Below are 288,358 nucleotides of genomic sequence, written 5' to 3'. Positions count from 1 at the left end.
TTTCATCTAAATATCTACGGGATATGTTACCAGAACTTCCATTTTTTCAAAATAAGTTAGAAATCAAGATTTTCATCTAAAATATCTGAATTCCAAATGTTGCTAAGTAATTAAATTATTTTAAGAAGCACTGTGTTAAACAACAGAAAAAAAAACTCACAAACCAAATAACCAATAGGACACGGGGCAAACCAAACAAAACATACTTGTGGGCTAAATCCAGACAATTTGCAACCTCTACGAAAGGGATCAGGGTTTTTAGGAAAGGGCATTTTGTAAGCCAAGACCAGGAAAGAAGGGGACAGGCGGGTGGGAAAGGAGATGTTATATGTGAATGAAACTAAAACAACTTTCCAGGGGGAAAAACCCAGAATACACTGCTCCCCCAAACAACAATATAAAGAACAAAATGGAAATTTACCATATCTGAATTTTCTTGAATTCTATCTCCTGGCTCCCATTCCTCAACTAGATGTAGAGCTTGACGAGGAAAGGGAACTCAATTTTCTTGGTATCCTAATGCTGAGGAGGGGCTGACTGACTCAAAAAATTCATTCAACAAAAATTTACTGACTGCCTATTGTGTGCTGGGCACTATTCTGGGGACATCTACGTGAACAAAAACAGACCAAAAAACAAAACAAAAACAAAAACTCCTCTTCCCTCTTGGAGCTTACTTTTTGGAGGAGAAAACAGACTTAATGAATAAGTAAGTAAGTTATATGGAATGTCAGAAGGTGAATAGCACTATGAGAAAAAAAGAGCAATGTAAGAAGTATGATATGGAGTGGTAAAGGCAGGAGTGCAGCAACTGTTAACAAGGGCACAGAACAGGTGATACCTGAGTAAAGACTTGAAGGCGGTGAGGGAATGAGAGAGATATGGCAGCTATCTGGAGCATAGGCATTCCAGGCAGAAGGAACAGCAGTCAACAGAAAGGCCTCAGGCAGGAGTGTGTCTGCAGTGCCTGACACACAGTAAAGAGGTCAGTGTGGCAATAGTACAACAAGAAAGGGTGCAAGTATACCACTGCGAGGACTTTTGAACAGTTGACTAGTCTGATTTACATATCATAAGGATCCCACTGACAGCTGTTTTGAGAACGAAATGAAGAGGAACAAAGGTAGAAGCAACAAGGCCAGTGAGAAGGCTATGAGAATGATCCTGGAGAGAGAGATTTTAGCTTGGACCAGAGTGGTAGCAGCGATGACAAATAAAAAGGGTAATTAGATTCAGAATGTATTATGAAGATAGGACCAGAACTACCTGACAGATGTATGTGAATATTTACCAATTTAGAATGAATCAAATGGATTTTTGTGTTTTCAGGAATATCAGGGTATACACAGAAACATTTTCTTTCTTTTGTTTTCTGTTTTGGTTATATCAAAGAAAAATAATAGATGCTCTGAGAACAGGGAAGCTATCTGAAGGGCAAACTCATTTCTCTCTTTGATTGGCTTTGAATCAGAATATAGTAGAAGTTAAAATAAGCTCTGACTTCACACCCATTAGGATGGCTATTACTAAAAATCCCAAAGACAAACAACCCCAGAAAATAATAATAAGTGTTGTGAGGATGTGGAGAAAAGGGAACCCTTGTACACTGCTGGTGGGAATATAAAATGGTGCAGCTGCTATGTAAAATATGGCAGGCTGGCAACAAAATTAAACACAAGAACTACCTACCATGTGATACAACACTTCTGGGTAGATGCACAAGAGAGCGGAAAGCAGGGACTTGACAGATATCGGTAGACACATATTCACCAGCATTATTCACAACAACCAAAAGGTGTATATATATAATGTATATACACACATGGAATATTATTCAGCTGAAACTGACATGTGCCACAACATGAACAAATCCTAAAGACATTATTCTAAGTGACACTAGCCAGTAACAAAAGGAGAAATATTGTATATGATTCCATTTATAGAGATTCTTAGATTCCATAGAGACAGAAAGTAAAATGGTGGTTACCTGGAGCTAGAAGGAGGGGAATGTGTACAGAGTTTCATTGGGGACAGGAAAAAGTTCTGAAGACAGATAGTGGTGATGGTTGCATAACAGTGTAAATGTATTTAGTGCTACAAATTTGTTCACTTAAAACTGACTAAAATGGTAAATTTGATGTTACATATTTTATCCCCAAAGTAAAAAGGCAGAGTCAAGAGCACAATAAAACTTGCTTTGCCTACCTCAAAAAACAACAAAATTCCCAAAAACCGCAAGCTCTAGAGTCAGGCTGCCTGACCACTTACAAACTGTTTGCCCTGGACAAATTACTCCATTCATTGCCTTTAGTTTTCTCATCTATAAAGTGAGATTAATTCTACCTCAAAGGATAGTTGTGAAGATTATATTTGTCTAGTTCTTAGAAAAGTGCCTGGCACATATTAAGCACTCAATAAATACCAGCTATTGTTACTAGCGTTAGTGAGCCACTTGCAGAGAAATAGGCAACACAGAAGGCCTCAGATGATCCACGAGGTAAGTTACTCTATTCAATCAAATCCTTACTATGGAGATGCACATGTAATCTTCATTAACTAAAAAAACCATGCACCAAATAGGTGGTTTTGTGGCATTTGCTTTAAATTCAGATATATTTTGAAGAGATTCCAGTTTCTGAAAATGTCTTAAGTAATTGGAGAATTATCATATAAATGATACACTGATTCTCCATAAAAGAAGTAGGGTAAATTATGAAAGCACATCCTAATTCGGGTTTTCGCATTACTTTGCAATAGAAAGAACCAGTGTAATATGTGTCATTCTTTCATTTACTTATCTGATATTTACTATGTATCTACCACGTATTAGCCACATAAATTTACACATACTGAATATATATACACACAGGAATACCAAATTGCATCTAGGCAATAAAATAAGAAAGGCCTCAAAATGCCTTTTTAAATTATAGTGCTTTTTAAATGTTTCCCATGTCAGGTCATTTGATTAAGAGTAATAACCTTGACAGAGAGCTGAGGTTGCACCACTGCATTCCAGCCTGGGTGACAGAGCAAGACTCCGTCTCAAAAAAAAAAAAAAAAAAGTAATAACCTTGACATAAAGGATATAGAAAACTGACGATTGTGAATCTATAGCAAATAAACACTGGAGCAAAACTCAGTACTGTAGTTAAGCTAATATACTGGCCTCTTTTACCTCTGGTCTTTTAGAACTCTGAATTTAGATACGTTTTATGACTGCTTACAGTAATAGGTTCTAGTTCCTAGAAATGCTATTTTACATAAATACGTCATCACAGCCCAAATTGGGCAAAGAGAAAAATCTTCATGTCCTGGTTTCTGGGTCACTTACTTCAATAAATATTTAATATTAAAAATAAATAAATTTATAAAGCCCAATATAATGAGACAACTATAAAAAGACTTGACTGAAGCAGCATAGCAAAATCTTGACAAATAAAAGAAAAAGTATCTTGCCTTGTGCTGAAGAAACTGTTTATACAGCTAGTGGCGTAGCTACAGCTGAGAAAAATATGGTCAAGAAGGAAACACCCCTGAGTTTATTAGTACAATCGTTTTAAGCTTTTGGATCTGATTATGAACTGGTGTGGTGTGTTAAGTGTGCAAGGAGGCTCCCTAGGGTTCTGCTCACTTTTGACCATCTGTTCCTCCTATTCCTCCACAAAGCAGCCTTTTAAAGATACCTCTTTGGGCCTCTAGATGCCTATGCACCCTGTGAAAGCCACTCGTCTAAAAGGAGCCAAATGTCATTAGACACACATCTTTCAATTGATGTCTAGAATAATGTATAAACCATACCAGCCAGTTATATCACCTTTACAGTTAAGGGACCTCCATTCTCAGAGGCATGAAAGAAACAGGTATAAAGAAAGGTTAGAATTTAGAAATTTGATTTCCCTTTGACACAGGACTAAAGTTTATCTGAAAACTTTCAACAAACCTGGCTAGACATACACCAAAAATTTATGTGGCATGTAACTCAATTCTACGAGTGTATTTTCTCTAAGTGTGCTAATTGCAGAAAGCCATTTCCAGTCCATTAAATACATTTATTTTGACACAAAAAGCTTTGTTGTGATATTAACTGTCTCCCATAGCCTGAATGTAAGCTCCATACAATTCTTGGTTTCAGATTCCACTAAAGGATTACAGGTTACCTTGGTGCATTAATCAGAAACCACTTAAAGTTTTGACAATGGGACTAGAGCCAAATGGATGAAGAGTAAGTTCTCTGCTTCTGCCAATAGTAGCAACTGTTGTGAATAAATGCATCACAAGAAAAGCAGACTGAGATCTTGGGAACTCTGACTGGTGAATGGTATTCAGGGGTAGGGGAGAAAGCAATTCTTTCAGATGCTGACTTTATAAGCTTGATTGGTAAAAAATTTTTTACAACAGTTTTTAGGAAACAAGTTCTTTGAGCTCTGTGGATCGCTCCACAGAGTACAAAGGGTACTCCTGCTTGCAAAGTACTTCATTTACCACCACTTCCATAGAGATCATTTGAACAAATATTTTAAAGTAACATTAAATACCTCACCTCATTTTTTCACTTTAAAAAAGGAAAATTTAAGAGAAAAACAGATGCGAATCTATCCGAAGGGGGAAGATGTGATGCTACTTGAAAAACACACATTTATACTTATAATGAGCAGTGTTTAAGAAATACAACAAAATTTCACAATGGTGACTATTCTGACTACACAAACATACCATTCCTATGAATATTATAAGCAAAGTCCAAAGGCTGAATATTATAATTAGGGATGTAAGGCTTAAGTACAGAAACTTTCCATGACAGAGAGCCAAGACAGTAACAACACTAATCATGGCTGTTGATTTCAACAGAAGGTACTTCCTGAAATCTAACATCACTTCCACAATGTAACATAATTCTATTTTCCTATTGTTATAGTAGCATTCTGGTGCTTGCTATATATATGACCATTACCATTATAGAAGTTATCTACTAAACAAAATTAACAATATACATTGAGATGCAAAGATATCAACCATGTATGAGTACTCTTGAGTTTTCTATCATAGTTGAATGTGTCCACACACCCTGGGATGTAAGAAATGCCTAATGTAACTGTTACTTTCATTTAGAAATATGAAATTTCTCAAGTTATTTTAATGGCTCAAATCAAGAGATATCAATATTAAACTGATAAGGAAATATAGTTTGTAGAATGAAAAAAGATATTAAGACTAATTTAGAATGATGACTTCTATAATTAGGGAGAGAAAGAAGCAGGATTCCTCTATCTTAGCTTCAAATACTTGTCAGAGATAGCCAATTGATAATATCTAAATGGTGGCAGTCTTAAGAAAATAGTGCTTAGAGTCATTGCCAGCTTTCCCCCCAAAAGTCTTTATTTCTAGAACACATTCTATAAGATCCTACTGAGGCTGATGGCATTGGGGATGCTAAAAGTAACACTACCTTCTCAGACCTGATTTGCCAAGAAACAGGCCATACATGTCCTGTCTAATTGGGAACTGATCATTTCTTTCACCTTCTGACAACCCATTACTTGCATGTCAACAAGGCACAATGTATGTTTTTTAAAAGTAATTTTGCAGATAAAAATAGTCTATTCTCGATCACCTACTGCATGATCCACATCACACTCTAGAAGATGGCCAGCAGAAAACACAGCATGTCAATGTCACCATGTCACAAGGAAAGGGCATGCTTTTCCAATTTTCAGATGGAAATCTTCAAATGGAACCCAGAAAAAACATGGCTCAAATAACTCCTAATAAGCGGAAACTAAGAATTTACATGGGTTGAGGGTTACGAGTGGGATGGAAAGGATGGAGAGGGAATAGGAGGAAGGAGAGGTGGTTTATCTTGGGATAAAAGAGAATAATTATAGTGTCTTTAATTTGTAAGCACTGACTCAGAGAAGACTTCATAGAGTCTCTGGTTTGCCTACTCATTGCACTAATGTATCTGTTAAAAGATGAGTCTCTATATGTTTGTTTGATTAAAATTCACTGTGAAGCCAGACTTCTTTTCTTTTGATATTAATGTGTCTTGTTGCACTATTTTATTGACTTATAAGGGCTTTTATGCAAGGGGGAGGATCGGAACCTACATTTAGATTTCTGAGAAAGACTGAAGCATCAAATAATCAACTTAAATATGTGGTCTTGATTATACCTTATAAAATCTTAACCTATGGAAAGGAAAGCAGATCGTAAGCAATAACACTTTTTCAGTACAACCTAAACACACCAGCTCTCTTAGTACTTGGGAGAAGATAATAAGTATGTTGAAAATATCATTTCTTGCATTATTAGCCTTCCTCCATCACTTGAAGTCATGCTCTAAGGCACTAGCTATGAAACTGCCTCTAAAAACAACATTAAATGGAAAGTTTCCAAATCCACAAGAGAAACGAAACACTTGGAAAATGAAAGACAAAGGAAGTAAAAGGCAAATAACCAACTCAAAGGCACAGCCATAGTTAGGTGAAAAGAAATTTGATACTATACTTTGGTTTTGCATTTTTGTATTCTTCAGTGTCTGTGTCCTCGTCCTCTGAGTACCAATTATCTCCTCTTCCTCCAGCCAAGAGGCCCCTGGCCGCCAACAGTCCTGCAGCATTCCCATAGCCAGTGTATTTCAGCAGACTATCCACTGCAAAAAACAGAATAGGGTTTTAGATAGGAATCCTTGGGTCTTCACCATCATCATCAACCACTCACCAACACAGGAAGGTTGAAGACACACACTGGCAGTAAACCTTTAAATTGAGAGAATTTCAAAATGTGGTAGTGATTATACTGAACTACTTACAAATTTTCCCATAGGCTCTGGGGACTAAGAGCCTTTTTTGAGGTATCAGAAACTAAAACAGAGCTGTTCTGAACACACCTTATGGCAAAAGTGGGGCCTCTGCGACTGCCAGGCCTTTGGTAAGGGTCACGCTTTAAGTTTCTGATCTCAGATCTTACTATTTAAAAATCCAGTTTTGGAGAAATGATAAGAAACTAGAGAGAGTGAAAGTCAGACTGGGATTTTAGCAATATGGCACATAATGTAAAATCTCTCTCTCATTCTTTGTTGGAATTGGAGGAAAAGGGAATAAGAAATAAGAAAACTTAAGGAAGGATATTAGCAAATAGCATAGGAGGTAACTTACTGCTTTTTTAAAATAAAAAGTCAGCAACCATATATAAGCACATGAAGCCCATTAAGAAGGTAGACCCAGGAGTTAGACTGGCTGGATTTCAATACTGGCTCTACCAATTACTAACTGGTTGACCTTGGGTAAGATATTTTGCAGCTTTATCCTAGTTTTCTAATCTGTAGAAACAGAATAGTAACTATCTACCTCACAAGTTAATATATGCAAAGTATGAAAAGTATCTACCACAAAGTAAACATTCTTTTTCTCTGAGAAGAGTGGGTAAAATGATCATTTTAGAATTATCTTAGTTTAAAAAAAGAAAAAAGGAAGCCTAATGAGAAGTTTGGTTCAGGCTCTCCGAAAGTATATCCTGCCAACAGGGTCAGGTGATGTCTCTCTGAAGATGAGCAGACACACACAACTTTTGCAAGGGACACTTGCACTGTAGTAATGTTTTTAGTGATTTCTAAACACCTTTAAGGAAGATACTAAGCAATAACTGGCAGCTTTGTTTAGAAGTATTTCATTTTCTTCAGGTACAATTTCAAGGTAAACATTAGAATATTTAATCAAAAGATAAGAATTGAGAAAATTTACTTAAGGTCTTTAACAGAATGTTGTTCAAATGTCATCTGAAAGGCAACTGTAGGAAACACAACATAACATACAATCTTACCCACGTATAAAGCCACAGTAAAATCTACATCTGTAATTCAGATCACTTACCTCAAAAAAGACAAAATAGAGCTGGAGAAGATTCAGAAAAAGGTAATTAAAATGACTGGGGAACTGAAAGGGTTGGTGGAAAGGAAAATAGGTAAGAAAAGTGGGTATATATGATCAGAGTATAAAATCATGGAGGATACGGACAGGATAAATATATTCTAGGATAGAGTTTACTGTTACATTTTCATATATCTGAACTAGAGGGTCCTTCTCATGACACTGAAAATAAGTGGTATGGGGATAAATAAAAGGAAGCCCTGCTTTCAAATAATATAGCAAACTGGTGAAATTTGTGCAAAAGGAAACATGGGCTAATGAGTATATTAAATGATGTTGAAACTAGTCATTTTCAATCTTAAAACCTATTGGTAACTGTAGTCTCTCTGTGATAATTCTCAGTGGGTGCTGGATAGAATCCTATTAGAATTATTGAATGAGGGTGGGGTAAGCCCTCTGAATAAGTCTGATATGCTCTCTCTTGGCATCAGTGCCTCCCCAAGATGTAGTGCTTTAGTTAAATGAAGGAATCCTTAAAAAGTACTAGCAGAAGAAATGAGTGTTCAGTGTATATAGGTATTCTTAATATTCATGAAGGTCAAACATTTTCTTAATGACATGGTCGGACACAAAGCCACTGAAGGCAACGGATCACAGATCTAAACTCACACAAAGTACCTTACAGATAGTAGGTGATGCTATCATTGTAAGCATTACTGATAAAGCTTATTTTTAACAAACAAGGAGGTTTAGTGGATCCAGAAAAGAAATACTCATTACAATTAGGAAACTCTAAATTGAGATATGAATAAATGTTTAAATGAATATACTTAAAGACAAAAGAACAATAATTTAAAAAGACACAAAATGATGAAAAATTAAAAGAGTTTAAAGATGCAAAGGTTATGAAAAGCCAAAATAGGTTAAACAGAAGTAAACAGAATACTAAATAACTGTTCTCTTATGTAGAAAATCTCTCTGGAAGCCAGTTAACAGTAAAAGCCCCCAGCAATTTTACGAAAATCATGTTAACTCCTCTTTCACTGGAACAAACCTGATGTGCTAACTCTATGACAGGCAGTGTGGGTTACAAAGGTGACTTAAGACATAGTTTGCCTTCAAAGTAGATAAAGGGTACAGCCAAGAGTTTTAAAGTCACATGAACTTCTGTTAACAGGATAAAATACCCAAAAATTAGGGGTAGAGAAGGTGAGACAAATGAAATACGAAATCCTCACAGTGAGAAGCACTGAAGCAGTGTTTCTAGCTACTTTTAAGTCTGTTTTCAAATACACCATATAATATCCTATTTGATACTGGGAAAGTAGTAAACGGAAAATTGACTGCACTTGGATGTTAAGGTGAGCTGCTAGTGCAAACAAAAGATTTTCTGGGTGGTTCTAAAATAAAAAGGAAACACACAAATATATTTGTTCCTTGCACAGTATTATCCATGCAGTTATATGAAAATGCTGCCTAAATGAAACAAGGCAGTGTTCAGTCAAAAAGTTGCGAGAACTATTTCACCACTATTTTATCAGGATGCTAGAGGGCACTATGAACAGAGGAAACCAACCACAGCAGCACTGTGCAAAGTCAGAACTGCAGTGGTAATAACATAGACAGTTACACAAATGTGGGTTCTACCACACTCTAAAATAAAAGCAATACGTTTTTGCTCTTTTACCAAGAACAAAGAATGTCAAGAACCAGATTCTACCCAGAGACCATTCCCCCTTCTCTGTGAAAGTCCTTTTCCTTCTAGTCAAATGCTGTAACTTTTAGAAGACTCAACTAGTGGCTTCATCTTGGTGTCCTTATTTCCAGTCTCACACTCCTCCATTTCTTATTCCACACAACTGCCCAAAATATCTTTGTAAAGCAAAAATAGGATTTTACAACCTTCCTGGATAAAATCTCTAACGTGTTCCCCTAAAAACTAAGCTCAAATTCCAAAACAGGGCCTAAAGGGCTCGTTTTCTGGCCTCTGCTGTCTTTTCCAACCTCGTCTCCTAAAGATTCCTCACACCTTAAACTAGTCTCTTTTCTATACATTCAAGGCTACTTCCTATTTCTCTGTCCTCTTCTGTGAAGACTTTATCTGATCTCCAGCATACCCCTCAAGCATTCCCTCTTCCAGGTTGCCATAGCACCTGGCACATTTCTTCTTAGGGCACTTATCATAGTGTACTGAAATTACCCCTTTAAATGGGACCCTTTATTCACCAGCCTGAATTTATAGAGAGCACAAACATTTGCTCTTTTATTAAACATTTATGGGGCACCTGCTATCTGTTAAGCACTGGGGATCCAAGGATGAGTAGGACATGATCTCCGACCTAAAGGAAACTCAGTGTCTAGAATGTAAGTTCAACAAATAAAGAGTCACAATATAGCAAATGTCAAAAGTATTAACAACAGAGAAGGAAAAATGGCACAAAGGAGAAAATGATGAACTCTGCCTGGAAGGTCTTCACAGAGATGATGCTTAAGCTGGTCTTCAAGGATAAGTAAAGCTCACCATGGTGACAAAGATGAGGAAGAGCATTCCTCACAAAAGGAACAGAATCTGCCAAGCCATGGAGATGTGCCAAGAAATGGTGCAGTATAATCAGGCAAGAATAAAGAATTTAGTATGATTAAGCATGGAGTGTAACAGAGGAACAGACTTAAAATACACTACACAGAGACTCTGTGGAGGTAAAATTTGGATTTCACTATGCAGGCAACAGAGAATCACTGAAAGTTTTATATGAGGGGAATGACATGATTATATTTGTATTTTACACCAATCCCTCTGTTAACCATGTGGAAGACAAACCGAAGAAAATCTGACTAGAAACAGAGATATGAGATATTTTAATAGCTTATTAATAGTTAAGATAATTTTAAGGGTCTGTACTAAGATGGTGGTGTGGGAACAGAATGGGGGAAATAAATAAAATATATTTAATAGGAGGTAAAATCTATAGATGTGGTGATTATGACTTCTACAGGTAAAGAAGGAATCTAGGGTAACTCCTAAGTTTCTGGCTTTAGGAACTAAACAGACAGTGGTGCTGTTTGCAGAGAAAGTGATAGAAGGATAATGAAAAGGTTGAAGGGCATGGGAATGAAGATCATAAATTCAACTTTAGCCATGAGTTTGAGGTACCAGTGAGAAACTCAGGCACAGAGGTCCAGTAAGCAAGTGGATAAATATGACTAGGGTTCAGAAGAAAGGTTGGGGCTAAAGATACATAGATTTCGGAATCTACGAAAACAGAAGCCAAGGGAGAGGATGAGATTACTCAGGGAGCAATGTGAAGTGAGGATGGGGACCAAAAGATAACTTTAGGGAACACCAGCAATTAAATGTGGACAAGGACAGGAGCTAGCAAATCAGACTGAAAAGAAAGAAGAGAGATCAAAGGACATCTAGGAGTTTGTGGTAGTACAGAAACAAAGAAAGTGGACAACGGCATTAACTGTTATGAGAAACGTAATAAGACAAAGACTAAAAAATACCCATTGCTTTTGAAAATCAGGTAATTTGTGACCTTATTGAGAGCATTTTCAGTGGTATTTGGGGCTAGGGAATGGTTGTGGAAAGCCTGACTTGCAGCAAGTTGAGGACTAAGTTTTTCAAGATGTTAAGCAGTGAAGGACAGTGACATAAGTATGCATAGAGATTGGGGAAAGCACATAGGGCGAGTTCAAAGAACAAAAGAATAAAGGGTAATGAGTGATGGAGCAACGCTTCTGCAAACACAGGAAGAGAAATGATCAACAGGAAAGGGAGACTACTGAACCTCAAGCTAAAGAGACAACCTATTCCTCTGAGACTGAAGTGGGTATTACAGTAAATTTATTGGTGTGGGGCTATGTGCTAAGGGAGTTCAAGCCTAATTTTTCTTTGTAATTCAGCCCCTACATCACAATGCCTACCACATACTGAGATTTAATGAATACGATAAAAGGTGGGGGAGAACCCCTACCAAGGCAGATTATTTTACAAATCATCTTCTTTTAATTAAATAATGTAAGGCCTATTTTTAGGCCCCTAGTAGAAAGTACACAATTTGCAGGGAGATAAAAATAGTTATGTTCAGGCTCAATTGAACAAGTTAATGACACAAGTACAAGTTAACCCGTGGGCTACTATGTGCTGGGGATACAGTTGGGCCTGGCACAGATGGGTATTCAAGACCTTTGGATGGTTCTTTCTGTGCCTAGTCTTCCATAAAATTTTGTCCTTTCTCTCTTACCTCTTTTTTCTTTTTTTTTTTTTTTTGATACGGAGTCTCGCTCTGTCACCAGGCTGGAGTGCAGTGGCATGATCTCGGCTCACTGCAACCTCCACCTCCCGGGTTCAAGCGATTCTCCCCTCAGCCTCCTGAGCAGCTGGGATTACAGGCATGCGGCACCACGTCCAGCTAATTTTTGTAGTTTTAGTAGAGACGGGGTTTCACCATGTTGGCCAGGATGGTCTCGATCTCCTGACCTCATGATCTGCCCGCCTCGGCCTCCCAAAGTGCTGGGATTATAGGCATGAGCCACTGCGCCTGGGCCCTCTTTCTTAATGCAGTCTCTGTGTTCCTAACCCATTATAACTGCTGCTTGCTGTCTGTCTCTACTTAGTGGTCTGACCTTTGAGCCTTGATCAAGGTGCCTTCACTTTCAAATTTACTTGGCATATCCTTAAGAGACAGTTCAGACATTCTGAAAAATTATTTGAATTTATTTTATTTTATTTTACTTTATTTTATTTATTTTATTTTATTTTGTTAATAGTCTACCTCCAAACCCAAATTCCAAAATCTGATTACTGTTAAGTTGAAGGTAAACTGCAGACATTTTCTTTTTTCCTGGCCAGAAGGTTTTAAATTTGAACTAGCTGACAACATTTAAAAACAGAGAGCTTCTCTTGAAAACATGGAACATCTGCTAACACTGGCCACATGTTCCTTCATGGTAACCATCAGTTGCTGCTAAATAGTAGCAACATATTTTTTATAATCTCCCATAGTCCCTTCGTCTCCCCACACCAGCCAATTGTCTCCCCAACAGTGAGCCAAGTGTCAGCTTTCATTTGTTCATCTTACATCTAATCCACTTGACTTACTTTTATTACCAGCCTGGCTGCTGTAGGCATTTGAGTCTGTGACCCTTAAATAAAAAAGTAAGTAATACATGGGCAGAAACATTGTTTATTTTATATACCTCTGTAATTCCAGGGTCTAGCTCAAAAACATTTGTTGAACAAATGTCTGTTTATTCTGGAAGAATACATTTACTAAACTTATAATCAAATTGGAAGGAAAAAAATGATTATAGGTCAGGTGCGGTGGCTCACGCCTGTAATCCCAGCACTTTGGGAGGCCGAGGTGGGCAGATCACAAGGACAGGAGTTCGAGACCATCCTGGCCAATATGGTGAAACCCTGTCTCTACTAAAAATACAAAAATTAGCCAGGCATGTGGTGCGTGTCTGTAGTCCCAGCTACTCAGAAGGCTGAGGCAGGAGAATCGCTTCAACCTGGGAGGCAGAGGTTGCAGTGAGCCAAGATTGCACCACTGCACTCCAGCGTGGGCAACAGAGTGAGACTCTGTCTCAAAAAAAAAAAAAAGATTATAATGCAGAATTGTTGAGGTCAAATTAAAAATATATTATCTGCTAATGGAGATTAGCTTTGGGCTCAAAGTCAGGACTATGAAACTAAATACTGGGTCCAAGGGGGAGCAAAATCAACCATTTCAAATTTTAAAAGTTAACAAAATTCACTTATAAATGCAATTTACCATATTTGCTATGACACTCACTCATCGGTAATGTGATTATATTTAGAAATTATTTAGATATGTAATTATTTATTTAGATTTATATATTTAGATATACACTTAGATATGTAATTACAGGAGAAATAAACTTTATTTTCCCCATTTTAAAACTTTTTAAAGGTATACAAAAAATATATGTTCATTATAGAAAAATTATAAAGACAACTAAAAAAATCACCAGTACTCTTATTACTCAGAGGTAACAATAAATAATATTTTGGTATATATTTTGACAAACCTTTTAAAATGAATAGATACACATATGTGTGATTTTGGATTTATGCATATACATGTATAATTACACTTTAAAAAACAGATCATTTCTGATCTCAAATCAATTCAATTCAGCCAATATTTACAGATAACTAAGTGCAAGGCACTATGCTAACCACTTAATTCCAAGATGCTAAATCAATCTTTTTTCAAAGTCATTAAAGAAGAAGTAAATTGTCTAAAAGAACAGATGCTAAACAGTCTATGATAATAGCTAATATAATTATTATGAGAGGAAATATGGCAGAAAGAAAAGACAGGACCCAAATTTGGGCTCCTGCCCTCAGCAACTGTATGACATGTTATTGAAAGGCTCTCAGGTGGCAGGTTGCTTCATTTATGAAATCAAAATATAATATTTACCTTAGAGGGTCATTATGAGAATTAAATGAGATTATACATAGAATGTCAGGCACATGATACCTCTCAATTCATAATCACCATTATAATAATGATCAAATTAGGTTACTAACATACCATCTTAATGTGAACTTAAGTGGTTGGATCAATACATCAGAAATGAAGTTTAAGAATAACAATTGACTTAAGATTTTAAGCGGAGTGAACTTTTCCATCTCCAAATTATCTATCTTACAAAACTGGGGTACTTTAAAAAAGTAGAATATAGATCTGCTTAGATGGGATTTTATACTAGCAGACTTACAAAGTAGAAGAAGAAAAAATTAGTAAGAATAACCGAATAATCAAAGTTCCTTGTTTGGAAAACTTGACTTTCGCAGAGTAATCCATACAATTTTAGAAAATATCTTTAATTGTTGGATCTATCTCAGTAGACAATCACTTTATATACACTTATAGAGTAGTATTTATTACATTGTAGTACAATTATTTTAAAATTTCTCTCTACCACCATCTTAACTTTGTCTCAAGGGTATTATGCATTTTTAAAATTTCTATTCAGTATATTATATAGCTCACATTCAGTAACTACTGATTGGAAAACTTAGTAAAGAAACCAAAACTCCTATAGCTTTAATTCCAAGAGGAATTAAAAAGAGGAATTAACCCAGACCTGTGCCTGCTTATTAAAATAGTAGCCCCTGAATTACTGAACTAATTTTTCATAATGGCTCTATGTCCTGCCCCATTAAGATGAAGGCTGGGTTAAGGATACAGAAGGCAAAGTTTAAATGTGAGTGTGTTTGGTAATGTATCTGTCTTTGCATGTCTCAATGAATTCAGAAGCGTATAAAAATGTTTTTGGCTATTAATTTTTATTAACTCCTCAGCCTCTCTAATAGAACAGACAGTAAGCTTTGGAAAGAATGGAATGAGACGACCAGTACTAACACTATCAATTAAATTTCTCAAAGTCCCTCTGAAAGATAAAAGGCAGAGGCAAAGAGAGTTTAACCTACCTCTCTCTTTGCAAAGGACAAAAAGGAATTCAGCAGCAATTTGCTTGACTCCAAGGTCAACATGTGTCATGAGGCGCACCAGCTTATTTCTCACAGTTGAGCCAACTTCAGGTCGATTTGTCACATCCCTCAACGGTGGTAAAACCTGATGGCACAAATGCAAAAACCATCATCAATCGAGGCTACTAGACTGAGTGAGGATGGTACAATGCAACTGGCCAGTCTTGTAATGTCTATTGGGGTTTGTATTGTAGAAGCAAAAAAAAAAAAAAAAAAAAGGTTAGCTTCCAAGTAAAACTAAACAACAAAAACCAGACCTCAAGTGATTTCATGCCTCTGATGAGGTTTCATTTGATCAGAAACATCTCTTCACTGTAACATCACACTATCCTCGAGTGAATTTCCGAGTTTTTGTTTATCTCAACACCTGGAATGCCTCAACTTGCCTCTATGAAAATCCATTTTGAAGTTTAGGTCAAGTTTCTCTTTCTTCCATGAAGACTTCCCTAATACCCTGAGTCATATTGATTTTTACCTTCTCTTGAGTCTTCCAACATTTTCAGTATAGGTTGAGTATACCTTATCCAAAATGCTTGGGACCAGAAATGCTCCGGACTTCTATTTTGGGGGGATTTTGAAATATCTCGTGTTATATATACATCTGGATTAAGCATCCTTAATCCTAGAATCTGAAATCAGAAATGCTCCAAAATGACCATTTCCTTTGAGCATCATGTTGGTGCTCAAAAAGTTGCAGATTTTGGAGCATTCTGGACCTCTAGAGTAGGGACACTCAACCTTCATTTAATTAAAAAAACTGTACTTAATGTTTTCTAGTTATTTAATTTTATAATAAGAATGGCTATTAATTTTTGAGTACTTTCTATGCATTAGTTGCTATAATAGATGGTATATATACATTATTTATAATCCTCACAGTAACCCCGCAAAGGAGGTAGTAACATCACTCTCATCCCCATTTTATATTAGGTTGGTGCAAAAGTAATTGTGGTTTTTGCTATTAAAAGTAATGGCAAATAGACTGATCCCCAGAGGGCTTATGAAACTTGCTTAGTTTGTCTGTTAGTTTGCTCACTCACTCACCCATTCATCCACCCACACACCTTTCTCCTGGTCCTCCTCCTATCTCATTGGTTGCTTTGTCTCAGCCTCTTTTGCCAATTCTCTTTTCTATTCCTGTTTTGTTAATGTCGGAATATTCAAGGGTTGAGTTTGTAGGCAACTTCATTATTTTTACTCAATTTGTGATCTCATTCAGTTTTATGGCTTTTTATAGTCTCTGCATCCTGATGACTGCCTAAATCAGCAGTCCCCAACCTTTTGGCACCAGGGACTTGGCCGGTTTCATGGAAGATAATTTTGCCACAGACTGGGGCTTGGTGGGTGGTTTCAAGATGAAACTGTTCCAACTCAGATCATCAGGCATTAGATTCTCATAAGGAGCACACAACCTAGATCCCTTGCACGCGCAGTTGGCAACCTAGATCCCTTGCACGCGCAGTTTGTGCTCCTTTGAGAATCTAATGCCCCAGCTGATACGACAGTAGGCGGCACTCAAGCAGTAATGCTCGCCTGCTGCTCCCCTCCTGCTGTGCAGCCCAGTTCCTAAAAGGCCATGGACCAGGCCCTGGGGTTGGGGACCCCTGCCCTAAATTATATCTCCATTGTTGATTTCTTCCCTGACCTCCAAACTTCTTTTTTTAATCACGGAAATGATATGATTTTACAAAGAGCTATGGAAACTAATAGACTTAAATAAGGGCAGAAATTACATTAAAATTGACTCACTTTCATTTTTTAAGATAATTATATCTATGATAGATCTATATAGAGGATATTCAATCTAACACAATATTAAATACACTGCCACCACCTTACTTACACTTACAGACTGATTACAGAGCATATTAAAGTGTCCTGAAGTCATCCTGTTAACTAGGGCTTTTCAGGCTAGTGATTTTAGACTGGAATGTGCATTCCAAACACCTGGGGATCTGGTTAAAATGCAGATTCTGATTCAGTTAAGTCTTGGTGGGACCCATGACTGATTCCTTGTTTCTTTTTTCTAACCTTCTTAAATTTTTATGTGTACCATACAGTTGTTTTTTTTTTTTTAATTTTTAATTTTTGGCCGGGCATGGTAGCTCACACCTGTAATCCCAGCGCTTTGGAAGACCAAGACCAAGGCAGGAGGATCACTTGAAACCAGGAGCTCGAGACCAGCCTGGGCAACATAGCGAGACCCTGTCTCTACAAAAAATAAATAAATAAATAAATAAACTATTTAAAAAGAAAAAAAAAATTTTAATTGTTGTGGGTACATAGTAGGTTATATATTTATGGGGTATATGAGATATTTTGATACAGGCATACCATACATAATAATCACATCAGGGCAAATGGGGTATCCACCATTTATGCTTTCTTTGTGTTACAAACAATCCAATTATACTCTTTTAGCTGTTTTTAAACTGTACAACAAATTATTGTTGATATCACCCTGTGGTGCTATCAAATACTACATCTTATTCATTCTGTTGAACTACACTTTTGTACCCATTAGCCATCCCCACTCCTCATTCTCCCGCCACTCCCCTGTTATCCTTCCTGGTAACCATCATTCTATAGGTACAATGTTGTAGAGCAGATCTCTTGAACTTAATAATTTTACATTATTGAAATTTTATATCTATTGAATAATAACTCCCCATCTTCTCCACAGCCCCTGGTAACCACTATTCTACTCTGTGTTTCTGACCACCAGGCTTTTATAGACCTCTTAAATTTAGCAGGTCCTAAGCAGGACTCTTGAAGTTCCCACCAAATCTGTTCCTCATCAGTTTTCCATCTCATTAAATGGTAAGTCCATTCTCCCAATTGCTTAGTACAAAAACCTTGGAAATATCCTTGACTCCTCTCTTTAATATCCATCCATCAGCATATTATGTCAGCTCCACCTCTGAAATATACCCACAATCCAACCACTTCTCCCCACCTCCTCCAGTACTACCAAGTCCAAGGTACCAATATTTCTCTGGACTAATACCAAAGCCTTGTAAGTGGTCTCTGCTTCCATGCTGGTCACTCTCTAATTCATTTTCTACATAGCAGCTAGGATGATCCTTTGAAAGTCAGATCATGTCACTCCTCAAAGTTCTCCAGTTCCCATGGCTTCTCATCTCACAGTAAAAGGCAAGGTCCTTACAACTTCGTTACAGGATTCCACATAATCTGGCTTCCTGCTACTTCTCCAACTTCATTTCTACTATTCTCCCTGCCTATGCTGTTACAGACACACAGACCTCCATGGACCTTCTTAAACATGCCAAGTACTTTCCTGCCTCAGGTCTTCTGCATTTGCTTCTCCTTCTGCCCAAAAACTCTTTTTCTAGAAACTTGCATGGCTCTCTCCTTACTTCCTTCAGGTGTTTGCCACAATGTCACTTATAGGAGACATTCCCTGACCACTCTCTACCGCTAACCTTTAGCACTCTCTTTTTGCAACACCTCCACCTCCTTACTCTGCCAGAACCTTCCTCATAGCACTTATCACCACCGGACATAGTATATAATTATCTGTTTACTTGTCTGCCTCCTTCCACAAGACCAAGTTCCACTGGGGCAGAGATTTGTTTTGTTTACTGCTCTCTTCCCAGTGTCTAGCATATTACAGGTGTTTAATGAATATTTGCTGGTTGAAGGAAAAATGAATTAATTCAAGTAGCTTTTATTAAGTGCCTTCTATTATATAAGCTAGGCACTGTGCTAAGAAATGAGGGCAGACACAAAGTCAAATAAGAACTTACTGTGCACCTATTATATCCCAGACCATTTATGTATATATAATTTTACTTGATCCACTCAAATGACTTTCTTCCCTCTCTCTCTTTCTACATCAAGTACCTACCATGTATCAGGAGGTATCAGAGGCAGGGGAGACAGAGCTATAAACAAAACTGGAAACTAAATCTCAGAAAATTGAATAATCTATCCAAAGTGTTTACGGAATCCATATTTCAGTCTCTGACTGGGTAGAACAAAATGCTAGGCACAAAGTAATTGCACAATAAATCCTTACTACTGTGAACCATTATTGAACCATACTTAGCACATCTCCCATTTCTAGAAGAATGAAACATGTAACAAATGATTTCATGTAGTATATGTCTACAGTACCTAGAGTACAGAATCTATGAACAAAGGTTATCATGTAAAAATTTTGTTAGCTACATTTTTGGTTCCTTAAAACAAATTTTTAACAAAATTTTGTTGTTATTGTTATATACCACTCCCAAACTGCATATGTATTTCCCCCCAGAATACTACCTCCAACAAATTTTTTCTTTGACAAATCTTGTCCAGTTTCTTTTTCAAATCCCCCAAATACTCATTGCTTCTATAAGCCTCTCCAGAATAATACAATCTGGGTCAGTAATTTCTACCACTTGTTTTCTTTTCTACCTCCCAAATACAGAATATAGACCAATTTCCTTTGGGTATGCATGAGTTGGATTTAACCAGGTATTCACCACAGTGCATAATAATAAACCAAGGTTCCACTTACATTATTATCAGAGTTAATCATCTGTACTTTAAGTTCTGCCCTTCTTGATCGTAACAGTCTACAGTGCATCCTCTTTAGAAGGAAAGCTGATTTCTGTATTATGCCTTGTATCTTTAGTTATCTTTTTACCTGTCATGTTTCCTCCATACCTCTACTGTAATGTTTCTTGAAGACAGACAGTGGGTCACATAATCTTTCATAATGACACAATATGTGGCCCAAGGCCTTCATATTAAGTATTTAACGAATAGGTTTTTTTTTCTTTGGCTATTCTGTTTAGAGATAGCAAAATCTAAACAGTTTAGGTGTACCTGGATCCCTTAACAGAAAAAAGCAAAAAAGCAAAAAAAAAGTATTTTCATTTACTGTGCTTCACCAACTCCTCCTAGTCAAGGGAGAATGTCTTAAAATAATCAAATGTGGAAATGACCTTAATTAATTAATTAATCTTGCTTAAATCATTATTCATGCTTTTTGGGTATTTCTCTTCTTTCAACAGACTGTAAATTCCTCAAAGATGGTCTCTATTTTCTAATCTCTCCTTATCAGCACTACCTATTAGTGTTTCTAGATACAGTGAGGTGCTTACTAAATCTTGACCATAAATACAGAGGGAAAAAAATGAACCTGGTTCATTTATTAGGGGAGATTCTATGTAGTGATAAATGAACAATTGGGTGAATGGTGGTACCACGTATTGAAATGTGGAAAGAAGGGGAAGAAATAGGTTGGAGGGATGAAAATCAAGTTATTAGTTTGAGGTATGTTAAACTTGAGATACCTACTACACATCCAAGAGGAGGAGATGAGTCGGCAGTTCATTGCATAAGTCTAGAGCTTAGGTGACAGGTCAGGGCTGGAGATATAAATTTGAGAATCATCAGCATATATGGATGATTTTCAAAACCATGACTCTTGAATGAGATCGCCATGGCAGCAGAGATAGAGACAAGACAGTATTGCCTTGGGGCGCTCAAACATTTAGGGTTAGGCAAATGAGGAAGATCAACAAAAAGGTTCTCTATTGTGTCCTAGAAACCAAGTGAAGAAAGTATTTCAAGGAGGAGGGAATACTTACATCAAATTTTATTGGAGAATTTAAAAAAAGAGACTTGAGAACTATTAGCTTTGGCAAAGTTGAGTTGCTGACTCTGATAAGCACCTTTGCAGTGGGGAAGGCATGTAGCCTAATTACAGAGGGTTTAGGAGTCAAAAATGAGTAAAAAGAATAGAGAAGAGTGAGTACAGAGAACTCTTCTGAGGAACACTGCATAAAGAGGAGCACAGAAATAAAAAGGCAGCTTGAGAAGTGGGATAAGGGAAGGTGTTTTTGTTTTTAAGATGAAAGATGTGTTTGGGTGCTGACTTAAATGATCCAATACATTTTAAAAAATGATTAATATAAGAGAGAGGGGAAATAAATGCAGGTGCAAATTTCATGAGAGAGAAAGAGATCCAGGACAAATGCTTGCCACAGACAGAAGTAGGAATGATTCATCCATTGTGACAGATGGGAATACAAGGCATATGGCAGTATAGATGCAGACAGATAGCAGATGCGATGGTGGAAAGATAAAGTTTTTTTCTTAATTTCGTGGTGAAACAGGAAACAAAGTCAAGAAATGAGAGTGAGAAGAGGGCAGTAAGCATTGGAGGTGTGAAGAAAAAGGAGCTGTGAAATAGTCATCTTGGAGTTTGCTAAGGAATCGGTTGGGGCTGGTGGTCTTAAATTTAAAGTAGACAAGTCAAAATGGTTGTGTTATTTTCTCTTATCATGTTCAAGTGCTTGGTGGAGACCCAGAGTAGGCAGAAAGCTGGAGTTAGCCAGTTTGTTAGGTTTTGCCAGATGAGTACGACTGAGGGAGCGCACAAAGTGCTAGTTAGAGATGTATGGAAAGGAGTGATTATAGTAATGAACCTCAGGTGGAATCTAGCCTGGGTAAGGAGAGAAGGCACAAGTGAGTGAAGAACAGTGGAAAAAAATGACAGACTGACAATCCTCAGAGGATGAAAGAGTGTTGGATTGAGGGTACTAAGAAAAGGTACTTGAAATTGGGATTTTAGAGGAGGCTATTTCAGGTATTGTTACAATCAAAGTCTTACACTTATAGTCTAAGATATAATCTGAAAGTTTAAAAATCACCCTTTTTTTTTTCAACCCATATTCCAATCTATCAGCAAGTTCTGTGAGCTACTTTTAAGACATATTAAAATATTTAAAACATATCCCCAAGTATGAACTCTAACCACTACCATCCTACTCCAAACTTGCAACATCAGTTATCTTTTGGACTTGTCTCTGCATCCATTTGAGCTCCAGTATGTCAATCTTATAAATAGTAGCCAGGATATCTTTAACCATAAATAAGATCACATCACTTCCCCTCTTAACACACTCCAATATTTTCTCGTCTCACTTAGAAGAGAATAGAAAGTCCTACACCGCCTGCTGTATCTGGCTCTTGTTACCTCTCTTCATCGACCACTCTCCCCCTTGCATATTGTGACCTAGGCACGCTGGCCTTCTTGCTTTTCCTTAAGTATACCAAAGCATCCTCTTGTCTCAGGGGTTGTGAACTTGTTCTCTTAGGGACATTCCTTTCCAAACATTCTCAGAGATACTCTTACTTCTCCACCTCTCTGTTCAAATGTCATCTCAGAGAGGTCCTCCCTTGTTCCCTTAAAGTGTCTCCTTTCTCTTAAAATGCTTTATCTTTCTTCAGAATGCTTATCACCACCTGCCATTGTATTTTATATTTGTTTACTTTTTGTCCCCCTCTCTATGAAATAAACTTCCCAAGGGGAAAGACTTCATCTGTTGTTCAATGCCCAAAACACAGCACACAGCAGATCTCGGTAGCATTTGTTGAATAAATGACTAAAAAAATACACACTTCTTGATTAAGAAGATTTCAAACATTAAAATTGAGTTTCTGATTATCTGAAACAAAATCATTGCGAGAGAATTCAATTAATTCTATGTTTAAAATGCACATAAAAAGACTAACTTTGCAATGTAATATGCATTAAGCAGTTACCTGATCTTTGAGAAATTTTCGGATGTTTCGATGGGCTCGGGAACATTCGGTTAATAAGCTGAGAACTGGAGTTAGACCCTCTCTATAGCTGCTTCCCTGTAAAAAAAAAACCATATGTTTTTGAAATACATTAGTTTTGTTTCTAACAGTATTACTTTCCTTCATGTAACTCAGGATATCAATTTGTTTTTGAGGTGGGGACTTTTTTTTTTTTTTTTTTTTTTGAGAGGGAGTCTCCCTCTGTCACCCTGGCTGGAGTGCAGTGGCGTGATCTCGGCTCACTGAAAGCTCCACCTCCCGGGTTCATGCCATTCTCCTGCCTCAGCCTCCTGAGTAGCTGGGACTACAGGCGCCAACCACCACACCTGGCTAATTTTTTGTACTTTTAGTAGAGATGGGGTTTCACCGTGTTAGCCAGGATGGTCTCGATCTCCTGACCTCGTGATCTGCGAGGTGGGGACATCTTATGTTACCCAAGCTTACAAACTATTTAAAAAATTCTTTTCCTAAAAACATTTCCATTTTATCATCTTCATGTTTACTACTGCCTTTTTTGGTCCTTCCTGGATGTTCCTACATTTTCTAGGATTCCCATGGGCTTAGCCAATGGGCTTGAATGAAGCAAAATTTTGGTGACTGGACTACGCTACCTTGCTGCCTTTTAATATAGATACCTGACAAAGTGAGTGATAGACCAGAGAATGTAAACAGCTCACAACAAATGGGAAATTGACAAGGTCTTCTTTTTTCTTTTTTTTTGGAAGATGTCTTTTAGGTATTACGAAGAGTATTCAGCAAGTTTTTGGGGGGATATTTTTTATTTCTAGGACTCACAAAGTAACAACATGGAACAGTAATTAATTTTTCCTTTGTTTTCAAGCACTAGTCATAATTTTGGTGTTGCATGAACATAGTTTTCAGCATTAAACAAATAAATTAACATGGCTTCAGCAATTTATCATATATTGTAATAAACTGCTTTCCAAAGTAAAAACAATTACGCAACATATCAGTTAGAAAAAAAGCTTAGATTTAAAAATCATGCTCTGTGATGTGTGTCTGTATGTATGGCACATTTACATTCTTTGGAAGCATCTTCCCAGGGCTTCCATTTTATCAGCCTTACCTTGTCTATTCTCTTCTCCATAAAATTGAGTAAAACATGAATGGCTTCCATATTCATACCATTGTATACCATGGTATTGTTTTTCAAAACTGTTTCTTTCTCGGCTGTTTTATTACTGGGCAGTTCATCTAGAGTCGTTGCCTCTTGGGCTGTTTCTTCATGGGTTAACGGACAAATGAGAACATCCAAACAAGAGACCGGAACATTGCTTAAAAGGTTGACTGCATTGCTGAAAAGCAATTAAAAAAATACAATATTTTAACTTGATTGAATAGTCCTTTAAAATGCAAACATAAGAAGAAGTTCAAAAGTGACTTTAAAGAGTCAATTAAAATATTTCTTTTCCAAAATGAGCCATTAATATTAGTTGGCACTTACTGTGAGATAGGAAATAAAAAACTGTTTCAAATATATGTTGTACAAATTAGAAAAAACAAATGTTAAATAGACACAATCACATGATGTCATGTCACTTTCTGAAATGCTAAAATAGGAATTAGTGAGCTTTAATGCCAGCTCTTTAATTTTATTATGGCAACAGTGCTAGCTTTGCATTTCTTCCCTGGGATTTTAAATCCTTTTGTGGATCCACTGGTGTTTTATTATTCCTTAGATTACAACATAAAGCATTTGAGAAGCACTGCAAATAAGCAGCTTATCAGTAGCAACAACATTAAAACCAAATATGGTAGAATTAAGTTTTATTCTTTCTAAATGTAGAAAATACAATTTTAAAATCATCCCATTTTTTCTAAGACACATGCAGAAAAAGGGAAATGGAGTTTTTTCTCTCTTTCTTATCATCAGGTCTCTAAATGAAGTTAATATAGCTATTTCTAATCTCTAGTCCCTAGGCCTTTCAGCTGTGTATTAATGAATACACGAGCCTGGGATGCACGCCAGTAGGGGGAACCCAAACCTTGTATTTTTGGCATTCCCTAAAAACCTTGTTCTGTTGTTCAGTGTACAAAAGATTAAAATGACACTAACAATTTCAAAATTAGATATGTTCTCAACAAACATATTTTCTTCCATGAGTTATTTCATATTCTTTCATCTAAAAGGAGTGGTGGTGTTCTGGGCTAACTGGCTCTTATATGCCTGTGCCTTAGAACTTCCTGATCAACAATGGAAAGACAGGCATTTCATTTCCTAGTGACAGAGAAGCAGATCTAAAAATAACCACATCCTGACTAAAAATAAACTCCTGCAAATGCAATTTAAAAGTCTAACCACTTGGAAACCAAATTTAGAGCTTAATCTATCTGATACTATCTTAATTTAGACCGGTAGCTCCTTCTACTTTAGATTATATTGACACCCTAAAAAATAAAGCAAAACAAACAGAAAACAAAGAAATAGAAATACAAAAATTTTTCTTTCCTCTACCCTGAATTGTGCTCCACTTCCCCAAGAATGAACATTTCCTTTCTTTTTATATTATGGAAAAATAAAAACCAGTAACAAATCAGTTTAAAAGTTAAACAATGCAGAACAGAAAGTGGTAATGTACAGGGCATCAAAAAAATGAATCAAGAGCAAAAAATAATTTAACAAGTCCTACGAATAAATGGTTCCTAGTAAAATACAAGTTATTTGGTTGTCCTGACTAAAACCAAATACTGCTGCTGCTACTGGTGTTATGCACAAAATCTCCATATTTGGTTATTGGTAAATAATCAAAGGTGGCTGAAATACAAGCTTTCCCCAAAACTTTCTCTTAAAAATTTTTTTGCAAATATCTGTAGTTTATCTTATCTATAGTTCAGAATGTTTTGCTTCTATCTTAAGCATTTAGAAATTGTTACTAAATAATACCATAGATTCATTGAGAATAAAAGGGGGGAAATAACTCTACCTTAGAATTATTTTCAAAAACTGTATACAAGCCATTCTGAAATGTTATGATTTTTTCCCTAAACATCAGGCAATAGGCTCTTAAGTCCACTGACCATATGATGCTCTGAACCTACCAGAGACCAGATTGAAAAGTTTAAGATGGGTCATTTCATTACAAAGGAATGTTTCCCGTTTAAATTCGTTTAAAGTAAGCATTTTCCAGGAATTCAGTAAATTTAAGAAACCAAATGTAGAGTTTGATTCAACAAATATTTGGAGGTTTTAGGCTTTTCAAGAAAAGTTCCCATTTTCTTATTTCTTATTTAACAACTCAGTTTCCAAACAACTACAAAATTAATTTTCTGGCTCACTGTGTTTGGGCTATTCTTTTTAAGTAAGGAAGACCAGCTTTTTGAGCTCTGTCACTCTCTGACAGTTTTATTTGTGGTAGAAGAGTGTATGAAATTCTCCAGCTACCAGGAAGTCAGTGACTATGCACAGACCTGCACAATAGTGTTTGCATTCCTACTCCAGGGGGTAGAAATACTGTGTATATTACACTCCCCTTTTCAGCTTCCTAGAGATCATTAATCACTGAGACATGACATCCTCCCGCTCATGCTCCCAGCCCCCTCCTGATATGCAGATTCAAAAGCAAGACCTACTTAGAACTCCTTAATGCCCTGATTAAAGCCTTGTCAGTTGTGGGAGAGGAAAGGCAACCTAAAATCTAGTCCTCTGTGAATCGCGGGACAAAAACATGAAATTACACTGAAGAACATGATATGGCACACGTAGATCCAAAGCTGTTAATAAATCTTGCTGGTCAAATGTATCTTCTTTATATTTGGGGCTTACATATCTTTTTTCAAGGCTGAAAAGTCTATGTAAATGAATCTTAAAATCTCCAAAAGATTTTCCTTTCGCCCTCTTTATTCATTAAAAAAAACTGTTTTTGAGATAGAGTCTCTTGCCCAGGCCAGAGTGCAGTGGTGTGATCACGGCTCACCGTATCCTTGACTTCCCGGGCTCAAATGATCCTCCCGCCTCAGCCTCCTGAGTAGCTGGGACCACACGCACGCAGGACGCCACCATGCCCCTTGCTAATTTTTTAATTTTTAGTAGAGACAAGGTCTCACTATACTCCCCAAGCTGGTTTCAAACTCCTGGGCTCAAGCAATCTTCCTGCCATGGCTTCCCAAAGTGCTGGAATTACAGGCGTGAGCCACTGCACCCAAACCCCTCAAAATCTTTGAAAAGCATTTTTTTCTTTTGTGGTAAGAGCACTTAACGTAAGACCTATTCCCTTAGCAACATTCTAAGTATACGATACAGTATTGCTAACTATAGGCTCTGTTACACAGGAGATCTCCAGACCTTATCTTGCATAACTAAAACTTTGTATCTTTTGACTGACACCTCCCCATTTACTCCTCTGCCAGCCCCAGATAACCACTATTCTACTATCTAGTTCTACAAGCTTCACTATTTTAAACTCCTCATAAAAGTGGGATCATGGAGTATTTGTCCTGTGCCTGGTTTATTTCACTTATCATAATGCCCTCCAGATCCACCCATGTTATTGCAAGTGATGGGATTTCCTTCTTTTTTTAAAGGCTGAATAATACTCCACTGATTCTGCTGTGTGTATATATACATACACACATTTTATCCATTCATCTGACTGATAGACATTTAGGTTGTTTCAATATCTTGGCTATTGTGAACAGTGCTGTAATGAACATGTGATGAGAATGCAGATAACTCTTTGAAACAGTGATTTTATTTCCTTTGGATATACTCCCAGAAGCGGGATTGCTGAATCAAATAATTCTATTTTTCATCTTTTGAGAAACCTCCACACTGTTTTCCATAATGGCTATACTAATTTACATTCCCACCAACAGAGTAAAAAGATTTCCTTTTCTGCACATCCTTACCATCGATTATCTTTTGTTTTTTGAGGTTTTTTTTTTTGTAATAACCCTTCTAACAAGGTATGAGATGATATTGAGGTTTTGATTTGCATTTCCTTAATGATTAGTGACATTAAGTACCTTTTCATGTACCTGTTGTCTGTATGTCTTTGTTGGTTAAATGTCTATTCAAGTTCTTTGCCCATTTTAAAATCAGTTTTTTTTTTTTTTGCTATTAAGAGTTTTTTTTATAGGTTTTAGATATTAACCTCTTAAGGTATATGGATTGAAAATACTTTCTCCCATTTCTTAAGTTGCCTTTTCATTTTGTTGACTGTTTCCTTTGCTGTGCAGAGGTTTTCTAGTTTGATGTAATTCCACTTGTTTATATTTGCTTTTGTTGCCTGTGCTTTTGGTGTCATACCCAAGACCAATGTCCGTAAGCTTTTTCTCTTACGTTTCCTGCTCCTGCTCCTGCTCCTCCTCCCTTTTTTTTTTTTTTTTGACAGGGTATTGTTCTGTTGCTTAGGTTAGAATGCAGTAGTGTGATCACAGCTCATTACAGCCTCAACCTCTCAAGTTCAAGTGATCCTCCCACCTGAGCCTTGGGAGTAGCTGGGACTACAGGTGTGCCACCATGCCTGGCTAATTTAAGTGTTCTTCTAAGAGTTTTATTGTTTTAGGTTTTACATTTAAGTCTTTAATCTATTTTGAGTTGATTTTTGTGTATGATGTGAGATAAGGATTCAATTTCATTCTTTTAGTGAAATCCAGTCTTCCCAAAACCATTTGTTGAAGAGACTATTTTTTTCCCCATTGTGTATTCTTGGCACCCTTGCTCAAGATAACTACATATGCGTGGGTTATTTCTGGACTCTTTCTTTTGTTCTATTGGTCAATATGTCTGTTTTATGCCAGTACAAAAACTGTTTTGATGACAAAGTTTATGGCCTTGATTATGGTAATACCTCTCAGGTGTTTACTTAGAATTCCAAACTCATCGAGTTGTATACATTAACTATGTACAGCTTTTTTTATATCAACCAAACCACAATAAAACCATCTGAAATGATTCAGGCAAAGAACAGAATGATCCCCGACCAGGTGTGTGGCTCACCCCTGTAATCTCAGCACTTTGGGAGGCTGAGGTGGGTGGATCACCTGAGGTCAGGAGTTCAAGATCAGCCTGGCCAACGTGGTAAAACCCCATCTCTACTAAAAATACAACAATTAGCTGGGCGTGGTGGCGTATGCCTGTCGTCCCAGCTACTTGGGAGGATGAAGCAGGAGAATTGGTTGAACCCAGGAGGTAGAGGATGCAGTGAGCCAAGATTGCGCTACTGCACTCCAGCCTGGGCAACACAGTGAGACTCTCTGTCAAAAAAAAAAAAAAAAACCCAAAAGATTTTCAGATGTAAATAAATAATTTTATTTAATCTAACTCAATCCAGTAATTATTTATTATTTACTTGTGCCAGGCACTATTTCAGGCAGGTATTATAAAGAAAATAAAGAAAAAATTCCTGTCCTCACAGAACTTACTCTCTGGCATGGAGAGAAAAGTCAATAAAATTTTTTTAAAGTTAATTAAATAATATGCTAGAAGGTGGTAAGTGCTCTAGGGGAAGAACCCCGGAGGGTAAACTAGTATGTATGGGTTATACTTTTTTTTTTTTTTGAGACAGAGTCTTTCTCTGTCATCCAGGCTGGAGTACAATGGCGCCATCTTGGCTCGCTGCAACCTCCGCCTCCTGGGTTCAAGCGATTCTCCTGCCTCAGCCTCCTGAGTAGCTGGAATTACAGATGCGTGCCACCATGCCTGGCTAATTTTTGTATTTTTAGTAGAGACGGGGTTTCACCATGTTGGTCAGGCTGGTCTCAAACTCCTGACCTCGTGATCCGCCTGCCTCAGCCTCCCAAAGTGCTGGGATTACAGGCATGCGCCAATGCACCTGGCTGGGTTATACTTTTAAATAGGATGGTTAGGGAAGGCTTCATTGAGCTGAGTCATTTAAATGACTTGAAGGGATTAGACAGTGAGTAATGTGACTGAGGGAAGGGGCATCAGAGGAAGAAGAGTAAAAGCAAAGGCTCTGGGGCAGGAGCAGTGGCATGTCTGAAGAACAGCAAAGAAGTTGGTGTGGCTGACCCACCATACATAAGAGGAGTAGTATATGACATCAAGTAGATAACAGAGAAGACCAGATTGATCTTGTAGGATATTACAACTTTAGATCTTATTCTGATGGAAATGGAAAATCATTCATTGCAGGGTTTTGCATGATGAGATCCTCTTAACTTAGGTTAAAAAGGTCACTCTGGCTACTGCATTGAGGACAGTCAGTAGGACATCAAAGGTAAGGGAGAATAGTTAGGATGTTACTGCAATAATTCAGGTGAGTGAACAAGGTATTAACAGTGAACTGGTTCATTCAATACATATTGAAGGATTTCCTGACAGGCTAGTGTGGAGTTTGAGAGAATCTAAAGTTCTAGCCTTAGCAAGTGAAAAGCTGGAGGTGCCATAAACTGAAAATGGGAAACACTGCAAGAGAAGTAGCTTTTTAGGGGGACGATAGAGAGTTTAATTTTGGATGTTAAGTTTGGGGTGTCTAGTTGACATCCAAGTGGAGATGTTAACAGGAAATTAGCTATGTGAGTCTGGAGTTCAGGGAGGGAGATCGGGGTTACAGAGGGATATAAACTGAAAAGTCATCGGCGTGTAGATGGTATTTAAAGAGAAGACTGTATTAGATCAGTAAAGGAGTGAGTGTGGATTAAAAGACCATGAAAGCTGAGCCTGGAGCACTCTATCATTCAGAGGCTGAGGAGTAGACAGAGAATTTACAATTAGTTAGGTAAGAGGAAAACCAAGATAGCATGGTATCTAAGAATGGAGTGATGATCTGTGTCAAATGATGCTGACAGATCAAGTAAGAGGATGACTGAAAAATGTCCACTGGATTTAGCAACACAGAAGTCACTAGTGACCTTAACAACAGCCATTCTGGTGGAGTAGTCAGGCTAAAAGCCTCGGTGAACTGGACTCAAAAGAACAGTAGAGGAATCAGATAGTCAACACTTAAAGGAGTTTTGCTACAAAGAACAAGAGAGGACTACAGCAGCAACAGGTGGGGAAGCTTCAAGAGAACTTTGAGTGGAAAGACCCCTGAATGCTACTCTCAGTGAAATACCTTTTAACCCGTAGTGACCAGGTCATTGTTCTCTAAATGTGCTGTAGACATACTCTCTTTTCTGTATTTGTCCATGTTTTCTCCTGCCTAGAACATTTTCATTCTTTAAGACTAGCTCAAACCTCACTTTATTCATTCAACAAATAAAATATTTGCTATGCCTTGTGCTAGGTGCCAGGTATAAAAAAGAAAATAAACTCCTTTTCCTAAGGGAAGGCAGCATAACATAATTAGTAAAGCACTGGGTTTGAATTCTAGTATGCCTTAGGCAAATTATATAACCTCTTCTAGGCCTTGTCCTACCTCTAAAATAAAGGAGCTTAAACTTACCAGGTTGATGTGGATATTAAATGAAGAAAGGCATGCAAAGCATTCTGCCTGGTACATAGTAAATGTCAACAATTAAGGAGCTTCTGAACAGCAGACATATTCCACTATAAGAGGGAATAGCAAAATTTTGGAGGAATGAGAGATTATGGTACTTGTGGGGAACTGAAAACAGGTTCCTAAACCTAAAGCAAACGATAAGGCCTCCAAAGGAGGGGTCTTAGTAGGTAATAAGACCAGAAAGGTCTATTTATGTACGTATGAAATGGGGTGGGGACATTATAAAAAGTCTTGTATGTTATGATAAGGTAACTTACTAATGACCTTAAACCAGAGTTGTGCTGGCAGAGGAGTAGATGCAGGAGCCTGATTATAGTGGGCTGAAGAATGAATAGGGGGTAAAGCCATGGAAACGGTAAGTACAAACCAGTTAGTCTGCAAGTGAGGTAGATGCAATCCTGGAGGTACATAAGATGATCCAGTGGGTGTGGGAAGAAAAGAGTTCTATTTTTTTTTTTTTTTTTTGAGACGGAGTCTCGCTCTGTCGCCCAGGCTGGAATGCAGTGGCGTGATCTCAGCTCACTGCAAGCTCCACCTCCCAGGTTCACGCCATTCTCCTGCCTCAGCCTCCCAAGTAGCTGGGACTACAGGCACCCGCCACCACGCCTGGCTAATTTTTTTGTATTTTTACTAGAGACGGGGTTTCACCGTGTTAGCCAGGATGGTCTCGATCTCCTGACCTCGTGATCTGCCCGCCTTGGCCTCCCAAAGTGCTGGGATTACAGGCGTGAGCCACTGCGCCCAGCCGAAATAGTTCTATTTTTATTATTTTTATCTAAAAAGCTGAAAAGAAATTAAGCTTTACTAATATTTTATAAATGAATTGACACTGGTACCCAGACCTGAACCATAAATCAAATGCTCCCCATGTCACAAACAAATGCAAAGTATCTTGAGATACTTTGAGAGAAGTATTAAAATTGAGGGAAGAGTTAAAATTCCACATTACAGAAGGGTAGCAGTGATGTCCTTCCTTCCTGGTCACTCATTTGCTTTCTTCATTGGTCATATTACAATTTACATATGCCCAGTTAACTGGGTTTATATATTATATCCAGTTTTAACTAAACCAATTCTTGTGAAATGAACTGTTTTAAATAATTCCTATAATACAAAGACACCAACATTGAAGATAATAAGTAGCATAAGCAAAGGATAAGAAAATGGCAGAGCCTTTTGTATGCCATATCATGAGTCAAAACAAGACAATCCAAACAGATCTGACAAGCAGCTAGTTTTAGAAAAACTGGAAATTATCTGTAACATGAATTTACAACTACTACAATACTAAGGAGTCTTGCCTTAAGTACTGTATTAGTCCCATAAAGGAATAGCTGAGACTGGGTAATTTACAAAGAAAGGTTTATTTGGCTCATCCAGTTCTGCAGGATGTGCAAGCATGGCACTTGTATCTTACTGGCTTCTGGTGAGGGTCTCAGGAAGCTTACAATTATGGTGGAAGACGAAGGGAGAGCAGGAGTATCGCACAGCAAGAGCGGCAGCAAGAAAGACGGGGAGAAGGTGCTAGGTTCTTTTAACAGCTAGATCTCGAGTGATCACAGAGTGAGAACTCACTTGTTACGGGGAGGACAGCACCAAGCATTCATGAGGATCCACCCCATGACTCAAACACCTCCCACTAAGCCCACCTCCAACATTGGAGGTCACCTTTCAACATGAGATTTGGTGGGGACAAAACATCCAAACATATCAAGTATATAATGTGCCCAGAGCTATCAGCTAATGATAGTTCAAAGTCACCACAATTAACAACGTACTTAAATAGTAAGTGTGCAGAACATAAAGAAAAACTTCTGCTATTTGATATTTTTTTTTTCTTTTTTTGAGACAGAGTCTCACTCTGTTGCCCAGGCTGGAGTGCAGTGGCGCGATCTCAGCTCACTGCAACCTCTGCCTCCCAGGTTCAAGCGATTCTCCTGCCTCAGCCTCCCAAGTAGCTGGGATTACAGGCATGCGTCATTATGCCCGGCTAATTTTGTATTTTTAACAGAGACAGGGTTTCTCCATGTTGGTAAGGCTGGTCTCGAACTTCTGATCTCAAGTTATCTGCCCACCTCAGCCTCCCAAAGTGCTGGGATTACAGGCGTTAGCCACCATGCCCAGCTGATAATTTTAAAAGTTTGTGGCAGGTTAATTTTAAAAATCTATTTTAAAATATTAATCTCTATGTTATCCCTTTTTATTATTTGTATATAATTTCATTATTTCGTATGTCAGTTTAGCAGCATATATATATATATATATATAAGGTATATGTAAATAAATATACTTGAGGGTGTATTCAAAAATTTTTATTGATTAGGAATATGATCAAAATATTTAGAGGCTAATGGCACAGAAAACACTGCCAAAAAACTTAGCTGTGAAGGGAAGGGAAGAAACAGGGTCATATCTCTGAGGTGACAAAGATCCGATAAAAGATTTTTTTCTCACAAAAGGGATAGATCTCAGCATGTCACATATTGAAGGGATAAAGCCCAAAGAAGAGACTGAAGAATTACAGGAGGAGTTCAATGCTGAAATAAGGCCTCAAGAGGCAGAAGAAAAAGGTGTGGGCATTAAACTTGGGCAGTGAGAGAGCCACTTAATTTCCTGAGATTGGCAGAAAACAGGAAAGAACAGGTACATTATACAGTACATTTATAGGTAGGGATGGGGAATTAAGGGTTTAAGAACGATCCTGCTTGACAGTTTCCAATTAGCCTCTTAAGAGGTCAGCAAGATCATCTATCTATCCATCCCTTCATCCAATTAATATTTATTGAGCATTTACTAAGTATACCTGTTCTAGGTGTTGGGTATATAATGGCAGACAAGACAGACACAATCTTCACTCTTTTTAAGCATAAATTTTTTTTTTTTTTTTTTTTTTTCAGACAGAGTCTTGCTCTGTCTCCCAGGCTGGAGTGCAGTGGCCCCATCTCAGCTCACTGCAATCTCAGCACCCCAGGTTCAAGTGATTCTCCAGCCTCAGCCTCCTGAGTAACCGGGACTACAAGTGCCCGCCACCACGCCCATCTAATTTTTGTATTTTTGGTAGAGACGTGGTTTCACCATGTTGGCCAGGCTGGCCTCGAACTCATGACCTCAGGCGATCCACCCGCCTTGGCCTTCCAAAATGCTGGGATTACATACAATTTAATGAAGGAGAGAAACAATAAACAAGTAGAAAAATAAAAGATGAAGATTATTTCAGTTAGTGATAAGTACTATGAAAAAAATAAAGCAGATGGTAAGATAGTGACAAGATATCTGTGTGTGTGGTGGCAGGGGGCTTGGAGGGGGTTCTTAATCTAAATTAGGCAGTCAGGGAAGGCCTAACTGAGGAAGTGACATTTGAGCTGAGTTCTCAGTGTCAAGAAGGACTCAGCCTCTTAAAGATCTGGGAAAAGAATTCCAGGCAGTAGACAGAGCAAGTGTAAAGGCCCTAATAAGGAATCTATATCTAAGGAAGAGAAAGAAGAGCAGAGTAGCTTGAATACAAAGTCATGCAGATTGTAGAATGGTAGGCTCCTGGCGGCAAGGGGAGGAAGTGGCTCCGTGCCATGCAAATGTGTTGCTTGATAACAGAAAGACGGATGCTGTCAGGGCAGAGAGTTCCCAAGGTGAAGGCCAATGCCTCAGATCCAATTCCATGGATTCACCCAATACAACACAACCAGAGATGGTTTCCCTCATTCAGAAGTTACTGGCATATTGCCATGATAACAGCATTCTGCCCAACTTATTAGGCAGAGACTCTGACACTTTAGCATGAAATTCTGCCCTGAAGTCTTGTTGAAAGGGTTGAGATTTAATCCAGATGTCAGGCTTCAATGGCCATGCTACGATGTATTTGAAGGCTTTAAGCTCTCTCATAATCTCACAACCCCTACCCCATGTTGCCAGGCCACCCCAAATATCCATAATAAAAACTAAGTAAAAACATGTTATCTTCTGAGGACAAGGGGGTGCAGAAGGCCTTTAGAGAGTTGCAAAAGTTTGGTAGAATCATATACATAGGATGAAAGCAGGAACTAACCAGGGGAAACAGATTTTCTACATGAGACTGCATATCATAAACACATGCACAGTGATTGAAAAAAATTTTTTTCTCTTAATCCTTAAGACAGAGAAGAGCCATGAAGAGACTTAAGGTAGAAATCTGCTTTTTGAAGAACACCTCTGTGTGCAGTGGAGAAGATGGAGCCATTTGTCAGGTTAGGTAAAACTTTCCTTTAGGGATCAACAGCCTGTGGAGAAAGAAGGTGGGCTGACAGATCTAGGGTTGAGTGCTTTAAGACTGGCAGGACACGGTAATGGAGTGGAGCAGGTTGAAATGATGAACAAATGTTTTAGAATAGAGATGGAAGAAAGGAAATCTACAAGAGGACTTAGAGATAGGAGAAAAAGGAATCATCAGAGGACTAGGGGTCTGGAAAAGGCCAGGACATGTATCACTGGAGCAAGGAAGACTTTCTTCATCATGACAGACCATAGTGATGTTGCCCTTTGAATTCTATTAGGAATTATTATTTGAATAATTAATTTACTGGGAAACTACTCAAAAAAAATCTGTGATATTTCTCTATCCCTGTCTTGAATTGTTATTTAATTTAAATTTAAATTGGGCAGTCTGGGAATTTAGTCTCCATGTTCCTCCAGGTATGCACTGTGAAGTCCTCTAAGACCAGTGCTCAGCTATAGTTCAGAAAACATCTGTTCACCTAGATGACTGTCATTTACAGAGAGTCAGCTTAAAGAGCTAAGAGCTTTATGATTACAACAAAACCAACCCAAACCCCTTCTCAATCTCTCCAAAGTAAATTATCCTTTTCTGTACAACTATATAAGCTTATTCATGTCTAATACCGCACTCATCAAAACAACTCTACCTATTTACTTACAAATCTGTCTTATCTACTGATTAGCGTGTCATGGAGAACAGAGACTGTGCTGTATTCACCTTTGTTACTCAACATAGTGCCTAACACATAGTAGTACTTAATTAATAAACAGAAATGAAATCAATTTTCAAACATTTATTGAAAGTCTGCCTTGTGTAATTAGAAGACTTAGTATTGTTAAAATATTAATACAACCCAAAGCATTCTATAGGTTCAATGCAATCCTTATGAAAATCCCCATGACATTCTTTTTTAGAAATAGAAAAACCCACTTTAAAATTCATATGGAATCTCAAGGGACTCTGAATAGCCAAAACAATCTTGAAAAAGAACAAAGATGGAGAACTCACACTTACTCATTTCAAAACTTACTATAAAGCTACAGTAACCAAAACAGTGTGTCACTGGCCTGAAGCCATACAGACAAATGAAATAGAATAGAGAGCTCAGAAATAAACTCTCACATATATATATTCAAAGGTTTGGTAGAATCATATATACAGGATGAAAGAGGGAACTAATCAGGAGAAACACATTTTCCACATGAGACTACAGATCATAAATACTTGCACAATGATCCCCCACCAATCCTGCTGCCAAAAATTTTTCTTTTAATCCTTAAGACAAAGAGGAGCCATGACAAGATTTAAAGCAGACATTTGCTTTTTGAAAAACACCTCTGTGTGCAGTGGAGAAGATGGAGCCATCTTAATGAATAAATGAAAGGAGTTACGGAGAAGGATGGTGGTGATGGTTGCACAACATTATAAATAGAACCACCAAATTGTACACTGAAAAGATGGCAAATTTTATAACTGTATTTTACCACTATAAAAAAAACTGAAAGAAAAAGACTGCCATGTTTAAGGCATTGTATTTAGCATTGTAATAAGGTGTTATTAGGTACTGTATTATGTACTATATTGTCCCCTTTAATATGTGAGACAAAATGAATTAGTCTAAACAAAGAAACAGTAACAAAAAGCTTTATAAATACCAATGTACTCAGTGAGTAAAGGAAAACGAGATTGAGAGCCTAAAATAAATTAAATCAAATCTGGTCCTCCCCTCCTTTCATCAGCATATAGGCCATCCTGATTTCTTCCCTTCTCTCCAAAATAAAATAAAACCACAACCACATGCCAACTTTTTCGGGCTAAGTATTTATGCATAAGCTTGTTGATTATGGACTGGAGTGCTGAAAATACTTGCAGGCACATAGAAATGAACAGAATTAGGATGTCCTTCAATGGAGCAAAAAAGGTGGATCATACCAACAACCTACCTGTTACCATTAAGTATAGACAAAAGGAAATGAAAGAGAATAGATTTTAAAAGCCATATAAAATGTTGATTAGTGGAAATAAAGGACAAGTTCTACTGTCTTTACGAGCTAACTCATTTCATCTCTAAGTCCATGTCCTCTTGACTTCTCTGAAAAAATTGCACTGTCTTACAAAGATAATGTATCAGAAAAAGCTGCCAGGCTATTTTTTTTTAACTTACTTTTCTTCTAAAGCACCTTTATAGGCTCCTAACATGCATATATCATAGCACTTATCTGGCTTCAGAAACACTTGGATTAAAAGAAAAAAGATTTCTTTACACGATCACAGGATAAACATAGGCATAAGTTCCTAAACAGCGTATCAACATCAACAAACAACTTTTAAAGAAAGATTTAAAATAACTAAATATTCTAAAATCCAGTATGTTTATCATAATACTAATAGAAGTAGCACATCAGTGGCACAGTGGCAGTGGTGGCAGCAGCGGCAGCAAGTGCCATTTACTGAGTGTTTTCTCATTGCCAGGGAAGAGGTGGTTTATGAACCTCTCATTTAATCATCATCACAGCTCTTTGGGTTTGATGATAATGCACAACCATACACTATGCTACCCAGGGTTACCTATTTCATTAAACTTTTCTTTAAAGCAAATCAAAGTGTCCAAAAAAAAGCAAAATCAAACTTAGAAAATAACTTTCAAAAATGGAATTTGAGATGTTACTTCGAAATCCTTTAAAAAATTTTTTATGCTTAAAACACACACACAGAGAAAAATTGTTTTCAGGATCACTACAGAAGCTTCCTAAAATAGCACTTTGAGGTTAGTGCCATTTTCATTGTATTTAAATGGATTAGCCTAGAGTCATTACTGCTCAAAATGATACTAATCACTCTAATTCTGATTAAAGGAACATGCAAGGCCATTCCAGATAAACTGTTAAGTCAGCAGCAACCTCAATCTCCCAGGAAAGCCTTTGAGAAATACTCATAAATCCTGTCTGTGGCTCTAGGCATGCTCCTTATTTACAGTAAAGCCCTTAGGTTTTTATCAAAGTAATTTTTAAGATAAAAGCAAATTTAAAGAAAAAAGCGAGCCTCACTAAGGAAAATAAATATGACTTTTAAAAAAAACTTTATTTTAAAAACCTCTATTATATAGTTTTGTTCTCTTTCAACAAATACTGGGTGCTGGGTCAAGATATTAAATTCATTATTCGGAGAAATCTTTGGCAATGCATTTGTGACTAGTATAGCAATTTTGGTCAAAGTGCTTTCCTTTCACATCCTTGTGTGATTATTTAACTTGTGATATCTGACTTCTTAAAAAAATCAATTTATTCTTGAGCTTATACGAGCATTTTCTTTTAGTTTTAGGGTCTAAATTTCTAGTGTCTCTTAATTACAAAAAAAATTACAGTGGGTCAAAATGCTTAATAAAATCTTGTTAGGATATGATTTATTGCAGTTAATCTGACTTTTTTTTAAAGGTACTGTCTTAAGAAAACTAAAGGAATGTTTGATTTGTAGCTACAGAAAACAATTACACTTTTTAATCAAGAAAAAAACAGTCTTTTGACAGGCTGCAGGGCAGGGAGTACACTGAGATAACCTACCAGCAAATTCAGTAAAATATCAAATAATAAGTTGCTGATCATAACTAAAATAATATGGATTTAATTGAAAAATAACAATTAAGCATATGTTTTATTTGACACTGTGGCTGTGTTTCTATAGTTTTATTTAAGCCGTATTTTGGAAAACTGAATATTTTAAGCATTCAAAAAGGAATTTCTACTATTAAGAACAACCCTATGTTAAATTCTTTGTAGAGTTAATGCCAAAGTAATTTGTTTGCAGATATGAGTTTATTTGAATTGTTTAAAATGCCATTTGTATTCATATAGAATAAAGCACCATGGGTAGTATCATGATGAAGTCAGAACTCTTGTTATTATAAATCTGATCCAGAATGGAAAGAGAACTGGAAAAATGCATTAATTCTTATTCAGTTGTTCTCAGAGTATGATAAATTTTCACAGCAGTCCATTAATAGTTCTAATGGACAAGTCGCAAAATTTGAACTATTTTATTTATTTGAGACAGGGTCTCGCTTTGTCACCCAGGCTGGAGTGCAGTGGTGGAATCTCGGCTCATGGCAACCTTCGTCTCCCGAGGTTCAAGAGATTCTCCCACCTCAGCCTCCCAAGTAGCTGGGTCTACAGACGTGCGCCACCACACCCAGCTAAATTTTGTATTTTTAGTAGAGATAGGGTTTTGCCATGTTGCCCAGGCTGAGCTCAAGTGATCTGCCAGCCTCAGCCTCCCAAAGTGCTAGTATTACAGGCATGAGCCACAGCACCCAGCTGAACTATTTTATATATATATATTTTATTAATTAATTAATTTTTTGAGATGGAGTCTCACTCTGTTGCCTAGGCAGGAGTGCAGTGGTGCGACCTTGCTCACTGCAACCTCCACCTCCCAGGTTCAGTGTTTCTCTTGCCTCAGCCTCCCAAGTAGCTGGGATTACAGGCATGTGCCACCATGCCCAGCTACTTTTTTTGTATTTTTAATAGAGACGGGGTTTCACCATGTTGGCCAGGCTGGTCTCAAACTCCTGACCTCAAGTGACCCACCAGCCTTGGCCTCCCAAAGTGCTGGGTTTACAGGCCTGAGCCACCACACCCGGCCTATTTTATATATTTTAATGCTAGACACTATGCCCTAATTCTTATAAGTTTTTTAAAAAAATAAAACTATCATTGCCAAAATATATACTTTTTGGTAAGTACTCTTCAAATGAAATTAGTGAAAGTACTGGTTAAGTGTAGTAATTAAAAGCAGGGTTTAAATCCCAGCTCTTTCACTTGTTAGGGCTGTATAATCTCAGAGAAATTGCTTGATCTTTCTATGCATCAGTTTCCTCATCTATTAAAAGGGAAAAATTGCAGAATCTACCTTATAATGTTGGCATGGTGATTAAAAGAAGTTAATTGTTATAAAGCACTTAGCACAATGCCACAGAGTAAGTGTTCAATAACTGTGTACTATTATTGTTGTTCTGGATAAAACCAAGAACAGTAACTATTTGTGGCATTTGCAACAAATGCCAAATTCTCTTCTCCTGTTGAGCCTCAACATAACAAACTGAAAGGCGGCAGAATAAAAATTTCTCATCAGGGCATAGTAATGATTTCCATGATAATGATTTCTGACCTACCAGTTACCTGATTTACTGTAGTATTTTCACTTTCTTGTGCTTATAACAATTGAAATTAGATGCATAAAACCAACAACTGATGATATCCTTCATTACGATATCAATACAGAGCTTACCCACCTGTGTAGCTCTTCTGTTTTGTCTTCAGTTGGACCTACGATTAGTAAACAATGACGAAGGACAGCTGCCATTACACGGAACTGATGAGAATCACTCTATGGCAAATAAAAAAGAGAGGAAAAATTGGGGGTTGAATGCCTTAACAGTGGGGTCTGCTACTTTACTACATCTCTTGCCCACCCCAAACAATCATTCTTATACCATACATTTTAGATGGCAGAATATCCTAGGAAGAATTCCTGAGGCAATACTAAGTAAATAGTCACTATCTCATATGAACAACCATAACCACTTCCAGAAATGCTGACCTAGCCACTCTCTTTTACCTTCTTAAGATTCAATTCCACCAGAGACTTTTTTTCATTTCCAAAAAGCCTAAATTCGTTTGTTCTATGGTGCACTGTTCCACTTTACTAACCATTATGAAAGTTTCAACAGATGTGATGTTACCAGGTTTCTCAGAGACTGGTTGTACATCCTTAATAAAAATGTCTCATCTCTTACCTTTCAAAGCAGTAAATTCACGAACTTCATTTTAATCAATCTTAATATCCTAATTCCCCCAGAACTACCAGCAAGTAATGAAAAACAAGTGATCTCCAATGTTTACTCATTGGCAGTGGTATTAAAGAGACACAGGCAGTTAGAGGCAAGAAGGCAAACAGTAGGAAATAAACTAAGTCCTGAATAATCATTTGGTTTACTTCTTCATTTTTAGTGAGATCTTGGGCCATTACACCTTCTTTAATTATCTGCATCAACGTCATATCTTTCTTCTTCCAGATTTTAAATAATTAAGAAGACACATGAAATTAGAGACAATTGATAGAGAGCCTGGATATGCCATATTTCAGGAAGACTCCAACTACCTCAAAAACTACTAAAAAATTATAAAACTTCTTTTTTTTTTTTTTTTGAGATGGAGTTTTGCTCTTGTCGTCCAGGCTGGAGTACAATGGTGTGATCTCGGCTCACCGCAACCTCCTCCTTCCAGGTTCAAGCGATTCTCCTGCCTCAGCCTCCCAAGTAGCTGGGATTACAGGTGCCCGCCACCACACCCGGCTAATTTTTTTTTCTTTTTGTATTTTTAGTAGAGACAGGGTTTCACCATGTTGGCCAGGATGGTCTTGAACTCCTGACCACAGGTGATCCACCCACCTTGTCCTTCCAATGTGCTGGGACTACAGGTGCGAGCCACTGCGCCCGGCCAAAACTTCTTAATATATCATTGATTTCAGGTCCATGTGAAGTGATATATTTTCATAGATTATACATATATATCCTATATTCATATATAGAACTCACATAACCCTTCTAGGAAGATGTCTCTCCTAAAATCTAGCAAGCAATTAGGGCACACTTTCACAACTCATAATGTGGACAATAACATTTTAAATATAACATCATGATGTATAGAGCTGGATGAGAAGAGGGCCTCAGTGGCCTAACTGAAATAAAGGCACTGCACTTGGGGTCAGGACTCTAGATTGGCACTTTAGACAAGTCATATAGTATCTCTTAGCCTCAGTTTCCCCAAATGAATCTCCAAATACTGGAGGGTTCTGTCAGGGTTACAAAGGATTAAAGAAAATGATATGCATAAAAGTGCTTTAATACTTTCAATAAAACATTTGAAGGTTGGGGGAAGGATAACAGAGGAAGGGAACAAAAGGCAAGACTGATAGAGCTGAAACAAATGATAAATCATTGTAGGGGGAAAGGGGAAAAACAAAGAGGACTACTGGAATGACAGAGACACTAAGACTGGAAGGGTTAGAATGAATGTTGTCCCATTCACTATCCATCTCAAACGCCTGAATAAAAATTCTCTCATATGAGCCGGGCGCAGTGCCTCACGCCTGTAATCCTAGCACTTTGGGAGGCCGAGGCGGGTGCATTGCCTGAGGTCAGGAGTTAGAGGCTAGCCTGGCCAACATGGTGAAACCCCGTCTCTACTAAAAATACAAAAATTCGCCGGGCATGGTGGTGCAAGCCTGTAATCCCAGCTACTCGAGAGGCTGAGGCAGGAGAATTGCTTGAACCTGGAGGCTGCAGTGAGCCGAGATCGTGCCATTGCACTCCAGCCTGGGCTACAAGAGCTAAACTCCGTCTCAAAAAAAAAAAAAAAAAAAAAAAAAAAATTCTCTCATATGTTAAATACCCATGTGAAACGCATTCATTACTCAACTCTTGATAAGATCGTATTTTCCTTGGTTTTAAAAATTAACTAGGGAATACATTTCCTTTTAAATTATATTTTCCTTTATTTTAGATATAATAATCTTTCTCTTTTCATGCTGATGTTGACAAGCTTTTGGAAATCTATCCATTTGGTCTTTCCATTATTTGCAGCTGCAAACCAAAATTCTACTTTTTACCTTTTCCAGTTTTGGTAACATCAACTCCCAAGTTGTACCCTATGTCTACAATGTCTTCTTTTACTCTAAATCCACTAAATTAGCTCCATTTCTCTACTCAAAACAACTATCAAAATCCCTGGATTGTTTGCCTCTGCTCTTTGCATCGCTGGTTCCTTTGCATACTCCAGGTCTCAGCTAAAGTATCTTCTCCGAGAAGACTCTTTTTTCTCTCATGAAATCATAATTTGTAATTTCACATTTGTTTACTTGCATATACTTTGTTTCCTCCACTAATCTATTACCTTAATGAGGAAAGAGGGTGTGTGTTTAATAGGTCATCAATAAATTTTAATGTAAATGTTAAGTATAATGTACATACAGAAAAGTGCACAAATCATGTGTACAGCTAAATTTTGACAAAATGAGCACACTCATATAACCAATATAAAAATAATGCAATGCCAAGATTAAGAATCCCAGAATTCTTTCCATACCCCCTTCAAATGACCATCTTCTGCTCCTCAAGGGTAATTCTAACTTGTTAATGTCACAGGTTAGTATTTTGGTTGTTACTGAACTTTACACGTATGGAATCATAAAATACAGACTCTTGTGTTGGCTTGTGAGATTCATTCACATTACTCTGTGTAGTTGCAGTCTGTTCTTTGTCATTGTTTGAGAGCAGTGCTATTTGAAGTATGTTTGTGTACCACTGCTGGTCCCCACCCTATTCATCACTGGCCTGCAACACCATGAGTACAGAAGATACGTGTGAACATTTAGAAACTTTTGGGCAGTTTGGCATTGTGTGTAATATTGCATTACACAAGAGTTTCATCCTGACAGATTTTTAGGGAAAAAAATCTGGTCCCTCACCTACAGATAGGTTAAGAAAGCACTGCTATATAGTATTCCAATGTATGAATATGTCACAATTTACTTCTCTGCTCTACTCCTGATTGACACTTGGATTGTTTCCAGCTTGGGGCTATCTTGAAAAGTGCTGATGTGAACACCATTTTTACATGTCATTTGATACCTACAGGTATACACCCTAGAGAGGAGATGCTGAGTCACAGCTTATATCCATATGCCAAGCTTTACCAGGTACTGCTCAACAGTGTTTCAAAGTACTTATACCAATTCATACCCCATCAGTTGCTCTACAGGGGCACTAATACTTGTTAGAGTCAGCCTTTTTAATTTTAGTCATTCTCATGGATGTGTAGTGATTTCTTGGTTGTAGTATGCATTTTTATGGTGACTAATAAATTTGAACACCTTTTCATATGTTTATTACTCATTTGGATATCTCTTTTGTGAAGTTCCTGTTCAAGCCCTTTTCTTTTCTCTTTTTTTTTTTTTTTTTTTTGAGATGGAGTCTCGGTCTGTTGCCCAGACTGGGGTGCAGTGGCACAATCTTGGCTCACTGCAAGCTCCGCCTCCCGGATTCATGCCATTCTCCTGCCTCAGCCTCCTGAGTAGCTTGGGACTACAGGCACCTGCCACCACGCCCGGCTAATTTTTTGTATTTTTAGTAGAGATGGGGTTTCACTGTGTTAGCCAGGATGGTCTCGATCTCCTGACCTCGTGATCCGCCCGCCTTAGCCTCCCAAAGTGCTGGGATTACAGGCATGAGCCACCGCACCTGAACGCCCTTTGCTTATTTTTCTATTGAGGTGTCTGATTTTTATTTTTATGGGTTTGTAGAGCTTTTTAAACGTATTCTGAAGAGAGTCATTGCACATTTCTTCTCCTCCTGGTGTCTTGTCTTTTTGCTTCTTTTGATGAATTCACTTTAATGAAAATCGATTTGTCATTTCTTTAATTAAATGATTTTATCCTTATTTTGTCCTGTTTTTGAAATCTTTGCTCATATAAGAAATGTTTGACTTGCATGAGATAAAGTCATGAAGATACTCTTCAATGAGCTTTATTATTTACCTTCTATATTTAGGTCTCTTATCCACCTCAAATTAATTTTTTGTGTATGGTATAAGATAGGGATTCAAATTCATTTTTTTCCATATGGCCATACAATTGATAAAGTCTCATTTATTAAAAAGCCCATTCTTTCACTACTGCATTTCAATGTTACCTGTAAGTCAGTTGACTGTATCAACTCTATTCTCTTCAATTACTCTATGTCTCCATAAATATTTGTTGGATGAGTGCTATCATTTAAGAAGTCTTAACAAAGCTTAAAGTAGACACTATTTTCTACTGTTGGTTATTCTACTGTGTGACTTTCCCTAAGTAATTTAAACTCTGATCTTCACTGTCCTCATTTGTCAAATGGGGTTAATGCTCCTGTCTCACAAAGATGCCAGCAAAGAAATGCAATTGCTTTTTACAAAGCATTATATAAACACAGCTTATACAACTGCTTATTAATTGTTTCCTGATTTAGTTTTGATATTTTCAGGGCATCAATATTCTCTCCTCCTGAAATGATACCACCTTCAAAGGCTGAGAGAGAAAAGAAGTCGATAAGGATGAAGGGCAAAGGAAGAGAAAGACAGCAAGCAGGCTTGGTTGTGATAGTGAAAATCGAAATGAGGTAACATTAAAATGGAGAAAAAAACTCAGGAAATTCTTTGGGATCTCTTTATATAGCTTTCACATCTTAATTACAGATTCCACTACTGCATATTGCCTTCAAAATCTCTAAAATAATCATGGAACTAACTTCTTTTGTGACATTCCTAATTAACTTCTATGGACACTCACTGTTTTATCTCATTTAAATGGTATCCTTTGACTACTCAGATACTTGTAGTTCTCTGTGTGCACTGGGTTGTCTGTTTCTAACATGTCTGCTGGTCTGTACTTTCTTACTACGTTTCACTGATACCTTGGAAGCACAGGAGAAGGGAATGTGGTCTTCATTCTAGGGATCCCTTACAGTCCCTAGAATAACATACTCTCTTCCATCAACAGAGATATTTAGAAAAGTGTTAAAGTAGCAGGAAAACAAGACCATTTCAATTAACTTTTCTAATACTGACTGTATATCCTGCTAAAGAAATCAACTGGCTTTTAAAAACACACTACCTTTAGGAAAGGGAGACAGAGGCTGATTCCACATGTGGAAATAAGGCTAGCTATATTTCCTACTGAATGGAAAGCAAACTCCAAATTAATCTGCTGATGACATCAGCAGGCAGGCACGAATTTAACACTGAGACATGAATCTAAAATGAACAAATTGCACTAATTTGCTAAACCTCAAGAAAAACCTAGTCATTAATTTTATATTTTTGGTGAACTGTAAATGAAAGTGGTCATAAAAATAACTAAAACAGTTTAAAACCAAATGTTTGCATTTTCTGTAACTGTAAAGCTATGAAACAGGCAAAGATTTTAAAAAGTGAAATGCCCAGGGTTTGAAAAGGTATAAACCAACAATATTTTTCTGAAGGTAAATTTGGCAACATATACAAAAACACCTTGAAACTTTGAAACCCTCTGGCCCACCAATTTCAGAAATGTATCTACAAAGACTTTGTAAGAAAAATCATTAGAATTTAAAACAGCAAGCAACTGCAAACAATCTAAGTGTCTTCAAAAGGGAGATTTGTTAAAGGTTGATACATCTTTCCTTATGAAGGAATACTCTAAGTATAAAATATATAAGTATTTTATATATTTTATATATACTTATATATTACTCATATTTATATATACTTATATATTACTCATATTATATACTCATAAGTATATAATATATAAGTATATATAAAATACTTATATATTATATACTTAGAGTATTCCTTCTTCTCTCTCTCTTTTTTTTTCCTGAGACGCTGTTAACCAGGAGGGAATGCGGTGGCACAACCATGCAGCCTTAACCTTCTGGGCTCAAGGGATCCTCCCACCTCAGCCTCGCAAGTAGCTAGGACTATAGGCACATGCCACAACGCCTGGATAATTTTTATCTTTTTTTATTTTTTGTAGAGATCAGGTCTCACTATGTTGCCCAGGCTGGTCTCAAACTCCTGGGCTCAAGCCATGCTCCTACCTCAGCCTCCCAAAGTGCTAGGATTACAGGCGTGAGCCACCACTGCACCGAGCCATATTCTTTATTTTCATAGGTCTCTTTATACTTATAAGTACATATTATTTCACAAGAAGTTAGAAGGTGGTCATCAAAAATTTCTTTTGGGTTGGAGAACCCTTTTTATCCCCCAAATTAAATCTTAATTACAACCTATATTTAAAGAAAAGTAATAGCAATAGCAAGAACAATTGGTGCTCTTTATTTAAAGTGACAGGATTCAGGAACTTGGAGCACTGGCCAATTACTCCCAGAGGCCACTGCTAGGAACTCTGTGGCTTAAAGAAACATATGTTGAAAACCTACTCTTTATGAACTTTTATTGTGAAGAAAAGAGACTAAGATTATTAAATGACTGCATTTTTGAAAAATGTATATATATATATATTTGTTTATATATTATACAATGAAGAATAGTTAGAAAGATATACTCCAGCCGGGCCCAGTGGCTCACACTTGTAATCCCAGCACTTTGAGAGGCCAAGGTGGGCGGATCACTGAGGTCGGGAGTTTGAGACCAGCCTGACCAACATGGAGAAACCCCATCTCTACCAAAAATACAAAATTAGCCAGGGGTGGTGGCACGTGCCTGTCATCCCAGCTACTCTGGAGGCTTAGGCAGAAAAATCACTTGAACCCAGGAGGCAGAGGACGCGGTGAGCCAAGATTGCGCCATTGCACTCCAGCCTGGGCAACAAGAGGGAAACTCCATCTCAAAAAAAAGAAAGATACATACCAAAAGGCAAATAGTGCTTGGTGCAGTAGCTTACACCTGTAATCTCAACTACTTGGGAGGCTGAGGTAGGAAGATTGCTTGAGGCTACAAGTTCAAGACCAGCCTGAACAACATAGCAAGACCCATGTCTTAAAAGAATGAAAAACAATTAGCCGAGTGTGGTGACCTGCACTTGTAGTCCCAGCTACTCAGGAGGACAGCTTGAGCCCAAGAGTTTGAGGCTGCAGTGAGCTATGATCACACCGCTGCATTCCAGCCTAGGCAACAGACAAGACCCTGTTTTTTTAGTTAAAAAAAGAGGCCGGGCACGGTGGCTCATGCCTGTAATCCTAGCACTTTGGGAGGCCGAGGCGGGTGGATCATGAGGTCAGGAGTTCAAGACCAGCCTGGCCAATATGGTAAAACCCTGTCTCTACTAAAAATACAAAATTAGCCAGGCATAGTGGTGCACGCCTGTAATCCCAGCTACTCCAGAGGCTGAGGCAGGAGAATTGCTTGAACCCGGGAGCCAGAGGTTGCAGTGAGCTAAGATTGCGCCACTGCATTCCAGCCTGGGTGACAGAGCAAGACTCTGTCTCAAAAAAAAAAAAAAAAAAAAGAAAAGAAAAGTGTTTATCTTTTGAGTGGTGAGTTTACAGGTAATTTGTATTTTCTTATTGCTTATATGCCTTTTTCCTCGATATTATACAATGAGCATATATTATTTTCATAAAAAGGAAAATAATGTTTATTTTAAAAGTTGGATTCTTCTGTACAATAGGCTTTCCATATCCTTTTATTTCAGTCACTGTTTTAAAATTCTGGCAATTCTCTATGGGCTTGCCGAATTGAAGTAAATTGTCTTTTGTGTCTTTTATCTGACAATCAAGCAGATATTAAAATCCAGGTAAATGGGCTTTTAGTAACAAGTTTCTTCGCACTCTGGTGAGAGATTTTTTTTTTTTTTGAGACAGAGTTTCACTCTGTCGCCCAGGCTGGAGTGCAGTGGCTTGATCTCCACTCACTGCAAGCTCCGCCTCCCGGGTTCATGCCATTCTTCTGCCTCGGCCTCCCGAATAGCTGGGACTACAGGTGCCCGCGACCGCGCCCGGCTAATTTTTTGTATTTTTTTTTTTTTTTAGTAGAGACGGGGTTTCACTGTGTTAGCCAGGATGGTCTCGATCTCCTGACCTCGTGATCTGCCTGCCTCGGCCTCCCAAAGTGCTGGGATTACAGGCGTGAGCCACTGCGCCTGGCCGAGAGATTTTCTTTATGCTACGTTGTGGGTCCCTCACTAGAAAGTACTCTATGTTTTGGTCTCTGTCTTTCATACACTGTTTAACTTCCACAAAATGTTCATCCTCCAATTTTTTATCCCCCGGTTTTTCAAATGGCTGAATCATTCTGTTTTCAGATCTCAGGAGAGACCTTCAGAAAATTTCTCTTACTAAGTATTCTCAATCGGTGCGCTCTTTCTCTCCTAGCACTTAACGGAATTTGAATTATATATTTGTTTACTGATTTATTACCTATCTCACCTAAAAAAACTGAAGTTTCATGAAGGCAAAGACAATGCCTATTATTTGCCAAAATATTACATAATGTCCGGCATTATTTCTAGCAATTGACCATAAATATTCACTGACTGACAGACTGATCGGATGAATGAATGACTAAATGTTTGCTAAAAGTTGACTTTGGAAACTCATGAAGACATTCTTATCTAACTGGGTTGGCAAAAATCTTATTTTCAATAGTATTTAAATTTCTGAGCACTTCAATAACAGCCCAGAGTCACATTAAATGTGCATATTTTATAATGGCTATATCAACTGACTCACAACAGGTACTAGGTCAGAGATACCCGCTCCAGGATTACTGATCCTTCTCACGTATCTTTTGAAGAATAAATATTCTATAACACAGAATGAGTATTTGCTACTTCAACATTTTCTAAAGCTTCTTCTAGCTCCGATATTACTTATAACTGAAGTATACTAATGAGGGATAATCTCAATATACTGATATTTATTACCTATCATCAATCTCATACATATACTGATGTGTAGCCACTGAATTTTAAACCGTTTTTTGTCAGGAATCTGAACAGTGTGAGCTACTATTTTGGGTATAATTTAAATAACAGGGTGCTCTAACAATGGCAAACCAACAGTCTCAGGAATTTAAGGTCTCAAATGGAGAACTTAAAAACCCCAAAACAAACCGCGTAAGAAAAATAACCATAGAAGGTACCAAATAAGCAAAGAAACATAACATTTTAAATACTTCCAAATATTTGGTTTCAATGCATAAACGGAGCATGTGGGCTTTCCACATCTTTTCTTGCCAAGTCCCAGGAAAAACTGACCATACTACAGTCATCTAGAACAGCTGTTAGGACTGATATTCAAATATTTAGTTTCAAAATACAGACCTATTTGTGCTTTAAAACTCAGATGTCTGCATATTCCCACTATAACAATGCACTGAGATAATCCCTTTAAAGTAGGCTGCTGGCAAAAACAGATCTTTACTCATGGGCGAGAAGTGTTTCAAATGTTAGCCTAAATCTTAAAGTCAATTGTCAAAAAAAGACAATTTGCTCTGGAACCAAAATCTCTCTTTTTACAGCAGGGGCTGAATTTCAACAGTTATTTAAAGCTAAAAAGAGAATAAATGTGACATGTTATGCTTCTAGAAGGAGGGAAAAAAGCTTATGTCTACTTCACTTAATTTGTTGACTTCCTTAAACTAAGTTTCCTATTTAGCATATTGTTCTTGTGCTAAATGCTAAACTATCAAATCTGCCTCACTTTGGGTTGCTGAAGGGTCCAAGCCACAGTGAAGAAAGATCTTTGTTTAGAAATAAGTCAAGTGGTTTAAAATAACCTTTCCCACACTCTGGTATAATCAGCTTGTTTTCTAGAACTTATGAGCACAGATATCTAGTTGTGGCCCTATACCTCTGATAGCTATCTAACACTACAGAGAAACCTCCCGGAGACTGGGACGATAGGCATACACAGAGCATCTTCTACGCTCCTGAGCAGACACCAATTCTGATTGATCAACTTCAATTGACTTGATCTGTCGTAACTTTTCTTTAAGATGGTAGCCACTGAAAATGCCTATAGCTTTATCAACCACATTGTTTTGTTTCCCCTCAAATCTTGTAATTTAAACCTTATTCCTGAAAGAGGCACTCTTAAAAAGAGAGAATAATGCAACTCAGAAAACTATATTTGGCATCTTACAAAATAGTAGTCCATTTTTACACCTATTCTGATAGGTGTTATCACACAAATGCAAAGAATAAGACTTACAATGGTTAAGAAGTATATCCTGGGTAATACAATTGCTTAATAGGAGAAGTGGGAACTTTTTCCATTTCCCAACTTGTATTCTTCTCTTGCAGGAAACTCTAGGGATGTCCCAGACCAATTAAATTCCAGGTAGACAAAAATAGCCTTCTCTACCTTACCTCTTTATGCACCTTCCAACTGTCTACCGTCACATTGAAGAGAGCTTTGAGGGCCTCAATGGCACAGTCCGTCTCCTGAGGTGAGAGAGGAGGTCCGTTATGGTCTATGGCCGATTCATACTCATCGGTCCACTTGATGCTAAAGGCACTTTCCAAGATCTGGGTTAGCAGCGGTAGTCCCTGGAGCTCATAGCGCAATTGTGACCTGATGTCGGTGTGCAAAAGTGACAGAAGGAAGAGCAAGCGCAAGTCAAAGCACTTAATATCATTGATAAATTTCCGGTCCTTGCACTTTCTCAGGAGGTTACAGAGCTTTGCAGCAAGATTAAGTTCCAGGCTGAGCTGCTGTGCCATCTGACTGTTGAACACTATATTACACAGACATTTTAATGACTCCACAATAACTGGGAACTCTGATACTTTCTCCAAAGAATCATCTAACTCATTTAACTTCGCTAGTCGCAGCAGTATCTGCATATTTTCCTTAGTTGTTACAGGAACTAAAACCTTTTTGTCTCTGGAGAGAATGCGGAGTACTTCCAGGCAGGACACTTGACATGTTGTTGGGATGTCCTTTATGAGGACTTTAAATATGCCTTCACAGAGTTTCTGAAAAACAAGAACGAGTATGCAAAAATCATTATTTGGCTCAAATGACCTAACACAGAATGTTTCTCTGCCAATGTATTTAACAACAGTTAAAAATCCAGAGAGAAAAGGTTTTTATTATTTTTTAAATCACGGAATGTTAGAAACTGAAATATAAGGTCACCATCAGGATGGAAGACAATCAGTTTGAATCACAGCTGTTCCCTTCCCAGAAATAAAGATTAACGTCTCAAGAATTGGTTCATACTTGTCCAGACAGAGTACAGGCTCTTGCAAAAAGACGTAAAGAAGTATGCATTTCTGCTGAGTTTTAGCTGTGCTATTGCTTCTGAATTTATAGTTCTTTAGCAGCAGTCCCATGTTTCAGAAACCCTAGAGCCCCCTTTAGCTAAGATCTAATAATATTTAATCATCAAACAACCCCAGAGAAGAACTTTTGCTGACAAACTGATAAAAAATTATTCAAGTGTTAGGTTCCAAGTAGAGTTGAATTAGCATATATTATGCCTTGAGCCAATTGCAAAAAGGTGACCCCTCCTGGTATACAAACTACAGAAAAAAGTTCCCACTGGGTGGGCAAATTATTAAAAAGCACACATAGCTTGGAAAGCTCAGACTGTGGACAGAATTTTAGCTTTCTTTTGTTCTCTTGCTATAGGGCACAGATTGTACAAATACATGTACTAGTTCTGGTTCCAAACCTTGCTATCAATATCTCAAAAACAATTCTAGAATGAACCCAAATACCTTATATTTCCTAAAAAGGATTTTTTTATACCATTGCCAAATTGAAGGATCACTGACCATTCCCTCAAAATTCAATGTCAGCTTTCTTCTCTACAAACTGCAGGTCTGAGTCTCTCAAGCTTACCCTTATATGTGAGGCAAGCAGGTATAACTACTCCATCACTGAACATTTCTGTACTCCCTTACATGTTATAAAAACAACAACTACTATTACCAATATAAGATTTTACAAAATTTCTATTAATCTATCATCAGACTTAACTATTCAATAAAAAGAGGCTGCCTGTGGGTCCCATTATGATCTTATCAGGAAACCTAGGCTATGTGCACATAGTCATCAGCTACAAAAATGCCTGTTTTAAATGTAGTCATCCCTTGGTATCTGTGTGGGATTGATTCCAGATCCCTCTGCAGATAATAAAATCCACAGATACTCAAGTGTCTTATATAAAATGGCATAGAAGGCTGGGCACGGTGGCTCACGCCTGTAATCCCAGCACTTCGAGAGGCTGAGGAAGGCGGATCATGAGGTCAGGAGATCAAGACCATCCTGGCTAACATGGTGGAACCCCGTCTCTACTAAAAATACAAAAAATTAGCTGGGCATGGTGGCACGTGCCTGTAATCTCAGCTACTCGGGAGGCTGAGGCAGGAGAATCACTTGAACCAGGGAGTCGGAGGTTGCAGTGAGCCAAGATCGTGCCATTGCACTCCAGCCTGGCAACAGAGCGAGACTCTGTCTCAAAAAAAAAAAAAAAAAAAAAAAGCATAGTATTTGCATGTAACCTATGCACTTCTTACTGTATACTTTAAGTCATCACTAGATTATTTATAATATCTAATACAATGTAAATGCTATGTAAATCATTGTATTATTTAAGGAATAATGACAGAAAAGTTTGTACATGTTCTATACAACTATCCTTTTTTTCCTTGAATATTTTCAACCTACAATTGATTAAATTCATAGATGCAGATTGCACGATACAGAGGGATGACTGTATTACGTTCTCTAAATAGATATAGAAAAGAACTTTATTTGATAAGCCAAAAAAAATTTCTTAACATTGTCAATTCTATCCCTGCCATACCCGATATTTAGAAAGGACTTTCTCTTAATATTTTAGTATCATTGTTAAAGCACTTTTTTTTAAATGTAGTTTGGGGATAGCGGAAAGTATAATGTGCCCATTATTAAAAGTATACAGAACAGGGAAAATTTTCTCCATATTTAGACCTTTCACATTCAAGACAAAAAAATACATCCTACATACTACTTCACATGTTGTATATTCCTGGGGGTGGAGTCAGATCACCTTTGTTTCCACATAATTTTATTCAAGAAGGAAATATCTACCTTCCTCCTTAAGTTGAGAAACATGTAATAAGGTATTATAAAATATTACATATGTGAATTTGGAGTTCTACATATCTAAAAGCACACAAATATCTTTCTTCCATCCTAAGCCAAAAACAACAGCAACAATAAAATTAAAAAAAAAAACAACAAAAAACCTATGGGCAGTATGGCACCTTTCTTCCTAATAACTTCAGACTCAAGAAAGAAAAAGAGCAGAGCCTGAAGACAAATTGGAATAGCCAGGGCTATACATAAACCAAATGGACTGAGAAACTCTGGGACATGAAAGAGATTAAAGGTGCCTACAAAATTTATAGTTAAAAACTGCTTCATCTAAAAGCTTGTAGAAGATCATCCAGCAAGCAAAGACAAGATGTTTTTGCACAGTTTTTAATCATAGTTGTTCTTGAACATACCATTTCTCACTACAGACCTACCTCACACAGTGACTGCTGCACAGCTTTTTGCTATATCTCTTGAAAAATAATACCACTTTTTGGACAATGACTCTTTTTTAAATTACAATTTTTAGAACCAAAAACACGTAAAAAACAATAAAAGTGATATTTAATCGACATATTTAATGCTTTACTCAATACAATAATTTCTATTTAAAGAATATTATCAGAAACAAATAAAAGTGGTTGAAAAGGCAGCATTCTTTATAGCTCTTCTATCTGTTGAGTTTGTTGTACTGCTTCCATGTTTCAAAGGTGCTCTTGCATTTCCCCTTTATTTTGCCCTATCAGTACTTTTCTGTGCTATAACTATTTAAGTTGATTTTACTCTTCCTAATACATGCTCTGCTCTCCTCAAACACCTTTCATACCTCCCTGCTGCCCACAGAATGCTGCTGAAATGGGCCCAATTTCCCTTTTCCTACTGTTGTCTGATACACACAATGCAAACATATACTGTTTCTTCTTCAGGTGTTCCAAATTGACCCCCAGTCCCTGACCATGATACGTCCTGAGTCTTTCCATCACTATTCCTTCAGCATGGTATGCCCTGCCACCCCAACTACCCATCAAGGATTGCCAAAAACTTTTTAGTAGTTTGCTCCCGAACTGAAATCCTAGAGTGGACTCTAATGGTGGTTCTCAGACTTCATCATGCACCACAATCACCTAAAGAACTTTTAAAAAACAAACTATTGCACCTCATCCCTAGAGTTTCTGATTCAGTAGGTCTGGGATGAGGGTCCAGAAATGGGACTTTTAACAAATTCCTAGTTGATACTACTGCTGGTCCAGAATCCACAATGTAAGAATCACTGAACTATGATTAACAACGGAGTGACATAATTTGGACGTTAGGGTCGAGGGTTAACTGAGAATACCTGACCAGATGAACACAGAAAAGCAGGCAGACTTGAAAGCCATTAGCACATTACCTTGATTTCTCCTTCACTGCCATGTGCTAAAGATGTGTAAGGGTGGCAGGGACAGGAATGAGATGTCAGTTTCTATTGTCACATTACCTTTCTTAACTAAAATGTTAAAAACTGCCAAAGGTGTGAGGCATATTACTTGTTTAAGGTCAGTGATCCTGGGCTTGAAATTTGTTCAACCCACCAGACTCTAAAACCAAATCAGTGTGGTAATTAAGAGTAGAAGTTCTGAATTTAAATTGTTTGTATGCAAATCTTGGCTCTTCTTCTGAACAATTGTGGCCTTGGCAAGTTACTTGTCTCTGGACCTCATTTACTGCAAGAATTAAATGAGATTGTGCATGTACAAACACATAGGGCAGTGCCTGGCAAGTGATAAATGTTCAGTACAGGTTATCTGTTATACATTATTATAAGGTAAAATGTCAAAGTCCTCAGTTTGGCACTTAAGATCTGCTAACCTGCTCTGAGTCTTCTTTCATACTATTCTTACCAAATTTTCCTCTTTAGCTATATTTCTTTCCAAATTATCTCATATTGAGCTTTTTTGCTTTTTTACAGCCTCTCTCTACACATCAGTCCTTTTCCTTTTCTATTTAAGTTTCAGCAATGCTCGAAGGCTAAACTTAAAACCCATTTTCAACATAAAATTTTCCCTAACCACTTCAGCCCTCAACATTCTTCTTTTCTAAGGGATACCTAAACCACAAATCTGTAGCAATCATTTGGTGCTTAGCACATCCATCCTGTTAGTTTTCTTTTTATGAGTTTGCCTCAACTACTAAAAGCTCTCTGAAGGCAGAAGGGATATCTTTTTTACAAGAGAAGAAAACGTATTGTAGTGGCTTTTAAATCAAAGACCTGAGTTTAATACCTGGGTTTGCCACTGTGTGACTTTTTTTTTTTTTTTTTTTTACCAGCTGTATGATTTAGACACTTCTTAGCCTCAGTTTCCCATTTTTAAAAAATGGGAGGCTGGGCGCGGTCGCTCATGCCTATAATCCTAGGGAGACTGAAGTGGGAGGATCAAAAAAAAAAAAAAAGGAAATAACATCCATATCTCACAGGGATGTTATAAAATAGACGCTGGAACATAATAAGCACTCTTTAATGGTGACTATTATTATGTTTTATTTCTTCCTAATCTAGTTGCTCTTAGCAGAGCAACTAGAACATAATAAGCACCCTCCTCACAACTCAAAATAAATTAAGTGAAGAAGGTCCCTAAATCTCAAGCATTAGTAGAGGTCTTTTAATAATGTCTTGACACTTCCTCTTTCTAAGAAGGAAAGAAAATAGTAGACACTATTCTCGTGATTGTATTGGTAGGGTGGTTTACCCCCCTGGGTAAGAGTCTTTTCACAGAAGTAGCAGAAGGTATGTACCTTCATATAAAGTTCTTTTTCCTGAAGAGTTTAAATTACTTATATGTATATGCTCTTTAAAATACAGAATAAAACTATTAAAGAAAATAGAAAAAAATCCATTAATTATATGAGCTGGTATATTTTATATACAGTGGACAGAGGGCTTGATCCTTAATTTACTTGATTTTCAGTAACATGCACTATTATTTTAACACATAGTTATGATCATCATGTGCAGAATTTTGTTTCCTTTTAAATTTAACATAATAAGCATTTTTTCATATTGCTAGAGTCCTTGTAAAACATAATTTTAAATGGATGCAGTATTAAATATGACTCCTGTTCTCAATGAATCCCTAGCATGAAATGCAGCAGAGTCCAGAAAGAACAATGTTGGCTTACCATTAAAAGAAATGGCCTCACAATTTTAATAATTATAGCACATGTTGAGTATCTTTTAATCAAACTGCTTAGGATCAGAAGAAGTGTTTCGGATTTCTTTGGATTTTGGAATATTTGTATTATACTTACTTGGTTGAACAGCCCAAATCTAAAGTCCTGTAATGAGCACTTCCTTTGAATATCATGTCAGCACTCAAAAAGTTCCAAATTATGTCCTGTCATTTGCAACAATATGGATGGAACTGTAGGACATTATATTAAGTGAAATAAACCAGGCACAGAAAGACAGGTATTGCATGTTCTCACTTATATATGGAAGCTAAAAAAAAAATTGATCTAATGGAGATAGAGACTACAATGATGCCCACCAGAGGCTGAGAAGGGTAGTAGAGGTGGCTTTGAGGTGGATATGGAGGGGTTGGTTAATGGGTACAAAAATACCATTAGAAGGAATAAGATCTAGTGTTCAGTAGCCCAATAGGTCAATTACAGTTACCAATAATTTATTGTATATTTCAAAAGAAACAGAAGAACAGAATTGGAATGTTCCTAACACAAAGAAATGTTAAAAGTCTGAGAGGATGGATACCCCAATTACCCTGATTTGATCATTATACATTGTGTACAGTTGTGTCAAAGTATCACACGTACCCCATAAATATGTAGAATTATTACGTATCCATAAATTTTTTTTTTTGTTTCAAATTTTGGAGATTTCAGGTTTGGGGATTTGGGATGTGTAACCTGTAATATTTTTTGCTTATGTGCTTTACAGTTTACAAAAAACTTTTATGTTTCTCAATCTAAGAAATGCTTACTGAACACTTACTGCACAATTCCTTTTTTTTTTCTTTTTTTTTTTGAGACAGTCTTCTCTGTCTCCCAGGCTGAAGTGCAGTGGCACAATCTCGGCTTACTGCAACCTCCACCTTCGGAGTTCAAGCGATTCTCCTGTCTCAGCCTCCTGAGTAGCTGGGATTACAGACACACACCACCACGCCTGCTAATTTCTGTATTTTCAGTAGAGATGGGGCTTCACCATGTTGGCCAGGCTGGTCTCAAACTCCTAACCTCAGGTGATCCTTCCACCTCGGCCTCCCAAACTGCTGGGATTACAGGTCTGAGCCACCACGCCCGGCCCCACCACACAATTCTTAAAACATTAAATGATTGCCTGGAGCCACTTGGTTAAGAAATAAAAGATCAGGACTCAATCCGGATCATCTGATTCCAATGTAATTTCCACTGTAAATTACGGTCATACCATAGCTGTCTCCGATTTATTGTGATTTTGAGCATGTCACTTTATTAGGCCTTTTTTTCCCTCAACACCATGCATTAAAACTAAATGCCCTCTAAGGCAACCTTCTTTGAGCTCCAGAATAGTAGGCGTTTTTTTCACTCTGAATCAATAAAACAAGGATCATTTTTGGCTTTAGCTATGAAACAAAATAGGCTATGAAGCATACGTGAGCATTCAAATGATCTATCAAGATTTATAAGCTATCTTAAGAGGTGATTTCTAAAACTATTAAAAAATTAAAAGTTTTATACATAAAGAAAATATCTTTGTTTAAAAGATTGATACCACAGTTCATCTACTAGACTCTGGGAATCCAAAATAGGTTGTTAGAAAACACTTTTGAGGCAAGTGCTGCTTAGAAGAATTGTCTATTGATTAGTGCCAGTTCACCAACTCCTTGTTGCTAGATCATGTTGAGACAGGTACATAAGGTGAGACAGGCATAAAAAAAGAGTATGCCAATCACAGACAAACAGAGAGCCAAATCATGAGTGAACTCCCATTCACAATTGCTTCAAAGAGAATAAAATACCTAGGAATCCAACTTACAAGGGATGTGAAAGGACCTCTTCAAGGAGAACTACAAACCACTGCTCAATGAAATAAAAGAGGATACAAACAAATGGAAGAACATTCCATGCTCATGGGTTGGAAGAATCAATATCGTGAAAATGGCCATACTGCCCAAGGTAATTTATAGATTCAATGCCATCCCCATCAAGCTACCAATGACTTTTTTCACAGAATTGGAAAAAACTACTTTAAAGTTCATATGGAACCAAAAAAGAGCCCGCATCGCCAAGTCAATCCTAAACCAAAAGAACAAAGCTGGAGGCATCACGCTACCTGACTTCAAACTATACTACAAGCCTACAGTAACCAAAACAGCATGGTACTGGTACCACAACAGAGACGTAGATCAATAGAACAGAACAGAGCCCTCAGAAATAATGCTGCATATCTACAACTATCTGATCTTTGACAAACCTGACAAAAACAAGAAATGGGAAAAGGATTCCCTATTTAATCAATGGTGCTGGGAAAACTGGCTAGCCATATGTAGAAAGCTGAAACTGGATCCCTTCCTTATGCCTTATACAAAAATTAATTCAAGATGGATTAAAGACTTATACGTTAGACCTAAAACCATTAAAATCCTACAAGAAAACTTAGGCAATACCATTCAGGACATAGGCGTGGGCAAGGACTTCATGTCTAAAACACCAAAAGCAATGGCAACAAAAGCCAAAATTGACAAATGGGATCTAATTAAACTAAAGAGCTTCTGCATAGCAAAAGAAACTACCATCAGAGTGAACAGGCAACCTACAGAATGGGAGAAAATTTTTGCAACCTACTCATCTGACAAAGGGCTAATATCCAGAATCTACAATGAACTCAAACAAATTTACAAGAAAAAAACAAACAACCCCATCAAAAAGTGGGCAAAGGACATGAACAGACACTTCTCAAAAGAAGACATTTATGCAGCCAAAAAACACATGAAGAAATGCTCATCATCACTGGCCATCAGAGAAATGCAAATCAAAACCACAGTGAGATACCATCTCACACCAGTTAGAATGGCCATCATTAAAAAGTCAGGAAACAACAGGTGCTGGAGAGGATGTAGAGAAATGGGAACACTTTTACACTGTTGGTGGGACTGTAAACAGTTCAACCATTGTGGAAATCAGTGTGGCGATTCCTCAGGGATCTAGAACTAGAAATACCATTTGACCCAGCCATCCCATTACTGGGTATATACCCAAAGGACTATAAATCATGCTGCTATAAAGACACATGCACACGTGTGTTTATTGTGGCACTATTCACAATAGCAAAGAGTTGGGACCAACCCAAATGTCCAACAATGATAGACTGGACTAAGAAAATGTGGCACATATACACCATGGAATACTATGCAGCCATAAAAAATGATGAGTTCATGTCCTTTGTAGAGAACATCATTCTCAGTAAACTATCGCAAGGACAAAAAACCAAAACCCGCATGTTCTCACTCATAGGTGGGAACTGAACAATGAGAACTCATGGACACAGGAAGGGAAACATCACACTCCGGGGACTGTTGTGGGGTGGGGGGCGGAGGGACAGCATTAGGAGATATACCAAATGCTAAATGATGAGTTAATGGGTGCAGCACACCAACATGGCACATGGATACATACGTAACAAACCTGCACATTGTGCACATGTACCCTAAAACCTAAAGTATAATTAAAAAAAAAAAAGAGTATGCATTTAGAAACTTTCATAGTAATTTGATGATTATTTCTTTTAGTGATTAATTTTTATTACATTTTAGAAAAGTATTGGCCTACTGCAAATTAGGGAAAAACAAACAAAAAAAGACCTTGATCCTTCATCTCAAATAATTTGAGAAGCACTGTTCTAGACCACACTTCTTATCCTTTATAAGTTTTCTTCAACTATATAAGGTAGCAAAACTGAGATACCAGAGTAATAAATAGTATAAAGTTTCATAAATACAGTTGTCCCTCAGTGTCCTCAGAAGGCTAATTCCAGGACCCCCATGGATACTGAAATCTACAGATGCTCAAGTCCCTAATATAAAATGGTATAGTACTTGCATATAACCTTTGCACAACCTCCCATATACTTTAAATCACCTCTAGACTACTTATAATACCCAATACAATATAAATGCTATGTAAATTGTTATATTTTTTATTTGTATTTTTTACTGTTATATCATTGTTTTGGGGGTTTTTTCCCCTAAATTTTTTTTGTTTTTTTTGAGACAGAGTCTCGTCTGTTGCCCAGGCTGGAGTACAGTGGTGCGATCTCAGCTCACTGCAACCTCCGCCTCCCAGATTCAAGTGATTCTCCTGCCCCAGCCTCCTGAGTAGCTGGGATTACACATGCCACCACACCCCACTAATTTTTGTATTTTAGTAGAGATGGGGTTTAACCATGTTGGCCAGGCTGGTCTCGAACTCCTGACCTCAGGTGATCGCTTGCCTTGGCCTCCCAAAGTGCTGGGATTACAGGCTTGAGCTACAGTGCCCAGCCTCCCCTAAATATTTTTGAACTCCGTTGGCTGAATCTATGCATACAGAAGGCTGACTGCAGGCTTATCTGACAGTTTAATTGTTAGACACTGTGATGGAAACTGATAGTTGTCCACCAAATCCCACTGTCCTTTTCTCATGCAGTAACAACTGTGGCAAGGCCCATGGCTACCTAGCTACACCATATTCCCCAGTTGTTCTTCACTGCTATATGATGGAGCTCTTGCCAGTAGAATGAAAGTGTATAGACATGATCTATGCTATTTCCAGGTCTGGCTCTTTAAGACAGTGGGTATGACTTCTCCACTGTCTTATCCCCTTCTATAGCCTAAGACCTAAAAGTGGCAGTCCAGCCTAGGTTAAGACAATGCTCAGATGGTGAAGCATGACTTGACAACTTGAAAGGAAACAGGCCCCTGAATAAATTCATAAAGCAGAGCCATTCACTACCTGAATGATTATCTCAGAACTATTACTGGAAAAGGTAATAAACACCCATATTTCGTAAACCACTTCTACCTTGGGGTCCCTTTGTTAAAACAACTTAGCTTTAACCTAAATATAATATAGCTTTGAAATGTGGTATCCCATCAATGTACCATACAGAATCTGTACCATACAGAATCAAAATGGGTTGGACTGGAACAAACATAGTTTCAACCAGAGTGGTAGCAGTGGCGAGAGAGACAAGTGAACAGATTTGGTATGTATTTTAGAGGGAAAATTGACAGGACTTACTATTTGTGGGGGACAGGGAAGTTTCTGGCTTAAGCCAACATAGTACCATTTATTGAGAAGGGGATGACTGGGGTAAAAACAGGTTTGGGGGAAAATTCTGTAAGGTCACATTAAGTTTGTGATAACTAGAGATGTCAAATAGGAAGCTGAATGTATGTGGCTGGAGCCCTAAGCAGCCATCAGGGTTATCTATGATTTCTATATGAATAAGGGCATTCTTTTATTTATTTATTTATTTTTGAGATGGAGTCTCACTCTTGCCCAGGATGGCGTGGAATGGCGTGATCTTGGCTCGTGCAACCTCCGCTTCCCGGGTTTAAGCAATTCCCGTCTCAGCCTCCCGATTAGCTGGGATTACAGGCACGCACTACCAGTCCTGGCTAATTTTTATATTTTTAGTAGAGACGGGGTTTCACCAGTTGGTCAGGTTGGTCTCCAACTCCTGATCTCGTGATCCACCCACGTCAGCCTCCCAAAGTGCTGGGATTACGGTATTCTTAAGTTATAAAAGTAGATGAGATTGCCTAGAGAAAAATATATAGAGAAAAGGGGGGCTAAAAGCCATGAAAGATGCTACCACTCAGTGGCTGTGGGGAAGAAAAACTGATAAAGGAGGTAAAGAGGTATTAGCAAGAGGAAATTTAGGAGTGTGGTGTTCTGGAACACAAGATGGCAGAAAATATTTTATGGAGGGGATGGTCAACTGTTTGAAATGCAGATGAAAGATGAAACAGCATAAAGACCTGGCAATGCTAGATCACAAATGGCCTTGATAAAAACAGTTTCTGGGGACGGGCACGGTGACTCATGCCTGTAATCCCAGCACTTTGGGAGGCCCAGTCGGGTGGATTACCTGAGGTCGGGAGCTCGAGACTAGCCTGGCCAACATGGAGAAACCCCGTCTCTACTAAAAATACAAAAAATTAGCCACGCGTGGTGGCACATGCCTGTAATCCCAGTTACTTGGGAGGCTGAGGCAGAAGAATCGTTGAACCCAGGAGGCGGAGTTTGCCGTGAGCCGAGATCGTGCCATTGCACTCCAGCTTGGGCAACAAGAGCAAAACTCCATCTCAAAAAAAAAAAGAAAAGAAAAAAACCAAACACAGAAAAACAGTTTCTGAAGAGTAACTGGGAGGTGAAAAAGACAGAGAAGTAGATACCTTTCAAGATGTTGCTGTAAGACAGAGAAATGGGCTGGCAATAAGAGGGAACGTAAGATCAAGAAAGGCTGTTCTTTCTTTTTTAAAGAGAAAATATACTAGTCCATGTATATGAGAAGAATGAAGAGTCTGGAATTAATCCAGAGGGAAATGGGAACTTACTGCAGAGTATTAAGCAGGAAAATGACATTAGATTTGTATTTTGGAAATATTACTCTGATGTTAATGTGGAAAATGAATAAGAAAAGGGGAGCAGGACCAGAAGCAGGGCAGTTAAGTGGTTGTTGCAGTAATCCTAGTGAGAGATGATGGAGGTCTGAACTAAGGCAGTGGTAATGAAACTGGGAAAACTACAGAGGTTTTTTGTTGTTGTTGTTGTTTTTTGAGACAGGGTCTCACTCTGTCACCTAGGCTGGAGTGCAGTGGTGCCATTATGACTTACTGCAGCCTCGACCTCCCGAACTCAAGTGATATTCTCATCTCCCAGTGTTGGGATTACAGGAGTGAGCCATGGTGCCCAGCAGAGGAAAGATTTTAAGGGTGCAGAATTGACTGAATGATTGGTGGAATGATTGGTCAAGAACGAAGAAGAAAGAGGAGGCAAGGATAGATTTCTAACTTGTATAACTTGGTTGATGGTGGTATCTTTTACTTCTGAGATAGGTGACTTGCTTCCTAAAGTTGGCAGCAAAAAGAAAATGTTGCTGCCTGGTAGACATTTCTCTTTTAACTGTCCCATAGTAGATACCTGAAATAAAACACATCCAAACACATTAACTAGGAAGGGGCCTGATCCCCCCATAACTCACCTTTCTAAAACTCACATTCAACTACTTATTGTCATAATATCCTTGATCTAATGCCTGTCCAAACTTCTGTGCCTTTTTTCATGTTACTTCCTGTATTCAAAATGTCTTCCCAACCCCTGACCTTCTTAAATCACTCCTCCCTTCAAATCAAATGCTATCTTTTTCACCATCCCCCAGCAGGAAGTAATCCCTTCCACCTCTAAATCCAGAATACTTAATCTCTAGCACTTTTATAGCACTTAACACCTCTGACCTTGAATTGTATTTATGGAGAGTTCTCTCTTTTATCAGCTTTGGTGGGGGCAAGGTCTGTTTGACATATTTCTCTTCTTCCACAGGCATAAAGATGCTGTCAAATATGTTGAATATTTACAAACATACATACTAGGTATGACAACTTCAAAGCACTGTGTGCTATAGAATATTATTTCCAAATATTTAATAGGTTATTAAAGCTCTGGATTTGATTCCCAGCTGCCACTTACTTTAGCTGTATGACTTTAAGTTGACTAATTTCTTTATTTCCTTACCTGTAAAATTGGTATAATAGTACCTACTTCAGGCTGGGCATGGTGGCTCATGCCCAGCACTTTGGGAGGCCAAGGCGGGCGGATCACCTGAGGTCAGAAGTTCCAAGACCAGCCTGGCCAACATGGTGAAACCCCGTCACTACTAAAAATACAAAAATTTGATGGGCGTGGTAGTGGGTGCCTGTAATCCCAGCCACTCATGAGGCTGGGGCAGGAGAATCGCTTGGGCCCAGGAGGCGGAGGTTGCAGTGAGCAGAGATCACGCCATTGCACTCCAGCCTGAGTGACAGAGTGAGACTCTGTCTCAAAAAAAAAAAAAAAAGAAAGAAAGAAAGAAAAAAAAAGTACCTATTTCATAGGATTGTTGAGGGAATTAAATGAGATGATGTGCATGTGCTACCCTAGAATTAGTCAATAAATGTTACTTATCATAATAACTACATCACACATGCCACATACAGTATTATCATATTTAGTAAGAAGCTACAAGGTATAATAGAGAATATAAGTAGGATATGACTGCTATTTATTATTTGTGAGATCTGGACAAGTCATTAGGTTTCTCTGAGCTTTAGTTTCATTACCTATAAAACAGGGATAATACTCCTTCTATGACAATGTTGTTTTATTAAATGAAATGATGGTACACAGTAAGAGCTAAAATTTTACATTTCTAAGAACAAGACCTATAATTAAAGATCTTAACCAATAGCAACATTTTAAAGGTTGCTTGTTTTTCTGATTGAAATAAGCCCACATGTAGAAGTGACATAGTTTTCTCTCCAACATTAGTGTTTCTCAAAAGGATTTAATGGGCTGAGGGTTTCAGAAATCTTTACTATTAGTTGGTGAAACTCAGATAAAGATGAATAGATTAATTTAGAATAAAAATGGACCAATAATTGAATACACTGAAACAAACGGGCACAGAGAAAGTGAAAAACTGCAAAACACAAGGAGTAATGTTTGTTTTATTTACAAGAAACAGGAAAATGCAATAACTTTCCAGTACCAGCTGGAAAAAACAGCAGGATACACACACATTACAAGCATTGAGTTCAACTTGTTAGTAACCTAGGATAACTACAGTCTAGAAACGAGCTGAACAGTCAAACAAACTGTGTAACTGTGTCCAATTTCAGAATGTTAAGAGTTAGAAGGCACTATAATGATCACTTACCATTAACAAACACTAGCAGTACAAAAGATTCTATAAAAATGGGTTTTGTAGGCAAATAAGCTTGGGAAACTTATAAGGCATATCAAACTACCAAAGATTCTCCCATGTATTATGGAAAAGAAACTTTGCTTTTTTTTTTTTTTTTTTTTGAGACAGGGTATCATCACTCTGTCACCCAGGCTGGAAAGCAATGGCACGATCATAGCTCACTGTAACTTTGAACTCCTGGGCTCAAAGGATCCTCCTGCCTCAGCCTCCCAAGTAGCTAGGAACAGAGGTGCAATTAACTGTGTTCAGCTATTTTTTTTTTACTTTTAGAGACAGGGTCTTGCTATGCTGCCCAGGCTGGTTTCAAACTTCAAGCCTTAATTAAGCAATCCCCTCACCTTTGCCTCCCAAAGTGCTGGAATTGCAGGCTTGAGCCACTGTGCCTAGCCCTGCTCATTTTTTTTAAACTGATATTTCCTTACTTTGACCACAGAACTCTTTCAAAAAATAACACCTATTAACATACTCAGGACAAGAAGATATCTTTCTCATTTTATAGATATGAAAACTGACTCCCAGATAGACTAAATGATTTGCTTAAGGTAGCAGAGAAAGCTACAGTGGAAAAGGGGACTCAAATTCTTATTTGACTCAGTCCTACTCTCTTTTACTGGTATCTAGTGATACACAAGAACTAAAACAAAAATGAGTGTTCCTAACATTAAAAGAAATTCTGGGCTAAACTAGGCCAGTGAAGGGAATTTCTAAGAACAGATTTTTGTTTTCCTTAAATAAACAGACCTAAATCCTTAAACATGGTTCCACTTAAAATAAAAAAAATTCTCATATTGTAGTGGCAGTGAAATACCTATCCTTACAGTCTGCCACTTTCTCTTTAATAAAATAGAATAGATAGTAGAATAGACTCCTCCTTCCCTGCTTTTTTGCCCATTATGACTACAGTGTTAGCCACATGCTTGAATTATACTCACTTGAATCTACCAGTACTCCTATAGTGACGGGACAGACCCTAATCTTAAAATAGGTTATGCGCATTCATCTGGGAGATGTGGCCCAGTGCCAGGGATACTTAAAGTCATAGGGTAATTTTGGTACATATTCTTTAACCACTATCTCACTAAAAGATTTATTTGGGGTAGGGGATTTCTACATGAAAATAAATGAATGCATTACAAATCACAATACATAACTTACATCAATTTTAAGATAAAAAATGAGATGTCAAAGGATTTTTTGTAGTTAAGGCAGGCTCCCTTGGATGATGTTTCCCTGGCCTCTCAAGATTATGTCTACACTCTTCTGTGATGAACGTCACTGGATATATATTCCACAAGGATCTAATTTTAGTTCTTAACTGGAGCTGAAGGTCAGCCACCTAAATCTGATAGTCCTTAACTTCTGCCCTCTGTATACAGCACGTGTATGTAGGGGGTAACAAGAGGTGCATGTGTACATGCAGAAGATGAGGGTGGTATTAAATTCTAAAATAAGCTTACTATAATTGTAGTTGGGACAATGTTGTCAGTTCCACAAGACGGACCTATTCAAAAACTGTATTTCACAAAAATACTAAATAGTTAATGACTTACTGCCAGAATTTTAAAATATGCTTTTAATAAAGGTTCTGGGAGGATTCTAGAGGTCAAATTTGGAATTCTTTATAAAAAGCTAACATAGAGATCTTCTAAAATGAATACTCATGCAGCTGAGTTCATGTAAAAAATTAATATTATATACACTTGAGGGTTTTTCCTACTTGTAATATGGGAGGCAATGGCAATTCTCATTTTTTATTTAATGGATACTGTCTCTATGAACGAGGCTATATCTCACTTCCTAAATTTCATCTCTAACTTCCTTTCCTGCACATGCACATGTTTCAGTAACACAATCAATGTTATGTTATATATCATGGTGATTTGTCAAAAAAAACTGAAAATAAAGTTATAAGAAACAATTATTAAACAAGTTTGGCTCAAACTTCTTTGCTAATTAGCAATCCTGAGAAAGACAAGACACATCTCATCAAGAGTTCATTAACAGGAAAGAGCTTAGGTATAAATGGAAGCTTATAAAACCAATCAGCTGCCCTTTCTTTCTTGACAAGAAAGGTTTTATAAGCTTTCATTTATAAGCCTCCATTTTGAGGGCAAAAATAGGTATGTCAAAACTTTCTATTTCTCTTCAAACACAGTACCAACCAACTCTGCTTCTTTTACTACTTAAGTCTATTTTTCAGAAAGCCCTATTCTCCACTGCCCATGTGAAATGTATTTTAGTATTTAAAGTTAGTATGTTGGCAAATACAGAAGTATCTTCATTTGTTTCAAATCAGAATTTACCAAATGAGAGAACATTATCTCATTTAATCTTTAGGGAGTTCTAAGCACAAGCTATAGTTTGATTACACAGTACACTAGCAAGGCTGCAAGATGAACAGTCACAATAACATATACCTCATATCTTGGTGGCTGATATAAATCCTGGTCCTATAGCAGCCCCTTTGCTTCTTTGCCTTTTTCAGTGAATCAAGTTTTTTCCTATATACAATCTCTTTGGAATCTCCTTACTTTGTCTCCAATGCCATCTACTCCACAACACTCAATTAGTCACTCTGAACTAGTTCCTCTATCTTTGAATCCCTGGTTTTCAGCTCTAACAGCCCAAGCATGTATGCAAGATAGTCAGGGACTCTGATGGTAAGCTAATATATGGACTGTATGTTTGTGTCCCATGCCCCTAGATTCATATGTTAAAGCTCTAACCCACAATGTGATAATATTAATATATGGAGATGGGGCTTTTGAGCAGTGATACGGTTTGGATCTGTGTCCCCCCCTCAATCTCATGTTGAAATGAGGATAGGCCCTGCAAAGATCATCACTGAAGTCAGAAAAGAAGACAGAGGAACCGGTTTGAGTTCCAGCTTTTCTGCTCATTAACTCTGACCTTGGCTAAGTCAACCTCTAGTTTTTTTATCTACAAATAGAGGAGTTGAGAATGTGGAAATATCTGGTCAGCCAAGAACATTCAAGTCCCTATGAGTTTTCCATGCACCAAAGATGTACAAATTTCTGCACTTTCCTCAGCAGCTGATCAAAATTTGAAAGGAAGAAAAAAGCTAGCTACCGAGAAAAGGAAACCTTACATTTTTGACAACAAAAAATGAATCCGAAGCATCAAAAAGATCCACGATATGCCTAAGTGTTATAAGGCCAGTACTACACAGCTATCTTCTTCACTAGTTATTCTATTCAGTTACTTACACTGGCAAGCATGATCTTCTGTTTTCTATCAATGCTATAACTAGTTTAATGTCAAAGCTTTATGTTCTCCATCAAATCTTACATTTCGGGTGCCTAAAATCAGGAAATAAATAGAATCGATTCATAAACTCCACAACAGGTCAATCCAATTATTAATGAGAGGCAGTACGGTGTAGCACATGGGTCTTGGAGCCAGGCTGCCTAAGCTCAAATCATGGCCTCCAACTTCTTTATTTTCAGCGAGTAATTTCTCTGCGTGCCATTGTTTCCTCATCTGTAAAATAAGCAAAATTCTACCTACTTTATAGCTTTGTTGTGAGGATTAAATGTTAATACCCAACAGTATTTGGAACGATGATGGGCGTAGACGATACACTATCTACTAGTATTTATTTTAAAATAGCTTGAGATATAATTCACATATTGTAAGATTCAACTTGTTAAAGCATGCAATTCATTGTTTTTTACTATATTCACACTTGTGCAACCACCCTTATTATCTAATTTTAGAACATTCTCATCATCCCCAGAAGAAGCTCAAGATATCTATTAGCAGTAACTCCTGATTCCCCTCTTCCTCCAGCCCCTGGAAACTATGAATCTACTTTGTCACCATAGATCTGCCTATTCTAAAATTTTAAGTTAATAAAATCATACAATCTGTGGCCTTTTAAGTGTCTGGCATCTTTCGTGTAGCATAATGCTTTCAAGGTTCATCCATGTTGTAGCAGCATCAGTTAGTTTATTCCTTTGTATGGTCAAATATTTCATTGTATAGATATAACACATTTTATTTATCCACTCACCAGGTGATGGGCATGTTTACATCTTTTGGTAATTATGAATAATGCCATGAATATTTGTTTACAAGTTTTCATGTGGATATATATTTCCATTTCTCTTGGGTAGACACCCAGGAGTGCAACTGCTAGGTCATATGGTAATTATTCAACCTTTTGAGGATCCACCAGACTGTATTCCAAAGTGCTGCACCATACTACTTTCCCACCAGCAGTGTATGGGGATTTTGATTTCTTCCAGTTCTTGTCAGTACTTGTTATCTTACTTTTTTGTTTTAGCCATCCTAGTGGGTCTGAACTGATATTTTATGGTGGTTTTGATTTGCATTTCCCTGATGACTAATGATATCAAGTATCTTTACTGACATTTGTATATCTTCTTTGGAAAAGTGTCTAGTCAGATCATTTGCCCAAGATTGAGTTGCCTTTGAGTTGTAAGAGTTACATAGTCTAGATACATGTCTTTTATCAGACATAGGATTTGCAAATATTTTCTCCCATTCTGTGGGTTGTCTTTTTACTTTCATGATAGTATCCTTCAAAGCACAAAAGTATTTAACTTTGATGAAATCCAATTCATGTTATTTTTTTCTTTTATTACTTGTGCTTTTGGTGTTATCTCTAAGAATCCACTGGCAAATCCAGGGACATGAAGATTTACCTTTATGTTTTCTCCTAAGAATTTTATGACTTTAATGCTTACATTTGGGTCTTTGATTCATTTGGAGTTTAATTTTTGTATACAGCATGAGGTAACAATCCAGCTGCATTCTTTTACATGTGGCTACCTAAGTGTCACAGCACCATTTGTTAATATCTACATTTATCCTCACACCAATACCAGCTGCCTTGATTATTACTGCTTTGTAGCAATTTCTTTTTTCTTTTTAGAGATGGGGGGGATCTCACTATATTGCCCAGGCTGGTCTTGAACTCCTGAGCTCAACAGACCCTCCCACCTCGGCCTCTTAACGTGCTGGGATTATAGGCATAAGCCACCACTGTTGGCCCTGTAGTAAATCTTAAAATAAGGAATTGTGAATCCTCTGAGTTTGTTCTTCCTTTCAAGGTTTTTTTGACTACTCTGTGTCAAAAATTCATATGAATTTTAGAACTAGCTTGTCGATTTCTACAAAGAAGCCACTTGGGTTTCTAAAAGGTATTGCATTGAATCTGTAGACCAATATGAGGAGTACTGATATTTTAGCAATAGTAAGTCTTCTAATCCATGACCATGGGATGTTTTTTCATTTATTTTAAGCTTCTCTAATTTCTTTTAACAACGTTTTACAGTTTTCAGAGTGTAAGTATGAGTTATGTCCTTAGTCATTGTTCTAGGGCTTAGCATATACCTTATTAGAATCAGCTCCAGATTTACACTAATTCCAGTGAGATATAGAAACATTCCTGTATGGCATTATTGATACAGGAGTTAAGAAGAAATTACTTAGGTAGATAGTAAGGGTACGGAAGTCGTCGGTAAGGTTTTCCTTTTAACGAAAAGCAGCCCCAAATTACTTTGCTTTCTAACAAAGAGCAGCCTGTAAAATCGAGCTGCAGACATACATGCCAGCAGTTTTGCCAATCATATTCAAGATGGTGGCTCCATCTTCCTTTCTCTTTATCAGCCACATGTACATTAAGGAGCAGACAAGATAGTGCTGGCCAATGGGAAAGTTCATTTGCATAATAAGATGAGGTTAGGGCGGCCAGCCTTCCCCACACTATGTGAACATCATACCTGATCCAACCAATCTGTGAGCCCTATGTAAATCAGACATCACCTCTCAAATCTGACTATAAAATCTGGCACATCCGCTGCTGGCTCCTTTTTCCTCTCAGAAGTCCCCTCTCTCTCACTAGAGAGAGAGCTGTTTTCCTTTCTCTTTCTTTTGCCTGTTAGACCTCCGCTCCTAAACTCCTGGTGTGTGTCCATGGCCTAAATTGTCTTGGCCTGAGAAGACGAACCCTGGGTATTTACTCCAGACGCAACGTAGCTACTTCACTATTCCCTTCCCCCTTTTTCTACAATATTATTGTTATATACATCTATAAACATTACAAATCCAATAATACATTATTATAATTACTACTTTATAATTTTGTCTTTTAAAGAAGCTGGGAAAAGAAAGGAGAGCAAGTATACATTTATAGCTTTTGATATATTAGCCTTATTTATCATTTCTGGTTTTCTTGATTTGTTCTTGTGGATCCTAGCTACCATCTGGATTTGCTTCCTTAGTTCAATACAGCTTTGCTCCCATTCACCATTGTGCTGTTTTAGCAAGTGTATTACATTTCTCTATATTATTGACTGAACAATACATTATATACATATCGTTTTATACAAATGCTTTTAAAATCAATTAAGAGAAAATGGGAGAATTATGTATTCATACTGACTTCTACAATTACATAATTAGCTTTACAGGTACTCTTTATATCTTCACGTGGATTCAAAGTACTGTTTAGGGTTACTTGCTTTCAGTCTGAAGAACTTGTTTTATTAAGTCTCGTAAGGTGAGTCAGCTAGCAACAAATTCTTTCAGTTTTTTTGTTTATCTGAAAATGTCTTTATCTCCCCTGCAGTGTTAAAAGATAGCTTTACTAGATACAGGATTCTGAGATGAGGTTTCTTCTTTAAGCACTTTGAATATGTTATCCCACTGACTTACATTTCTGATAAGTCAGCTGTGAATCTTATTGACCTTCCCTTGTAGTGATGAGTCATTTTTCTCTTGCTGTTTCAAGATTTTCTCCTTGTCTTTGGCTTTTAGCATTTTTACTATGATGTATTTATGCATCTCTTTGGGTTCACTGAACTTCCTGGATATGTAGGTTTCCAATAAATTTGGGAAGTTTTAAACCATTATTTCTTCAAATATATTTTTCTTCTCCTCTCTTTCTCTCTCCTCTCCTTCTGGTATTCCCATTATGTGTAGGTTGGTGTGTAAATGTTATTCCACAATTCTCTAAGGCTCTCTTCGTTTTTCTTTATTCTTTTTTCTGTTCTTTGCCCTGAATATTCTCTATTGCTGTATCTTCAGGTTTGCTTATTCTTTCTTCTGCCAGTTCAAATCTACTGTTGAGCCCCTTCAGTGAATTTTTATTTCAGTTATATTCAACTCCAGAATGTCTATTGGGCTCTTTTTAAAAATAACTTCTATCTCTGTATTGATTTCTCCATTTTATGTGACTTCATTACATCTGTTACTTCTTTAATCATGGTTTCCTTTAGTTCTCTGAATATATTTATAATGGCTACTTTGAAGTCTTTGTTAAATCCAACATCTCGTCATACAGGCAGTTTTTGGTGCCTGCTTCCCTCCCCCAACCCCACCCCGCCCATGGAAACTGGACATCTTGTAACAACTCTAGGTATTTGCACTCCCTTCTACCCACCTTCTCCAGGACTTGCTATTGTATTTGTTTATTTGTTTAGTGACTGGCTAAATTATCTTAGCAGTCTATTCTCTCTCTCCTTCCTCAAAGTGTGAAGCCCTAATGTTGCACTTTATGGGGCACACCATTGGGTATGCCCACAATTGCCCTGGGATGACAGTGGCTTTGGCAGACCCCTCTGACTTTCTCTTTTCCTGACCACACACAGCTGTTATGTGTCACTAGTTGCTGGTTGACTGATCTACTGTCTTCAAAAATGTCCTGGGGCAAAAATTGCCCCACAAACAGATCCAATCTTTTGAAGGGATAGTTCCTCCCAGCTACCACTTTCCTTCTTTCTCTCTAGCAATCTAGCCCAGTTATCCCATTCCTCCTAGCAAAGTAGCTGGCCTTTGGGTTAACCTATATCTCCAAGGACTGTGTTAATGTCACCCCAAGTGCCTTTCATCACAACCTGCACCCTTAGGCATGAACTTCTCCATATTCTGTGCAAATGAAGCCAGTTCCTTTGAGGAGACATTCAGCACTCTCTTTTATAAGGCTTGCTTCTTCCCCTGGACAAAATTTCTGAGCCCTGGTGCTGATGCTGGGGGCAGAGACAATGGTATGCTTCTATGTGACACCCCCACTTTAGGGCTGACAGCTCAACTGAAGTAAAGGTACAGCAACCCTAGATCTCCTTGGTTTGCTTTTCCTGGGGTGGAATCATGTTCCACCACCAGGATGACTGTGGCCCCGGTATTCTCAGCAGTGTCACAGCCAAGGTACAGCTGCTATCCCATGAGGAACAGCAGAATGGAAGGAGGTAAGACCCACCTCTCAGTTACACTTGTCCAGAATTTAGTTTCAGCAACAGGTAGCTGGGGGCAGGATGAGAAATGCTGACATTCCATCACTCCTGTGAAGACAGCACTCCAACTGGGACTAGAGGGAAAGGGAACCGTATATTCTTCCCTGCACCAGTTTGGAGAAGAGCTCTATCTCACTTAGCCAAAAGAAGAGAGGGAGAACAGGTCTTGGTTCAAATAACAGACTTTCACTTTCCTTGATTTTTTTCCTTAGAGATAGGGTCTCACTCTGTCACCCATGCTAGAGTGCAGTGGCGTGATCATAGCTCACCACAGCGTCAGACTCCTAGACTCAAGCAATCCTCTCTCCTCAAGCCACCCAAGTAGCTGGGATTACAAGCATGAGACAAAGCATCCGGCCCACTTTTCTTACTTTTAGATTTTTTTGAATAGGTGTTTCTTCATTGACTGTATGCCTTTGGGACTATTTCCAGACTTTAAATGGTTGTTCTCAAAAATAATTTTTACCAGTTCCATTAGGGAGCAGATCTGTAGAGATCCTCACACTGTCATGGCTGGAAGTAGAACTTCTTCATGAAATCTCTATATGAGAAAATGCACCTGAAACTCTAAAGTACAAATCAGAGATAGTATTCTTATTATTGCAGATAGAAATCTTAAAAAGTGATCCAACGATCTTGTATAGACTGCCACACCTATGGCTTACTAAGTCAGGGCTGTCCTGTCCTTGCTTTCTAGATTTACTCCTCCAGTGCCATGGCAAAACATCTAAAACTAAAAGTGGAATTTAGAATGAAGTTTAAATTGTTTTTTTGACCTACCGTGAGGCATTCATCCTGCCCTATGATACACCTCAGACCTAAGTCAAGTCTTGTGCCAGATTCCAGCTGGACAGGAACTTTAAAAAATAAAAGGTTTAGATGTACTTTTGGTATTGTGTGCAATTATTTTAAAGAGATGAAGATGTTGAAAATTATTGGTTTCTAAGTGAGAACTGTACTTGCAATATGTATCAAAACATTCCCTCAAGCAAAGACACCAAATAAATTTTGAGTCAAATTTGCAAAGCATACAAAGCTTATTTTGTTTTAGTGAAAACTGGAGTGTGACAATTTCAAATGACCAAAATAAGGACAAAGGGCTTTTAGAACAAGCATCCATTCCTCAAGCTATTCCAAAGCATGGATTCACAGTCTAGGATTAATGATTCTATTTTGGCACATATTCCTTGGGGGAATCTAATATAGAAATTTACCCATTCATTTTCTATAGTCCACAATGGCAAGCCTCAGCATGCATCTATAATTGAGAAAGTGCCAAACCAAACACCATGGACAAAAAGCCAACTTAGGAGCCAAGGCCTAACACAAGGCCAGGAATACAGGATTTACTGAAAAAATATTTGTGGATTACAGAAATCTCTAATATGCTAAATACATTTGTGTCTGGGAGAAAAAAAGAAAAAAAGTATTTGAAATGGCAGGATGAACTTTTGTGTTTATATATATTTCACTCCATAAACTGGCTCTGCCGATAATACTACCCCAAACTGAGTAAGAGTTTTTTATGCTCTCCCAAAAGGAATATGTAATCAAGAAGGCCAATTTTAGAGAAAATACATGATTTGAAAAAAGAAGTATTAGTCCTTTGCTTATAACTCCAATCACGCTATTATAATAGTATATTGTAACATGTTATAATTATATAATGAACCTATGCTTATATCATTATAATCTATTGTAATATAAAAGAACAGTTTAAAAAACAGAAAAGAAAAATATCCACAGTAATAACTATTCAGGTGGCTGCCATTTATCTCCTTGTCACCATTTTCTCTTTGTATGGTTTTTATCAGTTTTACGTGGCTGTGATCATACTGCATGCATACTTTTGCACTGTATCCTGCTTTTTCAGTGAACAACATGAGCTGTGCTTGGGATTCTACTTTATAGCTAAAATAATATAGAACACAAAACCAAACAAAATGTACAAGTCACAGGAATTCCGGCCTCCACTCACTCACCAAGTTATTTTCATTCAGTTAACAAGCATTTATTATAGGTGCCTATTTTGCTGAAAATATAAAGTAAGCCAGAGTTCTTGTCCTCAAAGAGCTTGCAATCTCAACTTGACAATTACCTTATGGCGTCACAGAAATATGGGCTGTGTGAATTTGAAGGTAATAAAATATGCTTGATATTTGGCTACGTTTAACTTCACTCTTTTGAGGAAAATTACTATATACACAAAGATTTATCTCAGACAACTGAAATTTTCCACATTTGATAAGGTTGTATTCTTATATGTGAAAGAGCTGGAAATCTTTTAATCATTTTATGATACGTCTCTTTCAAAACTTATTGCAATTAGTACTCTTTATTGGTTTTGAGGTCAGTTTTGTTTTAAAGCTTTTTGTTTAAGAGCTTTCATTTCCTCAACATGTGAATTTTCAGATTATTCATTATATCCTCCCCCCAATCCTACATATTTGCATGACATATTTGTTTATGTGCTGGTAGATAATCACAGCCTACCAATTTAGGTACAGAATATAAAGCAAATGCTTCAATAAACACAGGTGCTTATATCTAAGTATACAATGATCCACATGCACCTGGAACTATTTGCATTATATGCACAAACATTAGCCACTGTATCTGACTTCCCTAGAAAAATTTAAGCACTTCTAGTTGCTAATTTCCTTTGCTATCTTCCAACTTAAGTCCAGTTACCTAAGTGGTTTCTTAAGGTATGAAATGAGAGAAAACAAGGTACTGGATCATAATTTCAAGCCTTCTGAAATATACCTCAATGGTAATAAGAGGGAGCTATGGAGCAGTGAGCAGTGAAGGAGCTGCACGTAGATAATCTGCTGTCTATGTGAGGCTGAACCACTAACTAGTGGTGTGAGTGTTAGCAAGCTGTCATTCACATGAGCCTCAGTTTCCTTATTCATAAGATAGGAATGGTGATATTCTTACCATACAGCACTACCAGTAAGAAGCAAATCTTTGTAAAACTGCAAAACACTATATAAGTGTCAGGAATTAGGTCTAAGGATCATTAATTTATAACTATCTCCTAAAAAGCACAGTATAATCAAGTTTTTTTTTTTTTTTTGAAGGGCACTGTTCCCTTACACTTACTTCTAAGTTGTCACAAAGATTTTTCATATAAGGGGGGGTAGTTTTTCAAAGAGATAGCAATGTAGTTTACCAAAAAATGTCCCGCTGTTACTAAGTAGTTGCTGGCATAGAGCTCCAAAAACACATTTAGGAAAGAGAACTAGGAGAGTGATATGGTTTGGCTGTGTCCCCACCCAAATCTCATCTTGAATTTGTACTCCCATAATTCCCACATGTTGTGGGAGGCACCTGCTGAGAGATAATTTGAATCATGGGGGCGGTTTCCCCCATACTGTTATTGTGGTAATGAATTAGTCTCATGAAACCTGATGGGTTTATCTCATTCTCTCTTGCCACCACATGTAAGAAGTACCTTTCGCCTCCCACCATAATTTTGAGGCCTCCCCAGCCATGTGGAATTTTAAGTCCAATTAAACTGCTTTTTCTTCCCAGTCTCGGGTATGTCTTTATTAGCAGTGTGAAAACGGACTAATATGTTAAGTTGGTACCAGTAGAGTGGGGTGTTGCTGAAAAGATACCTGAAAATGTGGAAGCAACTTTGGAACTAGGTATCAGGCAGAGGCTGGAACAGTTTGGAGGGCTCAGAAGACAGGACAATATGGGAAAGTTTGGAACCTCCTAGAGACTTGTTGAATGGCTTTGACAAAAATGCTGATAGTGATAAGAATAATAAGGTCCAGGATGAGGTGGTCTCAGATGGAGATGAGGAACTTGCTGGAAGTGGAGCAAAGGTGACTCTTGTCATGTTTTAGCAAAGGGACTGGTGGCATTTTGCGCCTGCCCTAGAGATTTGTAGAACTTTGAACTTGAGAGAGATGATTTAGGGTATCTGGCATAAGAAATTTCTAAGCATCAACACATTCAAGAGGTGACTTGGGTGCTGTTAAAAGCATTCCACTTTAAAAGGGAAACAGAGCATAAAAATTCAGAAACTTTGTAGCCTGACAATGCAGTAGAAAAGAAAAACCCATTTTCTGAGGAGAAATTCAAGCTGGCTGCAGAAATTGTGAAAGTAACAAGGAGCCAAATGTTAATCCCCAAGAAAATGGGGGAAAACGTCTCCAGGGTATGTCATAGGTCTTAATGCAGCCCCTCCCATTACAGACCCAGAAGCCTAGGAGGGAAAAATGGTTTAAGGGGCCAGGCCCAGTGTCCCTGGCTATGTGCAGCCTAGGGACTTGGTGCCCTGAGTCCCAGATGCTCCAACCATTGCTAAAAAGGGCCCAAGGGACAGCTCAGCCCATGGTTTCAGAGGGTGCAAGCCCTAAACCTTGGCAGCTTCCATGTGGTGTTGAGCCTGCAGGTGCACAGAAGTCAAGAATTGAGGTTTGGGAACCTCCACCTATATTTCAGAAGATGTATAGAAAGGCCTGGATGCCCAGGCAAAAGTTTGCTGCAGGGACAGGGCCCTCATGGAGAACCTCTACTAGGGCAGTGCAGAAGGGAAACGTGGGTTCAGAGCCCCCATACAGAGTCCCTACTGGGGCACCGCCTAGTACAGCTGTGAGAAGAGGGCCACCATCCTCCAGACCCCAGAATGGTAGATCACTGACAGCTTGCACCCTGTGCCTGGAAGAGCCGCAGACACTGAACACCAGCCTGTGAAAGCAGCCAGGTGTGGAGCTATATCCTGCAAAACCACAGGCGCGGAGCTGCCCAAGACTATGGGAACCTACCTCTTGAATCACCGTGACCTAGATGTGAGGCATGAAGTCAAAGGAGATCATTTTGGAGCTTTAAAATTTTACTGCCTTGCTGGATTTCAGACTTGCATGGGCCCTGTAACCCCTTTGTTTTGGTCAATTTCTCCCATTTGGAATGGCTGTATTTATCCAATGCCTGTACCCCCATTGTATCTAGTAAGTAACTAGCTTGCTTTTGATTTTACAGGCTCATAGAAGGAAGGCACTTGCCTTGTCTCAGATGAGACTTTGGACTGTGGACTTTTGGGTTAACGCTGAAATGAGTTAAGACTTTGGGGGACTGGTGGAAAGGCATAATTGGTTTTGAAATGTGAGAACATGAGATTTGGAGGGGCCAGAGGCAGAACAGTATGGTTTGGCTCTGTGTCCTCACCCAAACCTCATCTTGAATTGTACTCCCATAATTCCCACGTACTGTGAGAGGAGCATGGTGGGAGATAATTTGAATCACGAGGCAGTTTCCCCCATACTGTTCTCGTGGTAGCGAATAAGTCTCACAAGATCTGATGGGCTTATCAGGGGTTTCCACTTTTGCATCTTCCTCATTTTTCTCTCTTGCCACCGCCATGTAAGCAGTGCCTTTCACCACCCACCATGATTCTGAGGCCTCCCCAGCCATGTGCAATTATAAGTCCAATTAAACCTCTTTTTCTTCCCAGTCTCAGGTATGTCTTTATCAGCAGTGTGAAAATGAATACAGGGAGCAAACGAATTGGGCAGTAATGTGAGTTCCTTTTATTTTCCGAGTAGGCTTAAGGTACAGAAATGCCTATATTCTATATGTCTCTCCATTAAGAACTTGAAAAGCTTATTAAGGTATAGATCGTTCCGAGGTGTCCAATAGTTCTGATGTCTAAGTATAAAAAGAGCCTTAGGCATGAAAGAGTCACAAATGGTTTTAACCCCTGGAGACTTCACAGAAATGGATTTGTTTGCTGATGTTTTCCCATTAATGAAGATTACCTGGCTAGGTCCCTAATGACATTTGTTTATAACAGACCTCCCAGGAAGCAGAAACCTACACACTATAACTGGTAATAAGCACTATACAGTAGTTACTCTCTCCAGAAATCTAAAACTCAGAAAAAGACAGTACTTTGAAAATGTTAGTTTTTTCTACTACCCTATTGGAAATACACATTTTATTAATAACTGTGTAAGAAATTTCTCCCTTTCACCTGAAATTTATATGGGGTAGGAGACTGTCTTAATATGCTTATTTTTACCAGTAAAAGCACTACCAAAGACTCTAATGTCAGATTTCTAAGGCACCATGAATCTATGGATACAGTATGGATCTTCCAATGAAATTAAATAAATAGCAACTGGCTTCCTAGCCTGAATACTTATCATGAGTTTGTCAAACATGTTCTTTTTAACACCTTGCTTTTTTTTTTCACTCTCTCATTAGCACATACAGCGAATCTCTTTTTACTACATCATAATATTCCATAATGTAAATGAGCCATAGTTTCTTCAAACACTCCTTAAATGCTGGACACTTGTTTCCAATCTTTTGCTATCATGTACAATGTTTCAGTGAATAACTTTGCTTACTTGGTGTTCAATCTATCTGCAGAATGGATTTCTAAAAGAGACACTGCTTGGTGAAAGAGTAAAATGCATCTGTAATTTTGGTAGACACTGCCAGTTTCTTCCCCAAAGGGATCGTGCCATTTTGCACTCCCATCAGATATATGAGTATTTATTTCCTGAAGACCATGTATAAAAATACACATTGGGGCCAGGCGACGTGGCTCACGCCTGTAATCCCAGCACTTTGGGAGGCCGAGACGGGCAGATCACAAGCTCAGGAGATCAAGACCATCCTGGCTAACATGGAGAAACCCCGTCTCTACTAAAAATACAAAAAATTAGCTGGGCATGGTGGCGGGCACCTATAGTCCCAGCTACTCGGGAGGCTGAGGCAGGAGAATGGCGTGAACCCGGGAGGCGGAGCTTGCAGTGAGCTGAGATCGCGCCACTGCACTCCAGCCTGGGCGAAACAGCAAGACTCTGTCTCAAAAAAAAAAAAAAAAAAAAAAAAATACACATTGGGCCAAACGTGGTGGCTCACACTTGTGATCCTCGGGCTGTAGGAGGTCACAGTGGGAAGATCCCTTGAGGCCAGCTTGAGCAACAGAGTGAGAGCCCGTCTCTACAAAAAATTTAAAAATTAGCTGGGCATGGTGGCACATACCTGTATTCCTAGCTACTCAGGAGCCTAAGGTGGGAGGATCACCTAAGCCCAGGAGTGTTACAGGGGACTGTGATCATGCCACTGCACTCCAGCATGGGCAACGAAACAAGATCCTGTCTCTAAATAATTTATATACTTTACACACACACACACACACACCACACACACACATGCAGAGAGAGAGACAGAGACATAGAATACACACGCCTGGAGCTCACCTCCCAAATTCTCACTCAGTAGATAAGAGGTTAGGCCTGAGCAGGGCTATTTTGAAAAAGCTCTCCAAAGAGCATATCCCTAGTTGAGAATCCCTGTTCTAAAAGGTATTCTAGTCTTGGTTACATTGTTCAAATCCAAGAGAAAGTCAGAGTTAAACCTTTAATCTACAAAATTTATATTCCATGGTCACTCATCCAATAAATACTTTTTGAGTGCCTATTATGTGCTGGGCACTCCAAATGTCACGTGTATAAAGATACCAGTGTCTAACATCAACAGATATATAATTAAGAAACAAGGCATAAATATTAATTTAGAGATTTATATAGAGCATTATGAGAATATTGAAGAGGTACTTCACCTTAACTGGAATGTCAGAGAAGGCTTGCTGAAGGAGGTGCCCCTGAGGTGAGTAGGGATTCACCAGGTGAGAAAAAGAAGAGGTGTACAAGAGGGAGAGAGCATTCTAGGTAGAAAACAATATATTGCAAAAATAGTAAGCAAGAAACAGAAGGGATGTGGATGTGTGCATAACTGGAAACATTTTCTATTTCTAAAACACAAAATACAAGGGAGAGAAAAGAAATAAGCTGCGTAAGTAGGCATATATCAGATCACTGAGCACCCAGCATGTCATGTTAAGAAGCTTGAAGTTTATTCTGTAGGTAAAGAAAGTCAATGAAGGGATAGATGAAGGGTTTTAAGGCTAAGGATGACATGGTCAGATTGCTATTTTGGATTTATGGATGCCAATCTACTAGAAAAGCATGTAACTGGAAAATGAAAGAACAGTCAGGAAACTGATGCAGTAATCAGATGTAGGCCTGAATTAGAGCAGAGGTTAAGGAAAAAATGGATGGAAGAAATCTGAAAAGGTAAAATGAGCAGGACACTGATACTAGGTATGGGGATACAGGTGAATGGAGGAATGATTTCAAGGCACTGTCAACCCACTACTAGCAAAATACTGGATTTAAGCTATTTTTCTAGCAGCAGTGATAGATTTACACTGATTCAGTCATACTCTCTTGTTTGGTTCTGGCATTTGTATGGCCAGGGATAGATGTACGGAGTACAGCAAGACACAAAGGCAGGGCCAGGCATGGTAGCTCATACCTGTAATCCCAGCACTTTGGGAGGTTAAGGCAGGAGGATCACTTAAGGCCAGAAGTTCAAGAGACCAGCATGGGCAACATAAGACCCTGTCTCTACAAAAAAATTTAAAAATGGGCATCGTGGTGTGTGCCTGTAGCTCTAGCTACTGGGAGGCTGAGGCAGGAGGTCTGCTTCAGCCCAGGAGTCTGGGGTTACAGTGAGCCACTGCACTCCCACTTGGGTGATAGAGCGAGACCTTGTCTCAAGCTAAGTTTTACAATACTAGCAATGGATTTTGGGCAACCTGGGGTCTTGCCACTAAACAGTCAGTCTTTGGGAGTGAGTAGATCTGTGGAGAGACTCCTCTGAATCCCTCCCACTCCCCTGATTTATACAAGTGTTAATAGTCCTGCGAGGACAAAGGAGGAAAGGGTTATGTGTAACCCAAACTAAACCTAACCTAACCTTTCTTCTCAGGGTTCCTAAAAAACAAAATGAAGGGAAACAAGAAACCAATCAATAACCATCAGATGAAAACATGACCACTGCTTAGAAAGTCCATGAATGCAATACACACACACATAAACATTCACAGAGTAACACCAAGGCTTACCTTTCTTTTATCTTCATCTGTTGATTCAAATTTGAAAGTAGCCCTATGCTGAGGGGGGAAAAAAGGGAAACAATGTCATTTTAAATACATGTATTTTTTAATTTTGGCTACGTTTAATAGTATCTAAAATAATGTCCCTGTAAAAAATGTTGCCTTCCCATATCTCAATATTCTTATTAAAGTAAGGGAGACAGGCATGTAAACAAATAGTTATAAAGCAGTGTGAAAGACTACAGCAGATACATATACAAAGGAGCACAGCAAACCAAGCCACTAACTGTCCAGGAAAATCGGAATGGCTTTCACAGCACACAGAGCATTTGCGCTGGATCTTGAGGGATAAACAGGAGTTTGCCAGAGGCAAATGGAATGCATTCCAGGAACAAAAACAAAGGCTCGAATGTGTGAAACTATATGATCTATTTGTGAAATACGCAACTTTGTGAGACTGGAACACAGGACATATGTTTGGGGTGGGGCATGCAGGAAGATGAGAATGGAAAAGTAGACTGGACAGTGATTTGGAAGGGCCTTCCAATGTTGCTGAGTTTATACTTTCTTTTTCATATGCAATAAGAAATCATCAGAGAATTGTGGATAGGGAAGATTTGATAGTTTGATATTTCAGAAAAGTAATTCAGTAAGAATAAGAGTTTAAATCACGATGGCTCCACCACTTACTAGCTGTGACCTTGAGCAAGTAAACTCTCTGGAACTGGGCTTCTCATCTGAAAACAGGGTGTACCTAGTTCACAGAGAGGTTGTGACAGTTAAAAAAAAGCTAAGGCATGTATACAAAGCACAATCTCAGTGTTGGCAAGTAGGAATACTCAGTAAATATTAGGGATATAATGATGATGATGTAAATGATTATGAGGAAAAAATAACTGGAAAGGCAGAGAGTGTCATGACTCTTCTGCAATGATTGGCAAGACTATATTTTCTACTCTGTAGCTGAAGTAGAGGAGAATAGAAGACAGAATAAGTTGGCTTGCCTATGATCACAGAAAGAACAGTGGTACCCCAAAAATAGAGCACAGAATTCCTCATTCTCCTCTGAAGTTTTATTCAGGAGAACCAAGTACTCTTAAGAATTCTAAGCCTTTCTATTAAAAAACAAAAATCTCCACCGAAAATCTCTCCACTTTTTCTTTTTTCTTTCTCTCATTAGCCACACTGACAAATATTTACTGGCAACCCACCAGGAGTGAAGTACACTAAGTACTAAAGATATCATCATTACAGGTGGTTCTGCGTTGACATCTTTGTAGAAGCAGCAATTTTTTAAATTAAAGAAGATAGAGAAATGTTGGCAGAAAAGAAGTTCTGAATGTAAGAAATGATCGGAGGGAACACTCAGAGGTAGGATACAGTGGCCATCTGAGGGAGGGAGGCTGCCTCGAATACAGATGCAAAACAATTAAAAGGAATGAAGTCAGGTGGTAAGGGCATGGATTTTAAAATTTAAACCTGAATTGGCAAGTAGGTGACAGGCAACCAGGAGAAGACTATGACGGAGGTGTGACCAGCATTCTAGTAGAACTTTTTGGGCAGTAGCTCACAGGCCAGATTAAAGGAAAGCAAGACTAAGGACGTATTGCCCTGTGAGGAATGGACATCAATAATCCAGGCGTGATACTCCGGGTGGCAGTATAAACTGACACAAACCTTAAAAGAGAAAGTGATCTGGCAACAACACATATTAGAAGCCATAAAAATATTCACATTCTTTGACCCAGAACTCCTACTCCTAAGAATTTATCCTACTGATCTAGAAGGAGAGAATAATTATATGTGTATCACTGCAGTGTCATCCAATATTGTGGAGGAAAAAAAGCGAGAACTGGAATAACCAACAGGAGACTGACGGAATGTTATGCATGTGACAATATTCTATTATACATAGCATATTCACCTGACAAAATATTATGTAGCAATTTTTTAAAAAGAAGACTCATTGTTGGTATATTGTTTTCATAATAAAAAAATGTTTTTAATGGATAATGATAAAGAACAAGAAAAAGAAAGGAGGAGAGGAAAGAAAGATTGTAAATCTGAGGGCTATACTTAGAAATGTATAGACCTGAGGTTTAGTGAAAATTAACATTAGATTTAAAAGTGCCAGATATCAGGTTAAAGTTGCAAACTAAAGCTCTGTAAAGGTTCAACACAAATGAAAATAATTGCACTAAGAAACCAAGAAAGCCTATTTTTTTTGCCATTATATATTAAATACTAATACCATAAATTATCTGGAATAAATGTACCTACTTGTTAAGATAATGTTTCTTCTAAACTTTTTTTTGGCATTAATGGTAAGGGGAAAGAAAAATAAATTGTCTTTTGGAAAGACACTCAGTAAGTTATAAAAGTGTCTTTTAAACAGTTCCTCTGTAGAATTAATCTTTTAAGGTGGGAATTCAGAATAGTACCAAGGTCTAATTATTCTGCTGCTCTTAATTAGAAAATATAATGGTCTGTGAGGCACTACAAATTGAATCTGGAATGCGCCAATCTATTCAGAAGCTCAAACCTCTAAGACTGTTTGGATCCAACAGATGTTGGCTTCTATAAACCTGGGTTCTTTTATCCAATTTAGATCATACTTAACTTATTCAGTACCCCTATCTTTATTCTCTCCCCTTTCTAAGGCTGAAATGGGGAAAAAGAGAACAAGCATTTCCAGCTGTACATGTATTTCTAAAACTGTTAGCCAACAGTCAGCCATGTCACCTTCTTTACATGCTTAATTTCCAGAGAAATAGGAGCAAAAAATCAAATATAAAGAGTTAAACTGGCCGGGCATGGTGGCTTACACCTGTAATCCTAACACTTTGGGGGGCCGAGGTGGACAGATGGCTTGAGACCAGGAGTTTGAGACCAGCCTGGGCAACATGATAAACCCCATAAAAAAAAAAAAAAAAAAAACAGAGTTAAACCATTGCTCAATTTAGAGACCAAGCAAGCTAACAGCTCAGCGACACACCAGACTATTATGAGGACTCTCACTGCAGGTTTCATACCCCATGAATAAGCTCTAAAACGCTCAGGATCAGGAGTCAGACAACCTTGAGTTTGAGTCCAGTCTTACTGCTTACTGAAAGTGTAAACTTGGTCAAGTTATTCAACTTTACTACCTATCAAATTTTCCTTATTTTTTTACAAGCATGGCACCTTGCACATAGTAGCGTTCAATGGCCACTACTGTTATTGTTGAATAACCTATGGTGTGGTGTCTGGCCAAATATTGACCTATTAGAGAGCTAGGAGTAATTTCATAGATTTCTAAAGATACACTCAAACAGCACTACTACAAGGGAATAAACCTAATTGGGTGGTGTATGTTGTGCTGTTTCATGAACACAGATTGCTTCTACAACTAAAAATCAGAAACAGATTATATAACATAATATGGACATAAGAACAAAGTATAACAAAGGAACAGCCCACTAAACATGCTTCTTTACAAGAACCCACAGAGTGAACTCAAAGAGTCAGAGCCCAACTTCCAAAGTAGAAAACAGAAAGTCCTCTTACATGGTCCTGGATATTTACATATTCTATTCAAATGTAGAGGCTATATTTATAGAACTGACCCAATATTAGGTTTCTTTTTTTTTTTTTTTTTTTTTTGAGATGGAGTCTCGCTCTGTCGCCCAGGCTGGAGTGCAGTGGCGCAATCTCAGCTCACTGCAAGCTCCGCCTCCCGGGTTCACGCCATTCTCCTGCCTAAGCCTCTCCGAGTAGCTGGGACTACAGGCGCACGCCACCGCGCCCGGCTAATTTTTTTTTTGTATTTTTAGTAGAGACGGGGTTTCACCATGGTCTCGATCTCCTGACCTCGTGATCCACCCGCCTCGGCCTCCCAAAGTGCTGGGATTACAAGCATGAGCCACCGCGCCCGGCCCAATATTAGGTTTCTATGAATCAGGTTCTTCTAGCACATGAATGAAGACCTCACTGCCAGCAGTCTTGTTTTCTTCTCCTAAGAGGACTATTACTAGAGACCTACCTATCTGTCTGTATCTTAAATACCTTTCATTTGGCCAAAAACTTGCCATACTTCAAAACTGGAATCCTGCTGGAATTTGCTATGTATGGGATAGTCATATGTCCAGGTGGCCTGTAGGGCCACCAAGCTACCTCCCTGGTTATCATCATAGTTGATGAGTCATCTATTAAACGAGGGGGTTGGGCCCTATTATCTTTGAGGCTCCTCTAACATAAATATCCTGTGATGTAAAGAATCATGATACTACTCCATACCTCAGGGCCCTTAGTCACAGTTTGTTGTTGATCATGATAATGATGGCAACTAATCTCTTTACTAAATCTGTTATTAGAGAAGGCCTGAGGGCTGGGCACTGTGCCTCATGCCTGTAATCTCAGCACTTTGGGAGGCTGAGGCCCAGAAGTTCAAGACCAGCCTAGGCAACATGGTGAGACCCCCATCTCTACAAAAAAAAGAAAAACAGAACAGGCCTGTGGGGGAACAAGAGCTTGAACAGTCTAGACTGGAATGATACATACTTCCCCAAATTAACAGTTCATTCTATAACTAAAGTGGAGGTGATTAGGACCCAACAGTAGCCAAAGGATTCTGTATCTGTGGATTCAACCAACAATGGCTTGAAAATACCTGGAAAAAAAAATTTTTTTGTGTGTCTGTGTTGAACAAGTGCAGGCTTTTTTTTTCCTTGGCATTATTCCCTAAATAATACAGTACAACTATTTGTATACCATTCACATTGTATTATGTATTATAAGTAATCTAGAAATTATTTAAAGTATATAGGAGAGGCCAGGCATAGTGGCTCATGCCTGTAATCTCGGCACTTTGGGAGGCCCAGGTGAGCGGATCACTTGAGGTCAGGAGTTCACAACCAGCCTGGCCAACATGGTGAAATCCTGTCTCCACTAAAAATACAAAAATTAGCCAGGCATGGTGGCGTACATCTGTAGTCCCAGCTACTTGGGAAGCTGCGGCAGGAGAATCGCTTGAACCTGGGAGGCGGAGGTTGCAGTGAGCCGACATCAAGCCACTGAACTCCAGCCTGGGCGGCAGAATGAGACTCTGCCTCAAAAAAAAAAAAAAAAAAATGTATATAGGAGGATATGCCCAGTCAGGCTCAGTGGCTCACGCCTGTAATCCCAGCACTTTGGGAGGCCGAGGCGGGCAGATCACCTGAGGTCGGCAATTCGAGACCAGCCTGACCAACATGGTGAAACCCTGTCTCTACTAAAAATACAAAATTAGCTGGGCATAGTGATGCATGCCTGTAATCCCAGCTTCTCAGGAGGCTGAAGCAGGAGAATCATTTGAAACCAGGAGGCAGAGGTTGTGATGAGCCGAGATCGTGCCATTGCACTCCAGCCTGGGCAACAAGAGCAAAACTCCATCTCAAAAAAATGGAGGGTGTGCCCAGATTATATGCAAATACTATGGTGTTTTCTATCAGGGACTAAAGCATTTGAAGATTTTGGTATCCACAGGTTCTGGTATCCACAGGAGATCCTGGAAGCAATCCCCTTTGGATACTGAAGAATAACCGTAGTATACCACTCCTGAAAAAGAAACTTTTTCTGTGCTCAAAAACACAGAAGAGACAGGGTAAAGGCAACACAGCCCTGCAAAAAGATCCCTGGATACGGAATCTGAAGACCAGGTCTGACATTTCTTAGCTATGTGACCTTGAGCCTGTATATAGAATACTTCCATCTCCCTCATAAGTTTTAATATAAGAGGATTAATATAAGAGGAATTAATATAAGATGACATACGAAATGTGAAAATGCTTGGGATAATACATAGTACATAGCCGGCACTCAATAAATGTTAACAGGTGAATTGAGAGGAGAGAAAAACAACTGCTCCTCCCATTAAACAAACAAACAAAAAAACTTGCCTATGCTGAGACCTATGCTGTGTTATGCCCTTGACAAACAGACAAGTTTCATTCTTTCTGGGATAGATAGATATTTTCTCTCTCCAAGATAACAAAGGTCAGTGAATGAAGCAAGAAAGCTTGACAATGAGAGTCTATATAACACAGTAGAAATTAGATGTTTCCTGGAGCCCGACAGGTATCTCTGAAAGTGGTACAAGGTACAATTTTGCTACCCATTAGAAAAAGAAGGGGAAGAATGGAGCATATTCCCAAATTTTAATATTGTGCTATCCCAACTCATGCCACGTTTAATTTTTTTGTTCAAAGCTAACAGTTACGGGGTGCCTCCTCAGTGGCAGGCACTGTTCTGTGTGCTTTACACATGTAACTCATTTAATCCTGACAACAAACCTATGATATAGTTACTATTATTATCTCCATTTGGCAGATGAAGAAACTAAGCCACAGCAAAGTTAAGTAACTCGTCTTAGGGTCACACAAGCCATTAAGTTGAGGATCAGTGGCCAGGCTGCCTACAGAACCTGTGCTCTGGCCACACCTCTTAGGTACCCTGGTCATTATAACTGTAACTTACTGAGTGCTTCCTAGATGCATTGTGCCCAGTGTTGGCATTATATTTCATTTAATGTAATCCTCACAATAATTTAAGAGAATGGTGATATTATCCCTATTTTACAGATAAGGCAACTGAGACTCACAGGCTTAATATAATTTATCCATAGTCATAAAGCTAATAAATGGCAGAGTTGGGATTGAACCAAGTTTATCTGATGCCAAATCCCACCACCTTTCCACTACACTTGACTGCCTCCTTTCAAGCACTAGCTTTATTAGAGGAATAAGGTAGCATAAAGAACCTCTCCACTACTCTCCCAAATAATGAACCAGCCTCTCTCTCTCTACAGCATTCATTTCTCTCTGTTGGACTCCTCAGTGTCCTATAATCACCTCATAATCCAAACATTTCTCAAATCCATTTTTCCAGATAAGGAAACTGAAGTATATGGTACCCAACTATTTTTTTCAGGGTTCCAAATTCCATATACCATAGAGCTGGGCAATTTAATTCCACCTCCCCATTCTTACTGCCTGAACCACTATGATCATACATTCACTTCCTATTCATCTGCTCTCAAAATCTCTCCCTTTGAGGGGCAAAACCTCACTGCAATATGATGCTCAGCCATTTTCTTTGTATTATAATCAGCCCTACTATACTGGCCCTACTACAGTCAGTATTAAATATGAGAGCTTTCTCACCAAGCACAGTAGCTTACACCTATAATCCCAGCACTTTGGGAGGCCAAGGTGAGAGGATTGCTTAAGCCCAGCAGTTTGAGAGCAGCCTGGGCAACATAGTGAGACCCCATCTCTACAAAAAATGAATTTAGAAACTTAGCCCAGTGCTGTTGTACGCACCTGCAGTCTCAGCTACTTGGGAGGGTCGGCGGCGGGAGGAGATGGAGGCTGCAGTAAGCCGTGATCGCACCAGTGCACTCCAGCCTGGGCGACAGATACAGACCCCGTCTCCAAAAAAGAAGGGAGCGCTTTCTTCTGAAAGAGCTAACTGACCCAGTTCACATCTAGTCAGAGCACTCTCAGGCTTGATCCCAAAATTACAAGTGTTTGGGAATCTTCTGAAACACTTCAGATACCACCTTAAGCAAGACACACCATGCAAAACAACCTTAAAAACATTTCCAATACAAAAAGGGAGCTGGAGATGTTCAGGATTTAAGCTCTGACAGCACCTGGCCAGGAATGGTAAGCAGATACCAATCTGGAGGGAGACCAATGAGAAGAGATAAATTGGAGGAGGCAAATCTGGAGTCTAATTAGTTTAGCCATAAAGGGAAGGAGAAATATTAAAGAACGTGATTATATCCAGTTGAAGGTTTTTCCTCCTTCCTCCCCTACAGAAACAAATTCCTATTTATTGCTGGGTATCTGGCATATAATAAGTGCTCAATAAACATTAGTTGATTCAACAAATGGCCAAGTTCTCTGTTGCATTTCTTGCTTCTGAAAATCAGTTTGAAGCTGCCTCATATCTTTTCTGGAAAGCAGTAATAAATCGGGTTAAATCATAACCTCCACAATATGTACAACTATGCATTAAATGAGTTATTCCTAAATTAGGCAGACATGTTCAACAATAAAGCGTATCAGAAAGTGAAGGAACTAAGATATGAATAGATAGAACCTGTGAATGCTCCCGAGGAAAGCAACACAGTACGGCAGAAAGAGCACGGACTTGGACAACCTAAATTCAAACCTCAGCTCTATCTCTCAGTGGCTGTGTGCACTTGGGACCACATTATCATCCTACATTTTTATCGTTTGTGAATTGGGGAATACCATCACTCTCCTCACAGGGTTGTTGGGAAGATTAAATGGGAATTTAGCCGCCAGTATGCCATTTCTGCCCCGGGTGGAAAAGATTCAAAAATAAGACACAAATTGTCAGTAATACAAAGTGGATGGATGCAGCGGTGGACACAAAGCAAACACTGAAGGGGAGATGATGTACGGGGGCAAAAGAAAGAAAAACATTAACAGCTAGGTTGAGACGTGGTGTTGGGTGTGTTTTCACAGAAGGGAGTCGCCAGTCATTCCTATAAAGCAGTCTTCTAAACCAAAGGATAAAGGTGTGGTAGGCTATCTTTTGAAGTGAGCATGTAAAATTCCTGGAAGGAAAAGTAATGAAGAGCTAACGGTTCTTGGAAAGAGGTTCTGAGAAGTGACTGGGATTTATAACAAGATACTCTTTTACAGCAGAGTTGTAAAGTGGAAAGAACTAAACTGGAATACCAGCTCCAAGTATGACCTTGGGCAAGTTACTTAACCAATCTAGAGTCTCAATTGCAAAATGCAGATAATACCTCACAGGATTGCTGTAAGATTAAATGAGATAATGGACAGTTAATGCGATACAAATAACAGGTATCATTAGGAGTTACATTCTCCACCCACTTACAACATTATATGTCCATGACCTTGGGCGTGATTTCAGCTTTTGCACCTCGGTTTCCTCATCTATAAAATGGGGAGGATACCATCTACCCTATAAACACTCTGAGGATCAAAGGAGACCATAGATGAGACATCAATGCCTTGAAAACCGTACAGTGCTAAAGGTATAGAAAGAACTGCCATCGTTGTTGATACGTTTGATGCATGTCAAGGGCCGTGTTTATGCAGGGAAGCACGCATTTTTATGCTATACAGGTGAGGAAGCCTCGCATGCATTTATGCGTCCAGGAGTGGGGCACGGGGCACAGATGCACATCTACGGATTCCGGGGGTGTGACCTGCACGCTTGAGAGGAGGACCGGAGGTCAAGCTGCTGGGCCAGGAATCAGAGGAGTGGGCGCTAGAGTGGAGGTAGTGGGATGCAGGATGCATGGATGGAAAAGGCTGGGGGCACAAACACGCATGCCCAAGCCGGAAACGTTTTCGGGGGAGAGCAATGCGCATCCCCGGAATGAGGGGGGTGGGGAAGGATGCGATGTGCAAGCACGGAGGGCGGCCCGGGGGTGCGATAGCGCACGCCCGGGGCCAGGACTCTTTACCTTGTCGCTGTAATCCCTCAGGACCCGCTCGATAGCCCCCGCTTCGCCGGCCCGGACGATGTAGAGGGCGCGCTCCTCATCCATGGCCGCAGGTGCGGGGGAGCCGCGGCCGCTCTGCGCGCCCAAGCCGCTGCCTCCAGGTAAACGCCTCGCGCCCCCGCTCGCTCCTTCCCAGCTTCCTTCCTTCCCTCCTTCCCTCCCTCCTGCCTCCAACCCGCCAGCCTCCGCCCGGGCCGGCCCGACGTCACCGCCCCTCAACTTTCACCCCGCGACGTCACCGCTCCCCCAGCAACAGGCGCCTCACGGCCGCCCCCGACAAGGCCCAGGACTCGATGGAGGCCTGGCTAGCGGACCGAGGCGGAGTCAGGCCCAAGGCCCTGCTTGCTCTCCTGCCTCTCCCTCCCTGGGAGAAGTGTCCAGTCTCTTAAGGGGGCTTTCACAGACTGAACCGTTCTTTCCTGACCCTCCTCTATGAATCATTCTTAAAGGACGAGAGCAACCCGGCCCTTCCCCGCCCATCTATGAACCAGCCGCTAAATGGACTGCAATTCCCTGCATGCAATGGGGTTATCCCTCTCTTCCATCTAATTTACTGGAGTGCCGAATGGCATGCTGGGATTAGTAGTCATCCAGCCGGAAAGACTTCCCGTCAAGGGCATGCTGGGAACTGTGGTACCGCGAGGGCCGGAAACGGGAGTCTGGCGGCCGCCTGAGGCCAGCGGCGGGGAGACCGTTAGAGGGAGGGTCTAAGCCTCTGCTTCGGTTTTGTTCCTTATGCCGCTGACTGTCCTGCTCCAGTCTCGGCTGGCTGGGCTGGCTGGACTGGCTGACGGTCGCGGAAACTGCCATCCCTTGGTGGGAACTGTCAGGCACCGGTTTAATTCCCTTTTCTCATTTAGCGGTTTCGGTCTCGGGAATTCCTTCCACCCTTGTTTGCGTTCTTGTTATGTACTCAGCTACAGTAATGTGGGAAATAATCGAAGGCAGTTACCTGGATGAAAGAGGACTCGGCGATTTTCTGCCTTAGTACTAATCTTTAGCATGCATCTCGTGCCACCGGGGCTCTAGACTCTCTTAGGTAATTTCCCTATATCCTCTAATTCTCCGAACACAAATTTTTGTGGAAATAAAAAGGAACCCGAATAGTTTAATTTATCCTAAGTCACACGGCCAGAGCATGGGAAAGTCGAGCTTTGAAACCAGGCCTTTCCCCCCCGAAGCGGCCGCTCTACGACCACCAGGAACTGTAATAATACCGATACAGTAGCGGTGGTGGTGATGACAAAGGTTCCCATTGCCCCAGTAGTAATTACGTGTCAGGCACTCTGTTAATACTTCACCTGTGTTAGCTCAATCAATTTCATACACATTCATTCAACAAATATTTGAGAGCCTGTGCTGTGCCCAGGCGCTGTTAAATGCAGTGTGGATACAGCGGGCCCAAAGTAAAGTCCCTGCCTTCGTGGAGCTTCCATTCTAGTGAGCACCCATATGAGTTATTCTCATTTTAAGATGAGGAAACTGAGTCTTGGAGAGGTTAGTTGGTTAATTTATCAAAATTGCAGATTTTTGGAAACTGAATTTGAACTCAGAGCCTGTGCTCTTTCTGCTCTCCCAAGCTTTTTTTTTGATAGAGAGTGGATGAATTCTCCAGGTAATTTCAAGTTTTCCGTTCCAAGCAGCCTTTACCCATAATCATCCCTACCAGTCTCTCCCTCTTGAGCTGTGCTGAAGAGGAACTAGAGGGGGCAAAAGTTTATTCATCTAATGATTAAATTTCTTCTATGCTGTGCTAGATATTCTGCTAGATACTGGGAATTTGGAAATAAGAACGAACATGGGACCTGATTTTATGGAGCTTTTGGTCTTTCTGTATATTATACTTTCCATGCAGCAAACATTTATTGAGCGTATCTGTTGAGTCAGGCATTGGGGTAGGTGCTCTGTAATAAATTAAGTCAGAAAGATTTTAATCCATCTCTCCAAAAAGCACATTTTAGTAAGGTCATGGAATAGTTAGCTAAATTTCTAAGCTAATAGTAACATCTTGCAATTGTTTTTAACAGTTTACAGAACTTTTTAATACTTCTAATCTCAATGGATCATTGGGGAAGGTATTGTTCCCACTTTATAGATAAGAAAACAGGGTCAGATGAGTTAAGTAACAAGAACTGGGACAAAAACTGAGAGCTGTTAACAAAGTATTTGGGTGCCTACTCTGTGTCCAGTACAGAATTAAGTGCTTTGGGGGTATCCATATATTTATTTTTGGAGCAGGGGTCTCCCAGAGAGGATATTAAACGAGCACAAAGTATCTTATTTCCGTGGAGATGTTTCTCTTTAGAATTCTTTTAGAAGGTCTCTGACATTTCAGACACATGTCTTTGAAATGTCTGTTTGCCAGAAATAGGCTATGTTTTTAGGCTCCAACTCTGTACTTCTAAAAAGAGATTTTAAAAATGTAAAACCAGATGAATTAATGACTTGGGAAGTTGTCCTTTAGTAATTTTAATTAAATGTTCGTATTCTGATTTTATAACTCAAAGGGATCTTTGACTCTAATTCAAGTCATCTTTTGACCACTGACGAGACTCTGGTTCCAGAAAAATTAAGTGGCTTGTCCAAGGTCAATAGCAGACTCTGGGAATGGAGCCCAGACTAGCTGAGTCCTAGGTCACTACATCACTTTACCTCCTTGGATATTAGTTATGGGATACTTTCAGGGACTAGAGACTCTAGTCCTGTTCTGACTTCGCTTCCTGGTGATGCTTGAGTGGCATGATAGCAAGGAATTAAGATTTAGAGCCTTGGTAATCAAAGCAACAAATATTTTTTCACAAGTCGTTGCTCTTAGAAACAGTAATATAGTAATCCTATATATATCAATGGATAGAGCTTTTAAATTCTTAAAATATCTCCACGTAGATTATTTGATTTAATCCTTACTATAGCTGAAATCACAAGGTCAATAAGAGGCACTATTTTCTTTTTTACAGAGAAAAGGGAAGTTCAGGGTATTGATTAGCTGGCTCATAAGCAAAGAAGTTTGCTAATAAGTGGTATAGTTAAGGGCTAGAAGCACCCTGGGCTCTGATAACATAAAATATTATGGGCTTTCAGGTTAGGGCCAATGAAAAAGCCTGCAAATAGATACTAGTCATTTATTTTGGACTTTGATATATCCTGCTGTGGCATTTCCTCTTGCCATGACAATGGGTTAGTTGGAATGTGCCAAACTGAAGGTCTTTAATGAATACCTGGTGCTAACAGCTTTTAAAATTCAACTGTTGTAATACTTTGAATACATTTTCTTTAGGAGAAAGCAGAAATTTAAAGCCTTGGCAGTTTGATCTGTTGGCCACAGCTCCAGAACTGGAGTTCAGAGAATCCCACTAATTCAAGATATGACTTGTCACTCAGCAACCACCACCTCACTATGTGAGGCCACTCACTCAGCCTTTCTTGAGGTTTAGAAATTTAGAACTGAAATAATAGCTGGATTGTCCCACAGTGTCCTTAGCTGTTAAACTAAGGGATTGATCCAGATATTATTTCAGTTCTAAATTTTTCAGTTCTAAAATTTTGTGATTCTCGGAAAAACAAAACCACCTTTAAATATGCTAATTCTTTAGAAAAACCTGTTATGAAGAGTGGGGATGTGAAAATCAATATGTGCAAATCAAATATCAATATGATATGTGCAAATCATTCCTTGGGCATAACTTCAAAGATTCTGATTCAGTTGATCTGTGGTGAAATCTGGATACTGGTAGTTTTAAAAGCTTCTCAGTTGATTTGAATAAGCAGCTAGTATTGAGAACCACTGGATCAAAATTTTGATAGAGTATCTACCACTGAACTGGTTTTTTGATAGACCCCCAAACTCATGTGCATGTAACTCATTAGTCTTTGAGAAATAACCTGACAATATGAAAGTTATGTTTTTGGCTGAGCGTGGTGGCTCATGCCTGTAATCCCAGCACTTTGGAAGTCCAAGGTGGGTGGATCACCTGAGGTCAGGAGTTCGAGACCAACCTGACCAACATGGAGAAAACCCATCTCTACTAAAAAAAAAGTACAAAATTAGCCGGGTTTGGTGGTGCATGCCTATAATCCCAGCTACTCGGGAGGCTGAGGCAGGAGAATCGCTTGAACCCGGGATGCAGAGGTTGCAGTGAGCCGAGATCGTGCCATTGCACTCCAGCCTGGGCAACAAGAGTAAAACTCCATCTCAAAAAAAAAAAAAGAAAGAAAGTTATTTTTATTTCATTTTTTACCAAGAATGCAGTCTCAGCCGGGTGCAATGGCTCATGCCTGTAATCCAAGCACTTCAGGAGGCCAAGGCAGGCGGATCTCTTGAAATCAGGAGTTTGAGACCAGCCTGGCCAACATGGTGAATCCCCATCTCCACTAAAAATACAAAAATTAGCTGGGCGTGGTGGTGCATGCCTGTAATCCCAGCTACTTGGGAGGTTGAGGCAGGAGAATCTCTTGAACCCGGAAGGCAGAAGTCGCAGTGAGCCAAGATCGTGCCATTGCTCTCCAGCCAAGGTGACAGAGCAAGACTCTGTCTCAAAAAAAATAAAAAAAGAATGCAGTCTCCCTTTGATAGCAAAGTTACTTAACATAGTTTGATCTTTTAACACATATTTAGTGCTCACTGCAGCACAGCATTGTCTTAGATACCATAAAAATTTTTTTAAATTTTCTTATATCCTTTGAGGATATAAGAAACAACCAAACAATAAAGTAATCCTTTTTACTGATAGGGAAAAAGAAATTGAGCATAGTACTGTGTAAATCAAAGCAAGATAAACATTAATGGGAAGGATAGTAGTCAGAGTAGCCTTCTTGAAGGAGGTGATCTATAAAGAGGGACGGTGGAGAGAGCATAGAGGGCTCCAAGACAGGGAAATGCTGTGAGAAAAGGTCAGGAGGCCAAAATTAACGACATTCTTGTTGAGAAATGATACCAACTTGGTTGAACTTGAAAGCCAGCAATGGCGATTTCTTAGAGGTCAGTTTGGTCAGTGGGAAAGGAAAAGTTAAATATGAGAGATGTTTCATAATCAATGATGACACTATAACCAGCCAGTCCAACTTCGACTTACAACATGTTGCATTCCTGAAAACGTTACCTTACAATGCTGTATGACATAAAATTAAATAGAATTGGGAGACAGGAAGGGAGAGTCTGCTCCTGACTGTCTTCAGATCTTTATGCACATTATTTTATCTCTATCTCATAAAATTAGAGTTGGACTAGATGACTTCAAAGGTTTTTTTTTTACCTCTTAAAAATTTACTCGATTCAGCCTTTCAGCACCTTTATGAGGTTCCCCAGTAATATTCGCTGTATTCTGATTGCTTAAACTGAGTCCATGCCGTTAGTCCTAGGCAGATGTCCCTCTAGTTGTTTAATATTGATTGACTACCCACAGTGGGACTCTTAGATTAAGCACACAAAATGGGCTCTGCCCTTTAGGAGTTTTTATTTACCCAAGAGCAGGAATGTGGGTCAGACCTATTTGCATCTTGCTGACTTGGAATCCCATCCAAACACCTCTTGGGAAAACGCAGCGCTTTGGGTGGCAATGCTGTAATGTGGTGAAAGAACCCGGACTGAGAATTGGAAAACCTGGTTTTTAGCCCTGACTCACTGTGTGAGTCTCAGAAGCCGATCATTTGTCAAATTCCTTGAAACCCTTCTGGCAACCAATTTTTTGTATCTAACAGGAGAACCCGAAGCTGAAAGACTCTAGTTTGAATTTTAACTCTGGGTGTACAGGGATAAATCACTTGCCGTCTTTGAGCACCGATTTTTCTCAACTGTAATGAGCATAATTATACCTACTTTGCAGTAAGTTGGAAGGGTTAAAAGAGATGGCTGTCAAAGTGGCCAGCAAGGCGGACCTGGCATGGAGTAGCCACTAAAATGTTAGCTGAACTGGAATGAAAAATGCAACCTTCCTTAGAAAGATGTGAAGATTCAGAGCTAAACATCTTGCTGTTCCTATGGATTTGTTGTTGCTGCTGTTATTTTTAACAACAGCAAAGTGATTCCATTGTGCTGCTTTGGTCTTTAGACTTCAAAGTTAACATTTTAACACTGACATGCTGTAAGACAGTTTTCGGATAGTGACTGTTATGTGTATGTGTGTGTAAATAGGAATCTAAAACACTCTTTCAGTACCCCCTTCCCATATCAATGCCTTTGCAATTAAGTTTATTGAGATTCACATGTCAGAGGAAATATATTCTCACAACCTTTCTTCCCACCACCTCCTTTTGCAGTAAGGCATTAATTTACTTACCAACATTTGATTAAACTCTTAAGGTTCAACCCTAGGAGGAGGTGGCGGTGGACAAAGGATTATTGTCATTCATCATCAACACATTTTAGTCTTCCCCTTGAGTTGCCTATGAAGGATTAGCATTTCCCTGAAAGGAGGAGGACAGAATAAATTGCGTCTACCGCCAAAGAACTGCCAGCTCCTTTCAGCTGGGGGCACATACCGGGAGCTTTTCCCATATTAGTCAGCTTTATCTCAACTTTTGGGCAGTGCCTACATCTGAATTTCATGGGTTTCAGGGTCAGTCAAAACAGAATTGTAGGGCTGTTGAGGTCAGAGGCCACCTCTGTCAAAGGGTAGTGACCTTAACAGCAAGAGGTAGCCAGTCTCCTCCGTGCTCCCTCCTCCCCCACCCCAGTGACTTCATTCCAGTGAATGCTTGGCTCATTGCACGCCCCCCTGCAGAGCTTTTTTTTCGACCTGGTAATAAAAATCCTCTGTGACCTGGTATTTTTTTTTCATTATTATTGATTTTCTTTTATTCCTGTTTCTCTATAGAATAACCAGATCTCAGTCATAGATAATGCAGTGGTTTGTTTGTACGTTGGGGAATTACAGAGGGAAAGGTAGTCTGCTATTTATTTACAGTGAGCAGAATGCCACCTCTGGTTTAGGGGAAGATCTGTTGCCCAGCTTAGAAACTGCCTGCAGTTTGTGAGCACAAAAATTTTCCAGAACTTCTGAAATTCTCTTCCACCCCAGTAGGTTCTATTACCACAGTCAAGGTTGATTTTTAAAACTGCCAAACTGCTTAAGAGAGGGGAATGGAAGTTGGGATAGGGGTGGGAAGGTGGGAAGAAAAGTAGGAAGGAGGAAGAGTGTGCTTTAGTAGAAAAAGCACAGACAGGCTCTGGAGTAGTATTTCTTTTATCGTGTTTTAAAAATTAATATATAGAGAGAGACAGAGTCTCACTATGTTGCCATGGTCTTAAACTCCTGGCCTCAAGTGATCCTTCCACCTTGGCCTCCCAAAGTGCTGTGATTGTAGGTGTGAGCCACTGTGCCTGGAGTAATTTTCAGATCCCAGCTCTGCCACTTAAACTGTAACCTTCAGCAAGGCATTAAGCTGCTCATAGTCTCCAATTCTTCATCTGTAAACAGAAGTGATTATGCCACTGGTATTGCAGGGAACTTGTGAGAAGCAGACATGGTGAGTCTAATGTGCCTGGTACAGAGAAGACTACAATAAATGGGAGACTCCGTGGATTAAGGCAGATCTATTTCAGAAATGTGTCCCTGAGTGTGAGGTGAGGAAAGAATGTTGCAGACTTCTCATTTAAAGATCATCTTTCTGCCTCAACTATATTTTGGTTCTTAAGACATCTTGCAGTTTATTGTTTCTGAGAGGTGTGGCATATGCCAAGACATTCTGGATACCGTCCCTCACAGGGGCACAGTTTGATAGTTCCTGAAGAATTCACTCTTTTAAACTTCACTGAGAGGCTTTTCCTTTCTAGGAGGAGACTTATAAATACCAAATATCAGCACTTCAGCTCTTTCTGAGTCTGATTCTCTTACCCCTGCTGTCACGGTCAGACCTCATTATTTTTCATAATAGATTTTAAACAGCTGGTTTTAGCTCTTGAGGCATTTATGATGAGAAAGGGAGGCATATAACTGGGGAGTCCTATTTCTCCCGCCCACCATTTCTCTTCACCCACGCTCCTTTCCTAGCAACAGCTCTTTCTTCATCTCTTGTGGCCCACGTCTTCCGTCCCACCTACACCAGCAGCAGCAAAATATGGGGGTGAGAGGGCGGCGGCGGGGTTGGGGGAGGTTGAGACACAGGAGGGGGATTGGGGGAAGAGCTTCAGGGAGGAGGCTGGTGAAGCACAAAAGGTTCTGACCTCCTTGGAACAAGAGGAAGCCCCAAGCACTGTGTCCAAGCTGGCTTAGCTTGGGAGGCTGCCAAGGAACTGAAGCAGAGAAGTTCCAGGTTAGAAGGGCAGGCGGCAAAGTGGTAGGGAGGTGGGGGTGGCTGAAGGGTGAACAGAACAGCTCAGTTTAGGGAAAGGTTTGTCAGCTAAGGGAAAACTATGCACGGTGTAGGTTATTGTGGAGTGCCACTACTTGCACAGAGCATGGTTCTCCACTCTGGACAAACAATGCTGCAAGAGAGAAACTTGGGCCACACGTTCAGGGAATAGTAGTCCCTGAAGTTTAGAACTTGAGGGTGGAAGGGATCATGTTTCTCAACCTTGACTGCATATTGAATCACCTGGGGAGCTTAGAAAAATACTGATGCCTGGGTCACATTCCAAGTCATTATTTATTGTGGGTGGGACCTATACATCAGTATTTTCATCTTTACTAATTTATTGAGACAGGTCTCTGTCACCCAGCCTGAAGTGCAGTGGCCCATTCCTAGCTCACTGGAAGCCCAAATACCCGGTCTCAAGTGTTCCTCCCACTTCAGCCTCCTGAGTAGCTAGGACCGCAGGTGCATGTCACCACAACTGGCTAATTTTTAAATTTTTTGTAGGGATAGGGTCTCACTATATTGCCCAGGCTGGTCTCAAACTCCTGGCCTCAAGTGATCCTCCTACCTCAGCCTCCCAAAGTGCTGGGATTACAGGTGTGAGCCACTGCACCCGGCTTATACTCAGTATTTTTAAAAAGTTGACCGGGTAACTCTAATGGCAGCCAGGGTTGAGAGCCACTGACATCCAATTCTACTTTAGAGCAGAAATGCCCCCTCTACAACATCTTTGGTGAAACCAGAATTTGACCTCAGTTCTCCCTCACTTTAAAGTCAGCAAATGGGCCAATTTTTTAAAAGCTTCTAGTGATGGCGATTTGCATACTTGAGGCTCTTGCCCACGTCTGAATTCTATGCCTCTTGCTCCCACTAGACTTCAGAGAGCTTTCCCCTAGGCTTCAGAAGACCTATGGCAACCGTTCCCCAAGTCCTTTCCACTGTAATAATGGGGGTATTTATGCTTTCCCTCTTCCTAGGATTTAATTTATGTTCTTTATTTTTTTTTTCTTTTTTCTTCTTTTTTGTGTGTGTGTGGTTTTTTTTTTTTTTTTTTTGAGATGGTATCACTGTCACCCCAGCTGGAGTGTAGTGGCGCAATCTTAGCTCACTGCATCCTCCCGCCTCAGCCTCCCAAGTAGCTGGGACTACAGGCATGCACCACCACACCTAGCTTATTGTTGTATTTTTTGTAGAGGCACCTGGTTGCCCAGGCTGGTCTCAAACTCCTGAGCTCAAGCTCAAGTGATCTACCCACCTCGGCCTCCCAGAATGCTAGGATTACAGGCGTGAGCCACCATGCCCAGCCTTAATTTTTTCTAATCTTGCAAGTCTGCCTTTAAACAGTGCAAGAGGTTGGGACAAAATAGCTGTTTGTTTTTGCTGTCTTTCCTTCTCTAGATTCACTTCAGACATTTTTACTTTACTTTAAAGCAAATATTAAGGCCAGTTTTGAAGAGAGAGGAAAATTGCCAAACACTACTATCCAGAGTTGTGTAAGGGAGGATGGGGTTGGACTCAGGAGCCTCACTCTGTGTTATAGCACCAGCTGGTGGAGCCAGTGCCTTCTCTCCTGTGGCTCCCTCCCTGAATCACTGCCCAGCTGCCAGTCTACTCCATTTTTTGTTTTCCCTAAGCGGCCCATCCATCCTCCTCATCCAGATCTGCCAGCCCTGGTCCATCAGTGCAGACTGTAAGTTGGAATGTCATAATCATGTAACACACCTGCTTGAGGTCCAGAGTGGGGAGATGAACTGTTCAAGGTCACATGGCAGTTTCCACAACTTCCCCCCGCCCCCCCCCACTGCCATTTAGGTTGGGCTTACTCGATGGCAAACATTTTGGGTTGGTCTGTGCCTGGGTTTCAGTCTCAGAGGGGCCACAAATTCTCTTTCTACCCAGAGCTGGGGTGTACTAGAGGCCTGACAAAGGACACAGCAGGGTGGAATCTGAGGACACCACAGGCCTGCAATGTGGGTGAGCCATCCTGGCTGCTCTTCATGACTTCAGCCAGTTTCAAGCTGGCAGAGTTCTTTTCAGAAAAAGTCCTAAGAGGGGAGGGTCCCTTTATTGCCAAGACTCTTCTGTTCTTCCCCTGACAAGTGACTGGCCCCACTCCCAGCTGCCAACCTTGCCCGAATTTCCCGTTCTGGTGACTGACTGGGAGCTATCAGAGGGAAAGAAGGTGCATTTGAGTCATGTGCTCACAGCAGCTGTTGCCTTTTCCTATTCAGATCTTTCCTGGTTCTGAAGTTGAAAGTTTTAAAACAATTGGGAACATAGATACTACTCGGCTCCCAAGAGGTAGGCACCTTATGCTCTGGAGAGAAGGCCCAGTGGTCTTTTCCTTCATCTGAAGCTGCCTTCTTTTCCGGGGTGCTAGTGATGCCTAGGTCTTGGCTGTGCTGAGAAAGGGAGGCACGCATTTTCTTCCTTGCAAAGTTCCTGGAGTGACCTATTCTCTGGGTTTCAGGCCCTTGTTGATTATGACTAGTTTTGCCTAAAGATTTGTTTAGTTAATGAGCTTGTGGCTGTTACGTGTAAATGGGTGTCCTATGCTGTTGTTACCTGTCTAAAGGATTTGGTGATTACTTTTTTGTGCTTAGTAAGTCAAAAGTCAGACTTCCTATACCCTTTCATTTATTTAAGGGAGCTCTAGCTTTGAATTGTAAGAGAGAGACTGGTCTGGTCACTCTCAGGTTTATTTTTTGCAGTGACTAAATCTGAAATTTCATTCTTCCTTTTCCTTACTTTCCTTATATGAAAGCCAAATAATGGATTGTGGACAAAAGATCAAACTAATTGACCATCAGAAAGTGAGATTCAACATCTGCTTTCTTTTTGTAGAACAATATAGCTAAATATAAGGGGATGGTCTGTACATAATTTTAATCTTAAAAATCATGTTCAGGTATAAATATATTATGTAATAGCAAGTAAGAACTTGGCTTTAAATATAAATCTTTCAAAATGCAAATTGAGTTGTCAAGTTCTCATGCCTTTTAGTTAATATACTCGCTACTCCCATTTCTGGAAATCTGTGGTTCTGAACTTCTCATAGATCCTAGACTCTTAATGTTTGAGAAAAACATCATCATTTTATTTCTATACCCCACTCCTTTCAGCCTCAGAATAAAAAAAACAGTGCTGGAGAATAATTTGTTAATACTTATTAAGTATTCAGTAATGTTACTGTTCTGTTCCATAGTTTATTAGCATTTAAAACACTGCACTTGAAATATCTTTACACCCAGTGATCATTAAAGCATAATGAACCAAGTACCAAGGGACCTCTTAATGGTGTTGGTATTGAAGAATAATATTCCCTATAAGAGCTGAAAGGTTCCTGCCTTTGAGTGACACTAACCACTGTGCAAACTTAGGACACATCTCTGTGTGTAGAAGAACTGGTCCCCTACAAACCTCTATCAGGCTGTAGGTACTATTTTTACTTAATCATTATTCAAGGACAGGGTGTGTGGCTTATACACATTTTAATTATTATTATATGACAAGATGATGGGGAACTGGATAAACACAGCCATATAAGACTACTTGGTTTTGCCCTGCCTACTTACACCCTAAGTATTCAGAATGTTTATACACACACACACACACACACACACACACACACACACACACACACACGTCATGTCAAATGAAAAGTCAAAAGAAAGCAGGTCATTTCAATATTTTTTATTTGAGTGTGAAACCATTCATATCTTGCACAACTGTACAGATAAAACTATTTCCATTTTAGCTGTAGACACAATTATCACACTGAGTGGTGTGATCAAAGATTTTATTTACAAAACAGTTGCTAAAACATCCGATGTCATATTTCCATTTATTTCTTACCCATAGGGTAATAGGTCCACCATAATTGCTTGGTGCATTTTATAATACAGAAAGAAAACCTATATTAATCTCTAACAAACCTCACAAATTACTACAAATCTGACAGAAAAATGCCTACAAAAAATTCTCCAAAAGTACAATACATTTTTATTTCCACACATACACAGTATAGTATAGGCTCAAAGGCACAGCTTTGAATTTTTTTCTATCAAAGTGTCGGATATTATTATAGTTTTATGAAGGAACCATGAAAGTCATTTTCACACTTGGTGCTTGGTAAGTTAAAGTTTGTTCCATCCAGTTTCACAAAGTTAACACAGCAGAGCTGAGTGTGATACTCAATGCCATAAATCCACATTCTCATAGAACTTAAAAAAAAAAACCAAAACGCTCTCCTGCCTTTTGCTGACACTAGCCATTGTGCAAACTTAAGACAAATCCTTGTATGTAGAAGAACCAGTCTCCTACAAACCTCAATCAACTTAAGGCAATACAGAACAGACCTCTTCCTTCCCTCAAGACAGTGCTTACATTCCAAGACAATGCAGGTACTGTGACAGATGTGGGTATGACAGAAAATCTAGAGTTTCCAGATAGCTCCCCATTTAGCCCTGGTGCTCCAGGAAATAGGGATGGTACCACCAGGAAGAAGGGATGTGCAGAACACATCTGAGGGCTGTTCCTTGTACAGTACAATGACAGACAGATGGCAAGGTGAATGCTCTTGGTAAATTATGTGCCCATCCAAGAACACAAACCAGATTCTGTCTCCAGTATCCATCCTTCAAGACTAAAGAGATTTTGTCAACAGGAAAATCAGTAGCTTACTAGAAGTGGTTGCCAACACAAAGCAAAGTCATGGAACAGAGGGAAAAGGCACAGAATGGCCTGCCCGAGATAGTGCTCTACAGAAACAGTCAAGTCTGGCTTGGCTACAGAAACCCAGTCCCACTGACTTTTAGTAAATCCTGTTTCTGAACTAAAGTTTATTCATCCCACATTGAATCCCATCCTCATGTTCATTAGGAAAATGGGCACTTAGGAATAGCCCATGAGTTACAAGGTATAGAGATAAAGTCTTCTGGGGGATGGGTGTTGGGTTTATTATTATTATTAATTATTATTATTAATATTAAATATGGATGCCTATGATAGCAGTCATTTAGCCCATCCTGTAGAGGCCTCTCCGTTGATGTAAGCAAAGCCAGGAAAGTGTTGCATGTGCTCATACTCAGAATTCCTGCGCGTTGTCAGGGGTGTATACATGTCACTAGAGTTTCCATACCTCGTAGAATGCACAGACGGGCTTGTGTAGCACGTGTTGGCTGAGGGCACCTCTGGCCAGCGGGGAGTGACTGGGGTAGGATGCAGTCTGGGAGTACTGCTCATCAAACAAGGTTCCATCCGGGAAGTGGGGCTATTAAAAGGGTACTTGTTGAGGGGAAAGAAATTCCACAAAGTTAAAATTAGCTTGAGGTTGCATATACACAATATCAGTCATGTTTATAGTTGAAGTTAAATTTCTTAAGATGCTATTAATGAGAGTTGATGGAGAAGAATCACTGAACTTCTACAAGATTGAATCTTGGTCTTAGGGAAGTCAACAGGAGAAATGCAAAAGATTTCATAGCTTGAGTTGGGCTGATGTTTACTCATGCGGTTATACTGGCTTTCTTTTCCTAATCTACAATATCTTGGGAAGTCAAACCCAAAATGAGAAACAGCCACACCAGGAATACAGGAAAGTGTGTGTTTGTCACACACACACACACACACACACACACACACACACACACACACACACACACTAGTAACTGCATGTCCAGATAAATAAATATGGATGTACAGATGGATGGTAGTGATTTTATCGTTAGTTATGGAGATGTGATAGGTCCTAGTCCATCAACCCAAGAGCATAACACTGCCAAGTAAAATACAATGATGTTATTAAAAATAACATTTTACAGTTGAATTCAATTATAAACTTCAGCCTAAAAGCAGACTTTTGAAGAGGAAGCAAGTCAACAATTTCGGAGGTTATTATTAGTGCCTATCATTTAGAGAACATTTTTCTTTTTGGCTCACATTCACTGAACTCCTGGAAGATACATGAATAGAAATTGGGCTTGGTGTGAGTGTAGAGGAAGGAGTCAAGAGAAACCAATTGAGAGGGGCGGGGAGGGGAGACTTTGTGCAGGTCAGAGGAACAGGTGTTAGTAGCTACAAGAAGAGGGGAAGTAGTTCTAGAAAGGATTAGGAGTAAAAGAAGTGCTTCTGAAGTGCTGCTTCTTTTACATTCTTTTCTGTTACCAAGACAGCTATGCAAATAAGCCCCTGTTAGTAGGATCAGAGGGGAGGAAGGGGAGGAGCTATGGGTTCCCTTTGAGAGCTCCCCGTCTGCAGGCCAGTCAGCACAAAGATTTCTTTGCTGTGCTGAGGGCTACACCAACAAGGACAGGAGCCAATCAACAAGGATGGCCAGAGCAGCGAGGAGGAGAGAGAGTGTGTGAACGTAGGAATTCTTCTGCTCCCCATCTGTCTTCCCTGACAGTTGGAAAGTGGAGGCCCAGGGGATTAGGTGGGAGGCTGCCTCCTGTGAGGGAGACAGACAGGCTGAAGCCTAGACAGCAGGGAGAAGGGGTTATGACAACAATGGCTGCTCCCTGGAGTCTAGGTGGCTACAGGGAACTGCTCTTCCTCTGTGAGTGGGAGCCTAAGGGGAGCTGGGGAAGGTGCTTAGGCCTGAAGCATGCAAAGAGAACCAGCAATTCAGAGGTCAAGAAAGAGGGATCCCAATTTGAGTAGGGAGGGATTTTCCCCCCTACATAGGATGGCATGCCTTACATAGCAAAAGTACAGTCACTTCACAACCAAAAGAACAGTTAGGAAAGAGGGAGAAGGGCGTAGGTGGTGTCTGGGAACTCAAGGGAGAAGGCACCAAGGGCTGTTTCCAAGGAAACTATGGACAGCACGCCAAGGCTTTCCTAATCCCAAATCAGATCAGAAACACTGGCACATACCCCTGTGCTCTGCATCATGGGAACCTACAGGATGCTGTTTGTGTGGCAGCAGTGGTGGACCCTCAGGCCTGCACAGCAGGATTCTAGCACAGGAACCTCTCTAAATCCCAGTGAGACTATAGTAAGATTGGGCCCTGTCCCAAAAAACAAGATCCCAGGTGTATTAAACAGATAACATTAGGAACTATTACTACAAAACGATCCTTACTTTTTCAGAAAGGTTGCTTGCCCCTCCTGATCTTCTCTCAGGTCAACTCCTGGGTATCACCTCACCTCCTGGTGCTCTCCCTGGCACAGAGGCCTCCCTTCTGGTCCCATGGCATGCCAAGCTGGTTCCCATCTCAGGGAACTCTGTCCTACCTGTTCCTTCTACCTAGAACCTTCTCTACCACCCCTACCCCTGGCTCCTGCCATGCCTCCCCTTTTGTCATTCTTTAGATCTCAGCTTAAATGTCTCCTCCCCGGAGAGACTTTTCTGGAATCCTATCTCAAGAACCTAAACACCCCAGCCTGTGCCTCTCAAGCTGGGGCCTTACCATCCTGCCTGGCAGCTAGCTAGGTCTTTCTTTTGGCTTATATTCATATGCTCCTGATGGGGCTTTGCTGTGTTCAACACCATGTTCCCAACATCTGGCATGGTGCCTAGCACCTAGCAGGTGCTAAATAATAATTGGCAAATGAACATTGGGACGTTACTACTAGAAAGAATTTTAGGGATCCTGTGATCCAACCCCATGTTGTACAGATGAGAAAGCCAGGCCCCATGAGATCAAGTATCCTGCCCAAAGTCACACAGCAGGCTAGTGGAAGAGCTGGCATAGAAACCCAGTTGGGGAGCATGCTTTCCCCACATTGATATGACTGTCCCAAAGGAGGCCGACCTGCCACTGCCAAGTTACCCAGGAGCAGGAGAGCACTCCCTTTTTGGAGGCCAGCCCATTAGACTTTAATCCCTCTGCTCCTCTTCCTTCACTAAGCTGCCTCTTCCCCAACAGAGCTCTGGGGCCTTAGAATTCTCACCTGGCCTCAGCTTGCTGGTTCCGACAGAGTCCCCCTTGCCTTGGCTCATGTAGATAAAATGTCACAGAATGGACTTGGGCTCTTTCCCACAGAACCCGAGAGAGTGTGGCTTTTGTGCCTAGTCAAGGACCCTCGACACAGCTGTGCTCAGAAGTTGTGTCATAGACTGAAAAGAGTAATTGCCTGGAAACGAGACTGGCTCAAAATATCTCTAATGTGACAATAAAATTCTGTTACCACAGAATCCAGCATGGAAAATTCTGTTCCATTAGGTCAGCTAATTGCAAATGAGTCAGTGACTCGTTTTCCCTGTAGTGAAGAGACTATTGAAAGACCAGTTAGCTGAAGTGCTCACTGCCTTGGCCTGGTCATTAACATGACCAATGAAGCTTCTATTTAGTCTGGTGGGAGTGGCAGAGGCTGGCCCATGGCACCCGCCTCACCTCTCACGCTTTACATCCGGTTTCATACAGGGTCCTTAAGCATGCTGGGCACAAACTCTGGGGTCCGGAGATCTCTGTCTGGAATAAGGCACCTTTTGTTGAGGGCCCATAACAGGAAGTTACCATTCTCTGGATCAAATCATATGCTGTTGCTACTGATTTTAAAAAGGACATAAGTCACCAGTTTACCATCCCTTGAAAGGAGTATATGAGAGGTGCCTGTGTGCACATGTTTGTGCCTGCACACACAGTCCACCGTTCATCAGATGCCTATGGCATAAGCCCATCTCAGCTGTGATTGACTCTTGGTCTCTTTGGAACCATATTAGGAAGATCTATTTTGAGAAATGACTCTCCACACCAAGGGCTGACTTTCCTACACATGGAGAGGGAAGAAAGAGCCCTTTATTCCTGACCCCTTACCAAATGAGCTGCTACTTGAACAAGGGGTGAAAGGTGGCCCAGTCAGGAGCACAAACTGTTTTCCTATGAAAGGCGGCTCTCACTGCACCAAAGTACTGCCAGAGGGCTCACCCCTAGCCTCTTAGCCTCTTCTGGAGAAGGATGTAGCTCCCAAAAAATCTTTGTCAGACAGTCCACATCTGCTGAGCTTTTTTTTTTTTTTTTTTTTTTTTGAGACAGGGTCTTGCCCTGTCACCCAGGCTGGAGTGCAGTGGGGTGATCTCAGCTCACTCCAACCTGTGCCTCCCAGGCTTAAGTGATCCTCCCACGTGAGCCTCCCAAGTAGCTGGGACTACAGGTATGCGCCACCACTCCCAGATAATTTTTAAATTTTTTGTAGAGATAAGGTCTCACTACATTGCCCAGGCTGATCTTAAACTTCTGGGCTCAAACGGTCCTCCCACTGGAACTCCTGGGCTCCCAGCCTTCCAAAGTGTTGGGATTACAAGTGTGAGCCACCATCCCTCTGCTGCTGAGCTTTTAGAGTCAGGATTAGTTAAGTTATTACATGTGAAACACTTAGAACTCCTATGTAGTAAGTTTTCAAGAAGTGTTAGCTGTTATTAATGTTCTTTTTAGAATCATAGGGTCATGGTCCATTAATGATAGGAAGAGCCTTAGCGACTGACCATCTGGTTCTACTTCTGGGTTTACAGATGAGATAATTAAGGTCAAGAGAAGGGAAATGATCTACTGCAGTCACACAGCAACTTAGTACCAGAGTAAGAATCCAGTCATTCATTCATTTCATTGACAAGTATTTACTGAGCACTCACTGAGGGCCAAGCTCGGTGCTAGGCCATGGGAATATAATGGGGAGAGAAAAAGGACTTGGTCCTTGCTTTCACAGAGCTAGTACAGTGAGGGAGACAGATCTTAATTATAAAATTACCCTAAATATAATATTATAACTGTGGTGTTACAAAGGATAATAATAAAATGTGTTAACTATGAGCCAGGCCCTGTTCCGACCTTTATTAACTCACTTGACCCTCACTACAACCCTGTGAAATAGATACCATAATTATCCTCATTTTTCAGATGAGAAAATTAGGCACAGGGCTAATTGGAGGCAAAGCTGGGATTTGAACCTAGGGAGCCTGGCTCTGCAGTCAGAGATCTTACAACACTATCATTGATTGATTTTTTGTTTGTTTGTTTTTGGCCCAAGACACCAACCCAAAGTACAGTGCCCTAAGCAAACTTTGTAGCACTCAGTGTTCCTGGGTTGGTTTGGGCCAGACTGCTGAAGATTCTGTGAGAGGCAGTGATTAGCTAATAAGGCTGGGCCTCTGCCTTTCAGATGAGAAATAAGGGACAGCTTTCCAGTGTAAGTGTGATCAAATGGCTTTTGAGCTCAAGGTCCCCAGTTCCACTATGGCTGCTTGACAGGGCAGAGGTTCTATGAACATGTATTGAATGAGGCTCAGAAAGATTTTGTAGCTATGTACTTGGTCTGGTTTATTTTCTCCTTTTGATTGGGCCTGGGAATGGGGAACCTGGAAAGAGGCAGCTTACTTTGATGTGAACAAGTGCAGCACAGTTGCAATGTTTTTCCAAAATAATTCAAACCTTATGCTGTGAAACCTCATTCATCTGGACTCACTAAGTCAGCAGTTACAAGAATCTAAGCAGGGCTGGGAGGTTTACCTTTGTATTACCCAGGAAGAAAGTATGTATTGTGCAAATAAGTAAACAAGGGCATACACATATTCTATTTTGAAAACAAATGACTTAAAATTATTTTGAGCATATAAGTGCTGGGAAACCTATAATTACTGCACTTCATAGATGTATCAGCCCTCTAAGGCAAATCTAGCTGGCATTTATTTGCAGTAGTTTTCAGTTACTTTTGTGCTGATGACCAATTGCATTTCTCCAACCATATTGTATACTTACAATTTTTCTTCCAATTCAGACTGTCCTTTTCCCTGGTGAGTCTGATGTAGTGAAGTGTGATATTAGTTACTCAGAATTGGAACAGCTTGACCCCTGCTCTGGAAAGCTAAAACTAATTAGCCCTGCAGTGGATTTTCTCTATGCTCAACCTTAAACCAAAAAAACCAATAAAGGAAAGAAATAAGGTTATCTTGGGGTGTGTGCTTCTCTTTGGCAACTTGAAACCTACTGAGAATAGCAGCAGTAACCTCTTGAATTTACCTTCCACTCTCCAAAACAGTAGTTTTAAGTACCACTGGTTTAGCATTAAGTACCACTGGTTTAGCATTGGGATTGAGAGCTGGAGGATTTGCATTTGAGTCTGCTTTGTTCCTTACTGGATGCATGACCTGGGGCACATTACCTTCTGAGGCAGTCTACTTATCTTTAAAAACTGAGGGAAAAGTCTAGGTGTGGTGGTTCACGCCTGTAACCCTAGCACTTTGGGAGGCCAAGGCAGGAGGATCACTTGAGCCCAGGAGTTTGAGACATGCCTGGTCAACATGGCGAGACTCTGTCTCTACAAAAACACAAAAATCAGCTGGGCTTGGTAGCATGTGCCTATAGTCCCAGGTACTTGGGAGGCTGAAGTGGGAGGATCACTTGAGCCCAGGAGGTAGAGGTTGCAGTGAGCCAAGATTGCACAGCTGCACTCCAGCGTGGGTGACAGAGTGAGATCCTATCTCCAAAAATGCCTTCTTCCCAAGGTTGTTAGGGCAATTAAGTGAGTCTGTATATTTAAATATGCCTAGAACAGTGCTCTGAATAAATGTTGATGAAAAACAAAAGATACTTTCTCTTTAGACAGTACCTTCCCCCAGAGAGGTATGTTTTGAACACTGACCTCACTCATCAACCTGGGTAGAGACTGACATAATTAATTTCTCTCCACCCCATTTTACAGATGAAGACTAAGGCATAAACCATGAAGTGTGGAGTGTGTGTGTGTTGAGGGTAGTGTCAGAGGCACTCGCCTTAAGAGTCACAAGGCATGGTGGCGAGGAGCCTGGCCTAGGACCCTTTGGACTCTCACACCTTGTCTGGATTAAAAAGGCCCTTCCGGCCGGGCGCGGTGGCTCACGCTTGTAATCCCAGCACTTTGGGAGGCCGAGGCGGGCAGATCACGAGGTCAGGAGATCGAGACCACGGTGAAACCTCATCTCTACTAAAAATACAAAAAAATTAGCCGGGCGTGGTGGCGGGCGCCTGTAGTCCTAGCTACTCGGAGAGGCTGAGGCAGGAGAATGGCGTGAACCCGGGAGGCGGAGCTTGCAGTGAGCCGAGATTGCGCCACTGCACTCCAGCCTGGGCGACAGAGCGAGACTCCGTCTCAAAAAAAAAAAAAAAAGGCCCTTCCATGGGCTTTCATTTGTCCTTGGGCCATTCTGTTAAGACTAGGTATTAAATGACAGTGTTCCAGTTGGGGACTGTTGTGGCTTCCAGAGCAGGACCTCATGGGCCTTGAGGAGACCTTGGCTTCTTTTTATGGCAATGGCTTTAAAAATATCACCCCAGAAAACCAGCTCCTGCCATTTCATGAGGGGGAATGAGGAAGTGAAGATGGAGGGAAGACAATGCCCAGAGCTGTGGCTTGATGATGCTGTCTCCCACGGGAACATAAGCTCTACCAAAGCAGGTGTGCTCTGTCTCCTTCTCACTGTACTCCCAGTGGCTAGTGCAGTGCTTGCACATAGTAGTTACCCAGGAGCCATTTGAGAAATGAATGAATGAATGAGATGCTTGGAGCGTGCGGAGTGATCTAGGCTGTTGCAGCCATTCTCAGTCATGCAGTGGATCACAGTGAGGAGCACAGAGTGCTCCCAAGAGACAGAGCTCCTAAGGAGCTGGCATCTCTGTGTGACGCAGTTGAAGACCTATAATGAATGCCCCAGGTGATGATTTAGTGGAATCAACTTCTTAGCTTGTCTGAGGATTAAACCAGGGCTCCCCTTGGTACCGCAGATGGCAATCAAAACAAACACCTGTTTGCCCAGAGTGCCCATGTGTTGTGGATATATTCTCCTTGGTGCCCTCCCTCAGAGACAAGTCTGTGTGCTAACAGCTGATGTAATTACAGCCTCCACGCTAGCGTCAGTCCTGCCATCTCATTCCTAAACTTCAACAAGTGCTTTGGAGCAGAGCCCCCTGACTCCACCAGTCCCCCTTCTTGGTTCATTCTGTGGGGGCCCTGAGAGCTCTCTTTCTTAATCATAGCTCTGATCTTACCACTCCCTAGCTTCCTGTGCCTGCAGAATAGAGTGAGCGTGCTCGGCACACCATACTATTGTTCATGCTGACGCCACCTCCCATGTACTCATCTGCTCAGTGTACACTTAGTGAATGCCTGCATCTGAGAGGCGGCAGGGGGTGGTGCCTGAGAGCTTGGACAGGAGTCACAGCGCCTGGGTTCAACTCCTCAGGCAGGTTACTGTGAGTCTCACTTCCTCTTCTGCAGGGGTTCTAAGGGATGTGGAGAGTGCTCAGCACAGAGCCTGGCACACACACGTGTTTAGGAGAAGGTAGCTCCTCTTTCTGATAGGTGCCAAGTGCTGTGACCTGAGGATACTGGACTTAATCTTTGCCTTCAGGGAGCTTAGGGTCTCCGTGCGCGTCAGACAGGAAAGTTGGTGATGATAACAGGGTGTGAGAAATGCTACTGAGAGAGTAAACCCAGGGAGTGGCACCTAATAAAGTCCTGGAGGACTCAAGGGGGTACTTTCAGGAATGCCACAAAGACGGCAAGATGCTTGTCATGAATGCCCAGCCGAAGACACTGGGGAAGAGACACCCAGCCAGAGGGAACAATTTCTGCAAAGACATGGAGGAACTCGGCACATCCAAGACAACCACATGTGGGCTGGCATGGCTGGGGGGAGGAAGGGAGTTGGTGCGTAGGCCAGAAAGGTAACCAGTCTTAGGACACATAATAAGGAATTGAACTTGACCTGGAAAGCAATCATGTGCCAAAGACAGGGAAAGTGTCATGGTCAGTTGGGTTTTTTTCCGAAAGACTCCTCTAGCTGCAGTGTAGGGGGTGGACCAGAGATGGGGCACATTTTAGAGGCATAGAGATCACCAGAAAGGCTTCTGTCTTCATCTAAGTTGGATATGATAAACGCCTGAGCTGAGACAAGCACAGAGGGCATACAGAGATACTTAAGACGCAGAGTGGAACTGGCAACCAGTCAGATCAGAGCCAATGCACAGGGAAGTGTTCAACAGGTAGAGTGTCCAGCGGTGGTTTCCCAAATGCAGCCAAGTGCAATGGCCTGTCTATTCCCCACAGGCCACAGAGGGCTGATTTGCCTTATTAGACAGTGAGGAGCCCAAGGAGATGTAGGGCTTGAGAGTGATTTGAAAAGGGATCCATTTCAGGAGAATTCTTCTGCTTAAGATTACCTGTGCAGGCTGGATGACAAGAGCAGACACGGGACACCCCAAGGCCAGTTAGAATGATGTTGAGACACCAGTCCTGACAAGACTCCATGAGGGTCTGCACCAGGAGAGTGGTGATGGAAAAGGAGACCCAAGATCCAGGGTGAGGGTAGCTGCCCGAAAAAGGGCAGCAGACATGCAGCCAATTAGATCTCGGCATGAAGAGGTCAAAGAGAGGATAGAATGAAAAAAAAAAAAACTGTTTAGCAACCAGGTGTGTGAGAGCAAATGGAGCATGAACACTGGCCGAGCACCCACTGTGGGCCAGCCATTGGAGGCCAGAAATGACACTGATAAAAAGACCGTCCTCTCCTTGGGGACACACACGCTGCACACACAGTATGCATAACAGTTTATGAACTGTGTTAACCAGATTTGGCACCAAGTATACCAAGGCCTGGCCAAGAAACCAGGACCACTGACTCACCTGTGCAGAGCTCCTGTGGTAAGGCGCATAGTGGAGTGGCCCAGAGATAGCTGTGTCATGAGGGAGGGCCGGATACTGGCTCTGCATGGGGTGAGGATGCTGGTTGCCATAGCTCCCATAGTTATAGCTTCCCGTGTATCTAAAATGCATCAAGCACATTGAGTAGTGTGAGTAATAGCAAGAACAGATCAGTTTGACACCTTTTTAAAAACCTCATCTATTTTTTTCCTTTTTCTTCTTTTTTTCTCTCTTTTCTTTTCTTCCCCCCTTCACCCCCAATCCCATTTTTCTTTCTTTCATCTTTTCTGGGTTTTTTTTTTTTTGAGTCAGGGTCTCATTCTGTTGCCCCAGGCTGGAGTGCAGTGGCATGATCTTAGCTCACTGCAACCTCCGCCTCCTGGGTTCAAATGATTCTCCTGCCTCAGCCTCCTGAGTAGCTGAGATTACAGGCATGTGCCACCATGCCCGGCTAATTTTTATATTTTTAATAGAGATGGGGTTTCACCATGTTGGCCAGGCTGGTCTCAAATTTGTGACATCAGGTGATCCACCCACCTTGGCCTCCCAAAATGCTGGGATTATAGGCATGAGCTACCGTGTCCAGCCTCTTCTTTTTGATTCTTACCATTTCCACTCTTGTGGCCTTGTTATGGTTAACTTAAAACCCCAGGTTGATTTTCCTTAAAACCCCAGGTTGATTTTCCTTCTCCCTCAACACCTAGAACATACCTCCCTTACCCCCCAGCCAGCATTCAGGGATGAAATCTAGCCCTGAGCCAGACATCATTAGTAATGGAAACCTCTACTCCTGCTGTGTTTAAAACCCCTGTTGTATCCTGAAATCAAATAGGGATAACAAAAAAGAAACCACTGTGAAATTTATGTTTTTATATCACTCAGGCCTCTGCTTCCACATCATGGGGAAGGATGTAGTGGGTTTCTGTAAGCTGTCTCCTGGGGGGAAAACACCATGGCGTGGTCAGACAGGCATCAAAGACCCTGGTTCTAAGTCAGGCTCCACAACCTTCTAGCTGTGTGACTTTCACGACCCTGTTTCTCACATCCATAAAAATGCTGCGCATGGTCATTCTGAGGATCGTATGTGTGAACACTCTATAAACCAGAAAGTCCTATGTAGACATAGCTTATTATTATCACTGTTCTTCTTAGTAACATCTTTATAGCAAAGATGCTGACCTATGACCATGTGAGTATTTTTTCTGCTATTTCTGCTGAATCAAAAATCTCTCTGAAACAGGATTTTCAGAGTCTATTCTAAATGTGTGGAAATACTCTCAAAGGCCCCCTGAGAAAATAATGGTTGCCCAATTGACTGCTCGGGGGCACTTGAACCTATGGAAAAATACACTAACATCCAGGCCTGTGTCCACTGTCAGGTCACCACCGTGCTGCATTACGCTGGGCCAACTGTGGAAGGGACCGAGAAGTCCTCCCCCTCCTCCTCCCATGTCCCCCACAACTGGTCTGTTGGAACCTGCCCTGTGAGTGGTGAGGCCCACTGCACCACATGGTAGGATCTCTCTTTCTTTTGTTTTTTTGAGATGGAGTGTAACGCTCTATTCTCCAGGCTGGAATGCAGTGGCGCGATCTCAGCTTACTGCAACCTCCGCCTCCTGGGTTCATGCAATTCTCCTGCCTCAGTCTCCTGAGTAGCTGGGGCTACAGGCACCCACCATGCCCAGATAATTTTTCTTTTCTTTTTTTTTTTTTTTTTTTTTTGAGATGAAGTCTCCCTCTGTTGCCAGGCTGGAGTGCAGTGGCACAATCTTGGCTCACTGCAACTTCCGCCGCCTGGGTTCAAGCAATTCTCCTGCCGCAGCCTCACGAGTAGCTGGGACTACAGGCGTGTGCCACTACGTCCAGCTAGTTTTTGTATTTTTAGTAGAGACGGGGTTTCACCATGTTTGCCAGGATGATTTCAATCTCCTGACCTCGTGATCCACCCCGCCTTGGCCTCCCAAAGTGCTGGGATTACAGGCGTGAGCCACCCCGCCCAGCCCATTTTTGTATTTTTAGTAGGGAGATAGGGTTTCATCATGTTAGCCAGGCTGGTCTCGAACTCCTGACCACAAGTGATCCACCCACCTCGGCCTTCCAAAGTGCTGGGATTACAGGTGTGAGCCACTGTGCCTGGTCAGGATCTCTTGTTAATATCATAAGTGCTTTTCAGATCACTCCTCATTAGACATTGCAAGGTTAGTGTCTTTTAATAAAGACAGTGCATAATGGCAAAGAGCTATGAGGATTCAAGTAACACTTTTGTATGGATTTGTATTTCATTCATCACAGCAACATCACTCCACATATTTGAAAAAGAAAAAAATATGGGCAAAACAAATGATGCATTTTTCCAGGGCATAAAACACCGCTAGAACCTATGGGGAATCCCCTGAACCTCATGAGTAACTGCAGCCTAAAGGGACCTCCAGCCCTCAGGTGGGGAAGCCCTTCTTTGAATGGAATCATAAAAGACTTGAACCTAAGATGAAGCTTTGTAATTCTGCAAAGTGTACGAAGAGCCACCCAGGGGAACTGCTGAAAGGGGTTTTCAGCTGAGGTGTTAAAGGAGTAAAGAGGGAGGAACACAGGCTTTGGAGGCAGACATTAGCTCAGTTTGGGCCCCACCATGTGCCAGCTGTGTGACCTTGGGGAATGGGAGATAACCAAACAAGTTTCAATTTCCTCATCTAAAATGGGGTCACTAACACCTTCTTACCTACCTACCTACCCTGGTTGTTGTGGGGATTACACAATACAGTGCTCAGGATATTGTGGGAACTCAGCAAAGGGTAGCACCCTTCCTGTTCTTTGAGAAAACAGCTGCTAAGGAAATCCCTCTTTAGATCTTTTTTTTGAGACGGAGTCTCGCCCTGTCACCCAGGCTGGAGTTTAGTGGTGCGATCTCGGCCCACTGCAACCTCTGCCTCTCAGGTTTGAGCGATTCTTCCACCTCAGCCTCCCAGGTAGCAGGGATTATAGGTGTACGCCACTATGCCTGGCTAATTTTTGTATTTTTAGTAGAGACAGGGTTTCACCACGTTGGCCAGGCTGGTCTCGAACTCCTGACTTCAAGGCCCACCTCGGCCTCCCAAAGTGCTGGGATTACAGGGTGTGAGCTGCTGTGCCCAGCCTCTTTAGATCAAATTTTAAAAGTCCAGCAGCATCCTTGGAAAGTTACCTACCCATGTTCCTCTCTGTGGGGATAAACTGGTATCCTGTGTGTGACGGAGGAAGAAGGCACATGAGTGTTCCTCATACAGGGCAGCTGTTGGGAGTTCTCAGCTGGGGACCCAGCAGCCGTCGTCACTGTGTATGTTAGAGACCACGTGTAAGACTGCATTGCTCCTGCAGAGACAAATTAAGACGTCTTAATCATTAACATTCTCATATCCCTTGTTCTTCCTTAGTTTAGTGGCTTCCTTTGTTCTTAAGTTGAAGGCCAAAATCTTTATAAGACATGTATCTCTGACTCTGCTGAGCTCACCAGAGGCATCTTCTATCCCCTGTCTTTGTTTTATCTGGTCCAGCCACAATATCTTTCATTGTCTCCAGAGTACCACAATTCCCAGCACCTCAGGGCCTTTGCACGTGCTGTTTCTGCTGCCTTGTTACCCACTCATTCTTCCTCTCACAGTCCAAAAAGCTGTCCTCTTCCTAACCCCAGACTAGGCCAGATCCCTCACTGTACTGTAGGCCTAAGTGGTGCCTACTGCAATTTGTAATCCTACACCCATTAGTGAATGTGATTTGATTAATGGCCCCCTCACCAGACAGAAAGCACCATGAGGGTAGGGGCCTGGCCTATTTTGGCCACCAATGGATTCCCAGTGCTTAGTACAGAGCCTGGTCACCAAAAGACTCAATAAAAATTTTAGAAGGGAGAAAAGGGAAGGGAAGGATAGGAAGAAAGGAAGGGAAGGAGAGAAGGAAAAGGAAAGCCTGGGGAAATATAGCTTAGATAGGCACTGCAAATTAACTTTTCAGCGCTCAACTCAACAGGTGTTAAGGATCCAACAAATTGCTTTAAGCAAACATAAGTAAGATTATTGGGCTCTGCCAGCTCAGGTCTTTTTGAAGATTATTAGACAGTGACCTGGACAGTGACCTATTCCATACAAATTATGAATTCTCTTTGTCTATTTTTTATTTTTTATTTATTTTATTTTATTTTTTTGAGACGGAATCTTGCTCTGTCGCCCAGGCTGGAGTGCAGTGGCGCGATCTCGGCTCACTGCAAGCTCCGCCTCCCGGGTTCACGCCATTCTCCTGCCTCAGCCTCTCCCAGTAACTGGGACTACAGGCGCCCGCCACCATGCCTGGCTAATTTTTTTGTATTTTTAGTAGAGACGGGGTTTCACCGTGGTCTCGATCTCCTGACCTCGTGATCCGCCCGCCTCGGCCTCCCAAAGTGCTGGGATTACAAGCGTGAGCCACCGCACCCGGCCTATTTTTTAATTTAATTGGATACCTTGAAAGTGCTAAAGACTGGGGGATGAAAACCTGACAAAATTAAATGCTTAATATTTTATGAGATGGTTAGTCTTTTTTTTTTTTGAGACAAGGTCTCACTCTATCACCCACGCTGGAGTGCAATGACATGATCATGGCCCTCACTGCAGCCTTGACCTCCTGGGCTCAAGGGATCCTTCCACCTTAGCCTCCCAAGTAATTGGAACTACAGGTATGTACCACCATGCCCAGCTAATTTTTAACTATTTTTTTTGAGATGGAGTCTCACTCTGTTGCCTAGGCTGGAGTGCAGTGGCACAATCTCAGCTCACTGCAACCTCCGCCTCCCGGGTTCAAGTGATTCTCCTGCCTCAGCCTCCTGAGTAGCTGGGATTACAGGCGCACACCACCATGCCTGGCTACTTTTTGTATTTTTAGTAGAGACAGGGTTTCACCATGTTGGTCAGGCTGGTCTCGAACTCCTGACCTTGTGACCCACCCGCTTTGGCCTCCCAAAGTAATGGGATTACAGGCGTGAGCCACCGCGCCTGGCCCTTAAATTTTTTATAGACACAGGGTCTCACTATGTTGCCCAGGCTGGTCTTGAACTCTAGGTCTCAACTCCATCCCATCCTCCCACCTCGGCCTCCCAAAGTGCTAGGATTAGAGGCATGAGCCACCACTCCTGGGCTAGAATTTTTTTTAATGATAATTTAATAAATCATTAATAGCAATACTAAACTCATCAGACAACTTAATTTCTGATAAATTTTAAAATATGTTAATATGGTGGAAATAATTAAACTTGTTTTAGATGGCAGAGGGAATGGGATTCAACATCCCCCTTTAGGTACATGGAAAACATGAAAGAATTTAAGGGAGGACATTTTTAAGGTGAAGTAAAAGAGAAAATTAGATCTCCCATTCTGTGTTTTCTGCAGCAGACCACTTCTATCTAAAAACTCCTCTGGGAAGATAAAGGAAAGGTTTTCATTTTAAAAATTAGTCCATTCCATCCCAGGGACTTTGCAAATAGCATATGAGAGGAGCTGCATTGACATGGAGCAGTGGGAGGAAGCAGAGTTGGTGGATCAGTGCTGTGCCAGTTATGTGACAGAGACTCGGTAAGGAATACCCTTGAAGAAATGTGGAAATGGTGTCTTATTTTAAATACATTGGCTTATTGTTAAAAGAACCCTTTGGTGAGCCCTTTCATAAATTGAAGAATCTTTTAGAATGCAAATAATGTCCTTTGTTGTAATGAGGTGACAAATATTTATTCTAAGAGTATGAAAGGAGACACCATTAGTGAGCATCTCTTACAGACCATGCACTGTGCTGACTGCTTGTCACACACCTTTAAAAGAACGTTATCCCCCATTTATAGATGAGGAAACTGATGGTTAAATCCAAAAGAATTTAAGGGAGTGTATAGCAATATAAAAGATTCGAGACAATAAAATGGAAGTGGGAATGAAAGAAGAAAGAAAAGCAGAATTAGAGGCAAAAAATGCAATTCAGAATGAGGTGAAACATGCCAGCCAAATTCTTCCTATATGTGAACTTTAAACTTAGATATGAGTTTTCCAGGAGCCAGTGCTCCCGGAAGCCTGAATAGTTAGGAGCACTAAGACTGACGATTGCTCAGGAGTTTACTGTCCTCCAAATTCAGAGCAAACAGAAATACCTTTATGAACTGTTCAACAATGTCCTCAACACCCTTACAATGGACTTCGTCTTGATTCTAAGGATGGTTCCTTTTGTCAACACTAACTGCAGGCTAATGGCATCACACAAAAGGCCAGTTCAAGGAAACTTAGAATGTTAAATAACTTGCCCAAGGTCCCAGAGTGAGTGGGTGGTTCAGTCGGGCTCTGAACCCACACACTTTCTGCCACACACTTTCTACTCTCTACCGTTATGTCTCTTTGCTCTGGGTTCTGATTCTGCCAGGTACTAGCTATAAGATCTTGGGCAAGCCTGTTAAACTTTATGAGCTTCTGTTTCATCATCTTTAAAACAGGAGTAATAATATCCATCTTGCAGGACTGTTATGAGGATTAACTGAGATAATATATGTCAGAGAGTTTGGCACGTGGTAGGCTTTTAATGGTATTCAAGCACTCTTCATTATGAATTCAGGTATTCTTATATGAGAACTTCTTATAATAGATATTTCTGTATTTCTCATTTCAGACCCCAAGGAAGAAAGGCAAGTTTCTTAGGTGAGATTCTATTACCAGGGATGAAACATTTGAATAGCAACAGTAATTTAGCCAATTACGGCAAATTTCTAAACATGTTTTTCTATAAAATTACTAGCATCCCTACTCACCAGCACAGCTGAAAGTACCCCTTCCTGCTTTGCACATCTATTCCATATTCTTCCCCCAAAAGATAATGACTTTAGCAGGCTACACGTTAGGCTTGATTTATAAGTACAAGAAAATGGGAAGGGAAGATCCCCAAAATGATCACAACTCAGATGACTGGATTATGCATAATTGCCCTCCTCTATGTTTTGAACTTCATGTGAAATTATATTACTGTTATAGTTTTTTTAAAATGTCATGTTTATTAAAACAGGTTATCATTGAGTGGTGGGATTGAGGAGAGTTTTAAAATGTTTTCCCTTATTTTACTTATCTGTATTTTTCTGTAATGAATGTGTCTTGCCTCCGTAAAAAGAAAAACATTAATACATTAAACAAAGTTTAGAATTGGAAATGGAATCAGAAAGGGTGAGAAGTTTGGGAGAACAATGAACCAGCCACAACAAGCAAGTAATTAACCCTTGAAGCCTCTGGGACCTCAGGCGAGCACAGCGAGGTCAGTGGATATTTAAATGGGGCAGCCAAGGAAACCAAAGCATGTTTTTTTCCAAGCAGTGGGAAGAAGTCATGATAATAGCCATCACCTGAGAGAATGCAACAGGAGTTACTTTTGTGTGAGCCCCGGAGCGCAGCAACTGTTCCTTATTCATCTCTGTATCCCCAACAGAGGGTGTGCCAAATAGTAGGTGTTCAGTAAATTTTCGTTCCATTGAATTTGTTGTTGAAGGAGTAAATGCTGCTAGAAATAGACGTTATCAAACAAAAAGCTAGTGCAACTCTTGGAAAAATGGGCTCCTGTGGTCTGGGGAACAAAACCCCTAAATGGCCATGTGCCAGCAATCTAACACATCCACTCAGGCAGGCTTAAGCAGATTAACACCTACTGGCTTGGGTGAGAAACCCTTTTTGCCTGGGGAGCAGAAAAGAACACCCCTTGAATTCCCTTTCCTACCAGTGAGACCTCCAGTGAGAATTGCTGCTGCTGCTTTTCTAAGGAAGCTAATAAAAGAAAATCTGCGCAGCTTACAGTTTGTGCTTAGTTTTTAAGACAATTCTAATGCTTTTTATTTGTCGGTAAAACAAGAGCAAATCTTCCCTATTTGTTCAATTCACATATTTTTCTCTTATTCCCCCCTTCCCTCCTCACATTTCTATTTATTTAAAGGTCTGAGGATATTTGATATTTGAGAATCCTATAAAGATCCCAAGAGGAGCAGTTGTTGGTCACCTTACAGTATTGAAACTGCTACAGGGGAACATTTTCTTCCCCTCCCATCCTCAACAAAACACTCTTCTTCCCCAAGGTTGCTTTGTTTTGGAAGGGGTTTTAAGCACAGGACAGGAAGGGTACTCGGAATATAATAGACAATCAGTAATGATTTGTCAAATAAATGAATTAATGATCATCCAACATAAACCAGATCTCATGCTCATTTCCTTTTATACATTGACCCATTCAGTCTTGACAACAACCTTTTGAGGTAAGTAGTATTACCTCCTTTTTCAGGTGAGAAAATTGAGGCCCAAGAGGTTAAATGACTTGCTCAGGTAAGTGGCAGAGTTGGGATTTGAATTCAGGTCTGCCCAACCCCAAACCCTTTCCATAGCAATGTTTCTTACAGTTGAATGTGTATTTGCATCACTGGAGATCTTGTTAAAAATGCAGATTCTGATTCAGTAGATTGGGAGTGAGGCCCTTATATCAAACTTCTAAATGATGACAATGTAGTTGATCTGTGAACCACACTTTGAGTAACAAGGCTGTATAACATAACTGCCTCCTGTCACACATCCTGTATGTTAAGGGCCATTAAAAATCAGAAGTTGGCGAGGCGCAGTGTCGCATGCCTATAATCCCAGCACTTTGGGAGGCTGAGGTGGGCTGATTTCTTGACCCCAGGAGTTTGAGACCAGCCTGGGCAACATGGTAAAACCCTGTTTCTACAAAATACAAAAGCTGGGTGTGGTGGTGTGTGCTTGTAGTCCCAGCTATTTGGGAAGCTGAGGTGGGAGGATCACTTGAGCTCAGGAGGTGGAGGCTGCAGTGAGCTGTGCTCACGCCACTACACTCCAGGCTAGGCAACAGAGTGAGATCCTGTTTCAAAAACAACAATAACAACAACAACAAAAACCCAGAAGCTTTGAGATTCTGCTACAGACTTGTGAAAATTTAGAGTGCTTCCCAAGCTACCTGGCTGTACCCTTTTTTCAGATCTTGGACTGAATCCTTTAACCCAGGGGTCCCCAACCCCAGGGCCAGTACCGGTCAGTGGCCTGTTAGGAACTGGGCTGCACAAGAGGTGAGTGGTGGGCAAGCAAGCATTACTGCCTGAGCTCTGCCTCCTATCAGATCAGAAGCAGCATTCGATTGTCACAGGAGTGTGAGTCCTATGAACTGCACATGCAAGGGATCTAGGTTGCACACTCCTTATGAGAGTCTAATGCCTGATGATCTGAGGTGAAACCATCCCTGCCACCTCTTCCCCAGTCTATAGAAAAATTGTCTTCCACAAAACCAGTCCCTGGTGCCAAAAAGGTTGGGGACCACTGCTTTAACCTTTTCCTTAGGAGGATTCTGTGAACCATCACAGATGTTGCTCAAGTTTTAACCTAACCTACGCCTTTTGTTTGTAAGCTCCTTTAAGTGTGTCAAGATTCTAGAGCTGCTCTGCCCTTTCCTATACCCACTCCTGGCTAGTGAAATTTAAATGAATTAAAACTAAATACAATTTAAAATTCAGTTTCTTAATTCCACTAGCCACATTTGAAGTGCTTAATAGCCACAGGTGGCTAATGGCTACTGTTTTGGATAGCTAAGATAGAAATAATTTCCATCTCATCAAAGAAAGTTCTATTTGGACAATGTTGCTTGACAGTATTTGCTACTAAACAAGCATTTCCTGTAATTTTCATGACTGAGACAGGGAAAGAAGACTATATATGGTTATTTACCTGTATCTCTAGGTATGTCATTGGCTATCATCTTTTTTTTGTTTTTTGAGACAGAGTCTCACTCAGTCATGCAGGCTGGAGTGCCAGTGGCGCAATCTTGGCTCACTGCAACCTCCGTCATTGGCTATCATCTATCCTTAAGACAGCAGTGTCTAAAGAGACCTCCTATTGAAGCTAGAAACCTCATCTGTTTTGAGTTACACTTTACCAATAGTTCCATGGTCAAAATCTGATTGACAGAACTGACCAGGGGCAGCAAATGAATCAGTTCCTTCTTATGTTGCTGCATAATCTAGCCTCTGCCTATCTCTGCAACTTCCTCTCCTGCCACTCTCTTCCTTATTTATTATATACATTTGCCAGTTCCCACTATGCCAAGCTCTTTGCTGCCTGAGGCCTATGCACATGCTTTTCCCCATCACACAGAAAGTTCTTTTTCCCTCCCCAACCTCTATGTAGCTGGCTCCTTGTAAAGGAGACCTCCTTCAGGTCTCAGATAAATGTCACCTTGTCAGGGAGGCATTCTCTGACCACCAACTAAGGTAGGTCCCCACTTTATACTTTTTCATAGCACACTATCATTTTCACACATAGCACTTTGACCATTTGAAATTACACCTTTACCCGGCAGTTTACTTCTGTATTGACTCTTACCCACTAGAATGTAAGTACCATGCGGGAAGTGACTATAACTCCTTTTTTTCACTTCTGTACTCCCAAGGACTTGGTACAAATTAGACACAAAATATATATTTATTGAATGAATGAACAAATGAATGAATGAGGGAGCCCAAAGTCCCAGCAGCAAGCTAAGATTTGATTTTGTGATCCAAAAAAAAGAGTCGATTAAACAATCTATTTTCAATCCCAGCTTATTTTTCGTGATTCCATTCCTTTAAAGAAAAAGAAGCAGCAGGGATGAAAGAAGGAGGAATTCACTAGCAGTGACAACTCCGAGGTCCTGTAAATGAGTCATCACAGACTCTACGGCAGGGCTGAAGTGTTCATCCTATCCCACTCGGTTTAGCTGCCCTCAGAATAACTGGGCTTTTGTTATTTGGAAAGACTAAGGGTCGGTTATCTTTGTTACATCCTCAACTGATGCAGAGAAGATGCAGCTGGGCAGGCCAGATGTTCTACAGTTAGGGCCATTTATGAGGAATTCGCTTTTATTTCATTAAGTATCCTAGTATCTCAATGATTTCATTTGCTGGTTTTGTGTTGCAGGGAACCCATGGTGGGAAGTTGAAAACATGAGTTTAATAGTTAACTTTTATTGTCATTGCTGAAGGAGGGAATACTTAAAATGACATCATAAACGAGGTTTTAGAACCCTTTGGTGGCCCTATGGGACAGAGTAGGAGCTTAACGTTTTGCTTGAGATGACATTAAAGAAAGGCAGCCCAATGTCATGTTAAATAGACTGATCAGTTTGGCACTGCCTGCCATGCTCCCAAGGAGGAAAGGAGCCAGTTTTCCTTAAGAAAGTTAAGGTTTCTAAACTTTGCCAACTTTGCCAGGTCATGAGGGAGCGTAGCAAGCCTACAAATTTGGGGGAGAAAATGGACAGACAGGCTAGATCTTACCTTGCGGAAATCTGTTGGAATGGAATCCTTTAACCAGCCTCTTATCATGACATTGCCGTAAAGCCAACCAAAATTGGCCATATATCAGGTTTAATTTTAGGTACCTGAAATTTATTTCATTTCCCTTTCTTTCCCCATTAAAAAAAATCAATTAATAAGTACAGTCAATAAAATATATTTAGAAACGTGGACATGGAACTAGACGTAGATACAGATAAGCAGAGTGAGTGTTTTCCTAGTGAGTCATAACTCATTATCTGTACTACCTTGTATTCCCTAATCCTTGTATCGAAGGATGCCAAAAGGTTATGTGCAATGAATTAATTTTAGCTTTGTGCCACCAAGCACACATAATACTGTTCCTTTTTCACAGCTGAAAAATGGAGAAGTGTCCATCCAAAGTGGGACATTTATTTGTTAAAGAGTCCCAGGTACTTGACTGGCCTTGATTCTCAACAAGTCAAACCTGGTAATATTTACATTGTCTGATCAACGATATACTGGAAACCCAACAAAATAACTGGGTCACATAAAATTTCCCATATTAATAAGATTTTAATAAATTTTTAAAGCTAACAGTTGTTTCATTTAATTTTCCTCCCCTTTTCTTTCTTTCTTCCTGGTTTTGGTCCTTTTTATGAAATTGATTTTTCTGTTTTTATTATAAACTACTTCAAAACTTTTTGGAAAGTAGATGGGATATATAAGTCAAGCGATAATTTTAAAATAGAAATAATAATTAACTGGGCATGAAAACCGTGTGCTGAGTTGACTTTTTTATAAAAAGAAACACGGCAAATACATTTTATAAGATTTACATAATTGTTTTACAATTTACACTATTGTTCAATGAAAATTTAAGAAGCCTGCCATAATAGATTTCCTAATATTTAGGTTTCTAGCATGGGTACATAATTTGTGCTTTATAATATGCCTATATAATCATACATGTTGTTAGGAAATTTGGTTTCTTTTCTCCAAGACCATGACCCACATTACATGCCCAGATCCAGTCTAATTTAGCAATGGAGTATTTCAAAAGTGGTACTTGAGAAAAATATCATACATAGTCTTATATAGGATGACATTTTTAGTGCCCTGTGGAGATATCTGAGAACAAAGCTGGAATGTGCCAAAATCTTCAAAGCTTAAAATCATCTGAAGAGAACCTGTTTCACATTTGTATTTCTAAGAAGCTACTTTTATGGCTCTTGAACACATTGCACAGAAATATCTGAAGCCATTTATGATATTCCTGTGGCCTTGTCTATCACACCTGCCATAACTTGAGGCCTCCACATTGCTTCAAAGAAAGCCAGGCACACTCACTAGCTGGATGAGAACTATGAGAAGATCCTAGACATCTTTCTTTCACACTCTTCCCTCCCATCCCTTATTCCCTTAGAGTCTGTCTCCTTATTTGAAATGTTGCTACACTTTGAGAAACATTTCATCCAAATGGTTTCTGCTTCATAATGCAGAACTGTTTTATTTGTATAATTTCCGTTTATTTCGGAAGTTAGGATATTATCACTAGCAGACTCGTGTGTGTCTCCCTGGTGATGACAGGGATATTTGGGCAGGATTATTTGGGTATATGGCTCTTTCTTTAGGGAGAAAGGAGACTCAGGATGGTTGCCTAATAATCCCAATCTTTGAAGAACTCCTGAGAGCTGCATGAAGAGCTCCGAAAGGTACTTAAATTCTCTTCCCTTTTAATGTTCGGTGAACAAAGACATTCTTTTCACTACACTTACTTTTTCTGAGCCTTCTAAGCAGGAACCACAACAACCCACTATGGAAAGAAAATGGGAGGGAGGTGGGAGCCTGATCACATTCTTCCTCCTCAAAGCAGAAAACAAAATACAGTTTGAGGTGCATCTATATAAATAAATATGGCAATCTCAAATCTAAATTTCCACAGAAGAGGGCTCTCTAGCTGTGTACCCAAAGTGAAATCAAAGCTTGATCTAATGCCATTTATCAACAACCCAGCTTTTCAATACTTTGAAGAATCCAATTTCCTTAGCTGTCCCTGACAAAGGCCTACTGAGTTTATTGGCTAGTACACAAGATAGCAAGTCCTTCCAGCTTCTTAAGCATCCACTCAATCCCTCTCTAAGTAGGTGTAGTTCCATAGAGAGAGGAAACTTTGGGGAAGGAATTAATCAAAAGTCTCCAGGATATATACTTTTAAGTTTCCCAAAAATAACATGCTCTCTCTTGCCTCTACTTGGAATACCTTTTCTCCCCTCTCCTTCATGCTCCCATAATACTCTGACCCTTCTTCCAACCTAGCACCCCTCACACTATATTGTTACTGTTGGTTTGCTCATCAAGAACCTTAACCTCTAAACATAAACTCCCAGGGGGCAGGGACCACACTTCTATTGTTTGCTATTGTATCACCACCTATCCAAAAGTGTTTAGCACGCAGAAGCCACCTGAGAAATATTTTTTGGAGAAATGGATAGATATGTGAGTAAATGAGTAAATGCTCCTGAATGGAGCAATCTGACCCTATTTATTTGGTCCTCAAAAAAAAAAAAAAACAAAAAAACAAAAAAACTTTAGTTCCAAGTCTATTCTGGAAACAGTCCTAAATAGAATTAGGATATAATTAAGTCCATGCTGTGAGGGTCTGGAGGAAGATTCTAACTTGGAGGGTGGGGGAAACATCAAAGGAGGTGAGTAGGATTTTATCAGGCAGAGGGTAGAAGGAGGCTAGCCCAAGAAGAAGGAACAGCATGAGAAGTGATTTGGAGAAAGAGAGCTCTTTAAGGCTTTTAGAGTGAGGCAGTGGGTTCTTTGCCCCAGCACTTTAAGGAGGCACAAGCTTCATTAAAACGAGACTTAGTGAGTAGTGTGACAGAGGACAGAGTAGAGTCTGGAGGCAGGGTACCAGCTTGAGAGTCACTGCGGATGTCCATGAGAGATGGGGGTGGCCTGAACCAGAGGCACAAGTGGGATGGGAAGGAACAGATCAGTCTAGATTAGTATTAGAACAACTGGACTTGGGAAGTGTGATGGAGAATGCCCGCTGTCGCCCCCCAAAGCTGTTTCCCCTTCCCTGCCTGGGTACATGCTGTTCTACATTTCCCAGCCTCTCTTGCAGTTACATGAGGTCATGTGATTAAGTCCTCGCTGATGGAATATAAGTAGAAGTGACGTGTGCCACCTTCAGGCCAGGGCTTTTAAGAGAGTCGGTTTTCATCCTCCATGCTCTTTTTCCATTTCTGCCAGCTGGTTGCAGACTTAACAAAGCCCTCAGGCAGTGGTCCTTACCCTAGTGAGCATCAAAATCACCTGGAAGTTTGCAGAACAAGATTCCTGGGCTCTGCTCCTAGAGTTTCTGATTCACTGGGTCTGCAGTGGGACCAGGTAAGAGCATTTCTAATAAGTTTCCAAGAGATACTGATACTGCTGGTCTGTGGATCAGTTTGGGAAATACTGCCCTGGAGTATGTGGGAGCTTAATATTGAAGGAGCATGTGTTTCCAAATGGCCGCATTACAGAGATCCTCCTTTATGACTGAATACCCTAGCAGTACTGTCTTCAAGCATGAAATAGATTTCTGTTGTGTTAACTCCACCCGTGTTTGGATCTATTTGTCACACCAGCTTAGCCTACCCTAACTAATACAGGAGTTGAGGGAGAGGAAAGATTTGAAGCTGACTCCTGTATTTGTTGCCTGGGTAACAGGAGGGTAGTAGAGCAGGTTTGGATGGAAAGATAATAAATTAATTATCACAGCCTGACCAAGCCCTCCACTCCACAAAGCCTGGAATCTTTGTGAGGTCTTCCCTGATACTTCCAGCCACATAGAATCTCTCCTTCCTTGGGAACCTCATAGCATCAGTTTATATCTCACTTATTGCATATACCACATTCTTCCTTCCATAACAGTTGTCTCTGTACTTTTCTTTATCCTTGTGTTCCCTCTTGGTAGCAAGGCCTTGGCATATTAATCTATTTATCTCCCATAGCACCCAGCACAGGACTTGGTACATAAGATGTCCTAACAGGGGAAAAAAATACATGTGTGTACATATATACATGAATAAACATATATAGGATTCTGGATCCAAAGTTTTCAATGTAGTTTTTTTTCTTTACACTTCAAAAGTATGGTTTCAGATATTGAATCTAATGTTGCAGATGAGAAGTCTGATATCAGTCTGGTTCTCTCTCCTTTGGAGGTTATATGCATTTTCTTTGGGGACGCTAATAAGATTTCTTTTATCTTTGATTTTCTTCAGTGGGCTTAGAGGTAATTTTTTTTTCCATTTATTCAGCACATGTTCAATGAGAGCTTTTGGTCTAAAAAGCCTTGTCTTTATTCCATTTTATAAAACTCTTAGCTATTACATCTTCACTTTCCTTCTATTCTTTCTCTGGAACACATTAAATGAATATTAGAATTTCTGAGTTTTATCAGTCCTTTTTCTTAACATCACTTTTATACTTACTATTTCTTTTTGCCACATTATCAGAGAACTCCTCAGATCAGTCTTTCGGTTTACTGATCTCTTTCAGTTGGATCTAATTTTCTAATATTCAACCTATCGAAATTATTATTTCAACAATTATATATTTCCTTTTGAAGATCTTGACTCTCATGGGTATGATTTCTTTTTCTTCTTTCTTTCCTTTCTTTCTTCTTCTTCTTTTTTTTTTTTAAACAGGCTATCACCCAGGCTGGAGTGCAGTGGCCTGATCATAGCTCACTGCAGCCTCGAACTCCTAGGATCAAATGATCCTCCCATCTCAGCCTCCACGACAGGTGCATACCACCATGCCCAGCTAACTTTTTTAAAAAGTTTGTGTAGAGATGGGGTCTCAATATATTGGCCAGGCTGGTCTCAAACTCTTGGCTTCAAACCATCCTTCCACCTTGGCCTCCCAAAGTGTTGGGATTACAGGGTGAGCCAGCGTGCCTGGCTGATTTCTTTTTAGTTCTCATCTTAACAGTACTTTTCAGTTTGTCCTATTAACTTTATTCCTTTGGATATAGACTCTCTCTATTCTTAAGTTTGTTGTTCCTCCTTCATGGAATTGGGCTTCCACAGATGCTTGGGTGACTTTTAATTGTGGTAATATATATCCATATTAACTTTTTTTTTTTTTTTGAGATGGAATCTTGCTCTGATGCCCAGGCTGGAGTGCAGTGGAGCGATCTTGGCCCACTGCAGCCTCCACCTCCTGGGTTCAAGCACGTCTCCTGCCTCAGCCTCCTGAGTAGCTGGGATTACAGGCATGCACTACCATGCCCGGCTAATTTTTGTATTTTTAGTAGAGATGGGGTTTCACCATGTTGGCCAGGCTGGTCTCAAACTCCTGACCTCAAGTGATCCACCCACCTCGGCCTCCCAAAGTGCTGGGATTACAGGCATGAGCCACCACGCCCAATATTAACCATTTTCAAGTGTATAGTTCAATGGCATTAAGTACATTCACCATGTTGTGCAACCATCACCACCATCCATCTCCAGAGCTTTTTCATCATCCTATACTGAACCTCTGTACCTATTAAACACTAACTCCTCATTTCCCTTCCCTCCAGCCCCTGACATTCACCATTCCATTCACTGTGTCTGTGACTTTGGCTATTCTAGGTACCTCATATAAATGGAATCATATACATGTCCTTCTGTGTCTGGCTTATTTCATTAAGCATACTACCTTCAAGGTTCATCAGAGTTGTAGCATGAGTCAGAATTTCATTGCTTTCCAAGGTTCAATAGTATTCCATTTATGTATATACCACATTTTCTTTATCCATCATACATCGATAGATGCTTCAGTGGTTTCTGCCTTTTGGCTATTGTGAGAAATGCTGTTAGGAACACTGATGTACAAACGTCTGTTTGGATCTCTGCCTTCTTTTGGGTGTGTATCCAAGCTTGGGTAATTCTTGGTTGTAAATTAATCTTATGAGACTCCTGTGCATATCTTGGACTGTGTGGGCCTCCACGCAGTCTCATGGTAGCATCAGCCTCATGCTATGTGCCCAGCAGCTCTAGCTTAGCTGAAGACCCACTCACATCACAGCCCCTGCCTCCTTATGGTTGCCATAGCTTAGTGTAAGGTTTCCTGTCTGCCTCCCTTTCCAGAGAAAAAGAAAGCAGCTCAGTTTTTGATTCAGAGAGTTCCCTTTCTTGTTTTCAAGAATGCGTATTTATGTTATATAGCATTATAATCAATTCAGTGGCTTAGTTTTGGGATTTTATCATATGCTTAATTTGCCAACTTGAAAACAGCAGCATACAGAATGTGTACCAATGAATAAATGAATACCTGTACGTCATTCACAAATCCAGAAGATACCCAGGTTTTGGCATTACCTTTTGGAGATTGTGGGGGAAGAATGTTTTTCCAGAAAGCCCTTTTTTTCTTTTTTTAAGACAGGGTCTCACTGTATCACCAAGGCTAGAATGCAGTGGTGTGATCGTGGCTCCTGGGCTCAAGCGATCCTCCCACCTCAGCCTCCCAAGTAGCTGGGACTATAGGTGTGAGCCAAGACGTCTGGCTATTTTTTTTTTTTTTTTTTTTTGTGGAAATGAAGTCTCACTATGTTGCCCAGGCTGGCAGAAAGCCCTTTCTTCAAACATTAAGTCCCCAAAGTTTTTGAAGGACTTTCCATTACCTGTAGTGCTGAGGCCAGTGTACTCAGGGGAAGGATTGCTAACAGGGGAAGAGGGAGGTGGCACTTCCACAGATGTGGCAGATTTTGCTGGAGAAAACGATGGCACTGGTGAAGGGGTTGGTGCGGCAGCCTCTGTCAAGATGATCTCTTCTCGGACTTCTGCTGTGGATAGAGATAGGGTAAGTTTTTAGAACCAAATGTAAAGGCAAGTGTCTCTAAAAGACTTTAAAAAGTGAAATATTCTTCTAATCTGTGTGATGTCACTCTCTTGTCAAACTCTTCGATGGTTTCCCATCACCATCATGGCACTCAAGGCAATTTGCATATACACACATGCCCACTTTATTTAATTTGTTTATTTATTTATTTATTTACTTATTTTGAGATGGAGTCTTGCTCTGTCACCCAGGCTGGAGTGCAGTGGCACAATCTCGGCTCACTGCAACCTCCACCTCCCGCGTTCAAGTGATTCTCATGCCTCAGCCTCCTGAGCAGCTGGGACTACAGTTGTGCACCACCACACCCAGCTAAATTTTCGTATTTGTAGTAGAGATGGGGTTTTGCCATATTGACTAGGCTGGTCTTGAACTCTGGACTCAAGTGAGCTGCCCGCCTTGGCCTCCCAAAGTGCTGGGATTGCAGGTGTGAGCCACCATGCCCAGCCCACATGCCCACTTTAAAGAGGAAAAAGACATGATTGGTTTGATACCACTTAACCTGTTCACCATAACTAAATTCTTTGAGATACAGAGTTAAAGAAACATAAAGCACAGAAGTGAGGATACAAATAACATTATCAAGTGGTGCAATTCCCAGGAAAATGCTGGCTTACCAGTGCTTCCTTCTCCCTTCATGGCTCGCATGAGTTCATTGGCCCGCTCCTGACAGTGCAGAGATTCTAACAGGTAGAGCACGTAGTCATCAAACATTAAGTGAATTAGGTGAAAAGACCCTGGTAGAAAAAAGGATCAAACAGAAAGTAAATCGTGCTGTCTCATGTATGCCCCCTCTGTCTGGTCAACTGCACAAGTTACACAGTGTTCTAAATGGTCTACTCAAGAGTCTAATTTTCCACTCAGTTATGATCTCCTCATGGTCAGAGGTTGCAGTTCTTGGCTGTATCCTCAGCTTAGCCTAGTGCTTGGCATAAGGTAAGTGTCATTAACACTTTGTGGCAAGTGAATCTTTTCCTTGCTGAAGTTATATTAGTATGACACCATCAAAAATGGCACCCACCGACCCATCTCTGAGCTCTCACATACCCACTGGCCTCATCCTCATGTGAGCACCCCTCACTCTGTTCAGCATTCATTAACATAGTGTCTCTCACTTTTATCTCTTCCACCAGCATATTATTCCCCCAATTGGACTTAAGTATGTCCATGGCAGGGACTTTGCCTTCTATTGCTATCTACTAATGTACCTGACATAATTCTAGGAGCCAATTTGAAAATTTAAATCTGCAACAAGTTATTTACTTATTTCCCTAAATGTTTTCAAGACCTCATTTAGCACATGGTTCTTAGAAAAGGTAATTCATTGAAAATAGTTGGTCTTTTCAAGTGGCAGTCTTCATTTTTCAATTTAGAGTAGATTATTTTGTAAAAGGGAATGTGAACAGTCATTTTTAAAGACTTTCCTATTTGCCAGTCTCTGTGCTCAAAGTCTTATCTTCTCTAGTTTAATAACTACAACCATGTGGCAAGGTGGGTATTTTTATTCTTATTTTGCAGGCCAAGCACTTATACAAGATGACACAATTAATAGATAATACATTATTTCAAAACCAGCTTTTTTTTGCATGTCATGCTGCTACCATGCACAGTGGAATGGTGCACCTACGGTAGGGGCTCAATTAATGTCTACTGTAATCAAGGCCTCATGGATCAAGGGTCAGAGAGAGGGGCCAAGCCTTTATCTCCCATAGCATGTTTCCAGGTCCCAATAGGACATCTCCATGTAGATATCCTGCAGGCCCTTTAAAATGTCCAAAACTTCTCACCTCTCTCCAAGCTGACCCGTAGACTGTTTGCTTTTTTCCCATTTCCTTCTAGTTTGCTTTTTTAGAGACTTTTTTTTTGAGACGGAGTCTCACTCCTTTGCCCAGGCTGGAGTGCATTGGCGCTATCTTGACTCACTGCAGCCTCTGCCTCCCAAGTTCAAGCAATTTTCCTGCCTCAGCCTCCCTAGTAGCTGGGATGATAGGTGCATGCCACCACACCTGGCTAAGTTTTGTATTTTCAGTAGAGATGGGTTTCACCATGTCGGCCAGGCTGGTCTAAAACTCCTGACCTCAGGTGATCCAGCTACCTCGGCCTCCCAAGGTGCTGGGATTACAGGCATGAGTCACCACGCCTGGCCTTTTAGAGACTACGGCGCTCTCTGGCATTGTTTTTTTTTTGTCATTCTATCTTCATCATGGATCATTACCATCACCATTATTATCATCATCACATCTACTGTTTATTGAGTGTTTACTCTGTACCAAAAACTCTAATAGCACTGAACATATATTTCTTCCTTACAACAAACTGTGAGGTAGGTGGTATTATCCTGCCTTACCGATGAGGAAATGAGTCTCTTCATTAGTAATCAAGTAGGGATTTGCCTCAGTTTGGTCTGGCTCCATAATCTGTTCCCATTCCGCTATAAGTCATTTAGTTCAATATCTTCATAGCACAGATGAGAAAATAAGGCCCAGAGGGCATAAGTGACTTGGCCCCTACAGGGGCCACCTGAGCTGGGAGCTAGGTCTCTCCAAGTCTCAGAAATAAGGTAATGGAGGCTAGTTGGGGGCTTGTGGAGCACTCCTTGGTGAAATTTATTTATTTTCTCCTTAACTGCACCTGGCTTCTGTATACACCCACACCCTTCATCTCAGATCAGTTAATCTTTTGGTCTAGAAAGGCTAGAGAGGAAAATCCCTGGCTTAACTGTAAGGCCACTAGATGCCTAGCAGGTCATGAACATGACCCCCTCTCTCTACAGCCTGCCATAAACTCCTGTCCTTGTTCCATAGAGCTCAAGGCCAAGGTCCACTGTCCTCCACCTCCTTCACATCCTTCTTCCATCTCCAGTACTATGTCTGTTTTTCAATGCCATTTGTTATTCAGCAAAGTCCAGGTTCTGCTCAATCATTGTGAGATGCAGTCTCTAAAACTAAACTTTCCAACTGTTTCTCTGAAATGGGATCCTGTGAACCACTGAGGAGGTACAGCACTGTGTGGGTAATTACATGGGCTGTTGATCACACTGCCCAGGTTGAGATCCTAGCTCTGTCACTTAGTAGCTTAGACTTTAGATGAGTTCCTTTACTCTCCCTAATCCTTATAAATATTGAAAACAAAATCCGACATTTATTGACCTCTGACTCTGTGGCAGCCACTGTGTAAACCACCGGAGATTTATTTTGGCATTTAATCCTCATCACAACCATGTGAGATAAGTGATACTTTCCTTTTACAAAGGAGGAAAGTGAGGCTTAGGGAGGTAAAGTAGCTGTCTAATGTCACACAGTCATTAAGTGGCAGAACCAAGACTTGAACCCTGGACTGTCTGACTCTGAAGTTGCTCTTCAATCATTACGCGCTACAGCTCTCTAAAAGGACAGTAAAATGTACATTACGGAAGTACTAAAATGAGGAAAAGTATATATTAGATGCTTAATAATTGGTAGCTATTATTATTATCGCTAAGATCCCTTTTGCTACTATGTTCTAAGATCCCATGACATGACTGTTTTGTTCATAGAGTCAAACAAGTCAAAAGATAGCATCAAATAAGGAAAGGGTCTCCAAAATGAAGAAATTATTTGCTGGGATGTTGATCTAAAGCCAACATGGATAGAAAGAGAAAAATGTACTATGAAATAATGAATTAGCATGGAAAGCTTGGATGATAAAAATCCAAGCCAGTAGTTTTAGGATGAACAAACACCTTGGAAATCATTTTATACCATCCTCTTGTTTTATAAGACAAGGAAACAAAGATCTGATGAGGTGAAGAAACTTGCCTAAGATTACTCTTAGAAAACATCAGAGCAGGCCGGGCGTGGTGGCTCATGCCTGTAATCCCAGCACTTTGGGAGGCCGAGGTGGCCGGATCACAAGGTCAGGAGATCGAGACCATCCTGGCTAACACAGTGAAACCCCGTCTCTACTAAAAAGTACAAAAAATTAGCCAGGCGTGGTGGCGGGCGCCTGTAGTCCCAGCTACGCGGGAGGCTGAGGCAGGAGAATGGCATGAACCCGGGAGGCGGAGCTTGCAGTGAGCCGAGATCGCGCCACTGCACTCCAGCCTGGGCGACCGAGCGAGACTCCGTCTCAAAACAAAAAAAAAGAAAACATCAGAGCTGAACTTGGAAGCCGGTACTTTAGGGAAAGTGCGGATTTGACATGGGCCTTCAAGCTCTCTTCATTAATGCCTCTGATCAGCTACCCGTTAGTCTGTTAATTTTCCATTCTAAATTTTAATCCATCAAACAACAAGAGTCTGTAGAGCTACTGCTACCTGTTTACCATTGTGCTAAGTGCTCTGAGTACAAAGGAGGCATAAAGCTCAGTCTCAGGCTCCACAGAAGCTAAGTGTTCTTACTAAGCAGAAATTAATCATTAAGATTATTGGGTAGTAAACCGTTCAGTGCCAGAGTGTCACAGCATTGAGGATAGTGAATATTGATGAAGACAGGAAAATGAAAAGGAGATACAGAAAGACTGATGAGAGAGACAGAGAGACACCAAAGACAAAAGGAGAGAGGCAGTTACAGCGAACATCCCACTTTATTTATCTCCTTAGCATTTCTCACCATCGAAGTTAAATACTATATCCCGTATTTAACTTAATTGTTATTGCATGCCTCCTCCACTAGCTTGTAAGCTCCGTCTTGCAGAGATTTTTCTATCTTGACCAGTGCTTTATACCCAGTGACTACAACATTGCCAGGCACACAATAGAGACTCAATGGATATGTGTTAGATGTATGAATCAAATAGGCAAGCATTGACTAATTCCATATGCACCGCGCTAAGTAAGCTCTTTTAACTTCTCAACAACACCGCAAAGAAGGTATTATCTTCAGTTAATACATGAGGAAATGAAGGCTCAGAGGGCTTGAATAACTTGCTTAAAGTCACAGAGCTAGGGAGCAACAGAGCCTGTTTTGGAAAAAGGCATTAGGATTAGAGACAAAAGGAGATTTTATTTTGTTATTGTTATATGGTAATATAGTTGATTGCATTTGGTCGAATCAAAGCATTTCATTTTTCTTACGAAAAATATGCATCATAGAAAAATATAGAGAATTCTAAAATGAACACCAGTGTAATCACCACCAATTTTTTGTTAGAATTATTTCTAGGTAGCTTTTAGTTTCTATTGCTATTATGAATTGTGTGAGTGTGTATGTTTTAAGTTATATTTTCGAGTTAGTGAAATTAAGAATGCCAATGATTTTATAAAAACTGAATTCAGGGCCGGGCACGGTGGCTCACGCCTGTAATCCGAGCACTTTGGGAGGCCAAGACGAGCAGATCACGAGGTCAGGAGTTCGAGACAAGGCTGGCCAACATGGTGAAACCCCGTCTCTACTAAAGATACAAAAAATTAGCCAGGTGTGGTGGTGCACACCTGTAATCCCAGCTACTTGGGAGGCTGAGGCAGGAGAATGGTTTGAACCCAGGAGGCAGAGGTTGCAGTGAGCTGAGGTCATGCCATTGCACTCCAGCCTGGGTGACAGGGCAAGACTCTGTCTCAAAAAAAAAAAAAAAAAAAAAAAAAAAAAAAACTAAATTCAGTAACTTGACTGAGTCTTGCTCTGTTGCCCAGGCTGGATTGGAGTGCAGTAGCACGATCTCGGCTCACTGCAACCTCCGCCTCCCGGGATCAAGCAATTCTCCTGCCTCAGCCTCCCAAGTAGCTGGGATTACAGTGCGTGCCACCATGCCTGGCTAATTTTTGTATTTTTAGTAGAGACAGGGTTTCACCATGGTGGTCAGGCTGGTCTCGAACTCCTGACTTCGTGATCTGCCTGCCTCATCCTCCCAAAGTGCTGGGATTACAGGGGTGAGCCACCTCGCCTGGCCTCTTCTTTTCTTTTATTCTCTGAAATATTGATTTTCATGTTTATTTTCATAAACTAAAGATGTTATTTATTTATTTTTTTTTTTTTTTGAGACGGAGTCTCGCTCTGTCACCCAGGCTGGAGTGCGGTGGCGTGATCTCGGCTCACTGCAAGCTCCGCCTCCCGGGTTCACGCCATTCTCCTGCCTCAGCCTCTCCAAGTAGCTGGGACTACAGGCGCCCGCCACCACGCCCGGCTAATTTTTTGTATTTTTTTTTTAGTAGAGACAGGGTTTCACCGTGGTCTCGATCTCCTGACCTCGTGATCTGCCCGCCTCGGCCTCCCAAAGTGCTGGGATTACAAGCGTGAGCCACCGCGCCCGGCCAGATTTTATATTTTTTATAAGTTTAGTTAAACTTGCCTATAAAAATGTTTATGCCTGATGTTTTTTGAAGGAAGAGACTTTCTCCTTTATTGTGATTATCATTTGGTCTTTATTTATTTCTACCATCCTATTTTGTGCTTTCATTTACCATCCATTTTCTATGCTTCTTTTATCTTCTCAATTTTTCTTTTCCATTTAACGTTTTATCTCTTAAGTTTTCATATTCTTCCATTTTCCTCCATAAATCATGATTATATTCTTTTAGTAATGATACCTTAATTTATTAACATATATGCTAAACATTTATTAAATCCAAACTATAAATTTCTCCAACAAAGCCTAAAGTCACTTAGTATTGCTAAAAAAGACAAAGACATTAGCATGCTTTAACTGTTCCTTGAAGATTCTCTTCTCATTACTCTGTGTTATAGTTTTACCTAGAACTTATTTTTAACTTTTTAAAACACATATACAAATTAGTTTTTAGTTTTTAAATTGCATTCAATAGTTAATTAAATATGTTTACATACTTTTAAATTTCTCTCATCTTAAAACAGGGCCCCTAAATTCTTTGATGTGCCGTCCATTAACAATTGGGGTCTGTGCACCTCCTTGAGTCATGGTAGGCCTGGGACTGCCTTTGACCAATAGAGTATGAGGGAAGTTACACTGTATCTAAGAAGGGATCATAAAAGCAAAGTGACTTCACATTTAGGGCACTTGCACGTGGAACCGTGAGCTGGCACATGATCCTGACTTGCAAAATCCATAAACGTAATAAAATGGTTGTCTTAAAGCCATTAAGCCTAGGTAATTTATTACACAGCAATGGCAACAATAACTAGAACATTGTTGTTTCTTGTATTGTAGACCTCAGCTATGGCTTTATTTTTCTTCTTGCTGAAATGTATCCTTTTTGTATCCTTTTTTTTTTTAAGATGGAGTCTTGCTCCCTCACCCAGGCTGGAGTTCAGTGGTGCAATCTTGGCTCACTGCAACCTCTGCCCCCATGGGTTCAAGCGATTCTCCTGCCTCAGCCTCCCGAGTAGCTGAGATTATAGGCACCCGCCACCACACCCGGCTAATTTTTGTATTTTTAGTAGAGACGGGGTTTCGCCATGTTGGCCAGGCTGGTCTCAAACTCCTGACTTCAGGGAATCCACCTCCCAAAGTGCTAGGATTACAGGTGTGAGCCATCATGCCCAGCTGAAATGCATCCTTTAATAGTTTTTTGTTGTTTTTTTGAGTGAAGATCAGTGGCTGCCAAATTCTGTCTTTGTATAACTGATTATGTCTTTATTTTGCCCTCACTCTTGAATAATAGTTGACAGTTCTTTGTTCTCAACACTTAAAAGATATTACTCCATTGTCTTCTGGCATCTCTTACTGCTCATGACAGTCTAATAATTATTCTTTTCTCTCATAGCTTTAAATTTTTAAATCTTAACCCATGGATATTTTAAAAAATATTAATAATATCAATGTGGATTAAATAAATTTTTCTAGCTCTATTGTGGCATGCATCTGAGCCCAGAGTATTTGCCTTAATTGTGATAATCAAAAAGGAATGGGCTTTGTGGTCAGGCAGGTTTGATTTTGAAACAGAATTCTGACATTTGCTGCATTGATCTTGTGCAAGGAAATTCTCCAAGCTCCCTTCTCACCTCTTTAGAAAGTGTCTATTATTACCTACATTGCAGAGTTAATGCAAGAATTCAATGATAGTATGTGCTTCCAAAATATTTCTTATAATAGTCATCATTGTCTTGTCTTTGCTTCATTCTTATCTCTAATCTTAAGCAAATCCTTCAAGTTCTACCTCAGCTTCCTCGTCTGTCATATTGAGGGCAGCAATTCAGACCTCACAGTGTTGTGTGAGAAGTAATTGAGAAAATGTAATGTCTAAAGTATATTCGGCCCTCAATACATGTTGCTGTGTTGTTATTATTAATTTTCTTCTACCTAAAGAAATTAAATGAGGTGGTGGCAGTGTAGCATGGCAGAAGAAACTCCAGCTTTAGCATGGGAACAATTGCAGGTTGAATTCAATCTGCCACTTCTCTGAGTCCACATGCAAGTCCTCTCTTCTCTGGGTTTTTACTTCCACTCCTGACTACAGGGAAAGCAATTCCTGTCTCTTAGTGCTTGGTGGGGGCCTGAATGACATTGCGAACATTAAGGTCCTGCAATTTAGCAGATTCTGCCTAAAAGAGAGCTGGGCCAGGCCATCTAAGCATAGAGAAGCAGTTGGGAAGGCTTGGTCATGGCCACTTGTTCTGGGAGCCGCTCCCTGACACATGCCCACATGGTCTCCCCAGCCCTGCCCAAGTGAGTGAGCTGTGATGCTGGGTCAGACAACAGGTGTGTAAAAAAGTGAAACCATGGAAGTGTTGTGCAATTGTGCCCCTCAGCTGTCACACCCAGGCTGCTTTTTAAACTGATTTATGCTAGAGTACTTCCGGGAACTATTATTACCTTCCAGATGTTCATAACAGTGGAATAAGCAGGCATTTGGTGAAAACCCAGAATGAAAAGGTAAAGGCGCTGGCACCAACTTGAGATCTAGGTACTCTAGGAACTGAAATCAGATCAGTCGACTAAAAAGATGGTGTTTTTTAAAAACAAAACTTTGATTTGCTCAGCTTCATTAGGACTAAAAGTTTGCCTGATAGCCTACCTTTGCTAACTAATTTTGCTAAAACTTGCAGCAAAGAAGGAAAGTCTGGCTACTTTAGTTCACAGCATAGGTTCTTTCAGTGAAAAAGAATTAAGGAGAAGAGAGTGAAAAGGAATTAAGGAGAAGAAAGGAGTCAACTACCTTTGAAAGAGGCTGTTCTGGGAAGAGGTGATAGAGTCCCCTACGGGATCATTGTGATATTCCACACGATCATTGTAATGGTCAGCCTGCTACGCTGACACACAAACCCTGTACCCATTCACAGCGACAAGGACCATGTGGGAGTTATAAGATATATAGAGCTGGCCCCTGTGGCTGGGGGAGGGGACCAAGGAACAGAGGGCTCTTTTTCCTAATTAGCTGTTTTCATACAGGGAACACATGACCCAAACACAACCACCAACTGGGTCTTTGACATATACAGGCAGAAAGGGGGAGCTGGGCTTTTGTCTGCCGCAAACTCTTTTAACTTGCCTGTCACCCCAAGCTGCAAAATTCAACAATGAGTCAGATGAGCTGGGCCATTTCAGATAGTTTGCTAGATGGACTTGGAGACAGGTATTATTTCAACCCACTCAGGGTTGAAAAATACTGTAAAACTGAGACTGGGTTAATATCTCTTTTTCTCCTTTTCTAAGTGATTTGTAATCATCTTTTTTTGCCATTTCCCTGAGTTTCCAGTATATCTATCCCAAAATAGTGTGTGGTTCCAAAAGAAACACATTTCAAGGAACCATATTTCTTAGTAATAAATTCAACCCGTTCATAAAGCCTAATCATTCTCCTGCTCAAACTTTCTTTTTTACATTGACTGTTAACTCGGTAAGCACAGATGCATTTCAAAGAATATTGCAAGGGAATTACTTTCCCTGTCTAGTGAAAGGCACCTGCTAGCATACGTGGTCAGTTTAAGAATCAGCAAATTGAAGAATAAAGGATAAGGCATGGAGAGGATGCTCGCTGTGTGGATGTGGATATGTGTGTGTGTGTGTGTGTGTGTGTGTGTGTGAGATATTGTTGATTCTCTGACTTGGAAGCAATGAAAAAATCTCAAATATTTTCCAACAGTTCACTTAAGGGAAAACAGTTCTGCATGAATGATTTTTCCAGAGCTAGAGGTAACATGTGCTAACACTAACTGCTGAACTGGAAGTCATCAAAATGCCATGCCTGATGGCACTGCCCAGGTAGCAGTCAGCAGAGCATTTCCATATACAGCTCAAAGAGAATTTCCATCTGTAGCTATGGTGCAGGCAGGTTCAGAGAACCTTCCAATGCTGAGATTAAAGAAATCCACAACAAAATGCTTCTCCAAGTGGGTAAACACAGTCTTTCATGGACAGGGCTGTTTAGAAAAAATAGTGCCTTCTTTGTTTTCCCACATATTTACTTCGTTGTATAGCACAACTGGAAAATAGTGACAAGACCATAAAAAGCTAGATGGAAAAGTGTCAAACCCACAGCAAAACCCAGAGCTGATTGGCTTAATTGGAGATAATGAGAAACAAAACCACAACCTTACTTGCAAAGCGAAATAGAGAACTGAAGCAATTACCCAGAAAATTTACCAATGCCCCTTTGCCGAAATGCCTAGAAAATTGAAACCAAAATGTTTTGGGATTTCAAATGTCTGGATAATGCCTAAAAGTCCCATCTCACTTTGCCAGTGATGATCTGGACTCAGTACATATTCCTTTCTTTCTGGTGAAAAGTAGAAAACTGTCCTACAATGTAGCATAACATTCACCCCGATTCAGTAATCAGGTTGCTGCCCGCAGGGACTGTTATCAGTACCTTTGGGCAGAGATTTCAAGCCCTGTTATACTAGAAAGCAGCAGATGAAGACTTGAGGTGGGGATGTCTCCTGGAGGTGATGAAGACTTAAAGGGTCAGTGAAACAAAAGGGAAAGTGAATGCAAATGCCCTTTTTTAGGTATTAGACTGGAGTACATTTTTAAAGAAAACTTAAGGTCATCTGCCCACAGCTAGAGTATGGTCAATCAAGCCATTTGCAAGTGTTCAAACTCAGAGGTTTCTTCACGTGCCCAGTTTTGGGAAGTGCACAAATACGGGATTCTATGAAATTGTGCTTTGGAAGCAGCAATCACTGGGGACATCTAGGCGTGGGGAGTACATCCACTGCAATTTATTCCTCTTTAAGCTCAGACAGTACTATCTGTGGGCAAAACCACTCATTTTCAGATTGATACTCCACCTTTAGCATGTATTGCCATCTCTCTCCCTGAAAGTCCTAACAATGTCATGTCTCCCCAGAACAGATGTGTTTCAGGGTGATGACCTTGTAGAAACAGCAAGTTAGACTGTGGTAGATTCAATGCATGGAGCCCAGAGGAAAAAGTGTTTGGAGATGGGGAGGGCTGGGGTGGCCTTACCGAAGCTGGGGGCGCTGTGCAAGGTCATGTCCCGGATCACCCTCGTGCCGAAACAGGACCACATCAAGAGGAACTGCTGGGCCACTTTCTTCAAGGACCCTTGTCTCTTGGCAGCCATCTATAAGAAAGTGAATGGCTTTAATAGTGGTTGACTTGACCTTTCATTTATTACTGTCTCTTTGAAAAATGAGGCCGGTTGCAGTGGCTCATGCCTGTAATCCCAGCACTTTGGGAGGCCAAGGTGGGCGGATGATCGCTTGAGCCTAGGAGTTTGAGACCAGCCTGGGCAACGTGGCAAAAACCCCATCTCTACAAAAAATACAAAAATTAGCTGGGAATGGTGGCACACCCCTGTAGTCCCAGCTACTCAGGAGGCTGAGGCGAGAGGATCACATGATCCTGGGGAAGTCAAGGCTGCAGTGAACTGTGATTGCATCACTGCACTCCAGCCTGGGCAACAAAGTGAGACCCTGTCTCAAAAATAAATAAATAAATAAATACAGAAAAATGACAGGAAGGCTTGTGGTCTTCAAAATCAAAGCTATGGAGCAATGGTTTTTGTTTTGTTTGTAGCAGCAAAAATACTTTAAAAAATGAAATCTTATGCCAAGACTCAGTGTATACAGCAGATAAAAGAGATGCTGACCTGGTTGAATCAGGGATGGAAGACTCAAGAGTCCTGCCTCCTGACTCCTCCACCTCCTGGGGCCTCTCCTCAAAACCCTGTTCAGATAGCTCACCATAGGGCTTTGTCTTGGCCAAGTCCACCGAGGGCAGTGGTGGGCTGCAGGACCCAAGGCTGCCCCCTAGGCGCCGGTTTACCAACCTTCACAACACAGCGGTCAACCATGGTATCCAGCCACTCAATGTAGGACTCGATGGGAGACTGCTCCTCCAAGAGGTGGTCAAACTCCTGATACACTATCAAACAAAGGAGAAGCCCACACACATCACTGCAGTTGTATTTAACAAGAGCGACATCTTAAAAGAACAGAGGAACAAAACTTTGAATAAAGTAAAACTTTAAATAAATAAAACTCCGAGGTCTTAGCAGAGCATTCAAGACTTTGTAAAACATGCCCCAACTTACCTTTCCAAGATCATCTTCCATGCCTGTGAACACGTTAAACTGTGGCTATCCTATATTATTTGCCATTCCCCCAGCAAGCCCTGCTTTTTTCATAGCCTTAGTCTTTTTTTTTTTTTTTTTTTTCAGGCTTTTCCCACTACTTGGTTCCTCATGTCCCAGTTGAAATGGCCCTGGTATGAAATCCCTTTAACCTTCCATGCCCCTTGCCTACAGAACTGATCACCCCTCCTCTGCACTCACATAGCACTTTATTATCGGTTTTCTACCTTTATCATATGACTAATGGCACTGTGGCATAGTTGGGTGGGCATGTGTGTCTCCCTGCTAGTTCTTTGTCTGATATCTTTATTAGCTGGTGCATTATCTGTGACATAGTTGTTACCCAACAAATTCTTGCTTGAATTAATGGGTGAGGCATTGCTGCTCTCTTGCTCTCTGCCCAGGGTAGGGCACATGTGATAATTCAAATGTTTCTGGACCACAACTATATCAGGCAAGTAGCTTAAGCAGCCTCTCTGTGTGGCATGTAGTAGGTGCTTAATAGATACTTGTTGAGTAAGTGAAACAGTCTCTCTGCCCCTCAGTTTCCTCATTAGAGAGATAATCCTACCACTTTACAACCTGTCTTCACTTTAAGTCAGATAACTGAATCTGGAAGTGCTTTTTTTTTTGAGATGGAGTCTCGCCTTGGTGCCCAGGCTGGAGTGCAGTGGCGCAATCTCGGCTCACTGCAAGCTCCGCCTCCCGGGTTCATGCCATTCTCCTGCCTCAGCCTCCCAAGTAGCTAGGACTACAGGCGCCCGCCACCATACCCAACTAATTTTTTTTTTTTTTGTATTTTTAGTACAGACGGGGTTTCACTGTTAGCCAGGATGGTCTCGATCTCCTGACCTCGTGATCCGCCCGCCTCAGCCTCCCAAAGTGCTGGGATTACAGGCATGAGCCACCGCGCCCGGCTGGAAGTGCTTTTTAATCAATGAAGTGCTCTAGAAAATAGAAACATGGTTCTGGTGATCTCTAGTTTGAAACATCTCTTTTCATCACATTTTTGTGTTTCTGTATGCAGAGATCAATAAATCAAACCACAATTCAAGATCCATACGTTTCTTTCATTTGCATTTGAGCAGTTTTTGTTCTCTCATTTTAAAGGACTGGCCACTTTGCTCCATTTTACTTAGTTGATGCTTGCTACAAGAAGTAAGATTCTGAGACCAGAGGGTCATAACACTAGAATGCTCAAATGTTTGTTGACTGAATGGATGAACAACCCAAGGAGGTTGGTACCATTATTATCCTCCATTTTATAAGTGAAGAAACAGAGACAAACAAAGATGAGTAACTTTCCAAAGGTTGTCCTTTCACAGCTAGTGAATTGCAGAGACAAGATTCAAACACATCCTGACTCAAGTGCTTGCCTCCTAACCACTTTACTATGCTAACACTAGACTGTGTACCAAGCATGTGGCACAAATAGTCTCATTTAATCCCTTCACCTTAGTCCCATTTTACAGAAATGGAAACCAAGGTCACAGTGCACTGGAGCCAAGGTTTGAATTAAGGTCTTTTGGGCTCCCAGCCCCATGCTGTGTAAGAGATGCATAAGAGCAAGGTTTGAACCAAGGTCTGTTGGGCATCCCAGCCCCAGGGATCCCAGCCAACGGAACTTGGACATGGGGCTGGGATGCCCAACAGATCTTGGGCAGTTACAATTATAACTCAATTCTAATCAGCTTGCTTAAGTACTAATGTGCACTTTTAAAATCTAAGGTAAGCTGAGCATTGCCGGCTGAGATCTATATCACAGAGGTGATGCTAACCCCCTAAGCAAGAGTTTGCAGATTTGTCAGCTGGCTGTGAGGAAAGAAGAGCGCTGCACACAGTTGTCCCAGCCCTGCTCAAGCTGACCTTTGGTCCAACTCCCTGTGTGTTCAGGGACTTCCCAGCTGTCTGGTTGGGAGGTACAGGGTTGATGCACATGTCCTGGACCGCCTTGAGGCTTGGTACCCTCCCTCAATTCCCCCTTCACAGCACTGTATTACATGACATTGTTCTCTTTGGTAAGATGCAACACATCTGTAAGTACATGCTTGAGGTCTTATTTACCATTAACTGTAAGCTCCATGTTGGAAAGGGATGTGTCCATCTTATTCACTCCCCTTTGGCCAGCATCTAATACAGTACCTGACTTAGGACAGGCATTCAGTAAGGACTAGCTGGGTTGAACTGAACCACAGCATTTACTTCCCCAGAAGAAGAATGCAGTCACAGCTTTAAAGGGCACCATTCTACCCTGGACCTAAAGGAACTTGAAGAGAAAGCCACAGAGGGTTCTTTCTTGAGAGAGGCAGCAGTGACCTCCATGGTGCTCCAGCAAAGGCTCAGAGCCTGGTCCCTTAAGCAAGCAATACTGATTGTATTTTTCCCTATGAGTCTGGTTCTCATTTTCGTCCCTCATGAAAGGAGCTGAGGCGGGAAGAGAACTGAGTCTAACACTGCTAGGAAGATTTGCAGAGCTAAGACCTAGGTTCACTCTGGGTTTCCACTCATCTCTTTGGTATTCCATGAACCTTGCTGGACACCTGCTCTGTGCCTGGCCCATTGGGAGTTCCTAGGGGCACAGTGATCAAAGGTACCCCCAGTGCCATTAGGGTGTGCAGGGCCATGCTTTCTGTTGACCTTCCATCAGGGGACAGGAAAAAGCAGAACAGGAAGGATGATTAGAAGCACTTGGAAAGATCCTGGAACCTCTAAAACTCACCCATATTTCCTTTTTTTTTTTTTTATCTCCTCTGCACATGAATACAATATGAGCAGCACTAAGGCCTGGTGGTGAAGCTGGGACTAGACATGAGACCAGACTTGGGTTCAGCTCTATTGCTTAGTGGCTGCGTGACCTTGAGTTAGGTTCACCAACTCTCTGAGCCTGAGTTTTCTCATCTGTAAAGTGGGGGTGATAAGAGTGTCTTCCTCGTGGGGTTGATGTGGAGATTAAATGGGACCATGCATGTGTTGGATTTGACATAGGAGCTGGCTTAGAATAGGCAGTCAGTAAGCTGAATTATTATTTTAGTGATGATCTCTAAAATTCTTACCAGGGGAAAAGTGGGCGTGGGGCAGCTGTGAAGGAAGAAGTAACAGCCTGAGTGAGCTTCGGGCTAAGCCAGGAAAGAAGCCCTGGGGAAGGTCCACATGTTCAAACATTTTGGCTGTTCCATTTGCTTTTGAAAAGGGCCTAATGGCAAAGAGATCTCTAATAGGACCCTCTTAGGGAACTTTGTTTAAAGGCACCTCAAGTTTAGATTGGGTAGCTGAATAGAGTTCCCTCAAGACAGCAGTGCAGAAGGCATATACTAAGAAATCTGAAGGGCCTTGGGGCTTTCAGAAAGACCCCTCTTCTTGGTGGGACAGCCTCTCTGCAGCTCCCCAAGCAGTGTCACTATTGGGATCCTGGGCCTCACCGCACTGAGAACATGGGAGTACATGCTCTCAACACCTTTCCTGACCTAATGTTCTCTAATTATGGAGGTAGCCTGTAGACACCGATGGATCCAGGGTTATTGGGCTGGGGGGATGCCCTGGGCAGTCAGCTGGGATGGGCATCTGAGGAATAGCACGGATGTGCTAATAATGATGGTGTTCTCTGGCCTTCTCATACTGCTTTAGTACTAAGAGCAAACATCCTGCCTACATGAGGTTAATATTTGGAGCAGTATACCTGCAGTCTGCATGTTGGAAGTCTTTGTTCACCGGGACATGAACATATATTCACAGAAGTAGAATACCATCCACCTGCTTCTCAAACATTTAACGTGATTGAAAGGTTCACCTACCAATAGGTGGGCTGACTCACGTGACCCTCAAATGAAAAACAGGCAGCATATCCAGCTGACCCCAGGCTGACATACACTGAGAGAGGCAATAACCTTTTGTTCTCATATTTAATGCCACCTCCATGGAACCGGGGCTGGCATTCAGGTCACATGTGGGGCCCTTTGCATGACATTGTGTGCTGCCCAATTGCACCAGAACACTCTTTACCCAGCAGTGTTGACACATGTCCTCTTAAGTCAATCAGCTGACTCCTTTAAAAGGAACAATAAGGAGGAAGAGATGCTGGGAAGAAGAACAGGGTGGGGATGCCACTTCGGTATTTACTAAGACACTTTTTCTTTCTTTTAAAAACAAAAACAGGACAACAATCTCTGGTGGGACAGCTTACATTGGATGATGAGTTTCCGGTGTTCATCTCGAGAGTCTTCCATGGTGTAAAGGGTTTGCTTGGTGATGCTGTTCAGGTCCACGTTCCTCCAGTCTTCCAGCATTTGGAACGTGATGTCTGCACTGTGGATCACTGTTCGAGATGCCTATAATCCAATCCAGTCAACCCATTAGCTCATGGATTGTTAAAACCCTTTCACTGTATTTCCTTTTATGCCTTATTAATGCATCTGCTTATGGTATTTTGCAAACTGCCTTGAAATTCTGGGAAATTCAATTTCAGGAAAGCACCAGAAGACTCTGTAACTCAGAAGACGCAGACACTGTTTTCTCCTGTGGCTCTTTCCACACATCTCTTTTTCTCTACAAGAAACTACGAGGGTGGGCTAGGCCAGACCAAACCCTGCTGTTTCCAGTCCCTTCGGTCTTGACCCCATGGAACGATGGGATGAAGCCCAGAGATCTGTCAGCTTTCTGATGTAAGCCTGCGGGATGGGAGCTCTGTGCCGAATTATCCTTGTGTCTCTAGTCCCTGAGAAGCTGCAGGCCGTGATTTAGAAGTGTTCTTGCTACCCCTGGGCCTAACTTAATCCCAGAAATTTCAAAGTATGTATTTTTCATATAAATACATTCTGAAGCAGTTTATGCTCTAGTTTTCTGTTTTTGCTTTTTTCAAATGTAACTATAATGATTAAAACATATGTGAATAATTAGGTTGGAGGAAAAGGGAAACTATACCATACATCTCAGTAGTTTGTTAGTGGATGGAGGGATGTGTATAGTGTGTGAATAGTTATATATGTGTATATATATATGTTTTTTCTTTAAAGCTGTGGCTTTTTCATGGAACCCTCATTAGTGAACTTAAATTTACAAGTTGGAACAATACTTGGAACGATATCATCAAGTTGAAACAATACTGAGAAAAGCTAAGAAAAATATATATCTAGGATCATTTCCTTTACTTGCATGTTTTCAAAATGTCTTTTAATAAAATAAAAAAAGATTTAAAATACACAAAGACATTGTCAAGTCTCCTAATGCATGTAAATTTCTAGGCAAAGGTAAATACTGACAATCCCTTGTTGTACCCAGACCATCCAATTACAAGTAAAATCTTAGTTAAATAATTGTAGAACTCTTTAAAGGTCACAAAGGTGTAGAATATATGAGTTAGGTGAATCTCTAATGATAATGAAAACAACTGAATGGAAAGGTCAGGTGTCCTGGATTCAAACATAACCTAGTTCAAATCCTGGCCTCGTTGCTGACCAGCTGATTTGGGGCAGGCAAGTAGATTAACCTCAGCCTCCTCATCTATAAAATGGAGATATAACAGTACCTACCTTTTTTTTTTTCTTTCCTGAGCATGTTCCTTCAGAGATGCATTGTGCTACTTTATTACAATGAAATGAACTGTTTACCAGAGTGAATTCTGTAAGCAAGTGTTTAGAACATGCTTTTTTTTTTTTTTTTTTTTTTGAGATGGAGTTTCACTCTTGTTGCCCAGGCTGGAATGCAGTGACACGATCTTTGCTCACTGTAACCTCCACCTCCTGGGTTCAAGTGATTCTCCTGCCTCAGCCTCCCTAGTAGCTGGGACTCTAGGTGCATGCTGCCACACCCAGCTAATTTTTTTTGTATTTTTATTAGAGACAGGGTTTTGACATATTGGCCAGGCTGGTCTTGAACTCCTGATCCAAAGTGATCTGCCCACCTAGGCCTCCCAAAGTGCTGGGATTGCTGGCCTGAGCCACTGCACCCTGCCTAGAGCATGCTTTTTAATAGTGTCTCTTACCATCGTGTTTAGGGCCTTAGTGCTTACCTCTTAAAGAAGGGCTACTGTTGAGGATTCCTTGAGATAGTGTTGGAAAAACAGAGTGCATAGTGCAGGGAGCTCAGTAAAAGTGGCTACTGTTATTCCGATCGCTTCTCTTTCAGTGATTGTGTTGATACCTCAAGGCCTTTGCACATGGTGTTCTTGCTGGCTGGGACATTCTTCTCCCTCCTTGCCCCAGCAGCCCCACTACGATGTATGCTCCAGCTTAAATGTCACACCCATGGAGAGACCATCTCTGACCACTTTATCTACATAGGACCTGAATGCCTTGTGATTTTCTATTTCCATTCTGTTTCTTTCATAACATTTAACACTTTTAATTTTTTTTCCTGCTGAGGGCAAGTACCACTAAGCACAGTATTGGGCACACAGTAGGCACCCAAAAGATTTTGTGAAGTGAATGGCTGAGATAGGAATGCCAAGTGCTTACTTACCTGGTGTATCTGAAAGAGCCTGGCGTGTGAATCTTGGGTCTAAGTATTTGAGGTGAGTCTTCAGTTGGACGTTGTTTAGTCTGACTTACTGTGTGTGTGTGTTTAGGAAAGCTCACTGGAATACTAGCTGGTGTTTCATTCCCAGCCTTAACCCTAGTCCTCTGTCTGATCTGGGAATGTGTCTGAAAGCTGTCCAATAGAGATGGAAATGGGGCATTTGCCGATTAAATTACATACTGTTTTTGTGCGGAAGGTGGAGAGGGAACGTGTGTGTGCGCCCCCACGCTTGTGCAACACGTGGCTATAGGCATGGGTGTGGACGCTTTTATCTACATGTGCATTAAAGTGACAAAGTCCTCTCTAAATTGTCTGATCCCCAGAGGGAGGCACCAAAACCATGTCTAGTTCCCTGATACGACCCAAGAGCCACTCTTGCATGCATCCTCAGAAATAAGGCAGTGTTTCTTTGTTAGGCCAATATTCATTTTCTTCCCTGAATCCCATTAATCTGTCAGGCTCTGCACCATCACCAGAACAATGCCCGTAGCAGCCTGCATGAATCTGGACGAGTTTCCCTCTGGTCTCCAAATCATCCCCTGTGCTGTCCATGCCAGGGGCAGGACAGGAGCAGTAAGGTATATGTGGGTGTTGTGTTATACTTTCTGGTTCCTGGCCTGGGACCCTCCTTCAGGCCACTCTAACTAGAAACCCCTCCCTACCACCTTGACTTTGAACCCACCCAGAACAAACAGCACCTTAAAGGAGAGGCTGCAAACAGAAACACAGGAAGGGGACAGGCAGGTGACATTCAGGAGTGAGGTGGGCCAAGTGTGAGAGAGTTGGTGGAATGAGGACGGTGGCCGCTGTGGAGAAGCTTGGCCCAGCAGCTGACAGCTGTCCTGGGGAAACGGGGCTCTGGGAGCAAGTTGTCAGCAATTGAAGGTTTTCTACAGAAAAATGTGGGTGTTTAGCTGTCATCTCTCAGTTCCAACTGTTAGTGACCATGTGAAAAAAATTGTTTTGAACATACTCAAACCAAACAACAATAACCCCACACATCTGAGGGCCAGATTTGGCCTGTGGCCACTGGTTTGCCACCTCTGCTTTAAGGTCATTAATATTTTAATGTAATGTTAATCGGTTGCCTCAACAGACTTCATTAAAGTGCAAAATTAATAGAAATGTAGTTATATGCCATTAAGCTATAACTACAGAGTTGATAGGGGCATGGAGTGGGATCTTCCACTTTTACTTACTATACTTATATTTTTAAATGTTTTTGATAGCAAGCATATGTCACTTTTGTGCTAAAAATAATGCAGATCTGGAAAAAAACTAAACAAAATTGGGCAAATACTGAATATATGATGTGGCTTTGAACTGAGATGATACAAAAACAAATCATCCTCTTAATCTGTTTGAATCATTTGATTCAACCACTACCTACGTTTTGGGCTGGGTAATTAAGAGAAACACAGAACTGTGGACCTAGAACATATCTGAAATGTTAAGGGGCAACTGATATCAGAAATTATTTTGTATATTAATTGAAACTAGTTATTGGCTAACGTTTTCATTCCTTATCTATAGAAATTAAAAAATAACAGAGACAGTGCCCTGTTAACCTGAAAGATCCTGCAGGAAGTTGTTTTTGTGGATTTGCCCCCTCATTTGCAATGACTCAGCAGTGATTAAAACACATAATGGAGGACAGCTACCTGGCAGAGATGATTTAGTGATGTTTGCCGTCTCAGAATTTGGGAGAACCTTCTCGACACTGCAAGGAGAAAAGAATTAGTTTGAAATATTTGCATGCTTTATGATTCTAACTTGGATTTTCCAGGGGCACATTTCAAAAAGTAGCCTGTTATTTTGCCTACATTTTTCTCACTGCCCAATCCCATTTTATGTACCCACTGGCAAAACCCTGCACTTGATTCTTTGTTCTCCCATGTGGGCTTCAACAACTATTTCCTAATGGTGACATTTGGGGTACATATTTCAAAGTCATGCACACGATACACTCGCAGGTGTGAGAAATGGTGGCGTCAATCAACCGTGAGTAAAAGCAATTATTTACTCGTCTTTCATTTCGCTAATTGCAAGCTCAATCACTTCTCCCTATAAATAATTGCAGGAATCAAGTAGAAGCTTTGAACAAGTCCCTTTAAAAAGTAGTATGTCTAATAGTAAACCTTGATTGAGCCTCAGTGGTGTGTGGGGCTAGGAGGTGCTTCTGGGGTGGAACCCTGGCTTTGCATTCATAATCTGTCCTTTTTATCAAATGATCTTCATGACCTATTTGCATGTTTTGATGATGACTGCAGCTAGGAAAAGGTCTTGTATCCTACACTGACATAATAGGCTGATAATTTGAAGTAGGGTGATCTTATATCTGTGGATTTCAACGCAGACAAGATATGTGCCTGCCCTAGCTCTTCATTCTTACAGAGTCGTTGCAGTGGGGCTTGTTTCCACCCCTTGCACATTCTCAAAATACACCCCCAGGCTGGGCTCCCTGGGAAGAACAGCTTTCTCCAGACACACACAGGTGGAAGGTCCAACAAACCTCCTCGCCGCCGACTTTGAACAGGTTTGTTTTGTCGGCGTAATTAAAATGGGTGCGGGGGCATTCTTCTTGGTAATTTCTGAACTGGTCAAGTAATAGTCAGAAATTTCCCTAGGATTATTCTAATTTGTACTCAGAGCTGGCTTGATTTGAAAAATAAGGTATGGGGTGGAGGAATGGGGGTGGGAGGGGGCAGATGGACTTCTAATTTTCCAGGCTGATCAATCGTTAATCCTTCTCCTTAATTACTTTTTCTTTAACTTTGTGATGTGGAATTTAGTGCTCATGAAAAGAAAAGAGCTGAGAGCCATGAAATAAAGCGGGCTTTATCAATAGGTGATGGCCACTGCAGGCAGCCTCAAAGCGCGTCTGAAAGGGCTCCCTTTGCCTGTGGAGAGAGGGTAATTTGATCGCCTTCATTTTGCTCACTGGCACTTATTTCAGGCAAGAATAGCAAGCTGTTGTATTCAAATGGGGCTTTAAAAAATGTATATTTTAAAACTTTGTTTTGCTGAAAATCATTTCATCTTTGTTTAATAGCAACAAATGAACTGTACATGAGTCTCCCTGCAAGTACAGGCAGATTGAAACAGAAAAATAGAAAACTAATGCTGGGGAATGGGTGCCAACACTCAGCAAAGAAAGGGTTCACAGTCTCAATCCCTTTATGAGAAATATTAATTTGGCTTTCTAATTAGGCAGAGAATGCGTGAAGCCCTTAAGCTGTTCTCTCTCTCCTGCTACCACCATTTTATGGGCAGTAACTTCAAGGAAATCTCAGACCTGAGTTTGATTCCTGGCCCCTACTTACGGCTGCGTGGCTGCGTGGCTTTGGGGGAACTTTCTTTGCCTCTTAGAACCTCATCTGTAGAACAGGGATACTACTTCCTACATCGCAGAGGCAGCATGAGGATTAAATGAGGTAAGGGGGATGGTGGTGGTGAGCAGAAACTTTGGTGTCAGACAGACCTGGGAGAAAATCCTGTCTCTGCTACTTACTACCTCTCTAAGTTGATTTCTCTTCTGCAAAGGAAGAAATGTGCCACCTATAATAAACATTTTATGGGGATTAAATACATTTACATATGTAAAGTAATTAGTATAATACCTGGTGCTTTATAGTCAACCAGTAAACGGTAGCTGCTGCTACTATTAACAACTTATGTAAAATATTTGGCACTAAAATGTAATTCTCTCTTCCATCCCGCTCCCAACTCAGTACTTACATTCGAACTTGATGTTTCGCAAGTTTTCTGGGAGGTCGTGGAGTGCCACTTTTAGCCACTCATCCAGTTGCTTGGCAAACTTTCGAATCACCTGAGTTAAGCTAGAAAGACAAACGATGAGTTTTAAGTGCTGCACATGTTGCTCAGTTCCTCCCACAAGCCCCTAGAGGGTTTTATTTCCCTTAATCATGTTTTGGCTGCTACCAATAGCTGCCATTTGTAATAGCAACCTCAGACAATGCCAACAGCCCAAGCCCTGCGGAGAGCTGGTGGGTCTAAGAAGGGCATGAATAGAATATACTCTTCTGGTCACTGATGCCCACTGCAAGGCTTGGTGGCATCCAGAACTATTTAGATGCAAGCAAAACATGCTCCTTCATGCTTTTGAAGAGCTTGTATGAGGGGTGAAGACAGTGGACCGTGGGCCTTAGAAAGCCCAGTCCTGTCCGATCCTCCCAGGCAGGCAGGAACCCCGTTTGCAACATAACTGCCATGCCTGCCCACCCAGCTTACCAAACTGCTTGCCATTTGGTGGGAACTGGGAAGAAACAGCCTATTTTTAAATTAGCAAGCAAACCTGATATGGGCCTTGAAACCATATTAGATTCCAAGAGTCAAAGACCGTATTAGAACAGGAGGCAGGAGGGAACTGGAGAGGCGAAGCACTGAGCAGGGCAGTAGGTTGCAATAAGATGGGAATTTGAAGTTGAGAAGACACTGGCCACCATTTTCTGGCCCTTGCTATCAAAGCCATCTGCTCACAGGCCTAGGTTCATTCTCCTCCACGAAGTCCTCCTTGGTTGTGCCAGACACAGGGACATCTCCCCTGTTGACCATCCATCCTTGCCTTCCACCAACACCGCCTAGCCTGCCCTGGTTCAGCCTTTCACCCACTGTCTCCTGTCAGACACAAAATCACCAACCTCCACCCTGCTGGGCAACCCCTTTTCTCTCTGGTCACTCACTCTTTCCTTTCTCATGGCTATCTCCAACCTTCTTCAAGACCCTTGCGCCTCCAGTTCCCCAACTCTCCCCTCCCTGCCAGCGGGTGGAATCACCTCCTACTTCTCAGGGGGAGAAAAGACACACACACACAAAGGAAGGACGTCATCAGCACTCAGCTACCTGCCTGGTTCATCTCTTCCTCCTTCCTGATAGAATCCACGAGCGATCCCTCCTCTTGCCATCCCCTGCTGCTTTCTCAGGAATTCTACATTACCAACAGTCCCTTCTCCTGTATATTCAGCTTTTTCTTCTCTACTAGATCATTCTGCTCATCAATTTTTTTATGAGACAGTCTTGCTTTATTACCCAGGCTGGAGTGCAGTGGCACAATCTCAGCTCACTGCAACCTCTGGCTCCCAGGTTCAAGTGATTCTCGTGCCTCAGCCTCCTGAGTAGCTGGGATTACGGGCACGTGCCACCATGCTCAGCTAATTTTTTGTCATTTTAGTAGAGATGGGCTTTTGCCATGTCGGCCAGGCTGGTCTCGAACTCCTGATCTCAAGTGATCCGCCCTCCTCGGCCTCCCAAAGCACTGGGATTACAGGCATGAGCCACTATGCCCAGTCCTGCTCATTATTTTAATGCATTTAAGAATGTCTCACCTTAAAAACAACGATAACAAAAAAAACCTCTTATTTCCTCCACTCTATCTCCTCAAGCCACTGCCCTTTCTCCCACATCACAGACAGACTTCTTCAAAGTACTGCCCAATTCTTTGTCTCATTTCCTTCACCTCCCATTTCCCTCCTCACCTCACTCCTGACCTCAGCCTAAACAGCCCCCATGCATGATTCCAAACCCAGTGGACTTGTCATAGTTCTCATCTGCTTGACATCTTGGCAGCATTCGATTCTGTCACCTGCGCCCTCCTTTTGGAAACACTCACTTCCCTTGGCTTCTGTGATCCCTCCTTCTGCTGCTCCTCCCCAGTCACAAAACTCCTGCCCTCTGCCTGGTCATCACGCCTTCCAGTTCTTCATGTCTAGTCCTGGGCTCTCTTCTCACAAAGCTTTCTTCCTTCCCCGGGTAGTTTCTCTAAGCCCACAGATTCACTGAATCTGTGAAATTCCCGTCTGCGCAGATTCACTGTCTGCACTTAACTTTTGCACCTCCGGCCCAGAGGTCTCCAAGTTGAACTCGTGATTTCCCCCTTGGAACTGCTTCTTTTCTTGTGTCCTCTATTTCAGTATGAACTCTATTTTTCATCATTTTATTTTTATTGATCACTTTTTTATTTTCAAGAATCTCAAACATACCCCAAGATAGGTAGTATAATAAACCTCCAAGCACCCATGCCCCAGCTTCAACAATTGGCATCATTTTTGCCAGTTTAATATATTATATTCCACTTTTTCTTTTCTGGAGTGTTTTGAACAAATCCAAGATGTCATTTAACCCCTAAAAACTTAGTGTGCATTTCTCACTGGTAAGGTTTAATTAAATACATATGTGTACATGTATACACACACATGCACACAATGTGTGTGCAACATTTTAAATCCTCCATGCCATTAGTTTATCTAATGGAATGAATAGTAATTCCTTAATATCATCTACAGCCCAGTCTGCATTCAGATTTGTCTATTTCTCCCAAAGATGTTTAGTTTGTTTGAATCAGGATCCAAACAAGGTCCACACATTGCATGAAAGATATAACATTGCCCTGTTCTATTTCTTAAATCTTTTTTTCCCCCTATTTTGTGCCATTTATTTATTGGCAACATCATGGTATTTGTTCCCTGGAATGTCCTACACTCTGATTTGATTGAGTTCTGTCTTGTAGTGTCATGTAATCTATTCATCTATCCTGTCTGCTTCTAAAGACTTGATTAATTCAGTTACAATTTCTTTAGGCAAGTATCCAGTTTTGCATACACTATTTTGGACACGGTCTCTCTTTCCATTTACCACATATTACAGATTTTGCTTCCAAATTACTTCCCAAGCACAGCCACTTCTCTCCCTTTTCTCCCTAGTTCAGGCTGCCGTCATCTCTCATCCGGACTTACAGTAGCTTCCTGAGTCCATCCTGCCCTGCTCACCTTCCTACCTCCATTCCATCTTCCACGTTGTGAGAGGGATATTTCCAAAACACCTGTAATTCCGATTAAAACTCCTCAGTGTTTTCACATTATTCTTAGGATAAAAACCCCAGTTCTTGCTGCAGCCCCCAAGGCCCCACCTTGCACCTTCTCCCTTTCTCCGCATTCCGGACCTCTGTCCTCCAACTGGTCCTCTCCCCTCAGGGCCTTCGCCCCTGGCACCGTTTGTCAAGATCATCTCTTCCCTCTTCACCTGCTTAGCTCCTCGTTATTCAGCTAATCTCAGACTAGATGTTACTTCTATAGGCAAACCTTCCCTGAAGCCCCCAGACTAGGTCAGCACCCCTGATGATTCCTCTTGAAAGACCATGTAGTTGTGACAGTTTGTTGTTATGTCAACTTGTGTGATTATCTGATCATTGTGCATATTTCTCGCTGTACCCTCCATGCAGAGGGCAGGGACTATGTCTATTTTCCTTATCACTGTATCCTCAGTACCTAGCATAGTGCCAGACACATAGTAGGCACATAAGAAATGCTTGTTAAGTGAAGTGTAAGAATGAATGGCTCTCCATCCCCAGATGGACAATGGGCCTTGTCCAAACTGTCCCCCTCCCTACCCTCCTTATCTCTGGCTGCAGCTTCTCCCACTGTCCCCTCAGCTTACTCCATCCCTGCAGCACTAGTCTCCATTCAGTTTCTCCAACACTTCAGGTTCTTGCTTACCTCACCAGGACCTTTGCACTTGCCATCCCTTCTGCCTGGAAGCTCTTGCCCCAGATAGCAGCTCACCTCCTGATCACCTGCTCTAAGAGATGCCTCCCTAAGCCCCAACTGACTCCATCTCCTGCAGCATCTATGCCTTCTTGACATACTGTCCTCTGTGGGTGTACACCTGCAGCTCAACCTCCTTCCTCCACTTTCCGTCCACCTCTCTCCTTCCCTAGGCTGGGATGCCAGGGTCTGTCCTCCACTTCTAGGGACACACTTTTCCTCCCTGTTGTGCGGGTGGCTGCCAAGTCTACAGCTCCAGCTTCAGCCCTTCTCCTACATCTTAACTCCACACTCGTAGCTCCCTGAATGCCCATCAGCGGTGATGCTGTTACAACAGCAACAATGGTGATAACAGCAGTTACCTTTTAATGAGTGCAGTGTGCCAAGCTACTAAACACTTCACATGTACTTTCTTAATTAATCCTCACCTCAGCCCTAGAAGTACATACTGTTATTAGTCCCAGCAGAGAGGTGAGAAATCGAGGCTCACAAAAGTTATTTTACTTGTCCAAAGAGATGCAGCAAGTGGCAGAGCCAGGAGTCAAGCCCAGGTCTATCTGACTTATAACCGCTGTCCTACTCCACTTTGACGAAAGTACCACATTGTGCACTTTGACGTGCTTTGCTGCTCCCCATCTCCAGTGCCCTCTGCCTTTCTGTCCAATGTTGCTATTCCTTTGGCATTTCAGGCTTGGTCCTCAGTCTTTTGCCTCTTTGACTTCTCCTCCCTGCCCATACCACATACGCACACACACACACGCACGCACGCACACATATGCATACACACACACTTTCTTACTATAGCTAACCCAATTGTTATTAACAACCACTGTGCCGAGATTACTTGGAAGAAGTGAAAAACCCCAGTTTGAGAATGATTTCCCTTTCTTATAAATGGGAGTGTATGATCCACGGTTATCTCTATAATAGTGTTTTTTTATTCCCCTGAATTTCAACATGCTCTTCTGAGTTGGAAAGGAGGGGATGGGTCTGAGCTAGGGGGTGGGGAGCTGTGCCTCAGCCTGGGCTTGCCCAGGGTCATGAGTGAGAACTTCTAGTGCCAATTCTCATTTCCATGATGCCAAGCATAGGGCTTGGTACAGAAAAGGCACTCAAAAAAGTTTGAGGGATGAATGAATATATAAAACTGAAAAGTCAGCTCTCAGATGGAGCCTGATCTTTTGAATAACTTTGTCTTCCTGATTTAATGAAAAAGGCACTTGATTTGTAAGCCTTGCAGGCTAAGATTGCAGTGGTAATTACATAACTACATAATTTTTTAACAGTCTCCTTTGGCAGACTGTAACTCAATGAGGGCAGGAAGCATGCTTATCTTATGTAATGCTGTATTCCAGGAACTAGCATCGTCCCTAGCACATTGTAGTAATCAATAAACATTTATTTAATGAATGAATGAATATTTGTGGTTTTCTTGAATGAATATTTGAGTCCTGACTATTTCATTTATTTGCAGGTGAAGGTAGACAAGTCATTTCAGCCTTTTTTTTTTTTTTTTTTTTGAGACAGGGTCTTGCTATGTCACCCAGGCTGGAGTGCAGTGGTGCAATCTCAGCTCACTGCAACCTCCACCTCCTGGATTCAAGTGATTCTTGTGCCTCAGCCACCCAAGTAGCTGGGATTACAGGCACCCGCCACCACGCCCAGCTAATTTTTGTATTTTTCATAGAGACGTGGTTTCGACACATTGGCCAGGCTGTTCTCAGACTCCTGGCCTTGAGTGATTCACCCGCCTCGGACTCCCGAAGTGCTAATGTGATAATAATTATTATGAGAGACAGGGTCTTGCTCTGTCATCCAGCCTGGATCATGATTCATTGTAACCTCAAATTTCTGGGCTCAAGTAATCTTCCTGCCTCAGCATCTTGAGTGGCTAGACTATAGGCACAAGCCACTATACCCAGCTAATTTTTTTTTTTGTAGAGACAGGATCTTGCTATGTTGTCTGGGCTGGCCTCAAGTGATCCTTCTGCCTTCATCTCCCAAAGCACTGGGATTACAGGTGTGAGCCACACTGCACCCAGCCAGAACGCAGAAATTACTTTTAAAAAAATATAATATTAGAAATAGACATAAAAACAAAGTACAGTGATGGAGATAAAGAATGCTTTCAATAGTCTCATTAGTAGCATTGACCTAGCAAACGAAAGAATTAGTGAACCTGAAGATAGGTCAATAAAAATTACTCCATCTAAAACACAAGGAGAAAAATGAGTAGAGAAAAAGCAAAATCGAGCATCCGGGAGTTGTGGGACAGTATCAAATGGCCTAACATACTTGTAATTGAAATACCAGGAGGAGAAAAAAGAGAGAAAGCAGAGAAGATAATGAATGGGCATTTTCCAAAAATAATGAAATACATCAAAGCACAAATCCAAGAAGCTCAGAAAACCCCAAGTAGGATTGAAAACAACACAAGGCATTGAGACACATCATGGTCGAACAGCTGAAAACCAAAGATAGAGACTGAAAAACCAAAGACCGAGAAAACCGTGGGGGCATCCGAGGGAAGAAGGCACGCTGCCTACAGAGGAGCGAAGATGTACAAAAGACACACATGCAAGCCAAAGACAACGGAGTGAAATGTTCAAAATGCCAAAAGTGAAAAACTTGTTAATTCAGAATACCATACCCAGTGAAAGTATTTTTCAAAATGAAAGAGAAATAAAGACCTCTTCAGACAAAGAAAAACAAATAATTTGTTACCACTAGACCTGCAATATGAGAAACATTAAAGAAAATTTTGCAGGCAGAGGACTATGATTACATATCCAACTCATATATTACACAGATGAGTTGGATATATACAAAGAAATGAAGATTAGGAATCATGTGAATGAAAGCAGATATAAAATATTTTTTCATATCTTTAATCATTCTCAAAGATAGTTATCTAAAGCAAAAATAGTTATAATGTTTTAGGAGTTTATAGCATATACAAAAACAAAATGTATGACAACAATAGCATAAAAAATGGGAGGACAAATTGGGAGTATACTGTTAAGATTCTTATACTACATGTGAAGCAGTATAATGTTGTTTGAAGGTATATTATAATTAAAGATATACAAACTTAAAACAACTAGTAAATTTTTTTTAAAGAGGTATTTTTAAAAAGACAATCATGGCCAGGCATGGTGGCTCACACCTATAATCCCAACACTTTGGGAGACTGAGGCAGGAGGATTCCTTGAGCCCAGGAGTTCAAGCCAGCCTAGGAAACATGGCAAGACCCCATCTCTACATAAAAGTAAAAAAATTAGCCAGGTTTAGTGGCACATGCCTGTAATTTCAGCTACTCAGGAGACCGAGGTGGGAGGATTGCTTGAGCCCAGGATGTTGAGTCTGTAGTGAGCTGTGTTTGTGCCACTGTACTCCAGCTGGAGTCTGGGTGACAGAGTGAGACCCTGTCTCAGAGGGGGAAAAAAAAAGCCAACCATGGAGATAAATGGGATGATAAAAATAATTAACACAAAATTAGGCACCAAAAGAGGAATAAAGGAGCAAAAACTGATGAAACTAATAGAAAACAACTAGGAAGAGGGAAGGTCTTAGTTGAGCCATATATTTAATTACATGAAATATAAAGATCTACACATAACCATACCAACTAAAAAGGAAAATTGCCAGACAATGAAAAAGAAAGACCTCCCTCTATGTTTCTATGTTGGTTACAAGAAATCTACTTCAAATATAAAGACAAATTAACAGGGTGGGAAAAAATGTCATGCAAACACTAATTAAAAAAAAAACCTGGAGTAGCTATATTACAAACAGACAAAGTAAACTTCTGAACAAGAAATATTATGAAAGATAAAAAAAGACATTATGAAAATAAGTCGGCTGGGCATGGTGGCTCACGCCTGTAATCCCAGCACTTTGGGAGGCCGAGGAGGGCGGATCACGAGGTCAGGAGATCGAGACCATCTTGGCTAAAACCATGAAACCTCGTCTCTACTAAAAATACAAAAAAATTAGCCAGGCGCGGTGGCGGGCACCTGTAATCCCAGCTACTCGGGAGGCTGAGGCAGGAGAATGGCATGAACCTGGGAGGTGGAGCTTGCAGTGAGCCCAGATAGCGCCACTGCAGTCCCGCCTGGGTGAAAGAGCGAGACTCCGTCTCTTAAAAAAAAAAAAAAAAAAAAAAAAAAGAAGAAAATAAGTCAATTCACCAATAAGACACAACAGTTCTAATTTGTATGCATTTAATATCAGAGCTTCAAAATACACGAAGCAAAAATGTATAGAAATAGACAAATTCACAATTAGAGCTGGAGGTGTCTATACTTCTCTATTGCTAATCAGTAGAACAAATGGACAGAAAATCAGTAAAGACAAAGAAAACTTAAACAATACTATCAATTAACTTGACCTAGTTGACATTTATAGAATAATTAACCTAATGATACCAGAATATATAGCTTTTTCAGGTACACATAGAACATTCATCAATAGGCCACATTCTGGAGCATGAAACAAGTATCAACTTAAAAGAATTGATATAATACTATGTATATAATATGACCAGAAGGGAATTAAACTAGAAATTATTAATAGAAAGATATCTTGAAAATCCCCAAATATTTAGAAATTAAACAGTTTACTTCTAAATACCCCATAGATCAAAGAGGAATTCACAAGAGAAAGTAGAAAACATTTTGAATTGAATTAAAATGAAAACCCAACATATCAAAATCTGTGGGTGCAGCTAAGTAGAGATTAGAATAAAATTTGTAGCATTAGATGCTTTTATTAGGAAAGTAGAAAGATTTATAATCAATGACCTAAGCTTTCACTTAAAGAAACTAAAAAAAGAAGAGCAAAATAAACCCAAAGCAAGCACAAAAAGGGAGGAATAAAGATAAAAAGCAAAAGTCAATAAAATTGAAAACAGAAAACAAGAAACCAGAGAAACCAAAAGCTATTTTTTGAGATTAATAACATTGAAAAATTTCTAGTCACACTGACCAAGAAAAAGGAAAGAAAACACAAATTACCTACATCAGGAATGAGAAAGGACACATCACTATAGAGCCTACAGATATTAAAAGGATAATAAGAAAATATTATGAATTTAAAAAAAAAAGAAGGGAGGGAACACTTTTCAACGCATTTATGAGGCCAGGGTTCCTCTGATATCTAAATAAGAGAAAGACATTATGAGACAAGAAAACTAAAGATGAATAACTTTCATTATTGATCAAATAACTTTGATGAACTATAAAACCCTCTGAACAAAATATTAACAATTCAGATCTAGCAATATATTTTTTAAAAATTTATGACCACCAGCCTAGGCTGTATAGTGAGACCCTATCTCTACAAATTTTTTTTTTTTTAATTAGCCAGGTCCTGCGGGGCATGCCTATAGTTCTAGCTACTCCACAGGCTGGGGCAGGAGGATCACTCGAACCCAGGAGTTTGAGGCTGCAGTGAGCAGTGATCAATGATTGCACCACTGCACTCCAGCCCAGGCAACAGAACAAGACCTCATCTTTAAAAAAAATAATTGGCCAGGTGTGAGGGGCTCACGCCTGTAATCCCAGCACACTGGGAGGCTGAGGTGGGTGGATCGCCTGAGGTCAGGAGTTCGAGACCAGCCTGGCCAACATGGTGAAACCCCGTCTCTACTAAAAATACAAAAAATTAGCCAGGCATGGTGGTGCACGCCTGTAATCTCAGCTACTTGGGAGGCTGAGGCAGGAGAATCACTTGAACCCGGGAGGCAGAGGTTGTAGTGAGCCAAGACTGCGCCATTGCACTCCAGCCTGGGTAACAAGAGCGAAACTCCGTCTCAAAAATAATAATAATAATAATAATAATAATAATAATTATACACACACAAACACACACACATTCAACCAGATATTAAAAACCTATAGCTAGCATTGTGTTTTATAGTAAATACTGAATGCTTTCCCCTTAAGGTCAGGGAAAATGCAGAGATGTCCACCCTCGCCTAGGCTAGGACATCATCCTAAAGATTTTAGCCAGTGCCATAAGACGAGAGTGGGGAAAAGGTATACAGATTGAAAATCACACACACACAGAGCAGGAAGCACTGTGAAGGTGGAGGCAGAGATTAGAGTGATGCGTCTGCAAGCCAAGAAACACCAAGGATTGCTGGCAACACCGGGAGCCAGAAGACAGGCATGGCCCATACTCTCCCTTAGAGCCTCAGTAAGGAACCAACCCTGCCAATGCTTGATTTGGGACTTCTGGCCTCCAGAAGTGTGGGAGAATAACTTTTCTGTTGTTTTAAGTCACCCCGCCAGTTTGTGGTAATTTGTTACAGTAGTGACAGGAAACTAATACACTTCACCATGTTAAAAAAAAAAAAAAAGGTAAATGAAATGTCATTCATCACAGTGTTGTTTGTAGTAGGACAAAACTGGATTAAATATCAAGAGAATTGACTACACGCAAGACGGTGGAACCCTATACAGTTGTAAAAAAGAAAAAAGCTCCTTACACCTTATACATGGATGTGGAATGTGCTTTGTAATAGTCCCAACAGGAAGGAGTGCCACTCTAAATGGGTGGGTTTATTTACAAGGGACATGTCACAAAGGTATGGACAGGGGTAGAGGAACTATAAGGGAGACTGCTGCAACCTAAGGCTCAGAGCATAGGCTCTCGCCCACCCTGTACCCAAGGACAGCCTGGAAAGTTGCTTGGAAGGGAACACAGCCCAGTGAAGGAACCCACCCAGCTCAACGCAATCTCACAGGAAGGGGGCCAGAGAATCCATCTCCTGACTTCACTCTCCTCCCTCCATCCCTCCCTGAGAAGTGCCCTGTGTGGTGGCCCATGCTATCGGCATATGCCCCACCCCTGGCCCCAGTGGAAGGTAGCATGAAGGGTGGTGGAGAGTGCATCTGGAGGGGCATGGAAGTTGTCCAGCATAAACTTCAAGGTTAAGTTGTTTTGCTTTACAGCAAGGCACAGAACAGGATATAGTGTATGTCACCATTTCAGTAAGAAAAACAGTATATTATATGCATTGATTACATGTACATATCAGATCTGGACAGACTCCAAGAAAATGATTCTATTTGATGTTCTGGGAAGGGACTGGGTTGTCTGGGGAACAGGAGTCAGGTGGGGAGATTGTTTACTGTACACCATCTTATACCTTTGAATTTTAAGCCACACAAATGGTTCAAAATATTAACAGTTTATTTATATTCCAAAATATAAATAAACTTTAATATTTAAAAGTTCAATATTAATGGTCTTTACAAGGGAGGCCTCTGGACAGTGCATGATTGTAATCAGTACAAGAGAAGCAGAACAATCCCTTCTGTGGACCAGCCGTGAAAGAAGACAAGAATAAGCATGCCCACCTGTCAGGTAATGCCTGCAGCACGGTGGGCATCAGCACCCCGGAGATAGCTTTGTAGAGGATGGAGTCACACACGCCGACAATGTTCACCACCGTGGAGGAGCCCAGCACAGGCAGCATATGGGGCGGCATTCCTTGCCAAAAGTGCAGAAGGAAACTTTGAACCTGTATTGACCCACAGAGAGAAGAAACATGAGGTTACCCAGGGCCCTCCCAACAGAAGCTTGGGACTCCACCAAGACCAACCCAGTCTACAATGCTGTCATCTACTTCCCCTGTGGCAGCAGAAGTCACCCCCAGCCTGCCATGTTGGAGGAGGCCCTGGGAATTTCTCCCACTTCAAGTCTTCCCTCTGCCTAGGCATGCAACATGCTCACTGCTGGGGAACTGCCTAGCCTGGCAGGCTAGGGTCTCCTCTGCCCCAAAAGATGAAGCACTTTCACCCCTCAGCCCCTTCAGTGCTTACTGGGGTCTGGGAAGAGTTTAAGGACAGGAAGGTGGGGCATTGTTTTTGAAAAAGTTGGAGCACTAGTACTCACTATTCTTTGAGCCACTGAACCTCAGAGGCCCCTGGGTATTCTGGGAAGGAAGGGAAAGGTATGGGAGTCGCAGGTAAAAGGAGTGTGGCTGAAGGGAGGAGAGTAGGTGCCACACACACAAAATTCTCCTGATTCAAATTTGTGCATCAAAGATTGGGTCAAGTGCAAGAGGCTTTTCATATCGGAATTCTTCCATTTCCCAAAGCTCCTTGGCCAGTGGGTGCTATATGGGATGCTAGATGGTGATACCTGAGCGGTAAGCTATGTGGGCACATGAAGTGTGTGTCATTGACTTTTTAAAACTCCCCAAACCACTAGCAAAGAACCAGATTATAGCAGGCACCCAGAAATGCAATTATTATTATTAATATGACGATAGCAGGAACTTGAGCCACATTGTTACTGAACGAAGGGCAGAGTGAATGTCCAAAACAGAGAACCCCTTGCCGCCTCCCCTACACCTCTGTCTTTTAGCTGTGGGTTAGAAGTTGAGTAGAATAGGGGGTGAAGGGGTGAGAAAGGTAAGGGAAGTGAAGAGAAATAGTAGAAGATAGTAACTGATGTATATAATAACATTTGAGAAAATCTAGACTTCAGCTATCAGCTAACATCTGCAGCACATCTTCAGCTGGGGAGCAGCCCATCTTGAAGCTGGGGAACACATAACTCTGAATTTTTACACATTCCAATGGGTTTGACTTGGTTTCTGGATCATGTTTCCTTCTCTCCCCATCAGATGGGCACTCTTGAGTTCCACATGTAGTATTATCCACATCCCTGGTTCCCCAAATCAATCCTGATTTGGCATGGGAGATAATTGAGTCCCTCTAGTCTAACACTTTGGGGCAAGTATTATTGCCATTAGGACATATTTCTTTTCTGGGGGGATGGAGTCTTGCTCTGTCACCGAGGCTGGAGTGCAGTGGTGTGGTCTTGGCTCACTGCAATCTCCGCCTCCTGGGTTCAAGCGATTCTCCTGTCTCAGCTTCCTGAGTAGCTGGGATTCTAGGTGTGTGCCACCATGCCTGGCTAATATTTGTATTTTTTAAGTAGAGAAGGGGTTTCGCCATGTTGACCAGGCTGGTCTCGAACACCTGACCTCAGGTGATCTGCACACCTCGGCCTCCCAAAGTTCTGGGATTACAGTGAGCCACCGCCTGGCCGCCATTAGCTTTCTTTATCGAGTACCTACTATATGCCAGGTACTTTGCTTAGATTCTTTCATGTAATACTCATAATACTATAGCTGAGAATCATTACTCTTATTTGCAGAGATACTAGTTGTCCAAAGCCAGACAGCCAGTCAGAGAATGGAAGAGATAGAGCCTATGTCTGCCTCAGTCCTTCCACAGTCTCTCTTATGGCTAGTTTGTTCTTCACATGGTAACTGGGTTTCTACCCCATTGCTGAGGCCCATGTCTCTCCCTAGGCTGCTGCCCACTTCCCAGCTTTCTGCCCCTGCGCTGGTAACCTGCAGCATCCTTCAGGCCCCTCCAAGGAGTAGGGCCTAATTTTCCTCTGAAAAGGCTGCCTCTGGCTAGTGGAGCCATGCCCCGACTCTAGCCTGGTGACTCCATCTCAGCCTCCTGTGAACAGGCTTCCCTGATGCCTGCAGCCTGCCTGTACTTCCTCGTGGAAGTACTGGATGGAAGGCTTGGAGGATAAGCAACAGGGAGAAAGGCATGCCCCTCTGACTTCCTAGGAGAAAAGTGGTGATTGCCGAAAACATGATCATAGTGGTGAATGAAGTCAGGTCTGTAAATTGAAAAGACTTCAGTTAGAGTCCTGTTTATTCCATAACAGTGGAAATACTGCAAACTTTTCACCCAGATTGAAAATTAAAACAAAATCTGGAGGAGGGAAGACTGACTTGCAGGGTTCTAATCCTGGCTCCACTACTGAGGAGTATCATATCTCTAAGCCTCCATTCCCTTTCTGTGAAATGGGGATAAAAGCAGTATTTACTGCATAGGTTTTGGTAAAGATTTCTAAAAAGTGCTTCTAGTGCTTGGCACATCGTAGATGTTTAATAAAGGTTAGCTGTTATTACTACTATTATATCATGGAGGCACTACCACTACTGGGCTCAAGAGATCAGTGTCCTGCCCTAGGTGTTTGAGACTTTCTTGCCTATGTTTCTGAGTGTCACCCAGCCAGGATCCCTACTGTGGCTCTGCTCACCTATCAAGACTTTTGTTCTGTCACTGAGACACCCGGTGGCTGACTATTAGCGTGGCCTGAGCCTGGAGATGTCCACCGCTTTTGGACAAGGACCTGCCCTCCAGAGGACCCTCCACTGTCCCCTGATGCCAGCTCATTTCCTGGGCATCAGGCTCAGGTCAGGTCCTGGGCCTTCTTGTCTGCTCCTCTAACTCTGATTAAGAAGCTCTGCCCAGCTGATTCTTGAGTTGATAGATTTTGAATTCATTTGCCTTACTTAGCTCTTCTTGCAGGCAGCCGTACCCCCTTTTTTATATGAGCAGTCAATTTCTAGCAGAACGTCTAGAAAAGATCAGCTGTTGTGTGGATTCAAACAAATCTGTGCAAAATCAGTGTCCTTAGCAGGCATCTGTCTGTTTGAAGCCTATTCAAGCCTCACGGGGAAGGCTGATCCACATCCTTAGTTTCCTGAGTGGCTTTTGTAGAAGGTGTATTCTCCAGTTTTAACCACCCTTCCTACTCTCTGCATTTTAGGCCATTTATTGTCGAGTGATAATGTTCTTCCAGGTGAGAAGGAAAAGGAAGGAGGGAGAGTGGCCTTAGCTCAAGCGCTAAGGCTTGGAAGTTAGGTGTGAAATGGACAGACACAGTGTTTCCCTGCAGAAGGTGGAGCTGACAGGATCTCCCAATGGACTGGATGTGAAGGGTGAGGGAAAGGGGAGAATCCAAGTTTGTGGCTTAAGCAATTGGGTGGAGGGGAGTGGCAATCTAAGACCTGGGAAAAACAGATTTGGGGCAGAAAATTAAGAGCTCTGGTTTGGCCGTGTTAAGTTAGATTTCGAGTCAATTGAATCTGGAGCTCAGGACTAAATATATAACTCTGAGAGTTACCAGCATTTGTAAAATGAAGATAATGATGTCTTCCTACTATTAGGCTGAAATAAGATAGCTTATGTAAAATGCTTGGCATCTGTAGGCATCTAACAAATGGAAACATTATTAGGCAGAAAGGAGAGTTCTGATAAGTTCTTACACCTTACAAGCATAAACAGTGAAAGAATCAGAGGCAAATGATTCCAAATTATTAGTAAAATTAAGTTTCCTGAGGTATCTGTTTCAATCTTCTGAACTCTCTGCCCTTTGTCTCTCAGCTCAGTGAAGTACTAGGAGATGATTTCCTTAGGAATACCAAGCAAATTTTCTATTTCTTTTTCCATGTTCATATTTAGTTCATTCTGAACATTGGCACCTTGTGAAAACACCTGTGATGACTTGCAATTGGGGTCCCTAAGTGTAACAGTATTGGAAGGCTCTCAATAAAATAATTACAAAAATGCCTAACATTTATCATATTCTAGAACAAAATCAGACACTTTACGTACACAATTTCATGTTCACTATGAGGTAGGTATAATTATTATTATCATCTTGTAGCAAAAGAAATCCAGGCTCAGAGAGGTTAAGTGCCTCGCTCAAGGTCACAGGCTAGTCATGGCGGATTTGGGACTCAATCACAAGACTACTGAACTTTACAGCTTATTGTGCAATGTAGTCTGGAGAAGACGTTCCTGAGTCCCCTACATGCAGATTTGCATTTTATTTATTTATTTTTTTTGAGGTGGAGTCTCACTCTGTCACCGGGCTGGAGTGCAGTGATGCAATCTTGGCTCACTGCAACCTCCGCCTCCTGGGTTCAAGCGATTCTCCTGCCTCGGCCTCCTGAGTAGCTGGGACTACAGGTGCGTGCCACCACATCCAGCTAATTTTTGTATTTTTAGTAGAGACGGGGTTTCACCATGTTGACCAGGATGATCTTGATCTCTTGACCTCATGATCTGCCCACCTCGGCCTCCCAAAGTGCTGGGATTACAGGCGTGAGCCACTGCGCCCAGCCTCAGATTTGCATTCTTTAATTGCTTGACAATGTTATAAGTCAATGGCATTTCTACACCTGTTCATCCATTCATCCACTCATTCACCCAACAAATATTTACTGACAGCCTAAAAGTATGGCTAGATAGGATACAGTAGTGAACAAGACAGATGAGGTTCCTGCCCTCAAAGGCTTACATTATAGTGGTAGAGACAAACAGTGAACAAGTGAACAAACAAGATAATTTAGGACTGTGATACTAGCATAAGTTGTAACCTCAACCGATATTAAAGACCTGGAAGACTTGAAACCAACTGTAAAGTCAAGGTGTACCAGATACATCCACCATCCATTTACCAATGACTTTTCTCAGCTATAGGAGAAAGCCATCCTCATCAGAGGAAAAATGTCTCCCTTCATTATTCTGTGGCTGAGAAGAATTAGCTGTCTTAAAAGCAGCCACCAAATATTCCTGCCAGTGGGGTGGAATTGGCCTAAGAGTGTCAGGTGATGAAGGACCTTGGATCACACCTTTGGCCCTAACCAACTCTGTGACCTTGGCCAAGTCTCTCAACACTCTGGTTGATACATCTGAAAAGAACAAGCATTTGTACTACCTTTTACAGTTTACAAAGAGCTTTTACCAGGCATAGTCTTATCTCCTCCTTCTAGTAACACTATGAACTAAATAGATGGGGATGATTTTTTTAAATCTTCATTTCTAGGATGAGGAATTGAGGCTTGAAAGGCAGAGCCAGCTCTTGAATCCAAGCCTGGGACTTGAAGCCTGGCACTCTTCCCATAGCAGCATCTGCCCCTCAACGTTTCTGGACCTCTCACCGTGTATTCTTCATCCTAGTTGCTGGTTACATGCCTTCCCCCCATCCTATCGGCTGTGTTTTACTTATCTCTCCAATAGTGTATGGGACCCAATAGGTGTTGGAATTAAGCAAATGAAATGAAATGAAATGAGAGTGAGTTTTGAGATGAATAAGCTACACATGAACATAAGGGGGGACTGCCACTAGTTTTGTTGTTGGTAACTGTGGCAGAGAGGAACAGCTGTCCATTAGAGATTTGAGTGCCCAGTGAGGGACCACACTCCCCAGTCTCTGCTGCATTAAGGTGGGGCCGTGGGACCAGCTCCCATCAATGGAATATTGGCAGAAGTGCTATTTTATTTCTGGGCTGACAAGGATAAGTAGAGGGTATGCCTTCCTAGTAGTTCTTTTCCCCACCCATCAGCTGAACAAAGAGGACTCCAAGGCTCTAGGGCAGGGTGGAAGGAGCCTGAGTCCCTGAATCACCCCCAGCAACCAGCCTTCCAACCAAGAACAAACGCACTGGATTGTGACATGAGTGGGAAATAAACCTCCAGTATGCTAAGATTTGGAGAGTTATTTGTTACAGCAGCTAGTATTGTCTTAACCAGTCATGAATCATTATTTGTCCTGATCTCAGTGATCTTTGGAATGTAAGATAGAGCCAAACCACAGTTCAAAAGAAAGCAGGGACTTTTCTTTCTTAAAAGAAAAAATTCACTGAAATCGTTGCTCAAGTAATTTGGGAGATTTTAAAGTACATTTTAGAAGTCTAGTGGATAAAAGTCAAGAGAAGGAAGAACAGTACTTCTTTACCAATACACTCCCATCTTGTCTGGAGCTGTGTCTATGAGCAAAGTGATAGTGGAAGTGCTCAACAAACATTTGCTCCTAAAGGACACAGCCGTGGGAAGGCAGAAAAGTACGGCAGAAGAGCATTTTGTACCTGACATCATTTTTATACCCCTCCACCTACAACAGCACCCCCTCCCCACAAAACACACACCAAAGGAATTTCTGGGATCTCTTCCATCAATAACTACTGGGTTTTTTATAGTCCTTTTAGAGACCACATTATCTTCCCTCAAAAAATAATGAAGTTATATAACTTTATTATTGGTTATTGTTCTTCCCTCCATCCTCATTTCCTCCTCTCCATTCTTTAACTACAATATTTTAAAATAAAATGGACTTCTTACATTGTTTGTGTTTAACGATGGCCCTACTGATGAGATTTGATGGAAATCTATGGATCAGACCTTGTGAATGGAGGGTAACCAGCTCCAAATGTACCAAAGTGGACAAGCCTCAGGAAAAGCCTAAATATACAAAATAGAATAAAGCTTTTTATATATTTTTTCCAAAATGTAAGGAAGCTTTTCTTTAGCTTCTCTGAATCTATAATCCTGGGTGTAATGATATGCTGGCAAATGGTCTTCCTAGTGTGCTGATAGGGCAGGAGGCAGTTCACCAGTTCAGTCAAAGGAGGAGGCCAAGCCCACTGCTATACACATGTATGGTCTATAAAATGGGGATAATAATCATACCTGCTTCATGGGATCTCATGAAGATGAAGTGAGCTAATGGGTATCCAGGAAGGGCTTCTAGATGCCAGGCCTGGCACCTAGCAGGAGCTCATGAAATATGAGCTAGTGTTATAAGATTTTTAACACCGAGTATTCACAGCTCAACCCTTGTTGACCTACCTCATCAAAGTTGGCTCTTATTACAGTGTCCAGTATTCTCTGACAGTGTGTTCTGTACATCATAATAAAGGTAGAAACCTGTGGGGGTGGGTAGAGGATCAACAACAAAGACATACATTAATACACATTGCTGCTGCCCTTGGACTTTCAGTTTTTAAGTCATTTCTTCCCTGTGGCGGGATGGAATTCACCTAACACCTGCTCAGCCTACTAGACCCAGGTGAGACTGATTTTCATTAGGTGGCATTCTCTGACCCTCGGCTCCCTCCTCTGTGCTCACACAGCACGAGTGTGTTTCTCCCTGAGATATGGAATGCGCTGGTTTCTCCTTCTGCCCCTATTTTCCACCCCCTGAGACTGTGAGCTCTAGGAAAACAAAAATGGTATCTTATTCATGCTCATGTAGCCAGCACTTAGTACAGTGCCCGGCACATAGAGCTAAGCAGGGTTATGGAACTAAATTCTCTTCATTGGCTGAGATCACTAAAAAGTTAAAATCCAATGTATAGTTATATGAAGAAGTGATTCTGCCTAAGTCACCGTAAGACATTTGGAAATTCTCTGCAATGTGCCTAGCAAAAAAAAAAAAAAAATTAATCTCCCCCTCCATTTATCCAATACTTTTTTTATTTTTATGTTTTTTTTTTTAATTACCTGAGAATTTTAAATCCATGGTGCAGGAAGTTCATTTGTGTATTTATTGACAAAAAAGCAAATTTAAGAAAAAATATTTATCTATTTCTTAGATTTAATGTATCCTTTACAGATACAAGTTCATTTTCCTCATTTTAGAATATAGATATGCATTTTATATAAACTTAATTTGACTTATACAAGCATCTGTCTCCCTGGTTGACTCTAAGCTTTCTGAAAGCAGGACTCATCTCATTCTTCGCTGCATCCCAGATCCTAGTGTGACATGGAGACTTAGTAGAAGCTCAATACATGTTAGAGCAGCACTGGGTTGCATCAATAGGTGCATTAAAGATGTGATACTTGGCTGGGCCCGGTGGCTCACACCTATAATCCCAGCACTTTGGGAGGCCAAGGCGGGCAGATCATGACGTCAGAAGTTCAAGACCAGCCTGGCCAACATGGTGAAATCCCGTCTCTACTAAAAATACAAAAATTAGCTGGGTGTGGTGGCGGGTGCCTGTAATCACAGCTACTTGGGAGGCTGAGGCAGAATTGCTTGAACCTGGGAGGCGGAGGTTGCAGTGAGCCGAGATTGTGCCACTGCACTCTAGGCTGGATGACAGAGCAAGACTCTATCTCAAAAAAAAAAAAAAAAGAAATGTGATACCCCAAGGGAAACTTCCCCAAATTTGTTTTTCCAGTAACTTGCTCCAAATATTCTATGATCAAAACTATCACATTCACTATACCTATAAAATCTTCTTTGACTGTTAGACTATGATTTCACCAAATCCCCTGCAGCACATGGGAAAATGGACTTTATCCTGTGGAAAAGCAATTCAGAGGGGAGCGGTTCTTTCCTCATGAAATGAGACAGCATAAGATCATAGGACAGGTATGTAGGTAGATAGACAGAAGACAGATGATAGGTAGATAGACAGATAGGCATACATGATAGAGATTGATAGAGCAAATTTTATTTTAGAATAGTTTTGGATTTACAGAAAAGTTGTAAAGATAGTACTGGGAGTTCCCATATGCCTCACCCCAATTGTTAACATCTTGCATTACTAGGATATATTTGTCACAACTAATAAACTGATAGTGATAAATTGTTATTAACTATAGTCCATGCTTTTTTTTTATTTCTTTTCTTTTTTTTTTTTTTTTTTTTGAGATGGAGTTTTGCTCTTGTTGCCCAGGCTGCAGTGCAATGGTGCAATCTTGGCTCACTGCAACCTCTGCCTCCCAGGTTCAAGCAGTTCTCCCACCTCAGCCTCCAGCTGGAATTACAGGTGCCCACCTCCACGCCCGGCTAATTTTTTTGTATTTTTAGTAGAGACAGTGTTTCACCATGTTGGTCAGGCTGGTCTCGAACTCCTGACCTCAAGTGATTCACCCACCTCGGCCTCTCAAGTGCTGAGATTACAGGCATGAGCCACCTCTCCCGGCCTGGATTTCTATCTATATTTTTAAACTCACTGTTTTGCAATAAATGTGTGTGTGTGTGTGTGTGAGAGAGAGAGAGAGAGAGAGAGAGAAACCACCCACCCCAAATAGTCACTTCAGTTGTGGTTACCTTCTCCTCAGGCAGGCTGGCTGGCAGATTTAGATCTTTGACATTGGGAAATTCTGGCAGCAGCGTTCCAAGTTTGGACCGGGGTGAATATGCCACTGTCTGTTTGCTCACTTCTTTCTTGCCCGTCTCACTCACCCAGGCAGCTCCTTTCTTGGAATACATCACATCATAATACTGGGAGCTTTCTTTCACTGCAATGCCATAGTAATGGTACCTGGGCCACAAGGAGAGGGAGAGAGAGAGAAAAAAAAAAAAAGAGAGAGACCCACATGCACTATTATTAAGTGAGGTTTCCTGAGTAGGGAGTGTTGCCCAAGGCCAAGGAAAGCTGGGGCCATCCTACCTGGGGATAGAAGAGTTAACTCGCCTTGTAAGGCTAATATCACTGAAATATAGAATTAAACCAAAGTGCCAGCCATCAATCAGGCAGGTAAAAATAACCAAAATTGCCTCCTACAGAAAACATTAAGTCAAATACTTTGCAAAGCAGAGAGGGGATGAAAAACTTTCCATTAGTACTTGATCTCTCATGTCTAGCCAAATGGGATCCCAGCACTTGAGGGTCCCTTCTCTGTGGGGACCCAAGCAGGATATGTTTGTGACTACTAACTGCACCTCCAATAAGAATTCATTTGGCCTATGTTTTTCTTTTTTTCTTTTTTTTTTTTGAGACAGAGTCTCACTCTGTCACCCTGGCTGGAGTGCAGTGGTGCAATCTCAGCTCACTGAAACTCCACACCTCCCAGGTTCAAGCGATTCTCCTGCCTCAGCCTCCCAAGTAGCTGGGATTACAGGCATGTGCCACCACACCCAGCTAATGTTTGTATTTTTAGTAGAGATGGCGTTTCATCATGTTGGTCAGGCTGGTCTCAAACTCCTGACCTCAGGCCCACCTTGGCCTCCCAAAGTGCTGGGATTGCAGGCATGAGCCACCGCGCCTGGCCTTGGCCTATGTTTTTCTTAATCAATAAATGGTAGTCTCAAAGAACTGTATTTTTAAAAAGGTAAATTCAGTGCTTCAGTTGACACTGAATGTAAAACAAAGACCAGAACTTTTTATTAATTCAAAATGGGCTTAATATTAGCAATGTTTTCAATTAAGACTAATAAGGGATTGGAGGCTGCATTTTGTTTAGATTTTAGCTATAATCTATTGAGCACTGGCTATATGCCAGGCACTTTGCAAAGGACTTTGCATGCATTAATTTGTAAAATAACCAATAATGGAAATTATTACAGTCTTTCTACACATGAGAAACTGGAGGCAAGAAAGCTCAAATAATTTGTTTAAGGTCATATAGCTGTTTAGGGGAAGAACAGGTTCTTGAACACAGACAGGTCTTTTTGACTATGAAGCCACAGTGCTATCCTACTGAAAACACTGCAAGATAGTCTTATAAACTTTGATCTTATCAGAATCATTTTTAAAGTTTAAAAATACAGACTCCTGGGCCCTCTCTCAGGACCTACTGATTTAGAACATCTGGGAATGGGGCCCCGGAATCAGCACTGAATCAAGCACCACAGGGGTAATTCTAAAGCACATCAGTTTGAGATCTCTGGTACTGAGTACTTGACACACAGTATCTTATTTAATCTCACAAAATCCCCATAAAGCTAGAATTAATTATTATCCCCATTTTTATAGATAAGGAAACTAAGGCCCAGAGAATTTAAGTCATGCACCCAAGATCACTCAGTGAGTAAGGAGCAGAGGCAGGATTTGAACCTCCCAAGTGCTTTGAACCACTAAGCCAGTGATTCTCAAACTTTACTACTAATAAGAATCACTTACAAAACATATTAAAATATCCCTGGTAGTCTAGTGGCTAGGAATAAAAGAAGAAGAAAAAAAAACATTAAAATAGAGACTCCTGGGCCCCGCCCCACCCTTAAAGATTCCTATTTAGTAGGTCTAGAGTCGATTTTCACAGTCCCATGGCAATACAGATGTTAGGTCATCCGTGGACCTCGCTTTCAGAAACACCGCACAACATATTAACTACTTTTCTCTACCCATGGAGATACGATGAAAGTCACAAAATCATACAGATGAGAAGGCATTTTGAATTATGGGAAGGGCTTTTGCGAGGAGGGAAGAGATGAGCACGTCAAAACCTTCCCTCTCCCCAACCCTCCTTTACTCCTGATACCATTCCGTGACATTTCTGCTTAGAGGGCATCTCGAATCTATCTGAATGCCTTCTGGGATGAAGAATTCAGACCCTCCGAAGGCAGCCCAGTTCATTTTGCCAGTATGGTTATCAGAAAATTCTTCTTTGTGCTGAGCGAAGTCTGCCTTCTGTGCCTTCTGTGTCTTCTACTACTTCCCAACTGTCATAACTGCCATAACTGCCTTCCCACCTGGAAGTCACTCCGTGGGTGGGGGAGGAGGGTGGTTCCGGTGGCTTCAGTTGGGATGACAGTTATGACACACCACCTTAACCTTAAAAAGTTCGCCTTTATAACTTCTTAAGAGCCAGATCATCTAATATGTTCAGACCAGACCATTTCTTGACTATTCAGAGATCACGTAGCTAAAATCAACAACCATAGTTAAGCTACTGCTCTGATCTCTAGTTCTTCTATTTCAGTTCTGTAGGGCACAACAACACATTCCTCATCAGCCACCCCCAGATTTTTTTTTTTTTAAATTTCTTCTAAAAAAAGGCAGGGGATACATGTGCAGAATGTGCTTTTTTTTTTTTTGAGACAGGTCTCGCTCTGTCACCCTGGCTGGAGTGCAGTGGTGCAATCTTGGCTCACTGAAACCTCCGCCTTTCGGGTTCAAGCAATTCTCCTGCCTTAGCCTCCTGAGTAGCTGGGACTACAGGGACATGCCACCATGCCCGGCTAATTTTTGTATTTTTTGTAGAGATGGGGTTTCACCATGTTGACCAGGCTGGTCTTGAACGCCTGATCTCAAGTGATCCACCTGCCTCAGCCTCCCAAAGTGCTGGGATTACAGGCATGAGCGACTGCACCTGGCCCACCCCCCAGATTTCTTCTGCCATTGTCAATTTGCCAAGGGAGTTTCTCTATAAGGCCACGATGCAGGTTGGAGACAAGAGCTTCTTACTGCCTTTCAATTGGTCGAAGGTGTGACCAACTTTGGAGTATCCTTATGGAAGAGGATACAATAAAATTGATAATACAGAATTTTTAAAGGAGATATTTTGCCAACCTCGAGGTTAAAGAAAAAGAAAAACAAACAAAACAAAAACAGACTGTCCCATGTGGACAGAAGGAAGTTTTCTCTGTTTATGCAGGATGGGAAACCTCTCTGCTCTCTCTTTACTACGTGTCTTTACTATTTCTACTCTTCTTAGAAATGAGCAACAAGATATTAGAGCCACTGATTCCTCAAAGACCAAGAGCTGGAGAAAAATAACTCATTTTCATTTATTCCATATCCTTCTATCCATCCACTCTTCTGTTTGACCAACATTTTGAATTGCCTATGTGTTTACCAGCAAACAAGGAAGAATCTGGCTTTTGTAATCTATAATCGTACCAAGGCTGAAAATTTACTTTTAAACAAATACCAGAATTTTAAAATTATAACTGAGGTTTTTTTTTTTTTTTTTTCAGAATAGTCATCTTGGAAAATTATTAGGAATTTATTCCAAGAGGTCCTTTGTTCAACAGTCTTCTGGAAATCCCTTTAGAGACTGGTTCAAGAGCTTCTGAGCTACACCAAAAAAATTAGTCTCATTATTTTCAGAATACCAAAGAAGGGTTTTTCCCAGTTTGATCATCCATTTTCTTTCCCTACCTTGGCTCCGAAATCAAACCCACCCTTGGAGGATGGGAATGTGCTGCCCAGGGATGAGAGGAGCTGGTGAGGGACAGGGGTTTGGCCCAGGGTGAGAGCACTGGATATGCTTTTGACACACCTTCAAGACAAGTCTTAAAAGTCCTACATGGTTGCCTTTCTAAAAAGTTACAGTGTTTTATAGGTCACTATGCGCTGACCTGCTCAACGTGGTCAAAATGCTTAGAAATGCTGCATAATAAGGCACCCTCTAGTGGAGTCACCTTGTACATTAGCATAATAAGGGTTCTGAGAAGTATTGCAGTAAAGGAAACTGTTTAAACTTAGTGTTTACCACACTTATAGGGCCTGCTGCTCTTCTTCATGGAACACCTATTATCGTCCAACAATTTTTGAAACATCCTTAGAGGCAAGTCCTATAAATCCAGATTTTAATGAAGGTCAAGCAGTACAGGAAGAGATTCCCTTCCCACTGACTCACATCTAGCAGACAAGTGTCTGCACAGCCTTCGGCACTCCCCTGGTCTTTACTTAAACGTAACCTCCTCTGAAAGACCTTTCCTGGCCATTCCTCTTTTGTTGCTCTCTGCTACAGCTTTGTCACAATCTGATTCTCTGTTTTGTCTGTTTCCCACCGGAATGTATGCTCCATGAGGGCAGCAACTGATTTGCTCCTGTGTTCCCAGTACCTAGCACCACATATGTGACACACAGAAAGTATAAAGCATGAGTTGGTTGGTTGCTTGATGAAACTGATGAATGGGAAGCCGTGAGCTCTCATGGACCATGGTGCAGCTGGACCTTTCTGCCCCATCTCCCATGCAGGGAATAGTACAGTTTTCCTTCTCTGGTCTACTGGATACTATCAGAGCAGAGTTTGCTCAGCAAAACAGTCCAGATAACCTGGAGATCATCCAAGAGGCCACAAGGCAATCCTTTCAATGATGCCCAAGACTATTTTATAAAATATGCCTAAAAGCAGGGTGGTACAAAATCAGATTCCTTAAAGCAGCAGAGCCAACTCGTCTTGGGCTTTTGGACAACCTCTCTTTCAGGAGTCCTGAGAGAGGGGCCCTGGCTGTCATAAAGCTCCTCCATATTTCCTCTAGGCACAGACTTCTGCCAGGCCTGCAGACAGAGCTCAGGATAAAGAGCCAAGGGTGTGGCCTGTCTCGAGGCCCATAGATGTGTGCTCTGCAGGTGGAATGGCCGTCCGGTGCTTACTTTGACTGTCCTCGGGTCCCGAGTCTTCTGGTGGTTAACTGAGGAAACTGCTGTCTTATGATCTGTAAGTCAACACAAGAATCAGTTACCCATTGGGAAGAGTTGGGAGCACAGTGACTGAGTTTTACAAATAGCCATCTACAGAAGGGAGGAAAACATAGGTCCTTGGTTGCAATGACTTAATAGGAGTCTGTGAGGACCCTGGAGAAGACTACTGGTGTCAGAGTAGGGAGTGCTTGGATGGTTGTGGGGCTCTGGATACTAAGGGGGTCTCACTTGGCCACTGTGTGCTTCACTCCCTCCTACTCACAAAGGAAGGAGAGTTCTGGTTGGTCCAGAATGTGCCTCTCCGCTGTTTAAAACCCTCCAGTGGTTTCCATGGCACCTGGAACTAAAACCCACACTTAGCCTCTGTAACTCATCCTGCTTACCTTCTGGCCTTCCTCTCTTACAATTCTCACCTTTACTCACCAGATCCCGGCCACGCTGGCTTTTTATTGTTTTCTCTATTACTGAAACACACCAGCGTTGCTCCTCATGGGGGGCCTTTGTACTGCACCCAGGAGTGGAATTTCACTCAGCTCTTCACAAGACTGCCTCCTCTTTAACCATTCAGGCATCTGGACAATGTCCTTCTGCCCAGAGGCCTTCTCGGATCAGCCAGTGTGGAGTAGCACAAGGGTCACATGGCCCTGCTTTGTCTTCTTATCACTTAACACTGTCTGAAGTTATCTTGTTCACTTACTCTCTGGGTGCTTAGTTTATGTCTCCTCCTGCTTGAACACATGCTCCATGAGAGCAAGGACCTCATACAGGGTTTGGCACATGCAAAGACCTCAATCCACATTTGCTGAATGAAGGAATGAAAGCCTAGGGTTATCTTTTTTCTGTCTGAAGAGCAGAGGATGATAATTGCTGTTGCTCAGGACAACCACACCAATTCACAAGAAATCCGTGAAGAGAGAGCATCTCTCAAGGTGAAAACATAACCATGGGGCCCCTTTCCTTGGGGTTTACGGAGATGATGTTTGTGGAGAGGCATGACAGGGCAGGGGTTACATGCAAGAACTCTGGAACTTGACTACCTGAATTGAATGCAAGCTCAGGCATTGGTTAGGCTGGATGCCCTTGGGCAAGTTATTTAGTATCCACATGACTCAGTTTCCCCATTTGTAAAATAGGAATGGTAATAACCTCTAGAGTTATTGTGAAATTTTAAAAAGTGAATGTATGTAAATAGCTGGCAGTAGTGCCTGGCAGTTAGTAAGTACTTAATAAATGTTACCCATTATTACCACTGATTGTCCTGATGACCCTTTTACTTCCAGGCATTTTTTTAGTGTAACCAAGACTCCCTTCCCTCCTGGTACAGCATTGAGCAGGCACACATGGTCAGAGAGAGTAAGCCTTCATGAGAAGAGATGCTGTTGCTGATTTCTTATTGGTAGGGCATAAACCTTGAGTGCTTTCTCTAGGGATGGGGATGAATCTCTATTCATCTATTCACCCCTCTTTTATCCACACCAATACTCTCATTGATTGATTTACTCATTCACTCAACAAATATGGACTGTGACCCTGTTAGCTGTTTGAACTGGGACATACTATTTAACCTCTCTGTGCCGGAATTTCCTCCTGTGGCATTTGAGGAGTAAGGGGTTGTGTAGTCTTCCCCTAACTGGAGGGCTAGGTGTTAGTGATCTCAACTAAATGGCACCAGTGGGATGGACAGAAGTGCACAAATTAGTGAGAAATTGAGAACCTTGAAGACTGACCATTTCTCTACACTGGGGAGCTGACCACCTCCAGCATGGAGAATGGATGTGGCAGCATTTCAGCATCTGAAAATCGTTGACAAAAAGATGTACCTCACAAGAATGTTTAGAGAATCTAATGCAATAGCATCATGAAACCACTTTTGGAAGTAAAAAAAGGCTTTTAAAATATCATCTCATGGTGATAATACTGAATAAAATGATGCAACAATTCTCTGAATTCTTTAAGGGTACCACTTTGTAGGCAATAAATCCCATCTCTTTAACCCTGACTCTTGTAAACTGAGGATCCAAGCTTTTCACTTTATGTCCCTCTCAAATTGTTGTGACCTGAGTAAAAGGCAGTGATTCAAGATGGGGTCAGTAACAGTGCTCTTTAAACACTTTGTCTAGCAGTGCAGCCTAAGACTGCACCCAGGTTTAGTGGCCTCATCACCTTGGATTTATATTAACCTGTGGCCAAGCCCTTCAGACTTTCATCATATGCATGGCTTCAGAGCCAGGATTTGAAGCAGCTAACGCACACTACTGAACAGACATAGACATGCTAATAGAGATAGAAGGAAAACAAGGGAAGCATAAAAATTGAGCCAGGGGATTTTTCACATTGGTTAAAAGTGGGTTCTGAGTTTCCTAACTACCCAAGCAAAGAAGATAATACAATAGAGTTCTAGGAGTCCCAGTATCAATATAAGTGCATACTAGTTGCTTAGAAAAAGCAGAAATTTTCCCATGTTTAGGTCTGGAAAATTTCTCCTATACAAATGGACACAACAGTTAAGTATCATGTTTTTTGTTTTTTTTGTTTTTCTGAGACAGAGCCCCCACTCTGTTGCCCAGGCTGGAGTGCAGTGGCACGGCTCGGCTCACTGCAACCTCCACCTCCTGAGTTCAAGTGATTCTCCTGCCTCAGCCTACCGAGTAGCTGGGACTACAGGCACACACCAACAAGACTGGCTAATTGTATTTTCAGTAGAGACAGGGTTTCGCCATGTTGGCCAGGCTGGTCTCGAACTCCTGACCTCAACTGATCCACCCACCTCAACCTCTCAAAGTGCTGGGATTACAGGTGTGAGCCACTGCACTTGGCCAGTAAGGCACCATGTTTAACCCTCTGTTATTCACAGACATTTTGGAAAGGATAATATTTAGTGCTGTCAAGGCTGTAGTAAAACTGGAATACTCAGATGGCTGATGATATCATTTATTAGCACAACCCTTCCCCAAAGCATTTTTAAAATACACAGGAAGCCATAAAGTACTTATTTTTTTTATCTATTAATTCCAAGGAAATAATCCAAAATAAGGAAAAGCTAAATGTAAGTCTACTAATGAGAGTGAAAAATTTGAAACAACATAAATGTCTAATGATAGGAAACTGTCTAAAAACATGATAGTATATATACACCCGGTAGAAATTATGAGATAGCCATTAAAAATGATGGTAACAAAAACTATGTCACAACACAGAAAATGCTTATAATGTTAAATGAAATAGCAGATCTCAATCTGTGTTTATGTTATAGTTATATAACAGAGAATTGTTTGTAAAAATATAGGAATAAACAGGTAATGTGGTAAAATGAAAATGTATATTCGTTAGGGCATTGGGATTGTGGGTAGAACAAAAAGGGTTTGTATATTTATGTACTAAATCAACTTTTTGTTTTTTGCAAATAGAAAAGGATTTCCTTATTGAAATAACTGAAAGTTCAAGGTAATCTTGGAAGAAGCACCGAAAATCTACCAGAATGTTATAGTGTTGTTATTTTTTTCTTTCTTTCCTTTTTTAAAAACATAAATCATTTCCTATTTTCTATAAACAATATGTAGATAATTAAAGAAAGCAGCATTGTTTTGTTTGGTTGCTAAGTCTTATGATTACTTGATTTAAGAGACTGGGCTAAGTTCTGAAATCTTTCTAAGTGTTTATTCAAATAGTATCCTACATAACATCTATAAAGCAACACAGGCCAAGCCCTTGATGCCTGGCCCTAGGTGAAGGTACCAGGGGTTGCCGACTGTGTTCTAGAGATGTGCCAGAAGGCCCCTGGGAAATGACTGGCCTTCTGGAGCCATTTGTTCTACCTCTGTGAGGCAATAACATGTACCATCAGTGTGTTTGTAATTCTATGCACTGTGATCTTGAGGAATTATCAAGCCATAGCATGGGGCCTGGGAATTCACAGATCAATTTAATCTATGACTCCCTTCATTCTTGATGGTTTTTACTTATTCTTTTTGAATAATGTATAGATCGATACATGCAGTTTTAGCATCTGTGTGACCAGCATCAATCTCTGCTGAGTTACCTAAGACAGAACAGGAGAGTCCTCCCTGACTCCTCTCTTCCTAACACTGCACAACCCCGGGTCCTACTGGTTCTGCCTTCAGGACATCTCCTGAACCTAGCCCCTTCTCTCTTTCTGCCCTTACCGCCACTACTGCACTAGTCCACTGTGATCTCTCACTGCCTGAACCACAGAAACATTCTTCTAACTGGTTTCCCTGCCACCAGTCTTGTTGCCTCACCAATGGAATTTGTTTTTTTAATTTTTTTGAGACAGGGTCTCACTCTGTTGACCAGGCTGGAGTAGTGGTGCTATCCTAGCTCACTGCAGCCTTGAATTCCTGGGCTCAAGAGATCCTCCTGCCTCAGCCTCCAGAGAAGCTAGGACTACAGGTACATGCACCACACCCGGCCTCAGTGGCAGGATCTTTCTAAAATGCCAATATGATCATTTCACTTCCTCATTGAAAATGCTGGGTGTCTTCTCGCCGCCCACTCTGAATAAAAATCCAGGCTCCTCAGGCTGGTCCATAAGGCCCTCTGTGATCGACTCCCACCCAGCTGCCCAGCCTAAAATCCAGTCACTCCCCAGAGCTCCAGGCTCATGTTGCTCCCACATCCACGATGCTGTTCCCTATGCCTGGGATGCCAAGGCCACACTGTTTCCACTCACCCCCAAGGAACTCCTAGCTTTCTCTGAGCCTCTCCCACTTGCCCTGTGACCCTTCCCATGCAGCCTTAGCTGCCTCCTTTCTCTGTTTTCCTAGTGAATTGGGAAACAGTGGTATACAGTGGTTAGGCACACAGGCTTCCGAGTCAGGCTCACCCGGGTTCCAGTCCCGGCTCAGGCACCGTGCTAACCACTTTACATGCATTATCTCAGTTAATCATCACAACAACCCAGTGCCAGGTTCCACTGCTGTTCCCTCAGTATAGATGAGTAAAGTGAGGTTTAGAGAGGCTAAGCAACCTGCACAAAGCCACACAGCTCAGATGCAGACCTACGATTTGAATGCATCCAGTCCAACTTAACACTCTACCACCGCAATGTTACTGCTTCTAGATGAATGAGAATGTCTCGAAGCCTCTCATTCCTTCTTTTAACAGCAACCTTTATTTCTTTTATGTCATGTTCCTGCATTTACACATTGGGTGTGTTTGAGGAATGAAATGATTTCTCGTTCTCATCAACTCTTCAGTGAAGATTTCTCTTCTACTCTCCTCATACTGACCCTCTTGGAAATGTTCTGGTGGCCTCTGCTATGAACAGGATCTGAGGGCCCTGCACCCAATAGGCTAGGGAAGGTGAGAAGCAGCTGAGGGGATGGTGACATCAGCAGACAGCCCTGTGTCTCCTCCTGGATGAAATTTCCCTGCATCCACTCAAGTGGCAATCTGGCAGTGAAATGCTCCTGCTTAATAAAATGCTAATCAAAAATCATTGTTTGCATAATTGAGGTCCCCAAGTAGGTTTACTGAAGGAATGATGCAGATCATTACCTGTCTACCTAGAGGCCTCTGGCAATTCTTCATGGTCACCTGACTTAGCAGAGGTTCTTTTGATTGAAACTCAGACACCACTCTTCGCTTCCATCTTTTCTCTCTGAATTTCCTTCCATGAACTCGAGGTTCTGTCCAAGTCAGACTACTTGGTGTTGCACTATTCCCTGAATGCTTCCCAGGTCCATACCTCTGCACCTTCTACCCTCAACTCTCTCTCCCTCCTCACTACCTGTGCCCTCAGAGCCCATCCAGCCTCTCAGCATGCACTCCGCTGCTCTGTGAGCCTTTCCCCATTACCTGACCACACAAAGCTCGCCTTTCCCCAAACCATGATTGTATGTGCCACTTCCAACCTGTGACCAAGTTCTACCCTCTATCTTCTTATTCCTGATTCTACCCATATCCTCCCATCTCTATGCATCCCAGGACCATGGGTTTGCACCTGGATTGCTGCAATGGTCTCATTGGCCCTGCTTCCTGTCATGCCCCATCATGACCACTTCTCCATGAAGCCTCTAGACAGAACCCAGACCCACCAGGTCCTGCCTAATTGGCCCTGCCTTTGTTCCAGCTTACCTCTCCCCCTCCTTTCCCAATTCCTGTGCTCCGGCCATACGGAATGGAACTTCTTCCAAGTTTCATGAACACACTGTGTTCTGTCTTACTCTGGCCCTTCCCACAGGATGTTCTCATTGTCCAGAGCCCTCTCTTCACACCCTTTTTCTGCCTAATGTCTACTCATCCTCACATCTCAGCTTGTACCTTATTTCCTCCCAGAAACTTCCCCTGGGCCACTTGCTGGGTGACCATAGTTATGTGATCCATAGAATCATTTTTTTAAAAATTAAAGTTGACAAATAAAATTGTGTATACTTATGGTGCACAATATGATGTTCTGAAATATGTATACATTGTGGAATGGCTAAAGTGAGTTAATTAACATATGCATTACCTCCCATACTTGTTATTTTTTGTGGTGAGAACACTTAAAATGTACCCTCTTAGCAATTTTCTTTTCTTCTTGTTTCTTTTTTCTTCTTTTTGAGACAGCCAGGCTGGAGTGCAGTGGCACCATCTCAGCTCACTGAAACCTCTGCCTCCTGGGTTCAAGTGATTCTTGTGCCTCAGCCTCCTGAGTAGCTGCGGTTATAGGCATGCACCACCATGCCCAGCTAATTTTTGTATTTTTAGTAGAGATGGGGTTTTGCCATGTTGGCCAGGCTGGTCTCAAGCTCCTGGCCTCAAGTGATCCACCCACCTCTGCCTCCCAAAGTGCTGGGATTACAGGCCTGAACTATGGTGCCTGGCCAGTAATTTTCAAGAATACATTGTTATTAACTATAGTTACCATGCTGTGCAATAGATCTCTTGAACTTGTTCTTCCTGCCTAATTGAAAGTTTGTATTCTTTGACCAAATTTCTCCAACTCTGCCACCCCCATAGAATCTTTATAAATAATCAATGTTCTACTTAGCTCTATAAACTCCTTACCTAGGTCTGTAAGACTCCACACAAACTGGATCTCGAGCCTCATTTTCCCCACGTTCAACAAGCTGCAGCCTCAATAACCATAATAGGTTGGCTAATGGTACAAAGCTTGGATTCATTTACCAGCAGATATCCACTGAGTTTATGCTATAGACTGGACATTTTGCTAGGCATTGAGGAACACACTGAGCAAAACAGAAACAGCCTCTGTTCAAGAAGCTTACATTCTAGTGTGAGAAGACCAAAAATAAATGAAAAAGTCAATGTATCTTCTATCAGGTAAGTGCTCCAGAGGGGAACACAAAAGCAGGCCGAGGGGAATAAAGAAAACGGAGGTGGGGGCCGGGCACAGTGGTTCATGCCTATAATCCCAACACTGTGGGAGGGCGAGGCGGGCGGATCACAAAGGTCAGGAGTTCGAGACCAACCTGGACAACATGGTGAAACGCCGTCTCTACTAAAAATATGCAAATTAGTTGGGCTTGGTGGCGCATGCCTGTAATCCCAGCTACTCAGGAGGCTGAGGCAGGAGAATTGCTTGAACCCAGGAGGCAGAGGTTGCAGTGAGCAGAGATCACACTGTTGCACTCCAGCCTGGGTGACAGAGCAAAACTCTGTCTTGGAAAAAAAAAATGAAAGAAAGAAAAAGAAAGAAAGAAAGGAAGAAAGGAAGGAAGGAAGGAAGGAAGGAAGGAAGGAAGGAAGGAAGGAAAGAAAGAAAGAAAGAAAGAAAGAAAGAAAGAAAGAAAGAAAGAAAGAAAGAAAAGAAAGAAAGTAAATGGAGGTGGGGGTGTTATTTTGTTTAGGGCAATTAGGACTCTGATCATGTGGCATCCAAGTAGTGACCTAAAGGAAGTGAGAGAATGAACTTTGTGGATATCTGGAGGAAGGAAACTGCAAGAAGGAATAGCTCATGGGAAGGCCCTGGGTGGGAGCTTGTCTCATTTGTTTCAGGAAGAATGAGGAGGCCCATGTGGCTGGAGCAGAGCCAGTGGGCGAGGGAGTGGCAGGAGGACAGGTCTGGGGGCTGGAGGGGTTTGCGGGGCCTTGCAGGCCTTTGTAAGGGTGTCTGCTTTTACTCTTAGTGAGATGGGAAGACTTCAGAGGGCTTTAAGGAGGGGAGTGGGGAACAAAACCTGACTTACTATGCAAAAGGGTCACCCTGGCTGCTGTGTGGAGAACTGACTTAGGGGCAAGGGTGGAAGCAGGGAAACCAGTTGGAAGGCTACTGCAGTAGTCCAGGTGGGAGAGAAGGTGGCTTGGTGCATTAATTCATTGACTCATTGAATGAAAGAATGAAAGAATCATTCCTCTTTGATTGGCCATTGAAGTTGTCTCCAGCATTGTGTTAATGCAAATAATGCTATAAGCAATATCTTTGTGTGTCATGATTTTTGTTTTTTATTGTGGATACTTTGTTTTGAGATTTCCTCCTCGTAACAGTTTCTCAAAGATGGAGCTGCTTTATCCAAAGGGAGACACATTTCAATGTTCTTAAAACACACTTTTATAAAGTATAGGACAGCATTAACACTTTATAAAAGTGTGCTAAACTGAAAAGCCACAAAAGACCTTTTGCTGTTTCTTCCATTTGAGCTTCAAGTTCTTCATATATAAAGTGGAGATCATAACACTCACTCAGCTTACCTCACAGGCTCGTAGCAGGATCAGAGCGGCTAGAGACTGGGTACCCAGGCTTGCCTCCTGGGACTTCACCAGCCGGAAGTGGGGCAAGAGTGGAGGGCAAGAGCTCAACCTCAACAGGCTTTCACAGCCCGCTGGCTGGAGGGGAGCCAGGAGTGACCAGCTGCCAGGGAGGGGCCGGAGCAGGGGGTCCATATCTATTAACACTCCTCTCTGCCTCTCCAGTGACTCGTCCTCTAGTTATCATTATTTTCTAGCCCTTTCTCTTCACTGACGGAGTTAGCCCTCTATACTTCCATCCTTCATGGATTTGCAGACGCTTCTCATTCAATCTAGTTTTTGGGCTTTTGTGGTATATTATGCTTTCCCAAGGAACATATTAGTGTGGTTGGAATATTTAGTTCTGTTTGTGAAAATTCTTTTACCTAAAAGTATCTAATGGCCAAATCTTCTCCTCCTTCTCCTCCGAAGAGAGAAAAAGGCAATCTCAAGTAAAGAAATCAGAGGAAAGGGAGTTTGCTGTGAGTAGGGGATGGGGGATGGGTGGAAGCGCTGCTGTATCACATCACATTCTGCCCAAATGCAGGTCAAGACTTTTCCCACTCTGAGCAAAGAAAGGGCTGCTGCAGATAGCACCTCCTCCTTGCAGCTGCAACAAAAACCTGTGGGAAGGGGGTTTGGCTTTTTTTTTTTTTTAAGTGTTTCTTATGGGCTGCAAATTACAAATTATTCTCCTCTCCTTTCACCAAGTAATCAACTGGTCCCTGAATCTGAAAGCCCAGCACAATTTAGTTTGAGTCTCAAAATGCAGGGTTGGTTCAGCCCCGCTCAGGCTGCTCAGCTTTTAATTTCTGGAGCAAGACTCAGCAAACAGTAAAACACTTTTGTGGAGCTGTGAAAGTTGAGCTTCGCTGTTTGATAAATGAGCAGACAGGCAGGCAGCCTCTCTTTCTTTTTTTGTATGGATTCAATGAAGCCTGCCTAAAGAACGCCACATGCTGTTCTAGCTACTGATCTAACATTCCGCAACATCCCAGCCTTCCAAATTCCCTTTAATTACTCATGAATCCCACCCTTCTCTCTTTCAGCCTGGGCAGACAGAGCTGGGGGCTCCACGGGGATAGGGGTGGGAAGCAGAGAAGCTCTGGAGGACAACTCTCTCTGGAGCTGTTGGAATTCTTCTTTAGGTAGTGGTGGCCATGTCACTCATCTCCCCTGTCCGTTCTCCTCCCCATACACCACACTCCAGTTGAAGGTAACCCAGCATGCAGGATACCCTTACATCATTTTGTGGGTGCAATTTTATTTTAAAGAAACATGAGTTTTAAGCAAGAATTTCCGAGATGACATGTTCAAACAATTGCCCTCCTAATTTAAGATGAGGAAGGGAAAGAGTGAAAAGGGGACCTGTCAGCCACTGAGCATCACTAAGCACCATGCCCTAAATGAGGTGGTTTTATACTCGGTAGTACATTTTGTCTTAGAAAACAGCACTGGAGGCCGGGTGTGGTGGCTCACGCCTGTAATCCTAGCACTTTGGGAGGCCGAGGTGGGTGGATTGCCTGAGCTCAGGAGTTCGAGACCAGCCTGGGCAACACAGTGAAACCCCGTCACTACTAAAATACAAAAAACTAGTCAGGCATGGTGGCGTGCACCTGTAGTCCCAGCTACGCAGGAGGCTGAGGCAGGAGAATCGCTTGAACCTGGGAGGCAGAAGTTGCAGAGAGCCAAGATCATGCCACTGCACTCCAGCCTGGGCGACAGAGCGAGACTCCATCTCCAAAAAAAAAGAAAGAAAAGAAAAGAAAGAAGGAAAACAACACTGGAGGAGAGTATGATGATCTCAATTTACAAATGAAGAACTGGGATCTAGGGTGATTCAAGGCTGCCTCCATTCACAGTCTCTGGCCAGTGGAAGAAACAGGAATCTGATTCTCCTACCTGTCATCTTCTTTACTGTGGCTGACACATGCCCACACATGCCAAAGCCAGCAAGGTGTCCCCTCATTGTGAATGACACCCCCTGCCCCACTGCCTCTCTTGGTGTTGCCTCAAGAGACTCCCCCAGAGCCACCCAGGAAGGCCATTCAGTCTCATTACTCTAAATAATACAGCCTTCAATTTTGACCCCAAATAATATGATCTTGATCAGTTTGATCTCCAAACTTAGTCATCAGGCTTTTGTTCCCAAAAATTCCACCCACCCTCAGTAGGTAAAGATTTCCCATCAACAAGAAGTGATCTAAAAGAAATTCTAATGCAATGGAATCAGTGGATGTCCTTCCACACATTGAAGGAGATAAACTCATGTAGAATAGAGTCAAGTATGCTGAACGTAGTCTAAAAATAAGACTTGTGGGTCTTATTTCAGGGGTCATTTTAGGTGTGGGAAAAGAAGGGCTTTTCAAGAAGCAAGAAATTAGAAATTTAATACAATTTCCTGTTTTATAACCATGTATTGTGGAAATTTTGTGGCATATTTTTAAAAACATAAGAATTCTTTGAACAAGAGAAATGATTAGGGAAAGAAGTTGGTTAAAGGGAACTAATTGTCACAAATTTAACTCTGAAAGCAGGATATTCACTTTCTTTCTTTTGACAATAAACCTAGTCTATTTTTCAGAAAAGAAAAAATAATTAAAGCTGGTGATATGGGGACTGTAAAACATCCTATCTCAATGCTTCCATCTTAAAATGAGTGTTTGCTGGGGTCATTTTACTATACTGATATAACTCTTGCCTACTCAACAATTTTTATGACACTTCCTGGGTGCCAGGAACTGGGGAATGAAAGGGTTAGAGAATGCTACAAGTTTCACAGGAAATTCCCTAAGAGAAATTGCAAAATTTCTACAAGAAATTCATACTGAGTACAATGAGACAGAAGTGTAATTTCAAATCATGCCTATGGATTGATTAAGAATTCCTTGAAAAGCCCCAGGGCTGAAAAGGTAACAGAGAATCTGTTGCCCCTTGAGGGGTACCACAGATGGCAATAACAAGAATTCCAAAAATCCATATGTGAACCCCTCATTGTCCTCAGGGTGACTGGATAATGTGTCACATGTACATGAGAGAAGGCAGTCATCACACACTGATTTAGCTAGAATGGGGTGAGTTACATAAGATACAGGTTAAGTCAAAAATGGAATAATTCTGAAGATGATAATAAGAGAGGGCGAGGGTGGTGATGGCAGCCTGTGTGTGATGTAGGACATTTTTAGAACAATTGTTCTCAAAATTGTTCAGAAAGACGAGCACCTAGAAAGGCTGGAACACTGATATGTTAGTGATCATGAAATGTTGCTATAATAAACTGAAGTCATAACTAACAAGCATTGAGTGTTTATATTTATCAGGCTCTGTGCTAAGTAGCCCTTTTACAGTCATTATCGCAACAGTTCTCCAGGTGATTGATTGCTATCAATATTCCATTTTACAGATGAGGAAACTGAGGCCGATGGCTGTTAGGAAATTATCTGAGCTCACAGAGCTGCTAAGTGGTACAACCAGGATTCAAATTCAAACCCAAACAGTTTGACTTCAGAGTTTTACATGGCACTACACACACACACACACACACACACACACACACACACACACCCCTAAAAAAAACCTGGTGTGAAATCAGACATTCTGTCATGGACACCCCACGGCAGATTCAAAAATATTAAGAAAAATATATGCAAGAATTAAAAGTAGAAGGAAAGTCTATGTACGTATTTTTTTTTCCTTTGATAACTGGAAAAAGACCATCTTTGAAGGATACTAAAGATGCCTCAAGAGTGCCCTCATCTTCTGCTGCGTCAGTTCAGGGGTGTGCAAGTGACCCCAGGTCAGAGTGGGAGGAGGGCTGACTGGTGGGACTAGAAGAAGGGGGCCACCGTGTAAATGAGGGGGTCTCCGTCCTCCTCTCCAATGCAGGTAAGTGCAGCTGATGAAGCACAGGCCCCAGAACACACTTGGCTTTTTTCCCCATTGCCCAAGGATGGTCAGCAAGGAGAAAGGAGCCAAATCTTCAAGGATGAGCCACCCACAGCCCAAACTGCCAATTACCCATGTCCTCAATGGAAAAATGCAGGACATAAATAAATTTAATTCATACGAGCACATCTGTCATCCCAGCTTCCCTTTCTCCAGTCTCTCTACCTCTTACTGGTGTCTCTTCCACACTTTCAGCCCCACCACTGGATCCAGTGTGGGGGAAGGGGAGACCTGCCACCAAATGTAGGAACTGGGGAAAACCACTCAGTCCCTCTGAGCTTTAATTTCCACATCTGGAAAGTGAAGGGATTGCATCAACTGATCTCCGAGTCTCCTTAATAGATTAAACTCATACATACTGAAGTGTTAGTAAGTGATAAGTATTAATGAGTGATCTTATCCTGTTCTAGTTGCATTTTTACAGACTTAAATGAGTGGAATTGAGGAATTTAAGACATCGTTAAGCCTTTATTTCAGAAGGCATATTTTTGAGGCCAAATGGCCTCTCCACATATTCAAATTACGCTATATCACAACTATCTAGTGCCTATCCATAAGCCAGCCTTTTCCTGAAAAGTTCAGCAAATTGCTGACCATGAATCATGTCACCCTCCACAGTCTTAAGTGATCACATTGTACCACCCATGTTACTTCCCATGAGCTCATAATTTGAGAGAATAACCTATACTCTTCCAGGATCCTGAGTTCCATTTCATAGTTGCAGCATATACAAGGATGCATGGATGTGTGAAACACCCTTATGTGGATAAAATGGCTAGTTGCCTAATCCTTCCCCACTAAACCCTAATTATTTTTTCTTTTTTCCCCTTCATCCTTAGTCCAAGTTAAATAAATCCTAATTATTTAAGTTTAAAAAACATTTTAAGAGGGGCTCTCACTGTGTTGCCCAGGCTGCACTCAAACTCGGAGGCTCAAGTGATCCTCTCACCTCAGCCTCCTGCCTGAGTAGCTGGGACTATAAGCCTGCACCATTGCACCTGGCTCAAACTGTAGTTTTTATTCCAGGATAGAGTGGACCACATTTTCTTGCCTCCCTGATAGCCAAAGGCAGCTAATGAGATGTAAGGGAAAATCACTGGGCTGGGCTCTGGGAAAGAGTCTAAAGACGGCTGACTGAACTGGGAGCTTTGACCTTTCTTCCCTTACCCCATTTTTTTCTACTTCTTTCCTAGAAGATAGTCTTTGGAGTCTAGCAGTCATTTTGGACCATGAGGTGATATAGAAACTGGAAGCCATCTGCTAGAAAGGGCAGAGCACAAAGACAGAAAGAACCTGGGTCTGATGCTCTTATGGAGCTGCCCAACTATAGCTGGGTTACCTTCCTCTAGACTTAGTTTATGTAAGAAAAGTAAGACCACTAATTTATTTAAGCCACTATTGAGGGATGGGGAGGAATATCTTTCCCCACAGTCCCAATTTCTGTAATAACTCAGAGACCTTCTGGTTTCCACCCAGGATCTACTTTATAGAGAACGCTCCAGTGTTTAGCTCCTTTGCATTGATCAGAAATCCGATAGGCCCTGGAGTCAACTACCTCATCTTTAAATGGGAATAAAAACAGCATTTTGACTTCCAGTTTCTGGTTCTGTATATAAGAAGTTTTGAAGTCACCACTCCATCCTAATGAGTAAAAAGCAAAACAAACCGAAAAATCAACAATTCTTCTTGGGTCCTTAAGAGAGGGGAGGACACAGAGCAAACTGCTGCCCCCAAGATTGGAGAGATGGGCAAATCAGGGAACCGTGGCTCCCTGGAGCAGAGACTCAGGAGTGGGAACTGCCTCAGGAGCCAGTGCTGTGGTAGGAACATCTGAATTGTAATTGACAAGTTGTGAAGGCTTAATGCAGACAAGGCTGAGAGTTAAAAAATAACTCCAGGGAGGCCCAATCATAGGGGAACCCACACAATATTGAGAGATGTACCTCTAGGAGCTTGACCAGGTTCCCACAGTAAATATCAGAGCAAAAGTCCCTCATGCTTGCGGCAGGGGGAGGAGAAAAGGAACCATTTTGAAATATGCCAGAGCACTCTGTTCTTCTTAACAAGGCCTGCTTTCAGGAGAAGCTAGTTAACCAGGGCCTAATCTGCTGGGGTATTATCAGAGCCTAACTGACTTGGGAGAAAGGAAATACCCAACTCCAGTCAGCTCTAGTCTTCCATGCGGAGAAGGGAAATAACCCAACACCAGTCCCCTCTAACCTTCCATGTGAAAGAAGGGAAATATCCAATTCTAGCCAACTTTAGCTATCCTATGACATCTAAGAGGGGAGGGAAAAAAATGGAGAAACACTTGTAGTAAAGTTCACAGTCCAGAGGCATAGGCTTACTAAAGGATTGAGACCTAATCACAGGATGATAGATTGCTTTCCCCCCACAACACGCCTTACCACCATATGACTAAAAGTGATTTATAGCAGTTCCTTTTTTACCTGGCACATCATGTTCAACCACCAAGAAAGAATTACAAGGCATGCTAAAACACAATTTAAAGAAAGAGCAAGCCTCAGAACCAGACAAGGCAAGGATGTCAGAATTATCAGACCAGGAATTTAAAACAACTGTGATTAATTTGCTAAGGGCTCTAATTGATAGATTAGACAGCCTGCAAGAACAGATGGACCATGTGAGCAGAGAGATAGAAATCCTAAGAAAGAACCAAAAAGAAATGCTAGAGATCAAAAACACTGTAACAGAAATGAAGAGTGACTTTGATGGATTTGCAGGTGACTAGACATAGCTGAAGACTCTCTGAGCTTGCGTAGATATCAACAGAAACTTCAAAAGCTAAAAAGCAAAGAGAAAAAGACTGAAAAACAGAATAGAACATCCAAGGACTATGGGGCAATTACAAAAGATGTAAGTACACATAATAAGAATATCAGAAAGAGAAAAAAAGAGAGAAAAGTAGCAAAGAAATATGTGAAACAAAAATGACTGAGAATTTCCCCAAATTAATGTCAGACACCAAATCACAGATTCAGAAAGCTAAGAGAACACCAAGCAGGATAAATGTCAAATAACAAACAACAAAAAGCCAAACCACAGGAAAACAACATCAAGGTATATAATTTTCAAACTATAGAAAATCAAAGATAAAGAAAAACATCCTGAAAAAAGCCAGAGAGAAAAACAACCCATGTTACCTATACAGGACAAAGACAAGACTATCTTCTGACTTCTGCTTGGAAATCATGTAAACAAGAACGGGGTGAAATGAAATATTTAAAGTATTGAGAGGAAAAAACCTACCAACCTAAGTTTCTGTACACTGAGAAATTATCCTTCAAAACTGAAGTAGTAGTAGAGACTATCTCAGACAAACAAAAATCAAGGGAATTTGTTTTCAGTAAACCTGACTTGCAAGAAATGTTAAAAGAAATTCTTTAGGGAGAAGGAAATTGATATAGGTCAGAAACTCAGATCTACACAAAGAAAGGAAGAGGACTGAAGAAGGAATAAGTGAAGTAAAATAAAAACTTATTTTTCTTGTTTTTTAATTGATCTAACAGATGACAGTTTATTCAAAATAATAATGGCAACAAAGTATTTGATTATATGTGTATATCAATTAAAACACATACATAAGTATGTGTGCATGTGTTTTTATACAGAGTGCACCAAAGTTATGATTTTCTCATTATAAGGTGCTCGCCCTTCTTGTGAAGTGGTATAGCATTATTTAAAAGTGGGCTTGAATTAGTTGTAAATATATACTGCAAATTCTAGGATGGCCATTTCAAAGGTTTTTTTATGTTAAAGTATAACATATGCTAATAAAGGAGAAAAAATGGAATGATATGAAATGCTCAATTAAAACTGCAAAGGGCAGCAGAAGAGTGGAAGACAAAAATAGTAACAAATAACAAGGGCAACAAATAGAAAACTAACAAATATGGTAAATATTATCCAATTTTATCAATAATCACTTTAAAGATCATGGTCTAAATGCATCAATTAAAAGACAAAGATTGCCTAAGCAGTTCAAAAAACAAGACCCAACTATATGTTGTCTATAAGAAACCCACTTTAAATATAAAGATCCATGTAGATTAAAAGTAAATGGATGGAGAAAAATATACTATGATAATACTAATCAAAAGAAACAGGAATAACTATATTAATTTCATATGGAGCATACTTCAAAGCAAAGAAAGTTATCAAGGATAAAGAAGGGCATTATATAATTATAAAGGTATCAATCTCCAAGAAGACACAATGATTCTTAATATACATGTGCCTAACAAGACAGCATCAAACTATATGAGGCCAAAACTAACAGAACTGCAAGGAAAAATTGATGAATCCAGTATCATTGTTGGAAACTTCAATACCCCTGTATCAGAAATGGAAATCGGTAAGGCAGAAGATCAGTAAGGACATGAATCAATTACATATAATTGACATTAATAGACTACTTCATCCAAAAATAGCAGAATATATATTCTCAAACTTACATGGCACATTCATCAAGATAGATCACATTCTGGGTCATAAAACACAAAAATTATATAATGTCTGCTCTCCGGCCACAGTAGAATTAAGCTATCATTCAATAACAGAAAGATAACTAGAAAATCCTTGAATGTGTGGAAATAAAACAACAATTCTACATAACTCATGGAGCAAAGAAGAAATCTCAGAGAAATAAAAATATTTGAACCAAATGAGAATGAAAACGCAACATTAAAATTTGTGAGATGCAGTGAAAGCAGTGAGTAGAGGAAAATTTATCACACTGAATGCATATATTGGAAAAGATATAAAATCAATAATCTAAGTTTCCAACTTAGGAAACTGGAAAAAGAAGAGTGAATTTAATCTGAAGTAAGAAGAAGATACGATAAGAATTAGAGCAGAAATCAATGAGATTGAAAACAGCAAATCAATAAAGAAAATCAATAAAACCAAAAGCCAGTTCTTTGAAAAGATCAATAAAATTGATAAGCCTCTAGCAAGCATAACAAAGAAAAAAAGAGAGCAGATCCAAATTAGTAATATTAGAAATGAAAGAGAAGACACCACTACAGATCTTATAGACATTATAAGGATAATAAAGGAATACTATAAATAACTCTATGCCCACAAATTCGATAATCTAGATGAAACGCACTAGTTTCTTGAAAGATTTGATTTGCCAAAACTCACACAATAAGAAACAGACATAATAGGTCTATATCTATTAAGTATATTGAATCAATAATTAACAACATTCCAAAACAGAAAGCACCAGGTTCAGATGGGTGCACTGGTAAATTATATCAAACATTTATCGAAGAAATTTTGTCAATTCTTTACAATCTCTTTCAGAGGACAGAAGCAGAGGGACTACTTCCTAACTCTTTCTATGAGGTCAGCTGTTACCTAGTACCAAAATCAGATAAAAGGCATTAAAAAAAGTTACAGACCAATTTCTCATAAACATAGATGCAAAAATTCTTAACAGAATATTTGCAAATTGAATCCAATGATGTATAAAAGTAATTATACACCATAACCAAGTGGGATTTATCCCAGATATGCAAGGCTGGTTTGACATTCAAAAATCAATTAATGTAATCTATCACATCAACAAGCTAAAAAATTATATGATCATATCAACAGATGCACAAAAAGTATTTGGCAAATTGCAACACCCACTCACGATTTGAAAAAAAAAAAAAAAACCCTCTCTGCAAACTAGGAATAAAGGGTAGTTTCTTCAATTTAATAAAGAGTATCTACAAAAAACCTACAGCTAACGTTATACTTAATGGTAAGAAACTCAAAGTTTTCCCACTATGATCAGGACCAAGCCAAGGATGTCCCCTCTCACCACTCCTTTTAAACATCACACTGCATTAGCCAATGCAATAAGACAAGAAAAGGAAATAAAATGCATGTAGATTGAGAAGGCAGAAATAAAACTCTTTGTTCAAAGATGACATAATTGTCCAAGTAGAAAATTCAAAAGATTCTACAAAAGAAAAAAAAAAAATCTCCTGGAACTAATAAGCAAGGTTGTAAGATACAAGGCTAATATACAGAAGTCAATCACTTTCTTATATACCAGTAATAAACAAGTGGTATTTGACGTTGAAAACACAATACTATTTATGTTGGCATCCCCCCAAAATGACATACTTAGGTAGAAATCTAACAAGCTATGTATAAGAGCTATGTGAGGAAAACCACAAAATTCTGATGAATTAAATCAAAGAAGAACTAGATAAAAATAGAGATTCCATATTCATGGATAGGAAGATGCAATATTGCCAATATGTCAGTTATTCCCATCTTGATCAATAGATTCAATACAATCTCAATCAGAATCCCAGCAAGTTATTTTCTAGCTATCAATAAATTGATTCTAATGTTTCTATGGAAAGGCCAAAGACCCAGAATAGTCAGTCCAATATTGAAGAACAAAACTGGAGGATTGATTCTACCCATATTCAAGATGTACAATAAAGCTACTGTAATCAAGACAGTATGGTATTGGGAAAAGAACAGACAAATAGAACAACAAAACACAATAGACAGTCCAGAAACAGACCTACATAAATATAGTCAACTGATCTTTGACAATGATCAAAGGCAATAAATGAAGCAAAGATAATCTTTTAAACAAAATGGTGCTGGAACAACTGAATATACACATGCAAAAAAAGTGAATCTAGATACAGACCTTATACCCATCACAAAAATTAACTCAAAATGGATCATAGATCTAAGTAAAACACAAAACTGTAAAACACCTAGAAGACAACATAGATGGAAACTTAGATGACCTTGGGTATGATGATGACTTTTTAGATAAAACACCAAAGGCACAATCCATGAAAGAGATAATTGATAAGCTGGACTTCATTAAAATTAAAATTTTATGCTCTGTGAAAGACAATGTCTAGAGAATGAGAAGATAAGCCACAGGCTGGGAGAAAATATTTGCAAAAGACACATCTAATAAAGGATTGTTGCTCAAAAGATACAAATAACTCTTTAAAAACAATAAGAAAACAAACAACCCAATTAAAAGATGGACCAAAGACCTTAACAAACACCTCACCAAAGAGATATACAGATGGCAAATAAGCATATGAAAAGATGCTCCACATCACATGTCATCAGGGAAATGCAAATTAAAACAACAATGACATACCACTACATACCTATTAGAATGGCCAAAACCTGGAACACTGACAACACCAAATGCTGGTGAGGATGTAGAGCAACAGGAACTCTCATTTATTGCTGTGGGAATGCAAAATGGTACAGCCACTTTGGAAGACAGTTTGGCAGTTTATTACAAAACTAAATAAACTCTTACCATACAATCTAGCAATTGCACTCCTTGGTATTTACCCAAAGGAGTTGAAAACTTATGTCCACACAAAAACCTGCACATGCATATTTATAGCAGCTGTATTCATAATTGCCAAAATGGGAAGAAACCAAAATATCCTTCAGTAAGTAGGTGGATAAATAAACCATGATACATCCAGACAATGAAATATTATTCTGCACTAAAAAGAAATGTGCTGTCAAGCCACAAAAGACATGGAGGAAACCTAAATGCATATTATGAATGGAAAGAGGCCAATATGAAAAGCCTACATACTGTACGATTCCAACTATATGACATTCTGGAGAAGGCAAAACTGGAGACAGTAAAAAGATCAGTAGTTACCAAGGGTTAGGGGACAGGGAGAGAGGACTAGGCAGGGGACAGGGAGAGAGGACTAGGCAGAGAACAGGGGCTTTTTAGGGCAGTGAAAATACTCTGCATGATACCAAAACAATGGATACACGTCATTATACATTTGTCCAAACTCACAGTATGTGAGTGAATTCACCAGTGTGAATGAATTCACCAAGAGTGAATTCTAACATAAACTATGGACTTTGTGTGATGATGTGTCAATGTAGGTTCATCAGTTGTAACAAATGTACTACTCTGGTGAGGGATGTTGTTAATGGGGGAGGCTGGGCAAGTGTAGGGACAGGGGTATATGAGAAATCTCTGTACAATTTATTCTTTGCTGTCAAACTAAAATTTCTCTTTTAAAAAGTTTTAAATGCACAAACAAAAAACCCAGATCACAGCATCTCATTCACAGAGTATGTGAGGATTAAATGAGATAATCCATGAAAAGGGCTAGCCCAGGAACTGGCATAGAGTCAGTGTTAGCTATTTTATGATTTCTAGTTGAAAAGTGTTTTGGGCTAATATGGTAAGATCCTCATATGCTTGTAGACTAACTTCCACATTTGATAGATGGAGGAAGTGAGGTTCAGAGAGGGAAAAGGACCTACCCATCATCACATGGTGAGTAAGGGTGATAGATCTTCAAGTTCAGGGCTCAAAACCTGACATTATTGGAAATTCCTGGGCTACAGCACATGGTGGGCCCTCAATAAGTGTGAGTTGAAGAAGACATTCTTTCACTTTGTGGCCTCTACTGCAGCAGTCCCCAACCTGTTTGGTACCAGGGACTGGTTTCATGGAAGACAATTTTCCCTTGGACAGGTTGAAGGAATGGTTTCAGGATAAAACTGTTCCACCTCAGATCATCAGGCATTAGATTTTCATAAGGCGCACACAACCTAGATCCCTCACAAGCGCAGTTCACAATAGGGTTCTCACTCCTATGAAAATCTAATGCCACCACTGATCTGACAGGAGGTGGAGCTCAGGAGGTAATGCTCGCTCACTCGCCCACCCACTCACCTCCTGCTGTGTGGCCCAGTTACTAACAGACCACAGACCAGTACCAGTTCACAGACCAGGGGTTGAGGACCTCTGCTCTACTGAAATGCAGCTTACAAATGCTTGGAAAGCAACTCATTTGTAGGCTAGAGATGTTCTCTTTGCTCAAAAATCTGAGGCTCAGTTGTTCTTTCTGAAAAGGCTTAGCTTGTTGGCCAAATGCAGTGATGCTCCATCTTTGTGTGGGTAGAGATTTTGTTTTAGAGTTTCTGAAAGACAAGTGGTCAAGCAGGAGAAGGAGGTTTCTGGTGAAATTAAAACACCCACTTTAGCTTTCATGGACCTTCCAGGGTTGTGGGCTGAGGGAGGGGGATGCTCAGTGCCTGGAGCTTTTCCACAACCAGCCTGGTTCTCAGGCTGCCTCTCACCCCTACAAGGAGGAAGCATCCCTCTAATCCTGTGCCCTTCCAATCTTGCATTCATACTCAGGAATTGCATTTGCCATCTTGTTTTGCAGTCACTCATGTGTATATGTCTCTTCTACAGGGCCTTCTCCTCGGAGGCAGACTTCACTCTGTATCCCATCTCCCAGCATGGGGCTTGGCCCACACAGATATGAGATAAATGAATATCGGATAAATGGATGAATCCGGGTGCTGAGGGAGTTAGTACTCAGTACCCCAGAGTTTGCAGTACCCAGAACACCCCAGCTGGGAAGATTTGGGAAAGCATTTCTCAATTGCAGTGATCAGCACACTTGATCCCTGAGATACAGACAGGCTGAGGCTTCTCTCCAAAATTCCATCACCTAGGAGATCACCAGATGACTACTAATGACTACAACAAAGTCAAAAGGACAAGTGTGTGCACAAAACCTGCCTCCACACATGCCTAGCTTAGCCCTGAAATAACTCATCCTGTGTAAACGAGGTGGCTAAGGGCATGGGCTCTGGGGCCATATTTCCCTGGTTCACATCCTGAGTCCACCACTTACTGGCTGTGTGAACTTGGCAAATCACCCAGCTTCTCTGGGACTCAGTTTGCCATCCATGGAATGGGAACAATAACAGTATCTAATTCATTGAGTTATTTAGAGGACTAGACAAGGTTGATATATGTAAAGTGCTTAGAACAGTAGCAGGTATACAGAAAGCTCTACGTAAATGTTTGCTATTTAATTGTATGAAAACTGAATGTTGCATTCTAAATTAGACAGAGCTAGACACTTCTACCATCTGTTAAAAAATTGCCTATTAATAAGCTTGGACAACGTCATGTGCATGCCAATTCTGATCCCTATTACCGTATGTTTGTTTCAATTTATAGTTCTGTTGTTCTCTAAAAATTTATTTCACTGTTTCCCTGGCAAGCTAGAGTTATATTCTGGAAGTAATTTTTCTCAGTCTAACACACCTAAACGGACCAGGAGCAGGAGGGAAAGGTCAGGGAAAGGAGAAGATCAGATCACACTCTTCCCTTCCTCACTGTGGGACCCCAAGCCACAGATAGGCAGACCCGAGCTGGGCTAGGGAGGAGTTTTGAAGTGGATGTGAGACTGCAGTTTTAAATTCAAGAACTGGACTGGACTGGACTTTTAATATCTAAAAAAGAGTCTAAATTATTGAGAAGATGCTTGCTCTTATAATCAATAACCCAAAAGCTATTAAATCTGCCATGCAACCATCAGGGGTCAGGGAAGGAAGTGAGCCATAGACAAACTTGGAACAAAACAAAGCTATTTTTTATTTATGCTTCATTGAGTTCAGCCTGTTCTATCTGCCAGTTCTGCTTTTTGGGGCTCCTCTGGGCATCTCTAAGAATCAGGGTGTAATACTCGGTGTGCAGTGAGTTGGCCAGAAGCTTCCAACACAATAACAGAGCTACAGAGGGACTCCTCAGTTACCTGTGGGGCCAAAGCAGCCTGTGAGTGGAGGTGGTAGGAGGTTGGCTAGAGAGCACATCTCTCAGCTAATGTGGACAGAGATCCACAGTGGCTCCCCCAAAACCTATGACAGGACCCCTGGCCCCAGCATTTGGGTGACAGTCATAGCAGAAGGCACTTATAGCTAGGAGAAGCCCCCAGTGAGCATGAGTTTGTCAAATGACTCTTGTTGCCTTTCCTCCCCCACTGTCTCCCACCCCCAACCCTGGAGGAGCCAGAAAAGGAAGGAGAAAAAGCTGATCCTACCCCTCTTTCCCAGAGCAAATTCTGAGCCACAAGGAGGAAGAAGCTCTGACTTAGATGTGAGATTGAAGTTTTAAATTGGACTAAAGTGCACTTCTTAATAGCTGAGAATGAGCTGTAATTATTCAGCCAAGACTGATGTGATGGGTGAACATGGCCAGATGCTGTGGGATTTCCTCTAAAGACATCATCATCAGAGTTGGACGGAGAACTTTGAAAGCGATTCTTCAAAGTAAGTAAAAATACAGCTAGTTTCCATGTGTACCTCAATAAGTTCATTCCTACTCAGTAAATGGGCTAATGGAAAATGGATACAACACCAGTTTCATAGGGTTATTATCATGAAGGTTAAATGAGTTCGCATATGTAAAAGTGATTCACATGGTCCCCGACAAGTACTGTAAATATAAATCATACAACATGTAACAAATATCTGAGGGCTTATTCTGTCCCAGGCATTGTTCTGGGTGTAGGGGATGCATCATGAACAAAAAAGTCTTCATAGAGCTTTCATTCTAGAGGAGACAGACAAAAGAAAATCATTATGTATATATAATGCTTCTCTATACTCACATGTTAGGTGTATATATAGATTAGATATTTGGCAAGCATAGAATAGCAGTAGGGAAAGTTAGCTATATATCTGTAGAGAGAGAGAAAACTATACTACATAAATGTATAAATATATCTATTTCAAGTCATGATAAATGCTATAAAGAAAAATAAAGCATGGTAAGGAAAGATGGGAGGTGAGATGGAATGAGGCCATCATTTAGAGAATGATGATTTATTTGATGGGTAGAGCACTTTACAGTTTCAAAAAACGCCCTCATAAGCACTGTCTCATTTTATCCCTAGTTTTATGAGGGATTATTCCTGTCTAAAGATAAGGAAATGCGAGCTCAGAAAAGTTCAGTGACTCCAAGTTGGGTGACCTTTCATTACCTTTAACAGTGAAAGCAGGCACAAGACCAGTTCAGCTAGAAGCTTTCACATTCTCTGCACTCCCTAAATTAATTCTGGGACCCAAAGTCAATACAGCATTACTGGAAGCTGGTGCTTATGGGGCTTGGCCACAGACTTGGAAAGAGGATTTACATTTCAGATCTCACTTGCAGCGAAGCAATGGCTGCCACCCACTTTATGAAGAATGGTATCCCAACCAGGTCACCCTGGTTGTCCCTGGGGGACAACTTCAGCGTTGATGTCTGTGTTGCCTCAGCCCACTTGCAAGCTGGGTAGAGACTACTACCAATGTATTCGTTCTCCAAAAGCTAAGCTTAAATATCAAACCTCGCCTGCTCTAAGTTAAAAGTTCATCAATGAATCATAAGTTTGGATGGGTCTGCTCAAAGGAAGACTGTCCATGATTTCACCTCAAAGTTTCACAGAACAACTAGTCCCTTTCTCTCAAGGAGATGGCAGCTGCAGCATGCTGGAGTCCTCAGGAAAGGCAAATGTGTCTGGGATTTCAATCCAGCAAGCTCAGTGTGGAAACCCTTAGCAGGCAGCTCCTGTCCTCTGTGGCTGGAAGGACAGCCCCAGTGCCCAGTCCATTTGAAACTGATGGCAGGGCAGCTACACAGAGAATTTACATTTGTGTTCTTAATGCCATTAGAGTATTTCCTTGTTTTCAGGCTGAAGATAAGATGGAGTTCGGATGTTTTTTTAAATGAGTATTTTGGAAGCAGCTGGCACTGTATTTCTTAGGGAGGAAATGTATTGTTTGGAAAAATATTTTGAAATGCCATTTGGGGTGAGTGAGATACCTCTACAGGCATAGATGTCAGCAGAAACCAAAGATCGCAGAAGAGAGACATTTGGTGGGGGGTGTCTCAAGGAGGAGGGGGAGAGGAGAATGAGGAGAAGGGAGATGGAAGAAGAGAAAAGGGAGACAGCAGGGTGGAGAAGGGCTGGGACCAGCTTTGGGAACCATCAGGGGCGGGGCCAGTAAGCCCCCACTGTGGTGAAGAGGCTGAAGAGCATTTTGAAGTGGGGGATGTCTGTTCTGTAGGACCGTGTTTGGGATGTTAACCCTGTTTGGGATGTAAACCTCTCCTACACATCTCACTCTACTAGGATCACAGAGGCTTCCTGTGGGCTATCTTGTGAAAAGCAAAGTGGATACTGAGTTTCCTCCTTGGCTTACTGCAGTGTAACACAGGACTGTCTGATAGAACTTTCTGTGATGCTGGGAACGTTCCATTCTGCACTGCCCAATATGGTAGCTTCTAGTCACATGTGGCTCTTGAGTATTTGAAATGTGGTTAATGCAACTGCTAGTGAACTGAAGTTATTATTTTGTTTAACTTTAAGTGAAACAGCCACACATGGATAATGACCAGAAGGAAGAGTCTCAAGTCAAGGTGACCCTGAGAATGCAAATGCCTTGAGATTTGCTGAAGTCTTGGGGCAGGCTTGAGACTTAAAATGAAAATGGGACTGGGGTGCTGAGGTGAAGGCGTGAGCTTAAACCGATTTTACCCAGATCAGGAGGTCAAGAAAACCACAAGCTAATAGGGTTACAAAAGTAGTTGAGAAAAAGAGAATAGAGGCTTCTTATGCAGGCAAATTGGAGTTTCTAAAAGTGGGGAGGGTTTTTGTTTGTTTTGCAGAATATAAGCTAACAAATGTCTATTTATGTCTAGGCACAGACGTCTCATGCAGAATTCATAACAGCAACAGTTGTAATAGCACATGGTAGGTGCTTAATAAATGTCTGAGTTATTGGATGACTGAATAAACAGTACCTTCCATCATCCACCAACATCATCTCAGTTGACTCTTGCAACATCCCCCTGAGGAAGCTGGGGCAGCTGAGGCTCAGAGAGGTTAGATAATAAGTCCAGGAAAGTCAGGATTCTTGGTCTTTTGGTTCACCCAACCTGTCCCCAACCTGTATGTAAGAGGCCTCATCTGGGCTTTCCACTGTGGCCTCTGTGAGGGGTTTGTAGGTGCCACTGAATATTCCAGGAGTGCGAACTCCTGACCAAGCTCTGGTAGCATACACATCCACCGTGTGTGCTCTCCCTTCTCCCACCTGCTGAGGGGCACCTCCATAGCAGAGCCACACTGAGTTCCTTTCTGGGTCCCCACTGCCACTACTTAACACAGGGCCTGCCACACAGCCAGTCTCTACCAATACTGAAGGATTGAAGAAATGAATGAAAGAAATAGCCAAGGTAGTTTCTCCATTGACTTTAAAAAAAACATCCCTTTCACTTTGGAGAAATCGTGTTAATCAACACAAAAATGTTTTTTCCTCCCCAAGTCATCACAGAGCATCTTCTCATTTATTGAATGGAGCCATTTCTCAGCCACTCCATTTTTGGGCTCTCCAGGGTGGTTGGCTGAGCCCTAACATGGCTCTTTGTTTTTTCCTACTGATGATTTATCTTTTGGGGATCTGAAAAGGGAATTCCTGAAACTCATACACTGACCTGTTTCTGCCATTTCAGCCCTTCTTATTCCTGCACTCAGAAAACTGATAAAGAATCGTGGTACAGAACAGGCCTATTTTTGTTAGGAGATGCAGGAAAAATTACACATAGAAAAAGGAAGCTAACAAAAGAAGGAAGGTTTAGATGTATTGACTGAAATTGGGTATTTTTTTGGTGTAGCCATCAAATAAATAAATGATCAGTCTTAAAGAATGCCCCAACAGCTTTTCTTGGCCTATTAAATGGGAATGATCACTGCTAACAATTTTTTGTAGACATAGCTCTAAATGTGGATTATATTTTTATTATAAGGTGGAAAGAGAACAGTCAGCACTGTGGTGATAATGCAGATAGTACCACTCCTTGCAGAGGACGCCCACACCTCCAATCTAAGGATACAGGGCCATTTACAGTTTCTCCAAGCATCCACATGACTAAGCCAAGCAGGTTGCCTGTCCCAGGCTGACTGACATCCATGTAACATACTTGTGAGTTCAATATTTGCCTCTCAGAGAAAATAAGTGACTTCATGAAAATGAAGTACTGAGGAAATTCAAGTGAGACATTCCCTTCTTACAATGTTTTTGAATTGTTTGAAATTTCGATGGCAAAGTATTACAGTGAAGTTGAAGTTGTCAAAGTACCAAAGTAAGTAAGTACTTTGATAACTTAAAAAAAATAACTAAAATGCTTTAAAACTGTGCATAAATTACTTAAAGTTGGGGTGGTGGGGAGGACAAGCCTGATGAGGCTGGACTCACCTTTCCAAAGCTGGCAGCATTGACAGGTTGGGTATCATTCTTCTCGCAGAAATCCAGGTAATGCATATAGAGGGCACTGCGAGGGATGCAGACCCCCTCTGCAATCTCATAGTTCTCCTCCAGCCTAGGGAAATAAATGCCCAATGAGCAAAAAACGTGTTACCTTCCCCAAGCAAGAGCGGTCTGTTCTTTCTAGTCCTCTAGAGATGGGCAGACCTTAGAAATAACACTCTTTCTACAGGTGGAGAAGCTGGGGCCCAGGAAGACAAAGCAAGCTGCCCAAGGTCATGCCTGGCATTAGTGGCTTGGCAGTGTCAGAATCCTGGCCCCTTTGGGTATGACACCAGGCTACTTTTTCAGCCCAAATTCCCAGATCCTCTACTCTGTACTGTCATTGGCCTGGCCTTGTTCTGGCTAGATCAGATAACTGCAAACTCCAAAAACTACATAGGATCTTGTGGGTGCCCCAATCAGCCAGGAATGGAACCACAGACCCACCTGAGGAGCCATTTGTAATAGCTAAAAGCCAAAGGAGGATGTGTCAACATCTTGGAGCTCCTTGGCTGACAAATGCTATGGAGGGGTATTGTCTGGGAAAATCAATGCCCCGGGAGAGGCCTGTACAGCTGTACAGCCACTGATCTGCTGACTGAAAGGAGGTCTCATGACCAGAGGAGGAAGTTGGCCCCATGATTACTTTAGAATCCTCTTCTCCTCTGCTGTGCTAGGGGTAATGATTCTATACCCATTACCTTCTTAGTGAGTCTCCGTTAGAGATTCTGTAGGAGAGATTATCTACAACTGGGTTTACATCCCAGCCTTGTCACTTGCTGGCTTGGTGACCTTGGGCAAGTTACTTAAGCTCAGGCCTCAGTTTCCTTTTGGTGGGATTGAATTGTGTCTCCTAAAGTGGTTATAATGATCAGATGAGGTAACGTGTGACAAGCATCCGCATGGTGCCTGGCACGTGCATGGGAAGCATTAAGAAGATGTCAGACCTCCTCATAATTCATTCTTCCTCTCCAGAAAACATTTTTGGGCACTATATATGTCCTGACCCTGTGCTAGACATTGGGGATATAAACAAAAATTAGATACAGGGTTTAAAAAATTTATTATTCTTTAACCCAAACACCAGAATGTAGGCATCCAAATGAATCTTGCCTCCATTGTCCTAGGCACTCTGGAAGGTTAAATACCTTTCCCAAGAAAACTACTGTGGCACAGGACAATTTGGGAACTTCTCTTAGGGTCATGCCTTCGAAGCCTGGGGCACCTACTGCTAAATCAATGCACCAACAGAAAACATTTCTCCTTTGATCATTAACTAGATTTTAGGAAACAACCCAAAGTCATTTGGAAGCAAGTTTGGGGGATAAAGTGACTGGAAAACCATCCTCCACCCCCAATTTTTTTGGTCAACAATAAGGCATAATTCCGAAGTGATGAAATAAATGTCCTCAAGTGGCTTCAAAACTCCCTCTGAGAGCATTTGCCAAAGAAGTGGCCCAGCACTGTCGTAAGTGAAGTGGAATGAGGACACGGCCCCCCAAGGTGCCCACTTGAAAGGGTAGCACTCTCTCATCTCATTCCAACATGTGATTGCAAGAACATCAGTTCAATCATTTCATATCCAAACCCCACAGAGGGGGAATACAACCCTAGGGACACAGACCTGTCAGCACCAAGACAAAACCTGGTGCTGAATATTCTCCGATCATCTTATCTACTCCCCACTCTTCTGGGATGGGGAACACTGAGTAACTTGGGATAGTTTTTAGAAATGTTCCCAGAAAGAGTTGATGTAATCCTTTCTAGGTGATCAAATTCCTTGAGTTTGGGATAGTGTCTAGTCACTTCTGCATCCTTGAGGTCCAGCATATTCCTTGGCACACAGTAGGTGCTCAATAAGTGTCTTATGGATATATTATTTCAGTTGTTTATTCATTCAACAAATATTTATTGATCTTATCACCTGCCAGGCGCTGGGGATATCACAGTGAGCAAGATAATCCATGCTTGCATACAGTGAACAGATTAACGGTAGACAGATGGACAAAGACACAGATAACCTTTAACTCAACAAATATTTACTAAGTGCCAGGCGATGTTCTAGACATTAAGGAAACAGTGGTGAATAAAACAATGGTCCTGTCCTGAACAGGCTTAGATTCTGATCTATGTCTTTGACATCATAAATTGGAATTCTAAGTGTGTTTTCCAGTGGGAAAAGGGTTTCACATAAAGAATAGGTTTCTTAGGACTGTCTTAAGTTTCAGGTCCAGTATGAATGAAAATCAGCCTGGGAGGTTAGCCTGGACCCCTAACTGCCATTCACAGCATTGTTTCTCTATAAAAATGAGTTCAGAGGTCCAAATAACCAGCTCGCGTACAAACTTGTAGGGGCCATCTGAATAAGACAGCTTTCTCAAACTGGGGTCTCACAGACATGCTTTGTTTTGGCCTGAACAGTGTTGGCCCAATTTTTAAAATTCAGGACATTGCACATAAGAATCTGGATTTCTGGCTTCTTTTGAAAAAGCTGAGATCTGGCAACACTGGACCCATATTCCCGCACGACAACAATTGGCCAGAGCTACATGTGCCCTAGAGTTGGCCAGAGTCCTCACTCCTCCCTATTTCTTTGTACCCCGTCTATTTTCTGTTCCTTGTCTGGCTCCTGTAGGCGCTTGTGTTGGCATAAGACATGATCTATGTCCTAGTTAACTTTGCAGTCTATTTGGGGAGACATATACACAAGAAATAATATTTAATTACTATAAACTCCTGACCATAGGTACAGTTGAAGGTGGGAAAACAGAGAGATTGATGTGTAGATGAGGGTAGATAATTAAAGTTTCATGGAAGAATTGGGCTTGGAATTGTGTAACAACAAACAACAACAACAGCTAGCATCTGTTGAGCTCTTACTGGGTGCTGGGCACTGGGTATCCATGGTCTCATTTGATCTCACAATAACCGTATGGTATGAGGTAGGTATTTATACATATGTTTCAGGATAGGAATCTGAGGCTCAGAGAGTGTAACTCATTTGCCCAGTCATGCAGCTAGTAAATAGGAGGGTTTGTCTCACTCCAAACCTCTCTGGTATTCTGCCATGGTAGTTGGGGGAGGGAGGGAGGTTCCAGGCAAGTAGAACAGCAAGGATGGGAGACAGTGCCATGTGCTTTGAATGATGGAGATGCTGATCTGAGTAAAGAGAGAAGGAAGGGGTATCTAAAGGGAAGAACCATGGGAGGTGGAGGGAGTCTTTAAATGCCACACAAATGGATATGATTTGGCTTAAGAATTTAGCACCCACTTGGAGTTGAAGAGTTACTATAAAAATGTTATTTTCAGAAGAAGGTGGTAGAATTGTACTCAGGAGGACTGAAAGAAACAAAGTCTCAGAGGAGTCGGGAAGACCTGAGTGCTTTGGGGATGCTATAGGAATAATAATAATGATAATAATAATAATAGTATCATCAGTAACAACAATAACTGACATGAATTTAAAGCTTAATATGTTCTATTTGCCAGGAATGGCTTGAGTATAATAAAAGAATGCCAAACAACAAAAACAACAACGAAACACCTGTCTCATAGGTATCATCTTAGACATTTTTTTTTTCTTTTGAGACAGAGTTTCGCTCTGTCACCCAGGCTGGAGTGAAATGGCGACATCTCGGCTCACCGCAACCTCCGCCTCCCGGGTTCAAGCAATTCTCATGCCTCAGTTTCCTGAGTAGCTGGGACTACAGGTGTCCACCACCACACCCGGCTAATTTTTGTATTTTTAGTAAAGATGGGGTTTCTCCATGTTGGCCAGGCGGGTCTCGAACTCCTGACCTCAAGTGATCCTCCCGCCTCGGCCTCCCAAAGTGCGGGGATTACAGGCATGAGCCACAGCGCCTGGCCAACTTTGACTTTTGAGAGTTCCATTAAGCAATTTTTAAAAGAGATTTGACTTCAACACTTGTAGTGGAACATTTTCCAGTCTCATGCATACATATGAACAATTTGGGCAACTGCAATTTTGTGTATGACAAGCTGTGGGGAAGATAAAAGTATCCCTTTTTGCTTATTTTTGCTAAGGCTTCCTAGAATTTATTTTGGCTAAAAAAAATCCATGAACACACTAAACAAATTTGCATTTCAAACCATTCAGAATTCATCTTGCATATGATTATTTAAATTGATAGAAATCCTTTAAAACCAATTAGATTTTTTAAAGCATGGGAGTGGCATGATCAATGCATTCTTTGGAAAGTTTGCTCTGTACCTCTAGGGGAGGTGGCCCAGGAGGACGATCAAAGCCTGGCACATAGTGGCTGATTAATTGGGACTTGTTGAATGAACGAATGAACACAGGAGACCAATCAGGAGCTACTATAATAGTTCCGGCAGGAAATGATGGGGCATGAACTGAAGCAATGGTTGTGGGGGCAGAGGTAACACTTAGGGTGTGGGCCTCATGCTGCCAGATGTGAGGAGGATAGGAGCAACCAAGCAAACTCTCAGGTTCCTAACTGGGCAGAATGGATGAATGGGGGGCTCCATTCCCCACGATCAGAAATGCAGAAGGAGAGGACAGTTAAGGGTGAAAATCATGCTTTCAAATGCAGCGTTAAACAGCATGAGTTTCTAAGTAAGTTACTTTATTTAAGCTCCTTGTGCCTCAGTTTCCATTTGCTGTTCTTGTGGCTTGTGTGCTCACTAAATCTGTCCAAGAGGTCAAGATTAAAATACAAGATCATGGTTAAGAAACATCACATCAAATGAACCCATAGCAGCAACAAACTATTCAAATCAGATGGGTGTAAGTCATGGTTCACACAGGCTGAGCTAATTAAACAGTTACCTGTCAAAGGCCAGAGCCTTCTAAATTACTACATTTCAGCCCACATTTTGTTCCTCTTTCTGGAGTTTCTGAGCCTCAAAGTAACTAGGTGGCTTATAACTACGAAGCATTTTAATAAGCCCTATGAACAAATGGACGTAATTGGCACGGAAGGGCCCCTTTGATGCTTGATAAGTTTCTACAGGAATAGCATCATGACACCTTTGCCCAAACCTCGCAAAATCCAGAGGTTCTGCCTATCTACTAAAATTGCTAATTGGAATGTCCACTTCCCTGACCAAGGCATAGCAGAAGGAAAGGCAGTTAATTATTCTTCTTCATATCTGATGAAATTTTCTCGTTTCCTCCTCTCTTTTAGAGGACATCATTAGTCTGACATGGTGAACAATGCTCCATTATACCTGGGTTTTTTTAATGATCACAAAAAAATTCCCCACTTCTTCCATTTTCCTTATCTTCTATTTAACAACTTGATTATATTTGAATTGAGCCTATCCTATTATGGAGAGATAATGAGCTCAGTCTGCTAGCTAACATGAGTCATTATCTGAGTTATATATTTTTAAGAAGGCTTCCTCACAAGGTTTCAGCATGTGGCCTCCTAGGGCACATGGAGGAAGCTTTGTACCAGCACTTTACAATGAAAAGCAAATGTTTCAGCACCTGGCATCATTTCCTACTGTCCTCATTTTAAACCTGTGATTTCTTATATGTATACACAGAGATCTTTTAAACCGACTAGATGTTTTATAGCATGGGAGCAGCATGATCGATGTATTCTTAGGAAAGGTCACCCTGCGTCAGTTCAAAGTGCCCACTTCTCAAGTTCTTGAACACATGTCAAGAACAGAAACTTTTTCATTCTCTTTTACAAAAAAAAAAAAAAAAACCAGGTTTTTTTTTTTTTTTTTACAGAAAGCCCAGACTTTACAAGACAACAGGATTTTTAAAAATATTAACTATTGTAACTTATCACTGAAGTTGTCACAGAGATCTGAGACTGTAAACTATGTAGAAAAAAAAACCCTTGCTAAGCAATCAGGACAAGATAGTAGTCTACACCCATCAACGGCTCCCTGTTCCCTCTCCACAAAAGTCCGGATTCCTGACTGTGGCATCCAAGGCCCCTGGCTCCTTTTCTGTCCTGCTTTCCCACACATATACCTCTTTCCAGCCAACTGGATCGTTTCCTGCCCCTGAGACACACCTTGTCACCTTCCACCCACACACACGATCCATCACCTTCCTACCGCAGGGGATGACCTCTTCCACCGTGTTCCACGCATCAAGGCTCAACTCACATTTCTCTTCCATGGAACTATGTTCAGTGCACACCCAACTCCATCTGCTAACCACTTCTTCATCCTTTCCTCCCTGCCAAATTCATTTATTCATTCAATAAAATGTAGAATGTTGCAGTGGTCTAAATGCCAGCTACTGTTATGTCTGTAGAAAAGCCACAGCCTCTGCTTGTAAAGCTCTCACTACTTCCCAAGGATGGCCATAGTTCCTCATAGCTTATGGCTCAAATAGCTTCATCAGGAGCCAGCACTGGTTTTAGAGTTTGAGATCACTGACTTTGAATCCTGCCTCCACCACTTACAAGCATATAGCCTGGGGCACGTTACTTGAACTCTCTCACTTCCTTCTTCTGTAAAATGAGAGAAACTGTACCATCTCCCAAGCTTGCTGTGAGGACTAGACAAGAATCCATGCACAGCCTGAGGCCCTTTATTGTGGGGGACACTCAATAAAGAGTAACGACCAGCATTATTTTACAATATTGTGGAATATTCAGTTAATGTTTTGTATCTTAAACTGAAAGTTCTTTGAGGGCAGGGATCAAACCAAATTCCTATTGATGTTAACATAGTTCCTAGCACTGTGTCCTGAACACAGTCAGTAAACACTGCAGGAGGAAGGAGGGGAAAGGAGGAAAGGCCAATAAGAAGGAAGGCAGGCTTTTGCACAGGTCAAGGGATTCTGGTATTTTATTAATCTTAATATCTGGGTAGTTAAAGGAAAAGTATGGTTAATATTAATATATTTGATTTACATTTTCAAGTGCCTACCCTGCACTAGGGATGTTCATATTTGCTATCACTACCCCCACAAGATGAGTAAACTCTATGCCCTAGGACATAGAGGAAGAAATGGAGGGTCAAGGAAGTAAAGTGGCTTATCCACAGCAACTCCGCTGGGAAAAGCTAGGCTTAAAAAGTATGAACTCAGGTATGATGCCTTTAAAGTTCTCACTATATGCCAGAGACTGACATTCATTTGGTCAGTCAGAATATATTTATTGAGCACCTACTATGTGCCAGACACTGTAGAATACAGCCATGAACAAGAAGATGCTACTCTTGCCCCGGCCTTTAAGAAACTGACAGTTTACCAGAAGGAAGATGGTAGCTAGGGAGATAACACCACCAGACAGCAAATGAATAGAAAACAGTGGGCTTTGGCTCATCTGGGCTCTGGTTAGGACTGAGGCTGAGTCTAGAAAACTCCAAAGCAAAATAAAACAAACAAACAAAAATCTATTTCATTACACAACGGTTAAGCCATGCTGTGCTGCTAAGTAGACAAGCCAATCAGAAACATGCACTTGTGTGGACCCTGACATTTCTCAGGGGACTTCAGCTGACCCAGCTTCCTCATTGTAAAGGATTTCCTTGGGGAGTCAGGAATGTCCCCCTCTTTGTGTAGACAGAGACTACCGTGGTTTCCTCCTCTTTAAATACAGGTAGCTGTCCTGCCTTCTCTACAGGATTTTCATGAGGATGAGGTGTGCTCAGCAGTGACATCACCTGACAAGCCTGGCATCCCACGGGTGATTGCTGAACCTGTAGGTTTGGCTGATACGGGGCAATGGACTGAATCAGAGATTTATTTCTGCCATTGTAATGTCTAAACTAGACCAGAACACTAGCCATCCAATTCCTATGCTGGGTTTGACCTACAACCTACTGAATTAGTGTTCCAGTAAGGCCTGGGCTTAGGAAGCTTCTGGAATCTCTCAGCTCAGTTTTTGGTTATTCAAGTCCCCTCTTTTTTTTTTTTTTTGGATAAAACTAGGCAATGTATTAAGCACAGTGTTGCAATTTCCATTAGGTTCCAAATGCTTCTATTAGGGCCTAGGCTACAGGTTTGCAGCCCAGAGCTCTGGTGGTCCTGGACAGTAGCTGAGGTGATTTTGGCACCATCCCCTACCAGAAGCTACCTCCTCATGGTCCCTTTCCACCTATACCCAGTCTCTACTCATCTCTACTGCATTTTGCCATTATGAATAGGGCCCTGCAGAACATCTTCATATGTGCCCCCTTAGACACCTGTATGGGAGTGTTTCTCCCTGCTGGCATCAAGAAGCAGAGCTGCTGGCTACATGTGCTTCAAATGCTAATGGGATTGCAAAATTGCCCATCAAATGGCTTTACCATTTGACACATTTACCCACAGCACAAAATACTTTTTTAAAAAAAAGTTGTGGTTCCACAACACAGCATCGCATTCCCTGAGATATTTCTGCCCTTGGCATTGGGTTGTCCAGCTTAACTGACCTTTCTCCATCTGTAGCTGAGGTCATCCGGAGGGACACAGTCACATCTAGTGGCATTATCTATCAACACTGGTTGTGTTCAGAGCTAAAAGTGTTCAGCCTCCCTTTTTAGAACCATGTTACCTAACTCACATTATGAAAGCAATGTTCTGTCACTGTTGAGTAAGAATCAAGTCACAAAGGGGTGCAAAATGTCAGTTATCGGTTACATCCAATGAGTCTGGTCTAGCAGCTGTGATCTGGTCTAAAACTTCAATGTATTTCTTCTTTGGAACAGTGCCAAACCCAATTTCTTACCTATGACCTTCCAGAACATTCTAAAGAGAAATTCTAAATTTCTTTTGTTTCATATTAATTTGGAATATTGATAGCTTGTCAACCACCCAAGTCCTCAATTTAATTTTTTTCAAAAGAAAGGAAAATCTCCCCCCAATTCCCCTGAAAGTGACAATTTGATCTTCTGTCCTCCTTTTTGGAAGAGCCTCATTTCCTTGGTAAATTGCTGGAAGGGAAAACTTCCCCACCCAGAAGGCGCACAAGGAGCTCTGGGTAAGGGCGGCAAGGGTGGCGGGCGAGGGCGGGGCACGGAGGGGGCATGTGTTGGCAGCAAGTAGGCCGGGACTGCGGAACAGGCTGCTTTCCATTTCGAAATTCTCTGCATGAATAGAGGTTATTGTGCGGCCAGGATTCCAGCAGCGCTCACCATCCCCAGTGAGTTGGGATTTACTAACCCTCGTGACCGAGGATGCTGGAAAGTGTTTGGCAGAAGGCATTTGACAATATTTGCCTGTTTTCTGCTGGGAGTTGCCTCCAGATCACGTGGCCCCAATTATTTTAGGCTGCTTGGCTGCTGTATTATTTGTTCTTAGAGCGGTGTTATTTGTTCTAGGGGGAGGGGGAGGGGGCTTGTGGCAAGGAAGGGGAAGAAGGAGAAGCAAATAGCTCCTAACCCAATTCCAATAACAAGCCAAATGTCCCAGGAGAGCTCGGCACTGTCAGGCGGGTGGCGGGCGCCTTAGTGGTGCGACCAGTGTCCTTTCCTGGGCCTGCCCTTCTGTCTGTCCTCAGGGGTTGGCCACTGCTGCTGGAGAGAGGGCACAGCATGAAGGACATAAATACCTCAGAGAATGAGATGCTTGTCCTAGTGTTAGGTTCCTGTTTTGTTTTGTAAGTATTTTGTACTGCAGATGAAGATATAAAATGGTAAAGCCATTTGATGGGCAATTTTGCAATCCCATCAACACTTTAAGTGTTAATGGAGCAATTCTGCTTCTTGATAAGAAACACTCCCACAGTGTCCAAGGGGGCACACACGAAGATGTTCCGTGAGGCCCTACTTATAATGGCAAAGATGAGATTTGAACACAACTTAAACGTTCATCAAAAGGGAAGTGGTGCCGGATGGGGTGGCTCATGCCTGTAATCCCAACACTTTGGGGGGCTGAGGCCAGTGGATCACTTGAGGTCAGGAGTTCAAAACCAGCCTGGCCAACGTGGTAAAACGTCATCTCTACCAAAATACAAAAATTAGCTGCACATGGTGGTGTGTGCCTGTAATCCCAGCTACTTAGAAGGCTGAGGCAGGAGAATTGCTTGAACCTGGGAGGTGGAGGTTGCAGTGAGCCAAGATGACACCATTGCACTCCAGCCTGAGTGACAGGGCAAGGCTCTGTCTCAAAAAAAAAAAAAAAAAAGGGAAATGCCAACATTAATTGTGCCATTGTCTTATGCTGAACGCTGTGCTGCAGTTAAAATGAGGTTTTCTTTATGAACCATAAGTGTAGCTTCAGGACATTCTACTAAGGAATAAAGCAAGTAGTGGATCAATACAGCATAACAGGTTGTGGGTCAATATTTTTAGTGTGATACATCTGCATGCTTTTTATAAAGGAGACAATGCTAAATTAAAAACCATAGTTCAGAAACTTCTACAGATACATATGTGTGCGAATACATAGGGAAGGGTCTGTAATATATATCTACACATGTATACACACAAGTGCACACATGTACACACATGTCTCACTGGTAATAGGATTGCTTTTGTGGAGAAGGCAAAGAACTACAAGGAGAAATGGACTGGAGTCTTACCTATAATGTTTTTAATTTTTTAACAAGGAAATATATGTATTGTGTAAACAAAATAAAAATAAAGCAAAAATATATTTATTAAATTTACTTATATCCTGGTTTTTTTTTAAGCTAGCAAAAGAAGAAGAAAATTAGACAAAGGAAAGAAGATATTGCAAAAGTATGTAAGCATCAGATTTAGCTCTCAACCCCATGGCAGCCAGAGCAAAAAGGGGACACGTTGTAAATTATGTCACTTTTCCTTGTAAAATGGAGGGTGCATCCACTCTCTTTTGAGAGATAAAGTTTTTATACTGAAACCATATTTTTTAAAAGATGATACATGTGCAGCTTTACGTAGGAGGTCACATGTTCTCTACACTGTTTTAAGCTTGACTGTTCCTATCTAAGTTTAATGTCCTACTTTCTTTTCCCTACTGCTTATGTAGCCTCTCCCCTGCCTGCCTCTCCCACCTCATCTTGTGTCACTCTCCTCCTTGCGTGCTATGCTCCAATCACATGGGCCACCTTCTTGTTTGTCCTTCAGCAAGCTCAGTCTGCTCCCATCCCAGGAAGGAGTGATGGATGCTGTGTGTGCCCAGACTGCCCTGGAGCACTGAGACATTGTTCCCCCTGCTGGGAGGCTGAATCGTTCCAAGGAGTGATCCTCAGCAAAACATGAAGGGAACTGCCTCTCCCAAGTTACACCCCCACCCTGGGGAAGCCTGTATCCAGTGATGGACAATGGGGTTGGGGGATAAAGGCCTGGATCCGTTGCTTTGATTCGGGTCATTTTTAACTGGCCATCTCCACCTCAGAACTCCCTGTAGGATTGGCTGAAGCCTCTGTGATAACCTCTTCACTGCCCAACACCCCCTCTGTCTATTCCAGCATCCCTCACACCCCCATGGGCGTGGAGGCTGGGTGCATGCCCTAATAAACCACCTGTATGCACAACTCTGCTCAATCTGGAGAGGTCACCTACAACAGTGGGGCCTTTGTAGAAGCTGTTCTCCCCACCTGGAACATTCCCCTGTGCCTGGTTTTCACACTGTCATGGTGTCATACCTCTATCCACTGAAATGTCACCTTCTCAGAGAAACTTGCCCTTACTGCTCAACCTGAAATAAGCTCTCAGACACTATCATATTAGCCAAGTTGAAGTCTCTGCACAGCACTTCTCACTATCTAATACATTACTTGTTTATCTATCAATCATTAGTTGTTTTTTAAAATAGAGACAGGGTCTTGCTCTGTCACCCAGGCTTGAGTACAGGGGCACAATCAGGCTGCTACAGTCTTGAACTCCAAGGCTCAAGTGATACTCCTGTCTCAGCCTCCAGAGTAGGTAAGACTGCAGGTTTATGCCACCATGCCCAGCTAAGTTTTTTGTTTTTTGCAGAGACAGGGTCTCACTATGTTGCCCAGGCTAGTCTTGGGCTCCTGGCTTCAAGTGATCCTCCCACCTCAGCCTCTCAAAGTGCTAGGATTACAGGTGTAAGCCACTGTGCCCTGAGTGTCATTAGTTTAATGACATATATATACGGGAGCGGTGGCTCACGCCTGTAATCCTAGCACTTTGAGAGGCTGAGGAAGGTGGATCACGTGAGGTCTGGAGTTCAAGACCAGCCTGACCAACATGGAGAAACCCTGTCTCTACTAAAAATACAATATTAGCCGGGTATGGTGGTGCATGTCTGTAATCCCAGCTACTCGGCAGGCTGAAGCAGGAGAATCACTTGAACCCAGGAGGCGGAGGTTACAGTGAACTGAGATCATACCATTGCACTCCAGCCTGGGCAACAAGAGCAAAACTCCGTCTCAAAAAAAATATATAGATATAGATATAGATGTTTCTCCTTGTTCCCCCATCATCAGCTCCTCTTCTTGGTCTACCTTATCCACCACTGCATTTCCAGAGCCTAGAACAAGGACCTAGCAAATACCAGGTGCTCAGTAAACATTTATTGAATTAGTTAATGACTGAAATTCTATCTTAAACATATAATATAAAGACAATTAGAGCAAACGTTAATGTTCTTTGAACAACTTGATGCCTTCTGATAAGAATAAGGCTAATATGTCAGGCGCCTGTAGTCCCAGCTACTTGGGAGGCTGAGGCAGGAGAATGGCGTGAACCCGGGAGGCAGAGCTTGCAGTGAGCTGAGATCGTGCCACTGCATTTGGCCTGGGTGAAAGAGCGAGACTCCGTCTCAAAAAAAAAAAAAAAAAAAAAGGAATAAGGCTAATATATACAAATTCTCAAATTTGGGTTGGCTTTGAAAATAGATGTATCATTAAAAAAAATTCACTGTCTGACCTTGTGACTTGGAGGGTGAAATTTCTTCTGGAATGATCTATGTGACCCTTTATTTAGATAAACAGATATTTTGTGCAGAATTAGGTACCACAGAAGGAGAACTGGCTGTGCCTATGCCAGGGAGGAGATGGGGCTTGCTCCAGGTTGTCCTTGTGGGTCTCAGAAGGAAGGAGTGTGCTAAGGGATCGACTGAGCCCCACCCCATGCCAGGTGCTGTTCATGCACCTTCTACAGAACAACTCATTTCATCTTCATGACTATCCTATGAGCTAGACACTATTGCTATCCCCATTTTACAGATGAGTAGACTGAAGCACAGAGAGGTTAAGAACCTTGCCCAAGATTTCACAGCTTGTAAGTGGCAGAGCTGGGAGTTAAACCGTGAGAGTTTGATTTCAGAGACTGCACCATTTACAGCCTCACTGCTGCCAGGCAGATGTCCTGGAATCACAGAAAAATAGACATGAACAAGGTGATTTTCTTCTAGTTCCTTTCAAATTTTTTACTCTGAAACATATGACATGTTCAGGTTATTAAAGCAAGAATGTCTGTTGGCCGGGCGTGGTGGCTTACACCTCTAATCCCACCACTGTGAGAGGCCAAGGCGGGAAGGTCACCTGAGGTCAGGAGTTCACCACCAGCCTAGCCAACATGGTGAAACCCCATCTCTACAAAAAGCACAAAAATTAGCCAGGCGTGTTGGCAGGCACCTGTGATCCCAGCTAGTAGGGAGGCTGAGGTAAGAGGATCACTTGAACCCAGAAGGTGGAGGTTGCAGTGAGCCAAAATCATGCCGCAGCACTCCAGCCTGGGTGACAGAGTGAGACTCCACCTCAAAAAAAAAAAAAAAAAAGTCTGTCAATTCCGTGAACTTCTAGAAACTCCCACTCCCAAAGTCCTTTACATCGATGCCTCATTCGATGTCTTGGCACTATGGGAACTTGCGTGGCCATAATACTTAGAGAAGGGTAAAGGGGGAGATTTGATCTGATAAGTAAAGTAGAATTTTAAATAAAGCAAAAAGCAGCAAATGCAATGAGAAAAAGTCTATAGGAACAAATGATGGAAAGAGGCCAAAAGGCTGGAAATAGAGCTCTTGAAAACAACCTTTGCTATTCTTGAAGCAAAACAAGCTGACTGCTGAGGCTCTTGTTAGAGAAGATTGAGTTACGTTCCTGAATGCTTTCTTCCAGTGTTGTTTTCCTCTCACCTCTGGATGGATTAGGCTAGAGAATCTAATATGATTTGCTCATTAAAGCCCATCTGCTTCCTTTTCTGATCTGTCCTCTCTTGTCTATCCTTCCTGATGTTTCTTTTCCTTTCCTCCCAAGCATGAGCTTTGCAGTTAAAGAGACCCAGCCAGTTCCTGCCTCTGCCACTGATTGGCTGTGTGCCTATTCAGGCAAATGATTTAACTGGTTCAGCTTTATTTTCCTCATCAGTTAAATGGGTACAACAATAGCAACTCCACAGAACTGTGAGAATGAAATGAGGCATATATATAAAGTGCCTAGCATGGAGGGGTGCATATAATGGATTTTAGTTCCTTTCTTTTCCCCATTTCTCTTTCCTTCCCCTTCATTCCTTAATTCCTTCATATTGCTAGGCTGCACTGCTAGGGGAATAATTGCCTTCAATGGCCAAGATTCTCCATAGGGTGAATCTCAGGCATAGAGAGCTCTAGTGTTCAAAGCTACAATATAATTTCCAAATAAAGCTTTTAGAGGAGAATTTATCTGTCAATATCAAACACAAGTGCAACCACTTAAACATCATTAAATATTTATTAATATTTCATCAAGCCCAGGAATGCCAAATATTAAAGAGAAAGCCGTTCTAGTAGATTACTCTTGTTAGTGTTATTAATGTTAAAATAATTATGTATAGTTACAATTAATTATGAATTAAGGGTTCATTGGTAAGAGTCAACAGACCTCTGTTTCTATTATAAATTGTAATAGTGGATTCTATTAAAATCAATTAATAACACCCATGGAGAATCCAGTCCTTGCCAGTGTTTGGATAACAGAAAAAATATCTATCCTAAAATAAAATATAAAAATTCCAATCTCCAGGCTAGATCTAAGACTAGTTGAGCATTTTACATATACTGCAAATTAGATAGATTTCATGTTGGTTGTGGGACGTCAAGTTATCACGATAATGTTAAAATATCCAAGTGATATCCTATCCTATAGGTAAGAAGATATGAGCATCCTCTGAAGACAGAACTTGCTAAAAATGGAAACTTACCATTGCAGAGTAGCAGGAGTGGAGTGGGGCTTGGATGCTCTATTATTTTCTTTTTCCTCATCTGTTAAAGGAAAGAAAAAGAAGCTAACTTCAGTAGGAAACAGTAGAAAAAATTAAAAGTCCTCTCGACTCTCCCAAGTTTCAAAAGACTGTTTCTTTGAAATGTTGATGCTTTGAAACAATATTTTGGCTTTTCCAACATGTTAGACTCATCATACTTTAATACAAAAAAGGGGAAATTGACTTTTATTTTAAAACTCTTATGTCACTTTTGTTTTTATTTGACACAATGTGTTAGAGTTTGAAGAGCATTTTCCTTTAACACTGAGCAATGTGATAACATTCATCCACTTATGATTTTCCTAACTGAAGCAGGACAGACTACAATTTCAACCCTAAAAACATAGAGACCTCACTCACTGCTATGGACTGAATATTTGTGTCCCTCCCAAAATTTATGTGTTGAAACCTAATCCCCCAGATGATGATGATATTTGAAGGTGGGGCCTTTAAGAAGTGATCAGTCATGAGTCTTGTGAATGAAATTAGTGTCTTTATGAAAGAGACCCCAGAGAGCTCTCCCATACTCCTTTCTCTCCTCTGAGAAGACAGAGAGAAGATAGCGAAAAAATAGCCATCTATGAACCAAGAGTGGACCCTCACCACACCCAAATCTGCTATTGCCTTGATCTTGGACTTCCCAGCCTCCAGAACTGGGAGAATGAATCTCTGTTAATTAATAAATCTTTGAGGATAAACAATAGAGAAATAAATCTCTGTTGTTCATAACCCATGCAGTTTATGCTATTTTGTTATGAAAACCTGAACAGACTAAGCTATTCACTGTTTGTTCTTTGTAACCCCAATGAAGCAGAGCCTTAATGTAGGGTAGGGAAATTATAAGTGTTCAGAAGAATCAGGTTAGCAATGCAATGGAGCAGGGTTTAGCACATATTTTCTGTAAAGGACCTGATAGTAAATATTTTAGGGTTTGTGGACCAATAGTAAAAATCAAGAATATTATGTAGAATTTATATGACAGGAGAGAAAACAAGTTTCCATGAAATATTTATTGATAAAATTCAATGTAAGGCCGGGCACAGTGGCTCACATCTGTAATCCCAGCACTTTGGGAGGCCAAGGTAAGTGGATCACTTCAGGTCAGGAGTTCAAGACCAGCCTGGCCAACATGGTGAAACCCCGTCTCTACTAAAAATACAAAAATTAGCCAGGCGCAGTGGCGTGCACCTGTAATCTCAGCTACTCAGGAGGCTGAGGCAGGAAAATCACTTGAACCTGGGAGGCGGAGGTTGCAGTGAGCCGAGATCACACCACTGCACTCTAGTCTGGGCAACAGAGCAAGACTCAAAAAAAAATCCAATGTAATAGTAATAATCGAATATAATATTTGTAATACATGTCTATTAATAAGAAGAATAAAATTAATTTTGGGGGTGTGGGTAACATTCTTCTAATTGGGATTAAAATTAGTATTGCCTATTATTGAATAGATTGCAAAAGTTGATCTGTAAAGACCATTTTTAGCTTGCAGCCCTACAAGCATCAGGCCAGATTTGGCTCACCCCTGCAAATACCCCTGATTTGCTGACCCCTGCAATACCACAATCTGAACAACACATTAATTTTTAGCATATCTAAAAAGAATTTGTCACAATTTCATCATGGATTTACTGAGAAATACATATAATCAGTCTCTTATCCAATTCCTAATAAAGATTATTGATGGGAACAGTCAACATAAAATTCCTTGATCCACAAAATTTGGCCCAAGATAATTAGGACAAATAACAGTCTCAAGAAGAAAACTAATGTCAAAGCCTACAAATATTATCAATAAAATTTAATATAGACATTAAAAAGATCAATGAAATCAATCTGTGGCATAAAATGTATATGGAAAAGAATTGGTATCTATGAAAATAGTTTAAATAAAACAAAAATGAAAATGTATGATGTATAGAAAAATTTTTCTAAAATTAAATTAGCTCATCAAAGCTGAATCTAGAAAATATCTTCTTGATGAAAATTTATCAATATTGGTGTAATTCTGATTTAAATGTCTGCTTGTAAGCACTGTGGCACTTACTGTTGTTGCTTAATCAAAACCTACATGTACCCACCTTCTTCCTTATTTATAGAATGCCAGTTTAGAGGGGATTGTGTGTTCAAGGAGAATGATCCCCTTTCAAATCCTAGAAAGGTGAATGTTGATTCATTCACAACAATCATGGTAATTAATTTTATGTCATCTAGCCACTGATTGGATTAGGTGGAGCATGTAACATGATGTGGGCCGATCACATTTCAGGAGATGCTCTCTCTCGGGGCTTCTGGGAAAAGTATTTTTCCCTAATAAAATTGAAGGAGTGAGAGATTCTGGCCTGTTCTACTTTTGAATGTAGCTATGAGATGACACAATAACTAGATGAAAGCAGCAAACTTGGGACGGGGAAAAACACAATCTGAGGACAAAGTCAACATCTAAGAAGGCAGAGAAAAAAAGGAAAAGCCTGGGGGCTCTGATTGTCACGTGTGGTGCCTCTGTTGAACCAACCCAAATGATGGCTGCCTCCTGTTCTATGAGATAGCACACTTTCTTTGGTTGATAAAACCTCCTTTCATTGGGTATTCTTTTCCCTGCCACCAAAACCATTCTAACGGATAGTTAGAACCCAAACTACACTAATGCTAAATGTTCTCAGGAATGGGATGTAAAATACATCGTCGACTCAACACTTGTTCATGATGCTTTGTCAACCTGGAGTTCTTCTAAATAGATGTTTCTCATCCTTTCTAGCCTGGAATAAATGCCACCAACTCTTTGAAGCCTTCCTTGATACTCTCTCAGGAATCAGTCATTGATCCTAACTTTGTGCTTCTATAACACATTATTTGCCTCTTAGCTGCCCAGTGTAGCCACCTGGATCATTATTTCTTTTTTTTTTTTTTTTTGAGATGGAGTTTTGCTCTTGCTGCCCAGGCTGGAGTACAATGGTGCGATCTCAGCTCACTGCAACCTCCACCTCCCAGGTTAAGGTGATTCTCCTGCCTCAGCCCCCCAAGTAGCTGGGATTACAGGTGCCCACAACCACGCCCAGCTAATTTTTGTATTTTTTAGTAGAGACGAGGTTTCACCATGTTGGTCAGGCTGGTGTCAAACTCCTGACCTCAGGTGACTGGATCATTATTTCTGTGTACATCCGTCCCTTCTGCTCAAGCATAAACTCAGTGAGAAGGCAGGGGTGGTATCTCAGTCATCTGCATTACCTCCTGCAGGACCTAGCACAGTGCCTTCCACTTAGTATTTGAATAGTTAAGTGTGCCTTCTCCAGTCTGAAAAGTCATGAACGAGTCTTTTAAGTGTCTGAATATTTGTCCCTCAGATAGGATTCCAGAACACAGTGGCTGGGTTCTGAGTGTTTCTCCCTCACATAGGATTCCAGAACAATGCTGCTGGGTTCTGAGTGTTTGTCCCTCACACAGGATTCCGGAACAGTGCTACGAGGGTCTGAATGTTTGTCCCTCACAAAGGATTCCAGAACAATGCTGCTGGGTTCCGTGTGTTTGTCTCTCACCTAGGATTCCAGAACAATGCGACATGAACATGTGGGTCTCACATGAATGTGGGTAAGTGAACCCCTAAACACACAGAACAGTACTCAACCTCTGTTGTTCACAAAGAAATAAAAAGGAAACAAATAATGAGACACTCCTTATATCTCTGAGGGAAAAGCAAATTTAAATAATGACAATTTTTGATGCTGGTGTATACATGGTGAAATTGACACTCTCAGAGTTCTTTATAGTTGAAGGTAGTGTTAATGTTTTTAGTATGCAATTTGGCAGTAATATTGAGAGACACCTAAAATGTTCAGCTGCTTGTCCTCACAACCTGACTTCTAGAAATTATAATACTAAGCAAATAATCGAAAAGAAAGAAAAGGCTATAGGAAAAACATGGGACCAGGCGTGGTGGCTCACACCTGTAATCCCAGCACTTTGGGAGGCGGAGGCGGGCAGATCACTTGAGGTCAGGAGTTTGAGACCAGCCTGCCCAACACAGTGAAACCCTGTCTCTACTAAAAATACAAAAATTAGCTGGGCATCGTGGCACACACCTGTAATCCCAGCTACTCGGGTGGCTAAGGTACAAGAGTCTCTTGAGCCTGGGAGGCGGAGGTTGCAAAGAGATCATACCACTACACTCCAGCCTGTGTGACAGGAGTGAAACCCTGTCTCAAAAACAAACAACAACGACAACCACAAATTGTCAATTGTATTTTTTTAAAAAAGAAAAACAACCTAAATCTACCTCTACCTAGCTTGCACTGGCATGTTGTTAGTATTTTTGTTCCCCCTAAAACTGGCGGGGTTTTAAATTTTTGTTTCTTTAAATGTCAGCACTTTGGTCAACCTGGACAGGCTGTCAAAAGACCTAGATTCAAATAATCCTAACACTTACTGGCCAGAACTGAGCAAATTACCCAACTTACTCGAGCTTCATTTTTCCTCATTTGTAAAAAGGTCATCTTCTATGGCAATTAAAAGAATCCTATTAATTTGTTCAACAAATATTTATTGAATACCTTATTTGTGCCAACTAGGCACTGGGGAGAAAGAAATTAAACCCTTGCCCTTGAGTTTGATTGGAAAGAGAAAAGCAGAGGAGAGAGAGGACAAGTTCAGCAAGAAGTGGTAAGTCCTGTGATACAGGTAGGCACAGAGGAGTCGGCCAACCCAGACTACATGAAAAAGCAGAGCTTGTCAGAGAAGGCTCCCTGGAAGAAGTGATAGGTGAGCTGTGTCCTAGAGTGAGCCAGAGATGGGAGCCAGACGGCGGGAAGGTGAGATGGAAGTCAGGAGTAGGGTGGAGAAGGTCAGAGCAGATAAAGACAAGGGGACCTGACAGATTGTGTCACTTTCCCAGAAGCAAGGCGGCTGCAGCACGGGTCTCTGCTGGGTGTGGCAGAATGCATCCAGGTGAGCATGGAACGTGATGTGATGTTTAACAATCTAATTATCCCGTTTAAGTCTTAAGACAGTCATCTCTAAATAGAAGATAATAATAATCCCTACCTCAAAAGGTTGTTGGGAGGATTAAGTGAAATGAGCTTAACAGAGGGTAAGCGTTCAAAAGCACCCTCTGCAGCCATCTGCGGGGAAAGGCTGCCCTTCGCTGTGCCTGGCCGGCCAGGAGGCATTTGGAGCAATTCTGTCTGCTGGGATCTGCTGCTTTGGAAGATTTACAGGGGCAAAGACAACGGCATCACCAAGGACCTCACAAGGCAAACACACACCAGGGGACGTCACAGCTTCATATAGGAGACGACACTTGAGCTGAGCCCTGAAGGGATGGTTGAGGTTTTTAAAAAATAACGTTGTTTTATATTCACAAAAGCAATGCATGTTCATCTTTTTAAAATTAAGACAGTATGGAGAAAATATCTCAGAATCCAAGCCCCTCTCAACAGAGGGAACGACTGTTATCTTTTTATCCTATTTGCCTCGTCTTTTTTCAGGGTTCTTTCACACACAAGCACATACATATCTATACTTAAAACATGTGAGGGTCATACAGTCCATCCTCGTTTGTAACCTGCCCTGTTCATTTTGAAGAGGACCCGTCGGACTCTGGGAGGAGGCCACCAAGGGAGAGGGTACTCCAACAGGCAGAAGCACCAGGAGGAAAGGTAAGGAACCGGGACCTGGGGCCCAGGGAAGATGTACGTGGTCCCATTGATGGAGCCAGGGAAGCTCCCTGTTCTGGGATTCCATCGCAGTGTCTCCCACTCAAGCAATACTGCCTTTGTTATATCAGATTTTTTTCCCAACTAAACTTTGTTATGGCCCCATTTCTGAGTATCAGTGAATAAAAAGAACTTGGCTTTGAGGACAGGCAGACATGGGTTTAAATTCCAGCATTGCCCCCAACTGTGTGGACTTTCAGCAGCAACTTGACTCATCCAAGCCTGAAGGCCCTTATCTAAAAAAATGTGAATCATAACTTATGTCACAAGGATGTTTTGAGGATTAAATATAATATGTTAAGAACTAGATACAGTTTTTAAAAATGTCATACTAATAATAGCATTCATTGGTCAAGTACTTAAGCCAGGCACTACACATCACTTTTCATATGCTACCTCATTTTATTCCTCCAAATATTGCTATGAAGAAGTTTTATATCCCCATTTCATAAATAAGGAAACAGATCTTTGGTGAGGGTGAATAATTGCATGAGCCCATGTAGCTGGTGAATGGAAACAGGACCTCACTAGGTGCTCAGCAATCCAGTGGCTACTGATAGTGTTTAGAAGAGAACTGGTCTACCCCAAAACCAATGTGGGCCCTCCAGCTCAGTCACCAAACAGGTGCTGTCCACCTCTGCTGGCTCCTTTCCTTACATCACTGGTGACTTTGTGCCCAGGGTCTGCATGCCGAGCCCTTTTCTTCTAAAGTAGGAGGTGTGCCACACCCAGGCCTGACCCTCCTATTCGATGGCTCTCCATCTTAGTTCTCCTAAAGTGCTGGCTATTTATTTAGTCATTCATCAGATATTTATTGAGTGTCTACTACATTCCAGCCCCATGACAGGTGCTAAAGGGTAAGAAAAAATAGACATAGTCACTGCTCTCTTGAGGCCATAAATTATCAGCTAATTAAATGTAAGTCCAAGCCAGGTATGGTGGCATGCACCTGTAGTCCCAGCTACTCAGGAGGCTGAGCTGGGAGGATCACTTAAGCCCAGGAGCTCGAGACCAGCCTGGGCAACATGGCAAGACCCCATTTCAAAAGTAAAGTAAAATAAAACAAAACAAAACAAAAAGAAACCCCAAACTTTAAAAGTAAGTCCTAAGCAAGAGCTGTGAAATGCAGGTCCAGGATGCTATAGCAGCACCAAATGTGGGGTGTGAGCCTGGCTTGGGGATCTGAGGAGGAGCAGCAACCTTACCTAGGAGAAGAGAGTAGAGAGTAGGATAACACATTTTAGGTAAACGGAAATAGCCATAGTTGATAGAGACTTTAGGAACTGGTCCTGCCAAATGCCTTTTCATTTTCACTGGGAGAAATGCCTTGAACCAAACAAGATTCATCCTGTAAAGTATCATTTTAGGCCAGCAGGATTCCTGGAACCATTTGCAGGCACACCTGCAGTGCCCCCTTGCTGGTCCTGCCAAGGCTGCAGAGCAGCGGTCTGCTTTAAAAAAAACTCCTGCCAAGATGCTGCCCCAGTGCCCGGTCTTCTTGCCACTCTGTTCTGCTCCCACTTTGCAGTTATGATTCCTAACACGGTGCAGGGGTCTCAGTCCCGTTCGCAGTGGTGAGCATCTCTGCTCTCCTCTCTGTATCTACCTCCTGATATAAACTCTGGGGCCAAATTTCCAGGCTCAAATCCCAGCTCCACTACTTATGAGCCACATGACCTTGAACAACATTTTGGTTCCTCAGTTTCATTATCTGTAAAATAGGGATAATAATAGTACCAAGCACATACAGCTATCGTGAGTATTAATTGAACCACTTCTGGTTAAAAGGACTTGCTATCTAAGTGTTCCCTGTTCCTATAATGGTTATTGCTCCTCCAGAGGGACCATGCGCCTGGATCCCCACTCTGTCCGTGAGGTTTGGCAAGCCCTGCAGCTGGGACAGGGTTATTCACTCTGTGCTCCCTCAGCACCCTGACTGCTCCCCAGCAAAGTCCCCATGGCAGAGTGTGGTCGCTGCCCATGGATTGTTTTAATCCATTCAGGCTGCTGTAACAAAATACCACAGACTGGGTGGTTTTTAAACACAGAAATTGATTTCTCACAGTGTTGGACGCTTGGAAGTTCAAGACGAAGGCACCAGTGATTTGGTGTCTGGAGAGGGTCTGCTTCCTCGTTCAAAGACAGCTGTTTTCTCGCCCTGTGTTCACACACGGCAAAAGGGGTGAGGGAGCTCTCTGGGGCCTCTTTTATAAGGAGACACTAATCCCATTCACAAGGGCTGAGCCCTCATGACCTAACACTTCCCCAAAGCCTCATCTCCAAATACCATCACATTGGGGGTTAGAGTTTCAATATATGAATTTGGGGGGATACAGACATTCAGTCTGTAGCACTGACCACTGGGTCTGCCTTGTTAGCTTGTAAGCTCTGCAGGGCACAGACCTTGCTCACCGTTGTGTCTCCAGCACCCACATGTGGGAGGGGCGGAGGAAGCACTTGTGGAATGAGTGAATGAATAAAATGACACCACAATTAAAAGTGGAGCCTTCCCAGCTGATTTCAGTAAGCATACAAAACAGCAGTACTATCAGGGAATGTTTATTGAGGACTTATACTGTGCCAGACACTGTGCAAAGCTCTTCATGGTATGGCATTTAGTTTTCACAGCTGCCCTCGAAAGTGAACAGTTTAAAGCATGTGAAACATCAAATGCAGTACCTGAGTGTACTTAGTGCTTAATTAATGTTAGGCCTAATGATTAGTATTATCCCCATCTACAGAGGAAGAAACTAAGGCTCAGAGAAGTGAAGGAATTTGTCTGAGGTCACACAGTGAGTGGCAGAGCAAAGACAAGGAACCAGGCTAGTTGATGTCAAAACCTCTCCAGACCCAAACATTTATAAGCCTCATTCTGTCTTCAAACTCATAGTGCTGGACTGAAGATTTTAGAGAAGTTATTATCTGCCTCATCATTTCTTTTCTGCCTCCATGTCAAATGAATTCACGTTTGGGAATCCATTCTAGAATATTTCCTGCCTGGAGCCAGTGTGGCAGAGTTTAATATTGAGGAAACACATTTCTAAATTAATTACTTCTTTTCAAATGCCAGGAAAGGTTCAAGTTTATGTGAGTCTCAAATTTCACTTCAAAGTTCTAATTCTATTTCCTTTCATTATACTGACCTGGCTGCACCTGGCCAGAACTCACCTGTTGGGAACATGGGGCTGCCAAACGTTTCATTTCCCCTCATTCACCTCCTTTCCAGCCCCTGCAAAGGGCACCACCAGCTGATGAGCAGGGTGCCTGGCACCCAGGCCTTTGGCAGTGGGCATCAGCCTCTGGCAGCAAATCCTTCTCCCCGTGGGAACGGGGCTAAATCCCAAACAAAACTGTGATGTTGGCAGCATTTGCTGTGAGGGGCCCACACCTGCTTCCTCTCGCCTCCTCTGGGTGAATTCCTTCATAATCTTGGAGTGGGAAAGAGGCTGTCTAACTTTGATACAAAATCAAAAAGCCATAAAAGAAAAGATTGATAAATTTTACTACATAAAAAATCCAAAATTTCTATGTGAGGGAAAAAAAACCACAACATGAGTACAAAGATAATGACTCACTTGGGAAGACTGCAATCATTCCACAGACAATGGTCTCATCTGCCCACCATAGAAAAGAGCTCCGTAAAAATAGCAGGAAAAAGACCAAGAACCAAAAGAAAAAATAGGCGATGCACATGACACACGGTTAATGGAAAAAACACAAATGCTCTTAAAAGGTGGAAAGATGGTCAGTTTTAATCAATAAACATAGAAATTACGCCAAGATGGCATTTCTTACTTATCAGATTGGCAAAAATCCAAATCACAACCACACAACTCTGCTGTGAAGCTATGGGAAACAGGCACCCTCCGACCTTGCAGGGGGAGAGTGAACCGTGCCTCCTGGCCAGACAGTGGCTCACACCTATAATCCCAGCACTTTGGGAGGCTGAGGCAGGAGGGTCATAGTGAGACCACATCTCTACAAAAAATTTAAAAAATTAGCTGGAAAGACTGGCCATGGTGGCTCATGCCTGTAATTTCAGCACTTTGGGAGGCCAAGGTGGGCAAATTGCTTGAGCTCAGGAGTTCGACCAGCCTTGGCAACATGGTAAAACCCCATCTCTATAAAAAAATTAGCCAGGCATGGTGGTACACACCTGTACTCCCAGCTATTCAGAAGGCTGAGGTAGGAGCCATCACCTGAGCCTGGGAGGTTGAGGCTGCAGTGAGCCACGATTACACCACTGCACTCCAGCCTGGGTGACAGAGCAAGACCCCATCTCAAAAACAAAAACAAAACAAAACAACAAAACAAATAAACAAAACCCAGGGCTTCCCTGTATGGAAGGTCATTTGGCAGAATCTACTGAAATCCCACGTACCCTTTATCCAGCAGCCCCAGGTCTGTGAACTGATCCTACAGCTATACCTGGACACATCCAAAATGATGCATACACAAGGTTATTTGTTGCAGCTTGTCTGTAGCAGCAAAAGTTTGGAAACAGCCCAGGTGTTCATCTGGGTAACTAAATTAGAATGCATCCTCACAATGGGATACTATGCAAGTATTTTTTTTTAAAGATGAAAACCAAAAAAGAATGAGGACGCTTTCTATGTTCTTACTGATATGGAACACTCTGGTTTTTATTATTAAGTGAAAAAAGCAAGTCACAGCACAGTGCATATAGTATGCCACCTTTTTGTGTTAAAAAAGTAACAAATGGCTGGGCATGGTGGCTCATGCCTGTAATCCCAGCACTGTGGGAGGCCAAGGCCGGTGGATCACTTGAGGTAAGGAGTTCAAGACCAGCCTAACCAACATGGCAAGACCTTGCCTCTACAAAAACACAAAAATTAGCCAGGCACGGTGGTGCATGCCTGTAATCCTAGCTATTCAGGAGGATGAGACAGGAGAATCACTTGAACCTCAGAAGTGGAGGCTGCAGTGAGCCGAGATGGCACCACTGCATTCCAGCCTGTGACAGAGTGAGACTCTTGTCTCAAAAAAAAAAAAAAAAGGAACATATATTTGAATTTTTCATTTGCATGAGGAAATATTCGAAGAATATATAAGTAACAAAAGTGTTTATTACTAGGAAGCTGGGACAGAGTGTTGCAGGGGGAAGATGGGGGTGAGACCAAGACTTCTCAATGAGTACCTTTTAAAGCATTTTGATTATTGGACCATATGGCTGTATTATCTATTCAAAACTATTCTAACTTTTAAGCATGAACAAATTAAAAAGACCCTATAGGGGAGGGGCATCCACAGGAAGAATCTACTCTAATAGATAAGTGGTCCTGGAGTGCCAAAAACTGGAAGCAAATTATAAACACCTATAATCTAGGGAGGCTTTATGGTCTATTTTGTTTTCCTAATATCCATATGCTTACTGAGCACCTACTATGTACCAGGCCCTACTATGTTAAGTGTTGGTGAGACACAGTCAGACATAGTGCCTTCCCCTCAAGTGTTTTGGCCCCATGGAGAGACTAAATGGAGGGTGGAGGGGCCCTGGCCTGGCAGTGTGCTCAAAGCCCAGAGGAAACGGTATGTCCTTCTTCCCCAGAGGAGGGGGGAAGGTAAGCTGGAGAAGAGAGGACAGATAGACTGACACTGCGGGCAGAATGGGCAGCCCTTGATGACACTGTGGGCATGGAGGTGAGGAAGGGGAGGAGCCAAGGAGGTCATCTTAAATCACAGCTTAAACACTGGGGCCGCGCCAGCCAGCTAGCAGTCTCAAACCTGGGTTCCCAGCCAGCACTAAAACTGCAGCAGACACCCCATGGGGGTAATCCAATTCTTTGCAAGTGTCCCAGGAGGTCTCTCCTGTTGAATCCTGTCCTGGACTCTCAGTGTTGCCCTAGCTCTAGGAGCTGCCTGAACGCCTTTCTGCTATTGGCAGGGCATTTGGCCCACATCTCAATGGAAATACAAAACAGCTCCTGACCACCCTGAACTTCCTTCTTCTGGAGACATTCCATCTCACCACAGTCTTCTCTCCACAACAGATAAGGCCGAGCAGTTCCTTCCGTCTTTTTTAGTAAAGAATTTCAAATAAGGTTTAATGACATTTCCTCTTCTCTGGAAATCTTTTTATGAAGTTATAAGAAAGCAAATTGGATAATCAACTAAGACATGCTGAGTGAGGTGAGTGGAGTGAGAGAGAGATGTAACTTCCACTTACGTAGCCTTGAATTGTGATGTTTTTTTTGTTTTGTTTTGTTTTTTCTGAGACGGAGTTCTGCTCTTCTTGCCTAGACTGGAGTGCAATGGCGTGGTCTCGGCTCACTGCAACCTTTCCACCTCCTGGGTTCATGCAATCCTCCTGCCTCAGCCTCCAAAGTAGCTGGGATTACAGGTGCCGGCCACCACACCTGGCTGTTTTTCATTTTTAGTAGAGACGGGCTTTCACCATGTTGGCCAGGCTGGTTGTGAACTCCTGATATCATCAAGTGATCTGCCTGCCTCGGCCTGCCAAAATTCTGGGATTACAGGCATGAGCCACTGTGTCCGGCCCGCGATGATATTTTAATACAATAGTGATAAGTCACCTTAAGTGGTGACCGCAGATTTTCTATGCCATCATGCCGCTGAATTAGAACTTTTCCCTACCCTATGCTATAGATAGTCTCTGTCCCCACTGGACAGTCAGTAACAGAAGAGAGTAAAGGAAGAAATGTACACTCAGAGTGAGGAACATGGTAAGACAGGAGAATGGCAGTGGCTAGGAGCTGTGAAAGGGCAGAGGGAACGGGACACCGCGTGGACTGTCTCAGGAGAGGAAGAGCCTCATTCCATACACTCCACAACAAACATGCACACATGCATTGTGTGTGTCTGATACCTCGTGGAGGGAATTGGAAGGTTCTGGACTCCCGCCTAGGATACAGAATGGAGTCATTTCATTTAGACATTAAGGAAATGGTGACCTGAAGGCTAGAGGACTTGGGCACCTCTTGGTTACATTTGACTTATTCTGTCTCTGAAAGAGGGAAGCAGGAATCCCAAAGAATCCCACTGGGTTCCTGCTCTTTGGACCCATCCTATCCTCCCAGTTTCTCCAATTTCTTCCAACCCTCTAACACCTGCCTAGTCTAAGGCCTCAAACTTTGAGTAGGTAGCAGCCCTGATGTGTCTGCTGGCTTGAATCCACCTGCATAGAACCTCCACGCCAACCTTCTGAGAACACCACTTTGATTTGTCACTCCTCAGCCAGCTCCTTCAGTGGCACCTCAGACCTCAAACTCTAGACCCCTTGTTTGGAATTCAGGTCCCTCAGAGATGTGGCCCAAACTCATTCCTAGCCCTGTTTCCCATGATTCTTCAACCTCTCTGCTCAAGCCAATCTGGAAAACTCTCCAAGCTCAAGACCAGTCTCGTAGCTTTCTGCCTCCCCCAATTTTCCCATCACTGCAGGAACCACATGGATCCTTTGAGGCCCAAGACAAATGTCACCTCCAAGATGCCTTCCCCAGAGTCACCTTCCAATCTTGTGACCTCTCCCAAACTTTAGCATGCATAATTAGTAAATCATCTGCAAGTATTGTTAAAATGCAGGGCATGTTTCAGTGAGTCTGGGATGGGCCTGAAATACTGCATTCCTAACAAGCTTTCTATGCTATAGGCCAGGACCACACTTGGTGTGGCAAGGTCTTAAGTACAACTCATATCATTTTAATGAAGTTGATCACATATGGCCTTGCATTATTAATATTCAAGTATGTGCCTTAACTTCTCTTCTAGATTGAAAATTCATTGAGAGCAGGGATCCATGGAAAAGACAGTTTATGTAGTCGAAAGAGAGCCAGCAATAAAATCAGACAGCTCTAAATTCAAGTCTTAACTCTATCACTTACTTGCTATGACATTGAATAAGTCACATAATCTCTGAATCTCAGTTTCTTCGTCTGTAAAATGGGGAGAAAAAATACTTTCCCTCCAGAGGATTAAAAGAAATCATGGTTGTGATTATGCACAGCATACTGCCTGGTGCTGAATATATTTTAATATTGGCTCCCTACTCTTTCTTTCCTTATACAATTTTGGGATTTCCATGGAGTCTAGCATGTAGTAGGTGCTCAGGGAATCTTCTGGGCCCAACTTTTGCAGAAACTTCTGTTCTACACATACAACTCTGTCCAATCCACACTGCTGAGCTTTTCTCTCTGGATATGATGCTCCAACAGTCATGGACTTTTTAATATTTTACAGTCACAGTCCTCCTGTTTGTTGGTGAGTATGCCATGAGAAGCATACATATCTACTGACATCTGCTAGGGGAAAAATGCAATTGTTTAGATTGGAAGTGAGAATTCATGAGACATGAATTATGGTAAATAACCCATCCACTCTTGCTCGGTTTCTTCACCCATCAGGCATTTAGGACTTGACCCCACTGGTCCAGGGTTTTCTTTCCAACTGCATTCCATCAAAAACTATCAGTCCCATATCACATTTCCTCACACTCACTGAATCTCTAGCGAATCAACTAAATCAATCTTTTCTGGGTTGCTAAAGGTACATAACAGAGCATTTGACAGATATCAGAAGACCTCAGTAACAGTCCTGATTCTGCCACTAACTAGGAGTGTGATCTCTGGCAAATCACATCCCTTCTCTGAGCCTCAGTTTCCTTAACTGTAAAACAGGAGAGTTGGGCCAAGATGATCCATAAAATCTCACACTCTTTTATTCTAGGCTAACAAACTGAATAGTCTCCCATTCCGAGCAACATATTTTCATTTTGACCAGGTCCCTGGTGCTGATACTGAAAGGCTCATGCCAGAAAAAGAAGTCCTCTCTGTGCGTAGAATCTTGACCTCTCTGAAATCACACCCCAAGAAGGCATTTTTTCAATCGGCCTGGTCCAGAGATACACTCTATGGCAGGCCAGCCAATAGCCAATCATTCATTTTTTCCTGCTTGCTAATCAAACCCCAGTTTTATCCAAGGCAATATTATGATAGCCCAAGAGGTAAACCATGATTTTTCTAAGCCAAGAGTTGGTAAACTTTTTCTGCAAAGAGCCAGATAGTAAATATTTTAGGCTGTGTGGGCCACATACAGTCTATTCCTTTTCTTCTTCTTCCCTCCCACCGCCTCCACACACACTCTTTAAAAATGAAAAAAAAAAAAAGGCTGGGCGCGGTGGCTCACGCCTGTAATCCCAGCACTTTGGGAGGCCGAGGCAGGCAGATCACAAGGTCAAGAGATCAAGACCATCCTGGCCAACATGGTGAAACCCCGTCTCTACTAAAAAAAATACAAAAAGTAGCTGGGCGTGGTGGCGCGCTCCTGTAGTCCCAGCTACTCAGAAGGCTGAGGCAGGAGAATCGCTTGAACCTGGGAGGCGGAGGTTGCAGTGAGCCAAGATCGCAACACTGCGCTCCAGCCTGGTGACAGAGCGAGACTCCATCTCAAAAAATAAATAAAATAAAATAAAATAAAAATGAAAAAAATATTAGATCATGGGATGTATAAAAACAGTCCACAGGCTAGATTTGACCTGTGGTCAGTCCAATTATCATAATCTTATTATTTGGACAAATCCTCTTTCATCCTTCCTTTCAGCTATAAATGATAGAGTTCTGGACAAAAACAACGTAAAATAAGTCTATTGGGGACTTCTGGGAAAGATTTTGTTGTTTTCTGATAAAAGAGAGACACACAAGAAGAAAAGTAACTGGCGCCTCCCCTTGTTCCATTTTCCTGTCTTAAATGTGGACCTGATGCCTGGACCTGCAGCAGCTGCCTTGTGATTATGAGGTACTGACATGGGGACAAAATACTAACAATGTGGGGACTCAGCAGAAAGACATAAAGAGCCTGGGTCTTGGAGGATGCTGAACTGTTGAATAAACCCCGGAACCTCCTCCTTCCCATCTTTGGTTAAATAAAATAATAAATATCTACATCATTTAAACCATCGGGTTTCTGTCTCTTACAATCAAAAGCATTCTGTTGGATTTTGTTTTTTTGAGATGGGGTCTCACTCTGTCACCCAGGCTAGTGTGCAGTGGCATGATCTTGGCTCACTGCAACCTCCACCTCCCCAACTCAAGCAATCCTTCCAACTCAGCCTCCTGAGTGGCTGGGACCACAGGCCAAAGCATTCTTAACATGCTAAAGCAGAGTGGTTTTTTCCTTCGTAAGTAACTTTTAAAACTTCAACCATGTCCTGTGCCAAGGACCGGGGTTACAACAGTGAACCACACAACATTTCTGCCTTCTTGGGGCTTTCTAGTCTAGTAAAGGAGATGACAAGGCACAATCAAATATTGACACACCACATCAATCACTAAGCAGGAGTGATGAGCTCTATTCTTGGTGTTCCTACTGGCAAATCATGAAATCTCCAGTGGCAAGTCTTTGAAACATGAGGGTTCATTACTTTCTGAGAGGCAGACAAGTGCAAAAAACACTATAAAAGACTAATGCTGGGCTGGGCATGGTGGCTCATGCCTGTAATCCCAGCACTTTGGGAGGCCAAGGCAGGCGGATCATGAGGTCAGATCGAGACCACCGTGAAACCCTGTCTCTACTAAAAATACAAAAAATTAGCGGGGTGTGGTGGCAGGTGCCTGTAGTCCCAGCTACTCGGGAGGCTGAGGCAGGAGAATGGCGTGAACCCAGGAGGCAGAGCTTGCAGTGAGCCGAGATCACACCACTGCACTCCAGCCTGGGTGACAGAGTGAGACTCCATCTCAAAAAAAAAAAAAAAAAAAAAGACTAATGCTGAAAGGCAGACATATAGACCTGAGTTCAAGTCTCAACTCTACCATTTACCAGCTGTGTGACTTTGGGCAAGATTCTTGACATCTGCTAGGGGGAAAAATGCAATTTGGGCTGGGTGCAGTGGCTCATGCCTGTAATCCCAGCACTTTGGGAGGCCGAGGCAGGCAGACCACGAGGTCAAGAGATTGAGACCATCCTGGCCAACATGGTGAAACCCCATCTCTACTAAAAATACAAAAATTAGCTGGACATGGTGGCACATGCCTGTAGTCCCAGCTACTCAGGAGGCTGAGGCAGGAGAACTGCTTGAACCCGGGAGGCAGAGGTTGCAGTGAGCTGAGATCACTGCACTCCAGCCTGGCGACAGAGCGAGACTCTGTCTCAAAAAAAAAAAAAAAAATGCAGTTTGGAGTGGGCTAAGGACTTGAGGGGAATTTGAATGCAAGTATGCTTGAGCTTCAATTTCTACATATGTAAGCTAAAGCTCATAATCATAAGCCACCTCTTTGGACTATTGTGAGAAAGAAATGAGATCATGGAATTAAAGCACTTCTCATTGTTCCATGAATAATAGCTATATACACATATTAACTATAAATATATACATATATACAATTTTGCTTAACAATATATTCTTAGAAAGAGAAAAGACTGGAAGGAAACACAAAAACATCAAGAGTGGTTATCTCTACATAGTAGGATTACAGGCAATTCTTTTCTTTGCTCAGATATTTTTCCAAATATATGTACACGTAACTTTTATAGTTGTGGGACTTTTTTTAAATATAATCTTTGTGTTTTGAAAATAAATGCAAAATGTGAACTGAAACTTCTTTATTCTTTTATTTGGACAAGAGTCAGGTGGCCCGTGTTCTAGATCTAGCACTGGTATTGACTTCTTGTATAATCTTAGAAAGCTACTTCACTTCTCTAGGTCTCAATTTCCTTGTCTAAGAGTTGTTGATAATCAGATTTCCAGTTCCCTCCATGATAAAGTAGCTTGCACTAGATTAACTCACCCACCAAATTGTAAAAGCTAGATAAAATATACAAATAGCTATTTGAAAACATTGGAGAGCAATAAATGCAGACAGGACTAGAGGAACTACAAGCCTTGAAAGAAAGGAAGCACCAGAAGTAAGATCTACAGTCACCTTGGCATTTTCCTGAAAGATCTTTCCAAATTGCTACACTGGGAAATAGAACCCAAACAAAGAGTATAGTCTATTGAGCTAAGGAGATTTTGGGGATGACAGAGTAGCTAATATCTAAGGAGCAAAATCCCAAAGAGAGGAGAACTTTAAAGAAAGAGACAAACATACTTGTATTCAAATTACCCCTCAAGTCCTAGGCCCCTCCTAAGCTATACATGCAGAGTGGGAAACCAAGAAACTGAGGGAAAAGTAGCAGCTTAGAGACTAAAGAGCCAATCATTAATTGGTTAGGATTGGAGTCCAAGCTGGGTCAAAGTAAAGGGAAGTTGGTAAACACCCAGTGCTTTCAGTGGTGAACCCAGAAAGGCCAGGAATAAAAACCACACCCTAGTAGTACAGACAAAAGTGAAATAGACTAGACTTAAGCAAGGCTTGACAAGATTAATGAGATCTGCTAGCTCTCCTTCTGCCTGCTAGAACAAAACTCAACACTTGTTGTGTTGCGGGAATTCAGGGACCCCGAACAGAGGAACCGGCTGGAGCTGCGGCAGAGGAACATAAATTGTGAAGATTTCACGGACATTTATCGGTTCCCAAATAATGCTTTTATAATTTCTTATGCCTGTCTTTACTTTAATCTCTTAATCCTGTTATCTTCGTAAGCTGAGGATGTACGTCACCTCAGGATCACTGTGATAATTTGTTAACTGTACAAATTGATTGTAAAACATGTGTGTTTGAACAATATGAAATCAGTGCACCTTGAAAAAGAACAGAATAACAGTGATTTTTAGGGAACAAGGGAAGACAACCATAAGGTCTGACTGCCTGTGGGGTCAGGCAAAAAGAGCTATATTTTTCTTCTTGCAGAGAGCCTATAAATGTACGTGCAAGTAGGGAAGATATCACTAAATTCTTTTCCTAGCAAGGAATATTAATATTAATACCCTGGGAAAGGAATGCATTCCTGGGGGGAGGTCTATAAATGGCTGCTCTGGGAGTGTCTGTCTTATGTGGTTGAGATAAAGACTGAGATATGCCCTGGTCTCCTGCAGTACCCTCAGGCTTACTAGCGTGGGGAAAAACTCCACCCTGGTAAATTTGTGGTCAGATCAGTTCTCTGCTCTTGATCCCTGTTTTCTGTTTTTTAAGATGTTTATCAAGACAATACATACACCGCTGAACATAGACCCTTATCAGTAGTTCTGCTTTTGTCCTTTGCCTTGTGATCTTTGTTGGACCCTTATCAGTAGTTCTGCTTTTGCCCTTTGTCCTATTCCCTCAGAAGCATGTGATCTTTGTTCTGCTTTTTGCCCTTTGAAGCATGTGATCTTTGTACCTACTCTCTGTTCTTGCACCCCCTCCCCTTTTGAAACCCTTAATAAAAAACTTGCTGGTTTGAGGCTCAGGCAGGCATCACGGTCCTACCAATATGTGATGTCACCCCCGGTGGCCCAGCTGTAAAATTCCTTTCTTTGTACTGTCTCTATTTCTCAGACGGCCGACACTGATGGAAAATAGAACCTATGTTGAAATATTGGGGGCGGGTTCCCCTAATATTGTTAGAGAAAGTTAACATCCTTCACCCAAAGGCTCTTCAACTTTGCACCCATAATGTCCAGCATTGGATAAAAAACTATGAGGTATTATTGAAAAACCTCAAAAGGACCAAAAATACCTGAAATCCAAGAAACAGCCAGATAATAGAAATAGATCCAGAGATAATTCAGATACTAGACTTATCAGACAGGAACTTTAAAATAACTATGGATAATATGTTCAAGGAGATAGAGAAAAATATGGTCAAATTAGAGGAAATGATGGACAAAACAGATGAAAAATGGAGAATACCAATCAAGATTTAGAAACTATGAGAAACGAATCAATTGGACCACCTACCACAGAAGAATACGATATCCGAAATTAAGATCACTTGGATGGGCTTAATAGAAGACTAGATATGATAGAAAATGGGAATTTAGAACTGAAAGGCAGGTCAATTAAAAAAATACAAAACTGAGGTACAAAGAGATGAAGATGGACAAACCAGAGCAAAACATAAAAAAATGAGGTATAATCGAAAGGTCTAATACTTATGTAACTGCAGCTCCAGAAGATGAGAAGAGTGAGGAACACTAAATATTTGAAGAGACAATGGCAAAGAATCTGCAAATTTGATGAAAGACAACACACAGATTCAAGAAGCTCAGTGATCCCTAAGAAGAATAAAAACAAGAAAGCTGTATCTATGCACATCATAGTCAAACTACTGAAAACCAAAGGCAATGAAAAAATTTTTAAACCAGCCAGAGACAAAAAGACACATTGCATTCAAAGGAGTAACAATACATCTGATGACTAACTTTTCAATAGACATTTTTGGACACCAGAAGACAGTGGAATGATAACTTTAAAGTGTTGAAAGGAAAATTAAAATTAAAAAAGTCTCACCAACCTAGAATTTTATCACCAGCAAAAATATCCTTCAAAAATATATGTGAGCTGGGCACGGTGGCTCACGCTTGTAATCCCAGCACTTTGGGAGACCGAGGTGGGCGGATCACGAGGTCAGGAGATCGAGACCACGGTGAAACCCCGTCTTTACTAAAAATACAAAAACATTAGGCGGGCGTGGTGGCGGGCGCCTGTAGTCCCAGCTACTCAGAGAGGCTGAGGCAGGAGAATGGCGTGAACCCGGGAGGCGGAGCTTGCAGTGAGCCGAGATTGCGCCACTGCACTCCAGAGCGAGACTCCGTCTCAAAAAAAATATATATATATATATGTGAAATAAAGATGTGTTTCATGATCTACAGTATACTACACAGTATGATAATAAATCTGCAAGGAATTTATCTGAGTTAAAGAAAAAATGATTCCAGATGGAAGCATGAAACTGCTGACATGAAGAAAGAACCCTGGAAAGGGTAAATTTGTGAATAAATAAAAATAAATATTAACTGCATAAAACAATAATAATTATGCCTTGTGGGGTGTGTAACAGATGTACATTAAAACCAGAGCTCAGAAGGTGAGAAAGAGGAAAATGAGGTTAAAATGTGGTGGTGCTCTTTCACTGCGCTTGAAGTGGGGGAAGAAGTAATGTGAGGTAGATGTATTAATAATAAGTGAAGAATGCAAAAATGCATATTGTAATCCCTAATAGTACCACTCTAAAAGAATGTATAATTGAAAAGCTAGCAGAAGAAAACATCAAATATTTTTAAAAACTCTAATAATCCCTTCCCAAAAGCTAAAAAGTAAGAATAAAGGAATAAAGACAGATGGGAAAATAAAAAATAAATAGTAAGTTTGTTGACTTAAACTCAATAATGTCAGTAACAATATTAAATTTAAATGGTCTAAATTCAAAGATTAGCAGACTGGGTTTTGTTTTTCAAAAAAGCTATAGTTAAAAACTTTACTAAACTAAATATAGTAAGATTATATAGTAAGATGGAAAATAAAAAGATGAAAAAGATATACCATAGCAATCCATGTATAAAGAAAACTGGTGTGGCTGTATTAATATCAGACAAAATAGACTTTAAAGCAAAAATTCTTACTAGAGATAAGGTAGAAATATTTAACAATAATAAAAAAGTCATTTCAATAAGAGAACATAGCAATCCTAAATTTCTAAGAAATTAATACTTCAAAATATATAAAGTAAAAATTAACAAAACTAAAAAGATAGATAGCCATAACCATAATCAGAGCTGGAGATATTAACATACCTGTCGCAGTAACTGAGAGAACAAACAATAGCAACAATAAAACAGTAAGGATATGGAATATTTAAATAACATAATTAACCAACTTCACATAACTGTTATCTATACAACACTCCATCCAGTATACATTCAAAATGTACATTCAAAATGCAAAATACTCATTCTCCTCAAGTGCACATGGGCATTAACCAAAATAGACTGTATATTGGGACATTTAAAATGTACATTCAGCTGGGCGTGGTCGCTCACACCTGTAATCTCAACACTTTGGGAGGCTGAGGTGGGTGGATCACTTGAGGTCAGGAGTTCAAGACCACCCTGGCCAACATGGTGAAACCCCATCTCTACTAAAAATACAAAAATTAGCCAGGCGTGGTGACAGGCACCTGTAATCCCAGCTACTCGGGAGGCTGAAGCAGGAGAATCTCTTGAATCTGTGAGGCAGAGGCTACAGTGAGCTGAGATTGTACGACCGCACTCCAGCCTGCGTGACAGAGCGAGGCTTTGTCCCAAAAACAACAACAACAAACCCAAAATGTACATTCAAAATGCAAAATATACATTCTTTTCAAGTGTGCATGGACATTAACCAAAATAGACTATATGTTGGGACAGACACTAAGTCTCAACAATTTCAAATTTTGAAATAATACAGAATGTGTTCTCTGACCACAGTGGAACTAAAAGAGAAATCAACAACAAAAAGACAATTAGGAAATCTATGAATGTTTGGACATTAAGCAACAGATTTCTAAATAAACCATAAGTAAAAGAAGAAATCACAATAAAAAATTGAAAATATGTTTAACTGAACAATAATGAAAGTGTGATACCAGAAAAATCTTGGGATTAATTAAGCAATGCTTAGAGGAAAATTTATGACTTTAAATGTATACCTTAGAAACAGTTGAAAATCAATAATCTAAGCACCTATCTCAAAAGCTGGAAAAAGACAGCATATTAAACTGAAAGAAAGTAGAAGGAAGGAGGAAAGATAAGAGCAGAAATGAATGCAATTCTTAAAAGATATAAATTGAGAAAAACAACAAAGCCAAAAGTTGGACCTTTGAAAAGACTAATAAAATTGATAAACCCTGGCAAGACTGATGAAGAAAAACAGAGAGAACATAAATTGCCAATATCAAAAATGAAAGAACATCAACATAGATGTCAAAAACATGACAAAAGTGGCCGGACACAGTGGGTCACACCTGTAATCCCAGCACTTTGGGAAGCTGAGGCGGGCAGATCACAAGGCCAGGAGTTCGAGACCAACCTGGCCAACATGGTGAAACTCCATCTCTACTTAAAAAAATATATATATAAAATTAGCCGGGCATGGTGGTGCACACCTGTAGTCCCAGCTACTCACAAGGCTGAGGCAGGAGAATTGCTTGAGTCTGGCAGGCAGAGGTTACAGTGGGCCAAGATCGCACCACTACACTCCAGCCTGGCAGAAAGAATGAGACTCTGTCTCAAAAAAAGTAAAGGCAAAAGTAATAAAAGGAAAGTTCTAACATCATGTAAATAAACTTGAAAATTTAGATGAAACAGATTCCTTAAAAGTAACAATTTACTAAAAGTAAAAGAAATAAAAATATAAATAATCCAATAACTATTTAGAAAATTGAATCCATCATTAAAAACTTTCTCTCAAAGAAAATTCCAAACCCAGTTATTGAATTCTTCCAAACAATTAAGAAATAAATAATGCCAATCTTATATAAACTCTTCAAAACAATAGAGAAATAGGAAACTTCCTACCCCTTTTCATGAGACCTGTATAATCTTGACACCTAAACCTGACAAGAACACCATAAAAAAGAAATATCATAGGCCACAAATCTCACGAACATAGACGCCAAAATCCTTAACAAAATCCAGCCTGAAATATATAAAAATCACACCCAGAAGTATATAAAAAAGATAATACTTCTGACCAAGTGTGATTTATTACAGGAACGCATGATTGCCTTAACATTCAAAACTCAACCGATGTAATTCACAGTATTAATAGAATAAAGGAGAAAAATATATGATCATCAAAATAAATGTAGAAAAAGTGTTTGATAAAATTCAATACCTGTTTAAGAAAAGTCTCTCAGAAAACCAAGGATAGAAGGGAATTTTCTCAACCTGAAAATGAGTATCTACAAAAATCCACAGCAAATATCGCACCTAATGGTGAAACACTAAACGCTTTCACCACTTAGGTTGGGAAAAAGGCTATGATGTCCACTATCACCACGTCACCTCAAAATTGCACTAGAGATCCCAGCCAGTACATAAGACACACAGAAGAAATAAAAATACAAAGATTATAAAGGAAGGTGCAAAGCTGTCATTATTCTCAGGTGACATGATGATGTTCATAGAATGTTCAAAAAATGCACATTTTAAATTAATAAGCACATTTAGCAAAGTGGCTAAATACGAAGTTATTATCTAAATAATTGCATTTTCATATGCTAGCAACTAACAATTAGGAAAAACTTTAAAATATTACTACTTACATTAGCATTGAAAAACATCAATTATCTAGGAATAAGTCTAAAGAAAGATGTGTAAAACCTCTACAGTGAAATCTACAAAACACTGCTGGGAAAAATTAAAGATGATCCAAATACATGGAGGCCTAATACAACATGTATTAATTGGAAATTTGATGTTGTTAAGGTGTTCTTCCCAAACTTATTAAAGATTCAATGCAATCCCCATCAGAAATCCTAGCAGGTATTTTGCATATGTGAAAAAATGACAACTAATTCTAAAATCAATATGGAATTGTTAAGAATGTAGATTAACCAAAACAATACTGAAGAAGTAAAGAAGAACAAGAGGTCTTATGCCACCAGATATCATGACTTATTGTATAGGTGCAGTAATAAAGACTGTAGTATTAGCCCAAAAATAGACAGACAGTAAGACCAACAGTTTGGAATAAAAGTCCAGACCCAGATCCAAATATATATAATCTGCCAGTTTATGATGAAGGCACCACTGGAACTCAGTGGATAAAGGGTGACCTTTTCAAGAAATCGTGCTCTATCAGTTGAAAATTAATAAGAAAAAAAGAACTTTGATTCCTCCTTCACACCATACACAAAAGTTCCAGATGAACTATTGATATTAAAATGAAAAGTAAAATAGTAAAGCTGCTAGATGGTATGTTAAAAAGACCTTCATGAACTTCAGGTAAGCAAAAATTTCTTAATAGGATACCAAAGCACTAACTATAAAAGAAAAACATTAACTGAATTTTATTATAATTAAAAACTTTTGTTCATAAAAGTTATTATGAGAATATAAAAGCAACCCACAAACCAAAAGAAGATATTTGTAATACTTTTACCTGACAAATATTAATATCTCCTATTCAAGATATAAAAACAACTCTTAGAAACCCTTAAGGAGAAAACAAACAACATAATTTTAAAAAAACACACAGGTGGCCGGGCGTGGTGGCTCACGCCTGTAATCCCAGCACTTTGGGAGGCCGAGGCGGGCGGATCACAAGGTCATGAGATCGAGACCATCCTGGCTAACACAGTGAAACCCCGTCTTTACTAAAAATACAAAAAAATTAGCCGGGCGTGGTGGCGGGCAGCTGTAGTCCCAGCTACTTGGGAGGCTGAGGCAGGAGAATGGTGTGAACCCAGGAGGCAGAGCTTGCAGTGAGCCGAGATCGCGCCACTGCACTCCAGCCTGGGCGACAGAGCAAGACTCCATCTCAACCAAAAAACAACAACAACAACAACAAAAAACACACACACACATAGGCAAAAGACGTGAAGAAGGGCCGGGTGCGGGGGCTCACGCTTGTAATCCCAGCACTTTGGGGAGCCAGGCGGGTGGATCATGAGATCAGGAGTTCGAGACCAGCCTGGCCAATATGCTGAAACCCCGTCTGTACTAAAAATACAAAAATTAGTTGGGCATGGTGGCGTGTGCCTGTAGTCCCAGCTACTTGGGAGGCTGAGGCAGAAGAATCACTTGAACCTGGGAGGCAGAGGTTGCAGTGAGCTGAGATCATGCCACCGCACTCCAGCCTGGGTGACAGAGTGAGACTCTGACTCAAAAAAAAAAAAAAAAAAAAAAAGACGTGAAGAGGTAATTCACAAAAGATACAAATGTCTAATGAGCATATAATAAGATGCTACAGTCACTATTTATCAGAAAAAATGCAACCAAAATGACATATGCTATATACCCATGAAAATAGCTAATATTAGATGGAATGGCTATCCCAAATGTTGGCAAGGAAGTGAAACACTGAAACTTTTATAAATTGATAGTGGGAGTCTAAATTGACACAACTTTAGAAAACTGTTTCGGCAGTATCTACTAAAACTAAATATACCTATACATTATGATCTAGCAATTCTACTCCTGGGAACATACCAACAAAATAAGTGCTCATGTTCACCAAAAGATATCCAAGAATGTTCAGAACTCCAATCCTCAAACTCCTTCAAAATAATGAAAGAGGAGGGAACACATTTGAATTTATTGTATGAGGCCAGCATTATCATGATATGAAAGCCAGACAAAGATACTATAAGAAAATAAAACTACAGACTAATATCCCTTATAAATATTGATGCAGGCCAGGCGCGGTGGCTCACACCTATAATACCAGCACTTTGGGAGGCCAAGGAGGGTGGATCACCTGAGGTCAGGAGTTGGAGACCAGCCTGGCCAACATGGTGAAACCCCGTCTCTACTAAAAATACAAAAAATTGGCTGGGTGTGGTGGTGGGCACCTGTAATCCCAGCTATGTGGGAGGCTGAGGCAGGAGAATCGCTTGAACCTGGGAGGCAGGGGTTGCAGTGAGCCGAGATTGTGCCATTGCACTCCAGCCTGGGCAAAAGAGTGAGACTCCATCTAAAAAAAAAAAAAAATTGATGCAAAAATCCTCAGCAAAATACTAACAAACAGAATTCAGCAGCATAGTAAAAGGATTACAGATCATGACCAAATGGGATATATTTCTTGAATGCAAGGATGGTCTGGCATACAAAATCAATAAATACATTATATTGATTGATTTGTTTGCCAGACCATCCTTGCATTCAAGGAAGGAAAACTACATAACCATCTCAACTGATGCAGAAAAAGCATATGACAAAACTCAACACCATTTTATGATAAAAGCACTCAATAAACTAAGAACAGAAGAGCATTACCTCAACATAATAAAGGTCATATATAAAAAAACAACAGCTAACGATGGTGAAAGACTGAAAGCTTTTTCTCTAGAATCAGGAACAAGACAAGGTTGCCTGCATTCACCACTTCTATTCAAAATAGTACTAGAAGTCCTAGCCACAGCAATTTGGCAAGAAAAAGAAATAAAAGCATTCCAAATTAACAAAAAGAAAGTAAAGTTATCTCTTTTCACAGATGAAATCATCTTTTTTTCTTTTTTGAGACATAGTCTCATTCTGTCACCCAGGTTGGAGTGCAGTGGTGCAATCTTGGCTCACTGCACCCTCTGCCTCCCAGATTCAAGCTATTCTCGTGCCTCAGCCTCCCAAGTAGCTGGGATTACAGGTGCCTGCCACCATGCCCAGCTAATTTTTGTATTTTTAGTAGAGATGGGGTTTTGCCATATTGGCCAGGCTGGTTTCGAACTCCTGACCTCAGGTGATCCACCTCCCTTGGCCTCCCAAAGTGCTGGGATTACAGGTGTAAGCCACTACGCCTGGCTGAAACGATCTTATATGTAGAAAACCCCAAAGATTTAACACATACCCAAACACAAGTACTGTTAGAACTAATAAATGAATTCAGCAAAGTTGCAGGACACAAAATCAGCACATAATAATCAGTTGCATTTCTATACACTAAGAATGAGCAATCTGAAAAGGAAATTAAGAAAATTTCGTGTACAATAGCATCAAAAAGAATAAAATACTTAGGAATAAACTTAACGAAGGAAGCAAAACACTTGTACACTGAAAACTATTAAATGTTGTTGCTGAAAGAAACTAAAGACAGCAAATAAATGGAAAGACATCCTGTGTTCATGGACTGGAAGACTTACTATTAAGATGTTAAAACTACCCAAAGCAATCTACAGATTCAATGCAACACCTATCAAAACCCGAGTGGCAATTTTTTTTTCAGAAATAGAAAAATCCATTCTAAAATTCATATGGAATCTCAAGGGACTTTGAACAGCCAAAACAATCTTGAAAAAGAACATGAGAGGTCACACATTTCCTGATTTCAAAACTTACTACAAAGCTACAGTCTAGTTCTGTCATAAAGACAGACATATAGACCAATGGAATAATATGGAAAGCCCAGAAATAAACCTCCACATACATGATCAAATGTTTCTTGACAATGGTGCCAAGACCATTCAATGGGGCAAAGAATAGTCTTTTCAACAAATGGTGCTGGAACCTGGATACCAACACGTGAAAGAATAAAGCTGGACTCCAACAGGCACAGTGGCTCATGCCTGTAATCCCAGCACTTTGGGAGGCTGAGGGGGGCAGATCACGAGGTCAGGAGTTCGAGACCAACCTGACCAACATGGTGAAACCCTGTCTGTACCAAAAAATACAAAAATTAGCCTGGCGTGGTGGCACGTGCCTGTAATCCCAGCTACTCAGGAGGCTGAGGCAGGAGAATCACTTGAACCTGGGAGGCAGAGGTTGCAGTGAGACGAGACAGCGCCACTGTACTCCAGCCTGGGCAACAGAGTGAGACTCTGTCTGAAAAAAAAAGAGAATAAAGCTGGACTCTTACCTAATACCAGATACAAATGTTAGCTCAAAACAGATCAAAAATCTAAATGTAAGGTCTAAAACTGCAAAACTCTCAGAAAAAAAAAAGGCAAAAGCTTCACAACATTGGATCTGACAATGATTTCTTAGATATGACACTAAAGGCACAGACAACAAAAGAAAAAATAGTTAAATTGGATGCATCAAAATAAAAATCTCTGTGCATTAAAGTACACAATCAACGAGTGAAAAGGCAACCCATGGAATCAGAGGAAATATCTGCAAGTCACATAACTGATAAGAGGTTAATATCCAGAATATATAAAGAACTCCTACAACTAAACAACAGAAAACAACCTGATTTTAAAATGGGCAAAGGACTTAGACATTTCTCCAAAGAAGATATGCAAATGGTGAATAAGGACATGAAAAGATGTTCAACATCACCAATCATTAGGGAATTGCAAATGAAAACCACAATGAGGTACCATTTTATATTCATTAGAATGGCTATTATTAAGAAAAAAACAAAAAATAACAAATGATGACTGGGAAGTGGCAAAATTGGAACTCTTGTGCCTTGCTAGTGGGAATGCAAAATGATGCAGCTACTATGAAAACCAGCTTTGTGGTTTCTCAAAAAATTAAACACAGAGTTACCATATGATCCAACAATTTCATTTCTGGGTATATACCCCCAAAAGAATTAGGATCAGAGACTTGAAAAGATATTTGCATGCCTGTGTTCAAAACAGTGTTATTTACAATGACCAAAAGATAGAAACAACTCAATTGCCCATCAATGTCTTAATGGATAAAGAAAATGTGACATATCTATACAGAGGAATATTATTCAGCCTTCAAAAGGAAGAAAATTCTGACACATGCTACAACATGGATTAACCTTGAAGGCATTATGCTAAGTGAAATATGCCAGTCATAAAAAGACAAACACCATACAACTTCACTTATATAAGATACTTAGAGCAGTCAAATTAACAGAGGCAGAAAGTAGAATAGTAGTTGTCAGAGACTGAGGGAAAAGGAGAATGAGGAGTTACTGTTTAATGGTTATAGAGTTTCAGTTTGGGAAGGTGAAGAAAACTCTGGAAATGATGGTGCAGATGGCTGCACAACAAGGTGAATGTACTTAATGTCAATGAATTGTACATTTCAAATGATTAAATGCTAAATTTCATGTTATGTAGATTTTGCCAAACTTAAATAAAACTTAGAATGTTCAGATATGTTTTAATCTTTTTTTTTTTTTTGAGATGGAGTCTCACTCTGTTGCCCAGGCTGAAGTGCAGTGGCACGATCTTGGCTCACTGCAAGCTCTGCCTCCCAGGTTCACGTCATTCTCCTGCCTCAGCCTCTCGAGTAGTGTTTTATTCTTAATAATCAAAAACTTGAAACAACTAAATATTCATCAACACTTAAAAGGATCTGTAAATTGTGATATACTCATACAGTGAAATACTACACAGCAATGAAAAAGAAATAACTACTGCTAGAGACAACAACATGAATGAATCTCACAGGCATAATACTGACTGAGAAAAGTTACACACAAAAGAATACAGAGTCCATTATCCCATTTATATGAAGTTTTAAAAGCAGGCAAAAACAGGCTATAGTGATAAGTCAGGACAGTAGTGATTGACAGGGAGGAGACATGAGGAAGGCTCCTGGGGGACAAGAAAGGTTCTATATCTTTTTTGGATGGTAATGACACCAGTGGATACAATATGTAAAGGAAAAAAAACCCATCAAACTAATTACATAAGATTTGTATACTTTATGTTCAATGTAGCTCAGTTTTATAAAATGAAGTGACATGGTGATGATAGAATGACAATGCCAGCTAAGACTCAGGAGGGTGCTATTGAGTAGATCTAGCAAACATCCTAGGGGATTGTGGGGCAGGTGGGCTGGGGCTCATGCTTTCAGAAAACTGAATGAAGGAGATGCATTTTACCAACCATGGAAGAAAGACACTTCTGACTCTGCAAAAAATTAGACTTATAATAAGCTGATCCCTCTTTTTAGTGTTTAAGGGAAAAAACACAAGTCCCATGTAGCCTACTGCTCTTCATATACACCGGTGTAAACACAGGATTGTACATCCTTCAGTTAACTCTAGCTCTCCAGTCCGAGAACCAGAAGAAATTTCTGCTTTCTGATATCAAGGACATTTATGACTAAAACAACTATCCTGTGACACAACTACTTTGAACCCATATTTACAGTGGACACTGAGAATGGCCTTTCCCAACCAGGGTCCACATTTGCCTGCCTGGAGCGTCACTATAACAAGGTCTTTGGGAATGCAGGCTAGCAAGTCTTCTGCAGAAGATGAGTCTGTAAACAGCAAGTTTTTGCTGTGGCCTTAGTTTCCAGGTCTTCCTGAATGGATTCCACTCCCTATTGTGGAATATTACAGAGAGGACCTGGGATATTTCATAAATAGCTGGAGAGTGTCTTGTTCCAGGTGACTTGGCCCAGCCTAGCAATCTAGTGGCACTACCCTCCCATCAGGACATTGGCCATGTCTGGGATGTCATGGAAGAATGAGTTTCAAGCACTTACTTTCATCATTAGAAACATTCCCCAGAGATGTGTGGCTGGAATAACGTTTGTTTTCACTTTCGTTGAGACATCTTTCAATCCAGCTCTCTAAAAAAAAAAAAAAAAAGAAAGAAAGAAAGAAAAGAAAAAGAAAAAAGAAAATCACAGAATTGCTGTGGGTGTTTGCAAAGAGAAAGAACATCATAAATACATTAGATTTAAATGCTTATCAATATTCATGTGGCATCTGCCCAGATTGGAATGGGATTTTGCATGGAGTTCCATGTGCACCATTGCTGCTGCTGATGAGACTGCTGAGTAGTTTGGATGCAAAATGGCTCTTTGAAGCCTCACTTGAGTATTTCTTGGTCAGATTCCATGAATTCTGGAGTATTTGTAGCACCAACTGAGGATTATCTTTCTGAGCAAAGAAGGTATGTTCCTGAGTAGCACTTTGTAAAACCAGACTTGGCCAACTGAACCACTGGTGGTGGTTTGTAAACTTGTGAATTAGCAGCAGAACTTTTCTTCAAGTGAAAACAAAGAGAAAAGCAGGTAAAACTTTAGGGACTCTGGTTGAAAGAGGGCAGGGAACCTTGTAGCTTGCCTCCCTTTGGCCAGGGATCCCTCAAAGAGCTCTCACAGACTGGAAGCCACAGCAGGAGGAGAAATCAAAAGCACTATGGTAGCTATGTAGCCCCTCTTTTTTATTTTTATTTATTTATTTATTTTGAGACGGAGTTTTGCTCTTGTCACCTAGGCTGAAGTGCAATGGCGTGATCTCTGCTCGCTGCAACCTCCGCCTCCCGGGCTCAAGCGATTCTCCTGCCTCAGCCTCCTGAGTAGCTGGGAAGGCACCTGCCACCAAGCCCAGCTAATTTTTGTATTTTTAGTAGAGATGGGGTTTCACCATGTTGGCTAGGCTGGTCTCGAACTCCTGACCTCAGGCCATCCGCCTGCCTCAGCCTCCCAAAGTGCTGGGATTATAGGCGTGAGCCATGGTGCCCAGCCACTATGTAGCCCTTTTAAAATCCAAGACTATGGGTTTTTTTAAATCCAATTTTAAAGGCTACAAATGTATTTTTTGCAATGTAGTGTAATACTTATTCTGTTTTCTAGACCACCCACCATTCATTCATTCATTCATTCAACATTCAACAACATCAGCTAAGTACAGTCAGCTCTGCTATAACACTTGTCTTGAGAAAACAAACGTGTCCCAATGCAAGTGATATATTTGGGAACAATTTGAGCATAGTGCAAACTTTGTGTCTTTTTATGCTCCATTTATTTCATAAAAAAATTAGGTGAATGCAGAAAACTCCACGCCTGCCCCACCCCGCCCCCATTGTACTTAGCAGCACAGAAATATGCAGAACACACTCACGTTCACACCTCAGACATCTACCAGCTACTTCGGTCCACATTGTGTTATGAGTCACACCTGCTCACTTCATAATAACTCATAGGCTGCAACCCTTCTGATACCCACCTCTAAAAGCAATCTTCAGGTCTTTTCCAAGGTGAAGTGCCATTTTTATTGTATTTGTGTATTTCTAAACCATTTAACATGTGCAAACTGTGATATCATTTTTATTAGGTTTCTATCTTTTATTATGTGTCACTGACAAAGTTTTTCAGTATTGTGCCTCTAAGCTTATTTTTCCAGTAAAATCAGTGGTCTTTGCTGGCTGATTCTGTATAATATGGTGATTTTTAGGAAGGCATATGGGGTGTTATAGCAGAAGTGGCGACACCTATAGCTGCAGGCTTTTGGACAGTGTGGTTTCCCATTGCCTTCTTTATGATCTGGGAGCTGGTATTTATTGAACACCTATTTGAACATGCCAGGCCCTCTGCATAAGTTATTTCATTGAGTCCTCACAACAATTCTCTGAAGCAAGGATTTTAATCTCTATTATTCCTAGAAAACAACTGGGATTTAGAGGGATTAAGTAATTTGACTCCTCATAATTCAAAGAGCCGAGGAAAAGATCATTAGTTAACACCTTAGATTACACACCATAAAAAGAAGCCACGCGGATGAGTAAGCTATGTGGAGAGGGGAAATCAATGCCAAAAGCTGGGAGAAATGTCGGATTTTTGTTTTGTTTTGTATTTTATGTCCCAACAAACTGCTCTTTTAAAAGCTGCTTCCAAAATTGTGAATAAGTAGGGGGAAAATATCCGAGGGGAAGAACAAGGGCCAGCTTGTTGAGAGGATATGGAAATCTGATATTTCCCAGGAAATACTGAGGAGCAGAGAAATCCAAAACATTAAAACGCTGCGCCTTCCAGACATCGAATGCACAATGTGGAGACAGACAGCTTGTAATGTTTCAAAGTTGGGATGCACAAGGTAGGTGTCTGTCTTCACATTGTATCCAAACGCACATCTGGTTACAAATCTCCAGAGCTCTTTTTAGGATTCTCCAGAATGTCTCCACTCACTTCTCCTCATCCTTTCAAGTCCTGGCACATTTTCCCTGGCAGCAGCCATAGCTACATTTAGATGTCATCTGCTAAAGTTTGTAGCCCCTGTCTCCACCAAACCATACCAACAAAAGCAATATCTATAGTTCTGGGCCAACCCCTGGTCTTCCTAGATAGGTATACACACCCAGTCACTCTCACACACACACTCACATCTACACCCCAATCCCCCTTTCATCAGAAACAGGAACTAAGGGAAACACTCTTCCACTCACCCATTTGCCTGCACTGGATTCAGGCCTGTTAACATCAGAGTCCTTAGAAGGGCCTGTTTTTGCAAGTGAGAACCCCCCGTGATTGATGGGACATTCTCTGAAGAATTCGTGGCAACATTCCCGAGAGGAGCTGGTTCTAATAACCAGGTAAGACAAGAGAGCACAGCGCCCACTCGCAAGAGCTCAAGTAGAGAAAGAACTTTCCTGACGGCAGCACCTGTCCTCCACACTGCAATCCCACACTGGAGAGAGATGAAAGCAAGGCTACAAGAAGTGGGAGAGGGTGGGAGGTGCCATGAAAATGAAAGAGAAGATCTCACCCACTGCACCCACTCAGATCTCTCTGACCCCACAGTCTATGCCTGTAGCCAACTCTGCTCCCTGGGGCAACCCAGAATAAGTCTGGTCTCACTGGCACATTGCAGAAGACAACCATCATTTCCCCATATTTCTGGTTGAAGTATCCCCATCAAAGAACCACGTTTGTTTCACCTCTTTCTTGGAAGAAATTGTTCCCATTTCTTTGCCATCCAGTTCATCTTCTTCTGGGTGTCTTCTAGTTAATCAATGTCTGTGTGAACACGTGGCACTTGGGATAGACTCTGAGGGTTCAGACAATGGTCTGAGCAGTGAAAGAACCGTCACCTATGTTGTTCCGGACAGTTAGAGTTCTCATGCATTCAAGGGTCTTGCATTCCAGACTATGTGGATGCAACACTCTGAGATATCCAAACCAGATTCGGGCCTTGGATCTGCAGGTGCACTTTGACCTCTGCCTTCTTCCCTAGTGGAGCCCTTGGGAGTGGCATCTCCAATTCATGTCTCATAAGCCAGGTAGCTTCCTATAACTGGAAGGCCTCTATTTAGGTCAACTGAAGTCAACGTTATATACTTTAAAATTATTCTTAACAATGGATTTTGGTCTTGCAGAGGTCAAGAATTACTTAAGCAGAATGACATGAATTTTGAATGAAACACTGTGTTCTTCCACCTTATTGATTTGTAGATGATGTGATTTCATAATAATAAAGCTCACTATATATTGAGCTCTCACTATGGGCGAGGTATCATATAACTGCACTACATACATCATCATACTTAATACTCATCACAATCCTAGAGGTGGGTGCTATTAATAGGCCCATTTTAGAGATAAGAAAACTAAGGCTCAGAGAGATTCAGTGACTCGTCTAAAGTCATCTGGCTAGTAAGAGGAAGACCAGCATTCAAACTCAGGTCATAATCACAATTCTCTCTCCAAATGTGAACTGAGCTTTCTCTTTCTCCTATGTCCCGTTTAGTCCCCAGAACGATGTGCCAATTCTGCGGCATTTTTCTCAGTCTGCTTTGTATTCGAACTTTTGCTAGAACTCTACTTACATAATTTTGCTAAATTCATTTACATATTCTTTGTCAGCCTCTTCAGTTTAGAACTTAAACCTCTTAAGAATGGAGCCCGTTTTATTCTATTTCTTTTGACTCTACTAATACTGTTATAAAATTTTTCCTGTAGTCTGGCCTCAATAACTGTTACATTAGTGACACACACGTCAAAGAATGCATAGCATATAAGTAGATATATCCACATATCTATAGAATTTCCTAATCATTTTCTTTTTTTTTTTAACCACATAAGGCATGGAAAAGTATAACATATCAAAGGCGATTTTCCAAATAAAGCAAAATTCAACACACATTTATTTTGTGCCTTCCAGATGCAAGGAGCTGTGCTAAAGAGAAGCTGTAGTGGCCAGGCGCGGTGGCTCACACCTGTAATCCCAGCACTTTGGGAGGCTGAGGCGGGCTGATCACCTGAGGTCAGGAGTTCAAGACCAGCCTGGCCAACATGGTGAAACCCCATCTCTACTAAAAATACAAAAATTAGCTGGGTATGGGTGGCATACACCTGTAATCCTAGCTACTCGGGAGGCTGAGGCAGGAGAATTGCTTGAACCCTGGAGGCAGAGGTTGCAGTGAGCCAAGATTGCACCACTGCACTCTAGCCTAGGTGACACAGTGAGAGTTTGTTCTCAAAAAAAAAAAAAAAAAAAAAGAGAGAAGCTGTAGTGATATAAACATGAATAAGACTGGCTTCTTCCCTCTAGTTACCAAGTAGAAAGTAAGGCACTTGCTACTCTCTGAGCTCATGATAGTGGGACCCTGTCATTTTTGTCCATCATCTCACACCTAGTGGCTGGCGCTGTGCCTGGCTCCATAGATGTCGCACAATAAATACATGCTTTTTCTAAAAACTTTATTAAGTTCCTATTGTGTGTCAGGTACTATAGAAGCCATTTTCACATATGTTGTCTAAATTGGAACCAGAACAACATTACATGTTATGTTTTCATATCTCTATTTATAGATATGGAAAGTTAGGCTTGAAGCAAAAGTTCTAAAGGAAGGCAGACTGTGATCAAAGCTGCAATACTGGTACTGAGTTCTGGGGACTGCATGGGACATAGGAGAAAGAGAGTTCAGTTCATACTGGGATAACTTCCTATTCCCAATTGCCTCATTCTTGATCTATAAAAATCATCTGACCTGTTAGTAAGGACCAAGCTTGTGCTAAGTGCCCAACAGGATTTGCCTACAGCTGTGAGCAGAGGCTTCTGGGCTGTGAAGCAGCCCTTCCCCTGATTCATCTGGGATTATGGGCAGAAAGGAGGAGGCAGATAATGCCTATGGATTTTCACTTTCAGGGAGTTCAGCCCACATACCTTAGAGGAAGATCTTTATCCCTCTTCACTTTGGACTGAAGATTTGGAAACCCCAATGTGAAGTTATTTTCTTGGGTACATATAATGAGGTTGAGCAGAGCCATATATAGTCATTAGGTTTTCTACCAGGCTTCATTCTCTTTACAGCAGCAAAGAATAACCCAGAAGTGGCCGCATCGGGGACATGGCACGTCCAGGGCAGTTCAAGGTTCAGAGTGGTGCTTCACAAACCCATATTGACCTGGCAGGGAGGGCCTATTAAGATGGTTATCAAGAGCCAGGTAATCCTTGAAGTTTATAGCACACACTGACAGCAGTCTCTTAGATTATCCGTGCATCCATTTATTCATTTTCCAAATAATTATCAAGTGCCTTCAATGTTCAAACAGAAGAGATGAACAAAAGCTATTCAACAGGACACACATACATTACAAAGGATATCTCTGGTAGACTAGCGTCTCAAGACCTAAAAGTCTCTTGGGTTTTTTTGTTTATTCCTTTTTTTAAAATCACTTATTTTTCCCACCCTTAACATGTAAGTTCTAATGACCTTGTCTATCTTGTTCAGTACCTTGTCCCCAAGAGCCTAGTACAGTATTGGGCACATAGCTGTAGTGATGCTTGTGATGAAGAAAAGTAAAGGAAGAAAAGAATGGAGAATGAGAGATGAGGAGGGGGGATTCTCCACCAGAAAGGACTCTGGGAAGAAACAGCCTATGAGCAGACACTGAGTTTAGTGAGGGAGCAAGGTTTTCCAAGATTCAGAGAAAGGGGACCACAAGGGCGAAGGTTACCCCCAACCCCAGGAAAGATCATGCTTGACTTGTTTGAGGAATGGCAAGAAGGCTCAGGTGGCTGATGCAGAGTAACCGAGGGGGAGGTGGTACAACATGAAAGAGAAGACAGAGACGGGCTTGGGAGAATGTGGGGTTTGGAGCTCAAATCTGATTGGATTTCAAATCTGATCCTGGCCACTTACTAGTTATGTAACAATGGGATGGTTCCTAAATTGTCCTAAATTCCTACCTACCTGATTTCTTCAAAGATTAACTGGAATTATAAAGGTAAAGCACTTAGTGTGTTTGGCTCTAAGGGCCATAGAAAAATGAGGAAGGCATGGTTTCTATCCACCAGGAACTCACAGTTGAGTGACAGGGACAGATGCCTAATGGTGATGTCTGGCATTTACTGAGTGACCTCCAGTGCTGGTCGCTCCGCTCCACATGCTTCATCTCTGTTGCTCACAGCAACTGAAGCAGAGACTTGACTAACTTTGATTTGCAAGAATGAAACTCAGATCCAGAGAAGCCAGCTGGTGGCTGAGCTAGGTCAGTTCTGCCCGACTCCGAGGCTGGGGTGTGCTCACTGCCCACACTGCCTCTACAAGCAAGCAGGTACCAGGAGTGTTTGGTATTATAATAAGATGCTGTGGGGCATAGAGAGGAGAACTTCCATGGAGAGGAAAGCCTGGCTGCTTCACAGAGGGGGTGGCATTTCAGCTGGTCCTTAAAGGATTCAGCACCTGCCAGACCAAGGAGGGAAGCAGGGCATTTCAGGCAGGAGGGCTGCCTTCAGGACAAAGGCACAAAGCTGTGAAAGGCCTGGTGGTTCTGGGAAAGGTGAAGAGTTCACCGACCTGTGACTCCCAGTGGTGGGAGACAGGTGGAACAGTCCGTTAGGAGCAGATTGCAAAGGCCTTGCCTGCCGGGCCCACCAGGCCACGAAGCCTGCAGGCAGCTGGGAGCCAGCCGTGGTGTTCAAGCAGTGGAGTAGTGAACATGCTGAGTTTTGTTCCTGAGGCACTGGATGAGAACAGGGAGGTCCTGACTTATGCAATACCTGCAGAAAACGCTGCCTGACTTAAAAAGTGTCACCGGGATTTAATAGAGGCCGTTATTCACACTATATCAACAGTCTCTCAGGGCACTGTGCTGAGGCCTATTTTAGGAACTTGCAGCTCCAGAAATGCTACATAAAAGAGTTGCCATGCCACACTCACAGCTACCAAGGCGGGCCTGGCCCCAGTTCCCCCTGAGGGTGCCAGGCCCACCCCAGTCTCCTCTCCCTGGGCCCTGGTCATTACCAGTGGAACGGCGCCGTCGAGGCCTGGTCCTGTCGCCTCCCGCACCAGGGTGGGCTCTCCTTTTGATCGTTCTCTCTCAGCCCCTTTCTGTCTCTCTCCTGGCTCCCTGCCGGTGGCAGTGGCGACACACAGGAGTTTGGAGAAGCCCAGGAAGCCAGCAGCTGTGGCCTCTCCAGGGGGTGGCTCAGGTCAGTGGGTTGCCATGGCAACGCCACAGGCCCTGCCCCAGGGGCTGCTGGGTTCCAGGAAGCGGCCCTGCCGTGCCTCTGCTTTCATTCCTTCCCTCATTTACCAAATATTGATTTAGCACCTACTGTTTGCCAGGCTCTGAGCAGCTAGTGATGAACATGGCAGACAAGGTCCCTGCTCTCAGAGAGCTTACATTCTGTGGCAGAGACATTGACAAATTAGCAAGAAGACAGCAGAAAGTGAGTGTTACGAAGAAAATAAAGCCATAGAATGGGAGATCAAGAGAGGTGGGGGTGCTTTTTGGGCAGTGGGGACACTGAAGGCCTCTTTGAGGAGGTAATGTTGGAGTGCAAGGGCCTGGGTGGGCTTGGGTGTGTGAGGAGGAGCCAGGAGGGCAGCATGGCGAAGCAGGAGGTGGGGAGAGCAGCAGGAAATGAGGTAGAAAGTTGGGAAGAATTCAAAGTATGTAAGGACTTGCAGACCCTCCTAGGAACTTCACATTTATTCCAAGTGCGCTAAGAAGCTATTGGAGGACTTTAAACAGGTGACGCGGACTGCACTGGCTCAGAAAGGGTAGCCCACATTCATTCATCCCTGTCTTCATTTGGCAACTATTTATGGGATACCATGTGCCAGGGGCTGGCTACACACGAGGGACACAGCCTCGATACACAGTTCCATCTTTTTGGAAGATTAGAGTTTAGTGTGGTCAACTATAAATAATCACACAAACAGAGATGCAATTACCAAGAGTGCCACGCGAGAGAAAAAAAGGGGTTCGGGTCTAATCTGGGGGAGTTAGGAAGCTTCTTGGAGGAAGCAGCATTAAACTGGCAGCTAAAGAATGCGAAGGCATGAACCAGGTAGAGAGGGAAGGAAGCGTGTTCCTGGCAGAAGGAACTGCATGTGCGAAGTTCTTGAAGCAGGCAGAAGAAAGATGCATTCAAGAAACTGACAAGCAGCCTGAGCATGATTACACACACTGATTCAGGTATCAACACGTGTTTCCTGATATTATCCTGCTTGATGAGCACTTTATGAGATGCTATAGGAGATGCACATACATAAGCCTTGCTTCTGTACTCAGTGCTGGGTTAAGGAGTTTAGATTGTATTCAGTAGGTGGTTGGGAATCTCATAAAGTTTTTGAGTAGACTGGAGCATAAGCAAAGCAGTTCTGTGGGCAGCTCTGTCTGGTGCTGCTAAACATGTTTTAGAGGGGAGCGAATGGAAGAGGAGGCCACGGAGTAAGGGTGACCATATCCCTTATCATCCAAACCTGAACACTTTTGAGATTGAAAGGCAACATTATTAATAATTTTGCCAGGATCACATGCATAAACCAGGATTGAGCCAGGTGAACCGAGACTTACTTGTCCCCATCTGTAGGAGGCCACTAGAGGCTCAGTATGTCTTAGAGACCTGAACTGGATGGATGAAGTAATTTGTTTAAAAAAAAGAATGTTGTGGAGAAAAGATAAGAACTCTTTCCAGTTAACTGTGTTCACTCCCCAGCCAATCCATGTGATCACTGGCTCTATGTCTCTTCCTCATCAGCTGGAGTCTCAATCACAACAGGACACAGGTGAGCCTGAGATGACACTAATATCATTCTCCTGGAATATGACCTCCCAACACAAGCACCATCACCTTCATCATCATCATCATCATCATCATCATCATCATCATCATCATCACAGTGACGACTTGCCCAAGATCACACAGTTGTTAAGCTGCTGAGCAGGGATTTGAATCTGACTCGAACCTAACTACTCACCTGTGGTTATATACTCGTAATTATATATACATTAAAGTCTCATTGTGAATTCTAAGCTGTGTCTAACATAACACCAAACGCACAATAGGTGCTCAATAATGTGGCTGCCCTTTCCCACTTTAGGGAAACTCAGTACGTAAAACTCTAAAGTGGGCAAGGAAATTAACTAAGGGGTCATTACCTGCAATGTACAAGAAAAAAAAAAAACGAGGAGAAAAAAAAAAAGAACGAGGAAACTCCCAACGATGCACAAATGCTGTTTGTTTAGAGATCATGAACTCACCAAGAGCCTTCAGACACTAGAGAGAATTCAACCTAAGGTGTTCAGTGCCATCTCCTGTCGAAGATAATTCAATGTAAAAGCAGATCTCGGCTCTGAAAATATCCCTGGGAACACTAGCATTAATGTACATTATTGCATAACCAGGTTGTAAAAATTTCATTTTCACTCAACTTCTGGGGAAGGGTGTACCTACTACTACTTAATGTTAGCAGACTTTTTTCTTTGTTTCTATTTTTACCATAACAATATTATTAAAACATAAAATTAGGAAAAGAATCATTGAGGCCAAGGCTACTCGCTCTGCACGGCATCTGATATTATTCCATCCTTGACATCATTGCCTTTTCTAGTACTGGGTTTTTATTTTATTTTTACCTCTCCTGCTCTGTTTGGGGATGTGGATTCCTCCAAAACCTCAGGAGCCAGGCACTCCTAGCTACAGAAGCCGAATAGATTTTAACCCGGCCTGAACTTTCGAGGTAAGCCACCAAAATATCCTTCTCCTAGGCAAAATGCTTTTTTCTTTCCTGTAAGTCTATTGCAGAAATTACATTTTAAAATGTTGAAAAGAGAAACATATTTTCCCACAATCCCACCACTCTAACCTGGTAACTACCTTTCTTTTCTTTTTTTGTGGGTATTGGTCCCAAGTCTCATATCTATAAGTGCACGTAAGGGAACTGTAATTCCAGCAAACATAGCATTTCTATTCATTTTTCTCTTAATGTTCTATTATTATGCAGATTTTTCCTAGGTCACTACGGTCTTCATATTCATCATTGTTTGAAAGATGACCAATGTTCCATTGAGCAAGCGTTTCTATTTTCCATAATGTTTCAATAAACGACTTGGTGCCTATCATTTTTTCTTTGTTTTGAATCATTTCCTGAGAGTCACTTAGAAGAAGGAAAAGTTACCAGGTGGGATTAGTGACTAATTACCAATGAATTGTCTGAATTCTAGGCTTAATACTTACTAGTTCAATGAATCAAGACAAATTAACTTCTCCAAACCTCAGTGTCTCCTTATGCACAATGTGGGTAATAATAATCTGCCTACCTCATCTTAATAGTGTGAGATTTAAGTGAACAAATGCACAGAAAGCACATAGAATACTACATGGACCAGAGCAAGTTCTAGCCACACGGAACAACTGTAATCCCAAGAGTTTGTTTTTGACAGAGGCACCCTTTTTCCTCTTTTTCTTTTTTATTTTTTGCACCCCCATCCCAACCACCTTTTTTTAGAGATGGGATCTTGCTCTGTTGCCTAGGCTGGAATGCAGTGGCACCATCATAGCTCACTGCAGCCTCAAATTCCAGGGTTCAAGTGATCCTCCCACCTCAGCCTTCCAAAGCACTGGGATTATAGGCTTCAGCCACCACACCTGGCCATGTTATTGTTGTTTTTAATGTCAGTATAATAGTTAAGACCATGGACTGGCGAGCCAAACTGCTAGATTCAATTCTGACTTCTTTGCTCTGTGACCTTAAGGCAAGCGACTCAACCTCCTTGAGCCTTGGGTTCTTCATCTGCAAAATGGAGTAGTATCAGTAACAGCTCACAGAGTTTATGTAAGAATTAAGTTAATGAGGCACACCAGGTGCCTACATGATAAGCATTGTATGTCTTAGCTAATGTATCATGCCTACCTCTAAGGCATCCCACCTTAGTCTGTACCTGAAATCACCTTTCCTGTTTGATTCTTGGATCTCCCAATACAATTAAAAGAACTTGACCTTGCAAACCAGAAAGACACAATTCTAATCCTCCCCTTACAATTGACATAAGCTCTGCAACCCTAGGCAAATTACTTAACCTCATGGGCCTCAATTTCCTTCCTATTTAAAAAAAAAAAACTACCCCATGAGGTTATTATGAGGATTAGAAGAAATAATATAAGCTCCTTAAGTGCTGATTGTACTTTATTCACCCACTATTCACTGTATTTAGGACAGCACTTGGCCCAGAATAGCAGATCAATAGAAGTGGAGGAAAGGACAGAAAGGAGGGAGGGAAAGAAATGAATGAATGAATGAAGCACTAACACCATGCCTAGCACATAGTAGGGGATCCAAAGAGTGTTAGTTAATCTGTAATTTATCAGGCACAAACAAGTTTGCAGGGGCCCTTGGGCCAGGCTTCCTAGAAAGTAAAGAAAGAGATGCAGCATCCTTTGTAATATTAAAAATGGATTGATTCATATATTAAATAAACATTTATTAAGCACTAACTATGTGCAAGCCACTATAGCAGATGCTATGCACTGTGCTAAACACAGATAAAAATTACACAGGCAACATTCTTGAAAAAGGAAAAGCTTCAAATAACCATATAAAATCGGAATGAAAAATATACTTCCTTGTAAGTTTTTCATTGAGATGTAGGTGGCCTGGTTTAAACAAAGCAGGATCAGCTTTGGAACAACAAACCTCAGTCTGGATACTCAGTTGCCATACAGACCAATGCATGTGACTGAATCTTACTGGTTTTACCAGGTGTACAATGGGAATGAATGATCATTCCAATTCACAGGTTTATGAGATATTTCCCCAAAAGACCGAACACAGTGGAAGAACAAATTCTATAAAATTTTGTTTTCTTTTCCTGTGTATTAGTACGTTTTCATGCTGCTGATAAAGACATACCTGAGACTGGGCAATTTACAAAAGAAAGAGGTTTGATTGGACTCACAGTTCCATGTGGCTGGGGAGGCCTCACAATCATGGTGGAAGGCAAGGAGGAGCAAATCACATCTTACGTGGATGGCAGCAGGCAAAGAGAGAGCTTGTGCAGAGAAACTCCCATTTTTAAAACCATCAGATTTCATGAGACTCATTGACTATCACAAGAACAGCACGGGAAAGACCTGCTCCCATGATTCAATCATCTCCCACCAGGTGCCTCCTACAACACCTGGGAATTATGGGAGCTACAAGATGAGATTTGGGTGGGCACACAGAGCCAAACCATATAATCCTATGTAGTCTTTGTGTGTGGGGGTTGGGGGAAAAGATCTTGGAAGTCACTAGAGGACCACAAGGTTCTCCTTGCAAGTGGTGCTTAAAGCAGCTTCTGTTTATTGAGCTTTTACAATGTGCCAAGACCCGTGCTGGTCTCTTTACATATTACTTTATTTAATCCTCACAATACTCCATGAGGTGGGTATTTGAATAGTGCCATTTTACTGAAAAGCAAACTGAGGCTCAGAGAGGTTACCTAAGTTGCTGAGTTCATATATCCAGCCCATGGCAAAACCAATTCTCAGAAAGCCTGCTGGATTCCAGAGCCCGGACTGTTAACGATTCTATCCGTGATTATAGACTGTAACATGCTACACAAATGGAAGGTGCTGTTCTTTTAACAGCAAGGTTTTTATGTTGAACCTATTCTACGTGAAATCATGTCTGTAAGTAAATAGAAATGAAGTCCTTGATGATGTGTGTAAGATGTCAAATTTCCCAAAGTAACTGGCAGGTGGGAAGATACTGGCCTAGTGGTGGTGCCAGGTTGAACTTAGAAGCTCTGAGAATGATTTGAGATGAAAGGCACACATTGCATGAAGGCACCCACTCAGGGAGGAGTGCCCATGGGCATCCTCAGCAGCCTGCTGCTAGAGTCACATCTCGAGGCCAGTGGCACCCAGTTGCCCACTGACACCCACGACAGTGTACTCCAAAGAATGGCAGTGTGAGCTGCTGTCTCCCACCAGGATGAGGGAATGACTGGACCTCCTGAACTTTATGCAGTAGAGGAGGTGAACTAGAATGTACAACTCTCAGGTCTTCTAGCTCTGGAGTTGAGGAGGCATGATAGTCGTGAAGCTGTAATTGACTATCTCTTCTTCTTGTTTTTTTTTTTTTTTTTTTTTTTTTTTTTTCATTAGGGAGAGGGTGGCAGTGGGAGGAATGCCCAATAACATACATAGCATTTTAGCAACAGTAAATGACTTGTTATTTTCTCCCTATATGAAAGTGTTAAAACAGTCTTTTTTTTTTTTTTTTTTTTTGACAGATTCTTGCACCGTCACCCGGGCTGGAGTGCAATGGCTCAAGCCATCCAGGCAGCCTGGCTTTGGAATCACAGTAATCCGTGTTCAAATCCTGGTTTGACACTAGGGGTTTGGCCTGGACATATTGTTAACTAGGCTGTCTGAATCTCAGTTTCCCCATCTGTAAACTGGGGATAATAATACCATAGAGTCAATATGTGAGTTAAATAAAGTAACATGCATAAGTATTCAGCACAGTGCCTGGAAAAAATTACAAGTTTGATTAATCTGCTACTCAATTTCCAAAAGGGACTCACTTGTATAAAAAAGAAACTAATAATTGTGAAAAAACTCACTAAGTCAGCCTGCTGTCAATTACAGAAATGATTCTGATGGAGTCTCTTCCTTGCCTCCCATCCTCCCTTGGGGTCCCCCTCCCTCTCTTTCTCCCTTCCTTCTCAAAATGCTCTGTTTATCATCAGCTATCGATATACAACATGCAGCCTTGGTGTTTTCATTTCTTTTTTTTTAAATCTCTCTCAATACCAAGAAAAACTTTGAACAGAACACGGGATCCATGGGGCATCCTTGTGTAGGTCCTCCGTGGCTTGGATCCCTGTGGACTGCTCAGCTCGGCAGGCTTTCCCAGCGGCGCTCAAGGCTCAGCCGGCCTCTGTGCGAGGCTGCCCAGTACAAGCGGGGCGAAGTCTGGACTGACGGCGCTCCCACTCCCAGCGCCTCCTCAGCTGTGCCCTGTGAGGCAGCCGAGGCGAGAATGCCCCGCAGCCTGGGCACCCAGAGGAAACCTCAACGTAGCAGAGAAATAATTTATTCTTGTCATCACACCAAAGTTTTCAAACTTTAAAACGCATTCTTGATTAGAAGAAAAGCTGTGTTTTTTCTAAAAGCCTGGCATTTCTGAAAAGGTCCCCTACCCAAACCACAGAAACCTCAAAAACTCTGCCCACTGAGTTGAAAATAAAAGACGGAGACCAAAGGCTTTCTCACAACAACCGCTCGACGCTTTAGAAATCTTCTCTCCAATGCTTAAAAGTTTTAATGTTTTAACTGAGGGCCTCAAGCCCTCTGGAATTTTTCTTCCTTGTAAACTCCCAGAGCTTTCTGAGCCAGACTTATTTATTTTCTGTGATGTCCAATAATGCTTGGTGTAGAAATTATTTTGCTTTTGAAAAAGGAGTCATTGAGTAAAAGAAATAAAAGTAAAAGAAATTTTAGCCTGGTTAGTAGCCATTTAAGGAGGAAGAAAAATTTGTTGATTTTCTTTTTGGGGAGGCAAATAACTTTATAAAGGCACCCTACTTCTGCCCTCACCCTAGACTTATTATCAGCAGTGGAAGTGAACACCATGAAGAAAACTTGGCAAAATGTTTAGAATAATCCATCAGTTCCGCCATGAATAGGTTTGAGTTTATGCCATGGACCCAATTCTGCCAATTTTGGAACTTTATAAAATCCTAATAACTTCAATAGAAACTTGACTTATTCATGAGCATTTAGATTCAGTACACACATTACAAATATGTTCTATGTATGGACACCCCAAATTTGGACTAATCACGTTCAGAAAAAGATAACGTAGAACTCAAAAAAGTCTCTCATGCTCACTTTTAAAAATCATAAATCCTATAATCACAACATTCCAAGAAACACTTCCTTCTTCAAAAGTGTAATGTAACTTGCGATGATTTGATGGCCAAGATTCAAAACAAAGGCACTGACATTATTTTATTCACAAAATGCATTTGTGTCTCAAAAATTAGATGCTGGCTTGGAGGTGTAATTGTCAATCACTAATCACTCGTTAGATTATCCAAATGTCCATTCAAAATCTAGTTCAAAGACTAGTTTGCTTGCATTGACTGATACTGTATTTTCTCCAACATGATGGATTCAGGACATCAGTGCTTATGAAGTGGTAAATTTCCATTCTGATTAAATAAATATCTGTTACATTCAGCAGTCTCACTTAGGTTGTGTCTAAACACTAGTCTTTAGCACAATTACTGGGTAGCTGGAAAACACACAGGACACAAAGTGCTAACTAACCTTCACTGGGTTGCAGCCTTTTCAAAGGCTTTCTCATTGTTCTTTTAAATTAAAACAAAACAACTACAAAAATACAAATCCAACGTGTCCATGTTCACCTCTCTACTAATAATTATTATCAGCACCACGCTCTTACCAACTGAGCTAACCGACCGCCTCTACTAATAATTATTGATTGCTCAGAGGCACAATGATGCTTTTATGTTTTATGGAAGAATAACCAACCAGAAAAGTGGAAACTGTACACATCTTTTGAAGTATTCCTGCCTTGAGGGTGGGATATGACACACATAAACCCCGTAATCTCCCAGCACAGGTCAATCCAGCCCTAGTTGCCTCAATTTGGACCCAATACAACTGAAAGCAAAATGGCTGCATTTCATTCTTTTCTGCTTTTTATGATCCCTTTCCCTCTCGTAAACATTTCAAGAACTCAAAAACTGCAATGTTAGTAAACATCAAATTATAAAGACAAAAACAGAACAAATGGACGTTTTATCCTCACATTAAAAATATATATATAAATGCAAGAAAGGCAAAAGAACCAAACTCTCTTTGCATCCTGCTAAAACAAGTTGCACGGAATGGCTCACTTGAAACTGAGTTTTCTACTTCCTGAAAACCAAGTGTAAAAATGGTTCAATCCTTAAAACAGTGATGCCTTCAAATATAAGAGCGTTGGGTGGTCGAGGGGGCTGGGGTGGGGGAAAGGCAAGAGGAAGAGGCATGAAAAATGTGGGCCATCACATTCCAGAACTGGAAGGGCATCAGGAGTTGTGGAGGGGCCTCTATCAGGGTTGTGCAACATATGTCGTCTCTGAGTATGCCATAGATCTCTCTTCCAGGATTTAAATTCAAGCCCACAGGTGTTGCCTCTACAAAGACACATTTTCCACTTCCTTTAACAGACTGGAAAACACAAGGATGAAATAATGGCAAACAGGGGTACATAAAATGCCTTCTTCATGGGAAAGGTGGAGAAATAAAAATAAAATTAGTCTTTTGGTCTAAACCCTTCAGAAAAAAAATGACTTATCTCAACATTAAAACTGGGGTTGTATCTACATAGTACAAGCACATCTAGGTATTCTAAAACAGTCTACATTTTTTTTTTCAGTATTCTTATCCCCTTTCCCAACTAGACACCTAGAATAAAGTATAGGAAGGCCAGATAATTATTGTTAATAATAATAATAATAATAATATCTGCCACTTACCGAGCAACTTTTAGGAGTCAGGCATTAAATCAAATACCATGTACAATCTTACTGAATTTTCATAACCATCCTAGAAGGTAGTGAGCAGACATTTTCACAAAGAAGGAAACAGAGGCTTAGAGAAGTAAGATAATTGGCTCTGGGTCACACAGCAAGAATGTAACTGATATAGGATTTGAACCTTGTCTGATGGCAAAGCTCATGTTCTTTTCACTAAGTCACACTACATACCCCTGAAGCCATATTTTAACATATATCTGTGAATGACTTCTAGATGCAAGATATTGCTTAAGTTATCTAAAGTCTCCATATATTATCATATTACTTAATTGCTTTTGCCTCATTCTATTATTCCTCCTGCTGCATGAATGAAGACTTGACTTTCTCAGAGACAAAGCAAATATTAACCAAAGTTTGAGTGAATCCCAAAGAAGATGAAAGTACCTTTCACATGTGTAGTAAAGGTATGAATGATTTACTTATGTCCCTATTTTTGTCAACAATTATACATTTTGCCTTTACAGTTTAAAAGATTATTTTAGCCGGACGCGGTGGCTCTCGCCTGTAATCTCAGCACTTTGGGAAGCCGAGGCGGGTGGATCACGAGGTCAGGAGTTCGAGACCAGCCTGGCCAACATAGTGAAACCCCATCTCTACTAAAAATACAAAAAATTAGCCAGTGTGGTGGAGGGCACCTGTAATCTCAGCTACTCAGGAGGCTGAGGCAGGAGAATTGCTTGAACCTGGGAGGCAGAGGTTGCAGTGAGCCGAGATTGAGCCATTGCACTCCAGCCCGAGTGACAGTGCAAGAATCCGTCAAAAAAAAAAAAAAAAAGAAGAGTGTTCTAACACTTTCATATAGGGAGAAAATAGCAAGTCATTTACTTTTGCTAAAATGCTATGTATGTTATTGGGCATTCCTCCCACTGCCACCTTCTCCCTAATGCAAACAACAACAACAACAACAACAACAACAAGAGATAGTCAATACAGCTTCATGACTAAAAGTATGGATCTAAGAGCCAGCCAGGCTGGGCTGTGGGCCCTCCGCTCAAATCCTGGTTCTGCCACTTACCCATCTCTTGGATAAGCTTTCTTTTTTTAATTTTTCTTTTTTTGTTGTTCTTTTCCTTCCTTCCTTTCTTTTTTATTTTTTTCTTTGAGACAGAGTCTCACTCTCACCCTGGCTGAAGTGCAGTGGTGTGATCAGTGCTCACTACAGCCTTGAACTCCTGGGCTCAAGTGATCCTCCCATCTCAGCCTCCTGAGTAGGTGGGACTATAGGGATGCACCACCATGTCTGTCTAATTTTTTAAATTTCTTGTAGAGATAGAGTGTTGCTATGTTGCCCAGGCTGGTCTCCAACTCTTGCCCTCAAGTGATCCTCCTGCCTCACCTCCCAAAGTGCAGGGATGACAGGCATAAGCCACAGCGCCTGGCCATTATATCCTTTCTCTATCACAGTGTTTTTAAAACATTTGCTTTTTAAAATACAAATGAAAAGCTAGGTCTCCTACTTGCATTCTGCCTCAGGAAAATTAGGAACACACAATAAGAGTGATCTTGCTTCCCAAGCAATCGAGGTACAGCTTGCCAGCCCAGCTTCCTAGGGCTCAGAAACTTATTGAACATGTCAGCTTCCAGTTTCAATTTTTCCTTTAACTTGCTGGTTTCTCTATTTAAACTGTAAATAATAACAGTTTCTTCTTAATAATTACAGTTTCTTCTTAATAGGATTGTTGTGAGCATTACACAGATAATGTACTTAAAATGCTTAGCAAAGTAAAGACACAGTAAGTATCGAACGTATGTTAACTATTACCACTTTCATATTTCATATTCACTATAGCTCTATCAGTTGGTTGTATCAATCCCATAAGAAAATTGAGGCTCAGCAACATTAAGCTTCCAGATCAAGCATTCGCAGCTTTATGTGGCAGAGCCACCCTATGAAGGCAACAACCCCATCACCATGCTCTGTCTTTATTACTCCAGATAGGTTTTTTTCCTTCATAATGCTAATCACTTACTGAAATTATCTATTTTTGTGTTTACTTATTTGTGGGTCTAGAACTTATGCTCTAGAGAAGCAAAGATGACATTTTTGTTAAGCCCAGTATCTAGCAGAATGCTGGGCACATAGGAGACACATAGTCTTCTTGGATGAATGAATGAACATATGAATGAAGAAAGCCAAGATTTGTCTGTGCCCCAAATCTCTACTCAACCGCTGTGACACACTGCCTCCCATTGCTGCCACCATTTAAAATCCTCCTCAAAGGCAGAGTTACAGGATTCTTTCAGAGGGGTTTTCTCTGGAGCCCAGGGAAGACAACATTCTGTGATTCTCCACTCTCATCCACCTGTTTCCCTTCTCACCAAGTGGGATTCAAATCCACCTAAAGCCAGTGTCATAACTAAACCCTGACCTATCACGACAGCAGTGTCTAGGTGACGTGGCCTGGGTGGGGAGAGGGCATGAGTGTTCCCTAGTCTGCTCTCCAATCGAGCTCTGCCATGTACCAGTTGTGACCTCAGGCAGGTTCCAGACCCTCTTTCATCCTAAAAAGAGACTATGCAGAGTTGTGATAAGGCTTCAATGGCTAACGTGTGAAAAAGTGCCTGTTACAGAGCTGATACATGGTAGGTACTCAGCAAGAGAGAGCATCCTTTCCTCTAAGCTCCAAAATGACTCAATTTTTATGTTCCTTTTAGTGCTCACCACTCTTAGTGTGTCCATACCTTCTCTTATTAAATGCATTCTGAAGTCCTTGACAGTAGGGACTGTGACCTTGTTCATCTTCAGGGTCTGCCACCCAGCAGGTAGTCAGGAAGTGAGATTGAATGAAACCCAAAGTAGTCTATTTTCTTCTTTTTTTAAACTTCACTTTTACCTGATACCTCCAAATAAACTCTTCAAGTTCATTCTCTCTCCCCTAAACCTTAATAAAATTGCAAATATCTAAAATAGAGTGGAAGAGGTAAAAACAACATTCGGGGGTTTCTCCCACTATCTCCATCCTGTGGTGCCTTAGGGCCATCGGAGGGGCAGCTGAAGAGTTTCCCAAGTGACCTGCAGAACATGTAGGATGGGCTCTCAGGAACCTGTGGAGTACAGATCTGAGTGTCCGGCATCCCAACTTGTGATGTCACCACTTTATATCTTCTCAGCCTTTTTGGAAAAGACACTGATGCAAACAGACCAACTTGGCTTAGAAATCAGTCTTAAAATGTTGGAAATGAAAGAAAAACCCTATGTTTCACAATAATGCCACGCTCATGGAGTGCCTGGGAGGCTCAATGTCAGTAAAACTACTTTATAAACAAAGTACCCAGAAGATTTCACATAGATGTCAGAAGACAAACACGGACACAGGCATATAATTGAGAGGTAGAATTTTATTAGGTTGATGCAAAAGTAATTGCGGCTTTTGAAAAACCGCAATTACTTTTGCACCAACCCAATAGAGCATATCAATTTGTACACCCAATCCATTCTTTTGCACATGAGGCAATGGAATCTCAGGGAAAGGAGAAAGCCTCCTTTGCCCAGATTGTCATCAGGAGGGGTGCCTAGGCGTGAGAAGAGACTTCTTCCCAAAAGCTTGAGCAGTGGAGGGTGGAGTGATTTTCCTTTGATGGCTGCATTTTAGTACATTGGCCAATGTGTATTCCTCTCTAACATATGTGAGGGTCTGTGATGCCGGCTTCATCATCTAGAAGCATTTCAGTGTTCCCTAAATTGGCACTGGATACAGCCCCAGAAAGTCTAGTGTCTTTTAGTAAATCCTTTGGGGATGGAGGGAGTTGGCCAAACAATTAAGGAATGCACGGCAGGTGGCAATGAGAAAGGACATTCTGGGCCTTTTAAAAAGAGTTGTTCATAGTTATTGACTCTTAAAATCCCAAATGACTTGCAAAAAATAGTATATTATTAGTTCGAGGATAAATTAACTAATTGTGCAGTGGGTCATAGTTCAGATAGTGGTAACCAGCGCATATATTGCTTCCTGGATTCTACAGTAAAGCCAAAGGAATAGAGGGAAATGTCTACCTTGTCAGAGATCCCAGCCTGTGAGCTGTCTAACCCTTCATTTTACAGGCAATTAAAAATAATCTTGGAAAGGCTAGAAGATTAACCTAAAGTCACATTACAAGTGGCTGAGTTGGAATCACGACTCAGCGCCTTTCTCACTGTAAAAAGGGGAGAAAAATCAGAATCTCCTCTTTACCCATCCCCACTCCCATGATTTCTGGCCAGACACTCCCTTCTCTTCTCGTTCCGTTCCCGCCTTATTCTAACCCATCACCTTTTCAGATTGGGTTTGAGATAGGGGGTGAGAAACTCACCCTGGGCGACCCACGGGTCGTGGGGAAGAAAAGCCAGAACCTTTCACGTTGGTGAGCCTGTGGCTCTTGGGGAGGCGGGCATACTGCCCAGCTGGCGCCTAACCTCGGGACGGGTGAGGGGGGAGGCTGGAAGAGAACCCGGAGAGGAGGGGAGGGAGCAAGGGCTCCAAGGCGGGCTGAGAAAAGGTATAGCTGCTGGAGAGAAATTAGAGACCTCGGCGCCTCTGGGAAGCAGGATGGTCCAGCACTCACACAGCGGCGGGGAGGCCCCGTGCAAACTCCTCTCTCTTCCTCGCACTGGGCCCTTTGTTGTCGGCCTCTGCCTCTGGCTCCTGCTCCTGCCCTCCGGTCCCCCCGCCCCCCTGAAGTCACCCCAACTGCACTCATAATATTTTGCTTTGCGCCAGGTCTGTTTTCCACCACCAACTTCCAGCAGTCTCCATGGTGACGCGCTGGGGAGGGGGGCGGGCGCGGCTTTGGAAATCCCAGGCCCGAGGCGCCGGGCGGCCCCTGCAAACTTTTCCGAGTCTCTGGGACCTGCAGGCCGGCTAGGAAAGCGCTCTGTCCCAGGCTCCGCACAGAGTCGCGTGCTGAATCCGGGACTCCGAGGATCCAGCCTGCGTGCAGCGTCCGCGCCATCAAGGGCTTCAGCCTCGGGGACCCGGAACCCTGGTACCATGCGGCTCTCACTTGACCCTGCTGCCAAATCCAGACGCCGGCGCTTAGCAGGTGGCAGAGATGGGGGCGCACACGCCCCGTTAGCCCGCGCGCGCTCACACACGCACACACACACGCCCGGGGAGGGCGAGACTGTCTGGTTTGGGCGCGGGAGCAAGGCTCGGACCTCGGGCTCCTTGCTCTCCCAAGCCCGCAGACAGTGGCTCCTTCCCCAGGGCTGTGCCTGGGCAAGAATGGAGGAGGATCGGGCCCTGTTCCCTCCAGGACGCACTTTGCCTTGTGGGCACGGCGCCAACGCCACTAGACTTCCCTACCCCGGGCCCACAAAGGCATATAATTAATTTGGTGGTAGAATTTTAGACAGAATTTGTGCTGAGTTGGGGGCCTGTAGACTAGCGTGCCCTCCTACCGATGCGGCCCGGGGAACTCAAATCCGGCTCCAGGAGTACTTTGGCCGCCTCAGCTCTGGGTTCTGGAGATGGGAGCGGAAAGTGGATGGAGGCAGAAGTTTCCAGCTCCAGCTTGGCAGTGGCCCTCTCTAACGCGCCATCCCGTTTTAAAAGAAATGATCGTTCTATTGCGTAGGCGACCGACCCGGCCCACTTTGCACAAGTTCTCGGTGGCCTAAAATTCTACCCACTTTCCCCCATCGTTCTCGAATTTCCGGATAACTTGAGTAACTGAGCAACGATCACCCAGGCAGAGCAGCCCTGATTGGACCCGGCGGCCACAAACACGTAGCTGCCGGTGGCCCGCGTGGGGAGGGCAGGCCACGCGGGGCTCAGCACCCACTTTTGCGCGGCGTGGGGCTGTAGCGCGGGCCGAGCGGGACGCGCGCCGGCGCTTACTGCAAACCGCGCACCGGCCAGAAGGTGCGTCGACTGCCCCTGCGCGCGCCTGTCGCCTGTGCCTCCTGCCAGAGCACCGCGGCGCGCGGCAGGCTGGGACTTTGCCTCCGAGAGGGGCTTTGCTTTGTCGGGCTCGGCCGCGAGAGAGCCTAGGGCCTAGGAGGCGCGCGCCGGCTGCCCAGCTTCCCCCGACGGGGCCATTGTCTTAGCTTCACACTTGTTGAGTATTTTGGGGAAACCCGAGGAATATATTACTGGCTCGGTGTGCGGAACAAAGGGGCGCGTTTCCGCAGGTCACGCTGAAGTGGCCCCAAAGCAGGCCACTAGAGCCCTGGCCCCTGCAAAACTGTTCTCCCGGGCCCGAGGCACTTCGCGGGGATTTTCCTTTTAAGAGTAAGGGACGGTGGCCCCCGCTCGCCGGCCTCTCTTATCCTGGACGTCTTCTACTTCGCCCCAGCACTTGCTGTGAGTCGGTTGTTCCAGTCCTTTCGGAATGAAATAATAACAGCAATATTCCTGGTTCTGATCGCGCGCGATCTTATACAAAAGGAGCAGAATCGAACTGCTCCGTGGAGCGCGCGTCTCTGCAAGCCGAGGAGAAAAGACCTTTACATAACAAGGGAAACTCAGAAGAAAGGCTAATTGGATTAAATTCTCTGGAAGGGAGGTGAGGGAAGGCTTCTGGACTGGACCACGCCGAGCCGCACTTCCCTTGTCATCGGTTTTGCAAGTCCGAGTGAAATGTCACCTGGTGCGTCGCGTGTCATTTCTTCACACTGTCGTGTACCAAAACTTTTGATTTTGCGTTCAGGGTGGTGACCTAGGGATGTCTCGAATATACAAAAGGGGGAGAGGTGGATGGGGAAAGGATTTCTATTTCAGAACCTCTTTGGAGTGTTTGCAGTTGAGGTGAAGAGGACCCGGTGCCCCCACGACCACCAGTTGCATCGAGAACAGAAAACACCACGTATCCACAGCCCCACAGTCCTCCCCAGAATTACCGAGGGGCCCTGGCCCTGTGGAGGAGGCAGCTAAAAGCCCCAGCAGGGCCACTGCAGGTTTGGGATGTAGGGAGACCACCCTATGTCCCTGTGTGGGCCGCTCGAAAATACTTGGCCACAAACTCTGCAGACATGCGTTTAATTTTGTTAAGGATATTCATTTTTAATGTTAGGGTTCTGAGGAGGTGGTGAGGGCGCAGCGCTTGAGATGAAAAAATGGTGGAAAAGGCGCTTTTCTCTCTCTGGGCTCCCGCTTTACCGCCAGCAGAGACCTCAGCGGGGCCCGCCGTGTCCGGAGGGGCACGCAGGGCAGGCGACGCTTCTCCTTGCCTTCGTTTGTCATCGAGTATAGGAAGGAGAACTTCGGGGCATAGCCTTTCCCCACTCCCTGGGGGCTCACACCCACCCAAGGGAGTGCAATAAGGGAGGGCTTTGACTCTAGGAATCAGAGATGGACAACTACCCTAAAACACCGAATATCCCCCCTTGGCAAGAGCAGCCCGGTGTCCGGGCCACCAGGGTTGCAGCGGAGACCTGGAGAGGCCTTAAATATTTCTGCAGGGACCGAGGAAAGACCTTCTGGGGCAATGCCCCGATGACCCCAGCCCCCACCCCACTTCCATATCCAGCCTGCCTAGGGGTGGAGTTGCGGAGACATTCGTGCGGCATTTGTTTATTTGCTCAAGGAAAGGACGTGCATGCTTACGGGACGGCCGGGGCTGGAAGGCACTTGTTGCTCCGCGCTGCAATGCCCAGCAGCGTTATGCTTGCAGGCATTCTCTCAAACCCCGCCACGGCCCAGGCTGAGTCTACTGCCCTATTTCTGCCTCTCCCCGACCTCATCACCCCAAGAAATCCTGAGGCTGCAGCGGGGCCAAAATGAGAATAGCCGGGTTGCAAGAATGAGCCTAGGGGAGGAGGTGAACTGTAAGAGAACTTCCACCTGCAAGGGACTTAGGGAGCGTTAACAGATCTAGAAGTGTGACGGCTCTTCAAAGGTGCTAGGAGTGGGAGGTGGCGAAAACTACTGGAGGAAGAACCGAGATACCGGGCGTTTTCGTTGTGAAAGATTCTTTGGCCTCCTTTTTTCGTTGTTAAGGACCGCCGCGCCCCCAAAACCTGACGCCCAGCAGTTCTTGAACTGCAGAGCAGTTTGCAGACCCCAATGCCGAGTTTAGCGGGCCACTCTGCGTCCTGCCCTCCCTCCAGCAAGGTCACAGCTCCCTAGTGGAGCCCGGCGTCGGGTGCCCCTTCCTGGCAGAAAAGCTAAAAGCCCGTCCCCACAGCCCAGGACTCCCACCTCCCGTTTCTGCGGATTCCCCAGGACCACCGGGTTCGCCGCCGCCACTCCCTCCAGCTGCGCGTCTCTACAAGCCGGAGCCTCGGTCCCCACCTCCCAGGCGCAGTGCGAAGCCGTCACCCTCCCCCGCCTCGGGGCATTCCGCTCGGCTTCCCGGCCCTGGCCGCCAGACCCCGAGAGCACCGCTATTCCGAGGCCCCCATACCCTAGGAGGACCTGGGTCCGGGAGGGGCCGGTCGGCTGGCAAAGTTTCTGCAAGTGGCACCTCGAGCTCGCCGCGAGCCAGCGCATCTTTACGTAACTTTGTGTCCAGGGCAAGCGAAAGCGCGCTCCTTCGCGCGCGCGCACGCACACACACACACGTACACAATCACACGCTTATACACATACTTCCACGCATCCACTTACACACATCGCCTCGAATTGAAAACTTCTGCAAGCTCTGCGTTATTCCTTGGGGTTCCACTGTCAAGTTGACCCGTCTGAACTTTTCCCAACTTCTTTCTAAAGTTCTCCCTCTCCCTTCTCCTTCCCTCCCAATGTATCCCCCCACCCCCCACCAGTAGGACTAACCTGTGGAATCCATGTCGGGTTCCTCCAGTAACCCACAATGCATGCTCTTCCCATGGACAGCACAGGCGCCCCCCAAAAGTCCTGATGTTTGGGGATCCCCTGTGCTAGAGATGCCCAGGGAGGAAGGGAGTGAGGGAGGAAGAAGGGGAGAGAGAGAGACGCAGAAAGTGAGGGGGCACAAGGATAAAGGAGGACAGGAAAAGAAAAGAAAAAGAAGAGGAAAGAAAAGAGAAAGAAGAAAAGAGGAGAGAGAGGGAGAGAAGGGAGCGAGCTCGGAGAAGGGGGAGAGAGAAAAAGCGAGCGAGCGAGGGGACACTCAGTAATCCAGCCGGGCAAAGCCAAACCCGTCAAAATGTTTGCGGATGTTTCATGGGAAAAAGCATCATTTTATAGGAGCCCCGATGGGAGCAATGTCATTGATAGGCCAGCCGGCCTGATGAATGGCCGCTCGTCAGATGGGGCCGTGGCGAGGCGCACTGTGAAGCCCATTGTGGGCCTGTTTTGAATAAGAAAAGCCGCCTCCGAAAAGGGGGGCTCAGAGCGACGCAATCCCAGCCCTCCGACTTCCCCCTTCTATTATAGCATTAGCAACGTTTTTCTTATTTAAAGTTCCAGAGGCCTTCTCCAGCCTTCGCCCGGCACTCATTATAGGCGAAATCAAAATTGGCTTAGATGTGGCCCCCTCCCCCTCCCGGCCCTTCCCCGCCATCGGGCCCCGCGCCGCGCGGGCAGGCCGGGAGGGGGGGCGCGGAGGGGGAGCCGCGGGGAACTCCTGGAGCCTGGGGAGTGGCCTGCGCTACCACGAGTGGGGCCCCACTCCCTTCCTTCTCTTGCGCCCCCACCCACCCCCCATTTTGGTCCTGGGTTAGATTTCGGGTGGTGGCCCTGGGAATGCGGGAGGGGGTATGTCTTGACCCCTTACACGCGGATCCGCAGACACGCGTGGGGGAGTGAAGCGAGCTTGAAGGGGAAAGGGTGGGGAAAGGGAACTGAAGCCCTAAGACCCCATCCCCCAATCTGAGCGTGACAAGGCCGCTAGGCGGGGAGGAGGTGAGTGGCTGGTTCGCCTCCTCCAGAACTTTCTGTCTTCCTCTGGGCCTGGGTCCTTCAACCTGTTTCTCTCCTTCCATCTCGCTGTCTCTCTCCGCCTGTCTCCTGGTGTCTGTTTCTAGCTCTCTGTCCCTCTCGTCCTCTGTGTCTCTGTCTCTGTCCCTCTATTGCTCCTTGCTTGGCTGCTAGTGTCTCTGTCCAGACCCTGCCTCCACTTCTCTTTGTCTCCCCCTAGGACTCTGCCCCTCTCTGTCTCTATCCCCCTCGGTCTCCCTGTACTGTCCGCCCTCCCCCGCCTCTTCCCGTAACTCTGTCAGTCTGTCTGTCTCTGTTCCTCCGCCCTCCCCCTGCCCTCCCCACGCCACCGCCGTCCCCCAGTCGGCCTCGAAGTTTGTGAGAAGCCCCAGCATCCAAGTGGGGACGCGGTTTTCCCAGGGACCCCCTCCTCGGCGGAGTTGAAAGTGCAGAAAGAGGGGGGCGAGGGCCGGGGGGGTGCTGGAAGTGGAAGTGGCGGGGAGCAAGCTGCGTCTCCTGCGGGCCCCGATAAAGTGGCCGTTCGCGGGCCGGCCGCGCTGTGATTAGAATATGAATGGGGCCCGGCGGGCGGAAGAGAAAGGCGGATTACCCCGGGTGCTTTGACCATGGACAGAGGCAGCGCCGGCCGTCCGCGGCGGGGGCGGGGAAGCGCGGAGTCCCTAACGCCGTGCGGGAGTGGGGGTCTCTAACCCCGGGCCCCTGGCTGCGCGCGGCTTTCCGCGATCCTTCGGAAAGACGCCCCCCGCCCCTCGGTCCGCCCCCCTCCCCACAATCAGAGCTGAGTGGGACAATGTACGGAGGCTGGGGTCCCGAGGGGCCAGCACGTGCCGAGTTAAGGTCACGGTGCGGGAGGAAAGGGACGGCGCGCGGTACCGGCTGAACAGAGCCCGGGATGGACTGACGATAGCTCGGGGTTCGAATCCCAGCTCTGTAAATTCCTTCATCGTTCTGGGCCTCACTTCCTCGTCTGTGAAATGTAGCAAAGTTGCCCCCTCTCAAGGTTTGGGGGAAGATAACTGAGGCAGTGGTTATAAAAGGAGCCGGGCATTTGCTGTTCCCTCTACTTGGCACTCTGCCGGCTCCTCCTTCCTCACAGGTGCCTAACAGGCCGACACCTTTGTGTCACCCTGGTCTCAGCTGAGCGTCGCCTCCTCGGAAGTGCTGTGCCTGACCACTCTCAGCGAAGGTCCCTTCCTGCCCCGGCCGCTGCCGGGCTCATTACCCGGTTTATTTCTGGAGGACTTTGTTCACCACCTCATGCCCAGTGCCCAGAACGGCGCCAGGCACATTCTTTCCCGCTGCGATGCTGGTGATGGGAAAGAGGTCGATGGAAACCTTTGGCAGCCGAAGGCCATGGTGGCGGTCACCGCGCGTTCTCGTGGTGTGCCTGGCAGCAATGACCGCGGAATTCGAAGTCAGATCTGACTGTCCGCGTTCGCCTTTGCAGCCTTAGTTAGCTTCTCTGCCACTGGAATAGGCTGAAGAGTAAAAGCCTCCTTCAGACGGCGGGAGGGTCTGACAGCGCGTAGATGGAGCCTGGCCAGGGGCGTTCCGGTGGCAGCGAGGAGCGCGTCCCCAGGGTGGGCGGCTGCCATTGCCGGGAGAGTCCTTGAGGGATGCCACGGGGGCACGGGTGGTCTCCAGGGCGGATGAGACTATTATTGTTGCTATTATTATAATTTTTGCACGCAGAGTGGAGGTGGGTTAGGGTGAGGTGAGCCGGGCTCACAGGCCAGGAGGGAGGCGGAAGAACCCGGAGCCGTGGGCGGCAGGAAGCCGGGACCCAGCGCAGCACAGCTCAGAGCCGGGCCAGGTGCGGCTGGTCCCGGCCCAGCGCTGCTTCACCTGGGAGGGCACGAGTTCTCGGCCATGACCGTGCTGCAGCGCCTGGCAGCTTAAATAAATGAAAATAATAATCGCTCATTCATTCCTTGGCAAATTTTTATTGTGCATCTACTATGTGTCCAGAAGTATTCTAGGAAGCGGAGGCTACATCAGTGAACAAAATAGACCAAAAAAAAAAAAAAAATCTTGCTCTCCTGAAGCTTACATGGGAGTGAGGGGAAAGAGATAATATATACAACATAGAATTAGGAGGTGGGAGAGGAAGTCAGGGAGAGCCTCTCTGAGAAGCTGACATTTGAGCTTAAAAGTAATGGTATCCAGGGGCTAGTCACAAGGGTGTCATTTGTGACAATTCACTGTGACACTTGTGATTTTGCGCATTTTTCGGAATGTATTTCATACTTCAATAAAATGTTTGCTTAGATTTAATGCTGTCAACATCATAAATAGTAATAGCTACCATTTACTATTAATGTATTCATTATGTGTTTCCACCGGTTCAGGCGTCTTCCATGCGTTAGTTCATTTCATCCTCACAACACAACTAATACATATTATTGTTGTCTCCACTTTTAGGAGAACAACTGGGATTCAGTGTGGCTCTCTTCCCCTTGGACAGACACTGTGGACGCAGTAGTGAATTATCCAATTCCTATCCTGCAGAGGCTTGAAATCTCAATAGAACATAGCACGGGGCAGGGAGGGGGTGATGGGGAAAGTGTGGGTGCTGTGAGAGCAAAGAGAGGGCCATGTGACTGATCCTCGGAGGCTGGTGTCAAGGCAGGCCTCCTGGAGGAAGTGGTGACCCAGGAGCTGAATTAACCAGACAAGGGGGTTGAGGGTGTTACAGACAGAGGCACAGGCAAGAGGAGAACCTGTGGAGTGTGTTTGGGACTGGAGCCTGGCCTGGCTGCACACGGAACCCAAGAGAGGAAGAGAGGATTAATAGGCCATTTCATGGGGAGGTAAGCTAGGGCCATGCCAAGAAATGTACCCTGGAAGGGTTTGGTGCATATAGGACTAAATCTACATTTTGAAGAGATCACAAAATGTGAAGAGATCTCAAAATGTGTGGTGGCCAGATGGGGGTTGGTTGCAGGAGGGGGTGGTCATTGGGAGGGAGGGATCAGGATGACCTGACACAGGTACATGGCAGTGGGGGCAGGGTTCGGGAGATACCAAGGAAGCTGTGTTCCCAGCCTTGATGTTGATTAGTTGTGGCCAGGGATGGGGAGGGAGAAGGGATTCCCAGGTTTCTGACTTGAGCAATGAGTAGCTATTGGTACCAGGATGTGACATGAGGAGGGAAGACTTGGCAGCAAGAGAGAAGGGTTTGAAGGGCCCTTAAAACTTCCCAGTAGCCCAGTGGCAATGACAGCCAGGCAGACCCACAAAGGTGTGGAGTTGGCACTGCTTGTGCAGACCTGGGTGGCTGCTGAATCCCCTGGAATGGGTGAATGGGCAGCAAGAAAGAGGAAGCTGCAGGGTGGATCCCTTTTACATCAAGGGGTTTGCTCTGCCTCCACTGCTGTAATCTCAACAGTCCCTGTACTTTCCAAATCCAGCACTCACTTCATTGTAATTATTTACTTGTCTGATGTGGTAGATGGTATTACTTATTCATAATTCTCTCTTCCCTCTCTGCCCTGCTCTGGCTTTCCTTCCCACTGGTTTGGGGTTTGGCTATTGGCTTGCTTTCGCCAACAGAATGTGAGTGGACAACATATGTTAAATCAAACCAGAGGCCTTACATGTCCTGGGGGTAGTTTGGCTACTGACTTGCCTTGAGCAAACCCCAAGTAGTCACTGGTCCTAGAATGAGAGACACATGGAGACAACCAGAACCTGCCGGGCAGTTTGAAGAGCTCCCCTTTTTCCCAGGGACCTGTACAACTGTGAGCAAGAAATAAATGTTTGTTGTTATAAGCCACTAAAAATTGTTGGTAATAGTCTTACCATCTTAAAGGTCCATAAGTAGGGTTTTGATATATTAATGTCTTATCCTTTAAGATGGTAAGACTATTAATAATAGCTAATGCTTATTAAGCATTTACTAAGAATCAGGCACAGTTCTAAGGCTTAATTGTCACAAAAGTCCTGTGAGATAGGTACTTTTATTATACCCACTTACATGAGGCACAAACAGGTTAGGTAACTTATTTAAGGTCACACAAGTAACAACAGGGTCAAGATTTGAACCTAGGCAATCTGCAGACATAAGGGGAGCTATAGAGGTGCTAATGAGGAACATCTCTCTGGAGATGGCTTCACCACTGTAAATCACCTTAAAGAGTAAGCCCATGGGAGAACCCTAGCTGGCTACTCTCAGCATCCATTTCAGCTTAAGCCGGCCTTTCTGGAAGAAACCCTTGGGACTATAGCATGTGCTTCGGATCTGAGCTCATCCCCAGAGCCACCAGAAGCCAGGCCTCCAGGTTGCCCAACCTACATGAACCTTTATTTCCACAATGCACTGTGACTGCAGCCTGAAGCAGGACTGCCTAGCCAACCAGCAGACTTGTGATATATGCTTGTTATTGTAAGCCACTGTGTCCTTGGGTGGTTTCTGATGCAGCCTTGTTGCAGCAGTGATAGGGTTAGGGTAAGAGTTAGGGATAGGAGTAGGGGTTAGGGTTGGGGCTGGGGTCCAGGCAAATTGTATTGTGACTTTTAAAAAGAGGGTAGATATGAAGATAGGAGAAACGGACAGGTTTGGGATATATGTTGGAAGTAAAACAAGACTTGCTGATGGATGGAGGTAGGGAATGAGAATAAGAGAAGAATGAAGAAACCCTTTGTGTTTTTAACTCTAACAACAGGGTAAATTGTGGTCCTATTTACTAAGACAGAGAAGTCTGGTATCAAACAGGTTTGGGGCAAAACCAATACCTCTTCTCAGCCATGTATGGTTTGAGATGCCTCACCCTTCTCTCTTGCTGCCAAGTCTTCCCTCCTCATGTCACATCCTGGTACCAATAGCTACTCATTGCTCAAGTCAGAAACCTGGGAATCCCTTCTCCCTCCCCATCCCTGGCCACAACTAATCAACATCAAGGCTGGGAACACAGCTTCCTTGGTATCTCCCGAACCCTGCCCCCACTGCCATGTACCTGTGTCAGGTCATCCTGATCCCTCCCTCCCAATGACCACCCCCTCCTGCAGATGTCAAATTGGCATTTTGATATATAAGTTTAGAGTTCAGTGGAAAGGTTAGAACTAGGGATATAAATGGGAGGGGATTGTTATCCATAGAACACTGTTTCTTAAACTTAGTGTGTTGCAGAATCAGCTGGAGGACTTTATATTGAAATACACTAGTGAGTCTTGTCCCCAGAGATTCTGATTAAGAAGGTCTGCAGTGGGCCCAGCAATATGTACTTCAAGAAAATTTTATTATAAAACAATTCAAATAAATATAAAATAAGAGGCAGTAATACAGAGAACCCTCATAAGAAAGTAACCATAAGGCAATTATTATCAACATGGGATCAGTGTCGATTCACCTGTAAATCTACCCTATTACCCTCCCTGGCCCTTCACCTCTGACAGGTTTATTTCAACACAAATCCAGACATCATATACTTCATCCATAAACACTCTCAGCACGTATCTATAAAATACAAGGATATTTTTTAAAAAAACACAACCATATCATTATCACACCTAAAACATCAGTAATAATTCCATAACCATCAACTATTTACTGTCAAAATTTGCCTATCTGATAATTTAAGTTGGTTTGAATTAAGATCCAAGCCAAATCCATGCAATGCATTTGTTTGCTATATCTCTTAGGTCTCTTTAAATAGGGAGGTTTCCTGTCCTTATTTTATTCCTT

The 288,358-nt window shown here is 41.6% G+C and overlaps 2 protein-coding genes across 11 annotated transcripts in view; both read right to left on the bottom strand.

The window, feature by feature from the left end:
* RIC8B (RIC8 guanine nucleotide exchange factor B) overlaps window positions 1-93,189 on the bottom strand; it is a 115,623-nt gene extending 22,434 nt beyond the window's left edge. For 5 of the 7 annotated variants that reach the window (XR_004032051.1, XR_004032052.1, XM_004089429.3 and 2 more), the window contains exons 1-8: window positions 92,965-93,189; window positions 83,484-83,531; window positions 51,574-52,182; window positions 40,961-41,055; window positions 24,089-24,317; window positions 22,963-23,058; window positions 15,340-15,484; window positions 6,508-6,652 (exon numbers count right to left, since the gene is read on the bottom strand). Coding sequence is in view for 5 of the 7 variants with exons in the window: in XM_004089429.3 (XP_004089477.1) it covers window positions 6,508-6,652; window positions 15,340-15,484; window positions 22,963-23,058; window positions 24,089-24,317; window positions 40,961-41,055; window positions 51,574-52,182; window positions 83,484-83,531; window positions 92,965-93,048 (1,451 nt within the window). In the remaining 2 variants the exon portion in view is untranslated. Of the gene's footprint in view, window positions 1-6,507; window positions 6,653-15,339; window positions 15,485-22,962; window positions 23,059-24,088; window positions 24,318-40,960; window positions 41,056-51,573; window positions 52,183-82,136; window positions 82,226-83,483; window positions 83,532-92,964 lie in introns of those variants that run through there. The other 2 variants (XM_003269967.4, XM_030821306.1) reach the window with 2 other exon arrangements.
* Window positions 93,190-104,973: 11,784 nt separating this feature from the next.
* On the bottom strand, window positions 104,974-282,090 carry RFX4 (regulatory factor X4). Of its 4 annotated transcripts, none has more exons than XM_003269965.3 (18): window positions 281,590-282,090; window positions 255,827-255,913; window positions 225,110-225,170; window positions 210,047-210,170; window positions 182,270-182,331; window positions 177,271-177,484; window positions 175,056-175,133; window positions 167,958-168,121; window positions 156,773-156,873; window positions 154,696-154,754; window positions 150,705-150,849; window positions 146,222-146,316; window positions 145,396-145,513; window positions 134,715-134,834; window positions 133,883-134,044; window positions 119,099-119,261; window positions 115,896-116,034; window positions 104,974-106,581 (listed from the first exon to the last, which is right to left on the bottom strand). In XM_003269965.3, the coding sequence occupies exons 1-18, from the start codon at window positions 281,630-281,632 to the stop codon at window positions 106,309-106,311; spliced, it is 2,208 nt and encodes a 735-aa protein (XP_003270013.1). In that variant the 5' UTR covers window positions 281,633-282,090; the 3' UTR covers window positions 104,974-106,308. The 4 variants fall into 4 exon arrangements, with proteins under 4 accessions (XP_003270013.1, XP_030677163.1, XP_030677164.1 ...); XM_030821303.1 differs by having other exon boundaries at window positions 133,883-134,041; XM_030821304.1 differs by lacking the exon at window positions 182,270-182,331.
* Window positions 282,091-288,358: the final 6,268 nt, after the last annotated feature.

The sequence above is a fragment of the Nomascus leucogenys genome, chromosome 10 (genome assembly GCF_006542625.1).
Source record: "Nomascus leucogenys isolate Asia chromosome 10, Asia_NLE_v1, whole genome shotgun sequence".
Taxonomy (NCBI): domain Eukaryota; kingdom Metazoa; phylum Chordata; class Mammalia; order Primates; family Hylobatidae; genus Nomascus; species Nomascus leucogenys.
This window is presented reverse-complemented; position numbering and strand designations above follow the sequence as displayed.

Excerpts from the sequence above, each read along its gene's own strand:
- RFX4 (XM_003269965.3), bottom strand. The coding sequence starts at position 281,632 with ATGCATTGTGGGTTACTGGAGGAACCCGACATGGATTCCACAG. Across the intron at positions 210,171-225,109 it reads ACTCCTGCTACTCTGCAATG|GCTGGAGGAGAACTATGAGA; the intron begins GTAAGTTTCCAT and ends TTATTTCCCTAG. Across the intron at positions 116,035-119,098 it reads CCCCACAGAGAGGAACATGG|ATACACGGGAAGCTATAACT; the intron begins GTAGGTAACTTT and ends GATGCATTTTAG.